Source organism: Trachemys scripta, chromosome 11, assembly GCF_013100865.1.
Source record: "Trachemys scripta elegans isolate TJP31775 chromosome 11, CAS_Tse_1.0, whole genome shotgun sequence".
Lineage (NCBI taxonomy): Eukaryota > Metazoa > Chordata > Testudines > Emydidae > Trachemys > Trachemys scripta.
This window is the reverse complement of record NC_048308.1, coordinates 11,023,537-11,231,032: the sequence shown is the minus strand read 5'-3', so window position 1 is coordinate 11,231,032 and position 207,496 is coordinate 11,023,537. Positions and strand designations below refer to the sequence as shown.

At 44.2% G+C, this 207,496-nt stretch overlaps 3 protein-coding genes across 3 annotated transcripts in view; 2 read left to right on the top strand and 1 right to left on the bottom strand.

The window, feature by feature from the left end:
- Window positions 1–26,294: 26,294 nt before the first annotated feature.
- Window positions 26,295–56,250, top strand: MUC13 (mucin 13, cell surface associated). The gene is made up of 13 exons (XM_034786002.1): window positions 26,295–26,301; window positions 27,436–27,525; window positions 35,825–35,860; window positions 36,841–36,876; window positions 38,181–38,303; window positions 40,105–40,211; window positions 42,835–42,893; window positions 44,091–44,260; window positions 46,786–46,911; window positions 48,168–48,282; window positions 52,501–52,644; window positions 54,436–54,673; window positions 56,144–56,250. The coding sequence occupies exons 1-13, from the start codon at window positions 26,295–26,297 to the stop codon at window positions 56,192–56,194; spliced, it is 1,302 nt and encodes a 433-aa protein (XP_034641893.1). The 3' UTR covers window positions 56,195–56,250.
- Window positions 56,251–78,425: 22,175 nt separating this feature from the next.
- On the top strand, window positions 78,426–194,858 carry ITGB5 (integrin subunit beta 5). The gene is made up of 15 exons (XM_034785571.1): window positions 78,426–78,932; window positions 85,268–85,353; window positions 96,924–97,128; window positions 116,427–116,676; window positions 123,873–124,041; window positions 133,666–133,827; window positions 135,472–135,567; window positions 137,359–137,448; window positions 143,402–143,536; window positions 151,889–152,318; window positions 184,130–184,352; window positions 185,601–185,704; window positions 190,326–190,442; window positions 193,218–193,384; window positions 194,259–194,858. The coding sequence occupies exons 1-15, from the start codon at window positions 78,854–78,856 to the stop codon at window positions 194,352–194,354; spliced, it is 2,409 nt and encodes an 802-aa protein (XP_034641462.1). The 5' UTR covers window positions 78,426–78,853; the 3' UTR covers window positions 194,355–194,858.
- Window positions 194,859–205,992: 11,134 nt separating this feature from the next.
- The window catches only part of UMPS (uridine monophosphate synthetase), a 7,268-nt gene continuing 5,764 nt past the window's right edge, over window positions 205,993–207,496 (bottom strand). The window contains exon 6 of the mRNA XM_034786303.1: window positions 205,993–207,204. Coding sequence (XP_034642194.1) covers window positions 207,023–207,204 — 182 coding nt within the window. The 3' untranslated portion in view covers window positions 205,993–207,022. The remainder of the gene's footprint in view (window positions 207,205–207,496) is intronic.

The window sequence follows — 207,496 nt, the reverse complement described above, 5'->3', positions numbered from 1 at the left end:
TCTGAGTAGTTTTTTAATTAATTTTCCAAACCAGTGTTATTTAAAGTTGTATCATATTTGCAACCTCCACTAATTATACAGCACTGTAGTAGCAAAGTATAATTTTTCAGGATTGGATTATTTTTATACCTGCTTCCAGTACAATTAAGTCTGGCGTTCTAGTCAGCATCATAAAAGAATACAATAAAACTATTAATATTATGACTCTGGACTTGTATTGTTGAATAACATTTAATGGGCATGTTGAAGGCTTTCTGGGTAGGGAAAAACATCTAATGATAGAAGATGATCCTGAGAGCAAAAAATATGGTAGGTCTGAGTGGCAATACTTCCGTGTGTTGCTGAGTCCATTCCAGGGCTACATCTTTTTTCCAAAGTTGGTATAAAGGCCACGCAATAGAGGCCTACTTAGGAATAAAATCCCAGTGATACCCTGTTAACGCCCAAACGTTCCTCAAGGCTGCAGTCTCTCTCGGCAGAGGCAATGCTCGCACAGCATCTGCCTTCCCCTTCTTGTCAAGGTGATTCCTAAGAAAGACACTTTGAGTGGACATTAGTTGTGCTTCGCTAGGGTTACACTTTAACCTGACAGCTTCAAGGAGCTGTAAGAGCTCATCCAGTCTTCTTTCACCCGAGTTGCTAGGCAGATGTCATCTACATACTGAAACACAACAGAAGGTTGGGAAAATCGTGAGAACACCTGCTCCAGCTTGGCGTGGAGTATAGTCGGAGTGTTATGATATCCCTGGGGTAATCTTTCCCAAGTGAACTGGACTGCCTGGAAGGTAAATGCAAACCTGTACTGTGACACTCAGACTAGCAGTAAAGCCCAAACCCCATTACCTATATCCAGGACTGTAAACCACACAACCTTGGGGGCAAATGACTTAGTTAAATCTGGCATCTTAGCTATTGTGGTTGTATAGGAAGGTGTGGCGTGATTGAGGTGCCTGTAATCAATGGTAAGGCATGAGGAGCCATCCGGCTTCTGGATGAGCCAAAAAGGTAAATAAGCAGTTGATGTACATCTGTGAAGAACTCCTTGCTCTAAAAGGGATGCCATAGGGACATGTATATGGGGCTAGCTTTATCCAGGAAGGGGTGCTGTCTTTGTGCAGGCATGTCTCCATCAGCCATGAAAACAGTAACTACCATACGCCCACAAATCATGCTTGTGTTTGGCACAGACATTTACATGGTTCAGACTCAATGCCTGTAACGCCTTCTGTCTTGCATGTTTCTCTACCACTTTAGCCAGGTCATAGCCCACTGGCTTTTCCACTGGTGTCACCAAACCACACTCGAGTATGATTACTGGTCGACAGTCTAATTCCCTTGCTGCTGTAACACACAAAAGCTGGTTAATCAGATCAGCAATACCTCCAAGCTAACTGAGAAAAATATGATCCTAACAAATTATTGTAAGGGTTAGGTAATTTGATATTTGGAAATACAAACACTCTCCTCACATTTCCCACTTGAATTACAAGTAATTGTGAAAGTCTCACTATTACACAGATGTTTGTAAATGTGGCTAGCACTTTGGTTGTCCCTGAGGACCAGGGAGAATGTTGTGGATCTCCGTCCCAAATTATGCTGATGGCTGCCCCAGTATCGATAACAAAAATAAGATGGCAGCCCCTCGCCATCGCTGATATAGTGGGTCTTCTGGTTGTGTCAGTGCCTAAAGAGGCCCCAATACTACAGGAGGGTTATTGGAGTCATGCCTGTGGTTCCCTCTGTCATGGCCAGCTGACCTTGAAGCAGGGAGGAGAGGCCATGAAAAAGAGGAAGGTTCCTGTGAGGTAGCTCATGGGATGGGACGGGTGGGGCTGACAGGCTAGGATCATATCATCCATTTATTGCTGAAGGCCTTTGACGTCTCTGTGTTATGCTGCCGCTGCTCATTGCAGTTTGAGCAAAGCAGGTCCAAATTCCTCTTTCTGCTAATCTGCAGGCGGGGTTGATCATCATTCCTCCAGTAACTGGCTGGGCCTGGGTGCGTCACCTGAAACAGAGGACATGCCCCCCCACCCCCTGCCTGTTAAGGGTGGACCCTGACAGGTAGGAGAGGGCAAAGCCGCACCCCCATGAGGTGGACAGGCATGGCTTTGCCTCCTGCTGAATCTCAGGGAGTAGAAGGAATGTCCATGTGCTCCACCCCCTGGTGGCTGGGGGGCTCCTTTCATCATAACTGCAGGTTGTGTTTGTGACTGATACTACTGGAGTGTTACGTCTTTTAGTTTCTGCAGCATAGAGGCTCTGGCTTCCAGATGCTGGGCATTCACAGCCACAGCCTCCTTTTTTCATAGGACCCGCAGACTTGGCTACACAATCTAATGTTTTCACATCAGTGACCACAGCGGTGGGAAAAGGAGAGATTTCACATCTGGCCTCCTCATCACTAGACCATTCATAGCAGGGTCAACCTCAGAATCCCTGAGGCACAATTGGTGATAACTATAATCCCAACTGGGACTCTCTCCGGCTCTTCATCACCCAGACGAGAGCCAGGGCCGGGGGAGTGAGCAATGGGACCAGCCAAAGTCAAACGCCTGACTGTTCGGCTTCCTTCCCTAGACTGGGATAGTAATCCAGGCAGAATGGGCGGCAAGCCAGCCTTGTCCGCATGTGCTGGGGAGGAACCGGTTGTCTGATAGCATAGAACTAACAGGAGTAAGGGCAGGTGGTTCCACAGAGCCCTCACTGGATTTTTTTTTAAATAAAATCACCTGCAGCCAATGCTCATTTCATTCTGCTGTAACTCTTTCCAGCCCTGCAACAAGACTAGTAAACAAAGGCTGGCTTGCCACTACTTTCCTGGGAAAGTATGGGCTACACCGTCTGTCCACAGTCACCACCACTTCTGAGCCAGTCTTAACTCCTACATCTTCCTGATCTGATCCTTCTGAAGCACTATATATCTCTTCCACTGCTGCTTCTAATCGCCTCTGTCTCTCTCTCACTCTCTGAGCTGCCTGTCATTTCCCTCTTCTCTCCCTTTCAGCCTGCACACCACTCACTGTACCGAAACTGCCAACTTCCTTACAGTCCCTGCCAGATGTGCTGTGTTGCCATCCCCTACTGTAACCAATGCAAATTCCTCCAGCTCTGCCATCTGTTTAGCTCTGCTTCTAGTGACAAGTCCCAGAGGTACTGATGTGTCCAGGTCCAGAGCCACCTACTAATGGGAACAGCTGGCTGACTACCTTCCTTGCCCGCATCCTCCATCTTGGCAACCTTCAAAGGAATCACTTGCTCTTGACACCCAGCGCTTCTACAGCCTGTGAGCTCCCAGCAGAGGCTCCTGCTGTGAGTGTCACCACTTGCTGATTCACCCTATCCATTGCTGTCTCCAGCTCATGACAAGAAATTTGCATTCCGTTAATGTGCTCTAGCAACTGCCTCCTTTCTACCCTACGCGCTGCAGAAGACCTCAAGCTCCCAATCACCTTCAGATGCCTCACACATGCACCTTCCCAGATTTCCCCCATCTCACACTTACTTCCTTCAAATGTATCCTCCAACTCTTGCCACTTATGAATAAGAGTGCGGTGTGTCTGTCTCAATGACCCCAGTTGCTTGTTTAACCCCGAGAACGTGGTGGGGGGAATGGGGAGCCCCCAATGTTCTTTGTGCCCAGGACCCCAATAAATCTTAATCCGCCAACAGATTAAAACATGTCTGTGGTGGTTGCATACTAGGTGTTCGGTTCCTACTGTGATGAGGGCCATGTAAATACCTAGAGAGATTGTCCTTATGGACCTTACTGGCTATGGCAATTCTTGCAGCAGTTCTCAATTCTTAGCCACAGAAGGCTGCTTGATATAGTCATTCATATGTTGATACCCTAGAGAGAGCCATTTTATAGCACTGCTGATGTCCTAGTGACATTCTGGCAAAAAATTGGAAAGGACAAGGTGGTTCTGCAAAATGACCTGTTGAACTGAAATAAAGGGTCTATTTCATTATATCAGTTATTTCATTAACCTTCATTGTTTAATTTTTCTCAAGTTAATTTAATATCTTTTAATCCTCCTGGAACTGCAAAAGGCTGCAGTTGCTGTGCAGGCTTCCCCATGTAACTAGGTCAGACACTGTTGTGCTTAAGGGTGAATGTACAATAGATTACTACAGCAAATCTCAGTTTTGTACAGTAGCTCATCTGGGACCATCAAATACAATTACATTCTGTGTCCTAAAGCAGCTTTGAACCCAGGTCTCCAGAAAGGTGAAAGAGGAAACCATTGACACAGGGACCCAATTCAGAGCTGGTCTAACTGAACCAGTGTCTTCTCAGAGTCAAAGTTGATGTAACTTGCACCTTCTTCTGCCCCATTCACTATGTATGCTACATCTACTAGACTGCCCCTTTCTTGCTCAACCATCCGTTAGATTTACTTACTTAGATTCACACACTCATGACACTTACAATAAGTAAATATTTGTGGTTATGTGAAGTTGTCCCATTGCCAGTAATTGAGTATAAAGGAGTCTAGTAAATGATATAAGTCTAACACTGGAAGTAAAACGCATTGCAAGAAAAGCATCTATTGGGTGTATAAATGAAAGAAGGCCCCTGCCCTTACTTTAATTTACAACTTCCTCAACACATAAGATATTTCAGGATTGAAAGCTTGATTAGTATCATGGCCAGACACCTTATCATGAATGATGAAATAAAGCCATTTACTTGGGACCTGTTGTAAGCTGTGATAAGTACAAATGAATAGCGCTTGTGCGCGATACAAAAAATAGTAACTGGTTCATAATAAATTACGATCGTTCTTGCCCACCCTATCTTATCTTTGACACACACAAATTGGATTTGACTTTCAGGAAGTAATGTAAATTAATAAAGAGCATGAATTTTCTACTGCTCAAGTGAGTGGTAGTTTCTAGCATGTTACCACGTTCCTTTGAAATTCAGTGCAGCAGCTTGACACATGCCCTAGCTGTGTGGATTGGTTTGACTAATGGCTATTTCTTTCATAAATATTAAGGTACTGCTGCATTAACCATACTTAATAACTGATTTAGAGCTATTGCTGATTCAATGGTCTTCTATACACCAGACCCACAGCTACAAACCAGCACTATGCTTGTAATGCATCATGCACATTTGCTATTAATGATGTACATATACTCACACCACTTGTACTTTCTCTGAGGAAGTCTTACCATTGTGTTGCCCACCATAAAGGAGGCCACCCCACACTGGCCAGTAAGGAGTTAATAGAGCCCTAGGGAGGTGCCACAAAAAGTAGCCAATAGGAGAGGGGCTGTGAAAAATGGCCAATCAGGGCCCAGCAGGCCCAATTAAAAGAGCCTCAGGGCAGAGCAGGGTTAGTAGCTGCTTGGAGTTGAGGAGGAAAAACTGTTCTTGGAGTAGGAGACCCAGGAGTACAGGCCTATATGGCCCAGCTAGCTGAGTAGGAGCTGAATATATTCAGGCTCCTGCGGGAAGAGGTCACTGGAGGCCGCAGAGAGTGAGCGGGGAAGCACGGCACCAGGACCAGGAGGCGTGGGCGACAAGGACCCTGGAAGGGAGAAGGCCTCAACTGGGATGGGGAACAGAAGCTTCACCCAGAGCTCAGGGAGAAGAAAGAGCCTAGGAGAGTTCCATCTGTGAAGAGAACATGGAGGAGATGGGCATGTTGGGCCTGGGGGCAACAGGGGCACCTACAGAGGGAATGCCCATACATGAGCTGTTTGGTGAAGGCTAGCCCAGGGATAGGGCTAAGCAAGGAAAGGACAATGGTAGGCCCATGGCCAAGGGGAGGCAAAGGGCTTGCTTTCAGTGTCATGAGGAGGGCCATATAAAAAGACATTGCCCCCTTAGCAGAAGGTGAGATAGGAAAGGGGTGCCCAGGAACCAGGCTAGGTCAGAGACTGTGAAGAGAGATGTGGCGGTGAGCACCATGCACCTGGCAGGGAACCATCTCCCATATCCAACAGGGGGTGGTAGAGAGGCGGTGTATAAGATGACCGGGACAGAGAGGACACAGACAGATTGGAACCCGCACGGAAGCAGAACAGGCTGCGGTAGGAACTCAGACCCTGGAGGAGAGAGGTAGATTGCTCCTTCTATTGGGTGACCTGAAACAGGAGAGGCAGGTCCTGCAGACACAGCTGCATGGGAACCAGGGAAAATAATAACCCCCTCCCAGGGTGGCTGGTATCGAGGGGGAGGGTGTGTGATGGGATGTCTGCCCTACGCTGGCCAGTAAGGGGTTAATAAAGCCCTAGGGAGGTGGCAGGAAAAGCAGCCAATAGGTGAGGGGCTGTGAGGAGCTGCCAATCAGGGCCCAGCAGGCCCTTATAAAAAGAACCTTAGGGCAGAGAAGAGTCAGTAGAGACCTGGAGCTTGAGGAGGGAAGACTATGCCTGGAGTAGGCTGCATCGCTGTAGAACCTTGGACAGAGCAGTGCAGGCAAGAACCTGGGGAGAAGAGAAAGAGCTCTGGATGGGCTGCTGAGACTGAGGAGGGTGCTGTGGCTGTAGGGAAATGGCCTCAGGGAAATGTACTGATAGTAGAGACAAAGGGGCACAGAAGGAGGCTGCAATCCACCAGGTCCCTGGGCTGGGACTCGGAATAGTGGGCGGGCCTGGGTCCCCCCACTCACCACCGGGGAAGTGGCTGGACTAGAAGCTAAACTCCCCTGGACGGGGGGAACATGGACAATGACACAGTCGGAGGGCCGAGCCACGAAGAAGACATTATAGTTACTGACGCTGTGAAAGGGGCTGCAGGTGGACTATGGAGAAGAAGCGATGGGGTGCAGACCGCAGACGGGGGTGTCATTCTCGAGCTAATCCCCAGAATGACCAGGAAGAGGTGCCAGTCCGGCAGTGAGTAACGTGCTCCATGACAACACTGTGTAGCAAAAGTCAGCATTTCAGATACAAATGGGCTTCCTCAAGATGTGACTGCATTAACAGAAAATGACAAGGCAAAAATAAAAATTGAGTTAAGTTTAAAATAATGTGCTAAATGCCCCACTATCCAGGCCTTGAAGTGCATTCCTCACAGAAATAAGTTTTTTAATTTGCCTTATAAAAATAGTCAGAGCCAGATAATCAATTGATATACATGTGCATAGCCAGCAAACCTATGCCAATTTATACCACTAAGGATCTGCCCACAATTTTTCTAATCTTCCCTCTGATTCTAAGAGGATTGCACATAGGACTAGAAGGGACCTCAAGAGTTCATCTAGTTCAGGCCCCTGCACTCATGGCAGGACTAAATATCTAGACCATTCCTAATAGGTGTTTGTCTAACCTGATCTTAAAAATCTCCAATGACGGAGATTCCACAACCTCCCTAGGCAATTTATTCCAGTGCTTAACCACCCTGACAGTTAGGAAGTTTTTCCTAATGTCCAACCAAGCCTCCCTTGCTGCAATTTAAGCCCATTGCTTCTTGTCCTATCCTCAGTGGTTAAGAACAACAATTTTTCTCCCTACTCCTTGTAACAACCTTTTATGTACTTGAAAACCATTATTATGTTCCTTCTCAGTCTTCTCTTCCCCAGATTAAATAAACCCAATTTTTTCAATCTTCCCTCATAGGTCATGTTTTCTAGACTGTTAATCATTTTTGTTTCTCTTCTCTGGACTTTCTCCAATTTGTCCACATCTTTCCTGAAATGTGGTGCCCAGAACTGGATACAATACTCCAGTTGAGGCCTAATCAGCGTGGAATAGAGCGGAAGAATTCCTTCCTAAGTGGAGTACTTTGCATTTGTCCTTATTGAATTTCATCCTATTTACTTCAGACCATTTCTTTAGTTTGTCCAGATCATTTTGAATTATAATTCTATCCTCCAAAGAACTTCCAACCCCTCCCAGCTTGATATCATTCGCAAACTTTATAAGTGTACTCTCTAGCATTATCTAAATCATTGATGAAGATATTGAACAGAACTGGACGCAGAAGTGATCTCAGCAGGACCTCACTTGATATGCACTTCCAGCATGACTGTGAACCACTCATAACTACTCTCTGGGAATGGTTTTCCAACCAGTTATGCACCCACCTTATAGTAGCTCCATCTAGGTTGCATTTTCCTAGTTTGTTTATGAGAAGGTCATGCGAGACAGTATCAAAAGCTTTACCAAAGTCAAGATATACCACGTCTACCGCTTCCCCCACTATCCATAAGGCTTGTTACCCTATCAAAGAAAGCTATCAGGTTGGATTGACATGATTTGTTCTTGACAAATCCATGCTGACTGTTACCTATCACCTTATCATCTAGAAGTTTGCAAATTGATTGCTTCATTATCTGCTCCATTATCTTTCCGGGTGCAGAAGTCAAGCTGACTGGTCTGTTAGTAATTCCACGGGTTTTTCTTATTTCCCTTTTTATAGATTGGCACTATATTTGCCAATATATTTGGTGCTGTACTTCCTGTTTCACAGGTTGCATTGTGTCAAATACCATTGTATTTTTGGTAGTGAATTCTGAGATCTTTTTGGTGAATCAGGATGTGCCAGAAGGATCTCACATCGGGGTGGGAAAACAGTGATAAAACAATTATTTAAGATTAACCCCTCTTCTGAATGCACTCCAGAGCCTGATTAGTAAATGTTTTTCATATCTATTTCCAGGATCAAATGGACACTGAGTGGTTAGAAGTTATATATTTAAAAGGCAAATGACCTGACTTTCAGAGATGTTGAGCAGTACTGGACTGTGGCTGAGGGGCACAGCTGCAGAGGAGGTGTGTGTAGGGAGGTGGGGAAAACATGCAATTGAACTTCACCCTCTAAACTGGGCCTCCAAAGAGCCAGTTTTGTCCCCATCCCCCCCGCCACCCACCCACCCACAATTTCCCTTGTGGAGTCCACTGCTTCAGTCACACTAGCATAGATGTGTAGGGGGAGAAAAAGCGATTAGGATGAAAGTACAAAGTGATCCCCTGCAGGAGGATGCTTCCAGGGATGGTTGGGGTGGCCTTTCTATCAGACGTCCCTCCTATTGTCTGGGGGGGGGCAGAGGTGAGAGGTTTTCACGCTGATAACAGCTCTGTTTTGGATCTGATCCCCATGGCTGACTATCAGTAAGCCACAGAGACTTGCTCCGGGCTCTGCAGATTCAGGCTCTCTGCTTGTTCAGAGCCTCCTTGACAACATTCCCCAAAAGCATGTGAGAGATGGTCCAGCTCCAATCACTCTACAGGAGAGGGAAGGTCTCCTTAGGATTCTAGCTGTGCTCATGGAGCCAGACTCGGAAGGCTGGAGCTTCCTTATGGCTCAGTATCACAGGACACAAGGAAGAGAATGTAAAAAGCAACAGAGAGTCCTGTGGCACCTTTAGGACTAATACATGTATTGGAGCATAAGCTTTCATGGGTGAATGCCCACTTCGTCAGATGCAGGCAATTAGGATGAAGGTACAAAGTGATCCCCTGCAGGAGGATGCTTCCAGGGATGGTTGGGGTGTAAGAATGATTCCCTCATTTGCTATACCAGCACTGAGGCATATAAATGGTGCTGTCTAAAAGGTTTAAGAAAATCTATCAGAATCGAGCTGGCTGGTAAATTCCATCTCCACCTGGAGAGGGGAATGAATTCTCCACCCACCCATAAATACTGCAAACACTTGTGTTTCTCCACTTTTGGATCTGGCTAGAAACCAGAAGGCTGTGTGAGGGGGAAGCCATCTAACATTCATAATTTTGAAACACTCACTCCTTCCGTTCCCATGATCATGCTTGATTCCTGAATACAGATGTTTCATAGTTTGGTGGAAATTAAAACATCAGGGGGTAGTCATGAAACAGATTGACAGAGCAAGAAGGGTACCCAGAAATCACCTACTACAGGACAGGCCCAACAAGGACAATAACAGAACACCACTGGCCATCACATACAGCCCCCAGCTAAAACCTCTCCAGCGCATTATCCACGATCTACGACCTATCCTGGCAAATGATCCCTCACTCTCACAGACCTTGGGAGGCAGGCCAGTCCTCGCTTACAGACAACCCACCAACCTGAAGCAAATACTCACCAGCAACTACACACCACACCACAGAAACACCAACCCAGGAACCAATCCCTGTAGCAAACCTCGTTGCCTACTCTGTCCCCATATCTACTCTGGTGACACCATCAGAGGACCCAACCACATCAGCCACACCATCAAGGGCTCATTCACCTGCACATCCACTAATGTTATATATGCCATCATGTGCCAGGAATGCCCCTCTGCCATGTACATTGGCCAAACCGGACAGTCCCTCCGCAAAAGAATAAATGGACACAAATCGGACATCAGGAATGGTAACATACATAAGCCAGTAAGTGAACACTTCATTCTCCCTGGTCATTCTATTACAGATTTAAAAGTCACTATCATTGAACAAAAAAACTTCAGAAACAGACTTCAAAGAGAAACAGCAGAACTAAAATTCATTTGCAAATTTAACACCATTAATCTGGGCTTGAATAGGGACTGGGAGTGGCTGGCTCATTACAGAAGCAGCTTTTCCTCTCCTGGAATTGACACCTCCTCATCTATTATTGGGAGTGGACTACATCCACCCTGATTGAATTGGCTCTGTCAACACTGGTTCTCCACTTGCAAAGTAACTCCCTGCTCTCCATGTGTCAGTATATAATGCCTGCATCTGTAACTTTCACTCTATGCATCTGAAGAAGTGAGGTTTTTACCCACGAAAGCTTATGCCCAAATAAATCTGTTAGTCTTTAAGGTGCCAACAGACTCCTTGTTGTTTTTCCCAAGATAAACAGTGAATCAAGCTGTGTTTGTCTGCTCCTTCCCAGCATCACTCTCTTGGAATATCAAGATGGCCGTGCTGTGATCCCAGCCCACAACAACATTATCTTTTGTGTGTGTTAAGGTTGTTGCTACTATGCACATCATATACCTAACACAAAACCACAGCAATGAAAAGGGAAGGCATCTAACATGACATGCCTGTTACTGCTCCCATCAGAGAGGCACATCTCACTGCTAGAACGATCACTATATATCATACCACAACCATAACTCTGTCCCAGTTGCGATGACAGCCTTCCACAGAGCTCCCTTCCCCAGACTCCCCACTACCATTAACTGTCTATCTCTCTCTCATTCACACACACACACACATATATGTTTGGGGAAGAAGGTGCTGGATGGCAATTTCTACGTTCTTATCATGGCAGTAGATGGGCCTGGTGTATTTTGCCCCTCTCGGCAGAGAGCTAATCTTCAGCTCTATGCACCTGCCGGGCCAGTTGGATGGAACTCTGCTCATCAGTCTAGGGGAGGAGAGGAAAGTCCAGCTCTGGTCAGCTTCATTTAAATGAATTATAATATTGCTTACCCATAATTCCCTCTACTGAGTTTGGTTGGAATACCTTTATGCTTTGATTGTATGCGTGAGAATAGAGTCTTCTTATTACTATGCTCTTGGAAGGGCATAACATACAGGTGAGGACCTGGAGAGAGTGAGCCACCTTGACTTCATGGGAAGTGAACTAAGGTTTGGTAATGAAACTCAGGCTTATCAGGGAGGAGGGCTTTGTCCTAAAGGTCGGGAGCCAGAGTCCTGGTTTGCTCTGAGTCCCACACTGGGAGACTCTGCATCTTGTATAGCGTGAATCCGCAGGAGTTGGCCAAACTGGACTGTGACGGCAGCAGCAGGACAGAGCTGACTTTGCAGTGAAGCCCAGCCAGACAAATGGCGATGGTGCAGAGCTGACTTTGCAGCAAGGCCTGACTGGAGCAGTAACGACAATGATGCAGAGCTGTACGTGCAGCAACCTGACAGACAGCAGCAATGCTGAGCTGACTTCACAGTGCCCCAGCCCAGCAGGCTGGTGAAAGCAGGGCTAATATTACAGAACCGGACCATATAGATGCCCACTGGAACAGAACCTGGCAGAGTGGTTCTCTGGACTGGAAGAGAGGTGGAGATGAGTCGTTCCTTGGTGCCCCTTGACTATCACTAACTGGACTCAGGAGTGGGGTTTTAGGCAGTTGGGGTTGGGGTGGGACTAAGAGTTCTGGACCTCCGTATGTCAGACAATTATTATTAGAACTGTGGGGGGCCCAAACTCCTTATGCTCTGATTTGGGTGGCTCTGGTTCATTTATATAAATGAGGGGTTTCATGTATCTAGTGATTGCTAGTCCCCTTTCCCCCCCCCAGATAAACAGACCCTTGTGGTTCCATGTTCCCAAAGAAATCTGAGGGCTTACACATAGGGAAGAGGCGCCTGCAAAGGAGACCAAGGACGTTACATTTTAATTGCCCAGAGCAAGTAATAGAGCTACAGCTCTGACTGGGCCCTCAGGCCTTAGCTTTATTTATTCTTAGGAAAGGCCTTCTAGACAGATTGAACCCAGCCCTGACAGAAGGGTTACAGGCCTAGCAGAGCAACTTCAAAACTTTAAACAGCAGCGAAGAGATTTATAATTGACCCCACAGTCAATTATGTCGACAGTTGCTTATGCTGACACTTGTCTTGCCAGGAGTTGAGGCTAAAGAGTGTTTATTTCGCAAATCTGCTTTGTTCAGGCTCAGTCCAACTCCCATTTCTGTGGCTTCCAAACTCCAGCTGTTTTTCTGTTACCTTTTACTTTTCTGTACTGAAATGTACGTCTTGGCCTAGAATTTGTATCCCACTGAGCATATGTAAAGAATCATTTGCTTATATGACTAATGCAAATATGAGCTGAGGCTTAAAGTGCCATCATTTTACAGCAAGTTAATTGTTGGTATTAAGCAAGCTAGCATCATTCTGTCTCAAAGTCTAAAGAGGAAGCTAAAAACAAATTAACATCATCCATTTGCTGCCATTTGCAATTCTGACGTCAGTTAGAGGTTGAACTCTGTACCTGTTAGAACAATCTTAAATGAGCAGACATTAGGAGAGAAACCACTTCCTCGTAGGATTACCTGAGAGCAGCCGCAAAAATGAAAGGCTTCGTATCTCTTGCCCTTCTGCTTAGCTTTGCTTTCTGTGCCGAGAAAGGTAAGAAACGCTATCTTCTATTCTGGGACTTTTAAATAAGAACCCAATTCATCTACACAGGGAATGGGTAACATTTTCCTAGTGGTGCATTTACTACGGTAGTTCTTAAAAGAATGAAATATTCAGCAGAAGAATGGTTACATTTCAGCGCTTCTAGTTTCTGATTAATTAAGGGGTGGCAAAATTTAACCGACACCAAGTTTTACCTATTCACAGACCCAGACAAAAACATTGTTGTTTTGTGATTAAATTGATTTCGTGCATAAAGTTGAGATCTGTTTGCATGACCTATGTACTGGAGCACAATGATTAAGCCTTCATTAGAAAAGATAAGAAGCGGGGCTATTTTCATCAGTAAATGTTCCACTTCAGCTCCAGGAGAACTGTGTGCTGTAGGTGTCCTTTATTTCAGCAGAACACTTAATCCCTGAAAGAATAATCCTCACAAAAAACAGCTCACACCAGCTGATCCACACAGGATTTGATCCTGCCCCGTTGAAGTCAATGGGAGTTTTGCTGTTGAGATTGAAGGCATGGGATTGGATACCCAATAAATTATAAGGGGCTGGGGATATGTATCTGATATCTAGGGTTAAATCTAATAAAGTATCAAATCAACAAAAGCCAGGAATATGCCAAGTGAAAGCTGAGAGTCAATCTTTAACTTATTTTATTTGACCCGAGCATTATAATAACAAGACAGAGCAACAGCCTTAATTCCTTCCTTCCTGATTTTTTTGTAATCTAGGAGTACATTCAGAAGTGGGGGGAGGGGTGGGAAAGAGCAGGCGCTTGGATGGCAGCTGTCTGAAGGTCTTCACAGCTTTAGAGCAATGTGAGGGGTGGACACAAGCTCAGTAACCAGGGCTGCCCCGGGGGGGGGGGCAAGCGGGGCAATTTGCCCCAGGCCCTGGGCCCCGCAGGGGCCCCCACGAGAGTTTTTTGGGGCCCCTGAAGCAGGGTCCTTCACTCGCTCTGGGGGCCCCGGAAAACTCTCACGGGGCCCAGGCCCTCGGGGCTTCTTCCGCTCCGGATCTTCGGCGGCAATTCGGAGGCAGGGGTCCTTCCACTCTGGGACCCGCCGCCGAAGTGCCCCGAAGACCCGCGCTGGGGGTCCTTCCGGCCCGGGATCCGCCGCCAAAGTGCTGGGTCTTCGGCAGCAATTCGGCGGCGGGGGCCCCCCCACCGCCGAAGACCCCAGGCCGCCTGAATCCTCAGGTTGGCCCTGTCAGTAACTATAGTGATACACACACAATACATTAGATAAACCAGTCATTGTGACGCATTCATTTCTTCCAATGCCATCGAAAATTGCTTTGAGATCTGCTGATGGAAAGTGCTGCCTACGAGCTAGGTGGTATTATTATTATTTCCAGTTGCACACACAACGAATTGGGCACTGTACGAACATGCATAGCGTACAGTCCAATGACCTATATATATTATAAACATGGAGACATAGGAACTGCTGTGCTTGTTCCCAAATCTTTAATTTTTAAATGAAAATCCTTTGGAGTCGTTTGCGGGCAGCCATACCTCATGCATAGGCGCCGTCTTTATGAGTTGCCAGGGGGTGCTCGACCCCTGCTCCGCCCCAGGCTCCGCCCCCCACTCCACCCCTTCCCCCAAGTCCCCATCCGAGCCCTGCCTCTTCCCACCCCCACTGGCCCCCTGCCCCATTCCAACCCCTCCCCCGAGCACGCCCTGCCCTCACGCCTCCTCCTCCCCCCGAGCACCTCCTGCATGCTGCTGAACAGCTGATCCGTGGCGGACAGGAGACGTTAGGAGGGAGGGGGAGGAGCTGATTGGCAAGCATGCAGGCAAGGCAGTGGGAAACTGTTGTCTGTTCTGTACCAATTCTGTAGCTAAATACACGATTTCAGTATCCATGGCATTGTGCTTGAGCCTTAAATTTACCTTTAAATATGTAAAACCTCCTCCACCCTTGTGGGGTGTAGAGTAGGTTTATAATGGAAATGCTGCCCCAAGCTTTGTCTGCAGAACCTGGTGCTGATAACACATGGGTATGGCCTTCCTTCAGGTTAAGGTTAATACATAGCAAAGTGAATCTTATAGAGAATGCAAAACACCTGTTCTTTGGGAATTAAGCCAACCAACCCTCAAACCTAATCTAATTCTGTTCCTGTTGAAATCAGATGGCTGCTCATTAAAATAAGGGACTGAAACTCACTAGTGCTGGCTATCTTGTTGACCAAACCTATGTTAAGCCTCCTGTAGCAGGTTTCAATCAGAGGCCAACAGGACCAATGGGCCAACCATGGCTCATCAATTCCCTGGTGCCCCAAAGATCTCCCAGACAGATAGGAGAGAGGGAAAAGAGGGAAAGTAGAGGGACCCAGGGCCCAAAGGGGAGAGGTAAGGAATGTCTCAGTCACCTCTTCCTGGTGCACCTGACCAGCCTTCCCAGAACCACTTCCTATCTCCCTGCTCTCTCTTCAGTTTGGGGCGTGGTCACCGCCTGCTTTCTCTCCAGTGGGAGTTTCCAACCAGTTCCAGCAGCTCAGTCTGTTGACTGAGCATTCCCCCACCACGTCTCTTCCTAATGTCCAGGCAGAGAGTGGGGGAGGCAAAAGGGGCAGGCCCCTCTCCTCCCATCCCAGTTGAGTCTTGAGACCCCTCTCCTGTGAATCGCTTGTCCCCAGAAGCTGCAATCTGGCTTCATTTCTAGCCTGCAACACCTGTTAGGATGTACCCAGCTTCTGAAAGGATCCCAATCCAGGGCTTCTTTGGAGCAGGCATAGTGGTCTCCTATGTCCCAGATGGGACCCACACTAGCTCTCTTTCACTGGCAACCTACATGCATGCAGGGCCGGCACCAGGCACCCAAGCACATGCTTGGGGCGGCACCTGGTAAGGGGCGGCGGGGGGAGTGCGGCGCGGCATTCCGCGGGGGGGGGGCGCTCCGGCGGCGCGGGGCAGCTCGTCACGGCGGGGGGGGGGGGGGCGGGCTCCGGTGGCGCGGGGCTCGGCGGGCGGGCGGCGCGGGTGTGGCGCTGGAGGGGGGTTCTGGAGAGTCAAGGAGAGTTTTGCTGTTGGCTTCAACAGGAACAGGATAAGACCTAAGTCAATCTTCCTCAGATTCAAACGGGAACTAGAATATGATTTTTTTAAATGTGTTAATCTGTAGTTTACATGTTAGCATTTGTAACGTTAATCAAGTAAACTGACAATTTCATTCCATGGTAATTTCAAAAGAAAGGTCTGTTCTTACAGAAGTTTTGTCTTTAGCTGCAGTCTGGGCAGAGTCTGTCCCTTGCTCAATATAGATTTACCAAATTGGTGTAGTGAGGTTTGCATTTTAGGATTTCTTTACTCTTTTATAAAACTTCTCTCTACCCACACCTTCCCCAGCTCCAAGAGTTAAGCAGAAGAAATGGAAGGTAATGGTGCTGATAGTGCCACTTTTTCTTCCCACACAATATCTGGTAATTTAGAGAACTCTGTTATTTCAACCTACAGTTACATTTACTTTAGATGTTAACACTGACAACAATCTCAGGATTTGTTCCCACGGACGTCCCCTAGTGGTTTCAATAAATATATATTATTGCATCCTGTGAGAATACAGGTTACTTTACATGTTAATATTTGGGACATTAACATAACAAATGGACAAGAACATCACATCTCCCATTTTCAAGGAAATTAACTTTCATGAGCTATTTCTCTGAGTTAGGATCAGAAAAGCAAGAGAAATGGAACTGACTGATTAGTAAGCTTGGAAGGATTACATTTTTATTGCTAAATGTTGGTAAACGTCAATTTCACTGTAAACAGAGAAACCAGAAAAAATATTTCCTTCTATACTAGTTGAAATTTACAGATAAGCAAAGTAAAAAAAAAAGCTACTTGAGAGCTTCTTAGAGTTTAATACAAGAATATTTACTTAATATATTTTGATACATGATGTTAACAGTGTGTTTTTATGGTTTATAAAACTTCCACTTATTTAATCTTACCACCTGCTGTCATTAAAAGTTATTTTGACACCCCCAATTATTTCCCAAAACTGCAAAAACTTAAATTGATCAAAAATGTTAAAAAGCTTAAAAATAAACACCTATATTATATATCAAAATTATTTTTAAAAAATTGAATTCTGCCACCCTTATTGATAGTATTAAAATCACCTGCTGCAAATATTTTTCTATTGAAAAATTGTAAATAATACCAATGATGATTTAATTGTGTAGAACCAACAGACCAGCTGATGATATTAAACACATACTGTCAATTTGAAATTTAGTTAATTTATAAAATACATTTAAAGGAAGCTTCAGGTCCCAGAATCCTTTCCTGGAGTCCTCGTCCAATCACCTCCCCAGGCCTCTGGCTCTTTGTCCCAGTCTTTTTATCCAGCCAGTCCCATTTCTGATCCCAATCCCTGGCTCCCGTCCACAAGAATTCAGCCTGAGGCAATTACTCAGCATGGAAAATTTCAACCCAAACAGTTGAAGTTTGGCAAAGTTACAAGCCGTTGAAAAGAAGGTCCTATAATAGAAGTGTTTAGCAACTTTAATCAGAAGAGGTGCTACCTGCCCTGCCTATAATATGAGGTTAAAAGGAAGGAGGAACAAATATGATGCTGTAGAAAAATAATTATTGCTAATAAATAACACTCAATCTATTGTCAAGTATCAGGGGGTAGCCGTGTTAGTCTGTATCTACAAAAACAACAAGGAGTCTGGTGGCACCTTAAAGTTAGTCTTTAAGGTGCCACCAGACTCAATCTATTGGTAACATTTGTTTTGCTAATTATTAGTGTTGTGGTAGACTTTGAAGCCTCAGTCATGGACCATGATCCTGCAGTGCTAGGCGCTGTACAGATGGAACAAAAAGACCATCCGAGCCCCCAAAAACTTACAACCCCAATGGTGAAGATCCAGCAAATAGCTGGTGAATTTCATCCTGGGTGCTTCATGTTCTAGATTTTTCTCTCTGGGTCCCAATGGTGGCTTTGATAATGTTATACCAAAGCATAGATACATTTATGTTAACTTTAACATAACAAAGAGCTAAGGAAATCACATGTCCCATTGCTCAGAAGTTAAAATTCCCATGGGTGATTTTTCCCTGAGTAAGGATCAGACCTGAGGGCTATATATAGGTTATGTTTTAATCAGATTGTCAAGTTGAGTTTTGAAATTGAGGAGGCATGGTAGAGTTTGCTCCCTCTGAGACTTAAAAGCACCAAGCACAAATATGATGCAGACAAATAGTAATGACTAATAAATAATATATTTATTCATAAAATCGTGGAGTAGCTGGTGAATTTCACCCTTGGTTCTGAAGGTTCCAGGTGCTGTTCCCATGGATACCCCCTTAGGATTTAGATAAATTTGTTCTAATAATACCTGTTACCTTTTGGAGCCTAAGCATAATAATTGGACTAGAACATCACATCTCCCAGTTGCTAGGAAGTTAAAACTCCCATGCGCTATTTGCCCAAGTTATGATCAGAGCCGATGTCCATAGATGTCAGATATTTACCACGCTCTTGTAGTCTGTGGATATTTGTTTTCTTTGGTTCATCAGCTGCAACTCCAAGGAGGCAACAGCCCTTTGGGGGGTGCCAAGCTGCTGCTGACCACATGGCGCTGACAATCCCAGGGTTTGTTCCCTCTAATGCCCCCTAGTGGTTTCAATAAATATATCTTATCCTAACGTTACTCCTGGGGGAATTCTGTGCCACTGCGCAATGCAGAATTTTGCAGAAATTAACGTTGGCGCAGAATTTCCTTTCCCCCACAGAAATGGGCTGCAATGCTGCTAGCCACCACAAGGGGCTACTGAACCCGGCAGAGCCCAGCTCACACATAGAAGACAGTGCTGGGGGGCGGGGGAGGAAACTAGAGGATTCCAGGCAGCTGCAGTTCCCAGCATGCCCTGAGGGAAGGAGAGGGCAGTGCACAGGAAACTCCATGCAAGCCTGGGACCAAGCATCAGGCTGTTTCTCCCTCTGGATCGCTGGGCTCTGGGGGCGGAAGGATATGGATGTCTAGGCTGGGGGGAGGCATGGCTGGGCTCGGGGGCAGGGCCAGCTCCAGGCACCAGCTTGGCAATCAGATGCTTGCGGCAGCCACTCCAGAGAGGGGCGTCAGGTCCAGCTATTCGGCGGCAATTCGGCGGATGGTCCCTCATTCCCGCTCAGAGCGAAGGATCTTCCGCCGAATTGCCGCTGCAGATCACGATCGCGGCTTTTTTTTTTTTTTTTGGCTCCTTGGGGCAGCCAAAACCCTGGAACCGGCCCTGCTCGGGGGTGTTAGTGGTTGGGGGATCAGAGAAACAGGAACTGGGTTGTCAGAGGGTTTCTTTAACTCTCTACTCCTGTGAGAATTTGTGTGTGTGTCTGTATTTTTACAGACCTACTTGCTGGCAGGTATTTTGAAATAAATTACCAAAAAATTGAAACTGGCATGACTATGTAGTGCTATTTTGACAAATAACATTTGCAGAATTTAAAAATTGTGCTCAGAATTATTAATTTTAGGATGCAGAGTTGCCCCCAGGAGTACAAGGTGATAACATTTAATGTATATGTTAATAGTTGGGACATTACCATAACAAATGGCAAGAACAGCACATCTTCCATTTGCAAGAAAGTTAAAACTTTCATGGCAGTTTTCTGAGTTTGCGCCAGGCCTGATGTCAATATATACTTACTAGGATGTCATAGCGTGGCTTGTATTTAAAAATTTGTTTCTTCTTTTGTTGTAAATACCCAAGTCACCTCAACTGCGCCAGGTAAGCAGGAGGAATGGAACTGATTGATGAGTATGAATCTTAAAATCACCATCAAAAATATTTTGCTATAGAAAATAATTGTAAGTAATAAATAATACTGCTGATGATTTAATTGTGAAGACCCAACAGAGTAGCTGATGTCAATTTGAAATTTAGTCAGTTTATATAATGTGTTTAAAGGAAGATTGAGGTCTTCTGTTTTCATCACGCTCAAGGAGTGGGACACCCATACAAAGAATGGGGATGGAATTGATTGTCTGACTCTACAGGGGAACCACGGACACAGACTAGACACAAAGTGATATCAACTGCCCGAAGTAAAGAAACTGACTAAACAGAGAAAAATAGGTTTTTTTCCTCTAAATTATGTGGCGTTTAAATTGTGTTTCCTGTTTTCCTCACCCTATAGTAGTGTGAGACCCATATAAACAAAAGGAGAAACTGTTTATGCCGGGGAAATAGTGAAACTGACTATACACATGGTGCTGTCAAATATGTGGAGTAAATCAACTAAACAGAGAACATTTTCCTCTGCTTTAGTCATGCAGCTATCTTGTAAATATTGCAGGTAACATGTTTCACAGCCATAAGAAAGATTCTTTAGGTTGGAGCAGGATATTTATTTTTATAGGTGAAAAACAATGATTGCTAATAAATAACACTCATCTCTTGGTAATATTTATTTATTTATTTATTTCTGTTGAAGTAGACTTTGGAGCCCCAATCATGGACCATGATCCTACAGTGCTAAGCGCTGTACAGACCAAAAAAAAAGGACTATTTAAGCCCCAACGAACTTACAAACCTAATGGTGAAGAGCCAGCAAATAGCTGGTGGTGCTTCATGTTCTGGGTTTTTGTCTCTAGGTACCAATGATAGATTTGATCAGTGTTATACCAACGCATAGATAGATTTATGTTAAAAGTTAACTTTAATGTAAAAAAGAGCCAAGAAACTCATGTGACCCATTGCTCAGAAGTTAAAATTCTCATGGTGACTTTTCCCTGAGTGAGGATCAAACATGACATCTATATATAAGTTATATTTTAATTAGACTGTCAAACTGAGGGTTGAGTTTTGGGATCATTTAATCTGTTAAAGGAAATACCACTACTGCACTTTTCCCAGCTACAAAAGTCAGCAGTAGGCACAGAAGAGATTGCTCGCTATGAGGTTTAAAAGCACCAGGCACAAATATGGTGTTGTAGACAAATACTGTATTTATTAGTTGGATTAATAAAACTGTGGAGTAGCTGGTGAATTTCACCCTTGGTTTTGAAGGTCCCAAGTGGTTTTCCCATGGTTGCCTCCTGAGGATTTAGATAAATATGTGCTACCAATAGCTAATTACAGTTAATTGACATGTTACCTTTTGGAGTCTAAGCATAACAAATGGGCTGGAACATCACATCTCTCTCAATTGCTAGGAAGTTAAAACTCCCATGAGCTATTTGCCGAGTAATGATCAGAGCCGATGTCCATTGATGATCTGCATTTACCAGACAGTTCTAGTGATGTGGATATTTCTTTTCTTTGTTTTGTTTTTTTTTGGGGGGGGGGAAACTTAGAGTAAATATTTCAATCTATAGTTACATTTATTTTTAGATGTTAATATCTGTTACATACGCATAATAAATGGACAAGGGCATCACACTTCCCAGTGGTTGGGAAGTTTAAAACTCCCACAAGTGACTTACCTATGTAATAATCAGAGCTGATCTGCAGAGATGTCATGTATTTAGCGCTTTGGTAGGAGGTTCTGCTGCAGCTTTCACAGCTATGTCAGGTAAGCAGAAGGAATAGGAGTGGAGTGGGGAGTGATATACCTGATGCTTCAAAGCATCAGGCACAGCTATGGTGCTGAAGAAAAATAATTATTATTGATCAACTAATTTGGGGCACCAAATATATCTTATCCTAACGTGGTAACATTTAATGTCCCCTTTGGGTTCGAATGGTGATTTTGGTAAATGTTATTCCAAAGCACAGATCCATTTATGTACAATATTAACATTCACATAACAAACTAAAAAAATCACGTCCCATTGCTCAGAAGTTCAAATTCCCATGGGTGATTTTTTCCTGAGTAAGGATCAGACCCATAGTCTACATCTAAATTATATTTTTCTCTGTCAAATTGAGGTTTGAATTGTCAGGTCATTTACTCTCTTATTGGAAATACCACTACCGCATTTTCCCCAGCTACGAAGTCAGTGGTAGGCATACAAGAGATTGCTCAGTCTGAGGCTTAAAAGCCTCAGGAACAGATATGGTGTAGACAAAGAGTAATGAATAATAAATAATATATTTCTTTGTTGTAGTCATAAAATGGTGGAGTAGCTGGTGAACTTCACCTTTGGTTTTGAAGGTCTCTGGTGCTGTTCCCACGGATGCCCCCTAAGGATTTAGATAAATGTGTCCTAACAATACCTTTTACCTTTTGGACTCTAGGCATAATAATAGGGCTAGAACATCACATCTCCCAGTTGCTAGGAAGTTAAAACTCCCATGCGCTATTTGCCCAAGTTATGATCAGAGTCGATGTCCATAGATGTCAGACATTTACCACGCTGTAGTGCTGTGGATATTTGTTTTCTTTGGTTCATCAGCTGCAGCTCCAAGGAGGCTACTGCCCTTTGGGGTGTGCCAAGCTGCTGCAGCGGATGCTGTCTGCTGACCACATGGCGCTGACAATCTCAGGGTTTGTCCCGTCTGATGCCCCCTAGTGGTTTCAATAAATATATCTTGTCCTAAGGTTCTAGTGATTTGGATATTGGTTTTCTTTTGTTCGTCAGCTGCAACTAGTACAGTTGCATGAAGTAGGTTTAGGCAGTGTTATTTTGACAAACAAATTTTGCAGAATTTTAAAATATTGTGTGCATAATTTTTAATTTTTGGATGCAGAATTTTTAATTTTTAGTGCAGAATGCCCCCAGGAGTATAATGTGGTGTCATTCAATGTATATGTTAATATGTGGGACATTAGCATATCAAACGGACAAGAACAGCACATCTTCCATTTGCAAGGAAGTTAAAAATTTCTTGGCAGTTCTCTGAGTTGGGTCAGGTCTGATGTCTATATATATTTACTATGATGTCATAGGGTTGCTTGAATTTAAAGATTTGTTCCTTATTTTACAGTAAGTACCACTTCCACGGAATCCAGCACTACCACGGCACTCACAACTACGCTAGGTAAGTGGGAGGAATGGAACCGATTGATAAGTATGAATCTTAAAATCACAATCAATAATATTTTGCTACAGAAAAGAATTCTAAAATATAACTGATAATGACGATGATTCAATTGTGAAGACTCAACAGAGTAGCTGATGTCAATTTCAAATTTAGTAAGTACAATGTGATAACATTTAATGTATATATTAATATTTGGCACATTGCCATAAAAAATGGCAAGAACAGCACATCTTCCATTTGCAAGGAAGTTAAAACTTTCATGGCAGTTCTCTGAGTTAGGTCAGGTCTGATGTCTATATATATTTACTAGGATGCCATAGGGTTGCTTGCATTTAAATATTTGTTTCTTATTTTACAGAAAATACAACTGCCCCGGCAACCACCAATACCACGGCAACCACCAATACCACGGCAACCACCAGTACCCCGGCACCCACAACTACACTAGGTAAGCGGGAGGAATGGAACTAATTGATAAGTATGAATCTTAAAATCACAATCAAAACTATTTTGCTACAGAAAAGAATTGTAAAATATAACTGATAATGACGATGATTTAATTGTGAAGACTCAACAGAGTAGCTGCTATCAATTTGGAATTTAGTCAGTTTCTAAATGGTGTTTAAAGGAAGCTTTCAGGTCCTCCGTTTTCGTCACCCTCTAGCAGTGGGACACCCATACAAAGAATGGGGGTGGAACTGATTGTCTGACTCTACGGGGAACCACTGACACAGGCTAACACAAAGTGTTATCAAATGCCCAAAGTAAAGAAACTGAGAAAAATAGTTTTTTCCCCCCTAATCTCTCTGTTAAAGCCATTTTGCAAATAAAGCACGTAACAAGTTTTTTCACATAGAAGCGTGTTTTAAGTAGATGGAAGTTCTTTTTAAAAATCCAGAGTTTTATTTAAACACGTGGCGCTAGAAAACTTGGGTGTTGAAAAATAATAGTAAATAACACATACAACTGCTGATGATATCATGGTGAATAGCCATTACATTTGCTGAGCACATTACCCACTTGAAATCCAGTCAATTAAAAACATGACTTTACAGTAATTTCAGTACCTACATAAGTCCCTGAGCCACATGGCCAAATTCTGTGCAGTTAAAATTGTGTTTCCTGTGTTTTCCTCACCCTATAGTAGTGTGAGACCCATATAAACAAAGGAGAAACTATTTATTCAGGGGAAATAGTGACACTGATTATATACATGGTGCTGTCAAATATATGGTATAAATAAACTAAACAGAGAAAACATTTCTCCCTGTTCTAGTCTTTCATTTGTAGCCATCTTGTAACTATAGCAGGTAACATGTTTGTCAGCCCCGAGCAAGATTTTTAGGCTGGTGGAGATTCCTTTAATAATACTGATATTTATTTCTATGTATGTCTGTTGAAGGGGTCCCTGGGTCAGTATATGTTTACTGGACTGTGGTTATGTGGTTTCTATTAAAAGGTGACAGAAATCATATATATGTAACCCTTCTGCCCCTCTAAGTTGGCAGCAACAAGGGCCGGGTTCTGTATCTATGGGTTCCGTTTCAATAACGCAATGCAAAACCGGCTCGAGCCCCCACCCAGTGACCTGGGACAATTACATACCACCCCCTGGGCGCCTCTAAGAGGCAATACTTCCCCTCTCGCAAGCACGGAGTCTGAGTGTAACAGAAAATGTTTAATAACATGAGGTAAACGACATCAGCATTAAATTGGAAAAACACCACAAACAGGATTCATAACACAAACCATGAGCAAAAAACCCACCCCAGCAAATTGGGCTGTGTCCTTTCCCGTTGGTTCTTGAAACCAGCAACCCAAGAATCACCAAAGTCCCAAAAGTCCAACAACCCCAAAGTCTCTTGGGTCCAGCAACCCAAGGATCACCAAAGTCCCAAAAGTCCAACAACCCCCCAAAGTCGTGTTAAGGGGCACCTAACGTGATCCGAGGCTGACGGGGTTCCGCCGCAGCCTTCACCACGAGCTGCTCCACTCCACCAGCTGTCCCGTGAGCTGCTCCCGCCGTCCCACGAACTGCTCTGGCAGCTCCTCCGCTCTGCTCACCGACCTGTGAGCCGCTCAGCTCTGCTCCACTTCAGCCGTCCTTTGGGCCGCTCCCACAAGGCTCCGCTCTGCTCTGCTCGCTGCTCCTCCAGCCGCTCCGCTCTGCTCTGCTCACCGACCTGTGAGTTGCTCAGCTCTGCTCCAACCATCCCCACGAGGCTCCACTCTGCTAGCTGCTCCGCCAGCCGCTTAGCAATATAGCTTCAGGCTCCCCCACTAGTTAACACAGCACTCAGTGATCTCAGCTCTTAAGAACTTTAGCTCATTTGTGATTTCAGCTCTTAGCAATTTCAGCTCATAGTAGGGGAGCTAGTGCACCATTGGCCCAAAGTGAATTCAGCTCAGCAGTCTGTAACTAGACTCCTAATGGAATCAAAGTTAGCTCTGACATTCAACAGTGAAGAGAGAAGGTAGTGCAATTGGTGTTTCAAACCCTCAGAGGGAGCCCATACCATCAGGTACAAATACCTGCCCCCATCCTCTCTCCATTCACTGGGAGTTGTAACCCATGCCCCTTGTCAAGCAAGTGCTACTTAGGTAATGGTGAAGGACTCACTCAGTCCTTCTGTCATACAACAGTTCCACTGGCCTTGATTCACAGAATCAGGGTAACAAAACTTTATTCTTCCTGCCCCAATAACAGAGAAAACTGGGGATCCCACATCAGCCAAAGTAACCACTTTGAGTTGCTGTTGTTTCATGCCAGGTGAGTGGGGGTGCCTATGCAAACAAGATCAGCCCCTGGAGTTCTTTTCCACCCTTGCCATAATTCACCACCAGATGTCAGGGTAGAGCTCATCCTGACTCTGCTTACATCTAGGATGTATCTCCACCACACCTTCCGCTGTTGCAAGAGCTAAGCAGAAGGAATAAAAATGTCAAAGGCATAAAACACCAGGCACAAATATGGTTCTGTGGAAAAGAATTATTAGCATGAATAATTGTGATAATATCACTGTGGTAAGTCAACACAGTACCTGGTGGATTTCATCTCTGGTGCTATAGGAGTAGGATTTTGTTCCTGCTGAATCTTCCTTGTGGTTTTGATAAACATACTGTCCACAAACCTGGTCACAGGTACTTTAACTGTTTACACTTGGAACATAAGCCTAACAAATAGACAGGAACATCCCATCTCTCACTTTTTAGGGAGTTCTAACTCCCATTGGTTACTTGCCTGGGATATTACGTATGTAATAATCAGAGCTGATCTCCAGAGATGTCATGTATTTAGCTCTTTAGTAGAAGGTTCTGCTGTAGTTTTCACAGCTATGTCAGGTAAGCAGAAGGAATAGGAGTGTAGTGGGGAGTGATATACCTGATGCTTCAAAGCATCAGGCACAGCTATGGTGTTGAAGAAAATTTTTTATTACTGATCAACTCATGGTGGGGCACTAGCATGATCTGCAAGGAGGCTACGGCCCTTTGGAGTCTGCCAAGCTGTTGTACCTTCTGCTGAACACATGGTGCTGACAATCCCAGGGTTTGTTCCCTCTGATGCCCCCTAGTGGTTTCAATGAATATACCTTATCCTAACATTACTCCTGGTGGAATTCTGTGCCACTGCGCAATGCAGAATTTTGCAGAAATTAACGTTGGCGCAGAATTTCCTTTCCTCCACAGAAATGGGCTGCAATGCTGCTAGTCGCCACAAGGGGCTACTGAACCCGGCAGAGCCCAACTCACACATAGAAGACACTGCTGTGGGGCGGGGGAGGGAACTAGAGGGTTCCAGGCAGCTGCATTTCCCAGCATGCTCTGAGGGAAGGAGAGGGCTGTGCACAGGAAACTCTGTGCCAAGCCTGGGATCAAGCATCAGGCTGTTTCTCCCTCTGGATCCCTGGGCTCTGGGGGAGGAAGAGGGTGGATGTGTAAGCTGGGGGGAGGCATGGCTGGGTTTGGAGGGAGGAAGGGGGTGGATGTCTAGGTTGGGGAGGGGGAGGCATGGCTGGGCTCGGGGGTGTTTGTTGTGGGGGGATCAGAGAAACAGGAACAGGGTTGTCAGAGGGTTTCTTTAACTCTCTACTCCTGGGGGAATTTTTGTATGCGTGTGTATTGTTACAGACATACTTGCTGGCAGGTATTTGAAATAAATTACCAAAATAGTTGAAACTGGTGTGATTGTGTAGTGTTATTTTGAGAAACAAAATTTGCAGAATTTAAAAATTGTGCTCAGAATTATTAATTTTAGGATGCAGAGTTCCCCCAGGAGTACAATGTGATAATATTTAATGTATATATTAATATTTGGCACATTGCCATAAAAATGGCAAGAACAGCACATCTTCCATTTGCAAGGAAGTTAAAACTTTCATGGCAGTTCTCTGAGTTAGGTCAGGTCTGATGTCTATATATATTTACTAGGATGCCATAGCGTTGCTTGCATTTAAATATTTGTTTCTTATTTTACAGAAAATACAACTTCCCCGGCACCCACCAATACCACGGCAACCACCAATACCACGGCAACCACCAGTACCCCGGCACCCACAACTACACTAGGTAAGCAGGAGGAATGGAACTGATTGATAAGTATGAATCTTAAAATCACAATCAAAACTATTTTGCTACAGAAAAGAATTGTAAAATATAACTGATAATGACGATGATTTAATTGTGAAGACTCAACAGAGTAGCTGCTATCAATTTGGAATTTAGTTTCTAAATGGTGTTTAAAGGAAGCTTTCAGGTCCTCTGTTTTCATCACCCTCTAGCAGTGGGACACCCATACAAAGAATGGGGGTGGAACTGATTGTCTGACTCTACAGGGGACCCACTGACACAGCCTAACACAAAGTGTTATCAAATACCCAAAGTAAAGAAACTGACTAAAGAGAAAAAAATAGTTTTTTTCCCCTCTAATCTCTCTGTTAAAGTCTTTTTGCAAATATGTCACAGCTATGTCAAGTAAACAGAAGAATAGGAGTGAAGTGAGGAGCAATATATCTCATGTTTCATAGCATCATGCACAGCTATGGTGCGGAAGAAAAATCATTATTACTGATCGACTCATCGTGGGGTACTAACATGATCTGCAAGGAGGCTACGGCTTTTTGGGGTCTGCCAAGCTGCTGTACCTTCTGCTGAGCCCATGGTGCTGACAATCCCAGGGTTTGTTCCCTCTGATGCCCCCTAGTGGTTTCATTAAATATATCTTACTCTAACATGGTAACATTTAATGTACATGTTAATATTTGGGACATTATCATAACGAATGGACAAGAACAGCACATCTTCCATTTGCAAGGCATTTAAAAGTTTCATGGCCATTCTCTGAGTTAGGGTCAGGTCTGATGTCAATATATATTTACTAGGACAGGGGTAGGCAACCTATGGCATGCGCGCCGAAGGCGGCACATGAGCTGATTTTCAGTGGCACTCGCACTGCCTGAGTCCTGGCCACCGGTCCGGGGGGCTCTGTGTTTTAATTTAATTTTAAATGAAGCTTCTTAAACATTTTAAAAACCTTATTTTACTTTACGTACAACAATAGTTTAGTTATATATTATAGACTTCTAGAAAGAGACCTTCTAAAAACGTTAAAATGTATGACTGGCACGCAAAACTTTAAATTAGAGTGAATAAATGAAGACTCGGCACATCACTTCTGAAAGATTGCCGACCCCTGTACTAGGATGTCATAGTCTGGCTTGCATTAAAAGATTTCTTTCTTCTCTTACAGTAAATGCCACTACCCCGGTACCCACTAATACGACAGGTAAGCAGGAGGAATGGAACTGATTGATAAGTATGAAACTTAAAATCACCATCAAAAATATTTTGTTATAGAAAATAATTGTAAATAATAAATAAAACTCACAATTATTTAATTGTGAAGACCCAGCAGAGTAGCTGATGATATTAAAGGGACACTGTCAATTTGGAATTTTGTGAGTTTATAGAAGTTCTATAAAAGAAGCTTCAGGTCCTCTCTTTTCATCTCCTGTAGCAATGAGACACCCATACAAAGAATTGCCTGGGTCTACAGGGTAAACACTGACACAGACTAGTCACAAGGTGTTGGCAAATGAAAAATAATGCAACAAACTGACTAAATAGAGGAAAAACAGTTTCCCGCCCCCAATCCCATCCATCTCCAACTCCTTGTGTGAGCTTTCTCTCTTCCTCCTTCCCACCTCCCAGTCCTCCACGGCCTGTCCTCTCTCCCTCCCCTCTGCCCCATCTATATTCCCCATCCCTTCTGGATTCCAATCCCAGCATCCTTGCCTGGAGTCCTTGTCCAATCACCTCCCCAGGCCTCCAGCCCTTTGTCCTAGTCTTTTTATCCAGCCAGTCCCAGTTTTCAGGGCCGGCTCCAGGCACCAGCTGAGCGAGCTGGTGCTTGGGGCGGCAGATTGTTGGAGGCGGCATTCTGCCCAATCCTAGGGCGGCACGGCCGCTTTTTTTGTTGTTCTTCTTCTTGTTCCGCTCCGGCCATCCTGTAGGGGGCGGCGGCGCGGAGAACCAGAGCGCCCTGCAGGGCAGTCCTCTTCCTTCCCTCCCTGCAGACTGGAGCGGAGCCCTCGCGGCAGGCGGCAGGAGGCAGCGCAGCAGGAGGAGCCACGTGGCAGCGCCCCTGCTGTAGCCCTGGCTGCCCCCTTCTCTCTCTCTCCTGCCCGCTCCCTCCCCCTCCCGCCCCCCAGCCGGTCCACCTGCATCCGTGCTCCGGCCGCGCTGCAGGTTTTTTTTTTTTTTGCTTTGCCGTTCTGGCCGCCCCTGTTTTTTTTTTTTTTTGCTTGGGGCGGCCAAAAAGCCAGAGCCGGCCCTGCCAGTTTTGTCCCAGTCCCTTCTCTTACAGTAAATGCCACTACCCAAATGCTCACAACTTCGACAGGTAAGCGGTTGGAATGGAACTGATTGACAAGTATGAAACTTAAAATCACCATCAAAAATATTTTGCTATAGAAAATAATTGTAAATCATGAATAAGACTGACAATGATTTAATTGTGTGGAACCAACAGAGTAGCTGATGTTATTAAAGGGACACTGTCAATTTGAACTTTTGTCAGTTTAAAAAAAGTTGTTTAAAAGAAGCTTCAGGTCCTTTCTTTCCATCACCCTCTAGCAGTGGGACACCCCTACACAGAATTGCCTGGCTCTACAGGGAAAACACTGGCACAGACTAGTCACAAAGTGTTGTCAAATGAAAAAGGAAACAAACTGACTAAAGAAAGAAAAACAGGTTTTTCCTCCAATCTCTCTGTTATTGCCATTTTGCAGATGCAGCAGCTAATAAGTTTCCAGATAGAAGAGAGATTTTTAAGTAGATAAAATTTCCTTTAAAAAAATGGTTTGGACAGGTAGTTGTAGAAAACTAGGTTGTTGAAAATAATTATCTGAGGTTTGCATTGTAAGATGTTCATTCTTTTACAGGAGATGCCTCTGCTACACCATCTGCATCTGCTACTACAGGTAAGAGGTTCAATGGAATGGAAGTGACATCATACATACAAAAACTGTGTTGCAAAGTCAAGCACTGAAAGGTTAGGAAATGCCAGGATTAAGGCTGTCTGTGTTATAGGGTTGCCAACTTTCTAATTGCACAAAACCAAAAACCTCTGCCCTCACTGACTCCATCCCCCTCCCTCCGTCACTCACTCTCCCACACCCTCCATAACTTTCATTGGGCTGGGGTAGGAGGTTGGGGTGCGGAAGGGGGTGCAGACTCCAGGAGGGGGCTCAGGGCTGGGATAGGGTATTGGGGTACGGGCTCTGAGAGGAGGGGGTGCAGAAGTGGCTTCCAACCTCAGGCAGCGGGTTGGGGTGTGGGATGGCATTCTGACCTGGGGCATTGCCTGGCTCTACGGGGAAAACACTGACACAGACTAGTCACAAAGTGTTGTCAAATGAAAAAGGAAACAAACTTTCTAAAGAAAAAAAAACAGGTTTTTCCTCCAATCTCTCTCAGTTATTGCCATCTTGTAGCTACTGCAGCTTACAAGTTTATGATGTGGCCCTCTTGTGCATATGCATTACAATACAGTCTTTGTTACATGATCACTAATATTTTTTCCATAAGACCTTGGCCTCACATTCCCAGAGCGGGTCCATCACGTGCACTTAGTATCAAGACTGTGTAGTGAATGAGATTGTTATCTGTAGGACCCACATTTGTTTACAGGCCTCTTTGGGCCTCATTAGAAAGGATGGTCATGTGGTTAAAATGGTTGAATTAGCCTCCTGGAGAATTGAATTCTATCCCTGCCTCTACTACAGAGTTCTTATGTGATGCTGGTCAAGTCCCTTAATCCAAAATTTTTTTACTGATGTCTGCTAATTGTGTGTGCCTTATTTTATAGGTCATATTTGCAGAAATGCACTCACCTGCTGGATCCCGGGGGCGCTGACCTCGGGCAGCTCCCTGCAAGTGGCGACCTGTCCCAGTTACTCCTAGGTGGAGGCATGGCAGGCAGCTCTGCGTACTGCCTCCGCCCGCTGGCGCCGCTCTCACAGCTCCCAATGGCTTCAGTTCCTGGCCAATGAGCGCTGCAGAGCCAGCACTTGGGGTGGGGTGGTGGCAGTGCGCAGAGCCATCCCGTCCCGCACCCCAACCCCCAAACCTGCACTCCCTCCCAGAACCTGCACCCCACACCCTATCCTACGCCCCAACCTCCAGCCCCGCACTCCTCCTGCGCCCAAACTCCCTCCCTCTTAGTTAACCGGCATTTTTCATATACCAGCACCCCCTATTCCCCCAACATGCTGGATAAAACAGCTTTTACTGTGTGTATGCACACACACACATTATGAAGAGTCCACACAGTAGATAGTGAATTTTAACATTAGTCCTGGATTTAATTCATGCTGACCAATGGTTTTGGTAATCCATGTCTAAAATATGGTTATTTGATTTGCACGCTACCAGTGGTCACATTAACATAACAAACCGACAAGGACATCACATCCCCAGTTGCTAAAAAGTTAGAACTAACAAGAGCAGGGGTGAAAGTGAGCTGGTACGGGCCGGTACTCCGTACCGGTAAGAACCCGCACTGGCCCATACCCAGCCCACATTAAAGCGCTTTAATGTCCCTGCCCCTTTTGTCTCCCCTTTCCCTGCCCCTTTTGTCTCCTTTTGTCTCCTATGGAACCTACCGGCAGGGCTGCTGATGGGGCGAAGGGGCACCAACGTTAAAGCAATGGTCCTTTGCTGTGGCAGCGCTTTAAGGGTGGTTCTTTGCTGCAGCAGTGCTTTAAGAATTCATTAAAGCACTTTAATGTCGGTGTCCCTTCTCCCCGTCGGCAGCCCTGCCGGTAGGGTCCGTACCGGCAGGGCCGCCGACGAGGGGCGGGAAACGGGTAGCAACGTTAAAGCGCTGTGGCAGCGCTTTAAGGATGGTCCTTTGCTGACGGCTGGGGGGTGCGCAAAGAGAGCAGCTGCCCTGGGGCCGGCGATTTAAAAGGGCCCGGGAATCTGGACACTGCTGCCGCTACCACAGCAGTGGTATCCGGAGTTCCAGGCCCTTTAAATCAGCACGGGAGCCCCAGGCGGCATGGGCCAAGGGCTGGCTGGGGGATGCTAATTGTGGATAAGAAACAATAGTGCCAGTAATGTAACTGTGCTAAGCTAATATCAATAGCTGGTGATATTAGAAGGGTTTTGGTTACATAACGGATCGTCAATTTCAAATATACATTTAAAATAGTTTCAAGTACGCTTGCCCCTGAATCCCCTGACAGTTTTTATGGTTTTACAATCACATTTTCCTAGATCTTTTCTCTCCCCCATTGCTGTGAAAGACTCACACAAAAACAAAGAGGGGAAACTGATGCATTTATACCGGCGAAAGAGTGAAAATGACTGTATACAAAGTGCAGTCCCAAGTGAACAAACAAACCAAAACAAGAACTGAAGAAAAACTTATATTTCCCCCTCTGATCATCATCATCATCATCAGCGTAAGTGCAGTGTGCCCAGCCAGTTGATACCATTGTCATCAGCCTGGTGAAGAGCCAGTAGCCCCTGCTGAAGTAAGTCAGCAGGCAATCATCAAGGATATGCGACATAGTCTGAAGTTGACCACATCTACATAGTGGGTCATTAGAAAAACCCCATTTAAAGAGATTGGCCACACAATTGCCCTGTCCTGTTTGGAACCAGTTCAAGGATGACCACAGGTGCCATGGCAAGTGAAAACCTGGTGGATGGATGGTTCAGTTGGTGATGAGAACATGATTGACGGTGGTTGTTGCTGATGACTCATCACACCAAGCGAATTCCATCCTCATATGGCATAAGAGACCATAAAGGGCATCTAGAAGGCAGGCGAACTGGAGCGTGGTTGAAGAGGCCTGAGTACAATGGCAAGTTGCTGTTCTCATGGATCTTAGCCAGGAACATGAGTAGGGTGACCAGATGTCCTGATTTTATTGGGACAGTCCCGATTTTGGGGGCTTTTTCTTATATAGGCACCAATTACCCCCCACCCCCGTCCCGATTTTTCACACTTGCTATCTGGTCACCCTAAGCATGATGGAAGCCCCCTCACAGCGAATGTGCTTTGTTACTAAGTATTGGCAGCCACAGCAACGGAGTTGCACATAAAATGCCGGTAACAATGTGCATAGCTTTGTTAAGCTCTACGTCAACCAGCCCCGTGTGAGACGAGCAACACCAGACAGGAGCGCATTACTCTGCTGTTGAATCGCAGAGGGCAAGGACTGAGGTTCTAAGTATCTGGGCGCTTGCACCCCAGATTGAGCTGGCCAGTTTTCTGAGCAAGTTGTTCTAACGACTAACTTTGGCTGCTGTCTTCCAGTGGTTGCAGTACGTCAGTGATCTATCCAATATGACGCCGAGGTAAACCGGGTTTGAGTAGTGCTGCAGGCATTGGCCGTTTAAAAAAGTATTTAACTCATGGCTTGGACTTGCATTATGCAGATGAAATATGATAGAAACCATCTTGGGAAAGCTTGGCTGCAGGAGCCATGTACTACAATCGTCTGCCGTGAGCTTCATATCATTCGGGACTTGGTCAGTTTCTGAGAAGGACTGAGCTCGATAGCTGCCGCAGATGTTCTCGGCATAGATAAGCTTGCACGAGAGTGTTGCTGGCAAGTCATTGATAAACACATTGAACAGTATTGGTGAAAGAACTGAACCTTGAGGACTGTTAATCTGACATTTCCAGGATCTGCAACAGTTGCCCATATGTCCTCTGAACTGCCGATTTTGGAGGAAGAGCTCTAAAACTTCAACCACCCAAAGCAGGGCAACTCGAAAGAGTTTACACAGAAGGCCTCTGCGCCAAACCGTGTCATAAGCGGTGGTCAAATCCAGGAAGACTGTTCCTGTCTTTAGTTTTTGTTGAAAACCATTTTTGATCAAGTTGGTCAAGGCCAAGACTTGATCACAGGTACTATGGCCTTTCCTGAACCCGGCCTGCTCAACCTGCAAGACAGCGTCTACCTATGGAGCGATTCATTGGAGGATCAAACACTGGATCAGCGTTCTTGTCGCACTCCCCATCAGTACCCGGCCCAGGCTGGGAAAGCTAACGATCCAACCATCAGACCAAATTCAGTAACAAGTCTTGATCACATGCCGTCTGACTCTGATCCCAATGTATCCTCTTCTGGTCACTTTCAGAAACAATCAAGTTAGCATTCCATGTAACAATAGTAAGAGGGTGGGAGTGGGGAGTAAGACACCAATATTATTTTTAAATGTACAATGTCTCTTTGCTGGTTGGTGGCTATCAGATGGAATTTGTATCTTTAGAGATTTTTTTTTCCTTTTTTCCTCTTTCAGCAAATATCACTTGACACCTTCAAATTCAACAGTTGGAGAGAATATAATATATACTTTAAAAAGTATATTAATTTGTAGTGTCCATGGTAGAATTTGTAATGTTCATGTAGCATTTGGATAATTTTATTTTATATTCCAACCTCACTTTTAACACCCATTCCCACTGGAGTTTTGCCTTCGACTTTTGGGGTTGCCTACAAAGGGAAGCTTAATTTGGATTAAGTCAGGCGATGAATTTAAGGCAGAATATCTGTTTCTAATGAACTCCATGTGTGGCTGCTCTTATTCTGAATTAGCTTAATCCGCTTGGGAAGTGGATTAAGCTTCCCAAGTGGATTAAGTTTATTCAGAATAAAGCATTCTTTTTCTGGAAGCTAATCAGGGATGGCTATTTCAGAATAACTCCCTGTGTAGACAAGGCCTTCAATGCCAGCAAAATCAAGCCTTAAATCAGCATATATTTGCCAGACTGTTCTAGTAGGATTTGCATTTTAAGATTGATTTAATCACTTTTCTACATCATTGTACCATACCTTCCCCTCCTGTGCCAGATAGAAAGAAATGGAAGGAGTAAGGGCCAGATTATCAAAGGTATTTGGGTACCTAAAGATGCAAATAGGCCCCTAGTGGGGTTTTCAGGTGTGTAGAGCCTAAATCCCATTGAAATAAAAGCATTTTTAAAAATCCCATCAGGCGTCTATAGGCAGCTAAACTCTTTGTAAATCTGGAGCAGAGAGTTTACTTGGTGCCTAGACTATATACTGATGCCCTGTACAGGGGTGAATTCATCCTTGGTGCTGACAGTCTAGTTTTGTTCCCACCAATTAACCCTGGTGGTTTCATATTCAGCCTATATGGAATTAAACTTATTTTCCGTGGTAACATTTGAAACAGTGATGTGACCAATGGACAAGGACAGCACATCTCCCAGTTGCTAAGGAGTTAAAATTGCCATGTCATCTATTTGCTTTTGCAAAGTTCAGACCCGATGGCGTTTATACATTTACCATTTCCTTGTATTCTAAGATTTTGTTTCCTTTTTTCATAGGAACTAACTCTTCCACAGCTCCCCCAGTGACAACAAGTAGGCATGGAGAAATGGGAGGGATTGATCACTTAGGGGAGTAAAAGCACCTGACCCAAACAAGATGCTGTGGGGAAATAATTAGAATTAATAAATAATGATAATATAATTCTGAGCAGCCAGTTCAGTAGCTGGTGATATTAGAGGGACACTGCTAACTGGGAAGTTAGTAATTTACAAAAAGGAATTCAAAGTCATTTCAAGTCCTACACCAGACCCTAAGCTCCTCAGCCAAATTCTGGGGTTTTACAATTACATTTTCCTCTCCCTCATTGCCATGTGAGACCCACACAACCAAGAGAGGAAGCAGTGAAACTGACTATGCACAAAGTGTTCCTCTCTCCCTTTGCCATGGAGAAGACCAACACAGACAATACAGGAAACCAATGAAGGCCCTGCAAAGACTTACGCACTTGCTTAACTTTAATCATGTAACTAGTCCCATTGCATTTATTTGGGACTATTCATATACTTAAAGTGAAGCAAGTGCATAACCTTTGCAGGATCTGGGCCTGGTTGGCTATACTGGGCAACAGGTGACACTTACCTGACATAAAGAAAACAAATATCTTCCAAACCAGTAAAACTTTAAATTGCTCCCATACTCTACCATGTATACTTGATTATTCCTCCCCGTCCCCGCAAAAATATAATAGACTAAACCCCCATTGGTGTGATTTGGTGTCACTCTCACAATGGAGTTACACTGACTTACTCCAAGGATCAATTTAACCCAATATGTAAATGTGTACTGTAGGGTAAATGTCACATATTAGCACGTTGAAGGTTTACAGCAAATGGACAAGTACCTCACAACTCCCAGCAAGTTGAAATATAATAGACTGTGGGCCCAAAACTTGGTGCACAAATGCATGGGACTTCAATGACACGTAATGGCAGGATCAGGTCCTGTGTCTATATAAATTTACCAGAATGTTGCAGTGGTGTTTGCATTTTAAGAATTGTTCAATCTTTTTCAGAACTACCCGTTACGACAGCACCCCCAGCTACAACAGGTAAGGAGGGTACCAAGAGGAATGGGATACATGTGAGGTTAGCAGTAAAGCTGCAAAGATACTTACTCTCCCCTTATTCTAGCAAACTCCCATAAGTTTCAATGGGAGTTTTGCTTGTGTAAAGACTGGATGGGTTTGGGAGCTTTATCTTTCACGAGTGAATGAAAAAGAACTATTTTCACTCTGAGCAAATATATGTCTTTCTAATAAATGCCTTAGGCCATCAGAAGGCATTAAGGGCTCATTCCTTCAAGTTGCTGAGCATTCTGGCCCCAGTCCAGCAAATCACTTCTCCGTGTGCTTGAAGTTTATGCATGTGTTTATATGTTTTGCTGCATCAGAGCTGAGTGGTCTGCACCTGTAAGGATCTAACCTATAGCAATTAGGATTGAGACAAATAAATACTTTGAGATTATCTTGTGATCTCCAAATACACCCCTAGCATGTCTGAATTTGGAGATCACTAGATAATATTCTACTACCAATTATATACCATGTTACATGTTCAGAGTTCGAGACGTACATCAGGTAACTGATATATCTGTGATGTGGTCTTATTATACAGTTGGTTCTCTTATCCACATTGTACTGATAGTGAAAGTGAGACATGAAAGAGGCTTGTTTTCCACGAGAAGTTTTTGCATCATTTGTCTAGGGCCAGTGCAGCTCCACGAGTGCTAGCAACAGTAGAAGCACTAGGATAAGAGAGTGAAATGATAGTAAAATGTCTGTTCCGGTGCTGGATGCACAATGTAAAAAATCCTACGGTACATACAGCCAATGAGAATAAATAATTTTTCCCAGGGCAACTCATGAGTCCTTTTTGGCCTTGTTTGCTTAGAGGAAAACTTTCAGGTTTAGAGTTGATTGCATATCATGAGTCATCTGTGGCCTCCCTGTTGCATGCTGGGCCAGATCCTCAGTTGCTGTAAACAGGCATAGCTCCATGGAAGTCAATGGGGTGGAGAGATAGCTCAGTGGTTTGAGCATTGGCCTGCTAAATCCAAGGTTGTGAGTTCACTCCTTGAGGGGGCCACTTAGGGGTTTGGGGCAAAATCAGTAGTGAAGGCAGGGGACTGGACTGGACTTGATAACCTCTTGGGGTCCTTTCCAGCTCTATGAGATAGGTAATATCTCCAGATATATATATTCTACACCATCTGAGGATTTGGCTTACCGTCATACAGAATGTTTAAGTGTTTGAATCTTCTTGAGGCATGAATAGTTTAATAGGAGGAAAACTAAAAGTTTCCATCCTCCTGGTCTAGTGCATTGTTCAGCTGTGTCAATATCTTTCCTCTTAGAAGCACCTCTGCCCTGTGCAAAGAAACCATGTCGTAGCAGTGCTAAGTGTGTTAACCTACATCCAGGTTATACGTGCGTGTGCCTGGACGAATACTACTACACAACATTAGGATGTCAGGAAGGTGAGTTGGGGGTGATCCGTTTTCTGAATCCACTGCACAGACAGTGGTGCATTTTCTATACTCATTCTAATTTTCTCAGTGAAAATGTACATGGTCTGGGCAAGTCTCCTCCACTCTGACCCACGCTGAGTAGTACTTTACTCTGCAACTAGTTCCCATTGGGTTGACCTATTTTATCTCCTGAAACATTATTGAAACAAAAGGATTAAACACACTAGAAAAAATTGCACTCCCACAGCGCTAAGGGTGTGGATTAAATTGTGTGAAAAGCAGACAGAAATCCTAGGGTAAGTAGAAGCTAATATTTATGGCCAAGGTTGTAAAAAAGCAGGTGCCCAAAATAGGCTTCCAAAAAAATGGCCTGATTTTCCCAACTGGGTGAGCACCCACCGAGTCCTGTGGAAGTGGGACTGCATAGGAGCTGCTGGGTGCTCAGCATTTGGGGAAATTAGGCCTCTTAGGTGCCTAAGGGCCGGCTTTTCAAAGTTATTTAGGTGTCTAGAGGTGCAGATTGGCACCAAGCAGGTTAGGCACCTAACACCCATGAGTTCAATCATTAGACACCTTTGGGCACCTCTATACCTTTGAAAATCTGCCCCAAAATCCATATGTCATAGAATCATAGGACTGGAGGGGACCTCAAGAGGTCATCTAATTCAGTGCCCTGCACTCATGGCAGGACTAAGTATTATCTAGACCATCCCTGACAGGTGTTTGTCTAACCTGCTCTTGAAAATTTCCAATGATGGAGATTCCACAACCTCCCTAGGCAATTTATTCCAGTGCTTAACCACCCTGACAATTGGAAAGTTTTTCCTAATGTCCAAACTAAACCTACCCTGCTGCAAATTAAGCCCATTGCTTCGTGTCCTATCCTCGGAGGATAAGGTTAATTTTTCTCCCTCCTCCTTACACCTTTTATGTACTTGAAAAATGTCCCCTCTGAGTCTTCTCTTCCCTCTCTGTCCTCTCTTCTCCAGATTAAACAAACCCAGTTTTTTTCAATCTTCCCTCATAGGTCATGTTTTCTAGACCGTTAATCATTTTTGTTGCTCTTCTCTGGACTTTCTCCAATTTGTCCACATCTTTCCTGAAATGTGGTGCCCAGAATTGGACACAATACTCCAGCTGAGGAGTAATCAGCACGGAGTAGAGCGGAAGAATGACTTCTTGTGTCTTGCTTACAACACTCCTGCTAATACATCCCAGAAGGATGTTTGCTTTTTTGGCAACAGTGTTACACTGTTCACTCATATTTAGCTTTTGATCCACTATCCAGATCATTTTGCATTTTAATCCTATCCTCCAAAGCATTTTCAACCGCTCCCAGCTTGGTATCCTCTGCAAACTTTATAAGTGTACTCTCTGTGCCATTATCTAATTCATTGATGAAAATATTGAATAGAACCGGACCCAGAACTGATCCCTGGGGGATCCCATGTCGACACCTAGGCACCCATTTATGAAAATCTTGGCTTATGCCATTAAATGCTATAATACTTAGACATATCCTGCTTTTGTTTGCATTTAGCCATACTCATAGTTTAACATTATTTTGGTAGAAGAACTACATCAGTTTTTCTTCCCTCCGTGCCCACTGATAGCAGGGTTTAGCCCTTTGTTGATAAGAGTTGGTTAAATGAATACTTATCCCTTCCTGTCTCCTCCAATAGAAGAAAATTAGCAAATATGGATCCTATGTAGAGCTGCTTCCTATCTCTAAAACATGGATAACCCAACATTGTAACCCTGTTTATTACAAATGCAGTGTAATGAATTAATGTCTCTGATTTATTTTTAGGGAAAGTATTCCCTGGACAGTTTACACTGAAAATAACGTATACCGACAGCATGGCAAATGAAAACACTCCGGAGTATGGGGATTTATACAGAAATATCACAGATTTTGTGAGTCATTTAAAATTTTTTTTCCATATATATTTAATCTTGAGATTCTGCTTCCTGGAATGAGATATGTGCAGGAAGATATGGGGCCTCAAAGTGGAGTCTCGATCAGCATAACTAACACCCTCCCGTATCTCTGTCACGGGATATGCTACGTAAGTCTAGACTCCTTTACATGACAGCCAAATTCTACCCTCAGATATGTACACACATCATTCCTACTGAAGTCAGTGGAAGTTGCATGTACGTGTCGGAGATCAGAATTTGCCCTAATTTGCTTACTCGCTTCCCTTATGAAAAAGTCCCATAGAATGTAAAACAAACAGACCCTATGACAGAGTGCTGTCCCTTTAAGAGCAAGGCAGGTTGGAAACCCTCTCCAAGGTATTAAATAAGAGTTGGTGCAGGGAATGCAGTCTGGGGGCAGGCGGTGGTGCAGAAAGGGCCTAGAGGCGGATAAGAAACTGAGTTTGGCAGTATAGGTTGTGCCTGAAGTATTGTTCCCTTTCTTTCATAGATAAGAAACCAAGATTTGGCCTTGTATAGTAGAGCTGGCCAACAAATGGGATTTCTGTCCCACAGGGAATTCCAAGTGTGCAAGATTTTGTTTTGTTCCAAATCGGATCAAAACGTCGAACTTCAGAATTTCCCATGAAAGGGAAAATTCCCATTTGGGAACATATCAATGCTGCTGGCATCTGTCCCCTTGCACTGCTCCTTCCTCCTGGCTGACTTAAGGTGGCAGAGAGTGGGAGGGAGAAACCCCCAGACTGGCGACAGGAGGAAGTCTGAGGTGGAGAGGGAACCCCCCTGGCTGATAGAAGGGAAAAATCCACCACCACCTCCATTTTTTTCCATTGCAACTTTTATAGAAATCAACATATTCCTGCAAAACATTTAAAATTTTTGACAAAATAGCATTTTCTGCTGGAAAACTGTTCAACTGGAAATTTTCTGACCAGCTCTATTGTATACCTCAGATCTGTACTATTTTAAAGCTCTGGGAACCTGTATCCTAGGGCTTCTGTATCTGCACCCTTTTTTAAATTCAAATGTTTCTACAAGGAGGGTGGACGAATACATATTTATTTTCTTATTACAAATTCTGTACTTTTTGTGAAGCCTCATGCCTTGATTGGAATAACATGTACATCATAGTAAACATGATCCTACTCAGTGATAACTATTTGAACATCTGAAGAAGTGAGGTTTTTACCCACGAAAGTTTATGCTCCAATACTTCTGTTAGTCTTAAAGGTGCCACAGGACCCTCTGTTGCTTTTTATTTGAACATCATCAGCAGGTTCGAGACAGTCATTCTCATTCATAAGAGTAAAAGTGGGTTACAGTTTTATACAGGAAAAAGTATTCCTACCATATGACCATAAGTAAAGGCCAACATTTTCAGACATTGGTGCTTAAAGTTTAGATGTCTAAATATGGATTTAGGCACCTACATAAGAGTCCTAATTTCTGTTCCATAAGTAGATGAATAGTATGAATGAGGGGAATGTTAAACACCATGTGCAGTTGTATAAACGTTGAATGAAGTCTTGGAACATCTTTCCTGGGGAAGTGGGATATACTGGGTGATTATACTAGTGTTCTTTAATGGACTATGATGATAGATTTGCTCATCATAAGAGTTGCTTCTTGGTGCCCCACGTGGCACTGATTGGTGAAGGGAAGGGAGATCTTCCCCTCCTGCTAAGAAGCCTCCTGTGCGAGGAGGTCTAGGAACAGAAGCCACTATGAGTTTCCCATTGTGGGATTTCCCCTGGGTACTTCAGCCAGGGGGATGGAATCTGTGTATGAGTGTGCCCGCACACACACATCCTTCTGCCATAAGAAGGGAGCTCAGCCACTAAACCTCCTGGAGCCACATGAATATCTGTCATCTGCTGGAGGAACAGGAACATCTCCTGGGCTCACTATCCTGCACATGCTCTCTAGCTGTGAACCTCCATTGGACCTTTGCTACCAACGATTCCTCCATTATCCAGTGCTTCTGGGAAACCTCCCCCTACCTTACGTGGTGGGGGGAAGCTCCAGTGCACATGGTCGGGGGCTGGATGGGGCGGAGGTGGAGGCACAGAAAAGTTACCACTGCTTCAGACTCCACTAACCATTCACTGCTTGCCAAGGGGGCAGGGAGGGAAATGATGTTCATCCTGAACCCACCCCCTGGCTCCGTCCCTGATCTGCTTCCTCACCATGGATATCAGAGGCCCAAGGATGCCCCTCCATAGTGTCGTGGGGAACAGGGTTTTGGTTCCGCCGGGGTGGCTGAGTCCCCCTCGCCCTCTGTCCAAGCTGGATGAGGAAGACCTGTGCACAGAGGCATCTCTTTAAGTGTGAAGCCTGGGAGGATGGTGCCCCCTACAGTGTCTGTATGTAGTGGTCATTTATTATTATACTCATAATTGTATGGCCCATTCCGGCATTCGTTGTTTAGGCCGACCTCTCTTAGGAGTCAATAGGAATTTGCCTGGACATGGCCTGGGGAGCTCTGGGCCTTTAATTTCCCTAACTGGCTCTGAGAGAGATGAACCCCGCACATTTTCCTTGGCTATTTTGTTCTGTGGTCTTACAAAGGTATAAACCAAATTCATTTTATCTTTCATAGTTCAACACAACTTTCAGAAATGAGACAGACTATGAACAGACGGTAATAGAGAATGTAAAGTAAGTTCAGCAGCTCCTCTGTGTGTGTGTGTGTGTGTGTGTGTGTGTGTGATCTCTCTCTGTGTACATAGCATAGACACAGAACGCATAGCTCACATTGCTTTCTTAGTTTGCCCCAGCTTATATACTGTCAATCCTCATTTAATCAAATGAGATGAGCAATGTGAAATGAACTCAACTAAACGAGGTTTCAGATCAGTGAGGACTTCTTGCTTTTGGGAATGTGGCGCACTTTGGAACATGCACATTTTAACATCAGAAGTTTCAGATTCATCCTGTGTGTAGGGTGAGCTGAGACAATGTCCTACATATCCCTTGATGCACAGCAGAACTCCCTCTAGTAACAATGGGAGTTTCGCAAAAATATGAGAGTAGAATATGGTATTGATGTGGTACGTAAATTTTTAGGGCCAGATTCCAAGAACCTTACTTATGCTGAGTAGCACTTTACTCCATGGGTATTCCCACTGATAATAGCCAATGGAGTAAGACAAATATGGCATAAGACCCTGTTCATCATGAATATAGGTATCAGAATCTGGCCCTTAGTAAAGTTACTATTGTATTCAGCAGCATTAAGAGGGAAAAATATTTTGGGGCACATTTAGGACCACTCTGACTTCAGCCTTTTACTTATTTGTTCATGTACATATGCACTTAACACAATATGCAAAAATTACTTGGTCAATTGTACACCCATGTTATTTGAAAATCTGGCTCTTGAAAGTGTAATGATTAGGGTTAAGAGTGAAAACCTCATTACAACAGGGACTGGATGCCTCAAGATGTTACTAAGTAGGATAGAGCATCTTCAACCTCTTGGTTACCAGATGACATGAGATCCAGGTTGGTGCAAATAACCAGTATTCAGTGAATTTGTGATCTCAGTCTAATTTCTAGTGAGCAAATGACCATTTCATAAAATCCAGTTGCAACTCATTTGGCATTCATTGGCACACTTGTTGGCAGAGCAGAGACTAAAGAATGGGATGTGGAGACTGAATTATCTTCACCCCCTCAAGATGTTATCACTGGGTGAGAACCAAGAGGCACTGCACAGTGGTATAATGTGTCTGTGGGCAAATCTGCTCTCGCTGCCTATGATATGCCTGTTTGATTGATTACAAAAATCTGTTGTTAAAGTAAATGTGGTGTTTATGGTACTTTCTACAATTACACTAGATATTTATTTTTCAGACAAAGTTCAGCAAAATCTAAAATACAGAGTAAAGCGGAGACCAGTGAAACTATTGTGACACTAAGGAACATGTTTACAGTGACCACAGAATTAACCCCTGAAAATGTTACTAACCTCATAAAAGACGCAATGAAGGACAATTCCAATTTCAATACTGCTAGCTATCAAGGTAAGTACTACACTAAGAACACTGGCTGAGATTTTCCAAGACAATGAGGACAAAGCTCTTAGAAACATACCCTCCATTAATTTTAATGAGTTATGTCTAAATCCCCTAATCTACTTTGAAAACTCAACCATTCATTGTAACTTCTTGTCTTTTTGAGACACAGACAATGTTATATTTGTATTTGGGAATAGAAGAGAAATATTCATTTCCAAAATGAATCTTTTTCTAAATGTTACAGGTTATGTAGCTAATGCGAGTATTATTTTTTATTGTTTGTATTATCACAGCACCTAGTCATGGACCTGGAACCTATTGTACCAGGTGCAGGACAAATACATAATAAAAATATAGTCCCTCCCTTTAGATAGGACAAAAATAAAATAAATATGACGCCTGTGTTTCTGGCAAATGAGGAAGAAACTTCTTTATTGTCTGATTATTCATAACTGTCCAGTAGGGCGTTTCTTACCTCATCCTCTGAAGCATCAGGTATTGGCCACATTTAGGCAAGCATCCCTATTTAGGAAAATATTTAAGTAAATGCTTAACTTAAGCATGTGCTTAAGTGTTTTCTTGAATAGGGGTGGATTAAGCACATGCTTGAGCACTTTCCTGAACTGGGGCCACAGTGACCAGGTACCGGACTAGATGTCTCACCAGTGTAATCCAGTATGGAAATTCTTATGTTACTAAAACAACCAACACTTGCAGGAAAAATGCATTAATGCTTAGAGCTGAACATCTTTTGTTACGTTTTGCACATTCTCTACTATTTCCTGCAAAAGTATCATTAATTAAAAATAAGCAGAAGCTGGGACCAGTCAAAAAATGTTGACATTTTTCAAGGAAAAACAGGGACAAGATTATTTTTGCTAAAATTTTCATGAAAAATCTTCACATTTTTAACCAGCTCTGGCAAAAATAAATCTTGCACACCAATGCCCTGATCCTGCACTGAGCTCCATGCAAATGGAGACCTGTATCCATGCAGGATAGGAGTAGGACTTTAGGGCTCATTTGTATGGATGCCAAATCCTTTTGTCCTTAGCCAGTAAAGCACTAATGCATATGTTTAACTTTAAGCACATGAATAATTCCATTGAGTTCAGTGCAACTACTTTTGTGCTTTATTGCCTTGCTAAAACAAAGCCAGCATATTTACCCAGTAATATTATTCACATGCTTAAAGTTAAGCATGTGCTTAAGTTCTTTGCTAGATCAAGGTCAGTTCACTGAGCACCTTGCAGGATTAAGCCCATAGTTAGGAACTGAGATGAATCTTTTGTTGAAAATTTGGGGGAGGGCTCAGAGGCTGACCTAGTATGTGACTCAATTTTGCCTGAATTACAATAGATTTGAACTCCTTGTGAGTCATGGTGGATTAAGATTGCTTTGTAAAACTGAATCTTTAAAATCTACAGCTCAGTCACTTCTATTTATAGTCAATTATTAAATAATTTAAGATGCCTAATTATCTTCTCAAGAAGATTCCTTCTGTGCACAGGGTGCCTGAGCACTAGCAGTGCGGCAAGTTTGATTTATGAAGTTTGAGTCGGACAGAATATTTTATGCTAGTCCTTTTTTATGAGGCTGTAATATTCTAAATAGAAAAATTAAACTAAGATGTACGTAGTAATTATTAGTGCCATTTACTCATTTTTCATCACTTACAGCTGTGCAAATCAAACAACGCCATAGCTTTTGAAACCAACTTTAAACAAAATCCTGAGAGATTTATTTTCAGAGTATCATTTTGAGGTTTATTTCCCTGAATCAATTTTAAATAATATAGAAATATAAAAATTGCTCTGCTAGTTCAGACAATCAAGTGAACCTAATGCAGCATGCTGTCTTTGCGTGGTCAGTACCAAATGTCTCAGAAAAAGGTAGAAGAAACTACATAGTGGAAATTACTGAATAACCCATCCAAAGGGGAAGTTTCTTCTAACCCCAATCAATTATAGATCTCCTCCCCTAGTCTGAGCTTCTATCCCAATTTCAAGTGATATATAAATTGAACACTGTATGACATATTAAATATAACCCCAGATCCTGCAAATACTTAGATGTATGCTCACCTTTACATCCATCAATAGTCTCCACTAAAGAGCAACTCCCCGTATGGAGGGCAGGGGGTGGAATGCTTTTTTTAAAAAGGGGTTAAGGGAAGAAATTTTCACAGAGCTCTTTGCTAAAGTACGGGCAGAACATCACTCTTTCTGGATGGCATTGAGGAAGGGTTAGGCTGCTGGGAGGCAGATCAGGCCTGTTGTAGGCAGGGAGAGATGAGAGATCAGCACCTGTGATGGGAATGGTTCAGTTGCTTGGCAGGTCACCAATACTATAAGGGTTAATTCAAGGTGACGGGGGTATTTGTACCCTACATATACCTTAAAACTGAATTCAGAAATACTAACTATAATACATAGGTTATTAAGCAGGCACACTGCTTCGTATTAAAGGCTACCGCTAACTATAGATTTTACTTTATGATCAGTCTTTGAAATATTTAATTTTGTTTTTAGCACTTTCCCAATGTGACATTTATCAGTGTGATGAGGCAACTACTACTTGCAAGGAAAATGATGGAATAACGTGTGAATGTAAACCAGGATTTTCTAAGAAGAACCCACGAGACAAAAGCTGTTTAGGTGAGAACTTTGTGACCATTATAAGCTCTTATCATGGGTTGTGCTTTCCCCTCCCTACCTTCATTCCTTCTTGGTTGCACTGTGTCAGCACCATTGGGGAAAAAAAGGGATTTTCTCAGGTACTGAGTATCTGCAGCTCTGAAAATTGGGCACTGCAGCCCTGATGAAACAGTGGCCTTAAGCATGTGCTTAACTTTAATCCCAAGTAATTCCATTCCAATTTAGCAAAGCTCTTAAGCACATGAGTAATTTAAAACATATGCGTATTATGATTGAAATCACAGTATTGGCGGCACAGAGCCAGCTGAGTATTGGGTAGACAATCTACTCTCCTTGCAAACCGTTCAGGAGTCAATCCACCATGACTGCTGGGCTTGAAAGAATCTGGAGCCTGACCGTGCATACCAATGGTTTACAAATAGCAGGTCTTTGTCATTTGACAGGACCTATTGAATAAAATATTGTCTCTTACCAGCACGCCTGTGGGACTCAGTATTATTATTTTCCCTAATAGTTCGCAGATTTTCTTGGGGCCTATGGTCCTCCTCAAACTGAGATTTGCCCATTGCCTTACCACGACCCAGAGCTAGCCAGCAGTCCAGCTACCCCTAATCCTCTTTCTAGGATTCTGCTGCCCGCTGGGCTTTAGGGGTGGTATTGTGACTGTGCCACACATGACAGCATTGCCAACCCTAAGCATTCAAAAATCACGAGGGGATTTCAGAAGATAAACAATTTGCGGTTCTTATTTGCCGTTTGGTTTTGGAGCCTTTACCAGACATTCACTTCATGTTTTCAAGCTTTTCTCCATAATCACGAGTACTAGAAACATGCTTTATTAGCTGAGATTTCTCATATAATTAACTGATTCCAAGAGCTGAGGCTTTGGGGAAAACACCAAGTCTTGCAAGAATTCATGATAAAATCACAAGAGTTGGCAAGGCTGCAGACTGGTGGGAACCAAGCAATGCTACTTTTTCTTCTGTTATTGTGCCTGTATTTGAGTTTCTTTTCTGTGTGTGTATTTCTATTAAAAGATCATTTTGTAGCCCTTAAGGACATAACACAGCACAGAGGCGAATCAGAATTCTGTGAGTTTATAAAGAGACAGGAAAAACCATGTGTGTTTTGCCACCTTCTTCTGTGTTAACTAAAAATGTAAATATTGCATATTGAAGTATTAAGCCTCTATATCAGAATATCCATTTTCAGACTTTCTTTAAAACAACTCTTTTTTTTCCCCATTGAAAATGTAGGTTGTGATAACACCTGTTCTAAAGAAAATCACATGCATTGTGTTACGGATAGCAACAGTGCCCCAGTTTGCCAATGTCTTCCTAATTTCCGAAACAAAGATGGAAACTGTGTGGAGTGAGTACTCAGCTACTTCCTTTGTTCTATCACGATAAGGCAACACGGTATTTAAAACAGGATGGCGTTGACAATATTGCTTTTAGAATCACAACCCTAAACTGCACAAATTAAATGACATTAAGTAAGCAACAAAGACTGAACTATAGTACTTCAAATTCATGGCAGAACTTCCATTGAGGTCCAGGGGAAGCACATGTGCTGACCAGTATAAGTCCTATGGTATTTTGCTTGGGTTTCCCTCTAGAGGTGCTTCCTCCAGGACAGGGTTGAAACTCATTACTGGAGTAGAGTGGGGAAGCTATACTACTACCCAGGCTGTACCTCTGGATAAACAGAGAACTTCCTCATTCTCTGTCAATCCAGCTGTTCCTATGACTGTTACATTCACCAGCAAAATTAATGCTGACACTAGCATAAGTTTTATTTCAAAATGGTAGCATTGGGATGAAAAGTGAGGAGTTGTCGGCACTCAGGTGCCCAAGGAAGACTATGACACACAAAGGCCAAGTTTTTCAGAAGTGGCTAGTGACTCTTGATTTTCATAGATGGGTGCTCAGCACGTTCTGAAAATCAGCCCCTTTTAAGGTGTATCAAGTAGGGNAAGAGTTTCTGATGTTTACTTATTGGAAAGATTTCCAGCAATGTTTTACTTGCAGAGCAGACCCTGCAATAGTAGAGTGAGCATTAGTAACATATGGAGATGCAAACACACCATGTTAACAACAACAAAAAGTTAGGAAAGGATGAGTTAAAAAGCATGAGCCCTGTAGCCATGTGGAGAGAAGCATCATAGACTTTAAGGCCAGAAGAAACCATTAGATCAGTGGTTCCCAAACTTGTTCCGCCGCATGTGCAGGGAAAGCCCCTGGCGGGCCGGGCCGGTTTGTTTACCTGCCGCGTCCGCAGGTTCGGCCGATCGCGGCTCCCAGTGGCCGCGGTTCGCTGCTCCAGGCCAATGGGAGCTGCTGGAAGCGGCGGCCAGTACGTCCCTCAGCCCGTGCCACTTCCAGCAGCTCCCATTGGCCTGGAGCAGCGAAGGATGATTACAGAACACAGGCTATCAAATTGCATCCAATTACGGCTACGTTGAGCCCAATAACTTGTGTTTGACTAAAGCACGTCTTTCAGAAAACCATCCAGTCTTGATCTGAAGGCATCAAGAGATGGAGAATCCACCACTTCCCTTGGTAGTTAATTTGTTTATTTGTTCCAGTGGTTAATCATCCTTCATGCCTTATTTCTAGTTTGAATTTGTCTAGCTTTAACTTCATCCACTGGTTCTCATCATCCCTTTCTCTGCTACATTAAAGTGCCATTTAGTACCCCATATTTTCTCCTCAGGAAGGTATTTATACACTATGATTAAGTCACCTCTTGATTGTCTTTTTGATAATTGAACAGATTGAGCTCCTTCATTCTTGTGGGTCTTATCTGCAAACTCTCCAATTTTTCAACATCTTACAGGATAGCAAAATACTGTTTTGAGAGAAATGTCCCCCTCATGCCTCTCAGGGGTTGTGCCTACAGTATCATCCTGTGTAGAGAGAAGTTTGCTGAAGAATTGACGCTTATGACTGTTTAATCACTGTGACTGGCTGGGGTCTAATTCAGTGCACGGTGCATTGTGTGTGAATGTTTCAACTCCTCTTACCCCCACCAATTGTATTCTTAAATTGGTATATGTTTAACCTGTGGATGTATTCAACTCTAAGACCTCAAAACCTTTGCATGTTTTGCCTGATTGTTTAGGGAAATGGCTAATAATAGTTTTAACACAGCACAGAAAAGCTGGCCAGGCATAAGCACAGTGTTATAAGAGGAAGAAATTTTTGACCCCGTTGAATGCTCTGCATGAATTTTGTTAAGAAGGCTTTTGGGTTCTTTCTTCTAATGCCTTTTCTAAAACAATTAAGAAAAACAATTGCTTCAAATATGCACAAATGCAACAGCAAGGTTATGAATTTAAAGACAATCTTGGGAAATTCTAACAATAACATTTAGAAGGCAACATCAACTCACCCACATACCTGATGGTGTCTATCAAAGATATACATTTAACAGACAAACTCATGATCCAAAATGCGACAGCACTACTAGTACTAAAGGTTGTGTGGGCAAAGTGATAGTCTCAATTACAGTCCCCTCCTCCCGCTATCTTCAGAGTAAACATTTGTACCCTCATTGCCTGGAGTGTAGCTGCACAGAGCTAAGTGATTGGATTTTAGTAGGCAACTGCATTAATAATGTGCAAGAGGAAATGGAATCCAGTTCACTCTCTCTGAGGGCACATCTCCACTACCGCTTACGTTGATCTAACTTATGTCACTCAGGGTGTGAAAAAGACACCTTCCTGAACAATGCAAGTTACAGCGACCTAAGCACTGTTCACACCAGCACTATGTTGGCAGGAGATGCTCTCCCACTGACATAGCTTCCGCCGCTCACGGAGATGGAGTAATTATGCCAACAGGAGGGCACTCTCCCATCGGCATAGAGTGTCTTCACCAGATGCACTACAGGGGCGCAGCTGTGCCAATGTAGCACTTCTAGTGTAGATCTGCCCTTAGTTGTGCTGACTCTGCAGGAGTAAAGAGCAATGAAAAGTTATTTTACTCACCAAAGTTAGCAAATAAGTTTCTGATTACTCTATCTTAAAGCAGAAACTGAAGCTGCAGCATTATGGAGGTGTGCAAACGTATTTTGCTTAATTGCATGTGGATTTAAAAAAAACCCTCCGCACTATAGATGCAGAAAAACCATAGCTGCAGCACTATGGCATTGGGCAGGTGGTTTTTATTATTCCACGGTGCTTCAGGCAATTACACAACTAAAAGCGTCAGAAAAATGTCATCCTAAGCAAGTGTAAAGGAGAACTTCCCTACTGACATTTTCCCCCCAAATTGATCAACGCAATGATTCTTGACTGAGGAGTTTATAGTGTCTTCACAAACTTTAATCTACACAACAGCCCTATGAGGTCAGGAAGTGGTATGAGCCCCATTTTCTAGAAAGTCAGTTGAGGCAGTGTGTGTTTAAATGATTTGCCCAAGGTCATATAAGAAGTCTGTAGCAGAGCTGGGAATTAAACCCAGGCCGACTGGCTCATACTTGCACCACAAGCCCATCATTCCTCTCCTGTGAAGAGATAAAAATTTAAACGTTCAGAGCTGACCTAGTTGGAACTTTCCTTCATGCCCCCCCCCCAAAAAAAAACAATTGAACGAAAACATTTTTTTAATGATTTGTAATTACCAGTATTTGGGGGCGGGGGGGAGATGATAGCTGTAGAAAAACAGGGCTTTTTTGTTTTGTTTTCACAAACAAAATTTGGAAAATAGCAGCCAGTCAGAAGAAAAAATTCAGTTTTACCAAAGTGGGTATTTTTTCCCAACCTTCCATAATTTGTAACTGTACAAAGGGATTTTGTCCAACTTTCCAAAAACTCCAGGCTTTCACTGAGAGCAAACAGGTGACATTTCAGCTCAAAAAGAAAATATGTCAGAGAGGCACAAGCAAGTGTCAATAGGAGGTCGCAATAGAGGTTAATTTGCAACCTTAGGCCCTGAGCCTGCACTGGGATCTGCTGGTATGGAACATGTGCTGAGGACCATTTACTTCAAGAGAATTTTTCACCCATGCAAGGGTCTTTACTAGCAGAGCCTAATGCAGGAGCAGGAGTTTGCTGATGGCAAGTCTAACCCACAGGTGAGTTAAAGAGTCTCCCCCTCCCCTATGCAGATCCACAGAGGACACGAGTTGTTATAATCCCTACCTGTACAGGTTTGGCTCTTTAGTTCGTGCTGTAGTCGCTTATACTTTTAGCTCTGGAGGTTCCTAGTTCAATCCCCAGTGTGTTGGCCAAGATAAGATGGCCGATGTCATGTAAGTGGGGGCTGATCCAGGGTTCAAACTGCTATGGGCCTCAGATGCTTTGAATGAGCTTCCTTTGAGCTGAGAAAGTATGTAACCCACTGGTGAGTTGGTGTTGTGGGGTCTCCCTCTGCAGATTCACAGCGGATATGAGGTGCTACAGTTCTCCCTGAGCTTTAGCTCAAACTATAGCAGCTTATGCTTTTAGCTCTGAAGCAGACTGGTTCAATCCATGATGGTGGCCATCTCATAAGCACTGCCCCAAGAGTAATAGCATGAAAGACAGATATGTTTTGATGGTACAGAATCTATTTTACTCCAGAATATATTCTTGTTGTAGTAAAGGAGAGGTTCCCTTGTATACCATGTTTGCTATGAATATTTAATCTCTCTCTTTCCAGATTCCTTGTTGATCCTTATCATTGTGGCTGTCCTGTGTGGGGCTCTTATCCTGGGCTTAATTGCAGGACTCGTTGTCACTTCAGTGAGGTACAAATAGTTGCTTGCTAGGCACTTGAACACAAAGGAGGTTGCTAAGCTCTACGGAATGGGCTAGTTTCAAAAAGAGGGGCCAGATTTTTAAAGCTGCCAATGCAATTGTCTATGTGGGACACATCAGTACCACCATTTTGCATGAAAGTTAGGTATTTGTCCCTGTAAACGTGTCACTCTAATAGTTTGTCATGAGAAATGTGTGCTCACATTGTTGAGAATCTGGCCCTGGGTGTCTGTTTCCAAAATATGCAGATATGGCTGAAATGTACCTGCTTAAAACCTCGAAATTCATATCTCCTCCCCAACCCACAGCCTGAAGGGAGGTCAGACTCCACCCCCTGAGCCCAGGGACAGACTATGGAGCTCAATTCAGCACCTCTGTGGCCTTCCTTGGCCACGTGGGTTGCCCCCTATCCAAGTTTTCCCAGAATCATCCCTTTTTTGAAGTAGCTGTCATGGAAAATCTGTAAGTCTTCTTGGGACAGTAAAAGTCCTGGGTTTTGTCAGAAAGTTTCTCAGGGATGGGGGCTGCATCTGCACTGAGCCCCAGTGGGCAGCCAGGGCTGGCCGGTGGGAAGCCAATGAGGGTGAGCTACAGAAGGCGGGACAGGACTGGCTTCACGGGCAACTCATGGTTGAGGGACAGGGAGTGGCAATAACAAGAAAGCTGGTGTGCTGCAGGGCCAGCCTGTCTTTAAGCCAACCCGCCAGGTAGACGACAGGGGACCAACCTGGGGTGTCCAGCAGCAGGGGCTGGGGTCATGGGGCTCAGAGCAGCAGAAGGTGGGGGCATAGCCTGAGTGTTTGAGGCTGCAGGAAGAAGAGGGGCTGGGCTGGGCTGGGCCTGGCTTGGGGGCTGCAGGTCCCTCACCCTAGCATGGGTGGCAGAGGGAGGTGGTACCTCCTGCACTGCGCCATGGCATGATAGTGGGGTAGTTGGGTCTCTGGCATACTAACTAATAGGCCTGTTGCAGTTTTCTGTACCTCAGAGGTGGCAACCCCATCAGCCACTACTCCAGCCTACAGGCTGGAATGGCAACAGCTGTCTCTGCATCTTTTATGTGGGGCTCCCAGCCACCAGATCTGCCTAAGCTTAGACCCAATGGTCCCTTTCTTCAGCCCAGCTCCCTGTGCACTGGCCTATTCTGAATTGCCATGGAGCCTATGAACCTGCCAAGCAGGAGATATGGAGGCCACTCATGCATAGTCACTCTACCCTTGCCCACTCCTGGAGGAGTACAATGTGGCATTTGCAGGGTGGAGGACATTCCAAGAGTGGGTGGATTTCACCAACATGGCTTTAAGCGATTGGGTGTGTATGCAAGATATGCATTTGTGCACACAATCAGCAATTCTACATGCATATTTTGCATATACAGCTTCTTGATTGCATGTATGAAAGTAGCTTTTGTAATGGGTATAAATTAACATACTAGTTTCTTATTTGCATACACAGTTACAAGTGCAATTCGTGTTGTGTCAGGGAGAATTCCCTCTTCCTATGACAATATAGAAAGGAGTTTCTCTGATCTCTGCCCCTCCTGGCACCTTAAACCATATTTGTAATAAGAAGTTTGGGGGCTTGCTTTATAAACTGCCCTGTCTGGCCTTTGTAACAAGTGATATCATAGCACACAGCCCGTGCACCAATAATTACTCTCATTGCATATTTCAAAAAGGGGGACAAGAGAGTGTGAAAAATAAGAAAGGAGTGGGGGGTTAGATGGATCAAGATACATCTAAAAAGTTAAGCCTTGGAAAAGATAATTTTCTGTTTCATTAAAGAGCAAATAAAAGCCAAAGAAGTCCAGAGAAGAGGCATTTGCTGACAGAGGACTATTCAAATAAAAGAGACACACCTGGACATATTTCTGCCATCAACTCTGCTGCAAATGAGAAAATCTTTCCCAGAATCCAGACTAGCAATGCTGCTCAAGTCAACCGAGGGTTTGAGATAAGCAACCCTTATGAGATGGGACCACCAACAAGGAAACTTCCTGAGAGGGATTATGATGATGATGAGGTAGGTGATTCATACATGACTAATTGAATGGTATATTTTAACCCTAGTAATGTAGGGAAAGTGTGAGATCCTCACCTCTACTCCAGTCCCTGTATAGTGGGTAAAAGGGATGGAGTGGTGGATCTGAAAGCCCTTGATCGAGCCCTGGGAACATACCCCATCACAGGAGCTGGAGAAGACAGCTGTAGGCTGCCTTCTGAGGACCCCTTTAAAAGCCCTGGTGCCTTTGTGCTGTGGGTAGAGCTTCAGTGATGGGAAAGGGTGTCGGGGGGAGGGCACAGCATGCAGGGCTGCTGCCCAAGGAGGCTGCTGAAACTTAAACAAGCTCTCAGAACTGTCTAATTTATACTGGGGGCCACTCCAGCCCCCAACTCCAACCCCCCAGAGCAGCCCAGGGTTTGGAGGGCATGAAGGGGGCTTAAAGGGCCGTAAGAGGCATAGCAGAGAACCTCACCAGGGGAGCCCAACAAGCACAGACGTGTTATGCTAGAGGGTGTTTTCTGACACGTTGGGATGCACTGTCTGGATTTTATTCAGAAGCATTTTGGCTCTTTATACTGAGCGATAGAACTGCTCTGCACCGTGGCACTTGGTGGTGCAGTTTTAAACACATTAAGAACATAGCGATCAATAAAAGTCATGTGCTGTATTCTGCGTGCATCCCATAAATAACCCATCAGTAGTACAGGCAGATGTGTAATTTCAGAGTCTCTATGCTTTGTGTGTCATTTCCCCCCCTCCCCCAATAATTTGTATCGAATGTTAATTTTCCCAGGTTTTAGATTTTTTCCATCAGATTCAATTTCATTTGGAGCCTTGCAATCCTTGAACATTTTTACACACACACACACACACACACACACACACACACACACACACACACACACACACACACACCACCCCTCCCTTTTAGGGGGGAAATATTTTTTAACTGTTTGGCGTCCCAATTTTGCAGTCCTGGCTTAGGGAAAACACCCACGTGAAGTGACTGGGAGTTTTCTCTGGATACAGGGTGCAGAATCGGACCTTGAATATTCAAAGCCTTTTAAAAAAGTATTTTAGATCCACCTCAGTAAGGCCCTGATACAGCAAACTGTCCCTATTTAGTAAAGAACTTGCACAAGGGCTTTAATTTTAAGCACATGCTTGTGCTGAATTGAGGCCTTCTCCCTGAATCTGAGAAACATGGTAAGTTTTACATTGTGTAATATACAAAAACTGTTGATAAAAAGTATCTAATTACTTCAGGTAACAATCCCTTGATCTGATTTAGCCAAATAGTGATTTTGTCAGACTTTCCTAGCTTGTCAAGAATATTAACTTTTCACTTATCTTGAAAAATAATTGCCCCAAAACTCTCTGTTTTCCATCAAAGCTCAAGTTAGGCTGGGGAAGGGCTACTTCAGTAGAACATATGAACACTGAACTGTATTTTCTGTCCCATCAACGTGTTCATATTGCTTTTTCTAGTATGAAATGTCATCAAGGGGTGATGGCTTCAGGCTTCAGCGCAAATACTGAATTTAAGCAGAACAAGAGACCGGCAGCTTGAAGAGATAGGAGAGCCATGACAACAGACCATGTAGATGGGTTCTGCAGCTTCCTCACCTAGCAGAGGATTTCGGTTGGGTGGCAATTAAAATGCTTAAAATGACTACAAATTCTGCAGACGACTTTTTAAATGAAGACGACAATCTGAAGGAGACCTCTGTATAACTAATCTGCTTAAATAAGTGAAAATTAAAGTGGGGACGAGATGTATTTAAGGACCCTATGGGCGTGTCCATCACAGATTGTGTGTACACAAGATTTTTTCAGGAAGCCTCTCACCAATGCAGCTCTAGCAGTGGCAGCAGTGGTGGGACAGCTAGCATATACAGGGCACCAGCATTTTAACCACCATGTTGTCTAACCCTGTTCAGAGAAGGTCCAGATGACATGATGATGACAGCCATCTGTGCTGGTCTGCACCAGCACTCTTGCCATTGCTACCATGGGCAAAGATGTGTTAACATCATGGAAAACTGCCACACAAAAAAAGTAGTGTGAGTCCAGGCTACAAAGAACAGTCTCCCAGATTTCATACTGCTTTGGGTTCCAAATAGATAGCGCTGTCTTGGGAACATTCAAACAGACGAGCTCCAATCTCAACTGGAGCCCCTAAGTGTTACTATAAAACAAAAAATAAAAGATCTGGTTTCAGATTCCAGCTCTTGCTTGCCACATCCCCTTCATGTTGGAAGGTCTTCAGTTCCATGAGACCCAGATCGAGGCCAGAGTCTGGTGGCCAGAGCCAGGGCTTTGGTTTGAACCCCTTTACACTTCCCTCCTCATACAATGGCAGGGCCAATACCTCCCAACGGTGCCTTTTACCAAAGCTATAGCTTCCCATCACATGCAGTTTGTGATCACTTTCAGCTTCTCTGGACCTCAGGCTGGCATAAAGCATATGTCTATTAAGTTTCCTGAAAAGAATTGTTACTTGGCTTTTTTTCCCATTATTATTTTTAGTTTATCGTGCGATTTCACTGTCTTTTTATGTTCAGTAAATCTTTTAAAAAATGATACCTAATTCATATTTTACTGTGTAATTTATCAGATAATTAATGACTCTAATGATTAGCGCTAGCATTTCAAACTCTGTATATATATTTAAATAGGTTAGGTGCCTATAAAGTATAATTTAATTGAATTACAATGTTATGGTTTGTGATTTGTGTTCTTGGGACTAACGAACTAACTTGTGTTCTATTAAACACAGCACCTGCTCAATAAACTTTCATATAATGCTGTTCAGAGAGATGTGGGGTTCCCTTGCACACATCAGAACTGTCCTCTGCACCCTACACTGGCTCCCATAGAATGTCAAATCAAGTTCAAGGTTTCAGTCCCTCTCTTCCAGGCACTCAATGGTGTGAGGTCAGGGTACCTAAAAGATTGACTAAAGCTACAGAATGAAGACCATGATGAAACTCTGCCATGATGGAGCTCTTTACAGTAAGGGTAAAGCTCATCTGTGCAGGAGACAGTTTTCTCAGGAGCTGGTGCGAGATGCTGAATGAGCTCCCACAAGAATTAAGGACCACCACAAACCCCACCCCTTCCACTTTAAGTGAAAGGCACATTTCTTTTATCTGCTCTCTCTAATATAAATACATAGCAGTGTGTGTTATTTAAAAAAAATCAAAACAAAACACTCCACCGCACATACTTCTCCCCCGGGGAAAGGAGAAGAGAACAAACACAGGACAGATGTTAGTCACGTTACTTAATGCACAACTGAAGATGCTCAGATACTACACTGATGAATGCAGTATAATTAGCTGTAGGCATCTGAGTACAGCTTCTGAACACCCCAAAAGGCAGAGGGGGGTTGGATCCAGGAGTTTGGTTTGTGCCCACCTCACATTCAGATGATCAAATTAGAAATATTGGTTAAATCTTAATGTAGTGATGCTTCTTAGGGGGTTTGTACCCAATGCCATTGACTTTCAATGGGTGTTGGGTGCCTAACTCCCATAGACCTCTGAAAATTCCAGCCTGGATTCTTAATGTTTCTGTGATATACCAGTCCTGGGTATATGATCATCTATCCTTCTTCTGGCTGGCCCCATATGCCTGTAACAGTCTGCTACTTTCTCCCAGGTAAGGAAGTTCTCCATTAGTTCAGAGTGTAGAGGCTTTTGGTTTGGGGACTACAGGTCACAGGTTTGCTCCTGCTGATACCTATGACACTTGTATGCAACCTTGCACTTCCTCAATACTTTAAATGTTCTAAAGCAACCAATATTTGACTGGAAGGATGCCAGGCAGTTGTGAGGAACAGAAGATGTGCCAAGTGGTTCTTGTATTTTTCACAGGGCCTCTCTGATAAGCTTCAATATTTGAATGATTATTCTTTAGTTTCACTTCATGTCCTCTGATAAAGTCACACCAGACAACTGGCCATCTGGGGTTGACCCCACACTGGCAGCCGAGATCCCAATTAGTCCATTTTGTGACACCTGGACGGGGAGACAGGAAATTAAGGATTAGACCCATCTGGGGATAGCCAGACTGGGTGGTTTCTATCAAGGAAGGAGTGTGGGGCCAAAAGCAGAACACTGAGAGAAGAGAGCTACAGCAGTGAGCTTTTACCCTGGAACTGGTCCTGAAAGGAGAGGCTAACAGGGGTTCCAGGTGGTTGCCAGAGGGGAGTCATCCTGAGAAGAAAACTCAGCAACAAACTGGGAAAAGCTGCACAGAGAGAAGAAGCTCCAAGGAGAGAGGAGTGGCGAGCACAGCTCCAGGAGAGACACCTGCAAACAGGCAAAGGTAGGAAACAGCCAAGGGAACTAGCAAAGGTAATAAGAAACAGACCCTAGCTGCTTATCACCCAGAGGAGAGGGTGGGCCTGGGTTCCCTTGCAACCCCCCTACAGGAGAGGCAGTGTAAGCCTCAAGAGGAAAGAAGCAAGGACTACTGAGCCTACACTGGGGCTGAAGACCTGGTTCAGGGTCACTAAGGCTTTAGGTTTTTGTTTGTACTTCTTGTTTCCCTAGGAGGGGTGAGGCTCTCAGCCTCTCAGCTGTCCGGATGAGTCATAAGAAGGACCAGACCACAGAGGGCGTATCTACACAAACCAGATACCTGCGGCTGGCCTGTGCGGAGGGGTGGTTTGGTAGAGATCTGAGGCTGTTTCACTGCTGTGTCCGGCTGGAGCCCAGGCTATACCACCCTGTGAGGTGGGAGGGTCCCAGAGCTCAAGCTCTAGCCTGAACCCAGAAGCCTACACATCAGTGAAGCAGCCCCACAGCCTGAGCCCAAGTCAGCTGGCATGGGCCAGCTGTGGGTTTTTCTTTGCTGTGTAGGCATACACAGAATGGTCCAAGTAGCTGCAGGAAGGGAGTGACACAGATGGATGGGCTCCAACATCAGCAAGGGACTGAACCTTCAACACTGTTCTTCTCACACTGCAGGTCATATTTAAACCATGAAACACAAGCAACAGTGAGTGGTGGTTTGGTAGAGACCTGTGGACAGGTTCCAATTTAAAAAAATGTACCTTAACCAGAAGCTGAACACTTTTCATTTTTTGTTGCTGCTTCATCTCCTGTTCTTCAATAGGACCGTATGTAGATGGTCCAGAACAATGGTTCTCAAATTAGGGCCGCTGCTTGTTCAGCGGTTCGCCGCTCCAGGCCAATGGGGGCTGCGGGAAGCAGCATGGGCTGAGGGATGTGCTGGTCACCGCTTCCCGTCTCCCCCATTGACCTGGAGTGATGAACCGCGGACAGTGGAAGCCGCAATTGGCCGAATCTGCGGACGCGGCAGGTAAACAAACTGGCCCAGCCCGCCAGGGGCTTTCCCTGAACAAGCATCGTCCCAAGTTTGAGAACCACTGGTCCAGAATATCTTGACCATACTGTTCTGACCCAGTTAAATCCAAGATGTGCTGGAAACCTTGCCAACGCAGACTGATCTTGCAAGCTTTCGAGCCTGATGTCTAGACCAAAGAGGTTCAGAGAAGCTTAGGAAACAATGGTCCTATACTGAACTGATGAACTATTTGAAGTTCAGACATGACAGTAGGTTTTTAGACCTTTCCATGGGTATTCCATATTCTAGTTAGTATTATGACTGTATGGAAATGATGGGCTATACCTAAGAATAACAGAATAAATAAATAGCAGAAATAGTACTTAGGAGATAAATAATACTTCAAACTATTCTGGTTAATAACTTTAGGACTCATGGGGATTATATCTTCAGATCTATCAGTCTGCATGTTGAAGACCTATAAATGAACTTACTGATCTATGCAGTCAATATCTATGGATACCTTCATTCTCTCTGCCAAAGTCTCAGTGAACAGATGTATTATTTTAATTTAGTTTAAAGTCTTTTCAGAGTGTGTGATTATGTCTTCTGGTAAGTAAAGCAAAAGACTGTCCACTGAGGTTTCTAACCTAAGTGAGTTCTCCAGTTCTACCTCCTAATGTCAATGAATTTTTTAAATATACATACATCTGTTGGCTGTTAAAAACATTAATGTAAATAATTATGAAAATCCTCTTTTTCTTGCAAAGCAAATCATAGGAATTTGAACTATATATTTGAAGGCTGAATCATGAGTTACTCTTTAATGAAAACTTACTGAGCATAATACAACAGATATTTGAGTGTCAATGACAAGACAGACTGCAAGAGCTGTCAGATGTTCCTGTCATTTGAACACGAGGAATTTTAATTGCAGTTCAAGTTAACTTTCATAGCAGCAGCAACAGCATCCACTACTTGTGCTAGAAGGGTCTGTCAGAGTTTCGTTTAAAACCCCTATTCTTCAGGATTTCAGACTCAGCCATAAACATCTGATCTAGGCTGCAACTGTGTGTGTAGTTATAAAAGGCAAATTGGGAGGGATTTGTTTTCTGTTTGACTATTTTAAAGTATGTGTCTGGGAAAACCACATTGATGGGTTTTGTGATTATTGGATTTTAGTTCGAAAGGTTATTCTAGCTGCCCAGCCTGCCAAATCAGCCTGGGATCTGAGAATGAATCTGGATGCAGTCCTCTTCTAGTTTTGCCAGTAACTGAGATTCTGCAGGCAAAAGTATAGACCCCCACTAGTGATACCTGTGGAATCCCACCTCAGCAAGACTATGCCTTCAGTGACACCAGCTTCATTCATCCACTCTACTAATGTGTAAGGGGGTCTGGTGTAAGTCACCTTCTGAGGAGCTAGAAGGATGGAGACTCCTTTAACTTGCACCTTCTTCTGACTCCTCAACATGTAAGTTACACTAACATAGACTTCCTTCCACATTTGGTAGAGTAGATATAATAAGGGGGTCTAATTGATCTTATGCCTCACCTTAGAATTTGCCCCATTATGCACACGTATATTTACATGGAGCCATTGTAGTCAGGTAAGTTAAAAATATGCAGCTCTTAATTTATTTAAAAATACTCGTCTATGTTATAGTAATGGACCTGAGAAAGCCCACAATCACAAACGAAGGCATCAGAACAAACAATATCCTGCACCAAAACACTCCATAATATAGGGGTGCAATATTTGGATTAGGGAGCTTGCATTTGGTGTTCAGACTGGAGACATTAGAAAGTTGAGATCCAGACCTGGTGTCTTAGAGTCAGGCTCATCTCTATGACATACACAGTAATTTTCTCCTCTCCCATACTTCCTTTACGTTTTGATATTTTAAAAAATGTAATGCTACTTAAAATAGAGCGAATGGAGTTTAAACTTCACTTATAATGACGTAATATTGCATTTATATAGTTTCTTACATCTCAAAGACCTTTGCAAACTTTACTACGGGAAACGAATGTAAATACAGGTATCAATATAAGTAGTATAAGGGGCATACCATCAATCAAACATAGGCCCCGCCCCTGACCTCTCAGGCCCCGCCCTCCTGTCACCCTGAGACCTGTCCCCCCGGGTTATTACTTCTGGGGTCAAGACGGACACATGACCAGAAGCAAAGGGTGTCATGTGACCCCTCTAAGAACTTCTCACACCACTCTCTACCAATCAGGATGGGTTTCACTCCCCGTAGGGTGAGAGGAGATTTTACCAATCGGGGTGTTGTGGGGCAGGGTGATCCATCCAGAAGTGGGTTGTGTGACCCCTCTAAAAATTCCTCCCACCGCCCTCTACCAATCAGGATAGGTTTCAGCCACAAAGGACCTCCCCGAGAGCAGATTTGACCAATCAGGGGGAGTTCCAGGGCAGGGTGACCCGCCCAGAAGAGGGTCATGTTACCCCCTAAGAGTTCCCCCTACTGCCCTCTTCCAATCAAAGCTCAGCACCACCCCCGGAAGCCTCGGAAGCACGAGAGGCTGAGGCAGCTGGGCTTTGTTTAAGAAATCTGCAAGCTCCCTGTCTGTTTCTATCATCACCTCCCACTCGTGCTCCCAGAGGGTCCTCACTACATAACCAAGACTTTTCAGATAGTCGGTCTTGAGCTGCATCTTGTAATAAAGAAACCCAAAAGTTGTCCCGTCCCAGGTGACACAGCCATGGAAAAAACACTTGTTAAACTCAAAGACTGTACATACTCCATCAACGACGGCATAACCGTCTAGAAAGTAGGGGCCTACCTGTAATTCCCCACCCTATAAAGCATGCCATATCTGTACATTTTATTTGTGAGTGGTATACAACAGCCACTGAATAGAGGGGGTCAGATATCTCTTTTTCTGCCCATGATAATTGCCTGGAGGAAGAAGAGCTACTGTGTTAGGCTGCAAAAACATAAACCTATATATAGCCATGCAGACAGATGCCAGCGTTATGTACCGGAAAGGATGTATGCACAATTTTACCTCTGTGAATTTACCGGGGCCTCTCTCTACAATATCTCCCATCTCTGTCATTTTCTCCCACCTTCATGATTTCTTCTCTGTAAAGGATACAGGCCTGTCTCAAAATTTTGACATCCTGCTGACAATAATACGCGAGCTCTTTCTACAAGTCAAACATCTCATATCTGTTTTCCCGATACTAGTCAAGAAATTCTGCTTTCTCCCTAAAAAGAAGAACAGGAGTACTTGTGGCACCTTAGAGACTAACAAATTTATTAGAGCATAAGCTTTCGTGGACTACAGCCCACTTCTTCGGATGCTTTCTCCCTGGGCATCATGCTGTCTATGCCATAGTGCTCCTCCCCGGACATAGGCCCCACGTAATTTTGGTTTTCTAAAGTGTTAAAAAAATGTGGGAAATACCCTTTGCAACCTTCAAACCCCATTGCCTGCGGGAGCTTGCTAAGCTTCATGGGCAAGAAGTTTAAAGCGTCTATAAAACGAATGCCCAGGGCCTTAACTTCTATACCCATTTGTTTACTACCCTGAGTTATCCGTTCTATGCACATCTTTATCTTCAGCAATTGTCTAATGACAAAATATGTATCATAACCTTGGAATTGTTCACTAGGAACATGTAGTCCTGGAACTTTTTGCCAATAAAGGTCTTAACAAAAGTAGAAAGACACTCACCGCCCTTAAATTCCCAGGATTTTTCCAGCTTTAGGGACACAGCAAAAATGTAATTGAGCTATGCAACCCCGTCTCCTGCGTGCATTCAAAATGGTACAAAATATACTTTTCCAATTATTTGGGCTGTCTACATAGGGTGACCAGATGAGAAGAAGAAAATATCGGGACACATGGGGTGGGCAGTTGCCGGAGGAGCAAAAAAATAGCGGAGTACCGCGAAATATCGGGATGCGGGACAAACACCTAAATATTGGGACAGTCCTGATTTTATCGGGACGTCTGGTCACCCTATGTCTACATCACCGGTGATCAAACCCTGACACTGCTTACAATGGCTCCCTTTACACCTGTGCCCCTTGTCCATGTAAGATTGACACTTACCACACAGTTTTAGACAGGCATTCGACTTGTTTTTTCGATGCACAGTCAACGTGTCTGTCTAAACACTCTTTGGAGCGACAATACATTCTACAGTTAGGACACCTCAGCTGCACGCCCACACTGTCTGAGCACGTCGCGCTCAAGCAGAGGCAGCAACGATACCTGCAAGAGGGGTCGTGACTGTACACTGTGTGGCAAAACTCACAATAATTTTTCACACCAAGCAACTTTTTCACACGCAGAATCCCATAATAATGCTCATTGTGCAACAGGATGAAAAAAGTCTTGTGGTACCCCGGGCCTCCTGTTTTAAAAAAACACTACTCACCTTTCGCCACATAAAGCACCACCTGTATGTTGACTCCTAAATGCTGTCAAATGTTACTACGTCACTGAGCAGAATCTTTTTTTTTTTATCTGACCACCCCAGTTTCTCATGCAATTTTCTTGCCCCATCTAACAGTTCCACATCTGCGGGTTTACAGTCGGACATGACGGCCAAGAATCCGCCCGCAAAACACAGATTGGTATCGATGTATGTCAGGTCTACTAAACACTGTCTCTTTTTATGGATGATTTGACTACTGAGGATAGAATTTAAAACTCTACGGCCACTCCCGCCTGTGATTTTTACAACTGTCACAATGAGGCACAACGTCCCATCGACATGCATTTCTCTACTACTCTATTACAGCTTTGAGGTCTGATTTAAGAAGTCTTTAGCAGACAGCTCATCCCTTGTTCTTCTTACCGAAAATAAAGGGTTGGTTAAATTACGACTCTCTAAACGTAACTGAATGTAATCGTCAGAGGCTACCCTACTGTTAACGTCATTGAGAACGAACTGTATCCCCTGTGTATGCCTTCAACGACCTGCTGAGCTAAATTTATTAGTTCAAGACTGACAAAACAAAATTCCTCACAATACACCAAATCCCCAAATCTAGGTAGTTCCTTTTGCCAACTTCTCACTCACTCCATATACATGTCTGTTTGGGGGTCTGCATCTGCATTTTCAGGGTTACTTGGGGGTTCCTCTATGGGACCATCAGCTGCGTCTTCTATGTCAGACTCTATTTGAGAGTCAGACTCCAAGGGGCCACCAGGAGGATCATCAGGAATAGACAAGGACCTGTCTAGAGATCCTTCTGGGGAATTTTCCAAATCAGACTCTGTGTGAGAGTCACCACCACCTCACAGGTCAGATTCCACCTCCCCATTCTCAGACACATCAGTCTAAGAGCCTCCAATGGGGGACATCTCTTTTGGGTTTTTTTTTCTCCTCATCACCTCTTTAGCCTTTTAAAAAAATTTTACAGCGACCCTGGCCCATAACTTTTGGGCAGCCATCCGCTTATCCCCCAAATGCTGTCCCCCCTTCTGTTTATGCCTGAGCTGATATGTACCCTTGAGGAGGCCCCTTTTACCCCATTCCACAACTAGTCACGCCTGTTCAGAGTCACCCTGTGGAAAAACTGAAGTATTTTTCAAAAAGTCACCCCCAAGAGCTTTTGGATTTTTGATGTAGTTCCAGTCCTCCTTTCTTTCCCTGAAGATTCAGCGTTCATTAGCTTTCTGAACGAAGCGTCACATTTTTCCCAAATCTTTTTAGAATACCAAAGAGCTGTACCGAGCTTATTGTGTTGAGAGAATGGTTTGTAATAATTTTCAGATACCCCAGCATTGCAGGAGCTTTCAGTCCTTAGTTTTTTATTCACAACCCCTAAAGTGCACGCTCCGGGTTTGTGAATGTGTGTTTTCACTCACCATTTTCTCAGGATTTGGTGTGGTGTTGACCGCCGAGGAACTGGAGTTGTGGTTGCGTGGTTGCTTTTTACCAGAGTCTTTTGTTTTGTCCTTGAGTTTGACGTATACAAGCTTTGGACTGTCCTGATGCTTTGTCTGCGCTCTTGTGCTGTTTTGCATTGGCGTTGTTGTTCTTGTTGTTGTTAGAGGTCTCAGAGCAGATTCCTGGTTCTTTGGCAGTTCTGGAGGAGGTGTCCCTGTACTCTGACTATAACATTATCAGGAGAGCTGCCCATGCCTGATTAAGAAAAACAGATGTTCCAATTTAGCATCAAATAAACATTTTACAAAACTTAACTTTACCATCTTTCTCACCCACTCCTATGTATTTGCTTAAAATACAAAACCTCATAAAATAACCAAACCAATGAGCAAAATATATCTACTGGGCTTCATCCATCCATCAGCCGTTGATGCTGGTGAATTTTCCTTTCCAGCTGTCTCTTTCCTTTTTCTTTTGAGGTTGTTTACCCTCTGGTCTAAAGATCTCTCATGTTTTGAACGTACTGTGGAACAGACAACGTTATTATTATAAAACACATGAAACTGTCTTGTAAACGTAAAAAATAAAATACTCCATTTGGGTGTTTTTCTATTTAAAAAGTCAGAGCTTTAAAACAAAAAAATCCATTTCAGGCTGTACAACAAACACAGGTTTTGGTTTATTTCTTCCACTAGTGTTTCTCTAAAACCTAGGCATTTTTTAATACAAGCACGTGTTTCCACCATGCACCCAAAAACAAAGTGTGCAATAAAATACTTTTAAAATCCCGCATCATAACTAAGTCTTGCATAGGCCCCCTAAATCACCAACAACGATTTAAACAGTAACTAATTTTAAAACAACCCATTTTAAAAACACATCACATTTTGCAGAATAAAAACCAAACTGTTTTGAAACAAAATACTGTAAACCCCCACAGTTATCTCTAGCATAGGCCCCCTGAATCGCCAACAACAATTTAAACACTAATTTTAAAACAACCCATTTTAAAAAACACATCACATTTTGCAGAGTAAAAAACCCTGTTAGTTTGAAACACACCAAACCAACAGTTTTCAACCATATACTTTAAGAAACTCCACACTTATGTCCTGCACAGACCCCTGACTCACAATTTAAACATTAAAACTCTTTTAAAAACATTTTAAAACATACACACACTTTTAAAAGCCAATTACAGAAATTTACCTTCCACCACAGGGTAAAAGGATACTGGCACACGGTTATTCTGTTTTCCCCCCATGCGTACTTGGGCCTTTGGATTAAAGAACAAGCAAAATTTTTAGTTAGTATTATTCCCCAATTGCATCAAATCCCAATGCAATCTGTGTTATACCTGGTGTTTTTTAATTTAACCATGTTAAGCACAACTATAGTTAAAAATGGGGTTTTGCCTGGCCCTGGTGAAAAGCAGCTTGAAGTTGCTATTTCCGTGCTAAACAGATCACACTGCAAAATAAAGATAGGTACCATTATTTAGTAAGCACAGCATGGACAAAGCACTGCAGTAAAGAATGCGTGCTGTAATAAATTTTCTAATGGGACATTAATAGTTTCCCAACATAGTGCTTGTTACATTTTTTTGGAGAGTGGGAGGAGGAAGACTCTCAAACCCGTTTTTAGAGCCAATCCCCATCTGTCTCAAAGAGCAATTGTTTTACTGCACAGTTTATTAGATGTCCATTCTCCTCACCTTGTCTCCTCTGAAGTGAGACTGATTAAAAAATAAGATCATTCCTGCAGTTACCCTACAAATAAATCTGAGGTGTAACCAGGAAGAGGAAGTGAATTGCATGGATGAATCTCTGGAAAATATCTGACAGTCCCTTGAGAAATATTTTATATTACTGGTTAATTTTACAAGGTAACTAAACCGGAGCTCTGAGCTACCTTTACAGAGACCCTTGCAGGAATTCCTTACTTTTCAGATTAGCTGTTAGTTGTTTTTTTTTAACCCTTCATGTTATTTTGTTAAATGTAATAAATATGAAAAGAGAGTGTGTAACTTAACTAACTATAAATCAAACAATGCATGTGTTCCACCTCTAGTCATTGTAGGTTAAATTATTTTACAAGACAAGGACTTTCTTTTTAGGATTTTCATTCCTTCCAGTTATAAAGGATTTTATCTTTCAAAAGTTGCATAAGCTTCCTTGTATGTATCTAGAAGGTAAGCAGATTTAAAATTCTGGATGTTTTGTGGTGAAAAAGGGCAAAAGAAAATGTGTAATGATTTGCTTAGAACAATAATCTGCTAATGTCTTAAAAGTTTCAGATGAGATTTTAAAAAGCTGCATAGGGGATTTGGAGGCTAACACCCATTAACTTTAGTGAGAATTTGTTTAGGCAGCTTTGCAAATCTCAGCCTTCACGCTTTCATAGCATTTCACTCACTTGAAATCCCCGCTCCATTGAAGTCAATGGGAGTTTTGCCATTTCCATTCTATATGCATCCGAAGAAGTGGGCTGTAGTCCACGAAAGCTTATGCTCTAATAAATTTGTTAGTCTCTAAGGTGCCACAAGTACTCCTGTTCTTTTTGCGGATACAGACTAACACGGCTGCTACTCTGAAACCTGTCATTATGGTGTAGCCAGGATTTCCCTGATTCTCTGACATACCAAAGCAAAATGAAATACCACCCAATGATGATTTCCACCAAGGAAACTCCTTCGCTGTTTCCATTCCATTTACTCTTTTGATAGACTCTATTAAATCTGTGTTATAAATTGTCATAGTTGTTTTATGTTGCTCTTTTACAGTGTTGCGCAGTGACTTTCATTTATTCTACTTGGCAAAGTCTTTGTTCAGCCACAAGGTGGTACTGTCACTTCTCAACAGCAGGAATATCCTTTAGAAACCAAAGAACCCTTAATGCATTCACTCTAGTTCTGGGTCAACCAATAACACAGATGGTAAACAATTTCCCATTGGCTTGGAGTTAATTTTTAACCTCCTTCTGTGTCATAACCTCATGCAACCATGGCTCTATGCCTTTGATGGTATTCTTATTATTTTCACAGATTGGGGCACAGTTATCAGGGTCACAGGTGTGACCCTTCATTTGAGACACATATCTTCTATCCTCTTGTATCTTGTATCTTGACATTTTAATTAACCACACTGCTGAAATTAACGATGTAGCCCGCCATGGTCTGCTTTCCAGCTGTTATGTTCATGGCACACACACACAGAAGTTAGAGAAAAATATAAATACTCTTGCTGGAACGTAACTCCACTTTCTTTCTTAGAATTCAGCATGATAACATACAAGAACTCCAAAACAGGCTCCTCCCGAACAGAGAGGCACAATTCCCCCACCCTTACTGTGGGCTGGCTGCATCAGGGCCTAACAGCAGTCAGTCTGCACACGTCCCTACAGAGCCCTCTAGCCCACAGAACCTAGCCTGAAAGCAGGACCAGAAAAATATCCTGAAATTTAAAGTGACAGCCTACAATTTTAACACAGTTTTTAATACAACACACCGGCCAGTCCACAATTTGTTTAGATTCTAAAAATTAAATCTGAAATAACTTGACAACCAAACAAAAATCCTTCTGGTTTTATCTGAGAGGATTTGGGAGCAAGGATGTGCATGACTCTGATGTAAATAATCCATGGACTGTGTTCCCAGGAATGATATTTTCATATGCCCCTGTAAAGTGCCTACATCACTTCTGAAAACTGTCAATCAATCAATAACAGAGACAATTTCTATGCATAATCAAACATGCGCCTGGTCCTCCATCTCCAAAAATACAGGTATCTATCACTTGGGCTAGAAGAATGTTCCCTCAGGTTGTAGCTGTAGCAGGTCTGAGATCCTCTCTGTGGGCCCAGCCACTAAAAGGCAGAATCACACACAGCCTGTACATTACATTGTCCACATAGGAACAAGTGCTATTCTGTCAGGCAGGACCACATCCAGCTGCACAGAGAGACAGAGATCAGCTCTGGAAAGATTCCGCCTTATGGGTTTGCCCCAACACTCTGGTGTCCACTCCCTGTAAGAGATACAAACCCAAAGGTTTTATGAAATTTGCCCCCTCCTTCAATGTAGAGGGAGATATGCACAATTTCTTGCCCCCACCCCCAGTTAGAAATTACATAAACTGGGTTTGGGATGCCACTGAGTCAGCCTATTCTGCCAGCCTGGGTGTGGCCCTGCCTGTGTGCTTGGCTGGAAGAGGCTTGTGAGCCTAACCCAGCAAGGCCAGGTAAAGGGGACCCAGGCTGGCAAAATAGGCTGACTCAGTGGCATCCCAGCACATCAGGTGACACCTCAAAGGGCCCGACCCGTCACATGGGGGATCTTGACTCCCTGTGTGCTGTCTGCATGGCCTTCCTGTGTCCTAGCCCACAGCAAAAAATTGGGGGAAGGGAAAGAGTGGGCAGGGGAGGTGGAGCTGTAACTATAGCAATCCATGGGGATGCAGTAGAAGTGGAGACTACTGCAGTTCTGAAGCATTAGTGGCCACCATAGAATGGTTCCATGGCCTGGAGGGGATTCCTTGCTGGTTACTTGAGCTGTGATCTGGGATAGTGATAAGGATCTAGCCCCGGGTGAATAAATGAGGTGGTGAGGTCTGGGAGAAATAGTGTCTCACCCAATGGCATTTCTTTGAAGATCTTTGGAAAGAGAAGAAAACAGAGAATTGGTTATTAACCTGGTCAAGAAAACTGATCTGTCAAGTCTCATATCCTGCGTACAGCTGTGTCTACTTCCTGATGCTTAAGGAAGTCTGGCAACAGCTCAGATGAGAAGCTGGTGAGAAGGTGTATTAATATCAGAGCTTTCCATAATGTGGTTTTGGGCACCAGGATTCACATACGTTTGCTTTTTCATTTGTTTCATTTCACTGGGCTTCATTCTCTCTGACTTTGAGCTTTGGGTTCAAACCAACGCCAGAAAAACTCCAAGCTAATCTCACATGAAACCAGCACATCTCCCTTTTGGGGGATTTTTTGGGAAAATCATGAATTAATCCAGGTTGTTCAATCTGAGCCCAGGTTTGTGCTGTCTTCCATTTAACTAGGAGCTGCTTAAATCAAAAGATTGACTTGATACTGAGGTACATGCTCCTCCTCCTTGATCTGTCAGCTGCTTCTGACACAATCTACCATGCTCCTCTTCTTGACATCTTGTCTTCCCTTGGCTTCCGTGACCGTGTCCTCTCCTGGTTCTCCCCCTACCTCTCTAGTTGTTCCTTCAGCATGTCCTTCAGAGAATCCTCCTCCAGCTCTCTGTCCTTTTCTTCTCACTCTACACCTTATCTCTGGGTAATCTCATCTGCAAACCATTTAACTACCATTCCTAGGCTGATGATTTACAGATCTACCTCGCTATTCCAGACCTGTCCAAACTAAAATCTCAGCCTGTCTCTTTGCCATCATCTCGTGGATGTCCACCCATCAGCTGAAGCTAAACATGGCTATAACAAAGCTCCTAAACTTCTTCTCCCCCAGACAAGCCCTCCCCGCTACCTCCTTTTCCAATAACTGTGGATAACACTATCATCCTGCTTGTCATGCAGCCTGGATGTGAGGACCTAGAAAGGTCTGAGTTGAAAATTATATCCAGTTTACAGGCCTACATTTGACTCTCGCCAATTCTTTGTGCATCACATCTCTAAGTAGATACGGCCTTTCTGATCCATCCATGAAGCTATAACTCTCGTCTCATCACATCACATCTGGATTATTGCAACATCCTTCTGTCTGGCCTTCACAGATGGAATGTTGCCAAACTCATAACCATTCAGAATGCTATTGCAAAGATCATTTCCCTATCCCATCAATTTGACCGTGTCACTCCTCTCTTTTGCATCCCTTTGCTGGCTTCCCCTTCTTTATCACGTCAAACATATTGTGCTTGTATTCACAGTCAATCCCCGCTCTATCAATCTAGCATTTCTCACTCACGAACTAGCTGGACATGCTCGCCACTGATTGGCCCATGATATCAGCCTCCATCATTCACTTGTTAAATTTTCAAACAAACACCTTCATGCTTTCTGCCATGCTGCCCCATACACCCAAAAGAAGTTCTGGATAAACATCTATAAAGCTATCTCATTATCCACTTTCAAATCTCTCTCCTAAAAACTCTCTTTTTGCATTGATTCCTATAAAAAATTGTCAGTGTTTAGGCTGCTGATGTGCTGAGTCCACTGCCTATCATGTTAACCATATTCGTTTAATTGTTTCCTTGTCCTTTCCTATGTGTCTGTATCCATCTGTTGTCTCCTCGTCTTACAATTTGAAGTGTAAGCTCCTTGGGGCAGGGACTGTCTTGTTCTGTGTTTGTACAGCACCTAATACGATGGGCTTCTGATCCACGACTAGGCTCCTAGATGTTACTTGCATGAATGTAAATAATTAATAATGATTTATGCAGCACCTATAAGCTTCAATAATCATATCTACACTATATTGTCATCTCTCTAATGCAATCTAAATTCTTGGATCCTATCCCAGAATTCACAGAATTCACAACCCCCCCTGGCCAGGAGGGGATTATTTTAGTTGTTCCAAACTCTCTACACCTGGCTTCTCCTCCTTTTGGCTCTCACTGTAAATTACATCCCTACGTTTATGACTTTACAGCCTGTTATCACGGGAAGGATTGAGATGTCACAATTTCAGGACTAGGATTTCATTGCAGTGTCAAGTAGGGGAAAGCAATGGGCTGTGAGAGATGCAACTTCTGTTTTAAATTAGAGCTGGACTCACATCCCAGTATTCAGATCTGAACAAGGTTAGAGCATATTTGAGACCAGAGTTTTGCGTCAATCCTTATAAAGATAGGTGCCATATTAAAAATCTCAACTAGGGCCTATAAAATGACTCACTTGGTATCTAGAGATGTGCCAGCACTTATTATCTACCCTCCTTGCCCCTAGCAAAATCCAGGGATTCAGATATTTGGAACTCCAATCCAAATAATCTCTGATTTGGCTTTTGCAAAACAAAATATACCAGATAAGGTGTTGCAAAACCCAAATTAATCCCACTGAGTTTGTTCCTCTCTACTGATAATTGGGGATCAAGAGAACTGAGTTCAAAACCATGTCCCATGTAAACGGATCTTAAGCTCAGGTATATTGGAGAGGTCTCTCTTGGGTGAAAGTCCTGCCTTAACGGTAGCTTTAAAGTGTGCCAGATATAGCAAAGAAAAAAGATGAGCTCCCTCAGAGTCCAAGTGCTCTTCCTGTTTCCTTTCCAGAGGAAACGCACTGTGACACTTAACTACAAGTCAGGTTTTTTGTTTGGACAGTTCAAGGGCCTTATCCAGCAAGGTACTGAATGTCCTCAGTGGCTTCAGTGGGAGGTGAGGGTCCTCTGCACCATTGAGCAGGTGCTCAGCACCTCACAGGATTGAGCCGCAAGACCTCACAATACAGTAAGTGTAATACTTACCATTTCACATGCAAGGATCCCAGTGCACTTTGCTACCATTAATCAACTGAGCCTCAGAATAGTCCTATGAGAGGTGGTATTATCCTTATTTTATAGATAACCCCTCTGAGCCTCAAGTTCCTTAAGGGCCTGATCCTGCACTATTGAAGTTAATGGCAAAACTTTCCTTGACTTCCGTAGAGCAGGATTGGCCCTTATGCAACTTGTCCCTCCATGATCACAAAGTGAATGTGTCAGAGCTGGGAATGGAACACAAATCTCCTGATGCTGCGCTCTAAACCCAGCACCACACTGCTTCCCAAAATGCCATTTCCTCATCACTTTGCCCTGCACCTTATATTGAATAACTCTGTCTCCACAGATTACGCTTGCATCCTTCCGGTCTTGGTCTTTTCTTTTGTATAAGGGAATTCTAGGGGAAAGATATGTGGCTCATTAAATATGGTCACACATAGGAATGCAGGAGGTAATTTTCATTCTCTGACTTTGCCCTATGCTGGCAGCTGCTCTCAGCTTGTCCCTGAATCCTCCAGAGTGTCAGCAATAGGCATGCAGCTCCGAGCCCACCATAGCAGGCAATTAGAAAGGATTAGATAAAGACTAGTCTAGGAGCTTCAGTTCAGGCCGCATATAATCTCCTTTAGTGGAGTATTTCCTGGCCGTGTAGCCAACCTCATGGACTCAGTGGCTGTCCTCACTCTTGTGGGTGGATTCCTCACATTTAATGAAAACTATGAAAAAGTACTTCTCTTGGCTTTACTGCTGCTCTATAAATATCTAGGGCAATATCCTCCCTGCTGCATCTGCATGTGACCAGATGGGAGACCACTGACTTTGCACCATGCTCTCCCCCAAGGAACCTAGAGAACTTCCTCCACTAAAGCTCTGCAGGGTTATTCCTCTACAGAAACTGGAGAGCAGGGCAGGAGCCGTGGAACCAAAGAGCAATCACGCTCCATACCATGTTCCCCTCAAGACCCCATAGATTTCCCATTGAAAATGTGACCCTGTGTTAATGCTGCTTAAAGCAGGGTTAATACCCTGCTGATTCCCCTCCATGGCTAAGTGAAATTCTCAAAGCTAAGTCTGTGCTACTTATTTACCATTCTTCAGCTCTCCCTTGTACATCTGTGTTTTTTTTTATTTTTATCCCCATTGTTTTCCTGTGTAGCAAGAGGAGGGAGTTGTATGGGTGAGCTGGGCCAGCACAGGGAGCTCCTGATAGTTTCTTTTCTTAAGAACATAAGAACAGCTGTACCGGGTCAGACCAAAGGTCCATGTAGCCCAGTATCCTGTCTACCGACAGTGGCCAATGCCAGGTGCCCCAGAGGGAGTGGACCTAACAGGCAATGATCAAGTGATCTCTCTCCTGCCATCCATCTCCTTCCTCTGACAAACAGAGGCTAGGGACACCATTCCTTACCCATCCTGGCTAATAGCCATTAATGGACTTAACCACCATGAATTTATCCAGTTCTCTTTTAAACTTTGTTATAGTCCTAGCCTTCACAACCTCCTCAGGTAAGGAGTTCCACAAGTTGACTGTGCGCTGCGTGAAGAAGAACTTCCTTGTATTTGTTTTAAACCTGCTGCCTATTAATTTCATTTGGTGACCCCTAACACTTGACAAGCAGAGTGTTTAAAGCACTCAGGTACTGCAGCCTGCTTATAGGGTATATTCAATATCATTCTTTATTCAGAACACTGGAGTACCTAGAGCATGATGATGTCTCAGGACACCAGGTTCCAAGAGCCTGGGCCCCACCACTTCTGCAATTTTATAGCCCTGCAAGCCTGAGCCCCACAAGCTGGGCCAGCCGCAGGTGGCTTATTGCAGTGTAGCTATACCCTTATTGTCCACTCTAGGCTGGCTTATTCGGAGTTTGGACAGAGCTCACTACCATGGCATGCAAAGGGTAGAGAACCCCCTGCACTGCTGCTTTACCTATCTCATTACATCTTCACAGGGCCTCTGTGGCACAGAGATCCTTTATCCAGGCTCCCCACAAAGGCGTGACTTTTATTCTAGAGGCATGTCAGCAACAGAGCACTCTGTGGGCCAGGTGGATCTGCACTGTAAATACAGGAATGAATTTGGCTCAGTTTTGTAGAGCGGATGGATATACACACATAACAAGGTAAATTCTCCTCTCAGTTACCAAACCTTTGGGACATATTCCTCCCTGGTGCAACTTGACATGGCTGAAATTACAGCAGGGGTCAACTTGTTTCAGGCATGCTTTGCACATTGCACTTTGAATGAACACTACACATGTTCTCTTCCTTCAGATCTCTCCTCAAGACCCCCACCCCCCACCCCCTTCGGCTGTGATACCTGCACCAAATTGGCCAGCCAATGGTGGCTCTTTTCTTTTCAATATGGCAGTTAAGCTTGGTCTATGCACAGTTTTGTTTCAGAATAACGACGTCCGTTTGGAGTGTGACTTTTTTTTATTTTTGTTTTTACCAAAATGGCAGTATGACTCTATCCTAGTATGGGCACCATTGTACTGGGATAGAGGCAGTGCTTAATTTGTAAGGAAAGAGGTGCCTGGGCTTGAGCAAGTTTTTTACTTTCATAACTGACGTGGCAAGCCCAATGGTGCTGCGGCTCAGCCCTGGCAAGCCTCGGCACAAATTCAGCACCTTTATCTGCCCTTCTACTGGCATTGCTGATTCAGTGCTGCCAACTCCCCCAATTATCTCAGGAGTCACCGCCCTTTGGCAGAGCAGAACTAGTCTGGTAAAGAAATGACTCAGAACTAGTCACCTCAGAATTTCAGCTGGGGGAGTGGGAGAGTGGCCCCTCCTCTGATTAGCTGCTTTTCCAGTTCTGCCTCCTGGGGGAAAGCAGCCAATCAGAGCTGCTGCAGGAAGTGGGCACAGCTCTCTCCCCCTATTCTCAGGAGCAGACCCCTTTCTCACAGAAGGGGAGGGGGGAGCAGGGACTAGGAGCAGAAAGTGCCCAGGTGCTCAGGGCAGCAGTATAATACTGGGAAGGGGCAGAGACGGGGGTGAAGAACCCCTGGAGTTGCCCCTCTCCCCAGCCTGGAAGAGGGAGAAAAGAACCCTGTTGCATCCCCACACAACTCTGGTCTGGGACAAGGGGTGAAGGTCCAGGAGCTGCAGGAGGAGCAGGGGTGAGGCTAGGGGGGCAGAATTGATTGGGGGCTGTAGGGTAGAACTGATTGCTTGGCAGGGGGTTGGGCAGATGTGGGGGTAAAAGCTCCTGCATTGGGAGTGTTGGCAATCTAATTGTCTCTCTCACACACGCACAGACTAGGGGTTGATGGGGGGAGTACAGAAATCAAAAGACAGGCCAAAAATACAATATAATCTTAAAGAAACAAAACCCAAATCACCATGATTTTGGGCCAATCCCATGATTGCTGGAGGTCTGATTGATGGTTTTTTAACCTTCGGAGTTGATAATACTGCTTATTCCCCATCCCACGTGAGAAGAAGCTATATATGTATACTGATATAACTGTGCTCAAGGGGATTGTACTGCTTTAACAATATTGGTATAGTGAAAGTGGCACAACTTTTGTGTGTGACAATTCCTAACAGAGGGCCTGAACACAGATAACAAATAATTAGTTAAATTAAAACCAGTTCCATGACAATACTGAAACAATTAGCCATATTTGTAAAAAATAACTATGAAAATTAATGGAAATAGAGCAAATATTACAGTTAATATTATTTTGTGTATGTGAATAATGTAAATATTAGATTAGGAATAGAGATTGTGTGATCAGTATCTCTTAGGCTCAAACTCTAATGCCCCAATCCAGCAAACATGTAGGCACCATGAGTGGTAAAGCTTTTCAGGATCCAAGCCTAAACTAGTATAACTAATTACTGGAATTTTCCTTTAATATTGCATAACTGAGCTATAATCCAGGAAAACAGAAAAAACAAGTAAATCCAAACAGCAACTGAAACGCCCTCATAAATTCGCAATCATCCTCTAGATCTGAAATGTTGGTTCTCTCACTCTGTAACAATTGGATAGAAAATATGTTTTTTGGAATCTGCTTCTGAAACTGTAGAGGGCAGGGAGGAAATTAAGGGAATTATCAGTGATATTTAAATAATTCTTCCATTTGGAGTTAACAGAGGCCAGGCCATTCAGTTGATTTGGATTGTTCTTTACTTTTCTTTTCCAGAAATGCATTAAGTATATCTGTATTACAAAACATTAATGTAAGCAAATGGATGGGCAGGCTTTAAAGAACTAGGTTTTTATTAGTATATGTTGCATAATGTTGATTTCACAGTGCATACACAGCTGATGAAAAAATACTTATATTGATGATAAACATTTACAGATAGCCAAACAAAGAAAAATGTGGTTTGAAAACTTACCAGTTTGACTGAAGGATATTGTATATTTGTATTGTAACTTTGTATATTTTTACCTTTGATGTTGACAATTTATGTTGAAATGGTTATAAAACTTTTTGAATCTCAGCACATACTGTCATTAAATGACGATTGTCTGACCTCCTTCTTGGCCGAGCACTCCTCCCCCAATTTCTCACAACTCTGAACATTTAAATTGATAAAAATAGAAAATGCTTAAGAATAAACAGTGATGTTAACCATTGAAATTACGAAAAAATAAAAAGTGAATTCTGCTTAACATATGAACAGGTTACAAAACTATACCCACTTGGAGGTAGGGTGTGTGTGTGTGTGTGTGTGTGGTTCGAAGGTTTGTGCGTGTAGTGTATCGGGGGGAAGTATGGGATTTGTGTGCCGGGTGTGTGAAGAGTATGAGTGTGCCTGTCAGCTGTTTGTGTGGAGTCTGGGAGCGGGTATATCTGTGCGAGAGTGTGTGTGTGGGGGGGTGTTTATGTGTGTCTATTGGCGCGATGTCTGTGGCATGTGTGCGTTTGACTTGCGAGAGGAATCCCCAGCGGGCAGTCAAGTGTTAAGGATCCCTGCGTGCTCACTGGACAGGCTGGGCGGAGATTTCATATTCGCACCCTCCTGCGGGAAGAAAGTGGCTGAACCTTGGAGCACGGGGGGTCGGAGGGAGGGAGGGAGACGGACCCAGGGGGAGGGGACAGACAGAGGGAGTGGGGCAGACCCGGGGAGGGAGGGGACAGCGGGAGCCAGGCCCAGGGAGGGAGGGGACAGAGCGAGTGGGGCAGACCCAGCGAGGGAGAAATGAAGGGATTAAGCCGAGGCTTGGGAAACTTGGCTGCGACCAGGGAGGTCCCGCCACGCACTCTCTGAGCCCGTGGCGCTGCACTCCAGGCCGGTGCCCCGCTGCTGATGGCAGGGGAGGGGATCCCCTGAGGCGCGGCAGGGCTCGCTGCATGGTCCCCCGGGGCGCGGGGCATGCTCTGCGCCCGGCCCGCCTCGCCTCGCCTCGCCTCGCCTCGCGCCGGCCGGCCGCTGTGACCTGTTCGCCGGGGCAGTAATGCGCGCCGGGCAGCCCGGGCTCGCTGCCTCCCGCCGGCCAGGCAGCTGCGGCTCCAGCTGCGGCCGCTGCTAGCTCGGCGGGCTCTGCCGTCCCCAGCTGTAGCACAACCCCACCTCCAGCTGCAGCCACTATGCCCCGGAGACGGGGGCTCTCTTCCCCCAGCGCCGCCTGCCTCTTCATCCTCTCCTCCCTGCTCCACCACCTCCGGGGTAAGCTGGCTTTCCAAGTCTCACCCGAACTGGGGGGAGTGGGGCGGTTGTTTTGAGTAGAGATCGCGACGGTTGCGTTGCAGGAATAATAAAACCGACAGTCAGCTCTGTGGTTGCTTTCTGGGGCTGGACGAGGAAGCGGGGGAAGTGACTAGCTGGGGTCGGTTTCTTCCTGGTAAGCATCCGCTTGCCAAGTGCTTAAGGAGGGCGGTCTTCCCCTGAAACGGCTAAAGACAGATGAAGTGCCCCATTGATGTTCCAAATTCTGGGGGCAAACTGGGTTCTGGATTTCTTCCCTCCCCTCTCCCCACCCTCTTAGAGGGACAGGTGATCTCTCTCCATCCCGCCCCCCAGCACAAAAGACTTCTTGAAACACTTTCTGGTTTCAAGGTTATAAATAACCTGTGTTTTGTTTTTTTTTTAATTCCATAACCTTGATCCTGTAGGTTTCCTACAAGGCCTTTGGACTCAAAGCTCTGTACAGGCACTATATATCACAGAGCTCACTTTGCCCACCACTGAGGCGCAGCCACCAATGATTGGGGTTGTTTATCCGGAAGCACAAAAGAGGTCTCTGTGGTAGGGTCCCCCATCTGAACCAAGGAAAAATGTGCATGTTGTGAGGAGGTGTTTTTAATGCTGGGTTTGGCCAGGTTATAAGGGCCTCTTTATAAAGGAGTTGAATTAGTTTCAAGGCGGAATGTAGTGCTGGTATATGGTTCATGATACTGCCTGAAATGACTCTGACGCACCTACAGAAGTGAGATATCTGTATCAGGAAAGGAATAGACCTCACAAAGTCCACACACATGCATCATATTACAGTCCTTGGTTCTCCTCATTTTAGGCCAAACAATGAAAGTGCCAGTTCATTCTACATGTGCTTCAGACAACAACAAACTCCATCAAATTTGGGGACAGGCTGTTAAATTTTATTTTTGTAAGTGGTGTCACGGTGCTCAAGAGTTTTTGGACAGGTATCCCTTTTTACTAGCAATCCAAATAATTTTTTCCCCCCAGAGACTACATATCATTATTACAATTAAAAATAAAAATGCAGAGCATGAAAATCAACAGTTAGTCCCAATTAAATAGAGCAGTTAATCAGCCCAAAGTTTCTCTTGATTTTTCTTCCTGTGTTTTGATTGTGTTTTATATTCCAAAATGTTTACCAAGTTGCCAAATATCACAGTGGTAAATAACAGCCACAATTACCTTGGTACTCAAAACATCTGTATTTTTAAGAAGTCACACTTGAGTTAGTTGTCTTCAGCTAAGCCTGGAATTGCATGTGCCCAGGTTTCCATATATACTATTGCTTTTTGCTGTTTCTCAAAAGTACCAGATCTCTGTGTCCAGGCACAGCTAAAATTGTAATGATAGTGCAAGAAGTAGTTGTTATCTGAACAGGCCTGATTATCTTTCTCTAAGTGCCCTGAGAGGCTAGTAGAGAGCTAGCCAGCAGTCATATTGACTTGAACCATTTGTATGAAGGGCTCAGCTTTGATTTCCGAACAATTTTGGATTTCGCTCCTTAGCACAAAGAACAGGCAAGTTTTTGCTCATAGATATTCTGCAAGGTCCCCACTTCAAAGTTTTTCTTTTTAATGCAATGTCTTACGTTCAGAGTTGGTAGAGACTTGCTATTGAATGTGACCTAGACCACATCCCTGGATGTGAACTGACTTAAACTTTGTGGGTCTGGATATTACAACTCAAGCCATTCTCTACTTGGCACGAAAAGGGAATAAAGTTTTATTATAATCAACTTCAACTGAAGAAATATTCCTCCCTGGAATATTGGTTAGACTCCCTGCGTGTTTGGGTTACAGGTCTTCAGTGATCTAGATGGAGAGTGGCAGCATTAATAATCATAAAGTCTAAAACATTCATTTTGTTATTTGTTGCTATCTAGGCCTCCTTTCCTTATATTGCTCCTGGCTCAGGTTCAGCCCTAATGTGAAGGATGTACTTAATCCAGAGAGCTGTCACTGTTCTCCTCAGCAGGGATGCTTTTATGGCTCCTGGACATCTATTAAAACAGCAGCAATTTATGATTGTGCTCTGATAATACTGGAAATGGCCACTCTCTTTATTAGTGTAGTGCTGGTCTCTTATAAAGTGAGACCAATAAACTGCTTTGAGTCCACTATTCACTTATTTACCCTTTGTGTTTACATTATTAACTAGCTACATTTACAAGCTCTTCATCCTGTGGGAGAGTGCTATGGCATGGGGCCGTAAAACTCAACAGATTTTCATCATAGATTTTCTTCTATCCGATGGGACTAATCTTAAGAGATGCTGAGCACTCATAACTCCCACTTACTTCAGTGGGCCACACAGATGTTTCAGCCCCTACCTAATTAAGGTGGATGAAATCTCACACCTAACTACATGGATACAGAGCTAACTATGTATCTCTGTTTCGGGCAAGCCGGTACATTAAAATGTGTTATGTACTAAAGAGCTGGCTATATTGGGCTTTATGGCAGAACTAGTTTAAAATAAGGTCACAGCTATTTGCATGGCTGTTTGGTGGCCTCCCTGAGCGCCTCTCACAAAGTTGCTGTCTGGTGTCGCTCACGCTGCATCATCAGAATTTTGGGATCATAGCTGAGTTATCCTCCTGGGATGCAAATCTTGCCCTTTTCCCCCGTGGGTGAAGAGGTCCCTCTTGCATTGGAACCAGTGCAGTTCTGCTGTGCCAAGGAAATGGCATGATTTGAGGAAGCCACTCAGAGCCTGCTGGGTGCTTGAGCAGGGTGGAACTAGATATAGGGCAGAGCAATATGGAGAATGGGTGCAGATCCTCCAACCTCTTGTGGTTGGGGGCATGCAAGCTTAGGTTAGGCCAGAGGCTGCTGTAGTAGGATGGCATGATAGCAGCTGTGGACATCTGTGGCCTAGGAGGGGTGGATTTCTTTCCCAGCTAGAGCTGGTCCGAACCTTTTTGTCAAAATATGCTGTTTGATGAAGCTGAAATGTGTTATGTGGAGGTGTATTGATTTTAATCGAGTTAGAGGGCGCCTAAGACTCACACTCTAAAACAGGGGTGGGCAAACTATGGCCTGCGGCCCGCCAGCCGTTTTAAGCTGGCCCTCGAGTTCCCTCTGGGGAGCGGGGTCTGGGGCTTGCCCCACTCTGGCGCTCCAGCAGGGGCACAGAGTAGGGGGCCGCTCCACGGGCTCCTGGAAGCAGCCGCATGGCCCCGCTCCGGCTCCTACATGCTCCAATGGCCCCGCTGCAATGGGAGCTGCAAGGAACTGGTGCCTGTGGATGGGGCAGCGTGCAGAACTGCCTGGCCGCATCTCCAAATAGGAGCCGGAGAAGGGACATGCCGCTGCTTCCGGGAGCCACTCGAGGTAAGTGCTGCCCGGAGCCTGCACCCCTGAGCCTCTCCCCACGCCCCAGCCCTGATCCACCTCCTGCCCTCTGAATCCCTCAATTCTAGCCTGGAGCACCCTCCTACACCCCAAACCCCTCATCTCCAGCCCCACCCCAGAGCCTGCACCCCCAGCTGGAGCCTGCACCCCTTCCCGCACCCCAACTCCCTGCCCCAGCCTTGATCCCCCTCCTGCACCCCAACCCCAATTTTGTGAGCAGTCATGGCCCGCCATGCAATTTCTATTCCCAGATGTGGTCCTTGGGCTAAAAAGTTTGCCCACCCCTGCTCTAAAGCTTGGTGGTTAGGGCACTGGCCTGGGATGTAGGAAATCTAGGTTCATGTCTCTGCTCCACCTGGTTTAGCATAATTTGAGACGAAAAATTCAGCACTGACGTGGGCGGAGCAGGGACTTGAATCTGGGTTTCCCAGGCCAGGGGTGATGCATACCACCCAAATCAAAAACCTCAGGTTTTGATCCAAAAATGGCCATTGTGACACAAATCCCTTTTTTTCCGGAAGCGTTTGAAAGGTTTGGTTTTATTCCAGTGCGTAACGAAAACAAATGTTGAAACTTCAAAAGCTGCCATGAAATGGAATTGTCGCCTCTGGCCAGCTCTGATCCCTGCACCTTGCTGAGTGACTTGAGGAGGGTGCTGCGGAGCAGGCATTCGCCATGGTACAGAGTGGGAATCGCCCAATGAAGGGAACTCTTGGTTTTAATAATAACATTAAGATTAGATGATCTTGTGGTTGCTTCTGGCCTTAAACTCTATTAATACATAAATCCTCACAGTCCCACCTGTAAATGAGGATAACTCATTTACAATATTTTGTAAAGAAGGTAGGTAAACATTATCCTCATTTTCCAGACAGATCAAGTGATGTCTAAGTGTCAATGGAAAAGCCAGGATTAGAACTCAGCCACTGTTGGCTTCTAGAAATGTCCTCTTAACCATACTACTTGGTAAACTTCACAAAATATTGTTAGTGAGGGATTTGGCTTTTCAAAACCAGTATCAGAGACCCATCTTGGGCATTTAGAGCAGTGGTGCTGGTTGTACCTGCAACAGGAATGCTAATTTCTATAACAATTTGTTTTCTCTCCAACTATTCCCCTCCTTTACCCCCTGAATTCATTTATAAGGAAAATAAAACACAGCAGTTTTGCTAGACTACAAAACCCATTGTTACAAGGCTTCTTGTGAGTGGGGAAAGCTTTATAATCAATATTTTGTTTCATTTTTTGAATTCTTGAAAAGTCCAGAATTGGGCTTGGTTTAAGGAGTAAATTGCATGTATATAATAAGCAATCAATTAAATAACATTATAATAAGCCTAATGTTAAATGAAAACAAAACCAGACGGTATCCTTTAATGAAAACCATTGAAAAAATACAGGTCATAGCTCCCTTGATTTAGGGAGAGTGAGTTAAAATGAATCATCCTGTGGGTTATAGATAATTGTCAGTGTGAGGCATTGACATAAACAGTCAGGGCACAATCATGACTTAAAAATTGTGATGGAATAATTTACCCTTTACTAGCTTCTAACCTAGAGCATGGCATGCCCTTATACAGCTGTCCAGCTTGATTCACAACTTCCTTCCTCTTCGATACATCCCTCAAACTTGAGTGACTCATACAGCCAAATCCAACATTTACAATTTTTAAATATAAATGCATTCAAGGAAGGCAGCAGTTGGGCCTCAGACGCCGACATTACAACAAAAAGTTCCCCCTAAAGAGCAAAACTTTAATCAGCCCTTTTCCAGACATCACCAAGTCTGCTCAGCCTTCACTAGCGTTATGCGTAGTGCAATAGGGTCTGTGGATATAATTGTCTGCAAATTGATGAACTGTAGCACGAGGCCTGAAATGCTTTCAGTGACATTCAGTGTGGAAAAAATAAGTAGGCTCAGAATTCAAGCCCGGGGCATTTCCTTTTAGACTGTGCAGCATCCACATAGACTCCTCTGTTGGAATTTTGTCTAATTAGTTATCGACAGTTGACGTTAATAGCTGCACACTGGAGCATAGAGACATCAGTGGCTTCAAATGTTATTTTCATCATAGCTACAGACACCATTAAATGTAAGCGGTTGCATTCAAACCTAATACTTCTGATGGTTAGTACGATTTAATCCTAGTGATGGCAACTCAGCACTAATTTAATGTGATCAGAACCTCCATACTAGATTCTGCATATAAAACCTTGTTGGTTGTCTTTACTCTGTATCACGCTAATACTTTAAGGGTGCAGATAACATTGCAAGTTGTGTATGCCTGCGTCAATGTGTGTTTTGCATTAGCACTCCATTAGCACTGTATTACCATACAGTGTGGAGCAACATGTTCCATTCTAAGATGCGCTGGACATTACCCAAAATAAACAAGCTGTCCTGCTTAACCTGGATATCCTATGGAAATGACTCTTACTAAATTAAAGCAATTTAGAGTAAGGAGGTGACTCAATTATGTAAATCACTCATATGGGAAGTGGGGATAGGAGATAATTAAAGGCTAATTTAAGATGAAACAGATGTATTAATATTTTACCCTACTAGTTCATTCAGATGAAAAGGAATAATAATAATAAAAAAAGCCTACTATGACTTGTTTTGCCAGTTTTTAAAAGTCAGTGTTATCTAGGATTTGCAAGGAGCAACATTAATATCCAAGTAATGACTTGTGTTCTAGCAGAAGTCTTGGAAATATTTAATTGGATTGATCAATTGACTAACTCTTCCAAAATTAATTGATCTGAGCAGGGAGGAAGGGAAATCACTAGAGTCCTAATTTTCAGTGGTTCAAGCTCCAAAGGCCTGTGAAATGTTTAATCTTACATTAATTGTTACATAAAGTGTATTGCGATGAGCACTAAGCTACCAATTTCCAGCTATTTCACCCGTAAGATGACCCCATTCTCTGTTGTTTTTTATTGCTGAAGGTCTCAATATTTGCACAAGTGGAAGTGCTACTTCCTGTGAAGAGTGCCTGCTCATCCATCCAAAATGCGCTTGGTGCTCCAAAGAGGTATGTACTTGGTCTTGCTTTTCTGTTCCTCTTGTGGGCGTTTAGTGGGTCAATATAAACTGCTTACTGCAAAACAGAGAGACAGGCTTTCCTTTCCTTTCCTTTCCTTTCCTTTCCTTTCCTTTCCTTTCCTTTCCTTTCCTTTCCTTTGCCTCTTCCCAGAACCATTCCCCACCAAAAAAGATTGGTAAAGACGAGGGGAGTTCCTCCACGCCCCATCTGTTTAGACTGTCACACATGCATAGTCTATAAGTTCTTTGACAAACCAAGAAGTGGATCTGCTTTTCCCTTTTTATGCATCCTAAATATACTTGCACTCTAGCATTTGCTCAGTGCAATAACCTTGCTGGGTCGGCATGTTTTGTTGAATTAATCCCATACGTCGTATTTTCAGACCACTGTGTGTTGCTGAATGTTGCACTATATGAATTCCTTTTCACTGAACGTTGTACGATTTTCACATCCTTAGTCAATTTTACTGGAATTCTAATGACCCTAGTCACTGGCATTTGACTTCATGTTTTATAAACTAGCTACCATTTCTGCAAAGCCTGGAAAGAATCTGATTGTGCACTTGGCCATACTTTTCATAATGTTTGCACAATGCCAGGACCTGATGGTCAGATCTGGGAATATTCAGCTTCTAAACTTCCGGTGTGGGCAGAAATGATTGGATCTCTTCCTTAAATAGTATCCAAATGGAGGAGGGTTGCAGAGTGCTCAAAGGTTAAGGACTGGGGTTGGAAATATAAGGGAAGATTATACCCCCTTACACCCTTGTATAGGCTAAATGCTCGGAGAGGTTACAGAGCAGGGAGAAGAGCAGTCACGGCTAGGCTGCTACTCTCCTCTGCCACGCAGGTGGGCAGGCAGGGACTGGGAGAGGGCCTTTGATCTACCCTTGCCATGTGCTGTTCCCTATAACTGAGCCAACATGGAGGAGGAAGTAATCTACATTAAATATAGGCTTGTTTTTCCCCCAGAGCAAGGATGGAATCAGGGAGAGAATTGTGGCAATTCCCTGCATGATCTGTTCCTGGGGCACTGTAGCTATGTGCTGGCCTTTTCACAGGACAGATTGCAGACTGGCATAAAAATGTACCACCACACTGTCTTGTGTCCAGATTTACAGAGTCTGTTTATAATATAGACACTACCTAATAAAATGATAGCCTTAAATTATTACTTATGGAGTATCCTAAATTGTGCTGTTAAGACTGTATTACCGTGTTACCTAAAATCGTAATAGGTTTCATGCCGTTGCAAAAGAGTGTGTATAGGGAGAAGGAATGCAGCAAAAGCCTCTGCTTTTGAGACATCTTGTATACAGCTGCAAGAAACTATTTCAGCCAAGTAATCGGTGGTGGTGATTTTAGAATACAGGAATGTTGTCTATTAAGCTGTGGGTATCCAATAGGCTTTTTTTCTTGGCATAGAAAGGCAATTTTTGAACAATTCTGCCAATGCAAATGTTTGTCTGGTAGTCGTCGTGACTGTTAATTGTAGGTCAGTTTTTGGCACTAGTGTTGTGATGTTGCATAGCAAGCCATAGATTTAAAAAAAAAAATTTTTTTTTTTAATGATTTCTAAATAGAATGTGGGGCAAAAAGCAGAAAGAAATATATTTACAAGAGAGAAATACATTCTTAGATCTAGGTTGGGTCAGCTATTTAAATATCCATTTCAAGCCTTTCTTTGCAAATACCAATCATAATAATGAAATAATAAACTGGCCAGTTAAGAACCATGTATTTCTAAAAGACAGTGTTTTTAACTGTATAATAAATGCCACCTTGGATTATTAATTCTGAAAATCTAAAAATGTTCTTGGTTTGCATGTCACTTTTATCTATTTCTCTTCAACTTGAACAATGAAAACACAGTAGTCTAATCAGTTATATTTTCTGATCGTGGATTTCTAGATAATCTCACTTTCATATTTTCATTAATTAGCATGTACAGCCCAAGCATTGTAGTGTTATTCTGCCAGGGAATGCAAGTTTTAAACCAAATATGGTTCCATTGGAACTTTAGACATAGGAAATACCTCCATGAGTTTAAATTTTGTAGATGGATGTTTTTACAAAATGTAAGTAATTTGGGTGTTAAAATGGTGTCAGGTATATCTCTGTATATTATTATACTATCTCATAGAAGTGGACGGGACAGGACCTTGAAAGGTCATTGAGTCCAGCCACCTGCCTTCACTAGCAGGACCAAGTACTGATTTTGCCCCAGATCCCTGAGTGGCCCCCTCAAGGACTGAACTCACAACACCCTGGGGTTAGCAGGCCAATGCTCAAACCACTGAGCTATCCCTCCCCCTGCTCACTTTGTACTCTCCCAAATAATTTTCTGACCAGTGATCTTTATGGTTCACTGGTGTCAGCTCCTAAAAACCATGAAATATTTATGTATATAGTACTAACTTAATGAACTCCAGTATTGAAAAAGAGCCCTCAGAAATGGATAGCTTTTGGTGTTTTAATTACTCCGTGGTATTGTGTTAGCCCAGTCAGAACAGCAATCACTAAGACCCAATAAACATGGAAGCCAATGATGCTATTTTGACAGTCCCTTTTCAGAGCAGAACTGCATGTTCAGGGTGTTGGCTCTGATGAGAACTAGCACACACTGGCTCTAGCCGAACTTTCCCTGCATGCAGCTGGTGGCTTGCGGTTAGATCATTGAAAGTGCTGTAATAACTTTTTCCCTCTTCTTATGGGACAAGATGGAACAAGGGACTCTTTTAAATCTGATTAACAGTTTGGATCCTACCTCCTTTTGTTGTGATTGTGCACTTTAAAGACATTTTGCTTCAGTGTGTGTACTGAGGGGCTCCCAGCAAGCAATTCCAGTTCATTGCCCGATGTGAGTTCTCCCTGTCTTAGGCCTCGTCTACCATTAAAATGTAGGTCGACGTAGCTATATTGCTCAGAGATGTGAAAAATCCACACCCCTGCGTGACACAGCTGTGGCAACCTAGTCCCTGGTGTAGACGCAGCTAGGCTGATGGAAGAATGCTTGCATTGACTTAACTACCCTCGTTCGGGGAGGTAGTGTTCCTACACCAACAGAAAAACCCCTTCTGGCAGTGTAGGCTGCATCTATGCTACACGGTTATGCTGGCATACCTGTGGTGCCGTGGCTATGCTGGTAGAATCCCTGTAGTGTAGATGTGGCCTTAGGGTTTTACACCACCGCCCAGCTCCATAGTATCTGAGCGCCTTCCAGGTGAAATCAATAGCCAAGTGCCTAGGAGACTTCATGGAATCTCTGGCTCTCTTCTCTATTTGAGCTAATAACACTGCTTGGAGTAGTTTTGGTTTTTGTTTTGATTGGTTGCTTTGTTTGTTACAGGGTGGTTGGGTGTTTTTGGAGATGGTGGGCTGGGAGGATAGATCGGGCTGCCAATGTTGTGATTGCCATTTTGCTGCTTTTTAAAGAGGGAGGTAATACATCATTCCCTGAAGACAGACAGGCTTTGGAGTCATCTGATCTCCTCTGGAAATTTTCTCCATAGCCAGATCTTCTCTCAACTGAGAATGCTTTGCTCCCATGTGCTTCATCCCAGGTTTTGTGATCTGCTTTGTCCCAAGGAGCCTCGCTGTGTCGGCCATTCATAGACTGAAATTCAGTCTCTAGTGTAGCTGTGGTCTTGATCCATTAATTCAGTGGTTCTCAAACTTTTGTACTGGTGACCCCTTTCACACAGCAAGCCTCTGAGTGCAACCCAGATTTTTTATAAACTAAGAACACTTTTTTCTATATTTAACACTATTATAAATGCTGGAGGCAAAGTGGGATTTGGGGTAGAGGCTGACAGCAGGCTGACCCTGAGTTTGAGAACCCCTGCATTAACTGCTTTGAAATTAGGAACAAGGCTTTAAACTGACACCTGAAACTGACCGGAAGCCATTGGAAGGATTTGAGCATGGGCCTGATGTGCTTCTGGGGCACTAAGCCATGGAGGAAGTGGGCATATGCGTTCTGTACTAACCGGAGCCTGTCTTCACATTCAGTTTCAGATTAAGCGAATTACAGTGATTCTGCCTAGATGTGAGAAATGCACAGATCACTGTGGCCAGGCCTCTTCTGGGAGGAGGGAGAAAAGTTAGTTTCCTAGCAACCTGGAGATGAAAGAAGGCATTTTTAGACACTGGTTATCCAAGTTTAGTGAGGAGTCAAACGTGACCACTTTGCATGGGGGCTGTACACTTTCATAGGAAGGTGGGAATAGTCTATTGGCTCCTTCTTCAAAGCGTTTTCCCCCATCCAACCAGAAGACATCAGGGTTGAGTGCTGGCTTCTTGAGAACTTAGCAAACTATTGTATTTTTCAAAGAAGTTTGGTAGGTGTGCTTCTCTGAAGGAGGCATCGATAATTTCCATCCGTAGTGGGCGTAGCTGCTTTTTGCTAGCTCTCTCCATCCAGGAGGGACATGATCCATTTTACAGGTTGTAGCACTAACATTCTTCGGGGCTTCTTGAGCTTCAGTAGCATGATGGGGCCAAACTCACCTAGGGTTGGCTGGTGGATATGATCTGATTGGGGTGGAATTTTCTTTCCCAGTTAGCTGCACATACATTTGGTTGATCTTACCAGTAAAGTATGCTGACAGCTCTTCCCAGCAGTTGGTGTTTGGGTCTGATGGCAGCACAGGTTGATTAGCTAGTTCACTAGGCGGAATAGCTCTGCCAGCTATGATTCTTTTGCCCTGATTACAGAGAAGCAGAAGGCTCCTTTTGCTTCTTTTACTGCAATGACACAGGCCTGTAAGCTTTGTTTGTGCCGCTGGTGGGTGGACCCCGAATTTTTTTTGCACCAGTGATGTTCTAACTTTCTGCCCGTGTGCTTCATCCTCCATACGTCATCTGTGAACTGTGGTGTTGTTCTCAGTCCATATAGGGGAGTGGGCAGCTTTGGGGCGAGGCATTGGTAGTGGCCATCAAGTGATTGTACCGACACATTGGCACCTTGGTCTTGTTATTGGGTGGCGTACTGTTGAAAATCTAGGTGGTACAGGAGCTTTTTGGGCGGCAAATCAGCTGAGGTGATGTGGTTTGGTGCCTGTCTGACAATCCTTTCACAGGGAGCTGTGTTCATCAGGTACTTCGTCTTTGGGACAGGTGTCTCCTTTCATCCTGAGGAGGTATTAATCATTGGAGACTCCTCTGGCTGCTGTATTTGCCTGCTGTATTTTAAGCATGATACATTGCAGCCTTGTTCTCTCTGCAGTGTATTGGCTCTGAGCCTGAACGTTTTGTGTTCAATTGTACTTGCGCTGTTTCAGAGGACACCACCAGCTTTCACTGGCATTCAGCATTTCTGTTCTGGCATTCAGTATCTCTCTTCCCATCAAAGTTTAATGATGGATGGTTTGACTATAGGAACTTGCTGATATCTGTGCAGCCCTTGAGTTCCTGTGAGCCAGGCGGATCAGCACAATTCTTGAGGCTGTTAGAAACCTGGAAATGAACACAGATTTGGTTGGCTCGTGGCAGAGCACCTTGAAGGCTAGGACTTAAATGAGTCAGTTTAAATCCCCTACTCTGCATCATGTGACCTTGCGGGGATGGGAGACCTGTAGAGAGGAAGCAGCCAGAGACTCCAGCTGGTAGAAACAGCTGCAGAAACAGCTGAAGCAGGGACCTCTGGCCATTCAGACAACTTTCTGCAGGTTTGACTGGACTTTTTCTGCTCTGTGCTGATTGGCTGTTTGCTCCAACGTTCTCCCTCCCAATCCCTTAGTCTCTTCAGTTCCGCTTCACTTCACATTTTCCCTTCCTACCCTCTTTTCCTTTGCCCTGTCCCCCTCACTCCTGTTCCTTTCAATGTCCCCTCTCTCTTCCCTGTTCTTTCCATTCATCTGATCCCCTCCTAACTAACCCCTTCTCCAAATAGTGAGACAAACATATTTGCCACCATTACCTTGTTCACTCTGCTTGTGTGTTCTACCCTTTCCCCCTTTCCTGTGTCTCCTAGTCTACTGAAGTTTGCAAGCTCTTCTAGGCAAGGGCTGTCTGTTACTCTGTTTGTACAGTGCTTAGCACAGAGGGGCCCCATTCTTGGTTGGTCCTTAGGCACTACCCTAATAAACATGATTAATAATCTCTTAAGAAACTGCAAGATATATAGATTGAAGTGGCTAGTGTTAAAGGCCTCTCCATAGTCTGGTGTTTAAAGATGATGCAATGGCAGGGGTGTATGAGTGAAAATATAACAGAGAAATAGAATATGGATTTGCAAAGTGATTCAAACAGCTACAGCCCTCACTTCTCTGCTGGAATCTGGAGAAAAAAACAGAAACCTTTCTTCAGACTGCTAAGGCCTTACATATTCCTTTTAAACTTGTACTAATTTTGTTAGTTACACTGATGAAATGTTTTCTGGGTGGCAGCAGAGGAATCTAGTTGACCTCCCATTGGAGGCATGGTTGCCAATATTGCTGGAGCTGCTCAGGTGTGCTGGTGAAAGCAGATAGCTCTGAAGGAAGCTCTTCTTTCATGCTGGGAGCTGCCATTGAACTTTTATTCCCTGCCAAACTTAGCAATGAATGAGCAAAAGGAAGGGAAAAAAAGGCTGGTCTCATGAATCAATTTCCCCATGTTAAGTATCCTCACACCTTCTTGTCAACTGTCTGGAATGGGCCATCTTGATGATCAGTACAAAAGTTTTTTTTTTTTCTCCTGTTGATAATAGTTCATCTTAATTAATTAGCCTCATAGACTCAAGGTCAGAAGGGACCATTATGATCATCTAGTCTGACCTCCCGCACCACGCAGGCCACAGAATCTCACCCACTCACTCCTGCAACAAAACTTATTGGCAAGATTGCATTCGTATTCTTACATACATGGTGCTTATTTGGGTGTTTCTATGTCAATTTACAAATGGGAGCAAGCTGCAAAGTCTGGATGTGAAGCTCAGCTGTCGTAAGGTTTGGGTCAGGGAGCTTGGTTTCAGTTCATCCCTAGGTTCTGTTTTTCTTTTATTGCTTATAAACTATTGTGACCTGTATAGTATCCTCTTCTCTTTCCCTTTCTCCTCCTGCTTCTTCCCGTTATAATCTTTGGGAGCATCTCCCTTGTCTGTCATTGAAGACTTGGCTTTAGTGTTTGTTATGGATCTGGTGCCAAAAGTGCGCATGGCGCTTTATTGATGGTGTAGGAGTGAGATAATTTAGTGACTCTTTTTTGTTTTGTTTCCTGATGGACTGTTTGTTCATTGCTCCTGCAAGGTATGAGGTAGATCAGTGAGATACTATAGATTTTATAATTTCATAACGTAAATAAAACATCTGCACAACAGCTTGATTTTTTTTTTTTAATTCTTTGATTTAGTGCCAAACATCCTAGGAAGTAGGCAAACTAGGGTGGGATGAGTGCGGAAGGGACAGAAATGTCTGAAAAAGAAACATGGGAAGTTCCTACTTGACATTTTGTAGATTCCACAGAGAAACCCAGGTGCAGCAAATTGATAAAGCTTCAAAAAACACTGCATGAATGAGCTAACACCTGCTGATCTTGTATTGAGGCTGGTGTGTGGTATTCTGCTCCTTTGCATGTATCTGCCAACGGGTAGCGGTCAGAGCCTATGTAAGCATGCTTCAATCATTCTGGAGCCCTTAGCTGTCCCAGATGAAGTCCACATACTTTTTTCCTTTCACAGATGGTCACTGTACGCTGGAAACTCTCCGAAGTGTTTCTGTTATGCCACAGGGAGGTGTAAATAGATGTTTGCTGATAGTAAGTCACTGATGCCATGGTAGGGGTAACTTGCAATGTGGCTTCTGTAGTTAATTATGTGTGTGTGCAGATTAACAAACCTATTGCCGGTAAACCTGATTTCAGTACCAGGCAAACTGGTTGAAACTATAGTAAAGAACAAAATTGTCAGACACATAGATGAACATAATTTGTTGGGGAAGAGTCAACATGGTTTTTGTAAATGGAAATCATGCCTCACCAATCTACTAGAATTCTTTGAGGGGGTCAACAAGCATGTGAACAAGGGGCATCCAGTGGATATAATGTACTTAGATCAGGAGTCGGCAACCTTTCAGAAGTGGTGTGCCGAGTCTTCATTTATTCGCTCTATTTTAAGGTTTTGTGTGCCAGTAATACATTTTAATGTTTTTAGAAAGTCTCTTTCTATAAGTCTATAATATATAACTAAACTATTGTTGTATGTAAAATAAATAAGGTTTTAAAAATGTTTAAGAAGCTTCATTTAAAATTAAATTAAAATGCAGAGCCCCCAGACTGGTGGCCAGGACCCGGGCAGTGTGTGTGCCACTGAAAATCAGCTCGCGTGCCGCAGGTTGCCTATCCCTGACTTAGATTTTCAGAAAGCCTTTGACAAGGTCCCTCACCAAAGGCTCTTAAGGAAAGTGAGCTGTCATGGGATAAAAAGAAAGGTCCTCTCATGGATTTGTAACCGGTTAAAAGATAGGAGACAAAGAGTAGGAATAAATAGTCAGTTTTCAGAATGGAGAGGTAAATAGTGGTGTCCCCCTGCAGGGGTCTGTACTGGGACCAATTCAATGTATTCATAAATGATCTGGAAAAAGGGGTAAACAGTGAGGTGGCAAAATTTGTAGATGAATCAAAACTACTCAATATTAGAGTGATCAGGTGTCCAGTTTTCAACCGGAACACCCAGTTGAAAAGGGATCCTGGTGGCTCCGGTCAGCACCGCCCACCCAGCCATTCACTGTCCGGTTGGCGGCGCCACACAGTGGGGCTGTTAGGCTCCCTGCTAGCCTCCGCACCGTGAGGCTCCCAGGAAGCAGCCGACATGTCCCCCATCTGGCTCCTACACGGAGGGGCAGCCAGAGGGCTCCTCATGCTGCCCCCGCCCCAAGCACCACCCCCGCAGCCAGATGCAAAGCTCATTGAAGTCAGTGAGAGTCTTTGTCTATGGCTTCACTACAGCTTAAGTCGACAGGAGTGTGAATTAGCCACCCTGAAGCGATATAATTTATGCCGATTTAAGCACTGGTGTGGACAGCGCTATGTCGACAAGAGAACGTCTCCCGCCAACATAACTCCTGCTGCTCGGAGAGGAGGCTGGAGTAATTAAGCCGATGGGACAGTTCTCTCCTTTGGTGCAGCTTCACGGCTATAGGATCTCTTGAGTAGCCCTAGCCTTACTGTTAATATTCATGGGCTTTGGATCACGGTCGGCCTGCATTTCAGGTTAGTGATGAACCCCAAATGTCACCTGGTTTGGAGTTTCTGTTACAAAAGCTTTGCCCAGTATTAGTCCTTTAGGGATAATCCTGCACGGCTATGCGAGTGGTTGAAACTTTCTGTTGCTCTTGTGTAGGTTACTTTAGTGCAGTGATAGCGCTTTTTCTAACATGCTGATGGGCAACCAACGCAAATAAAGCCACCCAGCCAGGTCAATGTCAACTATAGCGCGTAGGCCGCAGGAAATTTCTCTGATGCAATCAGGATTGTTATAGTACTTCACATTTCCGTAGTGCCTTCCCTGATTGGTTTTCAAATGATTATTATTTGTATTGTAGTAGCACCTAGAGGTGCTGGTCATGGACAAGACCCTATTGTGCTAGGAGCTGTACAAACACATTCCCTGCCTCAAAGAGCTGACACCTCTGCAAAATGCATTATAAACACTATAGTCTAGACTGTGGAGCCCGTGCTCCCCCGGTGAACTTGCTCATTCAACTAGTTCCATTGATTTCAGGGAGACTACTTGCTTGAGTAAGTGCCTGCCAGTGTGAGTAAGGGTTGCACAATCTGGCAGTTGATACTGTAAGTTCTTAGAGGCAGGGGCTATATGCTCCTCTGAGTTTGTACAATGCCTAGCACACTGGGGCCCTGATCTTGCTTGGTCCCTAGGTACTACAGTAATAAACATGATTAATAATGTATTATTCCTATTTTCCAGATGGGAATTTGGAGGCATAGAGAGGTTGTGATGACAGAGGCAGACTGTAGCAAAACTGGCAGTAGAACCCCGGGGCCTGATTCTGGTCTCAGCTAAGTCAGGAGCAACACCACTGAAATCCCTGGGGCTGTGCGAGTGTAAAGCCAGTATAAATGAGATCAAGAATCAGGCCCTGGGTCTCCTGACTCCCAGAGGGGGCTTTAGTCAGCAGAGCCGCCTTCCTTTTAGAAAAATATTTGGCCTCTTTATGTGCCTGGATGTTACAAAGCCACTGCACCCAGGGAATGCTGTGTGTTTGGATTAAGTTTCTTTGTTGCTAGGGCTGAGGGCTATCTCAATGCAGTTGGTAAACTCCCTGTGACTATATCTTGCTCTGGGGCAACACATGACTGTTCTCAGTTGTGGCCTACACCCCAGCACGCTTCCGTCCACATACAATAGGATACACATTTGCTGTAGTTGGTTCAACATTAATTGCCAGATATACATGAGGGCAAGTTGGAGTCCATTTATCTACAAGCCCATATTAGGTTTTTACATCTCCCTCAACATATACAGCTTATTTCTCCCCTTCCCCTTTAAAACATTCCATTCCCACCTAATTCTGCTCCCACTCCCTCCCAGTGATCTCTCCTCACTCTTCCTTGTATTAGAGAGACAAGGTGGTGAGGTAATATCTTTTATTGGACCAACTTCTGTTGCTGAGAGAGACAAGCCTTCTAGCCACACACAACTCTTCCTCAAGTCTTGGAAAGGCACTCCCAACATCACGGCAATATTGTAAGGGACCATTCAAGATAGAATGGCCTGTTAACACCTCTGCAGTCATAGGACAAAAAAGAGGTTTACCAATTGTTGTTATAAGCCAAAAATCCAGTGTCTCTGTTCAGGCCATGATTTTTAGTGTCTGTGCAGAGCTGTTCAGCCTATATGGAGTTGTGTGTAGTGGTCAGAGAGTTATAGATGGCGAGGGATGATGTTTTGTTTCTTGCACAATTGCTCCGGAAGCATATGTTGCTGTTAAGTTTTTCTTCTTTTTTCTTCATGTTGTGGAGTTTCCATTTCAGATGGCTAAATTCGATATCTTCCATTGTTGTATGCAGTGTTGTAGCTGTGTCAGTCCCCGGATATTAGAGAGACAAAATTTATGGCTTATTACAACAATCTGTAACCCACTAACCCCCTCTTTTTGTCCTAAGACTGCAAAGGTGTTAACAGGCAACTCTACCTTGAATGGTCCCTTACAATATGTGCTAACTATTTATGCTAATCTGTTCCATCTTGCATTTTACTGTGATCCTGGCAGTACATTTCCCAGACTTGAAGAAGAGCTCTGTAAGACTTGAAAGCTTGTCTTTCTCATGGTGACTTCTGCGACAGATGTGGAGCCCTAGTTATCAGCATACACTCCAGCTTTCACAACATTTCCAAAGGATTGTCCTCTCCCATATTCCCCCTGCATTCTCACTGTTGCAGTACTTTGATCTGAAAGGTTCAGTCCCTCTAGGTGCTGGATGCATTGGTGGTGCAGCCAATCTAGATGACACTGTCCTCTTCCTCTCACCTCCCTCTTGCTGCAGATCGTTGCATGTCAAAACAAGGCTCCAATTGCAGAATTGATTTTTTTTTCCTTTTGTTCCTTCTCCAACTCCTAGGAATTTGGCAGCACAAAATTCATCACATCAAGGTGCGACTTCGTAGAAAACCTGATTACGAATGGCTGTGCAGGGGAACTTGAGACTCCCAAAAGCAGCATTAACATAGTGGAGAATCTTCCTCTAAGTAGCAAGGGCTCTAGCTTGACCCTTTCGGATGTTACACAAATAATGCCTCAGAAGATCTCGTTGAATCTGCGGCCTGGTGAGTTAACAATGATGCTGACCTTTGTTCTGGATTAGAAGATATTTGAGGTGTGTGTGTGTGTGTGTGTGTGTGCGCGCGCGCAGGAGCGCTGCCAGCTTTTCTGCCGCCCTAGGCGGTGGAAGGTCCTGCCCTGAAATGCCGCCCCCCACAGAGGCAGTGGAAGGTCCCGCCTCCGAAATACCGCTGCAGTCGCCGTCCCCCAAATTCTAACACCCTAGGCGACTGCCTAGGTCGCCTAATGGGTTGCACCAGCCGTGTGTGTGTGTGTGTGTGTGTGTGTGTGTGTGTGTGAAATTCTGAGTAGATTTGAGATGTCAGGCCCTGATCCTGTAACTTACAACACAAAGGTAAACTGCTAAACCCTCCATCTGTGCATTGTGGAGTAAGGGCCTCAGTATTTCTGCTCACTCGAGAGGGTGTTATGTTGACCTCCAGATCAGTTAATTCTTTATCAAACCCTTATAAGTATTAGTCTTAATCCTTTATAAGTACATAAAGGGACATTCTCAACTTCAAAATTAGTCAATTAAAAAGAAAGAGTTAAAAATGGCCTCAGATCCTACACGTAATCCCCAGCCTGACAATTGTTGTGGTTTACAATCATAATGTTCTAATTAAACAAATTTTAAAAATGCTTATCTGTTCCTTGTTGCTGTGCGAAAGACCCAGAAAAACACAAATTGCAAGATCGGGGCTTTGGCTGTTACTGACCTAGGAGGCTTGAACTTGTGACCCTAAGCCATCCGTTCCCCTGAAACGTCCAATTGAAAAGCAAAGCATTTATAATTGAAAGAGCCGGTACTGAGCCATGGAAGCATGTTTGTTATCTAAAGTTTCTTGCGAAGGAAAAAAAGCTGTAGTGTGGGTTCAGCATTCTTACAAAAATATTTGGCATTTGGTATGTAAGACAAAAAAGACCCTTTATAGCAAAGCTAAAAGCAAATATAAACACTTGATTCATAAAAAGAAAGTGTGGGTGAGTCTGGGATTGGTGGTTTGCTCCAGATAAAGATGAAGTATGTCTTCTTTTCCCATGAAGAGGGGGAAGATTGAGCTGGTACTTGGTGGCTTCCAGTACCAATGCTGCTCTAGGGCTTCCGTCAGTTTCTGCACGATGCAAGCTTTAACTTTACAAATATTCTAGCCCTTAAGGTTCTGAATAAAATCTTCCCAACGTGAATCAATGCAGTGCTCTCTTAGGGCCACTTACACTGGAAAGGTTTCAGAGTGGTAGCTGTGTTAGTCTGTATCAGCAAAAAGAATGAGGAGTACCTGTGGCACTTATAGACTAACAGATTTATTTGGGCATAAGCTTTCGTGGGCTAAAACCCACTTCATCTTTTAGCCCATCTGATGAAGTGGGTTTTAGCCCATGAAAGCTTATGCCTAAATAAATATGTTAGTCCATAAGGTGCCACAGGTACTCCTCGTTCTTTTTACTTTGGAAAGTACCTTATTCTGCAAAGCAGCAGCAGTCTCAAGGCCAATACTGTTTTAAATTGGGCACCCAAAATTAGTGGATGCTTCTGAAAATGCAGATCAAATCCCTTTCTTCCATCCCAGGACAGAGCCTCTCCAATCACTCTTTTGGCTGCGGTGATAAAGACTAAGCAGCCCAGGAGTAGGGAGGGAAGCGTGGGCTTTGTCTACACTACATAGCTTTTAGCAACATGGCCGTGTTGCTTAAAGTCGGGCAGTGTAAATGCGGTTTGTCGGCACTTTTGCCGACAAAATACTTCCACTCCCCCCACCCCCCCTTGTTGTCCACAGGAGAGTGCTCTGCCGACAACGAGCGGGCCGTTTACACTACCACTTGCCACTGCAAAACTTTTGTCTGTTGGGGAGAGGGGGGGACTTTTTAAAGCACCTGTGAACAACAAAAGTTTTGTCATTCAATTGGCAGTGTAGACAAAGCCATGGTCTGCTCTTGAGAGAGAGAGGGAGAGAGAGAGCGCTGATACTATAGTAGACAAATCACAGGCATGCACGGAATTGCTGCTGGCAAGGAATCGCCATGCAGATGGTTTCTGGGACTTAGTGCTGTATACCAAATAGATTTACTGCCGCACAAGACCAACTCTAATTCTTTTATGCTAAAGAGTTTCCTGACTCAATTGCTGACAGAAAACACTGTATCAGCAAAGCATTGCTATCAAACCCTGACTCCCCAAGACCCTCCCTACCATGAAACTTCTTGTAACCAGCAAATTCCAGAGCTTCCCAGGATAGTTCTGCAGTTTTCAACATGTAAATTGACCTTTTTGTATTGTAGCTAGCGAGAAGGTGGTGGAACTCCCCCCAGGCTGGCCTTTTAGCTACCGGTCAGTAGCCTTCAGAAATGAGAGCAGTTCTCCTGTTTGATAGGTACTCTGGGGGTACAGTTTTGTGCAGAATGGAGGGCAGGCTTCAGTTCTGACTAGATGTGCAATGCAAACTGGCCTTTTTAGGATCAAAATGTAAGATCCCATGCCTAGATAAGGCCTTCTTTATTGGAGAGAGGAGATGAGGGAGGTTTGCAAGGGAGAGAGATGGTGGGAATGTTGCCATTTGGAATCTACTTGGTGCTGTCTTTACTTGTACAACTCCTAGGCAAAGAGTGCTTTAGAAACACCTATGCTAGATAGATATACTACATACACTGTGTCTTTGGGGTTCTGTGAACTGGTCTCTGTTTTTTTTACATGGCAGATCAATAGAAATCAGCATTCCAAAATAGAGATTTAGGGTAGCATGTGCACTGCATCTCCAGGAGGCACAGCCCACAGCACAGTGGGAGATAAAAATGATTTTAGTCCATCTTTGTGCTCTCTCAATTCTGGGCTAGCTGGAGGCCAGTGCAGCCCCTGATGTAAACTAGCTACCCCAGGGGTTGCTCTAAGTTAAACCTGCTCTACCTGGGCTGCTTATGGGCACCTGTGTTACCTGAACTGTCCAGAATCCACATAGTTTTCAGTGCTATAGGGACTTCCCTTTGCCATTGGTGCACCCTCCAGGGGGCTTGTGTAGTGGTGCCTACCCAGTGTCTGAGCTGAGGAGATTCTTCCCCAGCCAGCTACAGGACTTTCCCAGCACCTGTATGCTGGCACAGCGAGGTATAGGGACCATTGCAGGGAGGAATAATTCTGGATGTTTGTAATGGGATCTTCCACTTTCATTCTTTTCCATTAATGTTGAGCAGGATCCCATCTTATTTAGGACTAATGATTTCCTAATCGTGTCGGTTAGCATCTCCTGTAGAAATTACGTATTAATCCTTATGTAAGAATTTGAGTTCTGATCGTTTCACTTAATGGCAGGACAATAAATATGAAACAGAAAGGAAACCGCATTGTCTGGACTTTGCATGTGCTCCCAATTTTGTGTTCCATCAGGAAACTTTGCATAAGTGTCTTAATACTTTGAAGATGAATCAAGGTGTGTGTATCTTTGACTAGTAACTAGAAGCAGAACAGAGTAGATAGTTGGGAGGTACCAATCTCCAATCTGATCTATCCTTCTGACTCTTTCAAGGTATTTCTAATGTCCTAATACCAAATTTTCAAATCTCAGTGTGTAAAGTTAGACTCTTAAATCTTGAGGCAGGCTTCTAGTTCAAAGTGGTATAATTACACTGACTTTATGGGAGTCACTCCAGATTTACAGATATATAAGGGACATCAAAGTCAGGTGTGCAGTTTTTAATACCATGGTTTAAAGCTTGTCTCTAGCATTAATGCACAGTGTCCTGGTTGGCTATCAGAAATGTGAATGGAATTAAAAATATAAAATAGAATACATGTTTTATTGTCCATTTAGCCCTAAGCATTACAAAATAGGAATAAGAGCGCTTTTGGGAGAATAATTGTATTTCAGGGTACCTAGAAAGATTGTCATATGCTAAATAAACAAGATAGATGCTTTCTCCACATTATAGTCCAGTGTATATAAATCTTCCTCTGTCCATTTTTACAGCAGTGACTCAGAAAATAATTGCTGAGGTTTCATTCTTAAGTCAGGTAAAACCAGTCTTTCTAGTTCTCAAATGAACTGTTTGAGACAATGTATCAGCAGTGTTCCTTAATTCAGGTTTAGGGAAAGTTTAAAATCAAAGCTCTGGGGGTTGTGGATTATTCCAGAGGGTGAAAGTGTCTAGGAGTAATGGAGTGGAAATGATGGACCTGATTCTTCACTTACACTTGTGTGCATCAGCAGTAACTCCATTGAAATCAATGGATTTATTAGAGTGAGAGGAGATTTGGACCCAGTATCTCACTCCTTCTCAATTCAAGTCTTTCATAGATTGATTCCTATATTTTAAGGTGAAAAGTGACCATTAAATCATCTAGTCTGACCTCCACCATAACCGCAGTCCATAGAATTTCATCCAATTACTGCTGTATTGACCCTCTTCTTGAGAGGAAGTGTGGTTTGCAAACTGAGATCAGAAAAGTAATTTCATCTCCATGTTCAAAAGTGTAGGTTGCAAGGGTCAAGAAGAAGTGTTGTTCTTTCATGTACAGACAGCATTGTTCAAGTGGCTAGGTATCTTTAAAGGGGTTTTCTCCTTTCTCAGTGACCACTGCAGGGGACAGGACACCTGATATAATAGACTAATCATCTGATCCTATACTGCAACTTCTGTGTTCCTCAATTTTTTGATTGGGGATTTGAATAAGTTCTTCAAAACATAAAAGTGTGGCAGTATGGTCTAAAGAAAGAGCTGGTGACTGGTAGTCAAAACTTAAAAATGCTTATACTTAAAGGTGCTTTCCCTGACTCGCTGTGGATTGTTGAACTTGTCACTTAAAATCTGTTTCCCTGGGCCAGATTCTTCCCTCTTATTTGGATTCAATTCAGAATCTGGGCCCCTAGTGTCATCTCACCATAGTGTTCCTATGAGCTTTAAGTAGAGTTTGTAAAGGGTTTTGAGGTCTTAGGATGAAAGGGGTCATATTAGTGCAAGACGTTGTTAGTGGTGGGGTGACACTGGGTGGGGAGTGGAAGCAACTAGTACTATGTTAGTCCCAGCTGAATGGATGAAAGCAATTGCATGTGTGGGTTGTTATTAAAATACTTCCACAGATTGTTGTTATGCACGTGGTGCTTTAGAAATACAGCCCCTGATCTTGCAAACAATGACATGCTGAGTTTGCAGACCACAACAGGACTTCAATGGGACTGCTTGCACAGTGTAAAGTTTAAGCACATGGGTAAATGTTAGTAGGACTGTAGCCATAGAGAAGACTTGTTCCCTGCCTTGAGATCTTACAATTATGAGGCTTATTCTTCAGTTATTTGGGTTATAAACACCCTGGGTGAAATCTTGGTCCCATGGAAATCAATCCCAAATCTCCCACTGATTTCAACGGAGATAGAATTTCACCCTATCACTGTAAAGTCCAGATGCTTCTCTAGAAGAGGGAAGAACACCATGTGAAAACTGCTCTTCATGCACAAAGGGAAATCCCTTTACTAACTGGAAAGAAAAAACCTGCTTGTTAACAGTGTTAGGGAGGAGTGGGGGAAAGGCTATTCTGTAGCTAAACCTCCTGTCACATCAATCACTTCCACTGAATGCATATTTAGTGCTGCAGGTGAAATCGTTACTCAGAAGAATCTCGCTCAGTGCAGGGAATAAGGAAAGATTGTAGCTTTAAATAAATGTTAGTGATTAAAACAACTCTTGCTCTCTAGGGAAGAGATGGAAGCCATTAATGTGTCTGAAGATTAAAGAGACATGGACTGAGTTGTACAGTGTGTTTAATGTACAGCAGCCGTGACAGATCTTAAATTATCATAGCTGATGATGTAAAATTAAATGCATATAATTAAAGTGCCTTCAGTTTGTGTGCTTCTCTTTAACAAGAGAGTCGAGAACCCCAGGATCAACTGGTCAAATGCCACCTCGCTGGTTGTGCAGTATTCCCCTTCCCTTCCATGTACAGAACCGCTTCTTCCTGCAGCAGTTGAAGATGTTAGAATGGTGGGATCATTTTTGTAGCTGAGTTTAAAAGGTTTCATTCAAATTGGTTAGGTCCAAAACTTTGTTTTTGAAAAGGCTGAACATTTCAGCAGGAAATTTGTTCTGATTCTCACTTACATGTTCCTATTTTTTTCCTATTTAAAACTGTTTCTTACAGCACTAAATTCAACACCCACCTCTGCAATTGGGGGCATCTGTTCTCCCACTCACCCCTTCAGTGTTAATAGGTATTGCACACATATCGTTCTCCCTTTATCACCTCTCCCCACCAATATATATTGGTAGCATGTTCTGATTAGCTGTTCACATTTAGCCATCCTGATAACTTTGTTCACTTGGAGGCTCTATGTTAATTCATGCCCCATGGTGTAATGGCTTTCCAGCACTACAGAAAGAAAATTGTATTTTAAACTGGAACTTAGATAGGATGCGGGAGCGTAGTTGCTAGTATGGCATGTAGCTTCTTTGATACTCTTTGGCTATGGCTACACTACGAGGCTTTTAGCAACACGGCTGTGCCACTATAGCTGTGCCGCTAAAAGGTGCACAGTGTAACTGCTGTTTGTCGGCAGGATTGAGCTCTCCCACCGACAGAAGACTTCCACCCCCCGCGAGTGGCAGTGGCTTTGTTAAAGCGCTGTTCACACTGGTGCTTTTTTTCAGTGTATTTTTTTTTAATGCCCCTGAACGACAAAAGTTTTGCTGAGGAAGTGCCAGTGTGCCAGTGTAGACAAACCTTTGTTTTAGAAGCTGCTCTCTAGTAGCCACAACCTACTGTGCAATTGTTAATATAGAAACTGCCCTCCTTTAATAGCCATGCCTTTATCAGGAACTCCTTCCTATGCAAGCCCCAGGGCAAAGCAGTTACATGTAATAAAAGGGGCCCTGCTTTGGAAGTATCTCTTGAACTAGAGCTGTAGGGAAATAATTTAAATAGCTGTGGCTTCTAAACCAAGCTGCTAAGTGTGAGTCTCCTCCTGGTTTTACCCATTGAATTAAATGGAGTTACTCGAGTGGAAGAGAGGAGAACCTAGGATCCACACTGCTTGACAGTGATGCTTCATAACAAGCATAGCTGCCAAGTTTTGTGCAGCTCCACATGTGATTGCCCCCCAGTGATAAGACACTGAGGGTATGTCTGCACAGCCCGTAGCAGGTTGGCAGACTTGGGCTTGCGCTACCACACTAAAAATAAAAATGTCGACCTGGGCTGGGAAGCTCGCTGCCCTGGGCTGTGTAGAATACTTGTAAACCTAACCCAGCATCTCAACAGTTTTATCATCAGCGATCTTATGACCGTCCTCGTAAGAGACAAAGTGTATAGAAGTCTCATCTTCCCGCACCTCCCATATCTACAGCACCATCTGAACCCCAACCCCTGCTGAAAAGATATTTTTGATAGGAGTTTGACAGCTGCAAATTATTTGTGATGTCACTGCTACCTGATCCCCACATATTCTTTGGGGGTTGTTTAATGCACTATTTTCACAACTGGAGTTCCATAACAACAGACAAATGGGTGTTAGATATCATCCAGTCTGGTTGTTCGATGGAGTTTACTTCCCTACCTCCTCCAAACCCCCCAAAACCCAACATCCCTCTTCAGGGACTGTTCTCATGAGAAGATTTTGAGGCAGGAAGTGGAATATCTCTTCCAGTGAGGAGCATTACAGTACGTACCTCTTCAACATCAAGAAAAAGGTTTTTACTCTACCTACTTATAGACTCATAGACTCATAGACATTAAGGTCAGAAGGGACCATTATGATCATCTGGTCTGACCCCCTGCATGCCGCAGGCCGCAAGACCCTTCCCTGTACTCTACCGTTGAAGTCCCCAGTCCTGTGTTTTAGTGACTTCAATCGGCTGAGACCCTCCTGCTAGTGATCCCTGCCCCATGCTGCGGAGGAAGGCGAAAAACCTCCAGAGGCTCGGCCAATCTACCCTGGAGGAAAATTCCTTCCCGACCCCAAATATGGCGATCAGTAATACCCCGAGCATATAGGCAAGAGTCTCTAGCCTGACCCTTGTTGGCCATTATGTTGTTCATGTACCATTGCTTGGTTTTCCTTGACTACTATGTTTTATCATTAAACCATTCCCTCCATAAACTTATCCAACTTAATCTTAAAACCAGACAGGTCCGTCGCCCCCACCGTTTCCCTCGGAAGGCCGTTCCAATATTTCACCCCTCTGATGGTCAGAAACCTTCGTCTAATTTCTAGCCTAAACTTCCCCCCGGCCAGTTTGTATCCATTCGTTCTCGTGTCCACATTAGTACTAAACTGGAATAATTCCTCTCCCTCCCTTGTATTAACCCCTCTGATATATTTAAAGATAGCAATCATATCCCCCCTCAGCCTTCGCTTTGTCAGACTAAACAACCCAAGCTCCTCTAATCTCTTTTCATACGACAGGTTTTCCATTCCTCTGATCATCTTAGTCGCCCTTCTCTGCACCCGTTCCAGTTTGAGTTCATCTTTTTTAAACATTGGAGACCAGAACTGCACACAGTACTCCAAATGAGGTCTCACCAGTGCCTTATACAACGGAAGCAGGACCTCCCTATCTCTACTAGATATACCTCGCCTAATACATCCCAAGACCGCATTGGCTTTTTTCACCGCCACGTCACATTGCCGACTCATAGTCATCCTGCGGTCCACAAGGACCCCTAGGTCCTTCTCCTCTTCCGTTACTTCTAACCAATGCGTCCCCATCTTGTAACTAAAATTGTTATTATTCGTCCCCAAGTGCATAACCTTACACTTTTTACTATTAAATTTCATCCTATTTCTAATACTCCAATTCACAAGCTCATTCAAGTCTCCCTGCAGAGTATCCCTATCCTCCTCCGAGTTTGCAACTCCTCCCACCTTCGTATCATCCGCAAACTTTATCAGCCCACTCTTGCAATCTGTCCCGAGGTCAGTTATAAATAGATTAAATAAGATGGGTCCCAAAACCGAACCTTGAGGCACTCCACTAGTAACCTCCCTCCAACCCGACAATTCACCCTTTAATACGACCCGCTGCATTCTCCCCATTAACCAATTCCCTATCCACCTCTGGATTTTCATATCGATCCCCATGTTTTTCATTTTAACCAATAGTTCCTCATGGGGTACTGTATCAAACGCTTTACTGAAATCCAGGTAAATTAGGTCCACCGCATTTCCCTTATCTAATAAGTCCGTTACTTTCTCAAAGAAGGAGATCAGATTCGTTTGGCACGATCTGCCCTTCGTAAAACCATGCTGTAATTTATCGCATTTGCCATTAACCTCAAGGTCCTCAACTAGTTTCTCTTTCAGAATCTTCTCCAGCACCTTGCACACTACTGATGTTAAACTAACAGGCCTATAGTTACCCGGGTCACTTTTTTTCCCTTTCTTGAAAATAGGAACCACATTGGCTATTCTCCAGTCTAACGGGACTACCCCCGAGTTTACAGATTCATTAAATATAGTCGCTAATGGGCCTGCTATTTCCCGCGCCAATTCCTTCAATATTCTCGGATGAAGATCGTCTGGTCCACCCGACTTAGTCCCATTAAGGCGTTCTAGTTTTGTTTCTACCTCGGATGCGGTAATCCCCCATCCTGTATGCCCCTCTGTAACGGTGCTAGTATCCCTAATACCTTCATTGGCCTCATTAAACACCGATGCAAAATATTCATTGAGATATTGCGCCATGCCTAGATTATCTTTAATCTCCTCTCCGGCTATAGTCTTCAGCGGTCCCACTTCTTCTTTCTTTGCTTTCTTCCTATTTATATGGCTGTAAAACCTCTTACTATTACTTTTAATTCCCCTCGCTAAGTCCAACTCTTCCCGGCCTTTGGCCTTTCTCACTCTATCTCTACATTCTCTGACTTCGCTAAGGTAAGTTTCCTTACTGATCCCTCCCCTCTTCCACTCTTTGTACGCTTTCTGTTTTTTCCTAATCGCCCCTTTCAGCCGGTCGCTCATCCAGCTCGGTCTAAGTCTCTTGCTTAGTAATCTTTTTCCCTTTTTGGGGATACAGGCCTCTTGACAGCTCTTGCATCTTTAACTTAAAGTAATCCCAGGCTTCTTCTGCCTTTAGGTCCCTTAATACGTTTGCCCAATCCACTTCCCTTACCAGTCCCCTTAATTTGTTAAAATTGGCCTTTTTAAAATTATAAACCCTAGTCTTTGACTTAATTCTGGTACTCTTTCCATTTAGTTTAAAGCGAATTAGCTCATGATCACTGGAGCCCAAGTTGTCCCCCACTACCACTTCCTCAACAAGGTCCTCACTACTTACCAGAATCAAATCTAAAATGGCCTCCCCCCTCGTCGGCTCAGCTACAACTTGATAAAGGAATTGATCCGCAAGCACATCTAGGAACATCTGAGCCCTATTATTGCTACTAGCGTTTGTTCCCCAATCTATATCCGGGAAGTTAAAGTCCCCCATAATTACACAGTTTCTATTAGTATTTACCTCCCTTAATACATTAAACAATTCCTTATCCATATCCTGGGTCGATCCCGGCGGTCTATAGCACACCCCAAGCACTATCCCCGGAGAGGCTCTAGTAGTACTTTTACCCAGCTTGAGTATTGCCCAGACGGACTCTGTATTATCTATTCCATCCACTATTATTTCTTTACAGCTTATTTCACTATTGACATACAATGCCACCCCCCCCCCCTTTACCTTTATCCCGGTCTTTCCTAAACAGCGCATACCCCTCCATACCTGTGTTCCAGTCGTGACTGCCATTCCACCATGTTTCAGTTATTCCTACGATATCCGGTTTCAATTCTCGGACCAAGAGCTCCAATTCCTCCATTTTATTACCTAGGCTTCTCGCATTGGTGTACAAACAGCCTAATATATGTCGTTTAGCCTGTCTCCCATTACTAGCACTGTATGTTGCGCTCCTCTTTGTGTTCGTCCCCCCTGTCCCTCCTATGTCCAATCTCATTTCCCCGGCTATGTCTCCTCTTATTACACTCAGCTTTTCAATACCGGAAACTGGCGTGGAGATTAACTGTGCATCTCCCAACCATCTCCCCAAACTTCCTAGTTTAAAGCTCTTTTGATAAGATGAGCCAGCCTCCCTCCCAGAAGTCTATTTCCTTCCCTACTCAGGTGAAGCCCATCCCGCGAGAACAGGTGTCTGTCCCCGAAAGCCTCCCAGTGGCCATACATCCCAAAGCCCTCCTTATAGCACCACTCCCTTAGCCAACTATTTATCCTCGCAATCCTATCAGCCCTTTGGTCCCCTTCCCTCGGAACAGGCAGAATCCCACTAAAGATAACCTGAGCCTCTATCTCCTTGAGAGTCTTCCCCAGCCTGGCATAATCTCCCTTGATTCTCTCTAACGAGAACCTAGCCGTGTCATTCGTTCCCACATGAAGGATTATCAAGGGGTTCTTACCTGCTCCTTTCAGGATCCTTTTCAACCGCAGGTCCACATCGCGTATCTTTGCACCCGGTAGACAGCACACCCTTCTGTTCTCCGGGTCCGCCCTGGTCACAGGCCTGTCCAATCTCCTCAGTAAAGAGTCTCCAATTACATACACCTGCCGTCGCCTGGCAACAGTGCGATCTAGTAATCTAGTCTCCGATCCCTCTAGTCCTGACCTGTGTCTGCTCCTATCTTCCCTTATGCTCCCCCTTATGCCTTCCTGTATCCTCTGGTGGCCCATAATTGGTGCTGTCTCCATCAACTCCTCCCCCCTCTCTCTCGGACTAGCTGCTCTTCTCTTCTTCCTCACCCTCCCACCTTCAGTCATCACCTGCTGCCCCTCTACCTCGTTCTCCAAACACTCAAACCTATTCCTGAGTTCTATTCCCCCCTCACTGGCCCTCCTTTTCCTTGGCCTACTTCTCACAGTCACATGCCTCCACTTCCCTGGATCTCCTCCTTCCATTCCCCTCTCGCTGTCATCTACTACTGCCTCCTCCTGCACCCTAGAGCCTTCCTCTTCAGCCCCGCCTTGCCCATCCTCCATCAGCTGCTCAAACCCCCGCCTAAACTCCACCAGGGTCTCTACCTGCATCTCCAGCCCCTTAATCTTTTCCTCCAGTAACACTATAAGGCGACACTTCATACACACATACCTTTGTTCCGGGTCTCCTGCTAGGACTATATACATACCACAGCTTCCACATGCAGCCATCTGCATTCTGTCTGCTGCTGCTGCTTGGCTCATGGCTGCTGCAGTTTCTGCCCACAGCACCTGGGGCCACGGAGCACACGACACGACACGCCCCGCCCTCCTGCCAACTCCCTCTCAAACTCCCCTGTTAGCCGCCCTGTTGGCTGCCGCTGCTCGCAGCTGTACCGCTTTTACTTCCTAGCACCCAAAAAGAAGGAAGGTTGGAGATCTATTCTCAATCTCTGCCATCTCAACTGTTTTATTTGCAAACTGAGATTTCTCTGGCTTCAATAATCCCATCTCTGGAGAAGTACATCTGGTTTACAGCTCTAGGTATGAAGGAAGCTTACTTTCTCATGGATATTCAACCCACCCACAGGTGTTTTCTCAGATACATGTTGGGCCCTGACCACTTCCAGTACAGGGTGCTCCCATTCGGCCTCACCCCTCAGGGTCTTTACCATGGTCTTTGTGATAGTAGCAGCTCATTTCAGACAGAACAGCCTCACCATCTTCCCCTATCTCGACAATTGGCTTCTCGTTGCCAGAACATGTCAGGAAGCCTATGAATTGATGTCATTAATGCTTCAACTTTTTTCTTCCCTAGGAGTCATTGTGAACTTGGAAAAGTCTATCCTCACTCCAGTGCAAACTGTAGGCCACATAGGGGCCACCACAGATTTGGTCATGGCAAGAGCTTATTTATTGAGGGACAGGTTTCACATCATGAACAACCTGATAGATCAGGTTACACGCAATCCTTGAGCTCTGGTCAGAACTTGTCTTTCCCTCTTTGGAAACATGACTTCATGCACTTGCTTTACCCCATTTGCCAGACTCTACCTACGTTGCCTTCAGGCATGGCTCCAAACAGTGTATTCACCAACCAAACACAGCATGAATACTGTGGTAACAATTCCTTCCAGAGTAACTCTGATGTTTTGGGGGTTCACCCAGACCAGTAAGGGGTTGTGCCGCTGCCTGCTTTGTAACCCTGGGTGTTCTGTGTTGTGCAGTTTTGGCTCAGAGCCCTGCTCACAGCACAGTGGCCTCATCCTGGCTTCCACCAACCTGGTTACCTGAGTCTCCCCAAAACCATCCTACCTGCAGTGTCCAGTCCCGCTCACTGGATCCTTATAGAAGTTATCAAGTTCACGGCCTCTTTTACCCTTCAGTTTAATACACAGCACTGAAATGATTTTGTGATAAAACAGGACTAAGTTTATTAACAGAAGAACAGATATTTAAGTGATAAATCGAGAACAGGCAGGTCTGGTTACAAGTAAAACAAAACAAAATACGCTTCCTAGTGACTTAAACTTATTTTCAGCAAGTTACAATCTTTGTCTAAGGAGGTTTCTCATCTATAGTGAATTTCTATTTACTCTTGACTCCCAAGCCAAGAAAATCCATGTTTCAAGAACTCAAAGGGTGCTGCTCCCTTTTGTTCCGTATGTAATGGATACCCCAAAGTCTTTGAGCATTTCCTTCTGTCCTCAAAATTTTTATATTTGTTTTCAAAGTCAAGAAGCCCTCCTATGGTGTGACAAGAATCAAATCACCCACCCTCTTGGCAGCTTACCTTCCAGGTACTCCGAATGTGTTGGTGGACACCCTCAGCAGGCATTTCACCAAGCACAAGTAGGAATAATGCAATTCCATAGTGAACAGTATCTTCGCTCAATGGTAGAAACCCAACTGGAATCTATTTGCCTCCCAAACAAACAAGAAATGCAACATGCACTTTTCCAGAGGATCTCTAGGATTACACTCCCAAGATGATGCTGTCCTTCTCTCTCAGTCCGACCATCTGAGCTATGCCTTTCTTCTCTTACCACTCCTACTTCAGGTCATAGGGAAAATTCATCAGGATAGGGCACGAGTCATTTTCATCACCCCTATTTGGCCCAGATAATTTTAGTTCCTGAATCTCCTTCCAATCAGTATCAAGTCCTTTCCCAATCTCTTGACTCACAAGAAGAGCAGGATCAAGCATTCCAACCCTAAAGCACTTCATCTCATGACTTGGTTTTTGAATAGGCATCAACACCAGAACGTTCTTGCTCTGAAGCTGTACCAAACCATCCTTAAGAATAGCAGAAAAGGTTCTACTAGGAAATAGAAGCATTTTTCCATTTGGGCACAGCAGAAATACTTATCTCCTGAGTCAGCAGATATGCCCCTTATTTTGGACTATCATCTTTCTCTCAAAATGGCTGGGCTTTCCCTCAGTTCTATACGAGTCCACTGGGCAGTAATGAGTGTGTTCCATCCACCATCAGATGGTAATTCAATTTTCAGTAAGCTGTTAATTAACAGATTATTGAAGGGCCTAATCAGAACCTTCTTGCCAGTAAGGAAACCTACTCCTCAGTATCAGAGGAGTAGCCGTGTTATGGACATCATACCAAGTGGACTGAAGGTGAAAAATCCATTGCTATCTACATACTGCACAGACCCCAGTGAGAGATTATGCCATACATTATCAAAGAAACTGAGGAACCACCTGATCAGCATCCTATACAGCAAACAGAAAAACATCAAGAAAGAGCTCTCCAACCTGGAGACTTTCATAAATGACCAACCCTCCACACAAATGGACTTTACTAAAATAAGACAGGAGATCTACATTACACACTTCACCTCTCTACAAAGGAAAAAGGACCGTAAGCTGTCTAAAATCCTACCTGCCACATGGGGCCACAACAGGGGTACCCCTAACTCACCCAGCAATATCGTCAATTTATCCAGCTACACACTCAATCCAGCAGAAGAGTCTGTCCTATCTCGGGGACTCTCCTTTTGCCCCAGCACCCCCACGAACATGATACAGTTCTGTGGTGATCTGGAAGCCTACTTTCGGCGCCTCCAACTCAAAGAATACTTTCATGATAACACTGAACAGCGCACTGATACACAGATACCCTCCCACCAACAACACAGGAAGAAGAACTCCACATGGACTCCTCCTGAGGGTCGAAATGACAGTCTGGACCTATACATAGAATGCTTCCGCCGACGTGCACAGGCAGAAATTGTGGAAAAACAACATCGCTTGCCTCATAACCTAAGTCGTGCAGAACACAATGCCATCCACAGCCTCAGAAACCACCCTGACATTATCATCAAAGAGGCTGATAAAGGAGGTGCTGTTGTCATCATGAACAGGTCTGACTACCAAAAGGAGGCTGCCAGACAACTCTCCAATACCAAATTCTACAGGCCGCTTTCCTCAGATCCCACTGAGGAATACACTAAGAAACTGCACCATCTACTCAGAACACTCCCTACACTAACACAGGAACAAATCAACATACCCTTAGAGCCCCGACCAGGGTTATTCTATCTACTACCTAAGATCCACAAACCTGGAAATCCTGGACGCCCCATCATCTCGGGCATTGGCACTCTCACTGAAGAACTGTCTGGATATGTGGACTCCCTACTCAGACCCTATGCCACCAGCACTCCCAGCTATCTCCATGACACCACAGATTTCCTGAGAAAACTACAATGCATTGATGACCTCCCAGAAAACACCATCCTAGCCACCATGGATGTAGAGACTCTCTACACAAACATCCCACATACAGATGGAATACAAGCTGTCAGGAACAGTATCCCTGATGATGACACAGCACAACTTATTGCTCAGCTCTGTGACTTTATCCTCACGCACAATTATTTCAAATTTGGTGACAATATATACCTCCAGACCAGTGGCACCGCTATGGGCACCCGCATGGCCCCACAATATGCCAACATTTTTATGGCTGACCTGGAACAACGCTTCCTCAGCTCTCGTCCACTCATGCCCCTTCTCTACCTACGCTATATTGATGACATCTTCATCATCTGGACCCATGGGAAGGAGACCCTGGAAGAATTCCACCATGCTTTCAACAGCTTCCACCCTACCATCAACCTCAGCCTGGACCAATCTACACGGGAGGTCCACTTCCTGGACACCACCGTACAAATAAGCAATGGCCACATTAACACCACCCTATACCGAAAACCCACCGACCGCTACGCCTACCTTCATGCCTTCAGCTTCCACCCCGGTCACACCACACGATCCATCGTCTACAGCCAAGCACTGAGGTACAATCGCATCTGCTCCAACCCCTCAGACAGAGACCAACACCTACAAGATCTTCACCAAGCATTCTCAAAACTACGATACCCACACAAGGAAATAAAGAAACAAATCAACAGAGCCAGACATGTACCCAGAAGCCTCCTGCTACAAGACAGGCCCAGAAGAGAAACCAACAGAACTCCACTGGCCATCACCTACAGTCCTCAGCTTAAACCTCTCCAACGCATCATCAGTGATCTACAACCCATCCTGGACAATGATCCCTCACTTTCACAGACCTTGGGAGGCAGGCCAGTCCTCGCCCACAGACAACCTGCCAACCTTAAGCATATTCTCACCAGCAACCACGCACTGCACCATAACAACTCTAACTCAGGAACCAACCCATGCAACAAACCTCGATGCCAACTCTGCCCACATATCTACAAGAGCAACACCATCACTGGACCTAACCAGATCAGCTACAACATCACCGGCTCATTCACCTGCACGTCCACCAATGTTATATATGCCGTCATATGCCAGCAATGCCCCTCTGCTATGTACATTGGCCAAACTGGACAGTCACTACGCAAGAGGATAAATGGACACAAGTCAGATATCAGGAATGGCAATATACAAAAACCTGTAGGAGAACACTTCAACCTCCCTGGCCACACAATAGCAGATGTAAAGGTAGCCATCTTACAGCAAAAAAACTTCAGGACCAGACTCCAAAGAGAAACTGCTGAGCTCCAGTTCATTTACAAATTTGACGCCATCAGATCAGGATTAAACAAAGACTGTGAATGGCTATCCAACTACAGAAACAGTTTCTCCTCCCTTGGTGTTCACACCTCAACTGCTAGCAGAGCACCTCACCCTCCCTGATTGAACTAACCTCATTATCTCCACACTGATATATACCTGCCTCTGGAGATTTCCATTACTTGCATCTGAAGAAGTGAGGTTCTTACCCACGAAAGCTTATGCTCCCAGTACTTCTGTTAGTCTCAAAAGTGCCACAGGACCCTCTGTTGCTTTCTACTCCTCAGTGTGACCTAAACCTTGTACTTTCAGCACTCACTCAGCCTCACTTTGAACCATTAGCTACATATTCCATGTCTCAGTTGTCAATGAAAGTTGCATTCCTTATGGCTATTACTTCAGCCAGGAGGGTTGATGAGCTGGTAGCCCTGATGGCAGATCCTCCATACACCATATTCCATAAGGACAAAGTCTCTTTACGACTACATCCGAAATTCACCCCCAAAGTAATTTTGGAGTTTCACATAAACCAGCTAATCCACTTACCTGTGTTTTTTCCAAAACCACATTCATCTGAGTAGGAGAGGAGACTTCATTCCCTCAGTGTATGTTGTGCTCTTGCCTGCAAAGGACAAAAGCAATCAGAAAATCACCTAGGCTGTATTTCACTATAGCAGAATGAGTCAGAAGTCAAGCTGTAGTCTCCCAGAGGATCTCTAAATGGATCTTGGACTGTATCCTGCTCTGTTACCCAATTGTTGCATCTTCCTCCCCCTCATGAATTGAGGGCTTATTCTACAAGAACTCAAGCAACTTCCTGTTCTTCAAGCAACTTCAAGCAACTTCAGTGGGATTGCTTCAGGAAGTACCTTTACTTGACATTTGCAGGGCAACCAAGTGGAGTTCCAGCCACACGTTTGCGAGACGTTCTGCACTACAACCTAACTCCTCCACTGATGCGTTCTTTGGGACAGAAGTCCTCCAAATGACTCTGCTGTCTACATCCTCCTCCAACTTGAGTACTGCCTGTCAGTCATCCACAGTGGAATACACACAGGGACAAGCACTCCAAGAAGAAGAGGAAGTTACTTACCTTGTGGCAACTGGAGGCTCTTTGAGATGTGTGGTCCCTGTCTGTATTCTACTTCCTGCCCTCCTTTCCCTCTGCTTCGGATCTTTATTGGATTTAACTGGGGAGGTGGTTGGTGTGCTCTGCCCTTTATGCCCTCAGCGTTGAGGAGGGCAAAAGTGCATGCACGATCCAACGGACACCACTTGCAAGAATTCTACAACTTCGGGTGCATGGAGTGCATGCACACACCCACAGTGGAATACAGATAGGGGCCACGCATCTTGAAGAACTTCCAGTTACCACAGGTAAATAAGTTTCTCTTATAACTTACAGCAATCTTCTCTCTAATTCATCTCTCCTCCACTCCCAGTCTATCCAAAATGCTGCTGACAAGACCCATTCTCATGATCCGAGAGACTGGCAAGGTCTCCTCCTTTCTTTAATCTCTTTATAGACTCGTCTTCTGCATAAAGTCCAGACTTCTTGTTTTCTCCTCCTTGTCCACATCTCTTGCCCTCCTTTCCTCCCACACTCTTCTCACTTCTTCTGCTCCACCGAAGATTCTTTCTGGACCATTCTGTTTGTCTCTTTTGTCCATACCCACCTTGTACCTTCATTGACTATGCCCATTCTATTTTGAACCAACCGCCAAGCAAGGTTTGCCAAGGTCCCTCTTTCGACAGCCTTCTAAAAATCTGCTCTATTCCATGATGTATTCTGTGATCCACGCTACTTCCTTTTCTTTCTGTATTATTTTGGACCCAAGTGTGTATCTAGATTATAAGCATTTTGTTGTTTGTTTGACACAGTATATACAGTGCTGCATATATTTAGGTGCTACCTAAACTAAAAATGAAGGACTCCTCACCTTCCTCTCCAAAACTAGATGTAGATACAGACTAGAGTAACATTTCTCAGTTTACATACATGGGAATGGATTTACAAAAAGACATGTTTAGCCTCCTTTCCCTCTCCCCTTTCTTGCACATCTCCAGCTATTTCTGTGGTCAGTTTAGGGAAGGAATGGTATATATGTAGGAATGGGCTACAGCAAGAAAAGTGTGCTGTCTGGATTTTGCATATATGAATTTCACGTTGCAACAGGAAACTTTGCAGAACAGTTCATATTTTCAACATGAATACTTATGTCTATTGCTGTTGATGGTATTAGAAGCAGAATAAATATGGACCCAGATTCAAAAGGGTGTGTGTTGTGGTGGGGAACTCTTTCTAGAATGCAATTCTTTTCACTGTCTCCTGATCTTCTGCTCCTGCAGGTGACAAGACTTCCTTCCGAGTGCAGGTTCGTCAGGTAGAAGACTATCCTGTGGATTTGTATTACTTGATGGATCTCTCGCTATCCATGAAGGATGACCTGGATAACATTCGGAATCTGGGAACCAAGCTGGCTGAGGAGATGAGGAAGCTCACCAGCAATTTCCGGCTGGGGTTTGGGTCATTTGTGGACAAAAATATTTCTCCTTTCTCCTACACAGCTCCACGATATCAAAACAATCCCTGCATTGGGTAAGTGTTCTCTGGAGCCCCACTGACCAGTTGTGAAGCATGCTTCAGTGGGGGCTTGGAGGGAGGATGCAGGCTGGGGGAGGCAGTGTTTCCCAGTGGATAGAGCACTGGACTATATCATGGGAGACCTGGATCTATTCCTGGCTCTGCTACTGGTTTGCTGGGTGCCTAGGGCAAGTCACTCCCCCTCTGTGTGCCTCAGTTTCCCCATCTGTAAAACAGGGGTAGTAATACATACCTCAGTTTGAGCTCTACTGATGAAAAGTGCTATATAAGAGCTAGTTGGTATTATTATTATTATTATTATTATTAGGCTGGCATATGTCATGTAGAGTTGGGATGCCAGGCAGTTTTCTTCATTGTTGGCAGCATCCTTTTTTATGGTGACTTGCGTGATCTTTCACATTTGCAAGATGGATAACACCCTGCCCCAGCTCTCTGGCTAGCTGCATGCACTATGTTAGTGATCATGCTGGATGAAATGATGTGTCTACTATGGGTGATTATGGGACTACTGCAGGCAACTGCTCAACCAGCATGCATCAGTTGCTAGCTGCCGTTTTCTTGCTGTCTTTCCTTTGACAATGGTTCCATAACACCCTTTCTTTCCATTTGGGTTACAATACTGAGCATTGTTTACGAACTGAGCAAGCAAACACAGCTCATTGTTTTTCTTTACAATGCATTTATATTCAGGGATAGCACTCGGTCCAATCAGCAAAATTCCAATATGGATTTTAACTCACCCTCTTCCTCTCCAACCTCATGGTGGTTAAGCTCTGTCGTTCCTTCAGGCACATCTCCAATTATGGAAAAATACAATATAAGGAGTCTTTCCATTGGCTTTGATGAGCGTTTTTGTCTCAAGCCCTATGTAATTCCACCCTAAAATACTCTGTGCGTTGCCCACCTATGTAATTCTCACTGCAGGTTCAGTGGTGTTCTCCTGGACCATTATTGAAAGCTTTGATTTGTTGTTGCTGTTTTAGAGTCAGCTGGATTACACACAGTTATGTCCAGATTTTCAGAGGTGCTGAGCACCCACAGCCACACTGTTGTGATGCTCTAGTGCTATACAAAGCAGGACAGCTTTTTACGGCTCAGGAGCCACAGAACATCAAGATGTGCAAAACCCCCACTTTATAACAGAATCCTTGGTGCAGCTGGATGCTTGGGTGAAGGAGCAGACATAGGTGTGGTTGGAGCAAAGGACCAGGAGGCAGGAACTTCTGAATTCTAATCCGGCCCTGACACTGACTCACTCTGTGGCCCTGAACAAATCACTTAAGCTTCTTTGCCTCAGCTTTCTTATTTTTAAAATGGAGACCACATTAATACTTGCCTACCTTACTGGGGTATTTGGAGTACTGGTCTTAGGAGGACTAACATATGCTTCTGAAGTATTTTGAAGATAATAGGCTAGAAACTGTTGCTATTTTTTTTTCATTCTTTAATGATGCTGGGTATGGAGCGGGTGGAGAGAGCATGGATGGATTCCAGAAGCTATTGCTCATCCATACAGCTCAGTTGTTAGCTCTGCAGTCATTTCAGAGGCTTCCTCACTCTGGTGTGCTCTGCCTAGAGACTCTGGGCCTGATACCTCTCCATCTACACCAGTGCAAATTAGGAGTAAATCTGTAGAATTATACCAGAGGGAGACTGGTCTAAGTGAGAGGAGAATCAGGCCCTTAGAGTCTGGCTTGGCAGAAAAGGAGGGGCATGTTAGTGAATTCTCTCACAGGAATTTTGTTTATTTGCTGGACATGTGAACGCTCCCTGTCCATCAACCTCCCACCCCATTTGTTTTGGGGGCACCAGCTACATGTGGTGTTGTGCTGTTGTGAAAGAAGCCAGAAGCTCCTGCTTTAGACATGTGGGGAGAGATTTTCAAAAGTGCTCAGCATTAAACTAACACTCTCCCATTAAAGTCAATGATAAAACTCCTGTTTACTTCAGTGGGAGTAGTGTTAGATCAATTCAGAGCACTTCTGAAAATCCCACCCACAGCAACTCTTGACCCTTTGACCATGAAAATGTTCCTGGAGTCAGCAACGTCTGGGGAAACTTGTGGTTGGTTAATGCCTTACATTAGTAGACATGTTTTCATATGTGTAGCTTCCAAATTAATTGTGATGGTCTGAGGATGTGCTGTTCACATCTGGATTATCTCACTCAGGGCCAGGAGTTGACTCAAAGCGGGTGAACTGTTCTTATGAGCTTCTGCCATCTTAGGCCAAAGACCATAAAAGAATAACATTTCTTGTGAGATTTTGGCACCATTCAACTCTTAACTGAAAAACAGTCGCCATCTATTTTTGGTTTGATTTGGAACCAAAATTATAGGTCTGGCTTCAGAACCGTGGGTTCGAATGTGAACAGCAATCCTCAATTCAAAGATGAGGCGAGCTGTTTTGGCTGGCCTCTAACAATGAAACTTTCGGGGGGGAGTAATGTCAGATGGTCATTGAAGGCATGTTGAATGGGCTTGTGTGAGTGGGTGTGCCGATGCAACTGCGCCCCCTTTGTCCAGATGGAGCACTGCACCAGAGTTCACTCAATCTGGAGGGACAGTCAGTCATCTCCTCTTGCCTAAGTCTCTGTGGTAGTCCCATTTGGTCAATGGAGGGTGTTAGCCTCAGGCCTGCTGGGGTTTGTGGGTTTCCCCCTTATAATTGGTGGGATCAGTTGGAAACCCCTTCTGTTCTTATGTCTCCCAAGGATCGGTTGGGGACCTAGCCTGCCAATTCCACTGGGTTCCAGCTCAGGGTCCTTAAACTATGCGGGCAGAATCAGGCCTCAGCAACTCGTCGCACTGTGCCCTGAGCTCCTTCCTACCTCCCTTGGTTTCAGTAGCGCTTTTCCAGCCTGTAGAGGTGATTGTCCCTTCTCTGGGCAGCTTTTCAGCAGCCTAAAGGCTGGAATTTCCTTCTTCAGCCTGCTTGCTCCTCTGGCAGCCACCCCACCTCTCTGCACGCCAGATCTTTTATTCTCCCAGCTGCTGTGAGGCTGCCAATCAGGGTTGGCTGGCAGTTCCTGCATTAGCTCCTGGGTTGCCAGGCCAGAATAGGGTATATACACCCCATGACAGGTTGGTTCTCATGCCCATTTAATGTTGGTGTAACTCCATTGACATCAATATCCTTAGACCAGATTTAAGATTTGTCTGTAGGGAGACACTTTGGAAAATTAATCCAAATTAACTAAAGATGTGAATTTAACGTGGTTTAGTTAAACCGCATTAAAGCCCTGTGTGGAGGCACTTATTCAGAATTAAAGTGGCCTTAATTCAATTTAGCTGAAAGTAAAGTATCCTGTGTTGCCAACTTTGGCATGCTGATGCAGCGAAAACCATGCTGGCTAAGGATGAATGCTTGGCTCTGGGGATGAATATTTTCACTCTGAAGGCTGTCCTGTGTCGTTCGGTCAAAGCCCATTCTTCTGAATGCTGTGCTCACCTGCTGCAGTCGACAAGGCACCAGGGTATAGGGATGGCTTATTGCCACGATGATATGGGATACTCAGTGCTTTCTACTTTCCCCCTGCAATTTGAGCACTGCCTCGAGCGTACATGCTCCGTCATCTTCTCTGCCATTGTCTCACATTTCTGGCAGGCTGGGGAAGGGATTTAAATCAGATCTGCAAGATCTGGTTGAGGTACAGATAAGATGCGATTAAATTAATTGTATCCAGTGAAATGCAGTGCAAATGAAAAATACATTGGGAGGGTGAAGGGGGAATAAGAGGAAGGGGAACTAAGTGTTCAGTGAGAAGTTGGAAATTGTTGCAGTGCTTTAATTAAATCAGTCTAAAGCTGTTGCCGTCTTCTTTCCTATTGTGCGCGCGTTCCTGTTAGATCGGAGTATCTTTATATCATAACATTCTCCACACACAGATGCCTTTTGGGTTTAGCCAGGTCTTCGCCTTTATGAGGTGTCCTAAGCAGCTGTGGGGTTGGGAAGAGATTTAAGAGGAATTGAGAAATGAGTGGTTTGGCTGGAATGCCTGCTTCGGGGTTGTTCTTTCTCCTCTGTCTATTAATTTGTTTTCCTCTGGATCGCCATTGTACCCTGATTGCTGCCGTAGAAGTGGATTGCATTGCCATGTTTGCTTTGCAGAGCAGAGGTCGTTTGCTTGTTAGGGAGTTAGGTCTTTTTGGTTGGTTGTTTTTAGACACATGTAAAAACTCCCGAGCTCTCTGCCTGCCTGCACCCAAAAAACTGCAGCCAGGAGTGAAACCCTGGGAGCACAACTGTTTTGCCCCATTCCTAGCTTCCCAAGAGCAGTAGAGTTCCCACTCTGCAGGCTCTCTGGATACTGAGTTGCAGGTGGTTTCTGGAGCAGGATTTAGAGATTGCAGCTGATGTGGGGTGGCCCGTTTCTTTCAGCGCTTACTGTGCTGAGCTGGGTATGAGCTCCGAATCCCCCCAAACTCTGATCGTGTGTGTAAGTCAGTAAGTAAGCAGGCTTTGGTGCTTTTGCAGTGTTAATGTGTGCCTTCTTCTGAGTTACATCCCAAGATCCAGGATTTGGCCTCTAAGAATATGAACAAAAATCCAGCATCACTCACCTGAAGATTTGAATTGTCACAGGGATGATATTAAAAAAACAGGACCTAGGAAACTCTCATCTTTATGCAGCTGGCATGTACAATTTCCTGACATGTACAATTTAAAGGTTAGAGGAGCATGCTGTGATGATGAGTATATGCTATTTATTTCTATTTCCATGGTCTGTTTCTTATTTTGCTGCTGTCCAGAGCCCGTATCACTGGATCAGTCAGGTTCATGTCAACAAATGGAAATTTACGATATTCACAAACCTGTGGGTTGGGGGGAAACTAACACACCCAGTGCTAAATCAGCATCTATTCCCTGCCCTGATAGCCAGGGGCTCTGGTGAAGTGCCAAGACGAGCAGATCTCAAAGGTGAGAGGGTCCTCAGCTGATCGAACCTGACTTCCAGCCCCCGAGGCATTTTACTCAGAGCCAGCAATAGGAACCTCTTGCTGAGCCACAGACAAGTCAGGGCTTTGAAGAGCACAAACACCGTGAGTTGCCCCTATAAGTGAATAGGAACCCTGAGCAAAGGCTTGATCATAAGCGATCACACCATGCCATCCCCTCCACAGGTAGCAGGCCCCTCTGAGCTGTTGTTTATATCCTCTTTCTTGTCTTCATCCTTCCTGTGCTCCATCATGCATTTTAAATCAGAAGGCAAATATGTACATAGGAACATAAGAATGGCCATACTGGATCAGACCAAAGGTCCATCTAGCCCAGTATCCTGTCTTCTGACAGTCACCAATGCCAGGTGCCCCAGAGGGAATGAACAGAACAGGTAATCATCAAGTGATCATCTCCTGTCACCCATTCCCAGCTTCTGGCAAACAGAAGCTATGGACACCATCCTGGCTAATAGCCATTGATGGACCTCAAGTATCAGAGGGGTAGCCGTGTTAGTCTGAATCTGTAAAAAGCAACAGAGGGTCCTGTGGCACCTTTAAGACTAACAGAAGTATTGGGAGCATAAGCTTTCGTGGGCATCTGAAGAAGTGAGGTTCTTACCCACGAAAGCTTATGCACCCAATACTTCTGTTAGTGCCACAGGACCCTCTATTGATGGACTTATCCTCCATGAATTTATCTAGTTCTTTTTTTTTTAACCCTAGCGTAGCTAGAAACCGCACTGGATGATTTGTTCCCTTCTGTATGTAGCGTACCCAAGGTAGATGATATCATTGCACACAATACAGTCACTACTATAAAGCGCACTACTATATGGATATGTACATCGCAGTGTGAAAAATACCTGAAGTTCAATTAAACGAGCTTATGCTTGGTCCCTAGAGACTGAATGTTGTATACCTGCGTACATGACTGGCAAGTAAGGAATCTGAATTCTCAGTGGGTTGTGTTAAATAGAATCTTCGGCCTCTTAAAAGAATCTTTTAAGCTATGTTAAGCCAAATGGTGCCCTGAATATAAAGCTGTCATCAAAGGTCTTTAATTGTTCTCCTGGGTTATTTTACAAGTTAATAATGAATCAGCAAAAGTCTTACTCTCTAGCCTCACTTACTTTAAATTCATTGTTTTTTTTTCCTCCCTTCCCAAGCCCCCCCATGCATTCACTGTTTTTTTCCACTTCATTAACCTAGCACTAAAAGAAAGACTCTGTTTAGCCTGCAGAATGTTAGCTAATTGGGTTTGAAGTTGTTAAACTGTGAAAATCTCCAACCCCAGCAAAAGAGGTTGAGAGCTAAAACTGCAGTGCTTACACACATGTGATGTGTTTGTGAGACACAATCAATTGGGCTGAAGACATTAACTCCAATCAGAGCCTGGTGCTGGAGCCAAGAGCAGAAAGACATGGTAGAATTGGCACAGGGGCTGAAGGGCATTCTAATCCCAACTCTGCCACTGACTCACCCTGGGACTGGAAAACCGAGATAATAGTTACTCACCTGCCTCACATTGGTGCTGTAGGGATGAATTAGTTCATATCTGTGTGGTGCTTTAAGTGCAATGTCACTAATAAGGACGCTTATCAATTTGGAAAACTGCTTAGGTGTCACGAATGTCACGTACTGTAAGCATGTAAGACACCAGGGTGGAAGTTCTCAACCAAGAGTCCACAGTGTTTCCTAGACATCATGCTAATCTGTGACATCAGCTGATCCAGAGCCCTGAGCCGTCTGGTTTATCATGCTCAGAGCTCTGGTTCGTTGCTTGTAATATAGCCATTTAAGGCTTTGTTTTGTCTTTCTAATATCACTTACATGATGCAGCAGCTAATGTGCTGTGGATTCAAACAGTCCTAAGTGATAAAGCAATCCTAGCCCTATTATGCAGGAGCCAAAACTTAACTGCTAAGCCCATGTTTTCAAAAGTGGCCTCTGACTTTGCGTGCCTCAACTTTTTCCAGGAGTGCTGAGCAACCACAATTCCTGCTCGGAACTGTAGGTGCTTGGCACCTCAGAAAATCAGGCTCTTTGGGAAGTGTTTCTAGTTGAGCATCCAGAATTGGAGGCTATCAAATTGAGAAGCTGCATTGGAATGCTTGGGTTTGAGTGACTTGTCCAGAGGGATTTACTTGTGTTAGACTTGGGAACAGAACTCTGCAATTCCTGGCTCCTCATTCTGTCCTCAGGCCACTTAAGCACACCCCTTTCATTTCTATTTCTCCATTTCTGCTTCCAGTTACAAGTTATTTCCACACTGTGTCCCATCCTTTGGATTCCGCCATCTCTTGTCCCTCACGGATAAAGTGGACCGTTTCAATGAAGAAGTTCAGAAACAGAAGGTTTCCCGGAACAGAGATGCTCCAGAAGGTGGCTTTGATGCAATCCTGCAGGCTTCTGTGTGCAAGGTGAGCCACTAGTTGCTTATGCTGCTTGTGTTTTAAAGCACAACAAAAAGGAGGTCTAGGAGCTTTCCTCAACTTTATTCTTGCAATAGAAAAAAGACCTCCAGCGTGTGGTGATTTTTTGGAAATCACCATTAACTTTTGCAGAGAGCACATAACAAATATACAGTGGAAAGGGGAGGTTGTTTTTTTATTATTATTTTATAGATCTTTATGGAAAACAACCATTAGTATCTTGCATAGTTCAAAGGGATAAAGAATGTGAGTTCTTGCAGATGTGAATTTAGAGCTGTAAGAGTTGATTCCATTGTCAGTTCTATGGGTGCCCTTATTGAGTACCTTGGAAGAAATCTGCATTCTGTATGCTTGAGTGAACTGATGAAATTCTTTAAAGTGCCAACAATATATAACTGTGCGTAACACACCTGCTGAGTGTGGGTGAATCATATCTTCTTATAATGGCTGGCCTACATTGAGGGTAACAGCCAATTAGTGTTATTAGCTAATGGCATAACTCCTTTAACTCAAGCTGTTAAAATCCTGTGCTTTTGATGCTTAAAGTTCTGAACAATGTAGTGTATTAATTATATCAATAGTGTATTATTTGCTGTGCTCCAACAACACTTTCAACACTGTACAAAATATAGAGGGAGACACAACAACTGCTCCAAGGAACTTGAAATCTAGGGGCATGTCTATGCTGCAATAACAAGGCCTGATTGCAGCATAAGTAGACATACCCGGGTTTCATCGCAGACTAGTCCCAGTAATTACCCACGGTTCTGGGCAGGCTTGTGGAGCCAACAATGAAATATGTTACTGCAGTTTCACTGCTCTGGTACCTGAGTTAGCTAGATTCAAGCTAGGTTGCATATGTCTATTTGAGCTGCAGTCACACCTAGTGGCTGAAGAATAGACAGAATGTTAGTAGGATTACCATATTCAAACATTTAAAAAAGAGGACACTCCATGGGGCCCCGCCCCTGGCCCCGCCCCACCCCTTCCCCGCCCCCATTCCAACCCCTTCCCCAAAGTCCTTGCCCCAACTCTGCCCCCTCCTCTGAGCACCCCACATTCCCCCTCCTCCCTCCCGCTCTGATCTTGGTTGGGAGTTGCTAAGTGCTTCCCTGATCCCCACTTGCCCTGCAGCCCCTGCACTCCCCACCCCTGCAGCCTCTGCGCCTGCAGCCTCTATGCCCCTGCCTGCCCTGCTCCTCCTCGCCCTGCAGCCCCTGCACCCCCCACCCCTGCAGCCTCTGTGCCCCCAGCTCCCCACTTGCCCTGCAGCCTCTGCGCCCCCCGTCTGCCCTGCCCCTGCGCCCCCTGCTGCCTCTATGCCCCTGCCTGCCTTGCTCCTCCTTGCCCTGCAGCCTCTGCACCCCCCCGGCCTGCCCCGCTCCCCCGGCAGCCTCTGCCTGGCGGGGGCTTCAGACGCTCAGCGGCGACCGGGGCAGCACGGGTCCCTGCAGCCCCGGCACATGCCGCACTCCCCGCCCCGCACCCTCCTTCCTGCCGCGCGGGGTGACGGGGCCGCAGGAAGGGTCCCCCAGTGGCCGGGGAGTCCCTGCCCGCGAGGGAAGCCCGAGCTGCTGGCTGGGCCCGGCCTCCCCGTGGTCCTGTTGGGGGCGCGCGGTCCGCCCAGCCTCCGGGGGCAGCAGCGGCCCCTTCGCCACCTTCTGTGGCTACGCCCCCCTCTTCCCCCGCCCGAGCTTGCTACAATGTGGCTGGGCTGCGCTGCGGACCCTGTGGGTCGTGCTGGGGCCGGGCGGACCCTGGCTTATGCTGCCTCCCTATTTCCCCGGACATGTTTGACTTTTTGGCAATTCCCCTCAGACGGGGATTTGAGTACCAAAAAACCGGACATGTCCCGGGAAATCTGGACGTATGGTAACCCTACTTAGAGATGCAACAGCTGTAATAACCCAGGCTATGTGTTTTCTCCAGTTTTAGCAAATAGTCCGGAGACCCATTGCTTGCAATACTCATGAGACCGGTTCCTTTCTAATACTTTATTGTTGTTTTTAATTCTGTAACCCTGATTTCCTCTGAATATCACTACATCCCTGCCTCCACAGGGCACTAGTGTGTCAACTTAGTGGTAATGACACTTGCTGTGGGATCTCTGAGGTTTGGAACAAACTTCTGATGTGGAGAGTATGTAGCATGTTAGGTAATTGTGTTACATTTCTCTAGGAATTTGTTTACATAGATTTGTTTACATAAGAGCATACTATTGCTAACAGGTAAAGGAGTTTTTTCCTTTAGTTCAAGCAGTGGAGGTGTGTGTTTTTGGTGCTTATGGCCTCAGTTTCACTTCCCACTGGTGACCCCAGGTGGGGTTTGTTATGATTGTTTAAAACATGATAATATTTATTCCCCGCCCCCATATGGAAAGGATAGCTCTTTGCAGATCCTCCTGAGTAAGAGGAGGGGAACTACTGGCTGCTTCTGGAGGTGGGACGGAAGAGGCATGGCACTGACAACCCCTTCCACACCAGCCAGGAGACCAGGTCAGCCAGTGAAGTCAATACACATTGCACCATCTTAAATTGTGATGTAAGTGGCCAAGTTTCCACTATGTGGCTGGGATTTCCAGGGAACCTCCACTGCTCACAGTGAAGGGACACAATACAGACAATATCAGCAGTCACTTTGGCAGTCGGTATGGGTATCTTCATGTCTTATGCGGGCGTTTTGCTTGGCATCTGGTTCCTGCAATTCCCATGTTTCCCTTAACATTGTCCCAGTTACATGGGCAAGATTTTCAAAAGTGACACGAGATTTTAGGTGCCTTGATTTTTGGGTGCCCAACTTGAAACACCTTTAAAGGGTCTGAATTTTCCTGAAGGGCATTTCTGAAAATCAGACCCCTTTTTAAGGTGTCTCAAGTTGGACACCCAAATTTGGAGGCAATGCTAGTCTTTTTGAATATCTAAATTGTCTAAATATTTGAGTGTATTCAATACTTAGTACACTGCTGCTTTTCTGAGTTAGCTGTCTGAGAAGCTCTGTATCCCTGATCTTTTGGCATGTCTCTCTTTTTTTTTTTTTTTTAGATCCTAGAGTGGGAAAGATTTGTACAATTAATACAGACTAATAACCGTACCAACATTTGGCTCCTTTTTGAAAGATATAATGGTAAAAATCAACACTGATGGGCTAAATGTCTTAGGAAATGAAAAAGCCAGGCACGAAGAGCTTTTATATTGAGGCTAAACTGGCTAGACAGGAATATTAACCAGTCTTCTGTAATTACATTTTCCACTTGCAGCTTTTTGGCATCCTGCTGTGTTTAATTTTAAAAGTACAAATATTGTCAATGCCTAAGAAGTTTGTGAATCCTACGTCCGATGAAGTGAGCTGCAGAAAATAAGTGATTAGCTTGGTTATAAAATATCCTTTGGAAATTTTCACTTGAGCAGTACAAAGTGCAAATCACTTAGAAACAACCCCCCAACTCATTGCTTTCCATTCCTCCTCCAATTCATGCCTATACATTTGGCACATAATCTGAAAATCCCACTCTAGGCATCTAACTTTTAGGGCAATATTTTCAGAAGTGCCTAAGTGACTTAGGAGCACAAGTCCCATTGAGAGCCACTGGGATTTGTGCTCCTAAATCATATAGGTGCTTCTAAAAATCCTACATTACAATAATAAAACGGCCTGTTTTTCGACACGTGTTCACGGGCGCTCAGAGTGCCCACTGCATCTGAAAATCAGACCTCTTTTATTTGGGTGCCTAAATAGGACAGTACTTGGTTCTGCTAGAAGAAAAAAAAGAAAAAGGGAGGGGAGGTATAACTCAGTGGTTTGAGCATTGGCCTGCTAAACCCAGGGTTGTGAGCTCAATCCTTGAGGGGGCCACTTAGGGATCTGCAGCAAAAATCAGTACTTGGTCCTGCTAGTGAAGGCAGGGGGCTGGACTCAATGACCTTTCGGGGTCCCTTCCAGTTCTATGAGATAGGTAGATCTCCATATATTATTATATTATTATTATTAATGTTATTTACTCATGGAGTTATGGGCCTGATGCAAACCCCATTGAAACCAATGGAAAAGCTCCTGTTGACATCACTTGACTTGGGATCAGACCCTGTATCCCTGTCTTTCGTAAGGACACCTTCTGTCTTGTGGATATAGATTTTTTTTTTTAAAGGTGGGGGGGGAGGGAGGGACCACAAATAGAGCTCCAAGTTTTTGTTCAAAGTTTTAGCTGGGTAGAAATAAACTAAAGCCTGGTTGGATGTTTTTATGATCATAAACGGAGCAGTGTGTTCTGCATTTCATGATGGAAATTAACTACCGAAGAATGACTGGCTGCATATTTCAGCACTTTTATGATGTAGTTGCTTATGGCTGTGTGAAATGCTGGTTTCCTCAGAACTGGTTACATACACTTGGTTGGCTGGCCTTGTGCAGGTTTCACATATCCTCCCTGATTCCTAGTAATTCCACCCAATGTATTGGCAGCCCTGCCGCAATTTGTTTTTCCACTCCCTCTCTCTCCTATGCATTCCCCACCCTGAAAGTCTCCTCTTCTGCTCCACACATGCCCTTGCCACCATTAACTTAGTCAAAGGTTAGTGCCAAAATAAACATATTAAATATATATATGCAATGCTTAAACTTCCCCTGACCTTCCTCTACTTTGGGGAGTATTTGATGGCTTCCTTCCTCAAACCTTGGGTCTAGCCCTGCCTGTCCATACCACAAGTCATATATTAAAAAGAGACGCTTTAGTTTCATTCCCGGAATAATTGGGAAGCACGTGGCTACTAAAGCCAGATCTGGTAGGTAGCTACAAGAGTTGCACCTTTCCCAGATGTCTTCTCTATCCAGTAAATGGTGAGCCAAACCACCAGCAAAGATTCTAGTTAATAGGAATTTTAAGAAAATTAAGAAAAACTTACAATCCATAGGGGGCGTCTTTCCCTTTCCAGTTACCATCCATTTTCTTGCAACAAATAGTGTGCATGTCTAATTTTGGTGCCCAATTTGAGACATCTGGGACCTACTCCTCAAAGGTGCTGAATGCCTGCAGTTCCCATTGATTTGCACTGAAGCTGTGGGGGTTCCGCTTCCGAATATTGGGCCTAGAGCAGTGGCTCTCAACATTTTTTTACTGGGGACCCCTTTCACACAGCAAGTCTCTGAGTGCGACCTCCCCCCCTTATAAATTAAAAACACTTTTTTATATATTTAACACCATTATAAATGCTGGCGGCAAAGCGGGGTTTGGGGTGGAGGTTGAGAGCTCACGACCCCCACATGTAATAACCTCACGACCCCCTGAGGGGTCTCGACCCCCAGTTTGAGAACCCCTGGCCTAGAGTGTTAAAACTGGTGGATGCTCTTGAAAATTTAGACCCAGATCTTGAGTAGTTCTGGGCACCTTCAACTGCCACTGAAATTGGTGGGAGCCAGAAGGTGTTTAATACTGCTCAGGATCTGGCCCTTTGTGGATGCTGCACACCAGGCTGCAAATGGTGTCCTTTTGAAGGAAGAGCTGGCAGGAGAAGGATGGGTGAATTGGTGGGGTAGGTGATAGCAGGCAGGGAAGGGAAATCAATGCCAAACTTTAGTGTTGTCTAGAGGGCACTTGTTCAGAGCCCTGCTTTTTGCAAATACAAAAAGGAGTGAGCCTGAAAATTAACCCAGCCTCCTGCCCTTTCAGGTGATAGATTTTTCTCCTTAGCTAACAAAGGCAACCGGTAAATGGTTAAATATCAACATTTGTTTTTTTCTTTAAACAAAATCTTGGGCCAGTTTTCTTCTTCTAGGGGACTCTGCTTATTATTAATTGGACCAGAAATCTCCAGTCTGATTTGTCTGGCTCAATACAAAATCTCTTTTGCTTTTTAAAGAAAAGTCATTTTTTAAAGTTTCCGTGTATTTGGCTTAAGCACAAGAATAAGGGAAAATACGTTAAAAGATAGTCCGCTCTTGATTTAAAGGTGGTCTCAATAGTCCAATGAATAGAAGCAGCATCCTTTTGAATGGCCTCAGAACCACTTTTTAAATGCAGCCAGGTCTGTCTATGCACACACGTTTCACAGCTAATGAAACTCTAGCTTAATCCTTCTAACCTCATTGGGGTTGTTTTGGACTCAGTCCTACAAACTATGTCAGCTTTTGTCCTCCCAAAGGGATAGAGAAGGGAGGTATCGCAAAGTGCTTGCATATCCAATGCTTGATATGGTTTAACATCATTAAAGTGGTTTTTTTCACTCCAGTACGTGAGGAGTTGCATGTTGCTGAGAAGTTTTTTGCCGTTTGTCCAAGAGATCAGGTCTGTCAAATGCCTTGTGCTTGCCAGATCAAAAATGCACATTGCAAAATGAGCTGGAATGTAATGTGCCTGTGCTGGGACAATGGGGATGGGAGAGAGAATGAGTGAGACTGGTGTGTTAGCCACGTGAATGGCAAGTATTTGTTCCTACAATCTTATATCCATTGTGTGGCTCTTTAGAAATGCCATTATGGAAACTTCGGGTTAGCAACCATGTCAAAAAGGAGAAATATAAACTGGGAAATGGTTTCTTTGATTGATTTGAATTGAAATATTTAAATTACCAGGAAGCTCACCAGAGTTGGATTGCGGTTTTCAGAAGTGCCTAAATCACTCATGAAAACACATATCCATGAAAGTCAAGGGAACTTGTGCTCCCAAACTACTCAGGTGCATTTGAAAATCCCAGCCTTGGACTCCACTGCACCAAAGGGAGAACCTAAGAGTGGAGGGCCCTATTCTGGGACTGTTCTGCCCCATCATGTGTATCTAGGGCTTGTTAGTGCAATCATCTGGGCTTTGAATTGCACCTACATGTAACCTGGTGTCCATGCAATCCTGGAGCATTGGTGGAATGTGCTGTAACATTATGGATTAACAACCAGCAACAGTGAATTTTGAAAATGCCATCTTGGCCTTACAGGTGCCCCAGAAAGGGGATCTAAACATTGATTGTGCTTTTTAAAGCACAGCGGTGCTTTTGTGGGTGGTACAGAGCTGGAGTGCCTTAGAAGAGGACTGGGAAGCATTTTACATCATGAAGGAAGGATGCCTCATGGAGCTCCAAAGGATGGGAGCGTGTAGGGTAGAGCACTTCCCCACCCAGTGCCCTGCCTCCATGTGGGAGTGCAGAGGGAGCAGTCCCTGTGATCTCCTGAGCACAGACTGTAATTGTACCTGGACGTTATGCATAAGAAGCAAGGGATACTCCTGGCACTGTTCCCCAGCCCATAGTGCAGGCTCTCAGCTGGGCCAGTCAGCGTATGGGCCTGAGTGAGTATTCTCTCCAGAAGCTAGCTAGCTAGGAGGATTTCTCTGTTGAAGGGTGTGCCTTCATTGCAGAGTGATTGTGCATGATTGGCCTCTGGGGATAGCCCAGCCTGGTAGTGAGCAGGCCCACTGCACAGCCCCATTCAAGTTATTGTGTCTTCACTAGTGCTGCACTCTCCCCTGTGTGTCACTAGGGCTTCTGGGGGCCTATGGTCCTTTGTGCAACAGTTGCTTTATGATTCTTTCCCTGTGAATTGTGGGAGAACATGTCTGTCCTTTTGGGCACATGGGAGAATTGTGGGAAGGCACTGGAGGACTATCAGTGCTTGGTGGTTTAGCCCAGACCCCTGTCCTCACTGCAAAGTGGGCAGGTTATCCGCCCAAGTGAAAGCATCACTTGGGTTTTAGCCCACAGCCCCAGATAAGCCAGCTACCCTGGGTGTAAAGCACCACCAAACTTGGATAGGAAGGCTTTGTGTGCAGGCAGGAGGAGGAGTTACTTCATAGAACGTCAGGGTTGGAAGGGACCTCAGGAGGTCATCTAGTCCAACCCCCTGCTCAAAGCAGGACCAATCCCCAGACAGATTTTTGTCCCAGATCCCTAAATGGCTCCCTCAAGGATTGAACTCATAACCCTGGGTTTAGCAGGCCAATGCTTAAACCACTGAGCTATCCCTCTCCCCAGTGTGATGGCCTGGGTTCAAGAGAATCCCCAGACAGCTGCCACATCCTAGCCTCCATCTAATGGCTACTGGAACCAGGTGGGCTGAGAAGCTACTAGAGCTATACCCCAGCCAAGCCACCACCCACAGGGGCTGTGATTGGAGGATCACCCAGCTCCACCGATTGGTCCAACTACGCTATTTAAGCCAGGAGGAGGAATAGGAAGTTTGAGTAACAAGGTGGTTTCCTGCTGTGCTCCATTGGACCATGCTTGTGTCTGCCTCTTGCACCCAGCCTGTTCCTGGTCTGCTTCTGGCTCCTGCCTTACCCCATCTTCACTCCTGTTTCCACCGTGCTTCTGCACCATGCTTAATCCTTGCCTCTCTTCCTGCCCTTATGCCTCGACTCCAGTCTTCAGCGAGCAGTCCTGGCTCCAACCTTGGCCTCTGATTTCTGTCCCTGAGTCTGGCTTGACCTTTGTCTCTGGCATTTGGCATCTGACCTTGGCTCTGACCCTCCGCTTTGATTCCTGATTCTGATCTGGTTTGACCCCTGGCTCTGGTAACTGGCAGTTGACTCTGGTGCTGAGCCTTGGCTTTATTCCCCAACCTGGCTGCCTGCACTGCCCACTAGACCAGACTCCTGCTCTAACTACTAGGCCAGACCGCTTACATCCTAGTCCATAACAGTTGGGGATAAATAAGGCTCTGATTTTAGCAGGGACATTTTTAATTAATTTCATAGCACAGGTGCAGGAAGAAAAGGATCAGTCATGGAAAGGTCACCAAATAATGTAGTTTCCACTACATCTACAGACACAAAAGGCGAGGTCTGGGATTGGGTTTGCCAGGGGACTGGAGAGCAAGCCTGTACCACACTCACCCCATAATGACCGCTCCTGTCCCAGGAGCTGGACCGGGCTCCCCACCCCGGACATTGCGACCTGGCACACAGGATCACAACGCCACTTGGCTTGGGGGCCTAATCAAATGTGTTTTTACAGCCACTGCCAAGATTTCATGAATGTTGCTCAAATTTATGATTTCTCTGACCACCATGACCTCTGTGACAAAGTTGTAGCCCAAGATAACACCAAGTAAGAGCCCAGATTAAGTCTGAAGTGAAAACCTATGCTCAGTTTGTGTGTGTGTGTGTGTGTGTGTGTGTGTGCACGCGCGCGTGCTATATACCTTCGTGGGCAGAGACCTCATCTAGTGTATTGCACCTCAGTATAGCTTTTTATGACCAGTATTTAATGAACATGCCATAGCTCTCACTATCACTCCACGCTGTTTGCAGCAGCATGGCAATTCCATGTTGCTCAGGAAACAAGGTCAGATTTACTGTGTTTGGAGGAATTTGGCAGGTCTCCTTTGACTATAAAAGCAGCTGAAACACTTATTCTTGGAGCACAGAGAGGGTCTGGTGGACAGTTCACTTATGTACATACCTCCTCATGCCTTTTTAATAACCTTACTTGAAAGAAATGTTGGAAAATGGCACCTGAGTTTTATCCCTGGTCAGGAATCGGTGGACAGGCCTGCAGTATCCTTTTAATTAGTGATAACAGAGACTCCTCTGTTGTATGGGAGTGAGGATGGGACAATACACAGCACAACCTGAGAAGCACTTGGCTCAGAAGAGGAGACTGATGACTCTCTCCTGGTTTTGTTTCCATCCAGGAAAAGATTGGCTGGCGGAAAGAGGCCTCTCACTTGCTGGTCTTCACGACGGATGATGTGCCACACATAGCACTGGATGGGAAGTTAGGTGGGCTGGTCCAGCCACATGATGGCCAGTGTCACCTGAATGAGGCAAATGAATACAGTGCGTCCAACCAGCTGGTGAGAATAAACCACAGTGTCTCCTGTGTGCTGGGGTCCCCTTTTATTGGCGCTTCGGAACCTTTGACTGTCAGCGAATTCCTTGCATTTATTTATTTGATTTCAAAATACCCCTATTAAAAGAGCTGTTCTTGCAGGTTGTAGGACCCTTTGACAGATGTCAACAACTTTCACTCCCTACCACCCTGGGGGCTTCATTTGAGCCGGCAGTCTACGGGTGAAAGACTCCTCTTGCACTGCCAAGTCCCTAAGCCGTCCAGTCCCCTCCTTGTTTCCTGTAGCATCCAAAAATGGCTAAACAGACTTTCAAGCTTGCAGACCCCTCAGGGTTAGTTGCACACAGGAAAGGTGTATTTGGCACCCCAAATCATGGCAAGATTCATCCAGAGAGTGTAAAGAAAACGTAAAATGTTGTACTCCTCTTTTAATATTTGCGCAGTATATTGTCGTCATCTCTTCAGTGCAGGGATTGTGTACAGTATCTAGCACAATGTGGCCCTGTTCCTGACTGGGGCTTCTGGGTCTGATAGTTATATAAATATTAAATGATAATAGACAAACTAACCTTCCTTTTTTCAGAAATTACAAGTGAGTCAACAGAGGAGACTGCAGGTTACTTCCTGGGTGAATGAGTCCTTGTCTGCTGTGTAATTATCAAGTTGTTCTGCAGATCTACACTTTATTCTGCTGCTTACAAACCCTAATCATTGTTGTGTTCCTGAATGTACATAGAAGGTTCCCCACCCTCATTATGCCAGGCTTTCCTGGCTGGCTGTCTCATGACAATAGGCTGGAGTCCTCAAAGCAAACTAATTTTTGTTTTGCCTGTTTGAATTTTAACAAATAAAATTACATTTCCGTTGGTCACTCCTACTTTCTATGTATTGGTGTGGCGTTATGTTGTGAAATTGGCAAAAAAGGAATCCATGGGCTTCCATGTTTTTCATCTCAGTGGCTCCAAATTAAACTTGATCAGTTTGCAAGTGAAAAGATGGTGGGTTTTTTCTCCCTAACTGCAAACTCAGCCTGGGATCTGAAATTCCAGCCAATCTCTTTCAGTCTTCTTCATTTAATCAACACAATGAAGATCCTGCAAATGGTCTGTTGATGGTGTGCAGGGCCAGATAGAATCCCTCTCACTCCCCCACATCTGCGTGGGCTTTGCAGGTCTAAAGTGAAGACTCTGATGTTAATCTGCTTATTTTCTTGTCATTACTCTAAGACACACGGAGCAGACAATGGATTTCATCACTTTCAGGGCAAAATAATGTCAGATCTCTCTCTCTGCAGTAGATTTCCCATGACGACAACCCCAAATAATGGCCTCATCTCCCTTTCTCGAAGATAGCAACTAATTTAAATCCATGCACTCACTGATGGCAAAGTAGAGTGAGGAGTTCAGTTTTTCAGATGGGTTGTTTGCTGTAGCTGATTTTGTTGGCACTTGAATGTGATGGGTGTGTAAGAAATACATATACAGAGAGAAGATGTCACTTTTCTGGCTATAACTACACAATAAGAACGCTGCATAACAATAAAACATGCTGCGTTTCCATAGGGAATTTTGCTACTCTAGTTAGAATAAAAATTAAATTGCTTTTTGTTTCTGTGTCACAAATGAGTCTTTCTGATCTGTTTTCCTAGGATTATCCTTCCCTGGCACTTCTTGGGGAGAAACTGGCTGAAAACAACATTCACCTCATTTTTGCTGTGACAAAAGCTCATTATATCCTTTACAAGGTAAGCGCTGTTGAACCACCCAGCAGGGAGATGGGTTTTATGTGATCAAGAATTTATTGCGGGGGAAAGAGACGTTAGTGCCACTTGGAATAGTCTCCCTTCCTACATGAATAGAATGAAGCAGGCTGGTGTGGGAGGAAAGGAGGAACAACTCTGAATTAAATTGTGTGAGTGAGAGAACATCTGATGCATGCTGTGCTGGAAACTGGAAAGCATGGAAATTCTTGCACAAGTTAAACTCACCCAGTTGTGTCTCTGCAGTTTTCCAGTTCATTTACAAAATGTCGTTTCAGTGAAAAGCACGTAAGCTTCTTAAAGTAAATAGATAAACGTTTACGATCATGTGAATACCCAAAATAGACTCTGGCCTGATCTTGATTTTAGGAAAGTTGCCAATGATTCACCATCTGAGAGAGCAGACACCTGTTCATCCCACTGCTATTACTTAATCCCATTACCTAGGAACGCACCATGTTTCTGCCCAGCTGTATTTTTCCATCACTAAATCCAGAGCTTTGAAGCAAAAAATATTTTTTTCTGAGGGATTTCAAATAGTATCTGGGCTAAAACACCTGTAGAGTTTCTATTCTCAGTCTCAAGTATTTCTAGAAACACACCCAAACTGGGTGTGGGTCCCCGCCACAACTGCTGCCTTTTTTATTTTTATTTTTTAAAGAAGGAAATCATGCTGTTCATCATAAAAAATAAAGTGGAGAAGGGAAATGGTTGCATGGAAGGTGCTCTCATAAATGTTTGCATCCAGGTTTAAAAAAAAAAAAAACACTTATCCCAGAAACTCATCCCTTGCACTAAAGCAAATGTTGGTAATTTCAAAATTATTCTAGTAACCCAATGGAGAGTTAAATGGCTTATTATCTCATTCTCCACACCCTTTTCAGTGCAAACTAGCATCCCCACCAGAGCGGTCTCTGATGGAATCCAAGGCTGGCTTCCTGTATGGCAGGAATTTGTGCTAAATTCTGCTGTCATTTACGCAAGTGCAAATCCACTGGATCTTGCTCCATCTAATGGTTGGTTGGGAGTAGGTTACTGATCGTTATTTGACCAGTTTCTTTGGCTATGGATTTCTATTAGCATTTTATGGACCCATAATGCTCCTATTTCCTTTGTCAAGCGCTCCAGATTAAAATTAAACTGTATCATGTACTCTAATTAATAGAGTCATAGATTCATAGATTCATAGACTCTAGGACTGGAAGGGACCTCGAGAGGTCATCAAGTCCAGTCCCCTGCCCGCATGGCAGGACCAAATATGGTCTAGACCATCCCTGATAGACATTTATCTAACCTACTCTTAAGTATCTCCAGAGATGGAGATTCCACAACCTCCCTAGGCAATTTATTCCAGTGTTTAACCACCCTGACAGTTAGGAACTTTTTCCTAATGTCCAACCTAGTTGCAATTTAAGCCCATTGCTTCTTGTTCTATCCTTAGAGGCTAAGGTGAACAAGTTTTCTCCCTCCTCCTTCTGACACCCTTTTAGATACCTGAAAACTGCTATCATGTCCCCTCTCAGTCTTCTCTTTTCCAAACTAAACAAACCCAATTCTTTCAGCCTTCCTTCATAGGTCATGTTCTCAAGACCTTTAATCATTCTTGTTGCTCTTCTCTGGACCCTTTCCAATTTCTCCACATCTTTCTTGAAAAGTCTGGGCAAAACAGTCTCCTCCATCCCATGCAAGCAACAATTGACGTTAATGGCTGCACAGGTGGAACTGAGAGCACACTCTATATTTCAGTCTGTGAATCTTTGTGTGTTTGTTTTTAAGAATTTTACAGCACTAATTCCCGGAACGACAGTGGAGATTTTACATCAAGACTCCAACAACATTATCCAGCTGATAGTCAAGGCATACAATGTAAGTTTCTTTTACTTAAACATTTCAACTGATGTGTAGTAAAAACTGAGTTCAGTTCAACTTGCTTATTCCTCCCTTGTGGTCTCCACCCATAATTGGTTTCTTCTGAACTGTCTCCTGCCTCCCACCCTGCAGGGATTGTGGTGTCTGGGTCAGACTCAGGATGAGGTTGTTTATGCTGATTTCATGCCCTGTCTGTCTATCTTAGATACTTATGCAGTGCCCCTTACTATAGTATCTGATCCCCTTACAATCTTGAATGTATTTATCCTCTTAACACCCCTGTGAGACAGGGAACTGCTCTTATCCCCATTTTACAGATGGAGAACTGAGGCACAGTGAGATTAAGGGCTTGTCTAACCGAACATGGCAAGCTGGGCTGTGACTGTACTCCGCGCTAGCCTGCCATGCACTAACTCTCCGCGTTGACCCTGCTGACATGCATTAACACTTTGTTAATGCACTTTGATCTAATTCTAGTGCTCTTTGAAAAAGGACTAATCAAAGCTCATTAATGAACTGTTAACATGTGTCAGCAGGGTCAACATGGACAGCCAGTGCACGGCGAGCTAAAGTCCCAGCCTAGCTTGCCATGAAATAAATACTCATGTAGACAAGCCCTAAGGAACTTGTCTAAGGTCACACAGGAAGTCTATAGCAGAGCAGGAAATTGAATCTGGATCTCCTAAGTACCAAGCTAGCCTCCTAACTACTGGACCATGCTTCTCTCTTCCTGAGTATTGCTATCCCTAAATCAGAGCACCTTGATGGTGGTAAAGCCAGTGATATCTTAGCTAGTGTGTCTTTGTCAGGCCACTCACTGTGGGCCTGATCCAGCTCTGTGACGCTCAGAGCATCCTAGTGCCAGAGGGCAAGGGGCTCCCTGGTATCCGGTAATGAGTTTCAGCTGGCCTGACCAATTCAGTGTGCCCCCACTCACTGTGGTTACAATTTGTATCTAAAAGATGTCATGTAACGTGTCATTGGAAAACCAATATTTCCCTGATCATTAATCTTCTTGTGTGATGTATGTATGTGGTGTGCAGGGCTTAAATTCTCAGAGTATTTCCCGGAGCCCCAGGGCTCAGGGCTTCAGCCCCGCAGCCCCCCTGAAACTGGCTCACAGCCCCCCCAGAGGTTTGAAAATATTTAACAGAGCTCTGCTCCAGACAGCTCCAGCTGAATTTAAGCCCTGGCGGAGTGTATTAAGAGTTATGGATATATGCTGGAATGCTGACTAAACTGTGTATAAGCCAGGCATGTCAGGGGGAGTTGATAAACAGGTCTGCCCTAGACAAAGGAATGTGTATTTGCTTCTCTGACCAGCCCAGCTGTCAGGCAGAGACGATGAGGATCCATTTAGATATTAGGTAAACGAAACCTGTCAAGCTAACCAGTGGGGAGGAGATAGCATGGCATCTACACCTTGGTCTGGGTTTTACTTTTCAAAGAATACATTGCAAAGTTTTACTGGTCTGTAAAGAGATGGGGGAAGGGGGCCTGAACCTCAAGTGATGAGCAATTGAATCAACTGATTGTAGACAATATTGCTGTATTATAAAAGTATAACGAGTGAGGTGTTTTATGAATGCCTATGACACTCTGGTGATTAATGTCATTGTGAATTGTATGTATTACCACTACATAAGTAATTATGAGGAGTCCTTGTGGCACCTTAGAGACTAACACATTTATTTGGGCATAAGCTTCCGTGGGCTAGAACCCACTTCATCGGATGCATGGAGTGGAAAATACAGTAGCAGGTATCTATACATAGTACATGAAAAGATGGAAGTTGCCTTACCAAGTGGGGGGGTCAGTCTAATGAGACAATTCAATTAACAGTAGAATACCAAGGGAGGAAAAATTACTTTTGTTATGGTAATGAGGGTGGCCCATTTCAAACAGTTGACAAGAAGGTGTGAGTAACAATAGGGGGAAATTAATATGGGGAAATTAGTTTTTGTAATGACCCATCCACTCCCAGTCTTTATTCAGGCCTAATTTGATGATGTCCAGTTTGCAAATTAATTTGCAGTTCTGCAGTTTCACATTGGAGTCTGTTTTAGAAGTTTTTGTTGTTGAAGAATTGCCACTTTTAAGTCTGTTATTGAGTGACCAGGGAGATTGAAGTGTTCTCCAACTGGTTTTTGAATGTTATAATTCCTGATGTCAGATTTGTGTCCATTTATTCTTTTGCGTAGAGACTGTCTGGTTTGGTGGCTGGAACATGATGGCATATATCACATTGGTAGCTGTGCAGGTGAACGAGCCCCTGATGGTGTGGCTGATGTGGTTAGGTCCTATGATGGTGTCCCTTGAATAGATATGCGGACAGACTGGGGTTTGTTGCAGGGTTTGGTTCCTGGGTTAGTATTTTTGATGTGTTGTGTGTAGTTGCTGGTGAGTATTTGCTTCAGGTTGGAGGGCTGTCTGTGAGCGAGGACTGGCCTGTCTCCCGAGGTCTGTGAGAGTGAGGGATCGTCCTTCAGGATAGGTTGTAGATCCCAGTAATTATGGATACTCATGGATGTTAGGCTTGTCAGTCTGTGCCCAAACAAAGGGGGAAATGGGTCTCTCCCAGACAGGAGGGAACATCACACCTGTCTCCTATGTAAATTAAGCTTCCTAGAATCAAAACCATGGAAGCCCCATGTGCGTACAGGGGGATGGGAAACCCACAGGAAGGGAAAAACAACATGAAGTCATCCTGCCTCTTGAAACAAGGTCATTGAACTTTGGAAGATATAAGCAGAGACAGAAGGCCATTTTGACATCTATCACTAGACAGACACAAGGGAACAGAGCTCTTGCAAGCTGAGAAAGATAAGTCCTTCAACCAAGAGGGGGTTGACATCTTTGGGAACTGAATATAGGTGAGAAATAGGCAAAGTTCTTTCAAGTAGGAAGACCAGGGAAGCCAGCATCTTGCACTTCTGTCCTAACTGAGGGAAAGTCAGCCATGGCTAGGAAGAAGGAAGATTAGTGAGATTTCCCTCAATTCTCTCTCCCTCTTTGGTGCTTCCCTGTTTATTTTCCATATCAGAATTTCTCACTGGGTTCCCACAACTGGATTCCCTCCACCTCTTGCTCTGCTTTTCCTACTCTCAATCTGGCGTCACACAATCCAGCTGTGTTCTTTCTGCCTTGCACGTCACCACCAGCCATCATATCTGTCTGTTACCTTGATGAAGCATGAGGTGTAATAGAACTTGGCTGGCTCTTCTATAGCCATAGCAGTTATGTAGCGTTGCTGATTTAAAAAACAACAACATGCCTTTGTCAGTAAGCTGAACAGATACATGCTTGGAAAAATCGACAGTGTTAGGTTCTAGCCTTGTTTATGCCGCATGAACATCAATAGGAATTATACACATGATAGAATGTGACCCAATAGTAGCAGCAACAAGGCACTATTTTTAGAGTCATTTTCCTAAACATCATGGTAAAGTCTAGCTGTATCTCAAACATGCTTCTACTGTTAGCCCTGATGGTTTTCACTTGGCAATCTCTTAGAAACCTTTGTTTTGCAGTCTCTCCTGTCTGATGAAGACTTTCCTTTGAAAAAGTTCTCAGTTATATCCCATGAGGTTTCCCCTGTACAACGATACATAGTAAAAGGGGGGATGGATGAAGGATATCATAGAATCCTAGAAATAAGAGAAAAGACCCCCTAAGCTACCTTGTGAGCAGCGCGGGGTTGTTCTCCCCAGTCTGCACTTCAGCGCTCTGTTCAGTCTGGTTTTAAATGAGTACACTGTTGAGAGTTCCCACCAGTCCCTTACGGGTATGTCTCCACTGCAAATAAAAGGTGTGTTCTTAACTCGATTTAGCTAACCCACATTAGCTAACTTGGGTTAAAATAGCCGTGCAGACAAGGCAACTCTGCATTTAACTGGGGTTAGTAGCTTGAGTTAGGAGCTCCAAGCTCCTTTATAGGCTTTAACTGGAACTGCTAACCCAAGTTAAAAACAGACTTGCCATATCTTCACTGCTTTTCTAACCCAAGTTAGCTAATCTAAGAACAGACTTTTTTTCTCCTCAGTGTGTAGACATATCCTCAGAGACGATCAGAGTCTAGTAGCTATGGGGGCACCATAGAGCGTATGCTTTTCCTGGCTTTTTGGGTACGTAAGATAGCACCAAGTGGTTAAATGATAGTTAGTAAAGGATGCTGGCGGGAGTATTCCAAGTGCTGATAGAAAAATGCCAAGACAGCTTTTCTCCAGCTCATTAAATAGACTCAGTCTTGATCAAGTGATAACTCAGTGTATTTACATTACTGATCGTTAGTCTCCCTTCTAGGATACAGCTGGCTGCTGAAATTTGCCCAGACCAGGAAGAGAGAGCACATTATTCTGACAGGTCAATGTTAATTCTTGTGAGATTAGTTTTAGGGGGAGTGGGTTGGCAGATGTGGGGGGAGTGCGTTTGAACTTTATAGAAACATACTGTGTTCAGACTCCAAGTAGTAGAACCTCTGCAGGGGCTGTAATGTGAACCCATGAACCTGACAGCACAATCCAGACTCCAGACAGGAAATAGTTTCCTGTATTACAACATAGATATGGGAAGTGAGGGTTTTTTGTCTTGGGTTGTTTAGATTTGCATGGTCTAAACCAGTTTTTTCCCTGATGTTTTCCAAAGTATTAGCCTTTTGCTAGCATTGCCTTTCAGTGTGAACACTGGGTTCATTAGCAGACTGATTGGACATGGTGTTAAGCCAGACTGGGTTGGAGAACCTACCAGAGCATTAGTAGAGCTGATCAAAAAAAAAAAAAAAAAAAAAAAATGTATGCACTAAAATATACCTCCTTGACAAAATTTTTTGATTTAGATTTTTTCTGATCAGAAACAAACAAGAAACTTGGTTTCAAATTAGTATTTCAAAATGAAATGAACAGTTTGGTTTCAGTTTGACTTAAAAGGGGGAGAAAAGGGCAGGAAGAAAAGTATAAGAGAGGGCTGAGGAGCCCTCCGCCAACCCCTCAAAACTGAAAATGGAAAATGGAAAAGAAACACAGTTCTTCAGTCTGAAATGTTCTGAAATGAAACAAAATGAAAATTTTCTTTTTAGTTCTCAACAAAAATTCCCATAGAAAACCTGACAACTTTCAACAGAAAAATTTCAAAGCTTGTCTGTTTCACCCCCTTCCCTCTGAGAAATATTTTCTCTGGAAAACTGTTGGTTTTCTGACCAGCATTGTTAATCAGTGAGCTAATACAGTACAATTGCTGGCATGATAATTCTGACTTGGTAAAGTTTTCCACACCCTTTCCACAGATGTAAATGACGTCTCAGGGTGCAAGAGAGTGAAGAATCAGGCCCAGTATTTTCATAACAGTAATTTTATACAGGAGAATTATGAATGTTCAGGCAGATGCTGACCTTCTCCTCAGAGGTAGATAACAGAGCCCATTCATACTCTAGACCAGTTTTTCTTCCTGGCACAGAAATATCTGTTTTAAGATCTAGTTACACATCTCTGCCTTCCAGTCACATTGTGCACAAACAATCCTCAGGTATATTAGTCTGTGATTTGAATATGCAGCATTATGGACACATGCACAGTACTGTCCTTGATCCACCATAAAACCTCCAACTTTGGGATACGAGCCATGTTTTATTAGTCCTTTACTTTCCAATGGAGAAAATACCTTTTGTGACTGTTTGACGATGACTAGCCTTTCTGTGAAGGAGTGGGTGCATGTGTGTGAATGGATAGCTGCTCACAATTCTAGCTGTGCTGGTCAAAAGCACACTGAGCTGATCTAATGCTACTTACACAGGTGTCTGCACACGTGGTTTTCTTTAAAAAAAATTATATATATAGATGCCCAGCCACACTGAGCACAGTGTAAGAACCTCAATAGACTAAGAAGAACCACATGCACAAGAAAGATTCCTGCTGATTTTAGTAATCTGATGGGTTTCTTTTCTGTTGATTTCTAGAGTATTCGGTCTAAAGTAGAACTGACCGTTTGGGACAATCCTGAGGATGTCAGCCTGACCTTCACAGCTACGTGCCAAGACGGTTTGTTGTATCCTGGACTCAGGAAGTGTGCAGATCTCCAAATCGGAGACACAGTAAGTTTGATTTTTGCATCTCCATTAGATGGGTTGTTGGGATACTCTGTGATCTTGTGGGAGTCACTTCACTCTTCTTTGCCTAATGTTGCCCTCTATTAAGTGGATAATAATATTTGCCTTCCTCCTTTGGGCAACATATTAAGGCCTAGTTAATGTTGAAATCCTCTGATGACAGTACCACAAAAGTGCTAAGAGATGGTGGCTTTGTGAGAAGTAAATCAATTCAAGGTCAGCTCTAACCTTGGAATGGGGGAAAACAAGCATCTTGTTTTCCATCACATGCATGGAGTTTTCTTGAGCATTTTATGGACTGTGAAAGGCAGGATTAGACTCTGATCCCAGGCATCTGTGTCATCTTCTTACCTTTTATTTCCTCAAATCTCTCTATCTCTTAGGTATTGCAAATTTTATTGCGATCATATCTGAGATCCTTAGTCTTCTGTCTCTCCCAAAACGCACTCACCTACCAGGAGTCCATTTCAATGACTTTCTGCAGTATTTCAAAAAGTGAGAAGGGTACAAAAAGCTACTCATGCGTGGATGGCACTTTTATGTCATTTGGTGAATCTGAGATATAACTCAAGATGACACTGTAGGGTAAAAACACAGCTTGCCCCTAAATGCTAACATTATCCCATATTGGAATCTGTTGTGCGCTAATTAATAAATAGGAAAGTTTAGCTCTGCTTGTCTTAAAGTTGCACGTTTGTAAGATGAATGAGTTGATCAACTATGTCAATATTTTCAGGACATTTAGGGAAATGTTGCAACATGATAAATTACTAGAAAAGACAAAGGATTAAACTTTTGGGCCAAAATCAGGAGAAGATCAGGAAGATGGTGTTGTTTTCAGCTTTCAATTCTCCTAGGAGGATTTAGTGGTTGGGTCTTTGGTCTTTTTCTTTCCTATGGAGAATCCCCTGGGTGGACAGTAAGGCCTGCAGCATGGCATCTCCTGAGGAAATGATTGTCCTCTGGTAGCGAGAGATTGTTCTTGGATTCTTTCCAAGAATGACTTGACAGAACAAGGAGCAATGGTCTCAAGTTGCAGTGGGGGAGGTTTAGGTGGGATATTAGGAAACATTATTTCACTAGGAAGGTGGTGAAGCACTGGAATGGGTTACCTAGGGAGGTGGTGGAATCTCCATCCTTAGAGGTTAAGGCCCGGCTTTACCAAGCCCTGGCTGGGATGATTTAGTTGGGGTTGGTCCTACTTTGAGCAGGGGGTTGGACTAGATGACCTCCTGAGGTCTCTTCTAACCCTAATCTTCTGTGATTCTATGATACTGTTTGGACATGATAGACTCAGTACCGTGCTACACAAATTTCAAGGGATAAACAGCCCTTAAGACATGTGTTGTCCTGGACTCGCTACTCTATATTAGTCTATTTCTATCTTGCATGCAAAACAGAAGGCTGAACTTCAGACAGCCAGATTGTCAGTGGGTATAAATCATCATGGAGCCATTGAAGGCAATGGAGCCAGGCCAGCTTACGCTAGCAGAAAATCTTGGTCTCAGTGATATGTTTGTTGCACTGATGCATGGAGTAGCTGAATGCCATTACTCTATTTTCCTTATTTTAGAATTACAGATTTTTCCTGAGGTTAAGAGTAAATCAGTGCTTGGAATGTTAAAATGCTTTGAAACAGGAATGATGTTACAAAAATAAGAATCTTGGGGACTTGGACTGTTAATGAAAAGGGTGGTTTTAGCATTTCTAGCTTATTTTCCTGTTTTTTTAATCAATGGGCAAAATTCATCTGTGATTCAACTCCACCAATATCAGCTGAGTTACACTGAGATGGATTTAGCCCGTTGTGACTAAAATCTGTGTAGTCAAACTCGCACTGGGGCTGGCATTTCTGTTGTAAAAACGGGGTAGTGAGGGATGGGGAGGTACAAAGAATATTCCCTCTTTAATTTGAAGCTGCATATGAGACCCAACACTGTCAAAACGTAGCAAAGGGCAGAAACAAGTTGTTCCATTTGTTGGAGTTGTTTTTTTGATTTGCCAATTATTTTTGTGAAAAGGTCACATACCATCTTTGTACCAATCTCCAGCCATTCCCTTTTGTGTTAGCCAGCTAAAGAAGTTGGCATGGAGCTGCTGCCACCCAGCCCATGACAGTTGGCACATTATTGAGTCTGGGAAAGGCAAAAGAGGACCCCTGGAAAGACCTCTTGAGGCATTTTAAGCATCTTGAGACATGGGCCTTTTCAAACCCAGTGACTTTCTGGGGAAATGAAAAACTGATCAATAGTCTTGTTTTCCTGGGTAGGGAGCTACCCAGGAAGACAACTATTCGGACTGTGGTAGTTAGAGATGGGATAATCAGATAATCTAATCCATCCTCTAGCAAAGATAGAGCTAAGGATAGAGCTCCCAGTGTATCATCTGATACTACGCTTGATCACGCTCACTTTGGTTTGTCACATACATTAAGGTCCCTTCAGCTGCCATCTCCTCCCCAGAGTAATCTGCAAAAAGCATTTTGCATTATGGGTTATGACTTGTTGGATAAGTGCAGGAAGGTAAAAGGAAAGTAATAACACTCAACTTGCTGAGACTTAGTGAGTGACAGAGTTCCAAACATTAGGGGACGCAGCTTTCAGTGGTGTGTGGGATTCCTTTCTTTGCCATTTACAGGATTTTCTGGTACCTGCTTTTAAAGCAGCATGTTAGAATGGTAACACCAGGCTTCTGTGCAAGGACATACATTTGGGTCTGAAAGTGACATACTTCACAGCAAAGTACAGTTGGGAGGCAGGAAGGGGTCTTCTGAATCATCCAGTTTTCTTCTGTTCATCCCTCCACCTCCTGATACCCTCCAGCTACACACTGTGGCCTTCTGTCTTCCCACTGCTCCTGTTTTACTGTTTCTTTTATCTCCTGTTGTCCCTTGCCACAGAACTCTCTCCTTGTCTGCATCCAACAACTGCCCTCTGTCATCTCCTTGAAACCCTCCATAAAGTCCACTCCTTCAAGCAATCCTTCCTCCTCCTCCTCAATAATCTTCATACCCTCCCTTTCTTGAACTGCTGCCCTGTGTCTTGTTTTGGATTTATCTTGTAAACTCTTAAAGGCAGGAAAACCCTCTAAGGCAAACATTTGTATGTTTGCAGTGTGCCAGGGTCTGTTTTATGGTGCCACTACTAAGGTTGCTCTGTCTTGGCACAGGGGTTGGCAATCTTAATGCAATGCACTGGCTAATTCCTGTAAGCAGTCTAGTGGTGTATAAGTAGTGAATAACTGTCCGTTTCCAGCTGAGTGTGACTCTCTAGGGAGATGGTCAGGGTTGCTCCATGTATCAGCCATAAGTTGTGGACATGGTCTCTCTTCCCCGCGGATTGAGTGCACAACCTCTCTGCAGAGATGCTAGCCCTTGCTGGCCCAGGAAGTGAGAGAGAAACTAGGAGAAAGCCTCATAATTTTGGGGATAAGCTACAAACGGCAGGCAACACAGCATGAGCATTTCCTACCCCGGACAGAGAGTCAGGCAGATTAGTAATGAGAAGCCCCCCTGATGTGAACAGAGCACTAATGGGTCTGCTGTAAGGCACAATTCTGTGTTGGCAGTAGGGGGATTGGATATAAGCTGGTAGGTCTCTGCCACCTTTAATTTTCATGCTTCTCTGCCTTCTCTCAATGACCCATTAGTGCTGTAAAGTTTGCCTCTCTGCAGAAAACTTGAAAGGGAACAACTGTCTTTGTAGCAGTGGAATTTCCCTCAATTCATGTTTGGGTCTACATCCTGCCCCAGTTAAAGTAAATGGTAAAATTCCCATTGACTTCAAAGGCAGCAGGATCTGGTTCTTAAAGCTGTAGGGAAACTTTCTTAAAAGAGGATAACGCTGGTATTGGGGTCCTAATCTGCTATGGTTTAATCCTAGAAGCACTGGTGTCAATCCATGTAATCCTGCTAGCTTTTCACTGATCCCTTTAGCTCAGTCTCTCTGATCTGATTTCCTCTGTAATTTAGCATTTTTTTCTGTTCTCTGTAATCATTACAGGTCTTGGAAACCACCCCCGATCCCCTTTTTCCAAAGAAGGGACAGTATTGCTGCTGTTTCCATTAGGTGGAACTGGGTGCTGAAATTCCATTTTGCATGCTGCCGTTTGGCAAATAAGAACAGAACAGAGAACATGTATTCCAATAGCAGCGAGAACTCAAGGTGACTCTTTAAAGGAGCAGGACCTTTTTTTCCCCTCTGTTTTTGTTTTGTGTCTTCAAAATAAACCCAAGAGACTGTAGTAGATAAGAGAAGGGTTTATTCAGAGGCCTGGATTGAAAATACTTTGTACTAACATAATGCCTTCCATGCAAAGATCTCAAAGTATTTTTTCCTCACCTGCTTGCATCCATCTGGACTGCGAGATGTGAAGCAGCACTCTGTGTTTGTTAGTAACAATAGCAGCTCCCTGCAGCCTATAAAAGGGCAAGACTTCTTCAATCTTCATAATCCAAGTCATTGGCTGTAAGGTTTTCTTGGTTCTCAAGGAGAAAATCCCTCGCATTGACTGCAGCATCACAGAATGAATCGGGATGCTGAGATGCTACATATATAATTAGAGAGAGAGAGAGACAGAAACAAATTATAATAGAAGTATACATCTAAATACCAGTAACATTGTGGAGACTTTGATAAAATTGTAGGACCGATTTCTCAAAACCTCAGGAGTTTGGGCCATATGATGCTGGCTAAATTTGCATATACAGCTATCATGTTTCCATGTGCAAATCAGGAATTTGTGTTCACAACTGACCTGTTATACCCAATTTCCATATGCAGTTGTGGACATTATAAATACAAATTAATTATGAATCTGTGCAGTTTTGACTCCAACCCTGGATTCCTGAATATTTGTTAATCTTTGTCAGATTGTTACATTGATTCTTTAAATAGAATAGAATGGCTGCTCCAGTTAAAACTCCTTCCCACTTCACAGAAACCAGAGTGAGCAATAATGAAGAAAATTACCACTAACTGCTGGTGACTTTAATATTATTGCAAATCTTCTCTTATACTTGTGGCTTCTTTTAGAAGGAACTGTCCACAAAAAATAAACATTTTGGTTAGTGGGTGACGTTTCTTGTATCTAAATGCAGGATAAACAGGTGAAGTTAGAGCTGGCTTCGGTTCAGATTTAAAATTGCGTTATTACAAACAGTAATGCAAACAAGATATTTAAACCGCATGTTGCGTCCCAGGGACACCTGTATACTTCTCAAGAGACTGAAACACTCCGCAGTTAGGCTTTAGCTTATTTTTTTGGCAATGCAATACATGCTAATGTGGTGTAGCTATTTGTCGTCCCCCAAACATGTGGAGAGTTTTTAAAATAAAAATAGACATTACTGTGGGGATCTATATTGTGCAGCGTGCTAAGATTAAATTTCTGTTTTATCCCTGTGCTCCTTTCACCTGGATCATATGATATGTTTAACCTCCCTCACCAAGCTAGAATGACGTTTATGGTATTTCAGGATGCAAGAACCCAGAGGACTTTGGCAATATCACAATTCTCAGCTCCAGGTGTTCTCACTAAACTCTTTAAAACTGAAACCTGCAATACTGTTTCAAAGGCATAAAAACAAACATCTTTTCTACCTCCACTGGAATGAAACCCAAAGTGCAGATCTGCCTGACAAAGGAACTATCTACAAACTGCACCTTCTTGCTCAACAAATCTGGCCCCTGTGTGAATTCAGAACCGCTTACTTCAGGACAAAAATAGGTTTGTGCCCCTATTAGCTGTGTTCACCCTACAATCCCATGAGAGAGTGAGAGCTTGAGTCTGTTCTGGCTCAGGCTCCAGCAAAAGAATTGTTCACTAGGATCCCACTGCAGGGCCAGATTCTGCCATGTGTTACACCTGCGAGGCCACAGTGAAGGCAGTGGGATTGAATAGGTGTAAGATGATGAAGAACATGAGAACATAGGACTGGAAGGGACCTCCTGGGTCATTGAGTTCAGACCCCTGCTGTGGAAGGCAATCCTGTCATATAATCCCATTCATACATTTATAAAGATCCATCTTAAAACTGGTTAGATGAACAAGCCAGAAAGATCCCAGCTGGACTTTCAGATCCTATATCAGGGGTCATCAACCTTTCAGAAGTGGTGTGCCGAGTCTTCATTTATTCACTCTAATTTAAGGTTTCGCGTGCCAGTCATACATTTTAACGTTTTTAGAAGGTCTCTTTCTATAAGTCTATAAGATATAACTAAACTATTGTTGTATGTAAAGTAAATAAGGTTTTCAAAATGTTTAAGAAGCTTCATTTAAAATTAAATTAAAATGCAGAGCCCCCTGGACCGGTGGCCAGAACCTGGGCAGTGTGAGTGCCACTGAAAATCAGCTCACACGCTGCCTTTGGCACGTGTGAGATAGGTTGCCTACCCCTGTCCTATATTATGTTTCAGGGCTGGAAATTAGAAAAACAAAACAAACCCTCTTTTGAGCACATTGGACACAGAATCACTCAGACAATAAACAGGACCATTCAAAGCCAGTTTTTATCCTCTGTCTTCAGACAGAATCATAGAACTGTAGGACTGGAAGGGAACTTGAGGTCATTTAGTCCAGTCCCCTGCACTCACGGCAGGGCTAAGTATGATCATATTTAGACCATCTCTGACAGGCATTTGTGTAACCTGCTCTTAAAAATCTCCAATGACAGAGATTCCACAACCTCCCCTAGGCAATTTATTCCAGTGTTTAACCGCCCTGACAGTTAGGAAGTTTTTCCTAATGTCCAACCTAAACTGTCCTTTCTGCAAGTTAAGCCCATTGCTTCTTGTCCTATCCTCGGAGGTTAAGGAGAACAATTTTTCTCCCTCCTCCTTGTAACAACTTTTATGTTCTTGAAAACTGTTATCATGTCCCCTCTCAGTTTTCTCTTCTCCAGATTAAACAAACCCAATTTTTTCAATCTTCCCTCATAGGTCATGTTTTCTAGACCGTTAATCATTTTTGTTGCTCTTCTCTGGACTTTCTCTAATTTGTCCACATCTTTCCTGAAATGTGGTGCCCAGAACTGGACACAATACTCCAGCTGAGGAGTAATCAGCACAGAGTAGAGCGGAAGAATTACTTCTCGTGTCTTGCTTACAACACTCCTGCTAATACATCCCAGAAGGATGTTCGCTTTTTTTTGCAGCGGTGTTAGACTGTTGACTCATATTTAGCTTGTGATCCACTATGACCCCCAGATCCCTTTACACGGTATTCCTTCCTAGGCAGTCATTTCCCATGTTGTATGTGTACAACTGATTGTTCCGTCCTAAATACAGTACTTTGCATTTGTCCTTATTGAATTTCATCCTATTTATTTCAGACCATTTCTCCAGTTTGTCCAGATCATTTTGAATTTTAATCCTATTCTCCAAAGCACTTGCAACCCCTCCAAGCTTGGTATCGTCCGCAAACTTTATAAGTGTACTCTGTATGCCATTATCTAAATCATTGATGAAAATATTGAACAGAATTGGATCCAGAACTGATTGCTGCAGGACCCCACCTCATATGCCCTTCCGGCTTGACTGTGAACCACTGATAACTACTCTCTGGGAATGGTTTTCCAACCAGTTATGCACCCACCATATAGTAGCTCCATCTAGGTTGTATTTCCCAAATTTGTTTATGAGATCATGCGAGACCATATCAAAAGCCTTACTAACGTCAAGATATACCACATCAACCAGTTCCCCCCCATTCACAAGGCTTGTTACCCTGTCAAAGAAAGCTATTAGTATTAGGTTGGTTTGACACAATTTGTTCTTGACAAATCCCTGCTGACTGTTACTCATCATCTTCTTATCTTCTAGATGTTTGCAAATTGATTGCTTAATTATTTGCACCATTATCTTTCATGGTACTGAAGTTAAGCTGACTGGTCTGTAATTCCCCAGGTTGTCCTTATTTCAAGTAGAATCTTGCTTTTAAGTTCTGAAAAGTTTTTTGAATTCTAGAACCCATGAAATTCTTAGTCTCTTTATTTGTTAATTATTTGTATTACAATAACATCTAGAGGCCTCAATTAACGCCAGGGCCCCTCTGCACTAGGCAGTGTACATACACATGGGAAAAGACAGTCCCTGCCTTGAAAAGTGTACAGTCGAACTAGACAAGAGCACCAAAGAGTTGGAAAGGGAAACAGTGGAGAGGTGATTTGCCCAAGGTTGCACGGCAGAGCTGGGACCCCAGGTCTCAAGTATTTCAAGCCACTACCCCTCCCACTGGACCATGCTGCTGTTTGATGTTTCAAAAGCTACAATTTAAGCTCCCCATTCATTCTTTTATTTATTTATTTATTTTGTTAAATGTCTCAATATTCCTCTTTAGGTTTCCTTTGAGGTGTCTGTCGAAGCTCGGAGCTGCCCTGCCGAGAACACCTCGCACACTTTCACCATAAAGCCAGCTGGGTTCCGGGACACTCTGGAGGTGGAGGTTGCTTACAACTGCACTTGTGGATGTACGAAGCAAATGGAACGGAACAGCAGCAAGTGCAGTGGGAATGGGACTTACACATGTGGATTATGTGAATGTGACTCAGGCTATTTGGGATCCAAGTGTGAATGTGAAGAGGGAGAGAGCGGGAACATGTATCAGAACATGTGCCGGGAGGCTGAAGGCAAACCTGTCTGCAGTGGCAGGGGGGAATGCAGCTGCAACCAGTGCATCTGCTACAAGAGTGAGTTTGGAAGGATCTACGGGTTGTTCTGTGAGTGCAATGACTTCTCCTGTGCCAGATACAAGGGTGTCCTCTGTTCAGGTGAGTGTGCATCCCTCTCTGCACTTCTTCTCATTCAAAAGCTGTTACCATCTACTGAATCTCCTGTGATTGATTGGCTGAGAAATGATTTTAGATCACCCCAGCATGCTTCGTAGGCTGGTACTTGCAAATTGCCATGTGTTCTTTCCATGTTGAGATTTGTGCTCTTCCTTCTACACAGGATTGACAATTTCCCAGGAAAAACTAGTTTAGGACAGGGTGCAGGTAAATACCGGCTTAAACCCAGTTTAAACTGGAAAAAATAATTGCATCACTGTTCAGCAAGCATAGAATGAATCTTTTCAAACTTTGGATATACACCGCTACCTCAATATAATGCCACCCAATATAACACAAATTTGGATATAACGTGGTAAAGCAGTGCTTCGCGGGGGCGGGGCTGCGCACTCTGGTGGATCAAAGCAAGTTCAATATAACACAGTTTCACCTATAATGCGGCAAGATTTTTTGGCTCCCGAGGACAGCGTTATATCGAGGTAGAGGTGTAGTCATTCAGAACTGAGGCATTAACTCGGTCTGTCAACTACCTCAAAATTGGTCTCTTGCTACAGAATGCTGCATGGCCAAGTGGCCCTGGACTGATAGGGCCATTAAGCATGCCTCTTATTGCTTAATGCTTCAAGCCTACAACTCTGCATTATTGTCCTTTTTATATCATCGAATGTTTTCGACTTTCACTTATATAATTATGAAAATCGAGATATGAGTCATGACATATATAACTTCCTTGAGAAAATACCAAACCAAAATGTATACAGACATTCAGTATTATAATTACATATATTAGTATTCCGCAATTTTACTTTTTGTTTGGACTGCCCTAAATTAATCTCTGAATCTACTGTCGTATGTAATTTAAATATGTAACTGTCTTATGTAACCACAATTTGAATATGTAACTAAAACTAAGTGTAAGGTGGTGTGTATTAACAAAACTGTTTTTAAAATAGAAGCTGTCTTAAACTGGGACTAAGTACCGTAGTTTTTCTGGGGCAGTATAAACCATTGTTTTAGCTGGTAAAAATGACCTCTGGTAAATATCATGCCATCTGTGCTTCTAGGTTTGTTCAAAAAATGAGATCTAGAAAGAAACTCTCACTGTGATAATGAATAGAATGTGTGTTGTCTATAAGAACTGGGCTTTCATTGGCACTGGCAAAGAGGGTATAACGAACTGTACTCTCCAAATTGGGACTTTCGCCAAGATCCCTGGGGAATCAGAGGTCTGGGTTGGTTGAGTTGGGTTGGTTTTGATTGGCCATCTGTTGTTGGTTTTGCATCTTTGATTAGCTGAGCCTTTCCCTTATTAGTCCAGAGGGTTAGCAGAAGCCATTTTGACTTCCTCTCCTGCACAGCCTTTTGTCTTTGAAATGCTCTGTCCCCTTTATGACTGCAATCAGCAATTGCTTCTATTCTGTACATGTCTACACACGGTTCTTGCAAACAGTGAATCACACCTGGTGGGAGAGGTTCAGTTAGGCACAGGGTGAGAGATCTCACCTCCCTGAGAGCCTGGCTTCTCTCATCTCTTCCTGTCTCTCTTTTCATTGTCCTTATGAAGAGCTTGAATCAGCCTGCTAATTATATCCTCAGCTGGGCCAAATGAGGACCTTGCACAGTGCACAGAGTGTTGAGTCAGCCTTAGGCTACTCTCACCCTGTCACAGAAACATTCTGCGTATAGACCTTTGCTCTCATTCTGGAATTCTTTAGTTAAGACCCTTTGCAGGGAGAAGCAGAAGCAGCTCATATGAATCTCTCTGTGTATTGTTGTTAACTTTATGATTTTTTAAAAATCGGTACAACTTCATGCCACTCAGCTGACTACTGACTACAATGTGTACGATGGCATCTTCATCCTAAAGGAGCCCCCAGGACTTCACAAACTGTATCACATACAATTGGGGGCCTGGCATCCTCCACTGAAATGCAGCTACCGCTGGATCAGAACACAGCTGCTATTGAATAGAACCAAACAACGCAAAGAGAATCACTTATTCCCCCGAGTATCCTGCCTCAGGGATCTTGCCAGCTGCAACGGGGAAGATGAATATAGTAGCCAATCAAAACTGAAGTGGGAGTTTTAAATAGGAAGAATACAATTGTCCAAACAGAAGAGTCTTGCCAATTCTCATGGTTTTGTCATGAGACTCATGATAATTATTGTTTTCTTTAAAGCTCCAGCTCCTAGAGTCAAGTAGAGATGTGCTGATTTGAGCCTTTTTTTTTTTTAAAAAAAAAAAAAAAAAAAAAAAAAGTGCCCTCATGGCTGTGGCAAAAGCTTCAAAATGTGACTCCAGTCCATCCTAAAGACTCAAAAAGTGAAAGGTAAATGAAAAGAACACCAAATCTATTATTTTACACAATCTCATGATTTTAAAGCCAACCTCATGATTTTTGGTGAGCCTGACCCATGATTTTTGAACATTTGGGGTTAGCAATACTGCAGAGAAGCAGCTGGTCAGGACACTGTAGCTCATGTTCTTTTCCTGCCCCCCCCCCCAAAAAAAAAAGTGTGTGTGGCGAGGGCTTGGTTCTAAAAGGTAGCACCTTCATTAGCATACACTGTCTTCCATAGAATCATGTTCGGGCTTTTCTCCATTAATGTTGTATGTTCCAATCACATTAAGCCTATAATGCAAAGTATTACCATACTTTATTTATTTGTAGGCTATGCTAATGCTATTCTGGGTCTTCTCCAGTGCACAGAGCTTCCCTGATCTTGCTCAGCTGTAGAGCCAGGACTCCCCTGCTAAACTAAACTAGCTAGCAATAATGTCTTTACGCTGCTGTTTTTGACTAAGGTTGCTATTTAAAGGCTGAGTGGGAAGTGTATAGTCTCTTGGGCAGCTTTCTCAGATCGGAGCGTGAAAGCTGGCTTTGAGTTTTTCCATGTGGTGTCTTACTTATTCCTGTGGCAGGATCCAATACTATTGGCAGGCTAAGAATATGCAAGGCACGCAGCTTATGTTGCGGTTTGCAAATAAATTTGGTGCCTCTAAAATGGACTCTGCCCCATATTCTGCTCAGTCAAGATCACCTTTGGGGATCTTGGATTTGTTTGGGTTTTTAACTCACATACCAATATCTTTGTATGTCTAACCACTGAATAGTCGGGATAGCTCAGCACTTTACTCTGGTCAGACCGTGACTGTTATTTGGATCTTTTAGCAATTTGTTGGATTGGAGAACATGCTGTATAGTGTTAGACTCAAAGAACTCTATCTATGTAGTTTAGGAAAGAGACGGTCAAGGCAATGGTTCCCAAACTTTTTACTAAGGTGACCCACCCATTGCATTTTTCTTTTTTGGGGGACCCACCATTACCTATATATTGTGCGTGCGTGTGTAACTACCATTTATTTATTTATTTATTATTCTAACACCAAATTAAAAAAGAAAAACACAAAATTATGTGCTTTCCACGGTGCTGGCACTCCAGCCCAAGTCCTCTGCTCAGTTCCATCCAGTGCCCTTGTTCTCACTTTCCCAGCCCCTGTGAATAGAGAGCTCTGATGCCTGCTGCTCCCCAGTAGTTTGAGGTCATCCCTCCTTTAAGTGAGAGTGGAAGACAGGCTACAACAAAACACTAGAAAACACAGAGCCTCCGGGCTCTCTCTGTCCTGGAGAGAATTAGCCAGTCAAAGATCCTTTCATGTTTGAGAGGCCTAACTGAAACCTGGCTCCCCACTCCAGGCCTTGCGACCTACCACACAGGGTCTCAGCACCACTCAGGATTGGCCCAGCTGCCTCTCTGTCATAATGAAGGGGTGGCTGGGCCAAACCTGAGTAGAGCTGCAACGTGCCAGGTCGCAACACCATTCACTCACATTTGGCCCGACCACTCCTCCATCATGATGGAAGAGCAGCTGGGTCAATATCCTTTCCCCCAAGCGGCCCTGGTGGGCAGGAGCACTCCCGGAGCATGCACAGTGTGAAAGTGACATGGGGGGTCAGTGACAGGTGACTTGCCTAGATATTTACTGCAACCCACTGGTGGGTTAGGACCCACCGTTTGGGAAACACTGGGTTAACTGGAGACTCGGTTACAGTCTGTAAATACCTACCTGAGGAACAAATATTTAATAATGGGCTCTTTAGTCTAGCAGACAAAGTTATAACAAGAGCCAATGGCAAGAAGTTGAAGCCAGACAAATTCAGACTGGAAATAAGGCGTACATTTTTAACAGTAAGGGGAATTAACCAAGGGAAAAATTTACCACGGGCTGTGGTGAATTTTCCATTACTGGCAATTCTTAAATTAAGATTGAATGTTTTTCTAAAAGGCTTGCTCCAGTTTAAACAGGAATTATTTTGGAGAAGTTCTCTGCCCTGTGTTGTACAGGAAGTCATACTAGATGATCACATTGGTTTCTTCTGGCCTTAGAATCTATGAATCTATGTTTTTATTAAATTTTCCTATGCTTGTATTAGAGTCATTGGCACCTTCCTCTAGAAAAATGAAGTTAAAAAGGTAAATGGGGAAAAAAAAGGTTGTTCCCCCCCGCCCCCACCAACATTTGTGTTCTCAGGCTTTTCTCATATTGGCTCCCCCCAATCAGCAGTTTAGTCATCTACTGTCATACTCTCTGGAATCCTTTGCACCCTTGTGCACCACAGGAATTACCACAAGATCAAAGGGAGATGGGCCTATAAAGTGCTTCTGGCATCTCGACCAGCAGCCAAGTGGTTTTGGATTGTGGGGTTTTAAACAGTTCTAAAAACAGATTTAAAAATATAAAAATCTTCAGACCTTTATTATATTTGTATTGCTGTAATGTCTAAAGCTCTAACTGAGATCAGGATCCCATTGTGCTACACATTGTTCATATACATAATAAAAGACAGTTCCTGCCCTGAAGACCAGGGAAAATAGAGGCAGAGAGAGGTGAAGAGACCTGCTCAAGGTCACACACCAGTTCAGTGGCAGAGCTGGAAATAGAGACCATGTCTGTGAAGTCCCATTCCACTGGCTTGTTCACTGACTAGCCTGCCCTCCAGTACTGTATCCCAACCAGCAACTAATCTGGGACACTTCTACATCTTTTTCGCTTTAAACTGTGGATGGGCCTGATTGAAAACCCCAGTCTTGAATGAACAGGTCCGAACCTTTGGGGAAGTCACAGCCCAGTTTTGCGGTGGGACAATCTCTGGTATCCCTGAATCTAACATCCCCAAACTCTCTCAGGTAATGCATATCTTGATCTAAACTTTGTGGCTTGGGCCCACCTCTCCTCCTCATTATTACTTTAAAATGACCAGTAAACAAAACAGCAAAGATTTTAATGGGATCTATTAGTAAGAAATGACCATTTAGTCTCTCAGTTTGAGACGATTGGGAGCTGCACAGCACGGAGCTCAATACTGTGGTCAATAAGGGAGCTCTCTCCTGGCTCCATTTGTAAGTATCTTCCATGAGCCTGCATGCCAAAGCCTTGTTCCCTATGGATAACTCACTTTAAGAAACACCCTTAGCTTCCTCCTCAGTCATTACAAAGAGCTATGTTGCACTTCCTGGTCTTTTCACCGTTTCCAGTGCAGAAACTGCTGGGCACAGAAGTGTATGTAGGTTCTCTTTCCATGCAGCAAAATGAGTGGATGAGTTATATGGAGGTTGGATGGGACCCATTTTAAAGGGAAACAAGAATGTCACTACTCTAGATGTAGAACTGGAACATCATAGGCTGGCTTGTCTCATGCATCTGAATATATGTCCCCCACTAAACAAGGTGGCAGTCATGTGATTACCCAAGATATTATGCCTATTCCTGTAAATAGCCATCCCATTGAGAGGCAGTTCAGTACTGTGCCTCCCTGAAGAATGGCTGTGAAAATAATTCACTGGCATTATGATGCACTATAACTGTTGACTAAGATTGCTTCCAGCTATTTACAAACCAGCGACATTGTTCCACTGTTTCCTGAGTCCAAGGATAGCTGTTTTAAACCACAGTTGAATGATTCCTGGACAGGAGGCATAGAATGCTTTGTATAACTGCCGCTGTCCCCAAAACACAAGAGACAAACAACATTTCACTGGAAGTTTGTTTTTTCCCTTGAAAAATGAATCCGTTGATTATTCAAATGAGGAATGTACCACACCTAGACTAAACAGGAAGTTGCTGTTTCCTAAATCCACTGATGGTCTGCTTGTGCTCTTCTCTTGAAAGAGCATCATATTGCCCTGACAGATTTAGACAGACATCTGTCACTGGATGCTGAAAATAGACAAGCTTTCTGAATACAGCACGGTGGTGCACATCATGCTGGGAAGTGCACAACTCTCTTCGGATCTGTAACGTTTTGATTGTGATTTTTTTAAATAGCCACGATAATCTGTTACTTGCAGTGTCTACTGTATTTTAGTAGTAGCTTTATAGAAAATCACTCCAAACTCATGCTGTTTAATCAGTTCCTTGCTATCCCGTGCTCCTAGTCTGTTTGTTGTAGCTTCCTGTTGTCTGTAACCTTATACATAGTTTGTAAACCCGTCAGGACAAGGACCGTCTCTTTTGTTATGTTTGTACTGTGCCTATCACAAAAGGGCGGTGCCTCTAAGCAGGAATGCAGCACAAATGAAGAATAATAATGTTGATATAAACTCTAAACTGGTTCTCCCACTACCTGACATAGAACTTACTCGTATGAGGAATTAGTGGGCCTGTGGGATCAGGAATTTATAGTCTATCCTGTCCTTTTAAAAAAGTCGAGCAGACTCTGTGGTTTATCAAGCATTTTGCTAATATTAATTAATCATGGTGACACCGTCCTAACTATTGTGAAACTTAATTATTATAACTATTGTTGATAACCTGAGGCACAAAGAAGTTAAATGATATATCTGTGGATCGAACCAGGAATCCTGACTTCTACTTCTGTGTGCTAACCACTAGACCACACTGCCTCTCAAGAGCAGATGCAATGTGAGAAGATACCATGTATGTGGGAGTAAAGCACCATGGCTAAAATATGCGAAAGCCCTTAAAGGTCCATTTTCAATAGTGATTTAGGAATCCAAGTCAGCAGATTACATGTGTATTTAGCCACTAACAGGGGCTAGCTTTGTGTATGATGCAACAATAGCCACCTACCCAAGGACTAGATCCTTAGAGGTGCTGAGAATCAACAGATCCTTGGCAATGTTTTGTTTTGAGTTTTTTTATTTTATTAAAAAGGGAAGAACTGGAAGTGACCCAGACATTTTAAACCAGGTAAAGCAAATTTTTTGTTTTTAAACAAACTCTTCAATTAGAAATCTAACTCCTAGTTGCTGTAATTCAGTTTCTGGTGCCATAATCCCTTGCTCCATGATATTTGTTAACCCGGCCCTTCCAGGAGGTGCACTGCTTAGCTCGGAATGGGATCCCAGTTATCCCTGGTACCTTGGTTATGCAATAGAGAGGGTAAGGTGTTTACCAAACACTGCAATACCAGCTCTTGGCACTGATATTGTGGGTGGCATTTCTTCCCTGGAGCAGGCACTGTGATACCAGCAGTGAGGCCTGCTATCATGCTAATTACCACAATCCTAGACACTTCCTATAGCCTTATTCATCCATTGTGGTGTGGGTGGTTATTTGTATTGAGGTTGCACTAGGAGCCCCAGTCATGCATCAAGACCCCATTGTGCTATGCACTGTACAAACAACAAAAAGTTCCCTGTTCTAAAGACCTGACAATCCAAGTACCATAGTGCAATTCCACTGATTTTAGGTCATTGATTAACTGAGTCAAAACCAAACCTGCATTCTATTACAAATCAGAGTCTGCAATGTCAAACATGCCATTATACATTTTCCAGTGCAGGGCTCCCTCTTAGAAAGGCTTCTTAATTATCCTGGATATAAGCTGCCAAACTCCCATTCCCAACCCCAGTGACATCTCTTGATAAGCGTTTTTGTAGACCTTTGCCTTCACTGCTAACAAGGGTGTGTCTTTTACCTCAAGATAACTAATGTATGCATGTGAGCTTTCCTGAGGTAAAAACACAGTGAAGGCAAGGCACTGTGGGTTGACTGTGAGATAAGTTAGGCAAGCTCAGTCCTAGATGGGGTATAGGGCTGACCTCACCATGGCTTGTTTACAATACCACTTTTGTTGGTATAATATGTCGCTCAGGGATATGAAAAAACCACACCCCTGAGCGACATGAGATACATCAACAGAAGCGCCGGTGTGGACAGCGCTATGTCACGAGGGGAGGGTGCGGGGGTGTTTCCCACCGATGTAGCTACCATCACTCGTGGAAGTGGTTTTATGTCGATGGGAGAGCTTACAGGAGTGCAGCTCCGTCAGTACAGCTGTGCCACTGCAAGTTCCCTAGTGTAGACAAACCCCTAGATTACTTCACAATAAACCTAGACTGCTTTGTCCTCACTGTGTTTTAACCCCAGGATAGCTCATGCACATTAGTTACCCTGAGGTAAAAAAGCACAGCATTTTTAGCAGCGAAGACATAGGCAGTACCAAACTCTGACATTCCAGACAATTGGTTTCCATTAATACAGACAGGACGGCAGTTCATCTGCCCTATGTTCACACCTCTTCGCTAAAGCAGAATGAACCTTCAGACCAGCAGTCCTCAACCAGGAGTCCGGGGGCCCCTAGGGAGCCGCGAGCAGGTTTCAGGGGTTCTGCCAAAATCAACCAGAGAGGAGGGCCAGCGTTAGACTCACTGCTGCCCAGGGCTGAAGTCGAAGCCCAAGCAATTTAGCTTCGCAGAGCCCCCTGTGGCACAGGGCCCTGGGCAGTTGCTCTGCTTGCCACCCCCTGGTTTTTAATCTTCTGAAAAACAGTTGTGGCACAGGTAGGGGGGGTGGGGGGGGGGGGGCTCAGAAAGAAAAAGATTGAGAACTCCTGCTTCAGACTATTTTTACCTAAATACTTTAAACACGGGTGTGTAAAGTTAAGCACATGCACTGAAAGTAAGTTACCTAAATAACACGTGTTCATTCCTGACAGCTCTGGGTGTCCAATACCTCTGAAAATGAGGCCACTTTTGCTGAGGGGCCTAATTTTAGTTTGAAAACTAAGTTTGAAAATTTCAGCCTAGAATTCTGGTAGGCTTAAAAAGGAATCATAGCCACTGTACACATTTTATGTAATAACTTGTAGGGTGTGGGTTATGAGTTTGGGATTTTTGAGGGGAAAGCAAGAGAGCTTGTTTATACTTTGTGTCTGATGACTCCGATGTTTGGGAGCTTTCCAAAGCAAATTTAGGGCATGTCAGAACGGGACACTGCGCCCTGTGGATGAAAGAGGCATTCATAAGGGAATGAAGCCTAAACCACACTTTTAATGTTTTTGTCATGTCAACATTTTTTTCCCCCCCTTTTTCGTTCTTGCAAAAGAGTATAAGCAAAGTCCCAAGGTTAATGCAGTGCATTGAATGGAAAACCTGGAGATAACTGGGAAAGACAAAAAGGCTACTAGAGACATGGGTGTAGAAGTTAAAAATAGTCTTTTGGTTCGGACAGAATATTGTTTAAAGTATTCCGAAATGTTATGATTGTGCAGTGGCTGCAGATGCCATGCTATAAAGATGAATCATGCAGCTGTGGGATAAAAAGTGCCCTGTCTCTTTAATTGCTGCTACTGAAGTTCATATGTAGCCTATACTTTCACATTCTCTGTAATTCCGCAGCAATTACAGGAGGTTGAAGATAGAGTGCTGAGCGGGAGCACCCAAATGCTATGAAATCTTTTGAGGCTCAGTTTGATGATTAAAGCTGAGAGTCACTGTATTGTTGTTCCTAAACTGTCACAAGACTATTGAGCAACCCTTGACACCAGCTGTTTGGTTAGAGATCACAGCCCAAATCATTAGCAGCAGTTTGAAGGCTCCTGATGTGCCATTCAAACAGTGGTTGCTTGTGGTGCTTATAAGGGTTAGGGGGAAGGGAGGGCAGATGGGGAAGGTTGAACTCAAACACTCTCTAGGTCAGATGTGCATTTATTGGGGAGGTTTATAGTACTGTGGGTTTCTCTAGATCTCTCTCTTTCTCCCGCCCTGAGCTGCAGAACCACAAATGGCAGCAGGAGACAATGGGAAATGTGGGTTGCAAAGTGAAGATGAGGAGCTAGATTCAGATCACCGTTACGGTGGTATATGCTTGGAAGATGCTTTCCTTACTGATTCCTCCACTAGCAGCACCTCTCTTCTCCCCTTCTTCATCATGCAAGCCTGCTGGTTGATTCAGATAGGGTTACTCTTGAAGGCTATAGTTTAGGAACTGACATCGTGGATCAGACTAAAGCTCCATCTAGTCCAGTGTCCTATCTCTGGCACCAAAGGCCTCAGAGGAAGGTGCAAGGAACCCTGCAGTAGCAGTTATGGGATAATCTACCTCCAGAGACAGTTGTTTCCTAACTCCCAGTAGTGAGAGGTTGGCTTAGGCTATTCAAAACATAAGGCTTTATATCCATTTTAGAGCTCTTGGGATTTTTTAATGGTTATTATTATCATCACTTTAGATAGTCTTGTTTACCTTATAAATGCCAAGCCCTTTTTTGAATCTTCATTAACACCTTGTCACAATGAGTTCCACAAACAAATCATGTGCTGTATGAAAACTTATTTTCTTTCCCCACTTTTAAAATGTACTTTTCACTCAGCTTCAGACATGAATTGTTCTAAAGAAAAATGTTATGAGAATTTTTTTGGAGATGAAAAAAAAAAAACCCTAAATTGAAAATGGTGACAGCAACTTGTGTTAAGGTAGAAAAAGTACAGTCCTGTTGTTATTTTTCAAACAGGGCTGAAATTGGTGATGGAATCTGAATTTATTAAACCAAGCGTCGCAGTGTTACTTTCTGAAGATCATATACAAAGATAGCAAGTTCCTTCTGTATGGAGAAATATAGAACCAGCATAGAGAAAATTCCTGTTCTCCTTCATCTGTCTTACATTTTTGTTCAACAAATAAAGATGCAGTAAGCTAGGTCTGACTTAGTGAAAGTTTCCATTTTTGGAGATCTTGGCATGAACTCTAGCACACTTTGAATTCTACAGTGCTTTTAAAAATTACCTCTTTTTATTTATATGTTCTCAATTTATTCATGTTGGACGTATGGATAAATGTGAGAGGAAACCAGTGGCCAAAAAACTTCTAACTTCTCCTGGATGCAAATTTAATATTGTGTGGCCTCGTGGATAAAACATCTGTCTTTATATTTTAAAAGTATGGCATTCAATTCCTGTTAAGGCGGCAAGTCTCAGACTGTGGTCCATGGCAGTTGCTAGGGAGATGGCTAGGCCTAATGATTCTGGCTCCTCCACCTTGTTTCCAGCTGCTTAATCTATTTTAGCTAAATTAAATAGGATATCTCCACTAATTTATTTCTCTCCTAGAACTGGAAGGGACCTTGAAAAGTCATCAAGTCCAGCCCCCTGCCTTCACTAGCAGGACCAAGTACTGATTTTGCCCCAGATTCCTAAGTGGCCCCCTCAAGGATTGAACTCACAACCCTGGGTTTAGCAGGCCAATGCTCAGACTACTGAGCTATCCCTCCCTGACTCAATGAAATTTAATACTTTTCCATGTAAGCAATGGCTGTGTTTGCCAGAGCGATGTTATGCAAGTGTAAAGGCAGGGGGATACGTCCACGTGAGGATCTCTCTATTAAGTTGTGGTCCACACTGAAAAAGTTGAGAGCCCTTCTGTTCAGACTACACATTTTCCTAAAGTTCTATAGAGACCCTGGGGGTTTTCACCTTCCTCTGCAGCATGGGACATGGATCACTTGCCGGTTTAAACTAGTGTAAATGGCGGATTCTCTGTAATTTGAAGTCTTTAAATCACGACTTGAGGACTTCAGTAACTCAGCCAGAGGTTATGGGCCTATTACAGGAGTGGGTGGGAAGGTTCTGTGGCTTGCGATGTCCAGGAGGTCAGACTATATAATCATGATGGTCCCTTCTGGCCTTAAAGTCCATAAGTCGATGAGTTTATATTAACCTTAATTCAGCTACACAATTCCATTTTATGTTAATTTTTATTGCTGATAAAACCCAGCAACCAAAACCCTGATTCAAAGCATTTCATATGTTAAAACAAATCAAAAACAATTTAGCTGAATAAGGACAAGAAATAGATTAGGAAACCAATTAAGTTAAACAAAACCCCATTGAGACTTCTTCTATCCTAATCTTGGCTTCATAGACTGCACACACGTGAGCTCTGAATGAAGGAATGAGGGGCTCTGTGTCTTGTTTGACATGACCATTTAAAAGGCTAACCCCGTGCGTCAGCTTTTATAGGTATTACATCTTCGTATGCTTAAGCTATATTTTTTCCCCCCTGATTCATGAAATGTTTTGGCTCCAATAAGGATTCACATGGACTCTGCATACATATTTGATGAGAAAGTGAGCCAAACTTGGGGCCTACTAACCCTGTCTTGTTCCCTTGCTAAGTGAGTTAGAACCATTAGGCTGAGCATGTGCCGTTTACTGTTGTCACACGGATTAGTGTAAGGAAATGTAAGGTTGAGGTCAACTGGAGCAGACAGGTCTTGCCAATGTAATGAGGACTGATTTGAAGAGGAGTAAGCAGCAGCCAATTATTAGTTTCACTCATAGTGAGCTTGCTCTTTCTATTTGTTGCCGGTTTAACTGTGGATCCTTGTTTGACCATGCATCTGATCTGTCTGCAGAAGAACACTCCGATCTCAAATCAGGTGCAGCTGCCATTTACTCTGTAGCCCTTTTTCATGTGTGTTTTCTAGTAGAGATTGACTTTCAATAAGTACAAACCAGCGTTGCCACTGTCTTTGGCAAACATCCTAGATATAGGCTTAATTTCATTGATCACTGAAATGCAGCTACTTCAGGGGTGGGAAGCAGCGGCTGTCTGTCATGACACTTTGATCTGGGGCAGTTTATTAGATTTGTCACCTAAAAAGAATAGCTCAGATGTGGGCATCTCCCTCACATCCTCTGCAGTGAAGACCAATGCAAAGAATTAATTCAGCTTCTCCACAATGGCCTTATTTTCCTTGAGTGCTCCTTTAGCACCTCGATTGTCCAGTGGCCCCACTGGTTGTTTGGCAGGCTTCCTGCTCCTGATGTGCTTAACAACATTTTTGTGTTTAGTTTTTGAGTCCTTTGTTCTTCAAATTCTCTTTCTGGCCTGCCCAATTATACTTTTATACTTTTACACCTAATTTGCCAGAGTTTATGTTCCTCTCTGTTTTTAAAGGATGCATTTTTGCCTCTAATTGCTTCTTTTTCTTTGTTGTTTTAGCCACGGAGGCACTTTTTTTGGTCGTCTAACTATTTTTTAATTTGGGGTATACATTTAATTTGAGCTATTATGGTGTTTTTAAAACGTTTCCATGCAGCTAGCAGGCATTTCGCTTTTGTGACGGTAACTTTTAATTTCTTTTTAACTAGAGTCCTCATTTTTGTATAGTTCCCATTTCTGAAGTTAAATGCTACTTTGGTGGGCTTCTTTGGTATTGTCATCCCACAAGGATGTCAAGTTTAATTATATTACAAGTCTTGCTCTTACGACAGCAAATTCTATTTTGATTCATACATGGATTTCCATTCACCAGTCTTAAATGCCTGTTGTAGCTGCACAAATGTGTGTGGACATTGAGCAATTTCTGAGATTCATTTTTACAAACTTCTTTTATTTTCCTTCCATACAATAATTCTTACAGGTCCAGTATATAGCTGTCAATATGCATATTGTATGAGAGGTACTCTATAAGTTCTGTTTAAGTTTCTGAGGACACTCAGACTAAGTATGCTCTTTCTGTGTTGAGACTTTTAGGGAATGTTTAGAGGTACTCTGTGTTTTGCTTACATTAGTCTTTTTAAAGTACAAGAGCCCTCTTAAAGGTTCACTTCCTCTTTCTTTGACAGTCAGTTTTTTCTCAGGTATATCTCTATTTTCTTCTGTTTTTATTTTTCCTCAATCTGGTTTCTGTTCTGTTTATGGTTTACTCCTGGTGCGTCTGGTTTCCTCTTGTTTAAAAAAAAAACAAAAAAAAAAAGGATGTACATTCTGGGACACTTCTAAATATTTAACAGAAAAATATAGATCTAAAAGATGAAAAGGATCAAAACCCATCCATGCCCAATCTCCAGCTGTGGCACATAATCGAGCACATGAGGACACCCACATAATTGTAAAGAGCAATCCCTACATGATGTGTCCAGGCAAAGGCCAAAATAAAGCAGAGAGGGTCCCTCCAATATGTCTGGGGGAGAAAGTCGATGAATATATCCCCAGTCCCTAGTTTAGCAATCGATGGTTCATGTGAACAGGAATGGCAGTAATTAAGCATCTTATCCCATTTGAACCCAGAGATACCATTGGCATCCATGTAATTGTCCATTTATTTCTTTTATCTTATTAAAGTAGATTCTGCCAGCACGATCTGGGTGGGACAGAGAATGCTAAATGTTAAGCATATCATAGAATATTAGTGTTGGAAGAGACCTCAGGAGGTCATCTAGTCCAATCCCCTGCTCAAAGCAGGACCAACACCAACTAAATCATCCCAGCCAGGGCTTTGTCAAACTGGGCCTTAAAAACCTCTAAGGATGGAGATTCCACCACCTCCCTAGGTAACCCATTCCAGTGCTTCACCACCCTCTTAGTGAAATAGTTTTTCCTGATATCCAGCCTAAACCTCCCCCACTGCAACTTGAGACCATTGCTTCTTGTTCTGTCATCTGCCACCACTGAGAACAGCCGAGCTCCATCCTCTTTGGAACCCCCTTCAGGTAGTGGAAGGCTGCTATCAAATCCCCCCTCACCTCCAGACTTTGATAGTATTAGATTTAGATCCTCTCTCTCCCTCTGGAATGAATCCTTGGTTCATCTTATTGCAGCAGTAGATGTGGGACAGTCATAGCTAGATATGGATGTCTCTGCTTTCCTCCTATTCACCTCACCTTCACTAGAAGAATGAGTTATCAAACTATATGTGTTTTTAGTGCTAACATATGTACCTTTTGGGAGGGGAAGAAAACCCAGAAAGCAAAATTTAAGAAAAAAATCAAAATTGAGATGGACTTGAACCAAAGATCTGAATCAAGATCCCAGTTCCAAACAGCTCCAAACTTTTTTTAGGAAAGTCAGTATCAAAATTAGTGATTTGACCCCATCTCTACTTTTACATTTTGTATATGTGTTTAAATATAGGGGGAAACTTGAGTCACATGTCAGTAGGGATATTTTCCTAATTCATTTCTACTTTCTTGGAACAGATTATTGCAGAGCTCACCCAACATGCAATAGGTTTACAAAACAGTCTCCTCAGATTCAGGAAAATAGCAGTACTCAGTGGCACAGAATAAAGGCAATTTAAGATTCAGCTGGGAAAAAAAATTCTTCCTCTTACCTAGAAAAAGTAGATCAGGAGCTTGTTCTCAGTCTCTCATAACGCAGAAAGAAAGGGGTTGCTCTATACAATTGAGAAGTGACAAAACTGGTAAAAGGAAATCTATTTTCATGTCCTGTGCAATTAGACTTTGGAACTTACTGCCACGGGATGTTGTTGAGGTCAAGAATTTAGCAAGATGCAAAGTGGGATTGGACATTTTTTTTTGGATAACAAGAATAGCCAGAGTTGTGATAATTGATGCTAACAAAAGAGTATTGGAAAAGATATATAACCTCATTCTTCTGGATTTAAGTCAATCTGTAAGTACTGTATTAGGAAGAGAACTTCCTGAGGGGCGGATTATTTTATATCTACTTACTTTACATCTACATGAGCTTTTCTTGTACCTTCTTCTGAAGCATCTGGTGCTGGCCAGGGTAAAAGAGAGGCACTGGACTAGTTGGACTACAGATCTGTTCCAATTTCACAACTCTTAGGTACCTAACTTCTCTGGCTGCTGTACGTGCCTCTTGTGCCTTTTTGGAAAGTCGTTAACCATTTATCCTTAAAATAATACGTGTTTTATTAAAATAGTAAGCAAAGAGTCTAGACAATGACACATATTTTCTTCCCACTCAAATATTTATTAGTTGGTATTGAATGTGCTGTTTACAAATACCAGATGTTTGGGATTGTCTTCAGCAATGTTACAAAAGAACCACAACCCAAGAGGAAGCTGGAGCAACCCACTGGGGTAACATGCTCAAATTCCAGCTTTGGGAAGACAGTTGACAAACCTGCTCCATTTTCATTCTCACTGTTTGTAGCTGCTGTAGAGCAAATCAAGTATAGCTTGCACTTCATTAGAGTCCTCTTTGTAGCAGACTTGATCTGCAAGGTGTGCAGATTTATCAACTGCAGAAGATCTGGAGACACAACTTAACTGCGTAGTGATGAGTGTTGTTCTGTTGTTTGTGGTTGTCATCCCGTAGTAGCACCTACTGTAGTTAAGGTTGCAAAGCAATCTCTGTTGCAAATCCCAATTTATATGCTCATAACTTTGCAAAACATTCATTTCTTGGATTGAAATGTTCCATAGTTGGACAACAGGGGGAGGTGTGGACCTGTATGTGTGGTTAACATGTAACTGTGATGGTAGATGGGCTACTGTGGGGACACAACTCAACTGTGATTGGTGTAATTGAGTCAGATGAGTGTGTTACAAAAACATGGTGGCAGTTGCAGTGCAGTACGACCTCAACCTGTTTTAGAACTGTTGCTATTTTCTTACTCTTCAACTAAGAGCCTTTCAGATAGCACTGACCGCTCTTCCTTTTGTTGTATAGTCAGTGTACACCTCTCAAGGGTGTTTATAATGTGTTTTGCAGCTTCAGCCTAACGTATGGTAAAGTCTCTTCATCTGTAGGGTGACATTTATTCCTGATGTAATCAGGCCGATGGTGTCTTGGGATGCTGCTGTCACTCTCTTGGGGTACGTCTATACCCAGCCGCTAGTTCGGCGGCTGGCAATCAAACTTCTGGGTTCGACTTATCGCGTCTTGTCTGGACGCGATAAGTCGAACCCGGAAGTGCTCGCCGTCGACTGCGGTACTCCAGCTCGGCGAGAGGAGTACCGCGGAGTTGACGGGGGAGCCTGCCTGCCGCGTGTGGACCGAGGTAAGTTCGAACTAAGGTACTTCGAACTTCAGCTACATTATTCACGTAGCTGAAGTTGCGTACCTTAGTTCAATTTGGGGGTTTAGTGTAGACCAAGCCTTGGGTTTCTTGGGTTGAAGAAAAGAGTGAAGGAAAATGGGTCTGGAGTCAACTTCCCAACTAAACATATATTTTTTTTAACTGAATAGGGAATTTGAGGTAAAGGTCTTTATTGCTGGGGGCACAAGAACCAGCCTTTAGAAGCATTTCATCCATCTAATCTGTCCTTGTCTAATTCAGGTATTTTTACTGCATTCGTCACAATGGTAACTGAGTGCACGTTTCCTTTTCCTCCACCTTTTGCTTTATACTCGTGCTGGGCAGAATTTTTTGTCTGGTACACTTTTTGCCACAAAATACAGTCGGGTTAATTGAAATGTTTTGTGAATTCATACTGATTTTGTCAAATTGGTTTGGGGGGAAGGGGATTTGAAAAAAAATCAGAACTTTTTGATTCAAAGTGACATCATTTTTCAAAATTATTTCAATTTTATAAAAAAAATTTAAAAGCTCAAAAATGAAACATTTAGTTTTGGGTTGAACAAAACGTTTTGGTTGATCTGAAATGAATTTTTTTTAACGGCTAATGAACTGAAAAATCGGGTATTTGCACAGTTCTGCTTTGTCCTTTTGCAGCCTTTCAGACTGCAAGTCATGTAGGCCCAAGGGATTCCTGAGCTGAGATCCTGCATGAAGAGGGCTAGAGCATAGGGCATCCTGCCTGATTACGCTGGTGCATGTGCTCTGTGTGACTTACGACACTTCATAGAGGTTTGCAGCTTCACACAGTGAAGAAAATAAAGGAATATGTCATGCCAGAATTTCCACTTTGGGGGATGGTATCTGTAGCTCTTGCACCGCCTGGCTAACAGAGACCAGTTTGAATAAGGTGCAGTAAAAATCCAGCAGCATTTTCTTGGCTCTTCACATCTCCTCCCTATTTTTGTTTTTCTTTTTCCTATTTACCCCTTAACCTTTCCTCCTCTGAGTCTGTCTCTGCAAACTTGTTCGGTCTCTCCTCTTGTGCTTGACAGCACTGTGTGTTCCTGTGGAATGCACGTACTCTGGATTGGTAGAATAACAACATAAGGTTTTCTCTCCCTCAGTTTTGCTTCCTCTGTCCTTTGTTTCTATGTACGTGCGAAGGGACGACTGGAATTAATTTAGCCCAGGGATGTTCAATGCAGTGCTGCACAAATCAGACACCTCCCTTTCTCTAGCCCTAGCCTCTGTGTTAAATAGAACAAATATGCACCTCTGGGTTTGGCAGCTGCATGCTGCCAGGCGCTCCTCCTCTCCGGTTTGCAGCAAAGTGGCTTCAGAAATAAAAATGATTGTGGATTTTTATTTTTTTTTAATTAGTCTCATGCTGGAATTATGCACAGGAAGAAAATGAATCACGTTTAGCTCTGGGCTGGCGTCAGATTGTCCGTGGACAGCTTTGCTGACTGGAGACACTTCCCCTGGTTACACAACTGGCAGAGGCCCTGGTGCAGCCATCAAGGGGTGGACAATAAGCTTCCCCACATGTGGATATGCAGGGTACATTCACAACAGCAACCTCTGCTCTAGGAAGAGCATGGACTCCTTGCTCTTGCTCTCCCTTCAATAACAGGACTTGGAAAGGGCACTGGGCAGATGACAGGGCCAAGGCCCCATACTCACCTCCCACATTGGCCTGTATTGGCCTCCCACCTGGTCGTCTGCTCAACTGCATCCAGGCATCACAGAGGCTCAAATTTGTGACCAGCTGCCCCATTACTACAGGCCTCTGTGAAAAGACTAAAATGTTCCGATGAGTTTGGCCTGTACCAGACCTGGAAGTACCACAAGAGCCTTTCCCCCAGGATTTCCAGCTGGAAACAAATGCACTGGGAATCTCAGGGGCCTGTTCTCCAGAGATGAATGGGGATTGAATTAAATGAATGAGGAAGCACTAAATATTAAATATGCAGAAATGCTTAAATTGATGACAATGATAAATATTTGCAGCCCAACTTTGCAGAACTCAGAAGCTTGGGCAACTAACCAAACTGAACCCTGAGAGGCCCTTCTGTCCCAAATTCACTTTGTATCCTTTGGCAATACAGCTTGCTCCCCTCCTTGCCTCGCTCCCTGCAACTGTACACTGAAATGACAGCTTGAGGGATTTTTCCCCTTTAACCCTCCTACCTTCTGTTTTAGTATGGCGCCTCCCCCATTCAACCAAAGTTTCCAGCTTTTCATCCTTTGTTCCAAGGGTCTTTTTACATATCTGGAATGCCAGCTAGCAACCCCCAGCTTCTTTCCCCAGCAGAGAATGGCAGTAGCTTGTCTGTCAGTCCAGCAGTAGAGTGGGTCAAGGTCAGCTTTATCTGACTTCTACCAATTATGGTTGACAACTTGGCTGAGGGCTAGCCCTGAAAACAGACAGTGCAATTACTCAAATGCTGCTTTACTAGCACACAGTTTTATTTTCCTGTGCTTCGTGTGGAGAGTTTAATGGGCCTAACTAACCCAAAATTGTCACAATATGGTTTTTTTGCTTCTATAGATCTTTTCCTTGAACGTATGATAAACATCATGTGATCACTGGATTTGCTAGAGGTATCGTCTTTCTGATGAAATGTAAACCTTACAGTCCTAGGCACCCCCTGTGGCCGTTAAAGAACCTATATTACCTTTTCTCAGAAATAGGGTATTTCAACTCCTCTGGTGATTATATTTTGCCTATGTAAACTCCCTGCAGTTTCAGATGGGTCCAGGAGTCTTCACTTTCTGGCCAAAGATGAATGCGGAATAGCTGCATTCAGTTGAACAGTTGCTATGTTTCACCCCAGAAGTGACTGCATTGTACTGGTGGGAAAAATTAATCTTGGATATAGTTTTGTATGTTAGGTTATGAAGTGCGTAGGTTTCCTTTCAGGTTAAATGAACTATGCCATAAATATCATAGTTATCATTGTGTCTCCATGGTGCCTCCATTGGGAAACTAATCATATTTCTGCCCTTGTTTTAGTTCATAATTTATTCATTTTTAACTGGTCTTCTCTGTGTCTAGAAGAATAACATCTCACCATTGCTCTCTGAAATGGCATGATCTTGGTTTATGCCCAAATAAATTTGTTAGTCTCTAAAGTGACACAAGGACTCCTCATTGTCAAAACAGAACAGTAGTCGACTGCTTGTTCTTTCCCAAATGGACCAAAGCTTACTTGGCAGGGTTTCCACTCCCTGCGTGGAAGGGAAACTTTCCCCTGTTTATCCTTTCTTTTACCCCATACAGACTCTTATCTGTATAGATGCCACTTGTGACCTTTCTGAAATCTGGCCGCCTTCCCTAGGAAACCCAGCTGCAGAAAATGCTGCCCCAGATGCCTCTTTTTCATAGGTGTCCCCCTTTTGTCCCCCAGCAGACCTTTCGTTATCAATAAGGCATGCTAATGAGGCATTAAACACCATCGCAGATTAAAGAGAAAAGGAGTGAAATGCTTGGCCACAGTACTGATGGAAGCATTCTGTCAATTGGTCTCTGGTTTTTAAAGTGGTGCAGCCCAAGCTGCAGAGTTTGTCTTGTTTTTTTAATGAAAACCTTAACTCATTCCAAGAGCCAGGCCAAACCTTGGGAATCTTTTGCAAACTTGGCCCAGACTCTTGTGTTTATATCAAAATGCGGAACCAGGTGAGTTTCCCATGGTTTGCGATTTCTCTCTGCTCTAGGGATGATCCTTCGTAATGAGGTCCAGCCAGAGGGCATGAAGTGCCTCTGCCTTGGGAGAGCGGTGTTCCTCCTGCCTTTTTTTTTTGTATTAAAGATGGGCTTGAGCCACAAAGTTTGGACCCCCAAGTTCAGGGATGTTGGGATCTGGAGTCTTGCTTTGGAATTGCATCTTCTTTTGACTAAAGAATGGGACCAAGAACTACCTCTTTCTATGCACGCTCAAGCTAACCCATTTAACAGCATCACTGATGGCCCTGCATTGCTGCATCTCCGCTGTGCCAGCTTTCCATGGCTGTGCCATGATGTTCCATTACTAGTCCAGTCAAACATTGGACAAAGGTGAAGGTGCATTTCCTTCCAACAAGCCTGGCATGATAAGTGTTAATGAAAGGGTTAAAACTCTGTAGTCTCTCCCAAGCCCCATAATCTGTCTTTCATCTGAGTATTCACCATATGTCCCAGGGTCCTGGCTGCATAAATGTAGATGTTTCTTGATCATGACAACAATGCAAAGATTAAATTTATTGCCAGCCTAAATGGAGCTAGGTAGGGGCGGGAAAGGGAGTAAGTAGGGGGGAGAAAACTTGTAATTGCCCCGTAGAAGTTTCAATGTATTTGGAAGGGTCTGTAAGAGCCAAGTGTAAATGGCTCTTTGCCAAGCAGCCTTCCTTGTCATGCTGACTGGAGTACAAGAAAAAATGCGGTGAGCTTCAGTGACTGAGACTGAGTTCCTTTTGGATCATGTTCATTAGGTGTTTGCAGATGGAATTCTTCAATGCTCCTGTCAGGTTAGAGGATTGGCTTTTGTCAACACTTGAAAATGAAGTGTGCAAGAGACTGGAATTTTGCAGGCAGATAGTTCCCTCTGCTTTCTTTATAGATGATTCCTTTTTTACACACACACACACACACACACACACACACACACACACACACACAATACCTTTGCATGTGTCATATGCACATACTCCCCAAGAATTTTTGCCCATATATTGTCTTTTTGCAACTAATCCTTTCCAAGTCAATGTCATAAAAGGGGTTACCAAAGTAGCATGAGATCTAAGTAAGAGGTCTGTCCCCCTAATTTTAAAGTGTGGGTCACCTTCAGTTATAAAACTATTCTTCAGTCTTGACTCCCCTTCAGAGCTGATGAAGAGGAAAGATTATGTGGGAGGACCTGGAGAACTGCATGGGGAATGTATTTGACATTTTCCCAGCTAATGGAGGCAGACTCCTGAGCTCTAGGAATCACTTATGCTTCTCTATCAGCCCCTTCCGGATGAGCTGAGGAGCGATGTGGATGAGTTTGAGGCTCTCTGATAGCACATTAAAAAAACCTCCATTAATGAGGATGGACCTACATAAGAAGGACTGCGATGACACAGAGCCCTTTTCAGTGTACAGGGAATTGAGGGATAAGGAAATCAGGGGAGGAAGTGGGTCCCCTCCTTCCCCCAGGAGAGAGATTATGCCATCCTCAAAAGGGTTAAAGCTAAAATATTAACGCTTGTGACCACTTGGATAATGTCTTCCATATATGGTTCTCAAAGTGCTTTCAAGCATTAATGATTAAGCCCCAAACACACCAAGGTAGGAAACAGGCCAGTAAAGTGAAGCACAAAGACATCGATCACTCAGTGAGTCAATAGCAGAGCCAGGAAGAGAACCAAGGAGTCCTAGTTCCCAGGCCCCTCCACTAAACCTGTCCCCAACAGACCACGTTCAGATCAAGGCTAGGCTGAGACACTACTCACTTAGCAGAGAATATCCAGTAATGTCAGCTAAAGTCAGGAGAGCTGTAGGGTGGTAAGAGTTTATTAAAGGATTTTATTTTAAGAAATCTAGCCTACCTGTCCGTTTTGGCTTTCTGCTTATCAAGTGCTGCATGTTAGAATGAACACACGTGCTATTTAGTGTTTCAATTTCAGTTACATATGAGCATAGAGAAGTAAAATGAGAGGTCTGGTTGTAGCTGTTGCAGGAGCTATGGCAATCCACTATGCCCTGAGGTAAGTCTTAGTTGGCTTTATGGGACAGCATTTTCTGAAGCCACATGCATTAGGTGAACTCCTCATTTCCCCTGAAAGCATCCAAACAAGTGAGGAAACGGGGTGAGTGTGTCACTTTCACAGCCACAGGTGTCTGGTAGCTGGGATCTTGAAAACAGTGCAGAATTAGCTGCATCTCTCTCAATACCCAAATGTGGGACACCTGGGATAAAGACCCAAAAAGAGATGGGAGACGCAAAGCATTCATGCTGTAAATTTAGAAGGCTGTGGGATTAATTCCGTTAGTGTATATGACTCTTTCTGATGTAAATAATTTTCAAACATAAAAATGAGGGGACATCATATTTATGCAGAATGTAGTTAACTTTGGGACTGAAATGAGTGACTTGTCTTGAAATGACAACCACTGAGGGGCTCATCTCCTCTTTCTGCTGCCTGTTTAGATATGATAATCCATTGAAATCAGTGCAAAGGCAGGATGCCTGGAAGGTGTCTCTCCTAGAAGTTATAATATACCTGGGGACTTTGTTAATTTCACCAAAGGCATGCCCTACAATTTGCCTTTTCATGCCTTGTTTTTTCAATACTATCTTGTGGATGAGCAAAGATGAGCCAAATTCTCTGATAGTGTAAATGGGAAAAAGTCCACTGAAGTCAAGGATCTGTACCCATTTACGCCAGCAGAGAATTTTGACCCCCTGACTCTTAATTTGCTGGTTACATAGTAACCTTCATCAAACAGGTAAGCCGCTGTTCCCATTAGCCTCTTGTAACCTGTTGGAATGTTCATGCCAGCCTTCCTGACATGTTCCCTTTGCCAGGCGATTTTGGAGCAGCACCAATATTGTGTGCTCATGGGAGTGAACACTAATACCCTCCTCCTTTTGAAAACTTCCTCTGCTTCTTAGCTCTCCCTGCCTTTCTGACCAATGCGAAACATCTGGCAGAGCGACTGCTGTTACCCAAAATACAGTGCACGCTAGTTGACTTGCGTTGCATAAAACTCAGTTATCTGCATCCTTGGAACTCAGACAAAAGCTAAAGTTTGTGGCTCATCTGAGTCATGGAAATTGTTTAGCAGGAAGTGGTTTCATTTATTTGCCTAAGCAGACACTGTTTCTAACCATAACTCTTTTCCAAACATAGAGGTCTATGTTTTCCAAGTGTTCAAAGCCTCGGAGCGTCTTCCACCACCCTCCTTTCTTCCCCTTCAACTATTCATCTTCTGGAGCCCCCATGATCTATTTATTTATACTTCATAGTCTTAAGGGTCTAGTTTCCAGCCTGGACATCAGCTGCTTGTCACTGAAACATCAGCTGGTGGAAAATTAGGCCAGTGAGATACAAAGGTAGATAGAAATTCAATAAAGACATATGCAAAGTACTACATTTGGAAGGAAAAATCAAATGCCCATATACAAAATGGGGAGTAACTAAGTAGTCAGAAATGCTGCCAAAAATGATCTGAGGGTTACAGTCGATCACAAATAGAATCTGAGTCCACAGTGTGGTGCTGCTGCGAAAAAGGCAGTCGTCATTCAGGGATGTATTAATAGGAGCATTGTATGTAAGAGAGGGGAGGTAATTCTGCCCCACTTGGCACTGGTGAGGCCTCAGATGGAATATTGTGTCCAGTTTGGGGCACCACACTTTAAGAAAGATGGGAACAAACTGGAGAAAGTCCAAAGGAGAGCAACAAAAATGATAAAAATCTGACCTGGATAAGGAAAGGTTAAAAAAACTGGGCATGTTTAGTCTTGAGAAAAGAAGACTGAGGAGGGACCTGAGAACAGTCTTCAAATGTGTAAAAGGTTTTTATAAAGAGGACTGCGATCAATTCTAGGACAAGGAGTTTACAGCAAGGGAGATTCAGGTGAGGTATTCTAACTATAAGGAGAGTTAAGCACTGGAACAGGTTACTTAGCAAGGTTGTGAAATCCCCATCTCTGGAGGTTGAATAAACCCCTGTCAGGGATGGTCTAGGTATATTTAATTCTGCCTCGGTGTGGGGGGGAATGGCTTAGAGGAGCTCTTGAGGGTCCCTTCCAGGCCTGCACTTCTATGATTCTATGAAGGACAAAGTCTGTGTATGTGCACACATCTGGATTTGTCAGGAACTAAATTTAGTACCGCTTTAAAAAAATAACCAACCCTCTTTAATCCACAGTAATGCCAGTGCCAGCCCTAAGCATTCAAAAGAAATAAATCATGCCCCCAAAATCATGAAATTGGCTTAAAAATATTAGCTCTTTTAAAAAGTAAATACATTTTGGGTTTATTTTATTTCCTTTTTGGTGTTAGAGCCTTTAGGGTTCACGCGTTCAAGATTTTCTCTGCAACCAAGAGGGCTAGAAACTTACTGTTAATTTATTTTAAGGGAAAGCTGAGATTCTCATATAATCATGTGACTCCAGGATCTGGGAGGGTGAAGAAACAAACTTAATATCACGAGACTTGTGGCAAAATCTTGAGAGTTGTCAACATTAATTTGTTCTAACTGCCCGAAGGGTAGGTTTTATGGGGAAAACAATGCTGAGAAATGACGGGTTTGGTAGATGGACAAAAAGTCTGGTTAATAGAAGAAACCTTCTCTGAAATCTGACATTGGCATGTCCAGCCATTCTGTACTGAGACATTGGGACTTGCACTTCCTACCCACTCCCACATCCCAGATTTTTCTAGAGAAGCTCTGTGGTGTAACTAGACTCTGAGAGCAACCACCCTACACTATCAAGGCAACTGTAGGTGAGAACCCTTTTGACAGAGTTTGTTTGGAGGTGATGGGCCTCATGAGGAAGACTGACCAACCTTCCAGATGCTTATCTGAACCCCAAACCTTTTGAGGCCCTGATAATCAATACAGCCATTAGAAAGAACTGAAAGTTCTTCTGGAAGGCATATACAGTATTTTATACCACAGGTGCAACCTCATCTGGAATACTGTGTGCAATTCTGTTCTCCCATATTTAAGAAAGATTAATTCAAACAGGAACAGGTGCAGAGAAGGGCTACTAGGATGAGAGGAATGGAAAACCTACCTTCGGAGAAGAGACTCTCAGAGCTTGGCTTGTTTAGCCTAACCAAAAGAAGGCTGAGAGGAGATATGATTTCTCTCTATAAATACATCAGTCAGAGGGATAAATACCAGCGAGGGAGAGGAGTTATTTTAAGTTAAGCACCAATGTGGACACATTAAACCTGTCTTCAAGATTGAGTTTGATAAATTTATGCAGGGGATGGTATGATGAAACTGCCTACAATATCCCCAAAGGCCGGTGATGGAACACTAGATGGGAAGGGCTCTGAGTTACTACAGAGAAGTCTTTCCTAGGTGTTTGGCTGTGGGGTCTTACTGAAATCCTCAGGGTCCAAATAACTGCCATGTTTAGGGCAGGAAGAAATATTCCCCCATGTCAGATTGGCAGAAACCATGGGGGGTTTTTTTTGCTTTCCTCTGCAGCAGGGAGCATGGGTCACTTGCAGGTTTAAACTAGTGTAAATGACAGATTCTCTGTAACTTGAAGTCTTTAAATCACGATTTGAGGACTTCAGTAACTCAGCCAGCGGTTATGGGTCTATTATAGGAGCGGGTGGGCGAGGTTCTGTGGCCTGCGATGTGCCGGAAGTCAGACTAGATGATCATGATGGTCTCTTCTAGCCTTAAAGTCTATGAGTCACCACAACCTTTTGGAGAATTGTAAATGGTGGTAACTAGAGTATAGGGGGGAGTGTTACTAGGAATCATGGGATGAAATTAATCAAAGGAAAATATAGGATGGAATTTGGGCGAAAGGTCCTGCAGAGAGATACTTGATTGGTGGAATAACTTCCCATGGGAAATGGTGGAAGCTTCTAACATTAAACTGAACAAAGTACAGGAAAATCTGATGTAGGGAAGGGAACAATCCTGCACTGGTCTCCATATGCATGTATGTTTGCATATCCTAGATGACCCAGGAAGTCTTTTTGATCTCTAATATCTGTTAATCTAATTGCCACAACCCCTTCAGGGGTCTCTTGTACAACCCAGACACCCTCCAAAGAAGAACGGCATGTGTTCCTGTGAACATGTTACTTTGCTGTCCAAAGCAGCAGCAGCACAGAGAGCCGAGCCTCACCCTGCCAATTCTTCGAATTTGTTCTGTGCTCTTGCCACCAGCATGAAAAGGAGAAGCCAGGGGTGGGGGTGGGGGAGCCTTCTGGATGGCCCTTGTTTGCTCATCAAGAATCCCAGAAAGGGGGTGGGTGGGTGAAATGAGGACAAGTAGATGTTCTGCCAAAAGTTTAAGTAACAGCAGGAGACGACTGTGCAACCCCGATCTGAGCATGGCTGATGTTAGTGCAGCACACACAAAGCAGGACTGGATGGCTTTCAGAAGTGCAGAGCACTTGCATCTTAGACTTTCCTGAGAGCTGTGGGTGCTCAGCATCTTTAAAGATCAGGCTGTACAACTTGCCTCTTGGCGGCATTAAGTGAAGCATGCTGGGGTTCCCTAAACAGCACTGTGCACCGCGTCTCCTCTCTAACAAACTGCCTATGCTGTTCTGTTCCCAGTCTCAGATCTATGACACAGCTTTACAGGAGCTGGTGCTGAATCCTACCAGAGATTCAGAATAGGGGTATTTTGACAAGTTAAAGACTTTTATTTGTCCGGATTTCTCTTTTGACTGCAGCGGGGTTTGCCAAGCACACGGATCAGCTAGACAGCTTTATTCAGGGACATTTAATGGAGGTTTCCAGTTAATAATCTCTGGTGTATAAGGGCAAATTCAGAGAGAACATTTCATTTCCTAGTCTTATCTGGAGACTTGAGTCTAAGATAATTTAATTTCAGGGCTAGAACAGAGGAAAATGTATCTTTTTATGTCTGGAAAATCCAATTAATCTCTTTGGCTATACAGACCAGCCGTAGTAGATTACATTCAAAACCGAACAAAGATTTTTTTAAAATACTGTACATATTAAAACTGCACCATGATACTTGATTAGCTCGGAGGTGTATTAAAATACACCTTCCTCTCTTAGTCTGAGATTACATTCCCAGTTTGGAAGTGAGACCCTTTCCTGATGAGCAGTACCATTCCTTGGTTTATCTTTAGAGCCGGGGTCCTGGAATAATTTGCCATAGACATTATCTTATGTACAGTAATAACTCCTTGGCCACTTAACATGTCAGTGAGGCAGATAGGGCTGGAAGCGTACAAACTTTTTTACTATGAAATGCAAATACCATGCAGAATTCCAAGGTTTCAGAAATTCTGCCCTTCCTGGGTAACAGATTACTTATCAATATCAGGTACAGGAGAGGAAGAAGGTTGCATTTGGAGAGAGTATAAACGTGTGGACACCCTAAGGTTTGTAATAGTTTGAAGTAGCAAGTTTGGTCCCAAGCAAATGATGGGGCTGTGTGAATGCTCCTTATGAGGCTTTGGGGCAAATGAGGTGGCTAGTAAAATAAAAGACGTTCCTGTTTTCCAGCGCCTGTATTTGAGATGTGCTGTGGCACCTCTGCCAATGCAGGAGTCGTGGAAAGCCAGAGAAATCAGAGTGCTTATGGTGAAGAGAAGAATCTGCATATATTTTTTAGCAGTCTTGTCTGAGAAACATGAGACTGTTTCCAGTGGGGAAACTGAAGCTGTAATTAATTTGCTGATGAGCATATATTCAAACTGTTTGGCATTATAAAATATGCATTTGAAAGCGACCTCCTCCTGGGGTTAAGTAGTTAAGAATCCCAGCGTTATTTCCAGGGAGCTGATTGATGAAACCGCACATTTGACAACTTGACACTCCACTTTCAATAACTGAAAGCCTCTGAGATTATTGACTTTTCAGGCTGTCTCCAAGTCCCACAGCTACAGTAGGAGCACCACTATATTGCATTCTCCATTTATCGATAACGATTGGAACTCTTGTCTAATGCCCACAAACCCGAGGGACTGCTGTCAGATCTACTGCATTGTTTGATGAGCAAGGTGCTTGGAGTCTGAAAGGTATTTTCAGTGGCAGGTGCAGCTGCTTCTCCTTGGAGTTGACAAAGGACCATCAATGACAGTGTCTAAGAAACAGGAATGTAACTTGTAGCTAGGTGGATAATTTTTTGGCAAATAAATCTTCAGGTTCTGGATTTATTTTTGGGGCGGGCAAGGCTTATTCTGACGCATTTCCTCCCTCTGTGTATTGTAGTGTGGGAAAACTCTCCCAAAGAAGCCCGTAGATATTTCCATCTGTTAAAGGAGAGGGGAGGGAGAGATGATGAACTGGCTTATGAAATGGTTAATCCAGTAGCCTTCCGCTGCTCAGACCTAGGTTCAAAACCAGGCCCAGTCACATGAAAGACTGAACCTAGGCATTTGGATTTATCACAACCCATTGCAGAGACTAGGGGGAGGAGGAAGCATTGGAACAGCAGCTGCCCACTCTGTGCCTGGCGTGGACCAATGCTGTACTCACTAATTTCCAGCAATCCTAAATTCATCCCAAACTTCAGGGTAAAACAATTGTTTGATTTTTAAAATGCACACAGTGAATCTATCTGTGGTATTTATCTGGGCACCCCTCACCTGAGTATCAGAGCACCTGACAATCGAATACATTTGTCCTCCCAACATCCCTCTGAGGTAGGGAACCCATCTGAATCTAGCTAGGGATCTGCCTAGAAAAGGTAGCATAGGAAGTGAGTGTCCAGTAGTTCATCAGGGAGCCTGATTATTATGGCACATACCGTGTTCATTAAACAGGAAAGTGCTGTAAAAAGCACTCTAACAACTTTTGATCGCTCTACAATAAAGCTGAGTCCTACACCTGAGGGACAGAAGGAGCTTGGGGAACGGTGGAGAGAGAAAGCTCTTCTTCCTGAGCCATGTGGACAAGCGGAGGCCAGGCATAAAACCCAACGAGGGCAGTTCCATTGATTGCCACACTGGGTACATTAGGAAAATCTGATGCTATACTAAGAAGATGGTAGAGAAGTGACCACAAACGCTGTTTTTGCTGTATCTGCTTCAGCTTCCACTGGTTAACTACAGTGAGTATCGAGATTATATTGACCGTACCGTAGCTCTCCAGCACCCAGCAGTATGTATCTGTTAAACATTGTCTTCTGTACAGCTGAGGACATAGCCACATCTGGGTTAAAAAGCAATATTCCTAAAGGTGTTGTTTCAGAGCCTTTGCCAGCTTTCAGCAGGGAAGGTGGGTGTGAAGAATCAAAGGCTCGGCTGCTCTTTTGCTACTTTTCAGGCCCTTCTGCTTTAAATCACTGTCAGGGTAGGGTTTGCTTTGCTTCCCTCTGTGGTAAACCGGGAGAGCTGGATTTACATTGAAATTCTCAGGCCATTTAGAAAGCCCTGTGCAGATATATAAACAACTGTATCCTTTATTAGCATGTTTCTTTTACCAGGCTGGAATAATGAAGAACTCTGCATGCTGAAAGAACGTCACCTCTAGCTGTCCTCAGCTTAAAATTATCTGAGGGGTTTTTTCCCCCTTTTTTTAAACTGATCCACTAACAGCAGAAATCCTAATGCTAAACCAGGGGGTAACAATTCTCCATTTCGCTTGACTGGAGTCTTCACACAGCCACAAACTTTAGGCTACTACTGAAATTTTTCTTACAAAAATAGAAGAGGAAAGAGGAAATCTGCTAGGCCCATTCTGCACGGCGTTGAAAGCCTTGAATCCTGAATATCTGAAATGTATAGTAACGGGCACAGCAAAGTATATATTGACCCCTTTGCAGCAGTTAAGAATATTTTATTCCTGCAATGAGTTGTTGCTGAAAGGTTCTATCAGGGCTTCGTTTGCACTTTAATGTCAATCACTGTATAAGTGGGTAATAGAATAGGAGGAGTAACACTTTAAAGGGGCTCTAGGAATCCGAAATGTTAATCCAGAGAAAACAGCAACCATGCTTTAGCCCAGGGGTCTCAAACTCAGATGACCTCGAGGGCCGCATGAGGACTAGTGCATTGGCCCGTGGGCCGCATCACTGACACACCCCACTTGCTGCCTCTGGCCCCGCCCCCACTCCACCCCTTCCATGAGGCCCCGCCCCTGCCCCGCCTCTTCTCACCCCTTCCCTGGCCCCATTCCAACCCCTTCCCTGAAGTCCTCACCCCAACTCTGCCCCCTCCCTGCCCCCAAGGGGCGCAGGAGGCGTGTGGGGTGTGGCAGGGGCTCAGGGCAGGGAGTTGAGGTGCAGGAGGTGTGCAGGGTACGGCAGGGAATTGGGGTGTGAGGTGCAAGAAGTGTGCAGGGTGCGGCGGGGGCTCAGAGCAGGGAGTCGGGGTGTGGGAGGGGTGCGGCAGAGGGTTGGGGTGCAGTGTGTGGCAAGGGGCTCCAGGCAGGGGGTTGGGTTGCAGGAGGGGTGAGGGGTGCAGGGTGTGGCAGGGGGCTCAGGGCAGGGAGTTGCAGTGCAGGAGGGGTGTGGGATGCGGCAGGGGGCTCCGGGCAGAGGGTTGGGGGGCAGAAGGGATGCGGGGTGCGGGCTCTGGCCTGGCACCGCTTACCTAGAGCGGATCCAGGGTGGCAGCGCTGTGCACCGTGGCCAGGGCAGGCTCCCTGCCTGCCCTGTCCCTGTCCCCGCTCCGCTCCACTCCAGGAAGCAGCCTGCCCTGCCCTCCTCCTCCACCCCCAAGTACTACTTTACCACATTATATCCAAATTCATGTTATATCGGGTCACGTTATATCGGGGTAGAGGTGTACTGTCACTGGGCTGTAAAAGTTCAGACTGATTTTGCCACTGCAGGCCAGTCTGTGTGTTACAATAGTAAGAACAATAACGAGACACTAAGAACTTTCTATCTAAGGCCCCAAGTAACTTGATACTTAAGCATTTGTCTTGCATTCATCTTTTTATCCTTTTAACCTCCCTCCCTTCAGCTCGATAACATCAAGAATGTTACTGATGCCTCTCTGTTCCTTTTTACCTCCAGCACGCTGTCACTGCATCCCAATCCCAGATAGCCGTCTGTTCACTTGCACTGAAGTTTGCTGTTTGTGCTTGTTATCGCTTATCTTTAGGCCATGGAGAGTGTCACTGTGGGGAGTGCAAGTGCCATGCTGGTTACATCGGAGACAACTGCAACTGCTCGACGGAGACTAACCGTTGCATTTCGAATGACAGTCAGATGTGCAGCGGCAGAGGCAACTGTGTCTGTGGGAAATGCCAATGCACCGAGCCCGGAGCCTTTGGAGAGACGTGCGAGAAATGTCCTACCTGCCCAGGTGCCTGCAGCACTAAAAGGTACCTCACCAACCATGCCCATGAATGGCTCACTCTGCATCATGAAGGGAAATTGTGTTTGATTTCAGAAGTCCTTCAAATAAGGGGCCTCTATCACTGCTTCAGGTTGGACCGGCTGCCTGAGGGTAGGCCTTCACTGCAGAGATGGCACCTGGCTTAGCCTAGCCCAGGTGTGAGCAGTGTCTGCCCTGTATTCCCCCATGTGTGTGTCACTAGGACATCTGGGGGGTTCCCATGGTCCTTTGTGCAGCAGTATGCTGCACTACTTGTGAGTCTTTTCCAATTAATTGTGGGAGAATTTGCCTGTCCTTTTGGGCACACACAGGGAATTATGGGAAGGCACTGGGGGATTGTTAGCATGTGGCTGGAGGTGTCCAGATGCCTCTCTGGGAAATTTTCCTGCAAACCAGTCTGAGTCTGGCAGAAAGTGACCAATACAGGTCATTTCATGCCTGGTTCTAATGTGGGTTCTACTGGGTAATTACTGGCAGCCAGATCCGCTTCATTTCAATGCATCTTGCTGTGTAGTATGGAGACAGCACGAGGATGCCAGGGAATGGTTATGATTTAAGAGATTGAAAATACAATGGAAAACCCACTTTGATCATTTAAATGCTTGTAGCCCCACAACAAATATTTATGGTGTCTGTCTTTTCTGCTTTCAGCCATTTCCGAGATGGTCCCACATAAGAAATCTAGATCCCCAAATGCCTGAAATGAGAGAACATTCAGGGCTGGATCCAAATTTAACAGCCAACATCCATCTCTGTAGCGGGTTACACCAAAGTTTCAAATACAAACACACCCAGACAACCAGGGAACTTCGCAATTGAGCCCCACCTCCAGGGTTAATCTGTCCTTAATTTGGAGACGCTTGGCCAAAAGGTTTCTATTGCTTTTATGATGCAGATGTGTGACTCTGTGGGGGCGTGCACAAAGGGGGCAAGCAGGGGCACCCCCCCAATAGCTGGTGGGGGATGCAAAACTTCTGCTCCTGGGCTGTGTCGAGGAGCTCTCCCCCCTTGGCCCAGGAGAAGGGGGAGTTTGCTGTCTCCCCCAAGCAGAGGAGTTCTGTGCCCCCACACAATCCACCTCCCCCCAGGCAGTAACATTTAAATTCCAGCGCATGCCCCTGACTGTGGATTAACAGGTCAAGATTCCCTTTGGCAAACAGTTTGTGTGGCAGGTCTGAATGTTCCTGTGGTTTCAAAGATGTTTAGTCTTTCTCTTTGTGTCTCCCTCCTGAAGGGACTGCATTGAGTGCATGTTACATAACTCAGGAGGACTGGCTGATAACCAAACCTGCCCAAAACACTGCAAGGATGAGATCATTACACGTGTGGATGTCCTCAGTAAGTAATGTACAGCAGAATCATATGGGAACTTCAGGCATGAGGCTGTTGCAACTGGCTAGATTTAACTGGTCTTTGCAAAGAATTGTATTTACCCTGATTGGCATCGAAGCTTTTCCATAAAGTAGGTCACAAATAAAAATCTGGATTTAGAAAGGCTAATCCATTTTCCTACCTCCAGGTTATAATCTCTTCACTGTTACAACATACACCCCACATCCAACTATTTACCATATGCTGGGTTTATTCTCTTATCCATATCAGCTACACATAACACTTGTAATCTTGACACAGTAAATGTTACTAGATTCAGATTAGATCTGGAATTCAGAATCTAAACACTACATTTCAATTCACGTGGTACGTTATGAGCATGCAACTGATTTATTTTTAAAAGTAAAATCAACCAGTTTTCTACCTAATCTCTTAATAGTGAAGAACCATTTTTGTTAATCAAATAGGTTTCTCTGTTTGGTTTTAATATGTATCTCTTCCAGATATTTACATAAGTCATACTGGTTGCACTTTTGCTGTCAGCTTTCTTTTTGAGGATTGCTGCTATGTTGGCTCTATCTTCTGAATCAACGTTTTATTAAGTAAAATTTCATACTCAATTAATTGCCTTGTGGGAGTCTACACTCTTTCTTCCCTCTAGAAAGTCTTAGAGATACACCTAGATTTTTCTCTGCTTTGTTACAGAGGCAGGAGTAAATGAGAGAGTTTATGACGACAGGGACAATGCAAAACTCGCATGCCTGGTTACATTGTGATCCATAGAGTTAATAGGAAGCTGTCTTGGTTAAGTGATGCACCCATACCAGTCTGCACTGCCAAAACTTGCCAAGATCCCAGTCAAATAAATCCTTCAGCAGGAGAAATTAATCATGATTCAGAAGCTTTGGCCATGTAATGAAGCAAAAATTACTTTAAAAGATATTTTTATATACATAATACCAAGGATGTCTAGGCCCGTTATAGATAGGTAAGAAGACAAGATCCTTGCCCTGAAGAACTCTTAACAGACAGCAATATTTAGGACAGTCATGAAGTTACACTGTCCAGGGCTACCCTAGTGCACAAATGACCTAGGAGTAAAGAATATGAAGACCACCTGAGTTGTGTTTAGTGCTTTTTGGCTACAGGAAGTAAGGGGAACAGGATGCAACCCAATGGAAAGTGATTGAGCAGGAAGAGTTAGCAAGTATCTTGTTAAAGCAGCATTTTTTGTGTTTGTTTTTTTTTCTGGCACACTCCCTCCTTGTGTCTGTAACATGAACACTTCATCCAGTTGGGATGTTTTCTAGGCCTCTTGGAAGAAGTGAGCTTTAAGGGAGGGGCTTGGCATAGAAAGATGAGGACACTGGGGTGGAACGGACGGCCTTTTCTGAATGAGCAGATAAATTAAGTCGTCTCTAACCTTTCACATTTGTAACTTTTTTCACTGTTCTTTTCCCCCCTGCCCCGCTCGTAGAATCAGCAATTTGTGGTGAAAATGTGATAGGTAACCTTGTCCTTTTCCAGCTTCCTCCCAATCTGCCATCCGGGGTCTATTTCCTTCTCACATGCTTTGAGCTAGTTTTAAACAATGTGAGCAGTGGGGTTCCTACCTTTTCCCATATTATTTCCAGCCTTGTTACAAGCACCAAGAGATTCAAACAGTGGGTCTGTGACACCACATTTAATAACAGCTCACTGCAAAAGCTGCAAGGTCATCAGGCCACTTTAAATCCCTCCAGCCTCTTCACAGAAAGCTTCACAAAAAGCTACTTTCACGTGACTAGTCTGGTATCTGTTTGAAGGCTGAAAATGCAGGGGTGTAGGTTGAAGTTCCACTCTCATGCCTAAGTCTTGCAACACATATGGCCACATTTTTGTGCTGACTTGCACCCTGTGAGATGGCGCTGGGTAGAAGCACAGAATCATGCCTGTGGTTTGCAAGCTCCCCTGCTGTTTTGGAAGATGGGGCAGGGGAACTAACAGCCAAGGTTTAGTTTTAAACTTTCTTGTTTTGGCCGGGAGCTTTTTTTTTTTTTTTTTTTTTTTTTTTTTTTTTAATTTCAAGTACTAGAAGATCTGAAGCCTGTTAAGACTGAGACCAAAACCTGGCTGACAGTATATTCACACTATATAGTGCACATTACAGATGCTTGTTAAGGGCTGGAATGTTGAGATTCACTTACACTAGTGTTGTTAACATGGATGCAGCTGTATCACTGCACGGTTAGCAGCAGTTACTGTAACGGAGGGGTAATCATTTCTCTAGTGAGGCCAGGTCAAAGTCAGAAAGGAAAAGAGAGACACAGGAAATGCAGAAGGACGAAAAATAATAGGGTGAAGTAGCAGGCTCATAAATGTGATCATTTTCCCACTGATACTGAATCTGAGTAAGGCACTCAGCAGCTACCACTAACAATGGTAACTGTGGCCTGGATTTTCAAGGTGCCTAAGCAAGTTAGCTGTCCTGCTCTCATTTCAAATTAATGGGATGTGGGCATCTAATTCCCTTAGGCTCATTTGCAAATCCCAGCCTACAAGCTTAGTCGGTACACAAAGGCCGTATTCTCCCCTTGATGATGGTGCAAATGTCGCACTGACCCCAGTAGGGATTGAGGGAGAACCGTGAATACTCTGAAATTTGTACCCCAGCTCACCGATCTTAATTATACATGGAATTCAGCCCTCTGCTTTAAACGCTACAAAGCTCTACTTGGAACTGAGACTGGCCGGGGCAGCACATTTGAAATCAAACTGATTGTTTTGCACCCACATTATAACTTCCCTGCAATGCCAAAATGTCCGAAGAAATCACGGACAGACCTTTTAGTTACAACAGCAGCAATAGCACAAACAGCCTGCTCTGTCTTCTATGGTATATTAAAAAAACAAAACAAATTCCTACTTCAAACAAGTCTTCTAATTTCCTGCCACTCCTCCACTTTCACCTTTTCTCCCTCAACTTATTCCTCTCCCCCCACTCTCCACTTCCGTCTCGGTCTTGAAAAAATAAACCTCCTGATTATTTCCGGAGATAAAACAATTCAGCACATTTGGAATGCAAGTCGAGCGATGGATTGTGGTTTTAATAACATCCTCATTTATGTCAACAGTTCACTGCTTTCCTCATAAAATGGACCAATATCCATCACTTTATCCACAGCTTTCCAAATTGAAGAGCAAGGGAAAGGAAAAGAAAAATGGCTGCCTTTTTGAACTGCATAGGATGGTACTGTCGAAAGACAAGCTCATGTCAGCTTTTATATTTGCCCTGAGTATCTTACTGTTACATGCATCACTGAGTGCAAGTTTAACCTCTTCAAAATGTTCGTGTGCATGATCATTAATTATTACTTGTGTTACGCTAGTGCCTAGAAATCCCAGCCAAAGCACTGTAGAAACACCCAGGGTATGTTTGCCTTGCAGTCAGAGGTGTGATTGCAGCTTGGGATACGCGTCCTACCTTTAATCTAGTTAATGTGGCTAAAAAGAGTGAATGGTGGCCGAGGCATCAGCATGGCTGTACAAGCCTGCCTGGAACCCTGGGTATATACCCGTGTTCCTAGCCATGCGCGGGTCTGTGCCTCTGCATCTTCACTGCTGCTTTTTAGCCACACTAGCTAGATTAAAGCTAGCATGGGCATGCCTAATCGAGCTGCAATCACACCTCTGATTTGCAGGGTGAACATACCCATAGTGAGATCTTCAGGGCAAGGACCATCTCTTACAGCCTAAATAGGGCAAAAGCTGGGAGGGGAAGTGCTTTGCCCAAAGTCATGCAGTAGGTAGGGGATTAGAACCCCATTTTCCTGATGCTCAAGCTAGTGCCCTGCCCACCAGACCACATTGGCTCCCTGCTGTGGTGATCTGGGTAGCTGTAGAGTGCCCGTCACTGAAGGATGCCAGTACTGAGTATTTTCATCTTTCCAGATCTTCATGTTTGCTAGTGCTCTGTTGTTGTTCTATTTAAACCTCAACCTTCCCCACAAATCATAATCACATTGCGCTCATTTCCAGGCTCTCTTTGTTTTGTATTTTCTCCCGACTCCTCCAGTATGTGAAGGGAAGTGCTGCTGAACTTGCAAAGGGATTTTTCAAAGGTTCTGATTTGCTTGACCTTCTTTCAGAGACCCATATTAATTTCTCTCTTTGTATGAAGTAGGCTAAACCCACCCAGACATTTCCTTCACTGCCATTTACTTGTATTCATAGAAGAGTGTCCAGATGATAGATACAAAGCTAAGGTACCGTGGTTGGGTTGTGGGTTTTTTTTCTTCCCTCTAGTGTTAATGGTTTCTTGTATTTCAGCTATTTGAATTGTTCCGTAATGTGCACCATATGTACCAACAGGAAGCTCCTCGTATTTAAAAGAATTCAAAGTCCCCAGAGTTATAGAATTCCAGAAAACACATCCAGCTCTGAGGCCAGATCTTTGAATGGTAGAGGCTTTTCTTCCTGCAGAAAGAAAACAGCTGAACAACAAATGTCTGAACATTATACCACCGTGTGGAGATGCCATACCACCAAATGCTACAGAATGTCTTCACTGTTTAACGTGTGTTTGAGATGCACTGGGCTATCTTACACTGCTAACAGAACCTCAGGAATGTTCTTCATTTCGTTCCAGAAACAGATGACCAGCACTCGGTCCTGTGTGTCTACCCCATGAATGACTGCGTGATGAAGTTCACCTACTCGGAACTTCCCAGTGGAAAGTCCAATCTCACCGTCCTCAAAAAGCCAGGTTGTTTCTGCATTTGTTTTTTGTTTTGATATAAGATGCCAGCTCCTGAGAGGTGCTAGGCTGCTGCTAAATGAGTCTGTTCGTCAGAAAGGCTAAGTGCTCTCCAGTAATTGCGGCCTTAGCAGATTCTGGGTAAGGAGAAAGCTTGGAGCCCTCCTCCGATACAGGCTTTTAAGGAAACTAAGATCAATGTTTGGGGAAACTGAGTCCGGGCTGACCTTACGGTTCATGGAACTCTAAACTGGGTTAGATGGGGAGCGGAAAATCAGGATGTCAGTGCCGCCGCCTCTGGTCCTAAGCCCATATATCTCTACTGTCCCACATAAGGCCATTTTCCAGGTCCTGCAGTTAAATTCTCCCACAGTAGGGAGGCTGTTACAACATAAATCTGTCACAAGGCCACCAAGATGGGGTAGAGAGAGGCTCTATGGTGGCATTGTGTGTGCATGCTGCCTTGTTTCTGCCTGTCCCTAGACATAGTGTCGGCCTCCTTGTGACATGATGGGGTGTGTTTTTGAACTGGGGTAGCAGGGGTACTCGGAAGATATGGCACCAAAAGGAAGAGTGAGGTGGGTTCTGGGAGAGACACCACTGAGGAGAGGGAGGAGTCTGAGAGGGCACACGTGACAGAAATTTCCCTCCCAAATGTGAAACAGAGCACGAGACAGTGGAGGGAAAGGGGAGACACAGCAGTGGGGGACAGTTGAGGAGCACTGAAGAGTCACAATCATTTTGGGCAAGTGACTCCATTGTGGTATCAGAGTGGAGATGAAGTGAGTCACTTCAGTCTCTAGTTCCACATTGGGGCGGGGGGGAGGGGGTGAGGCAGGAAATTGGTGCAACCTGTCAGCCGAGCTGGCACAAAGCCCCTAACTGTGTGGGTCCCCAAACAGCTGCTTGGGCTGAAAGCCAGTCCTGAAGAGAGCAAAGGAATCTGGATGATTTAAAATGCATTGACTAGAGCAGGGGTGGGCAAACTTTTTGGCCTGAGGGCCCCATCAGGGTTCTGAAACTGTATGGAGGGGCAGGTAGGGAAGGCTGTTCCTCCCCAAACAGCCTGGCCCCCATCCCTTATCTGCTCCCTCCCACTTCCCGCCCCCCCTGACTGCCCCCCTCAGAACCCTCCACCCATCCAACCCCCCCTGCTCCTTGTCCCCTGACCAACCCCTCCCAGGACTCCCTGTCCCTAACCACCCCCCTGGGACCCCACTCCCTATCCAACCACCCCCTTCTCCCTGTCCCCTGACTGCCCTGCCTCCTATCCACACCCCTGCCCCCTGAGAGGCCCCCTGGGACTCCCTCGCCTATCCAACCCTCCTCCCCCATTCCCCGTCCCCTGACCGCCCTCCCACCCAGACCCTCTGCCCCATCCAACTGCTGTCTGTCCCCTGACTGCCTCTCGTGACCCCCTGCCCCTTATCCAACTCCCGCACTCCCCGCCCCCTTACCATGCCGTTCAGAGGGACTGGCAGCCGCGCTGCCCAGCCAGAGCTAGCCACACTGCCGTGCAGTCTAGAGCACCGGGGCAGGCCGATGGCTCTTACAGCTGCGCTGCCCGGCAGGAGCTTGCAGCCCCGCCGCCCAGAGCGCTGGCGGCACAGCGAGCTGAGGCTGCGGGGGAGGAGGGACAAGAGGGGAGGGGCCGGGGGCTAGCCTCCCCGGCCAGGAACTCACTTCTGGGCTAGAGAACCAACACCCCTGATCCAAATGCTGAATTTCATGGCCCGTGCTCCTCTCTAATATTGGCATTAGATGACTGCAAAACTTTATCACAAACCTGGCTGAAGAAATCAGAAATATCTATTGTCATATCTAAAAAGCATCCAGTGTATTGAGTTTCCAAATATAGCCCTACACAGTCACCTGCCAGCTGAATTAATTGGGAGATTCTCAGTGCTCCTGCTCATAAACTCCTGTTCATAAACCACAGCAACTATCGATTTTTTTTTTCTATTTCCAAACACTGATCCTAGCCCAAGTAGCGTATAATGTATATGTGTCCACTAGCATGTGATCCTGCTGGTCTCTCTAGACCATGGCTGACGGCAGCTGTGTTTCTGGCATGTGAAACGTTTATTACTTTAATAAGCTGCAAGCCATTTTCCCAAACAAGCCCCCTTGTGGTGTTGTGAAATGAACCGATCAGATTGGCACAATAGCTGCTAGCAAGTCTGCACATGTCTCCTGTGGCATAAGCCATTCTGGACCTGGCCTCAAGAGACGGCAGATTTTGCACTTGCAGCACCTTATGCCTGATTGAAATAGCAGAGCCATTAGCCATTATTCAATAGACTCGCTTAATGATTCTAATGAGCTCCTATTTTCATGCTCAGGGCTGTCCAGGAGCTGAAATAGCCACTTGCCCCTGGCACTTTGTCAGTTGTACTAAGCCCTTAACCCTCTGTGCTTGCATTGGGGCCTCCTGCATTACAGAAGCATGGCTGGTGTTGCTGGCAGCAGTGCAGTAGATCGTAAACAAACGTTGGGTGAAATTCTCGCCCCATTGAAGTCAATGGGAGTTTTGTAATTCATGTCAGTGGGGCAGGATTTCCCCTATTTGTGTTGGAGAAAATCTCTTCAAAACTTCAGCTAGAAAGGGCAACGCCAAGGTAAACCTCTTGTGACCGCAGTGTAAATCAGGAGCGATTCCATCAGAGTCCGTGGCGTTCTCGCTCTCTCTGCTCCCCGCATCTGAATGGTTTAATGTTACCCAGTGCACATCCCGTGTTAGGGCATGTCCCCCATCGAAGCTAATTTTCTTTTTTTCCTCACTAGAGTGTGGCTCTGCACCCAACGCCCTGACCATCTTGCTGGCCGTGGTGGGCAGCATCTTACTGATAGGAATTGTACTTCTGGTTGTCTGGAAGCTGCTTGTCACCATTCACGACAGACGGGAGTTTGCCAGATTCCAAAGCGAACGCTCCCGGGCGAGATATGAAATGGTGAGGGGGCCGGATGGGGTAGGGTAGGAGAAGGTTCATGGATTGGGGATGGGGGGCCATACGGCACATGGAGGCTCATGATGAGGGTGTCAGACTTAAAGGAAGACTTGTCTGACTTGATATGAAGATGCTATTGGCAAAACTGTGCCCTGCTTCACGCAGGTGTGCTGCAGCGTGGGGCTGGGGCAGTCTGGCCTCACTGAGCTGTGTGTGCTCTTACTCTGGTTAATGGCAGCTCCTTATAAGGGAATAACGCTGCACCCTGCATAAGGGAATAATCCAAATACTCAGCAGTATTTTGTTCAGTCTTCAGTTTTAATATTGAGATTACAGTAGTAGATGCCCCAGCTGAGATCAGTGCTCTGTTGTTAGATTTTGTACACTCACACATCAGGAGACAGAATTGTAACTACCCATTGCAGACTAGAAGTACTAACTTTGAGCAAGCCCATTATAGTTGCATTGAAGATTATCCTGTTACTTAAAATGTACATTGTCTTTTTGATGAAACTATAAGATGGTTTTTGTGGTGATTCTGCCCCATCCTGTTTAGCTTTGCCAATTGGAGATGTCAATAAGGAAACCGCTTCTGCAGGTTTTCCTGGGTACGCTGCTTTGCCTTACCTTTGAACCTTAGCTGCTCTAGGTTCTAGGAAATTCTCCTAGAATAAGGAGAGAGGCTACTGAATTAGATGGAACACTGGTGCAGTCTGCTACCAGGTTTCCTATGAAGACACCACAGCTACCCAGTTTCTCTTTGTATTTGAATAACACATTCCAGAGGAAGCCAAATGGAGATTTATCTCTGAGCAAATGTGGTTTCATATCAGTATTACTGTCATTCATATTCTTTTCTGTTTGATTTTTTTTTTAGGCATCCAATCCTCTTTACCGAAAGCCTATTTCTACGCATAGCTTAGATTTCACATTCAACAAGCTAAGTAAGTCCTATAATGGCACAATTGATTGACTGCATGTGAGAAATCTGACGCAACCAGAACTGGAGTGCTGTGGACAATTGCTTGACTTTGTTGCTGCTTCCTGAATTGAAGCTGGAACCCTTTTCAGTGGAGAATACCTTTAAAGCAAGACTGATCATTGACAGAAGGCTGTTATTTGCACAGTAAAGACAAGTGGCTCAGCAGGGCATGTGCTGTATGATTCCTGGACACAAAGACATGCTCCTGGGCTCATTGACTCCGAGAGGTGCGGAACTCTTCATACCCCAGCTTTTTGGATACCTTAAACCCTCCAGCTCAGCGAAACAAGTGCCATATTGCAGCTTCAGACATATACCAGTAGAAGAGGTGACTAGGCCAAATTCAGGGGAGACCTTGCCATTGCAAGTCTTTAGGGGAAAATTAGCTTAAACGGGGTGTTGGAAGCAGTTGTGTAAAAAACTAGGACCCAGGTGTTCTGCAGTCTTTAGAATCTTTTTTTATATTAAAAAAATAAAACTGTTGTGCATATATGATGTTATCAGTATCGTTCAGTGTTTCCCTGGCATTCCCTACAGCAAATGCATTTTTGGGAGGCTGCTGCTTTTAACTCTTGTAAGCATAAATGGATCAGTTTTAGACCCTTGTAAACAGAGGTATACATTTAGGTAAATCCAAAAAAGCAATTGCAGCCATGGTGACTGCTGAAAATGTCCCATGTTGGCTTAGTGCAGGGGTTCTCAACTGGGTGCGTGGGACACAGTTGTTGCAACCAGCCCGACATTCCCATATTGCTAAATGGAGGGGCATCCTGGGGGAATCCTATGGAAAAGGTGGTCTGAGTATGGAAAGGTTCTTTACCCCTGTGTTATGCAAGAGGCTAGAACAGCCTGGTACTTACAAGCGCAGTCTTCTTCCATGAGTGGTGGGGTAATGGCCTGTGCTTTTGGTCAGGGGCGGCTCCAGGCACCAGCACAGCAAGCACGTGCCTGGGGTGCCAAGCCGTGGGGAGAGAGGGGGGCGGCCTGCCAGTTGCTGTGAGGGCAGCATGTCTGCGGGAGGTCCGCTGGTGCTGCGGTTTCGGCGGTAATTTGGCGGTGGGGCGCTGAAGGCGCGGCACCAGCGGACCTCCCGCAGGCATGCCGCTGAATCTGCGTGATCAGCGGACTGCCCTCAGGCGCACCGCCAAAAGCCGTGCTTGGGACAGCAAAAAACATGGTACCAAAAGCAGGGGTGGCTCTAAATGGCTGATGGTTTTTAGAGACTGAAGCTTCCTGTCCATGTCCTTACCACAGGGTTTAAGCTATTCTATCTGACTGCTGCAACGTTGGCCCAATATGAATGTTGCAAGAGGCCTTTGGCGGCGGAAAATACATAGAAGACAGTACAGCTGCCACTGTTCCGGTCTGTGTTGCTGACTTTGTCACTTTGCCCTGAATAGCTCATGCGAGCTAGTCAACGGCAGGAAATGTGCCAGGAAAAAGCACAAACAAATTATTTTCATTGGTTTGACTTGCTTTTCCCTCTGGAAATGGGTCATGGTCCCAGGCATCCCCTTTTGATTTTTTGTTTTCCTGCCTATGTAAACAGCAGCACTGATTTTTCTCACCATAAACAACTCGCCTTCAGGATATTTACAGCCCCCTGCCCCGTGCTCTAATGGAAATGCTGAAGGACTCCAAGAGACACTACTAAAAATAGCAGAGCAGGGATTGCTGCAGCTCTGCAAATCGCAGGCTGTAAGCATCGGTGGAAGCTGTGGTTGCAGAGATCTTCCTGAATGACTCATTTTTGAGAACCGAGCAGTAGGGAGTCAGGAGAGGAGGTGGGTCCATGCTTGTGGCTGGGGTGGGGTGGGAGGCGAAGAAGGGGACCAGTTCTCTGTGAGAATTTGGGGGCAGGTGGATGTACAAATTGTGGTAATATTATAGAGTTGCTCATATGAAAACTGCTGTATCATGAACGTATGGATGGTCACCATGTCACACCAATATGTACCTGGGAAGCTAGCCCAATCTGCCCCCCCCCCCCCATGCCACCATGGCTATTTTTAGGCACTAGCATGTGTATGTTGGCCCATGCTGGGAATTCCACCTCCTAGCAGCTATGCAGCCATACCCTAAGTGCCAGGGGATGGCTGAAAGGTCAACACTGCACCAGGGGCTAGGCAGCCAGAGAGCAATAGGTGGCAGCTCTCAGGCAGGAGACAGCAGGTGGTGTCTAGGAACCACAAGCCTGGTGCAGTGACAAGCCTCTCTTCGGGCTCCAGGTGGCTTAAAACACTCAGGGATGCAGAGACTTGGCTTCCTCTCATCGCAATCCCGGCAGTTCTGATGCTGTTCTTCTGCATAGGAGGGGGCAGGGTTTGGCACGACTCCTTGTGCAGCAGTTCAGAGGGGACCAGTGGCTGTGTGGCTCCTACTGGGCAGTGGCATTGGTGCCATGGTGCACGAGGTCAGTCATCCTGTAAAGATCAGCTGATGTTCCAGAGGGCAACTCTGCCCTGATGTGCTGAGACTAGATGCCTTTTACTGCCTCCCTGCTGCTGCTGGCTGCACCGGTGCATGCCTTGCAGCCAGACAAAAGCTGTGCTCTGCCAAGGTGCCAGCACTGCAGTGCTCAATGGAGCTATCAGGAGGAGTTTTGTGTCTAAAAGTGCTAGTGTAAAGCCGACAGCCCCCAGTCGTCAGCAGGCGGGATCAACCAGGCACCCTCTGGATCTTAGTGCATGAACCTTCACAGCATGAGCTAAAAGCCAACTGGCTCTTAGCTAAGGCTGGAAAGCAGACTCATTTAACTCTCTCTCTTTGAGTGGCCTCGGTGCCACTAGATGGGCCAGAACACCACACCCCAGGTGTGGGGGTTACACTAGCTTTGGGCCAAAACCCAGAGCAACTGTAACCCGGGGTATAACATGCGACAAGCTACACAAGGCACCATTCACAAATGTCTGTTTCCAGTTCCCTGTTGACCTGGTTGTGGGAGTGGTTTGGTGTCTTCAGCAGCTACTTGCCGGTCACGGTCCGGTACATACACAAACAGATTTGAAGTTTTGCCTTTTGGCCAATAGTGGTGCCTATGGCAGGCAACCTCGAGGTGGGGGGAGTTGTTTTACTATCATCCCTGCAGATAGAGCATGCAGGGCAAATAGTCTAGCCTCTGGCCTGGCCCACAAGGCAAGTGGCATAATGGACTCATTGGCCAGCTATGGCTACCCTTCGCTGGGCTGTAAGATAGTGGTGGAGAGCAGTATGTTTTTAGCATGTGTTGATCCCTGGCTGTGGGGTCAGAAGCTCTTCCCCATCCCCCTCCTGCGCTCCCTTGCACCATTCATGTGCTGTGCAGCACAATCAAGATGGAATCTGTCCCTAACTTCCCTGTTCAGGATTCATTGCCCATGGCAGAGTTCCCCAGTGAGCGTAATGCCAGCACAGCCCTGGGTGCAGGGGGCACATTGGCAGCAGGGCCTGAGGAGGTGGCACAAGCAGAATGCTTTGTTCAGCTGTCCCCGGGGAGTGGCCTGCCCCCGGGAATTATTGCCCACTGAGGAAGGCTAACCGCTGGGCAGAAAAATCACAGCACCATACTAATACAATGAGCAAAGTGTAGCTGTAGCAGTAGCTAATCCCCTCGAGTCATTTCATGCCCAATAGTTATCCCTGTGACATCACTGGTTACAGGACCGGTGCAAGGATATTTTGCGCCTTAGGCGAAACTTCCACCTTGCGCCACCCCCACCCCTCCCCCAGGAGCATCGCTTATTATAAACTTTCAAAAACGAACACTGCATAATGTGGCATTGTTCATTAGAATTAATACACGTTCGGCTTGAAAATTTATTAATTTCATTATTTAGTCTACATATTCAATGAAAATAAATAGCCTTGGGTCTCCTGCACGTGGCTAGAGTCCCTCCTACCCCCCCCCCCCCAATGGATCTGGAAAGGGTTGTTTTGGGGATCAGAGCAAAGCTGGGCGTCGGGATCTGGCTTCCATTCTCCACCCTGGCACCAACTCACTAGATGAGTTACTTCCCCGATCTGGGCTTCAGCTGCCCCCAGCGCTAAGGTGTGAAATGGTTCCTTGCTCCTGGGCTGGAAAGTGCAATGCAGGCGGGAGGGGGTGTCTGAAGGCCTGTCTTCCCCACAGGTGTGAGGCGAGGCCAGAGTTCCAGCATCTGTCATGACCGTCCTGGTTGCTTTACTCTGCCCCACACCAATTGCTGCTAAAGCCCCTTACTCAGAGAGCTCTGGCCCAGGGCAGAGGCGTCAGTGTCATTCTGGGCCTGCTTTTCAGAGATGCTGAGCACCTGCGGTTCCCAGGGCCGGCTTTAAGCTGATTCAGCCGATTCGGCTGAATTGGGCCCCGTGCCTAAGAGGGCCCCGCAGCTGTCCACTCCGCCCCCAGCTCACTTCCCCCTCCTCCCCTCTCCTGAATGCTCCGCCCCGTTCCTCCCCCTCCCCTGCTTCCCGCGAATGTTCGCGGGAAGTCTGAAAAGGGGCAGGCGGCGGCAACAACAGGTAAGGGGAGGGGTGCGAGGAGGGCTCCTGGGAGGCGCGGCGTGGCCCAGTCCGGCCCTGGCCGAGCAGCCCCGGCCGCTCTGGCTCCAGCCCGGCACGGGCACCGGCCCCGGCCGAGCGCGCCGGCCCGGCCCCACAGCTCTGGCCCGGCCCTGGCGCCGGCCGAGCACCCCCGGCCCCGGCCTGAGCGGCTCCGGCCCCGGCCAAGCGGCTCTGGCTCTGGCTCCGGCCCGGCTCGGGCCCCGGGGCAGCGGCCCCAGTTCTGGCCGAGCACCCCCAGCACGGCCCCATGGCTCCGTCCCCGGCTCGGGCCCCGGGGCGCCGGCCCGGCCCCGGCCCGAACACCTCAGGGCCCGGCCCCGCCCTGGGCCGAGCGACTCCGGCCTGGCCCCGGCCCCAGCGGCTCCGGCCCGGACCCAAACCCCGCGACCCCAGCCTGAGCGGGGCCCAATTCCTGGGGGCGGGGCTTGCCGGTAGGAAGCCTCGCCCCCAGGAATCGGGACCCGCTCTTGCTAAGGCTGGCCCTGGCGGTTCCCCCCAATGTCTGTGGGAACTCTGGGGTTCTCAGTACTTCTGAAACTCAGGGCAATTTATTTCCAATGCTGGGCCAGGACTGAGCCTGCAAAGGCAGCTGCATAGACAACCCCCAATTCCACAGCAGATTGCCGAGCAATAACAATACAAGCAAGCAGGAGAATGATGAGGGGCAGTTGCCCCAATGCTGGGAGTGGGGAGGATATGGCCCTAATGTGCTCACTAAACTTCTACCTAGTAAAGTTACTGGTGCAGCTGCTTAGAGCATTATACAGAACTAGCATGTACATATCATAAGAGTCAACAGCTGAGCCCAGCTCAGTATTTCCAAGTTAAAAGAAAAGGGAGTAAAAGTAAACAGAGTAACAATGCTGATGAGAGAGATTGTAACTATTTAGACAAGCTGACCTACCCTTTGATAGGCTTGTGTATGGCCAAGCCGTGGGAATGATACATTTCAAATAGTAACGCCTGTTTGTGGCCCTAAATGTCTTAGGCAGCCTGACCACAGCTCCCATTCCTGCATGAAAACAAAGGCGGAAACTATTTTAGGGGCTCATGTGATGCAAAAATGTCAGTACAGGTCTGGCCAAATCGGCACCACTATGACCTTACGACAGCCAGCTTCTGTGTTTGTGGAGCTCATAGCATAGCTAGGGGGTGCTTTTTTGGGTGGGGTACGGGTGCTCATGTTCAGCAGTGGATACTGGTCTAAATCACGCTTGCAATCAGAAAACCCTTCACCTTGCATTTCATTCACTCATTTTCACGGTCCTAACAGTGGCACGTTTTGGATAAGGCTGTGAAACCTCCCAGTGTGTAGCTACAGTTGATGCTAATCACACCAGTTTGATGAGTGCAAAAGATGTAAATGCACAACAGCTTAAACCCTATTGTAATCTCCACCCTCAAGCAGGGACAAGAAACACCCCCTCCACCCCAAAGGCTGTGGGACTGAGGAAGAAGGCACAGCTTTTCTGTGTGTGTGTGGGGGGGTTCCACCTCCTTCCCCCTCCCCACACACACAATTACTGTAGTAGCTGAGCACCTCGCTTTCTTTAGCATCACTGTTCTTTACCCATATGAGGGTAGGGCAGTGCTATTATCCCCATTTTACAGATGGGGAATGGAGTCTCAAAGTGATGAGGAGCCTAAAGATTCACTCAGGTGCCTATTGGGCTTTTCAAGGGAAGGGGAGTTAGATTTTTGAATTCCTTTGAGGATCTGGGCGCTAGCTGTATATTAAATCGCACTGACATTTACCAAACCGCTTAGCTGCCTCACCCTGTATGCACCTACAGTTGCCCCAGTGAGCCTCCACAAAGCCACCTAAGTCCTGCCACTACCTCACCACGACTGAGCTGCTCAGAAGTCTAGCTCATACCTAAGCCCTGGTGGAGTCACAAAGTAGAATGGCTCATTGCTTATCTCACTTGTGGCGCCTGATCCAGGAGGCATGCTCTACCTGTACAAAAGATGGACCAGAATACCCAATAGCCAGCCCTTTACGTGGGCTGTGGGAAACCCAGGTTTGTCTCCTCACCGTGCTTGAGCTTCTCCACAATTTCCAACTTGTGAACTTCTTTGTAACTATGTTGGCTCAAGTCACCTTAACTTTTAAACTTTCATTTGTTGGGTTCTGGTAAGTGGGCTGTGACACTTGCCTCTGCTGCAATGGCTATAAACAGTTGTAGTCACACAGCAGCTTTTTTCCATAAACCGAACCATAGGTTATGCTTTCCCATCCTCCACAGCGCCAGAGTGGGGTGGTAGCATTTCCTTCTGGGACAAGTTGGCCATATTGCCAGATGGGTCTAACGTAGCTAGAGGTATGGAGCTGAATGGAGGTTAACGCACATTGAGCTGGGCCAAACTGAGGTGGGATGAAGGCAAACCAATAAGACAATTACAGCGTAGGGGTTCTGCCACGACTCCAGTAAAGTGTACAAAATCCATTAGAAGAAGAAAACCCTGGGCTAGAGCAGGCTCCTTTCAAGCAGGGCTTTGGAGCTGTGCTCCAGCTCCAGGCAAAAACCTGCAGCTCCACTGCTCCAGCGCTGCTCCAGGCTCCGCTGCAAAGCCCTCCTTTCAAGGGTAAAACACTATCAGCTACCACTGGTACTGAGCCTGCAATAACCACACTGGGTGAGGCTCAAACCATGTCAAGAGCCAACTGTCTCTCTGAAACTGATTAAACAGTCTAGCCAGGTCCTCCACAGTTAGTTTCAGGTCGAGTCCTTCCAAAATGGAATCCACGTCCCCAGAGTCAATGCCCGCCCAAAACAAGATTCCAGTCAAACCTCCTGAGGGTATTTCACATTCCTTTGGTGCAAACTCTTCCCGAACCTCAAACAATGTTTGTGTTGCTTCCTGTAATACTCATGCCAATGAACATGGTCATTGGGGATCATTCAATATTACATTTGAAATGCTATTTGCCATACTTGGAAGTTGAATACAGAACTAGGAGTAAATTTCCAACTGCTCATCATGCTTCTGATACAGACAGTAAGTGGGTTTAGGCAAATCACTTAACGAGTGTCATGTTATATAGGGAAAGTACCATCTCTACTACTTGGCTAGCTGCACATTGTTCAGTTACCATCCTTAGTGCTTGTATAGCAATGTACAATGATGAAGGGCTAAGAACAATTATTCAGTATTATAATTCACAATTAAAAACATGGAACTTTCCTTCTATTTCACTATAAATGGGAGTTTCACTGTAGATATGGATTTCATAAACTATTACGAGATTAAGATTTTCATCACCTGCCAGCTGACGAACTAAATTGGAACCAGTCATTTGCCTCCATCCCTGACTCTGACAAAGTCCTTGCAATTCATTCTCGGGCCTGATCAGCTTCATACATTATGATGTAAATGAGTTTTTTAAATTGTGACCTAGTTCCCATGTTACCAATGCAGTTCTGACCAACCGCAGGAACTACGCTTCATGGAATGTAAACAGCAGGGGCACGTAAAAGAAATTAACATTATGCCTAATTTGAAGTGGATTTCATCCATTTCAGGTGCCTGAAAGAAAATGATTGTTCTCTCAGATTAGAGCTGCACATGCTTGTTTGCTGGAACAGCTCTGATTATAAAGACCATGTGGGGCAGTGCAGGCAGGAGGGATAATTTGGTCTTGTTTACTAAGTGAAATGTTTTGGACGTCAGCAGTGTGAACTGAAGCACTGAAGTATAAATTGTACAGTAGAATGAAGGCTGCTCGTTAATGAAGGGCTGTGAACAATTCTGAACAAATAAAAAAAAAAATCAATAACCTCACTTGTTTCAACAAAAAAGAAATAGCGCCATACTAAAACAATTGGATACTAGGATCACTCTCTCCACCAGTCACCACTATTCGATTCCAGAGATGTGTCACTTTTGATAGACCTAATTAACTGGTTGTAAACAGAGGGCTTAAGCCAGAGCTTTAGTTGCTGGTTCAAGGTCTTTATGACCCATCCAGTAAATAAGAGCATGGCTTAGGAAACAATGGAGTTCACAAAATTCATTAATCTCCTGGCCCTGCAATAGCAGAAACTGAGTCTGTTCCATCAGGCAGGACAGAATCACCCCTTAAGACAAATATTGTGCTCAAGATAATTCATATAAATCCCTGTAACTCTCAGGCATGGGATCAGCTTCAGTGCAGTGAGAATATTACACTTTTGTTGAAAAACAGTCTGCTTGTCATGAGAACAGCAACAATACATGCTTATGATGAAATCTATTCGCTAAAATGGTACTGTGGCTTCAAAAAGCGCACGAGAGTCACAGCTCCCTCTGGTGGAAGAAGGGGGAAACGGTAATAGTTTTTAGCAGAGAAGGATATAAGAGACCATGCCGGAGAAAACCATCCCCATGTGTAGAAAGAATAGTAAATATGGCAGGCGACTAGCTTGGTTTAACAGTGAAATCCTTGCTGATCTTAAACACAAAAAAGAAGCTTACAAGAAGTGGAAGATTGGACAAATGACCAGGGAGTATAAAAATATTGCTCAGGCATGCAGGAGTGAAATCAGGAAGGCCAAATCTGACTTGGAGTTGCAGCTAGCAAGAGATGTTAAGAATAACAAGAAGGGTTTCTTCAGGTATGTTAGCAACAAGAAAGTCAAGGAAAGTGTGGACCCCTTACTGAATGAGGGAGGCAACCTAGTGACAGAGGATGTGGAAAAAAGCTAATGTACTCAATGCTTTTTTTGCCTCTGTCTTCACAAACAAGGTCAGCTCCCAGACTGTTGCATTGGGCAGCACAGTATGGGGAGAAGGTGACCAGCCCTCTGTGGAGAAAGACGTGGTTCGGGACTATTTAGAAAAACTGGACAAGCACAAGTCCATGGGGCCGGATGCACTGCAGGTTTCTTCTTTAAAGGAGTTGGCAGATGTGATTGCAGAGCCATTGTCATTATCTTTGAAAACTCATGGTGATTGGGGGCGGTCCCAGATGACTGGAAAAAGGCTAATGTATTGCCCATCTTTAAAAAAGGGAAGGAGGAGGATCTGGGGAACTACAGGCCAGTCAGTCTCACCTCAGGCCCTGGAAAAATCATGGAGCAGGTCCTCAAGGAATCAATTCTAAAATACTTAGAGGAGAGCAAAGTGATCAGGAACAGTCAGCATGGATTCACGAAGGGCAAGTCATGCCTGACTAACCCAATTGCCTTCTATGAGGAGATAACTGGGTTTGTGAATGAGGGGAAAGCAGTGGATGTGTTCCTTAACTTTAGCAAAGCTTTTGATATGGTCTCCCACAGTATTCTTGCCAGCAAGTTAAAGAAGTATGGGCTGGATGAATGGACTATAAGGTGGATAGAAAGCTGGCTAGATCGTCGGGCTCAACAGGTAGTGATCAATGGCTCCAAGTCTAGTTGGCAGCCGGTTTCAAGCGGAGTGCCCCAAGGGTCGGTCCTGGGGCCAGTTTTGTTCAATATCTTCATTAATGATCTGGAGGATGGTGTGAACTGCACTCTCAGCAAGTTTGCAGATGACACTAAACTGGGAGGAGTGGTAGATACGCTGGAGGGTAGGGATAGGATACAGAGGGACCTAGACAAATTAGACGATTGGGCCAAAAGTAACCTGATGAGGTTCAATAAGGACAAGTGCAGCGTCCTGCACTTAGGACGGAAGAATCCCATTCACTGTTACAGACTAGGGCCCGAATGGCTAGGAAACAGTTCTGCAGAAAAGGACCTAGGGCTTAAAGTGGACGAGAAGCTGGATATGAGTCAACAGTGTGCCTTTGTTGCCAAGAAGGTTAATGGCACTTTGGGCTGTGTAAGTAGGGGCATTGCCAGCAGATCGAGGGACATGATTGTTCCCCTCTATTTGACATTGGTGAGGCCTCATCTGGAGTACTGTGTCCAGTTTTGGGCCCCACACTACAAGAAGGATGTGGAAAAATTGGAAAGAGTCCAGCAGAGGGCAACCAAAATGATTAGGGGGCTGGAGCACATGACTTATGAGGAGAGGCTGAGGGAACTGGAATTGTTTAGTCTGTAGAAGAGAAGAATGAGGAGGGATTTGATAGCTGCTTTCAACTACCTAAAAAGGAGTTCCAGAGGATGGATCTAGACTGTTTTCAGTGGTAGCAGATGACAGAACAAGGAGTAATGGTCTCAAATTGCAGTGGGGGAAGTTTAGGCTGGATATTAGGAAATACTTTTTCACTAGGAGGGTGGTGAAGCACTGGAACGGGTTACCTAGGGAGGTGGTGGAATCTCCTTCCTTAGAGGTTTTTAAGGTCAGGCTTGACAAAGCCCTGGCTCGGATAATTTAGTTGGGAATTGGTCCTGCTTTGAGCGATACCATGTTTAGCGATAAACTGATCAAGAACTCGCTGTGAAAGACATGCATTGCTATGCAGTTAACCTCCAATATCTTACTTCGCACAAGAGATGCTGGATTGATCGAGTTTCACTGGTGAGACAGGCCATGGAAGCTCTTCAGCTTTGCTAGGAAAAGTCCAGCTCACTGAATAAGTGAAGGATTAATAGAATTCCACTTGGTCAACCTTTTAGTGATTCTCAGGTAAAGAGGATTTATGGGAAGTGACCTAGTGATGCTCAGCTTACATTATTTTAACACCAGCATGTTCAGAATACCATTTCCCATATTCTCATTCATACCATGAACTCCTCAGCCCCATGGAATACCTTCATCAGGGTAGACAAAGTAATTTTGCATCGTTCTACTAAATGGATAGCAAAGTTTACTTAAAGTCTGAAGAGCACATTGGATTTTCCTCTAATCTTTCTTGTATTAATGTCAAGGTAGAATACCACAGTCATGTTCAAACCTGCTTTCCTTGTTCTTAAAAATTCTGCATGGATTAGTCCAATGTACACCCAGCAGAGCACATTTCAAGGGCTGACCACAACTGTACTCTGCCCCCTCCCCAAAAAAACTAAGTAGAAATTTTGGTATAACAGGAATGATACTTCTCACTGCCATTTTGAAAGTTGTTCCTACTCCATATTGAACCAGAATTATATTTAAAGCGACTCTCAGCTTAAAGTACTTATGTTATATACATGCTTTAATTCATATTATGCTTTAGTTTATTAAAAGTAGGTTTCAGAGTGGCAGCCGTGTTAGTCTGTAGCCGCAAAAAGAAGAAAAGTTTTTATTAAAAGTAGTAACTCAGAATTCCACAATTATTTAGACTCTTGCTTTTCTGGATCTGAACAAAAACCCAATTCAGTTTCACTTTGAAGTACATTTTGGGGCAAATTTAAGGTGACTCCATCTCTTTAACCAACATCCATGAGATATATTTTTACATCCTCTCTTTAATTAAAAATCTCAAATGGTGAAAAAATATCATGGAAAAGTACTGAAGATTTTTCATAAAAATAACCAGCCCACTAGAAATTCAACAATGGTATAACCTCAGGACTTTGGCCTTTTGCCTCTCATTAACAGACCCACCAAGTCCCACTGCAAATCAGTTCCACCCTGGGTTAACTAATAGCTACAGCTGTAATTTTATCATAGGAAATTTGGAGAGGAACCATGGTACCAGTAATTCATACTAGTCACAACAGCAGTTACAAACATACCAGGAAGGGGCAGTAATTGAAAGTTAGAGGCCTAAGCTTATCATACCCTTAGTTTTTAGTCCAATATATTTATGAGATAGTATTTTTCCTCTATGTTTATTAAGTAACAGATTCAGGCTAGTTTGTGCTCCCAAGTTGTGTTGTCCCATTCAATGTACCGAATGGTCAGCTTTGTTGTACGGTATTGAAAACGCTTCACCTGCACTTTTTCCATAACTAAAGGAAATACCAGAGGGCAGTAATAACCTAGCAAGTATCCCTTGGAGTGTTTTCATTTATTATTTTCCGAAGTAATAGACTGGAGGACCAGTTAGAAGTAAGACTAACGTTGGGCAGTGATTTTTCGTTTCACAGTCTCAAATGCAAAGAAACAATGGTCACAATTAATGTCATTTAGCTTATACACGTTACTAAAAACTTAAGTCATTGGCAGATTTTCCCTACAGCAAAATATTCAATTGAGTTCAGAGTAGACGTCAACCTAACTAACGGGGAGAAACATCCTCCAAATTACTCCAGCTTCTTCTTCTGAATGCATTGGGTTAGTTTGTTCACTGGAATCCTGGGCTCAAATTAGTCTTGTGTATGAACAGCAAGTCTGCTTACATAGCTCTCCCATGCTGCCTTCCTGTACATCTCTGCTTCCTCTAAATGATTTGATGCAGACAAGATGCCACGTCCCACAATAATGACATCTGAGCCTCTTTTGCTAATAACTTCCTGTGGACTTAAGTACTTCTGCCCAAGGTTATCACCTGAAACACATAACACATACGCTACGTCATTTTTCTGATTTGTAATAAGTAACGTCATCTCCTAGAAGTTCTAAAACAGACATTAGGATTCAAGAGGAGCCACACGCTTGAGTTCTTAACACCTCAGACGTGACAAATTTTATATGAGATTGCTTTGAATGCCCAGTTAAATATTCGCACTGAATTCAATATCCAGGGTCTCATTTTTCATTCTCTACTACATGGAGTAGTTAGCCAAAAAGTCCCTGGCAGGATTACTGGGATTTAGTGTTTGCGTATGATTTGATTGCTG

What these genes read in the sequence shown, in the direction of transcription:
- MUC13 (XM_034786002.1), top strand. An exon ending in AGCTCCCCCAGTGACAACAA is followed by an intron (nt 35,861 to 36,840) that starts GTAGGCATGGAG and finishes AATCTTTTTCAG; the next exon opens with AACTACCCGTTACGACAGCA. An exon ending in ACGAGACAAAAGCTGTTTAG is followed by an intron (nt 46,912 to 48,167) that starts GTGAGAACTTTG and finishes TTGAAAATGTAG; the next exon opens with GTTGTGATAACACCTGTTCT.
- ITGB5 (XM_034785571.1), top strand. Translation starts at nt 78,854, where the DNA reads ATGCCCCGGAGACGGGGGCTCTCTTCCCCCAGCGCCGCCTGCCTCTTC. An exon ending in ACAGTGCGTCCAACCAGCTG is followed by an intron (nt 133,828 to 135,471) that starts GTGAGAATAAAC and finishes CTGTTTTCCTAG; the next exon opens with GATTATCCTTCCCTGGCACT. An exon ending in TACACGTGTGGATGTCCTCA is followed by an intron (nt 185,705 to 190,325) that starts GTAAGTAATGTA and finishes ATTTCGTTCCAG; the next exon opens with AAACAGATGACCAGCACTCG.